Source organism: Stegostoma tigrinum, chromosome 30 (genome assembly GCF_030684315.1).
Source record: "Stegostoma tigrinum isolate sSteTig4 chromosome 30, sSteTig4.hap1, whole genome shotgun sequence".
Lineage (NCBI taxonomy): Eukaryota > Metazoa > Chordata > Chondrichthyes > Orectolobiformes > Stegostomatidae > Stegostoma > Stegostoma tigrinum.
This window is the reverse complement of record NC_081383.1, coordinates 33,941,510-34,229,867: the sequence shown is the minus strand read 5'-3', so window position 1 is coordinate 34,229,867 and position 288,358 is coordinate 33,941,510.

Below are 288,358 nucleotides of genomic sequence, written 5' to 3'. Positions count from 1 at the left end.
GCTGGGTGCTGTAACTGCCTGCCTCTGACTGGTCAGCAGCTCACGCTGTCACAGTGTCATTGAGATATGCAGCATGGAAACAGACCTTTTGATCCAACTCGTACATGACAAACAAATATTCTAAATGAAGCTAGTCCCATTTGCTAGCATTTGGCCCACACACCTCAAAACCCTTCTTGTCTTACCCATCCAGATGGCTTTTAAATGTTGTAATTGTACCAGCCTCCACCAGTCCCTCTGGCAGCTCATTCCATCCACCAACCTCCCTCTGTGTGAAAATTCTGCCCCTGCGGTCCCTTTTAAATCTTTTCCCTCTTATCTATGCCTTCTAGTTTTGGATTTCCCCACTGTGGGAACAAAACACCTTTGCTATTTACTCTATCCATGCCGCTCATCATTTTATAAGGTCACCTCTCCGCCCCTGATGCCCCCGGGAAAAAGAAGCATTCTATCTTGGTTCCAGGAAAGTGCCTGCCCGTGGTCTTACCCGTGCTGGATTGGCATGTGGTTAGGTGGACAGAGGCATATGTGGGTCTGCCATCAGCCCTCCAGAGGGAACGAGACCCTTGAATCTTCATAAAGATTCCACTTATAACCTGGCAGTACCTAACTCACTGATTAATCTGTGGGTGCTTGACTGAATAACACCTGAATTTCCTAACATTAGGGTTTTGCTTCCTGCTCAACCCTCAACTGGCAGTTCAAAATTATCCACACACAGTTCTGATAACTAAAAAGCAAAACATGTTTTGTCAGACTCAATTCGCAGCTCTAAACAACTTTCCAACTCATGCCTCAATTTGATCTGTGCAGAGAAGTTGGTTCCAATAGGCACAGAAAGTTCTAGGAAAGAAGCAAAACTTTAATTCATATAAGGGCATTGAACATACATTGTTGCCTCTAACTTCTGTCACAAGTGATGCAAATACTTTGAGAGGCTCCAAAGTGGAAACAGACATTCTTCTGCACAGTAACAGCAGCTCTTAGGATGAAGAACATAACAGCATCAAAGCCATTCCAAAATAACTACAGATTCATTTATCTCTGCCAAAGTACAACAGTGTTAGAGTCTAAAAACAATGTGCCAGCATTTTCATGGACACCAGTTAACTTGACTGAGCTGCAGCACCTCTTCTCGGTAAAACCAGCGATAAGCAATTGTCTACAATGGAATGGAGGCTAAGTGCCAGTCTGACAAATGAGGCCTTCTAAAATAAACAAACTGCATTTGGTTTAAATGCAGGTCACCTACTTTGAAAAGATGCGAGCAAGGTTTCAAGAAATGCGTAGGGTGAGATTGCTCTAACAACTGACTAACTTGTCACAGAAATCTCCAAAGCTGATGTGTAAACAGTCATCTCATTCCTTTAAGGTACTTTCAGCTGACAGGACAAGAATAATATAATGGCTCGTGCAGTTTGACAAAAAGATTTCTATTACCTGAAGATAAGAGCCTGGTTAATAGAAAGATGGTAGTGTAATGCCTGTGTGGAGCAAAAAAAATCCAGAAAATATTCTTCTTATTCGGAAAATGCTTTCAGTGCAAATGGCACAATTTTGAAATAAAATGTAATCAAGGAGCAAAACAGGTGGTGAATATTTATTGGGAAGGTAGAGAAAGAATAACTTGTTTGCATCAAAGGATAAGAATTCTAGACTTGAATTCTAGACTCTTAACAGTTCCTCTGAGAAGCTAATGATCTCAAAGGGATTTTTTTGAGGGCTTTGTAAGGATGTTTCAAACTTTGGGCTCCAGGGCGCAAATTGGGAATTCTTCATGCATATCCCTGGTCATCCAGCAGGCAGTGACCACATGGACAAGGGCTATGAGGGAGACTGCAGCATTCTTAGGCCCTAAATCAATGTTTCACAGAACCATAGAATCTCCACATTGTGGAAGCAGGCCATTCGACTCATCGAGTCCACACCGACCCTCCGAAAAGTATCCCACGTAGACCCACTCACTACCCTAAAAGCCTGCATGTCCCATGCCTAACCCACCTAGCCTGCACATCCCTGAACACTACGGGCAATTCCCCATGGCCAACCTACCCTAACCTGCACATCTTCGGACTGTCGGAGGAAACTGGAGCACCCGGAGGAAACCCATGCCGACATGGGGAGAATGTGTCAACTCCACACAGACAGTCACAAGAGGGTGGAATCAAACCCAGGCCCCTGAGTCAGTAGGGCAAACCACTGAGCCACCGTGCTACCCCATTGTTTAATCAAAAGCTGCCGATTAAGGGGCATGTAAAGTGATTTTTAAATGCAAACAGCAACAGAAATTTCACAGCAACAAATCAATAAATGCAGAAAATCCCAAGACATACAGGTATAAATCTAATGTGATGGGATTGCGAGGCTCAAAGGTTATAATTTTAAAAATTCACGTATTATGAGATCTCATGACACAATTCATAGAGGTGCAGAAAGGCCCTCCTGTTGTCCTGGCTAACATTCTTCCATCAACCAACATCCTCAACCAAAAGAGTTGCTGTTTCTGAGATGGTTCTGGCACTGAATGAATGTCACCTTTGCAAATATAAAAACTTCAAAATAGATCAGTTTGTGAATCACACGGAGATATTTGATGCAATAAAGGAGTACGTGCGTTCATTTCTTTCATTACCTGGAAAAAGGGGAGGGAGAGGAAGAGAGAAATTTATCAATTTATCCAACCCATACAACACAGTATAACTAAGATAGAGGCAGTTTCTGCTATACCAAGTGATGAAAGCATCTGCACAAATCAAAAGTCTTCCTAAAAGCTTTTAGACAGCATTGATTGCTGACTGGTGAGCAATTACATTTAATGTTCACTTTTTATCGCTTTTGACTCATTTATTTAAAAAAGAATTATTCCTTTCTTAAGTATTGACAACGACACAGAAATTGTGAAATGTTGGTGGTTGCAATTTGTGAAAATTGTACTAAGTCTCAGCAACCCCTCACCTCTTGCAATTATGGCCCTAGGCATATAGGATACAGGGACAAATGAAGCTAAACCAGTGGTGCATCCAGCCTGTGCCAAAGTTTGGAAGAAGTCCTGAGGTTTCATGGTGTAATTAATTGGGAGACTCCTGACACATTGTCCACTTCAACTTGGAGTTTGATTTTACTTGCATTGTTTCCTCAGGCAGTACGTTCTGTAAGTTTATCATCCTCTGGTGTAAAATAGTTAAATCTAAACACTCTTCACTTTTCCTTTAAATTTGAATCTGTGAGCTGTCATTGCATAGGTTTTATTTGTTATGTGAACCAGCCATTAAAGCCACAGAACTTTTAGAGCACAGCGGCAGGTCGTGCAGCCCAATGAACCTGGACATGACCCTTCGAGAAAGCTGACCGTGCCATTCTCTGCCCTTTACTGCTTTATTTGCTTTTTCTCCGATACTTAGTCACCTCCCATTTGAAAGCTTATGCAGATATCACCACTGGTTTTATCAAGCAGTCCACAGTCTAACACTGCTGTGCTTATAAAAGAAAATCACATGTCATTCCCTTTGCCTTTTGATGATTGTAAACAGTAGCCCTCTCATCATTGAAATAGCAGTAGGTTAAAATTGTCCTTACATAGTTTTGAACATTCGTATTCACTTTCTTCCTATCCTTCTCGTTGAAAGAATCCAATCTGTCCTCAAAGCCTCATGGTCTTAGTTGTAAATCTGTATTTATTCTTATATTTAATACATATAATTGTAAATATTTAAAAAGGAATAATATAAAATTTGCTAAAATGTCATATTTGTTACTGCTTACACCTTGGATATATGAGATGTCACCAGATTTTATGGGTGTACTGAAATTTTATTCACAATGTGTAAAATTGTCTGCTCTCATGTTTCCAGTTTCCTCCTTCAGTTTAGTTCCTGTTTCTCTATCTACATCCGTTGGCTTGACTAATGGTGCACAGAGAACAGAGATAAGTCACAGACATGCAATGCCAAGCACCAAACAATTGGACAATTGATTATTACATCTTTTTGTCCTTGTTAAACTAAAGAACCTTATTTTAAATCAAACTATCCAAAGTGACAAACATGCATCCATTGAGGTTTATCTTACAGTTTAAAGGATCACATTTCTCTGACTACAGAAATACTCCTTGGGATATGAAGTTGGTTGATTATGGTACTGAGATCTACAAATTTAAGCTTGCAGTTCTCCGCTTTCCGTTCAATGAGGCAGATAATAAAAATGAGATACAAATATTCTTGGAACTGCTAAAGGAGGGACAGATGAAGGTAGATGTAAATTTGTGAGATTAGATCTCGATTGAAAAACAAGTAAAGAAGCAGCTCCTTTTAGGTAAATCGCAACAATATTGTATCTTTACTTCTGTACCCTATGTCTCGATTTATCAGAATGATCCTTGCAGATTATTGTTAGAATGTTAGACTTTTATATTGACATTTTCTCTGGTTTAATACCACCTGCTATTCCAAGTGTAAGTGCCACGTTACTTACAATCTAACAGCAGCTTTCATTAACATATCACTTTAATGTAAAAAGAAATCCCTTTTAAAGAAGTTTGTGAAGATGAAGTGGACACCAAGATTAACAAAGAGCTGTCAAAAGGGGCTATCAAAAGATCTATAAACGAAGTGAGATTTAAGGAAAGTCTGAAATCAGAAGAGGGAGGTGAAGGAGTTTTGTTGAGACGCTAGTTTTTTTTTCATTTTTGGTTTGGAACTGAGAGTTGAAATTGAGAGATGAGCTTTGAACAGCAGTTTGTTTTAAATCAAAGAACAAAAGACAGATGTTTGCTGTTGTTCTGGAAGGATAATGCAGGTTAATTACTGCGCTAAAATAAAACTGCAGATGATTTGGTGTTGAGATGTTGTTATGCTCAGGAACTGGTATCTCGTTGAATATTAAAATGTTCAATCAAGGGAGGACAGGTGCTGGCTCACCAAGCACAGAGAATTTTGAAAAAGAAACTGAAAGTAAAGAGTGAGCCGATATTGATTATGTTTTGTGCATGAGGTGACTGTGCTTTGAAAGTAGCTGGACCAGGCTGGGTTTATGGCTTTGCTATCTAGTTATTCTCCAGTTATCTGAGAACAGAATCATAAATGAGTAAATGTCTCCAGAGTTCTGTGGAAGTTATTGGCGTTGACCAGTGATTTTAAAATTCAAGCAAGATTTGCAGCGCCTGTAATACCCAATCATCACCCAAGACTTATGCAAAAGTCTGGTATGCGTCACTGAAATTGTTATGATTCTTTAAATTTTCTTATTTAATTCATCATTTAACTGTACCTCTCTATCTGTGTGTGTGTGAGAATGTATAGTTAAACATGATAGGACTTAGATCATAGATATTAATTAGATTGCCTTGTAATTTATCCATATTCTGCTAAAGTTACATTCTTAATAACATGGTAATTTTGTTTATGGTAGAAACTTGGTGTTCAACATGGGTTGTTTGTAAAATCGGGTAAGGAACAATTAAGCAATTTTGAGCATCACTGAATGTTTTGGGTTCGCTGTTTTGCAAATCTACTGATAATGAGGCTGATTTGCCTCTTAAAGAATGTACCAAGATAAGAATCTAAAGTTTTGGGGTATGAGAGCTAATTGTCTTTTTTAAATATAGTATCACTGGAAATGATGGGGTCTGACAATTAGAGAAACTAGCATTTAACATTTTCACTAGCAATTGGATTGTATCTTGGGACGATATGATTCTACTGTCTCCAAAATGCGCGCAAAATACACCCTTTCAATCATTGGATAGTTTTCTTCATATAAACTGGCTGAATGAAGGGTTACTAAACATATCCAGACATGAAATTCATTCTTCCTCAATTAATAACTTATTAAAGAATTAACTTACTATATCCCCAAATATATGACCCCCTAACCCCAGGCTGCCAGTATTTCAGGCTAGGGAATGCTTCACATCTCTGCAAAGTTGGGTGGACCAATCATTTTAGGGAGAAGGAAATTCCAGGAAGGAAAGGGAGACCTGGGGTCAGATGAGGGCTTCTCCATAATGGAAGTTTAACTATAAACTTAACGCACAAAGCCCCCTTTATATGGTCAATCCTTTTCAAAGCAGCTTCAATCAGGTGAGAAGCTTGCAGTTGTTTCCTACTCAAGCCTGAGTTAAAATTGCAGTTGTGATTTTTTTTGATGTCCCCGGATCCCAGTCTATTTTTTTAACAGGAAGACCCCATTGGCTTTTGGTCGGTCTCTTTCTGCCTACTTTGAAAAGCAGGTTAAAAAACTAGATCTCCAAGATGCAAGGAAGTTGGTGAATATAAGTTTCCCAGGATTTTTTAGTCCTCTGTACTCTCAGTATGAGGCAGGAGGATAGGGTTAAAATGCACCCCACAATACAAATCTTTTGAAGTTAGACTGAAAGAGACAAATGCTCGGAACTACCTTAAACCAATATCTACTCTGTTATGCCTTGCTGGGGTAACAGTAAGTGTTCTGAAAATCAAGCTCCATTCTTCTGATAGTCATCAAAAAAGTTGGAACTTTTTCCAAAATACATAAAGTCCTCAATTTATCTGACTGCTTGTCACAGCTTAACAGAAAACATGGACCTGGCTTCCCCACTTAACAAGGACTTCTATTTATCACAAATAAATAGATTCTACCCTCAGATAAACATTCATAAACTTTTTAAATATGACTCCATTATTTAAAACATCGACCCCCTTCTAAACTATCCCCCTAGCATACACACATGTACAGACTGGCAAAAAAGAAGAGTGTTATGGATGGACAGGAAAAGAAAATACTTGGGAATCAATTAAATGGCGTCAGCCCTCGGGATTTGATGGAGGGGTTCCTTTTCTTTCCCTTTTAGTTCTCCAAGCTCTTCCTTTGCATTCTTTCGCTTCTTCACAAGAGCCAGACTGTGATTGTTTCATAATTTGTGAAGTCTCTGACTTGTTAGTTAAAAACCTCAGCTCACACAAGCTGATGAAAATACAGTGATAATGGGAACTGCAGATGCTGGAGAATCCAAGATAATAAAATGTGAGGCTGGATGAACACAGCAGGCCCAGCAGCATCTCAGGAGCACAAAAGCTGACGTTTCGGGCCTAGAGAGAGCCTGAGATGCTGCCGGGCCTGCTGTGTTCATCCAGCCTCACATTTTATTATCTCTGATGAAAATACAATTGGCTTTCTTTAGCTTCAAATATTTAAATGGACAGAGAGAGAGACATTCGCCATCCCCTTCCATAGGTCTGAGGATAACTAATTGTATTGTTCAGGGCCACGAGCGGCTCCTCCAGTTTCTTATCAGCAAGTTTCGGATCCAATCAGATAGTTGTCCGGTTGATGACCTTTGGCATCTATGACAACAACCTACTTGTACACTTTCAATCTTACTTTGTACAGATGTTGAGCGCCATTCCACTTATTTACATCTTTCCCCAAGCTTGCAAAGCAACAGTGTAAGCACAGGTTGCAATGAGTATCTGTAACTTGTGTTTTGAAAGTATAGCAATTCCTTCCTTCCTCCTTTGTTGTAAAATCCTTTTGTCATGTCAGTCCGCAATCAACAATCAAGTAAAATGAATGGGGATACAATCCTCACAGTCCATATTGAATAGATTAACTGCTTTGACTGACCATTGTACCTGTGAGTGAATGTGATGATCCAGCTCAAGCAAATAACGCATTATACTTGCATCTTGTGGGATCTTTGAAGTCTTATTAATAATTACATTCTAAAAATGTACACAGTGCTGAATTCCTTACGTCATTCACGTTTTCCCATTTTTAAAATGCCTTTTCCTTTTGCTAATCAATTTCTTTAAGCATCAGGACCCTGATGACTCCAGTCAGAATGCCATGTGCTTATTCAATGTTGCAGTAAAAAAAATTCAGCTTAATAACTCATTCACATCGCAATGTATTTGTCAGTGTAGTTACATTATTGCCTGTTTTGTATTGTGTGCAATATTCGGAGCATGAGTACACAGCCAAGCAAGCATCTGTTTGGTTCCCGAACTTGGTGTGTATTTTATAGATTTGCTCTTCCTCTCTGAGCACAGACAGCATTGGTTTCTGAGGCTTCAATAATTTTATTTATAGTTTCTTATCCAAGCGTTTAAAATGTCAACACCATGCATCAGCTCACACTTTCTCGTAGCTTCCAGATCAGACGTTTACTTTTCCATAAGTCAACACCCAGGCTTAACCAGTCAAGCACAATGAGCATAGATCAGTTACCAGGCTCTCATAACCAAACACAGAATAATTGAATACTATACACAAAGCTTTTCTTTCTCCACTGGAGGTAGCATAGAGAGCATAGCTGGGCTACTCATCCATAAATGGTAATTCATCTGATTAATGGTCTAGGAAGGCCAATTGTCAGAGGCTGAATGGGATTTTCAAGTCAGCCTGAAGACCAACCCCACTCATCAACAAATGTCAGTGTTACGAATAGTGTAATGAAGCTATGGCTTTAAGAAGTGTGTGTTTGTCCTGGTTTCTTTTAGATAGAGATTGGGGGAACTGGTGATGAGCTGTTTATGAGAAGATAAACACCTTATGAGGCTTTGGGGGTTGGAACAATAGAAGCAGCCTGACTAGGTGTCGTCAAGTTCACATAGAACCAGAGGTTTTAATTCATTCTCAGCAGTTGTTGCTGGGGTCCCAGCAGAGTTAGAAAGCAATGAATCTCTCCCAACTGCTGCACTCTGTCTTTATTTTTGTCTCAGGATTGTCTTTTGATTTTTTTTGCAGTTTGATTGAATTGCATGTAGGACAATCTATTTTCTGAATTAACCTTTCACCAAGGGGTGTATTTATGGGATGTTACTATCTTGGACCAATTAATTAGTAATAGTTGCTGTATCTACTATTCTGTTAAATTTTCCAATAGAGTTAAGTTATTCCAAGCTCTTCTTTCTTTTGTTCTATTTTAACTATAGTGTTTGAATAAATTGTGTTTTGCTCAATGTCAGGCAGTCTGAACAATCAAATTGCATCTGGAACACAGCACCTAACATTTGCCTTTAAAATAAGAAAGTGTTAGAGTCTTGGCTACCTTCTTAAAATATTTTGATAGGTTCTGGTCTGGCCCATAACAATAGTAACAGCTAGGAGGCACTTTTTCAGGGGCATCCTTGGATCTAGTGCCTAGATGCCCTTTCTGCCTGCCTGTCTTCAGCTGCAGCTTGTTATGGCCTTGTGGAGGCGATCCCATGCCGCTGAAGATACATTAAAATTCAGAGTCAAACAATTTGGAAACAGAGCACCTCTGTCTTGTGGTACCCTAACACTCACTGATTGGGCAGCTTTGACTTTTTCAGCTGGAAATCCTTTTTATTGACCGAGCTGAGAGCTAACCTAACATTCCCAATTGGCCATCGAGCGGATTAATTGATCAATTTGGGATGCTCCCATTGCAGCTTTCTGACATCCATTTGGCCCTGATAGAAGGGCCATGAAGAGCCAGGAGAGAATTGGTACCCACTTCCAACATTTATATTCGATCTCAAGGAGTATTTTTGGTTTTATGCACTGTGGTGTCAGTCATTGTAGGGTAAGGGAATTTTAGAGGCAGTTTAATCATGGGTTACAACATGACTACCATTAGGTTAGTAGTGACTGCCCCTTAATAGTCCAATGAAAAATTGATTCCAGCCATGTTTTTAAGCCAAAACCTGCTAACCTGGGTCCTTAGGATCAAATTTCTACAAACAGGGCTCCCAGGAAAAGCAGTGCAAAGAACTAAGGCAATTCACTGGTTATATTGGCAATGAAATGGCACGAGGAATGAATGCTGCTCTAATGAGTTGCTATTTTCACAGTTGCTGCTTCTTCAGTCTTAATGCTGGGCCCAACTCCACATCAATATTTCATATCGCTGCATATGAAATATCTCCAGCATTAGACAGTGATTTGATGCATCAAGGAATTTGCTGGTGGGAAACTCTTACTGGGGAATTCTCAAATTGGATGCTATTTTCTAAGTGTGGATTTGTTGTGTTTCCTTTTAATTAAATATTTACAAGACAGGCTCAGAAAAAGGGAAGGTGAGCAGACAGTTTAGAAATGAATACTTTACACAGAGGGTGATGAATGTAGGTGCAAAACTGGAGGGGTGATAGTGGAAGTGGGATTCAGACGTGACATGGTGTGAACGTTTATTGCTCTTCCTCGCTGTAGTCGAATGTCAGTGTTATCTTTCATTTGGAGTGCTGTTTGATTTGAAAAACAGCCCCTTGGTTGCACTCTTGCCTGTGGGTCAGCAGATTATGAGGGAGAACATCATTGAAGTACTGAACAGTCTTACTGATTCATGGGGTAAAGTGGCAATGCGGCCAATGGTTAAACCATATTCTTCACTGATATCGGTGCAAATTTCTCCCCCATTGTGTTCAAGTCCCATTCCAAAGGCTGGAGCACAATAGAATGACTCTGACAATACCTTGCCATACTGGAGGAGTGCCACACTGTCAATGGTGCCATCATCCAACAGGGGACTTTAAACTGAGGTCACATTTCTCCTCAGAAAGTACAGCATAGAATCAGAGAGTCATAGAACTGTACAGCACAGAAGCGGACACTTCAGCCCAACTTGTCCACGTTGACCAGATTAATTTAGTCCCATTTGCCAGCATCTGGCCCATATCCCTCTGAATTTCTCCTGTTCATATACCCATCCAGATGCCTCTTAAATGTTGTAATTGTACCAGCCTTGCTCTGGCAGTTAATTCCACACACGCACCACTCTCTGCATGAAAAAAAATCCCTTAGGTCCCTTTTAAATCTTTCCCCTCTCACCTTAAGCTTTTGCTCTCTAGTTTTAGACTGCCCCTCCTGGGAAAAAAAACCTTGGCTATTCACCCGACGCATGCCCCTCATTATTTTATAAACCTCTATAAGGCCACCCTTCAGCTTCTGATGCTCCAGGGTAAATAGGCCCAACATATTCAGCCTCCCCCTGCAGCTCTTTTCTGAACCCTTTCAATGAAGAACGGAATCACGTGGTTGCTCATTAGTACTTCTTAATTTTTAGAGATTTGTTTTATTTTAATCAAATGAAAGTGTTCAGTATTACATTATCTGATTGATATGGTGTTCATTTTAATAGCATGTAGTTGCTCCTGAACCTCTGCCACCCTAAGCTAGAGACTCAATATTGATTTCCATGAAAATTCTTTACCTCACTGACTTCAGATCCTTAGTTCCTCTTTAGTTGAGTATGCCATTATTGAAAGGCTTAAACCTAACAGCCCCTTTCTCTCTTTTCAATCCATCAGTCACCTTTGCTATCCCTCTGTAGTTCATCTACCTCCATAATTGTCCCTGAATTGTCTTTACAGCCCCTCTCTCCACTACACGGGCGGCACGGTGGCTCAGTGGTTAGCACTGCAGCCTCACAGCACCAGGGACCCAGGTTCGATTCCAGCCTCGGGTAACTATCAGTGTGGAGTTTGCGCATTCTCCCTGTGTCTGCGTGGGTTTCCTCCGGGTGCTCCGGTTTCCTCCGACAGTCCAAAGATGCGCAGGTTAGGTGGATTGGCTATGCTAAATTGCCCAGAGTGTGCAGAGGTGTGTGGGTTATAGGTGGATGGGTCTGGGTGGGATGCTCCGAGGTTTATTGTGGACTTGTTGGGCCGAAGGGCCTATTTCCACACTGTAGGAAATCTAATCTAATCTACACTGCAGTTCCATTTCAATTGCTGAGAAATCTCTAGCCCCTTTCGATCTTTGTAGTGCATCTTCTCTTTGCATTTTCCACATCTTTCCCCATTTCCTCTCAGGCTAAAGCCTGGCCCTGCAGAACTTGAACTTCTCCCCTCCTCTCACAGACATGGCAGCCTTCTCCCCTCCTTCATGCCACTAGCTTCCTCCATCTTGGGAGCTTTGGTCACTGCCAACACTCACCTTCTCTATCACAAATGTCCGCCTTCTTCCTCAACTGAAGGTTCCCCAGCTCCGTTGTCGACAGGACCTTCAACCAGGTCCGACCTATTTCCTACACTTCTGCCCTTACTCCCTCGCTGCCCTCCCACAACAGCAATGGGGTTCCCCTTATCCTCACCGACCATCGCACCAGCATCCACATCCAGAAGATCATTAGACGCCATTCCCGCCACTTCCAGCAAGATGCCACCACCAGACACATATTCCCATCCCCTCCCTTGTCCGCCTTCCACAGGGACCTTTCCCTCCGGGGCACCCTGGTCCCTACTTCCTTCACACCCAACGTCTCCGCACAGCCCTCCCCAGCAACCAGTGAAGGTGCAACACCTGCCCATTTACCTCCTCCCTCCCCAGTATCCAAGGGCTCAAACGTACCTTCTAGGTGACGCAACATTTCATCTACACTTCCCAGAATCTAGCCTACTACATTCGCTGCTCATAATGTGGTCTCCGCTACTTTGGGGAAATGAAGCGGAGACTTGGCGACCGCTTCGCAGAACATCTATGTTCTGCTTGCGAAAAAGACCCTGAACTAGCTGTTGCCTGCCTCTTCAATGCACCACCCTGCTCCCTGGCCAACACCTCTGTCTCTGGCTTGCTCCAGTGTTCTAGAGAAGCCCAATGCAAGCTGGAGGAACAATACCTCATTTCCCACTTGGGGACCCTGCAGCTCCCAGGGCTCAATATTGAGTTCAATAATTTTAGGGCCTAAACTCTCCCATGTCCCAGCCCCCCACCCCACACACCAGGCCTTGTTACCACATAGCCTGACATTACACACCCTCCGTTGTTAGTCATGAACAGCCCCCATTAACAACTATTCACCCTTCCAGCCTGATTGTTCGCAATTCCTTAGTCAGTCCAACTGTTTTTCTCTCTCTTTGGGCTCTATCCTATTGTTTACTCCCTACCCCACCCACCTACCTATTTTTTGCATATAAACTGATGTTTTCCCAGCCACCATCAGTTCTGATGAAGGGTCACTGGACCCGAAACATTAACTCTGTTTTCTCCTTCACAGATGCTGCCAGACCTGCTGAGCTTTTCCAGCAACTTTGTTTTTGTTCCTGATTTACAGCATCCGCAGTTCTTTCGGTTTTTACTCGCTTTCTCTATGTTCCTTCAATTTTAAGCTGCTTCATTTGCTGCTGATAAGCTCATAATGAACATCCCGTAGACTCATGGAATACCCCTGCGTATTTTGAGCATGGCTCCAAACTCAAGCTCTTGCCGTGAGCTAAGGTGATCCCCATCCTGCGACACTACCACACGGGGATGATCCTTCAGTTCATATGACAAAAATCTTATGATCCTTTTCAGAAGAACTAAACGGAGTTCTTCAGTGTGAACATCAGTATTTTTCTCTTCAATCCAAATCTTAAAATAAATTATCTGATCATAATCACATTGCTGTTTGTGTGAGAACTTCCAACATACATGTTTGTCACCGTCTTTTCCATTATTATAACTGTGACTATATTTGAAAGCCTTTCATTGGCTATGGAGAAATTTAGGAAAACCTAAGGTTGTGAAAAATGCTGAACAAATTTGAAATCTTTTCTTTAAAGAGAAATATCTGTTACTGTATCTCATGCACCATGAAGAGCCGAACACTTCTACAGCTCAATCCTATTGAAGGTGGATAAAATTACAGTGTTTAAGAGGCTTCTGGATGGGTACATGACCAGAAAGGCTTTAGAAGGATATGGGCCAAATGCTGGCAAATGGGACTAAATTAATTTAGGATGCAGTATCTGGTTATCATAGACAAGTTGACCAAAGGGTCAGTTTGCATGCTTTACAACTCTGTGACTCAATTGCTTTGATAAAGGGTGATTCCAGTGGTCACATTTCTGTTGGGAAGTTTGACCTGCAGAGAAAGCGGGACAAAACATTAAGACGACAACATGCTCCCAATGCACACTGCTCCCTGATAAAAGCCAACGGTCTATACAAAAGATTTACTCCTGCTGTTTTTACCACTTGATGTTCCTTGATCCGGAGTTTTGGAAAGAACAAGACTTTGTGTTGCAGCTCCGAGGAAGGGTCACCGGACCCGAAACGTAAGCTCTGTTTTCTCTTCCACAGATGCTGCCAGACCTGCTGAGCTTTTCCAGCAACTTTGTTTTTGTTCCTGGCTTACAGAATCCGCAGTTCTTTTGGTTTTTATTTCATGTTGTCAACTTATTGGTGGGGAAGGTCCAAATCAGAGAAACAAGAATTGCTTCAATCTGCAACTTGATACAAATACCAACTCTCAGCAGACTCCCCTCCCCTCTTGTAAACCCTTTTCTCTGATTGCAAGCTCCATTTTCTCTGATCACATCCCAGGTCCACTGCTTGTTCTCACTGCCAGACCTGGGAATGTACTTTTCATTGTATGCTTTGGGCCTCAATAATAGTTGTCAGAAGACTTCAGGATCAGAAATAACATCTGTGTTTCTGAAATAGATGACTGCACCAGCGAGGGTACTGAAGACAGAGGCCTGTGAAAAGAGGTTGAATTGCTGTTTTGCTGAGGGCAAATGCAGCAGGACTGCTGGCCTGAATCCAAAAATAAGACCATGAGATGTAGGAGCAGAAATTAGGCCATTCGATCCATTGAGTCTGCTCTGCCATATCATGGCTGACAAGTTTCTCAATCCCATTCTCCTGCCTTCTCCCTGTAACCTTTGATCCCCTTAACAATCAAGAACCTATCTATCCCTGTGTTAAATATACAGAATGACCTGGCCTCCACTGCCTTCTATGACAGTGAATTTCACAGATTCACCACTCTCTGGCTAAAGAAGTTTCTCCTTCTCTCCATTCTAAAGGATCTTCCCTTTAATCTAAGGATGTGTCCTCGGGTCCTGGACTGTCCTGCTAATGGGAACAACTTCCCAACATCCACTCTATCCATGCCTTTCAGTTTTCTGTAAGTAAAATGTTGGTAGATGGGAAATGAGATTGGATGGTCAGGACTTTTGCATTATTATCCCTTAGTGGACTTGAGCTGTTGTTGATTAAGGTGCTATTCTGGCGTTTAAATTCCATCTCTACCACACCCTTTAACGGAAGTTTCCTTCTGAACTTAAAATTGGATTCAATGGATTGGAAACCTCTGTAGACTAGTGATAACTGATGTCTACTTGGTGAATGATATCAGGCTTCTCTCTTGAAGGTGGCATCTCAAGATAGTGTCCAGTCCCTCACCCAATACCAATAAACACAAAGACTCTCTCCTGTATGGGTCACTGGTTAGCATTAGGTGTTTAAACCTAATCTTGTATCTATTCCTCCTGGTTTCTGGGTCACAGGCACATTTAGCAACTATCCTGTTTCCACTGTTGTTCTGCCTGAGATCAACTCCCGAACCTCAAATCAGATAGGCAGTGAAGAAAGCCAATGGCATGCTGGCTTTCATAACAAGAGGAATTGAGTATAGGAGCAAAGACGTCCTTCTGCAGCTGTACAGGGCCCTGGTGAGACCCCACCTGGAGTATTGTGTGCAGTTTTGGTCTCCAAATTTGGGAAAGAACATTCTTGCTATTGAGGGAGTGCAGCGTAGGTTCACGAGGTCAATTCCCAGAATGGCGGGACTATCATATGTTGAAAGATTGGAGCGACTGGTCTTATATACACTTGAGTTTAGAAGGATGAGAGGGGATCTGATAGAGACGTACAAGATTATTAAGGGATTGGGCACTCTGGAGGCAGGAAGCATGTTTCCTCTGATGGGTGAGTCCAGAACCAGAGGACACAGTTTAAAAAATAAGGGGTAGGCCATTTAGAACAGAGTTGAGGAAAAACTTCTTCACCCAGAGAGTGGTGGATATGTGGAATGCTCTGCCCCAGAAGGCAGTGGAGGCCAACTCTCTGGATACTTTCAAGAAAGAGATGGGTAGGGCTCTTAAAGATAGTGGAATCAAGGGTTATGGGGATAAGGCAGGAACAGGATACTGATTTGTAGATGATCAGCCATGATCATAATGAATGGTGGTGCTGGCTCGAATGGCCGAATGGCTTACTCCTGCACCTATTGTCTATTGTCAGACCAGGAAATGTTCCTGGGTCTAGTTCAATGGTCAGCGTATTTTGCAATATAGAAATACATTTGTCTGTGTTCAGTTCAAGTGCCGTATCCTATTAATTGGAACTTCATTGAAATTTACAACATGAAGAGAAACCATTCAGTCCATTGTGTACATGTTGGCCCATAAGCAGATGTCCTGCCTAAATGGTTTTGTGGGTCTTGGTCTGTATCCTTTAGGTTAAGGCATTTTGAATATATAGCTATATACTTTTTTAACGTGATAAATATTCCTGACTCTGCCATCATTCCTGGCAGTTGTTGCCAGATCCCCACAATCCAAAAACCTCCCCTTGAAAACTCTCTAAAAATCCTTAATCTTAGACTGGATCAAAGCCTCCGACTTTTCAACTCCTCAGCCAAGGAGAGTGGGCTCTTTGTACACACTCTATTTAAGACGCTCATAATTTTGCACACTTTCTGTTCACCCTCCCCTGTTTTAAAGGAAAGATCCCTGATCTACCCAAAGTTTCCTCATAACTATAATACTCCAGTTGCAAGCACTGTCTTTGTAAATCTCCTCTGTAGGCAGCTCAAACTGCTCCTGAAAATAAATGGTTTAAGCAAAAAAAAATGCTGTTTCGTAAAGAAAAGTTTTCTTCCCCGCTTCTCACTTCTGTCTGTCAAAGAACAACAAAGGTTTAAGAAAGTAATATATGATTGGAATTCATGTTTGAAACACATTGGCTGGTTGTGATTGACAACTTAGAATTGTAATTTGCTAAAAACACTCAGCGACTGTATTGAAATACAGGGGATGAGTTTGGCCAATTTCACAAGGGTGTCTCTTCAATGCTGTGACCTGTTTCTGAATGTTACGCTCTTTCATCAATTACGGATGACATCCTAGAAGAATATTGTTCGTTTTAAATTTTAAAAGTTTTCAAAGCTGGTACAGTAATCCAATTATAAACCCTCAACTGCTGTTTTGCACACTTGCAAGAAAGGAACACCAGATTGGAGCTGCGAATGTGAGTTGTGTAGCTCTATTCCTGATGGTATTGAGGAGGTCTGCACAGATATCCCTATGCGCCTTCACAAAAATGGCCCAAGTATGACTACAAAACCACTGCTAACTTGGCAGAACCTATCCCAGCCTGCAATGCTGCCTGTTTACCAGTCTCCAACATGCACTGGATGATGGCTGCTTGGAGACAAGAGGTCATCAACCTCGAGACTTGGCTTATAAGCTGGTTTTATCACCCTATTTGGGGTCAGAGAGACTTTGCAAGGTCCATGGTCAACTTCCCCATTCCACCTTGAAACCTTTAAAGGGTCAGTTAGCAACCACTTAAGGGCCGCTTTCCACCTCGGCCCCAGCTTTAGCATGACTGGTTTAACTGCACAGGTTGCAAATTCAGCTGGGGTGGTTGAGGGAAGGGTGTATTGCTGTCCCTCAATCTACACTAATTCGTTTCTCCCTAATTCATTCGGGCATGTAGGCATTACTGGCTGGCCCAGCGTTTATTGCCTATCCCAAATTTCACTTCCAAAGGTGATGATGAGCTCCCCTCCCACTGAGATCCATTTACAATGCAGTTACAAAAGGAGTTCCAGGATTTTGACCCAGTGACACTGAAGGAATGGCGATATATTTCCAAGTCAGCAAGGTGAGTGGCTTGGATGTTAATGTGTGCTTTCATGCTGTCCTCGTCCTTCTAGATGATAGTGGTTGTCGATTTGGCAGGTACTGTCTAAGAATCGTCTAAGAATCCTCGGTGAATTTCAACACAACATGTTGTAGAATGTACACACTGCTACTGCTGAGCGTAGATAGTGAAGACAGTGAATGTGATGCTAATAACGCAGCTTTGACCTGGATGGTACCAAGTTTCTCGAGTGTTCTTGAGGCTGTACTCATCCAGGCATGTGGGAAGTATTCCATCACACTCCTGCCTTGTGCCTTGTAGATAGTGGAGAGGCTTTGGGGAGTCATAAAATCAAATAGAATAATGGAATCCCTGCAGTGTGGAACCAGGCCATCGAAGCCATGCTGACCCTCTATAGAACATCCCACCCAGTCCAATCACCCTATCCCTGTAACCATGCAATTCCCATGGCTAATCCACCTAGCCTGCACATCCCTGGACAATTTGGCATGGCCAGTTCATTGAGCTGGCACATCCATGGACTGTGGAAGGAAACCAGACATCCAAAGGATACCACCCAACCACAGGGAAAACATGCAAATTCCACAATGATAGTCCCCTGAGGGTAGAATCAAACCCGGGTCCCTGGCACTGTGAGGTGCCAGCACTAGCCACTGAGCCACTGTGCTGCCCAGTCAGAGGGAGAGTTGCCCACTGTAGGATTTCTAGCCTGCGACTTGCAGTAACCCCAGGACATTGATAGCGATGGTACTGCAATTGAAAGCCATCAGTCAATGGTTGCATTCTCTCTTGGCCATTGCATGGAACTTTTGTCATGTGGATGTTAGTCATCACCTGTCATCCCAAGCCTGGATATTGCCCAGTCCTTGATGAAGCCTTAGGAAATAATTTGTGCAGTTGGAGGAGGGCTGCAGTGACTTTAGAGAGCAACCTTCTTGTTCTTGCTTTAAGCCCTATGGCTTAGCCCTTCTCCCTCCCACCCCAAACCTGTGAAGACATACACATTGCCCAAAAACACTTACTCATCAAATAATGGCCCTGTGAGAGCTGCCAGTTTCTGATTGATTGGCAAAGATGTCCTCTGCTGCCCTCTGACTGCTTGATAGGCAGCAGATATGGCACAGCCTCGTCCTCAGTAGGCAGTGGTGATACACCAACCAAACTTGAGTGATTCTGCCCATAAGGTGCGATTGACCTGCATCACTCAGCGAAGTTTCCCTAGTGATACAATGATAGTACAAAACAATGCAGATGTATATTTTTGTATATCCCCTCAGCATCTGCTTTTCCTTTGCCTGTGATGGAACCCAAGTTGCAGTAGCCTGATCTTGCAGGGTGCCCATGCATAGCTGTGGTTCAAATTACCCAGTTTTGGGCTTTACTGCCTCGCCATGGGTGGTAGCAGTTTAGGGACTGTCACATTACTATGGTGGAAAGCCAATCGCTGTATCATTTTCAGGGAGGACAGGAGACTTTTCAGCCCCATGGAGCAATACACTGTCTCAATGGTTAGTACTGTTGCCTCGCAGTACCAGGAACCTGGATTTAATTCCACCCTCGGGCAACTGTCTGTGTAGAGTTTGTCCTGGACCTGCAAGGGTTTCCATTCGGTGCTCCAGTTTCCTCCCATGGTCCAAAATTGTGCAGGATATGTGGATTGGCCATGCTAAATTGTGTTCAAGGATGTATAGATTAGGTACATCAACCATGGCAAATGGAGGGTTACAGGGAAAAGGTAGGGGGATGGGTCTGGGAGGGATGCTGTTCAGAGCGTCGGTAGGGACTTGTTGGGCCAAATGTTCTGTTTTGACTCTGCAGGGATTCTGTAATTCTGTGAAGTAAACTGCTAGCATCCACCAACTGTTTCACCAAGGGTAACTCTGGCAGAGTTGGCATGGAATTTGCTACCACTTCCATGCATCAGGATATGCTCCCAACTCAACCCAATGCCATGTTGGAGACAGAGATAATGGGAACTGCAGATGCTGGAGAACCCAAGACAACAAAATGTGAAGCTGGATGAACACAGCAGGCCAAGCAGCATCTCAGGAGCACAAAAGCTGACGTTTCGGGCCTAGACCCTTCATCAGAGAGGGGGATGGGGAGAGGGAACTGGAATAAATAGGGAGAGAGGGGGAGGCGGACCGAAGATGGAGAGTAAAGAAGATAGGTGGAGAGAGTATAGGTGTGGAGGTAGGGAGGGGATAGGTCAGTCCAGGGAACACGGACAGGTCAAGGAGGTGGGATGAGGTTAGTAGGTAGATGGGGGTGCGGCTTGGGGTGGGAGGAAGGAATGGGTGAGAAGAAGAACAGGTTAGGGAGGCAGAGACAGGTTGGACTGGTTTTGGGAAGCCTTCTTCCCTGGACTGACCTATCCCCTCCCTACCTCCCCACCTATACTCTCTCCACCTATCTTCTTTTCTCTCCATCTTCGGTCCGCCTCCCCCTCTCTCCCTATTTATTCCAGAACCCTCACCCCATCCCCCTCTCTGATGAAGGGTCTAGGCCCGAAACGTCAGCTTTTGTGCTCCTGAGATGCTCCATGTTGGAGACTGGCTCTTCCACCTTCCATGCTACTCACCAGAAGCTGGCTGGCAGGCCTGTTAATGCAGTAGATATCTTGAAGTAACATTATAGAACATAGAACATTACAGCACAGTACAGGCCCTTCGGCCCTCGATGTTGTGCTGACCTGTCATACTGATCTCAAGCCCATCTAACCTACACTATTCCATGTACGTCCATATGCTTGTCCAATAATGACTTAAATGTACCTAAAGTTGGCGAATCTACTACTGTTGCAGGCAAAGCATTCAATTCTCTTACTACTCTCTGAGTAAAGAAACTACCTCTGACATCTGTCCTATATCTTTCACCACTCAATTTAAATCTATGCCCCCTCGTGCTCGCCATCACCATCCTAGGAAAAAGGCTCTCCCTATCCACCCTATCTAACCCTCTGATTATTTTATATGTTTCAATTAAGTCACCTCTCAACCTTCTTCTCTCTAACGAAAACAGCCTCAAGTCCCTCAGCCTTTCCTCGTAAGACCTTCCCTCCATACCAGGCAACATCCTAGTAAATTTCCTCTGCACCCTTTCCAAAGCTTCCACATCCTTCTTATAATCCTTCTTATTATCAAAGAATTCCTGTACTCTGCCCCAACATGTTCTTGATCTGAATTCCCTGTAGCAAATGTTGTTTGTGACCTTTCCCTCTGTAGGGCATACCCATCCCCTCACTTGTGGCTTGAATTGCTTGTCAATGAGTCATTGTATGTTGATCAGAACTCTACACCCGACCTTCTGAGAGTCCATGTCTGAGTTGGTCACTGCACAGGTAGGAAGAAGTCAAAATTCCTCCCTTTAGTCTGGTTTGGCTGCTTTTTTTCTTCAACATGGTTCTTTGGAGGCTGAATAGATAGATTTTGTTATGTCCCTGGCAATTGTGGCTCAGATCAGGGCCTAGTTACTAGCCCATTACTCCAGAAACTCAGTTAATTAAGTCATTGAATCATACAGCATGGAAACAGACCCTTCAGTCCAGCCTAGCATAATCCCAAACTAAACTAGTCCCACCTGCCTGTTCCTGGCCCGTATCCCTCCAAACTCTTCCCATTCATGCACTTATCCAAGTGCCTTTTAAGTGTTGCAACTGTGCCTACATTCACCACTTAGATTCATGGATATATACAGCGTGGAAACCGACCCTTGGGTTCAACATGTCCATGCCAACCAGATATCCTAAATTAATCTGGTCCCATTTGCCAGCATTTGGCCCATATCCCTCTAACCTCTTCCTTTTCATGTATCAATCCAGATGCCTTCTAAAATAACAATTACTGCTCCAAGAATTTGAGGAAATTGGCTCCAACGCTGAAAATACCTCAAAAAGGAACAGATTCTATGGCCACAAATTTGTTCCATCCTTAATCTTGGACTACTCCTTATCCGTATTTATGGGGTATGGAGTCAATGTTGAGGACTCCCAGGGCAACTTCCTCCTCTACCCCACTGTGCCACCGCACCTGCTGTGTTTGCCTGCTAATGAGACTGAACATATTCAGGGATGATAGTGGTGCCTGGGACACTGAGATATGATTCCATGAGTATGACTTGCTCAGATTACCACCTCACATGTCTCTGAGACCCCTCGCCCATGTTTGATTGACAGGGCTGTGTCTACTATTTTCCAGTGCCTAGGTCGATGCCAGATGGTCCATCCCGTTTCACTTCTTTGAGATTTGTTGTGATTGATACAACTGAGTGGCTTGTCAGGCCATTTCAGAGAGTAAGTGACGTCCTTATTGTTGTAGGACTGGAGTCACATACAAGCCACACCAGGTGATAATAGCAGATTTCCTTTCGTGACGAACATTAGTGAACCAGGTGGGCTTTTCCTGACAATGGTTTCATAGTCAACTGTGGATTCTTACTTATAATATTTGTTTTAAATTTATGATGAGATTCGAATTCCAGTGTGGGATTTGAACCCATTTCTGAGGGGGATAATGGGAACTGCAGATACTGGAGAATCCGAGATAACAAAGTGTGAAGCTGGATGAACATAGCAGGCCAAGCAGCATCTCAGGAGCGCAAAAGCTGACGTTTAGGGCCTAGAACCTTTATCAGAAAAGGGGGATGGAGAGTGGATTCTGAAATAAATAGGGAGAGAGGAGGAGGCGGACCGAAGATGGGTAGAGGAGAAGATAGGTGGAGAGGAGTATGGGTGGGGAGTTAGGGAGGGGATAGGTCGGTCTGGGGAGGACGGACAGGTCAAGGGGGCGGGATGAGTTTAGTAGGTAGGAAATGGAGGTGTGGCTTGAGGTGGGAGGAGGGGATAGGTGAGAGGAAGAATAGGTTAGGCAAGCTGGGATGAGCTGGGCTGGTTTTGGGATGCAGTGGGGGGAGGGGACTGTCTCCATCTCAGGCAACACCTACAAACCGATGTCCATTTCAAGCCCACCGACTCCCACAGCTACCTGGATTACACCATCTCCCACCCACCTTCCTGCAAAAATTCCATCCTCTATTCCAATTCCTTCGCCTCCACCGCATCTGCTCCCAGGATGAGGCATTCCACTCCCGCACATCCCAGATGTCCTCGTTCTTCAAGGGTTGCAACATTCCACCACAGTGTTCGAGAATGCCCTCAGCCTTGTCTGCTGCATTTTCCGCGCCTCATCTCTCACACCCCGCCCTCGCAATAACCACCCCAAGAGAATCCCCCTAGACCTCACATACCACCCTACCAACCTCCGGATACAATGCATCATCCTCTGACACTTCCGCCATCGACAATCTGACCCCACCACTATATACATTTTTCCCACCCCACCCTTGTCTGTCTTCCTCAGAGACCACACTCTCCGTGACTCCCTTGTTCGCTCCACACTGCCCTCCAATCCCACCACACCCGGCACTTTCCTCTGCAACTGCAGAAAGTGCTACACTTGCCCCCACACCTCCTCCCTCACCCCTATCCCAGGCCCCAAGATGGCTTTCTACATCAAGCAGATGTTCACCTGCACATCCGCCAATGTGGTATACTGCATCTGCTGTACCCGGTGTGGCTTCCTCTACATTGGGGAAACCAAGCGGAGTCTCGGGGACTGCTTTGCAGAACACCTCCACTCGGTTTGCAGTAAACGACTGCACCTCCCAGCCATGAACCATTTCAACTCCCCCTCCCATTTCTTCGACGACATGTCCAGCTTGGGCCTCCTGCAGTGCCATAATGATGCCAGCCGTGGGTTGCGGGAACAGCAACTCATATTTCGCTTTGGAACCCTGCAGCGCAATGGTATCAAAGTGGATTTCACCAGCTTCAAAATCTCCCCTCCCTCCACTGCATCCCAAAACTATCCCAGCTCGTCCCAGCTTGCCTAACCTGTTCTCCCTCTCACCTATCCCCTCCTCCCATCTCAAGCCACACCTTCATTTCCTACCTACTAACCTCATCCTGCCCCCTTGATCTGTCCGTCCTCCCCAGACTGACCTATCCCCTCCCTACCTCCCCACCCATACTCTCCTCTCCACCTATCTTCTCCTCTATCTATCTTCGATCCGCCTCCCCCTCTCTCCCTATTTATTTCAGAATCCTCTCCCCATCCCCCCTTTTCTGATGAAGGGTCTAGGCCTGAAATGTCAGCTTTTGTGCTCCTAAAATGCTACTTGGCCTGCTGTGTTCATCCAGTCCCACACTTTGTTATCTATCTTCTGAGGGATCAGGATCAAATCCCACCATGGCAGATGGTGCAATTTGAATTCAAAAAAAAATCTGGAATTAAGGATCTAATAATGATGAGGAAACCGTTTCCAACTGTTGGGAAAACTCCATCTAGTTCACTAATGTCCTTCAGGGAAGGAGATCTGTCATCCTTTACCTGGTCTGGTCGACATGTGACTCCAGACCCACAGCAATGTGGTTGACTCTTAACTGCCGTCTGGGCAAATAGAGATGGGCAATAAATGTTGGCCTCGCCAGCAACGTCCTCAACCCATGAGTGAATTTACAAAAAGAAGATTGTCGTCCACTTGTATTTAAGTCACCAAATTGTGGCTTTACATCATATTTTGCAGTTGAGGGCAACAAAAAATGTGATACTCCAAGGCAGCGTTGAGAGAATTGATGCAAAGCTGAGGTCTCATGAGCTCTCACAAGTGGATGGAGTAAAGATCCCATCAGATTATTTTGATGGAGAGACTGGTGTTATTCCTCGTGGCCTGGTCAATAGTCATCACTCAAGCAACCACATCATCAACCGATTATCTGCTAATAATCACATCACTGGGAACTTGCAAACTGGTTGCCGTTATTTCCTACTTTCCGACTCCAATTCAACACTCCATTGTTGGTCATAAAATGTTCCTGGATGTTCAGAGGCCTTAAAAAGTTTCGATACATATGCTGTCTTGTCTTTATTTAAAGCACAGAAACATAAAGAGAAGGATATATTTTGGGCGGTGGGAAAGACTTGGCAGAAGGGGAATATGTGATGGATGAGGAGGAAGCTAAGAGTTCCAGCAAGTTATCCTAATCACCACTGGCACTGCTGCATGCCAGTAACTCTTTGGCTATCACTCTGATTCATCATTACATGATTTTCTTGAAGGTATTGAGAATGGGCCAACAATCTGGTGCTTCAGCATTCTTTTGCATTTTCCTCCACTGTGTCCCTTTCATGTGTGTGAGAGAGGGCAGAGTGTCAATGTACTTGGGCAATGTCCCAATCATTGCGAAGTTGATTCATGGCAATTGGTAGAGCTGTGCAATTAACATGATTGGAAGATGGATGAAGATGAGGATGTTGGGATGTGTTCTGACTGTCAGGGTGTTTTGCTGATAAAACAGATTATGAGACTAAACTCGCTCAGAATATAAAGACAAATAGCAAAATTACTATAAATATATAAAACAGAAAACAGTGGCTAAAGTGCACATTGGTCCTCTAGAGGATGAGAAGGGGGATTTAGTAACAGGAAATCAGGAAATAGCTGAGGTATTGAACAGGTATTTGGTGTCAGTCTTCACAGTGGAGGATACAAATAACCTGTCAGGAATTGCTGACAAAGGACTAAATTAGGTGAGGACTTAGAGACGATCATTATCGTGAAAGGGGTAATGTTGGGCAAGCTAATAGAGCCAAAGGTAGACAAGTCCCCTGGTCTGGATGGAATGCATCCCTTGTATAGTGTATCAAAGTTTGCAGATGACACTAAGATTAATGGTAGTGCAAAGTGAACAGAAGACTGAAAGTTTGCAGAGGGATATAGATAATTTAAGCGAGTAGGTGAAGGTCTGGCAGATGGAGTGCAATGTTGATAAATGTGAAGTCATCCATTTTGGTACGAATAACAATAAAAATAACTAGTATTTGGTCAGTAAAAAAATAACAACATGCTGGTGTGCAGAGGGACCTGAACATCCTTGTACATGAATCGCAAAATGTTGGTTTGCAGGTGCAGCAGGCAATCAAGATGACAAATGGAATCTTGTCCTTCATTGCTCAAGGGATGGAATGTTAAAATAAGGGAGATTATGTTACAGATGTACAGTGTGCCACAACTGGAGTATTGTCTGCAATTTTGGTCTCTTACTTGAGAAAGGATATACTGGCACTGGAAGGGGTGCAGAGGAGATTCACTAGGTTGATCCCAGAGTTAAGAGGGCTGGATTATGAGGAGAGGCTGAATAGACTGGGATTATATTCATAGGAATTTAGAAGAATGAGGGGGAATCTTATAGAAAGATATAAAATTATGAAGGGAATTGATAAGATAGAAGCAGGGAGGTTGCTCCTGCTGAAGGGTAAACAGGAACAGTAGGGCATACACTAAAAATTAGGGGCACCAGATTTCAAACTTAATTGAGGAGGAACTTCTTCACTCAAAGGGTTGTGAATCTGTGGAATTACCTGCCCAGTGAAGTAGTTGAGGCTCCCACATTGAATGTTTTTAAAGCGAAGTTAGATAAGTTTTTGAATTGTAAAGGAATTAAGGGTTATGGTGAGAGGGTGGGTAAGTGGAGCTGAGGCCATGAAAAGATCAGCCATGATCTTATTGAATGGCAGAGCAGACTCAAAGGGACAGATGGCCTCCTCCTGCTCCTGTTTCTTAAGTTCTAAATGCTGCATGGTGATTCCGTTCCTTGAATGACATTAGCAAACTAGATGGACTTTTATACTACCTGACAATCATTTTGTGGCTTTTAATTCCCTATTTATTGAATTCCAATTCCACCAGCTTCCATGATGAGATTTGAACCCAGACCTTCAGAACATTAGGGTGGGCCTCTGGATTACACATCCTTCCGCATTTTGAATAAAGAAAAATGCCTGTGTTTCTATAACACCTTTCATCATGTCAGAATGTCAAAAAAAATCTTTGAAGTATATTGACAGCTGTAATGGAAGAAGAATGCTTTCACAAACATGATAATCCATTTTCAGTGAGGGATTGATATTTGAGAGGAAACCGACAATAACTTCAGAGTCCTCTTTTGACATTGTACCACAGGATCCTTTACACCACGAGAGAGGCACATACCTTCAGTGGCTGGCATCTCTCACCAATACAGCACTCCCTCCGCATTGTAAATATCAGCCTTGGCAATTCTTCATTCAGGAGCAAGAATCAAGACACAACCATCAGGTGTGGGACTGAGCTGAATTAGACCCGCGATGGTTTTTTCCATAGCTCCATTGTGCCATCTGTGGCTGTCTCCCAGTCTTAGAATACAGATTCATTCTCTAATAGAGTTTAAATGATTCCATGGTGCAAATGTCCCCTGGCCTTGAAGTTATGCTGTGTGAATATTAACACATGAGTGCATCAAATACACTCTCCTTTTGTCAGCCATTTTAATACAAGACATTGTTGCGTGAATGCATTGTAGGAAAGTTAAGACCCTTGAATTTAGAGGTAGAACTAGAAAATGCAAGTCTGCAAAGCACCACAGACAGCCAGGGGAATAATAGATTAGAATCCTAGCTTTAAGTACAGAGGTTTACATGCATGCCAATGTTTTATGGATAGCTGGCAAAACAGAGGCGGGGAATAGAAACTGTAGGTAATTCAATTCAACAAAGAAGAAGTGCTATCTCTATTGAGCTACAAATTGTTTTGCTGAAAATATAATATTGTGGAGCAAATGGCTGAGTGCTACTGGCACTACACTGTTAATCCAAAGACTCTTGAATGGGTCAGGGTGCCTTGGCTTGAATTCTACCATGGTAGATGGTGGAATTTGGATCCAAATGAAAACTGGAATTAACAGCTCAAAATGACCATAAATCCAATGTCGAATGTCAGGAAAAAGCTGGTTCACTAATGTCCTTTAGGAAAGAAAACTGCTATCCTTACCCGGTCTGGCTACATGTGATTCCAGACCCACAGCAAAGTGCTTCAAACTGAGCTGCCCTCTGGGCAATTAGGGATGGGCAACAAATGCTGGCCTGATGCACATGTCCTGTGAATGAATTTAAAGAAATAGCATACAGGATCATCTGAATGAAGGTCATTCAAAGAACAACACAATGCATAAACACTGGGGAGGCTATGACCTTAGCGGCCTTATCACTGAACTGTTAATCCACAGACCCAGATAATATTCTGGGGACCTGAATTCAAATCCCACCATGGCAGATGGTGGAATTTGAATTCGATAAATATCTGGACCTGAGAGTCTAATGATGAACATTAATTCATTGACAGAAAAGCCAATCAGGTTCACTAATGCCCTTTAGGGGAGGAACCTGCCATCCTTACCTGGTCTGGTCTACATGTGACTCCAGACTCACAGCAATGTGGTTGACTCTTACCTGCCCTCTGTGCAATATATGCTAGCCAACCAGCGATGTCCTCATCCTGTGATATAATAAAGAAAGAAAAATAACATGAAGCAGTTAGACAAAAGCAGAGAGGGGTGGAACTTGAGGATGGATTAGGCTGAGAAGCTGAAAATTGATGGTGGATGAAAACAGCAAAACTGAAAAGGAAATGTTGGTAAAGCATGTTAGAGCAAGGTGTTATGTGCTTGTCGTTTATTATTTGTGAAGCACTAAGGTTGCAAAAGGCATCACATAAACATGAGCTTTCTGTTCACACAGGGTAACTTCAAAGCTCTAAATTGTATTTTATTTTGGTAACCAGCAGTGTGACATCATCACCTGGTGACAAAAAAAACTTTTAAAAGCTTGTTTACTGCCTGTTCCTGACTAAAGAGGAAACTGCCCCTTGGGTTTATTTTCATCAGTGTGTTCTTTCGCTTTTTTAAAGAACCTATGAAGGCAATTGGTTGCCTGATAGGATATTAAGGCTAATAACTACCTCATACTCCATTGAAAATAGAAGCCCAGTATGAAGTTAATCGGTACAGTGTTTCCCACTGTTCTCCATGCATCCTACACATGCTGCTCCCATACCCTAACTTCTCTAGCTGAGCTGTTTTAAAAGAGCAACAAAAGATAATTTGCAGTGAGTACCTTTGCTTGTAATTTCTACATTTTGTGGTTTATAGATAGTGGGGGCAACTTTGCCATCCAACTATATTTGTTTCTCATGTGAGTGTTGTGTGAACAATGGGCATCAGTAGTGCCCATTGCCTGTTAATGCATATAGTCACATTAATTGAGTGTGCCAGCAATGCCCACATATATTCAGTAATCAGACATCTACCCCCTACAGTGCCTGGTATAGTTTTACTTCTTGAAATGTTTACCAGCATTTCTCCCTTGGCATTTGCCCTAGTCTCCAACACAGTGGTGAATTAATTTGTCATTGTAATGATGGTGAATCTGACAACATTCACCATGATTAATATAAGAAACTGACAGCAACTTATGGCATCCGCACATGAGCATTTAAAACAATTCAGCGCTGCTCCTTTGACAGCAGTTTACAAATTCACAGCCTCTTCCACCTCGAAGGATAAAAGCAGCGAAAAGATGGTGAAAACCACTTCATGCAAAAATCCCTCCAACCCCCACAGCAACCTGACATGGACCTGTATCACCGTCTCTTCACTGCTGCTGGGTTTAAATCCTGGTCCAATGGCACTATGGATGGACCTTCACCAAATGGGGGCAGCATGGTGGCTCAGTAGCTCACAATTTTGTCTCATAGGTCCAGGGACCCAGGTTCAATTCCACCCTCGGGCGACTTTCCGTGCAGTTTATACATTCTCCCCGTGTTTGCGTGGGTTTCCTCCCACAGTCCAAAGATGTGCAGGCTAGGTGGATTGACCATGATAGATGCACTGTTACAGGGATAGGGATAGGGTGGGCATGGGCCTGAATTTGGAGGGTCAGATGGGCCAAATTCTCCACAGTAAGGATTCTATGAAATGGACTTCACTAATTCAAGAAGATAGTGTAATGATTGAATCAAGATCAGCCAGCTGGAGCTCGTGGAATATGAGTTCCCTGATTGTGGCTGTTAATTCAGTCCAATCAGGGCGCCCTGGCTGACAGATAAAAAAGGGGACTTTCATAGATAGTGACATTCTAGGAACTGACTCTGAGGAGGGGTACTAAATTCATGGACTGTTCATGTGTAAATAAATGATGACTTGGTAATGGGATACTGGCCTCAATGGAGTTAATTCAGTCGTGACAAGAATGAAGCATGATTCTGAAGAAACTCACTGGTAACAATTGTCTTTGGGTTGGTGGTAAGCACTTCTTATATCATGCCTTTGTTTTGGGGGCTTGACTTGTTTGATCCTGCCTTTGCGGATCGGGACCAATATGTAGAAAGAATAAGTTAATTTTTCTGAGCAAATGACATTGAGGCAGATGAAAAGCAATAAGCAATTCTCCTGACAACCTGTGAAGCGGCAGCTTTTTTGATTATTAGGAGCCTAACTTTCCCTGTGGCACTAGATATTAAAACCTTTTAAGAATTGACTCACGTAGTTAAAGAATAATATGTCCCCAGCTGACTCCAACTCTGAGATGCTTTCATGAGGTTGTTGACTTGCTCGCTGAGCTGGCTCGTTTTTGTTCAGACGTTTTGCGCCAGGTGGCATCATCAGTGAGGCCTCCAATGAAGTGATGTTATTCTACTCCACAACATGCAGAACCAACTTGGTTTATAAAATACCATGCAATTACTGTCACAAACATTATATCGGACTGCTGGGAAGGAAACTAGCCATCAGAATACACGAGCATCAGCTAGTAGCAAAATGACACAACAAACTTTCCCTAATATCAGTACACTCGGATAATGAAGGCCATCAGTTTAGTTGGGACAAGATAACCATGGGTAGCCCAAGGCAAACATAGACATGCACAGGAATTACTAGAAGCATGGTTCTTTACCCGTAATGCAATCAACAAACATATATAATTGGACTCCATATACAAACCCATACAGAAATGACACAACTCACCATAACAGACCAGTCAATATAAATTCCAAATGGAGTAGAATAACATCGCTTTGTTGGAGGCTCCACTGATGATGTTACCTAGGATGGTGATGAAATGTCTGAATGAGAACAAGCCAGCTCGGTGAGCAAGTCAACAACCTCACCCACAACCTGAGCTATAAATCTTTGCTAAAACTTTAAATGCTTTCGTTTTTACTTAGTAATTTGAGAACCAGTGGAATCTATGCAAGGATTTTTGACTAGGTTAAGCCAACAGGCAAAATCCTATGACTGGTTTAACCCTTAATGACCTGTTTAAAGACCATATGGTATGAGATGCCTACTAACTGAAGCCCAATTGGACTTCAAACAGGCACTACAACTGGCTTTGTTATTGGAAATTGCAGCAAGTGAAGATCCTGAGTTACAGGATATTCTGATGGAAGCAGACATCCTCACCAGTCTGACTGAGTTTGAGTGAAGGCAGTAGCATAACATCACTCAAGACAGATGCTGATCAGACAGATTCTAGGTCGGCCCACAACAAAACCCCAAAACAAAGCCAAGCCTTGGCCAAATGGTTAAAATTTTCTTCAGGATCCTGGGTGGCAAGCTCATGCAGTTGTTGCTGATATGTGAACTCAAGATAGCAAAGACATCCTGCTAGACCTAAATTGAGTAAGAGAAGAGGAGCATGAAAGCTCCTCTGATACTGCCTGACCTACTGTGTTCCTCCAGCTCCACACTGTGTTATATGTGTTGCAAACTTGAAATCTTGTTTGAAGCTCTTTTCATTTGGGGTGTGGCTCCCTTGCAGATCTTAACAAAAATGTAGGTTTAAATGTAGAATGTAGGAGTGCAAACTAGAGCTCTCCAGCGTGTTATCAAACAATTCCATATTTGTCTTTGCTGTACATTATTGCAATATCAGCATGGGTACTATTGAGGTTTAAAACTTTCACTTGAGATAGGCAATCTGACTCTCAGGGACTTGCAAACAGTTGGTTCTCAGAGCGCAGCAGAACATCTAATATTTGAAGGTGTCAAAACTTTTAACACCTATCTGCTAGGATATTCCCAAACCTTCAGTGGTCTTGCCCAAGGGATCACAAACTCTTACACTTGGTGGGAATTTTTGAGAGCTTTCATCAACACAGCAAACGTGTGCAGTGAAAGACATCCACATTTCCTTTCAATGGAAAACCCAGCGCCAGGAGCAGTTACGAATACATTTTATAGCCAAGACCTTCCCAACTCATGAAAAGCCCAGGCAATGGAATGCATGACCAGAAAAATCAAACTCTCTGGTTTCCCAACCTGACCCCCAGCTCTGTTGGGAAATAAATGCGGTCCTCTTGTATTTGATGCCTGAGCTATAATTGATGCTTTCAAATGCTTCCAGAAGGCAAAGGGTCCTGCACAACTGTAGTAATCTCCCTGGTATCTGGCATGCCTGGACAGTGCCACCCTAAATCTGCTGGTTACATGACAAATGTTAGTGGTGGCTGGGAGAACCAGACTAGTTATGGCCACTGATTCATAGATTCCCTGCAATGTGGAAACAGACCATTCAGCCCATTGATCCATGGTAACTCTCCCAACAGCATGTGACCCAGGCCTAACTCCATCCCTGTAACATCGCATTTTTCATGAATACGCACCCAGCCTGCACATCCCTGGAGACTATGAGGCAGTTTAGCATGGCCAATCCACCCTAACCTTCACATCTTTGGACTCTGAGAGGGAATAGGAGCACCCGGAGGATACACCACACACAGAACATGGAGAATGTGCAAACTCCACACACACAATCACTCAAGGGTGGGATTGAGCCTGAGTCCCTATGCTGTGAGGCAGCAGTGCTAACCACTGAGCCACCGTGCCACCTGATGACAGCATGCATTAAAAATCAGTGATGCAACCTAACTGTTCCCATTCGATGCTGGGAATTCTCACCTGAACACGTAGGACAGGCTTCAAGATCAGTCTTGAACTAGCCTTAATAAAACATCTGATTTGTTGTTCCCTCCCAATAGCTAATACCATTAATGTCACCATTATCAAGATCCCAAGTGTCTGGAATTCTCCTTCTGAATAAGTTTGGATATCAGTTGCATGAGAATTCAGAATGCTTGGGATCTAGACATCCTTCATAGCATCTGAAGTGTCGCACCTGTAACGTGTTGGGCAACCCTCTTTCAGTGTCACACTGGAAACATTAACTCTGTTTCTCTCGTCACAGATGCTGTCAGACTGGCTGAGTTTGTCCAGCACTTTCTGTTTCTACTTCAGATTTTTGGCATATGCACTATTTTGTCTACAGCAGGTGAAATATTCACTTAATGTGTTGAGTTGTTCGCAACAAGAATGTACATTTGTGAATGTGAGTGTGGAACAATTGTAGGTATGTAAATGAAAGGAGTGGGGGATATACACAGAACATATTTCCTCTGATGATAGAATCAAGACTGTTGTCATCATAAAAATGGAGAACAGCAATCAAGAAACATTTTTTACACGCAAAAATGACTAGGAATAGGTGGAACCATGAGTTCCATCAATAGGAGGGCAAGTGGAACTATTGAGATCTGGGATCAAGAGATTTTCGTCAAGTAAAGTTGTCACAGAATATGAAGCAAAGGCAGATAAATGTAGTGGGGGGTGCGGATTAGGAATGGTTTAATTGCAGAGCTGGCTTGAAAGGCTAATGGCTTGCACTTTATTGAGAGTTTCTCAATCTTCAACAAGCTTAATTGAGTATTGCTGCTGGAATCAGAATCCGCTGACAGCGTAAATGATTGTGGATATATAGGCACAAGAGTGTCATGACATAATCACATTGAAGGCAAGAAGATGCACAATATAAATTAGACATTACTGATGGTATCGTAATATCGGTAACAGTGCCATATGGTAACATTGTGGTTATGTTAATTGGCTAGTGAGTAAGGAGTCTGGACAATTGATCCAAAGGCAAGTGCTCAAAGGAGGAATTATAATTTTGTTAAATAAACAAGTCAGGGACTTAAAAAAAAGTTAGATTCTTGCAAAAAAAAGTGTACTGTAGCACAGTGAAAATCTTTGTTTACGAGCAGTACAAGCAGATCATAGTCAGCAAGGATGTACAGATCAAAAAGACCTAGACAGAGGTATACAAGTTACATTGCACAGGGTGTACACTAGGTGAGATCAATGTTAGCAGATCAGCATTATTTGAGGAGAGAGGCATATCTCCCAACATTATTTGGTCTCGATGATGTTTGACTCCAGACACAACTCCCAACTGCTCTGTGGAATAGTTTAGTAAACCGCTCTGCTTTAGCAAACTGGAACTCTTGCATTGATTCAGACAGGTGGCTTACCATTACTTTTTCATAGGTAATTAGAATTGGGCAATATGTGCTGGCCAGTCCAATACTGCCCTTGTGCAGTGAATTAGTTTAAACCAAAGCTTAAATTCAATATCAAACTTTTACTCTTGCTTATAAATCATTCAAGTAATGTGTTAATTTGCAGGTTATGATATGTTGAGAACTGATTTGCACTTATACTACCCTCGGGGAAACAGGCTGTTAATTCACCATTCTTATTCACATTTCCAGTTTGTATAATTTATGGAACTGGACGAGTACCCATCAGTATTCCAGAATTTCTTTCATTGCTTCATGCCTATACTTCTGCCTCATGAATTTCTTTTAAAATTGGCAGTTCAGAATTGCGCTGAAGGTGTGTGGCATGATTTCCACTGGCAGCAAACAGTGAAGTTGCAGAATATAAAATTTTGCCCTTTCTTTGCTTCACTTCCAATTTTTGCTTGCATTGGAATCAAGATACATCACACTTCTCTTCATTCTTAGCTTCTCTGATATTGCCTTCCTGTTATACTCCTGGAACCTACACTAACATTAATTAACCATTGTTACTTGATTCATCTGATCACCCTTTCTACTCTCTTTGATCTTGGTGCTTATTTCTTGTTCTTTTGGCCCCTATTCCAATATTGGCTCCAGTTCGACTGGAACGGAAAAAGTTATGAAAAAAATAAATCCAAGTTTGCAACATTTACACTTGCTATGTGGGAGATGGTGCTGGAATGGTAATGATATTTAATTAGACACCTAGATGCTTGGGCTAATGTTCCAGGCTCAAGTCTGGCCGTGCTGGGATTTAAATTGAATCAATAACTCTGTAATGCTAGCCCCAATGATAGTGACCATCACAATAATTATACATTGCTGTAAAAACCCACCCAATTCACTAATGTCCTTTAAGAAACGAAACCTGCTATCTTTGCCTGGTCTGGCCTACATGTGACTCCTGACCCAAAACAATATGGTTGACTCTTAACTGCCCTGTGAAATGGCCCAGGAAACTGTTTTAAGTCAAGGATAATTATGCATAGATATCAAGTTATGGACTTAACCATTGAAACAAATTATTCTCTGAAAACAAATGGAATATAGAATCGTAGAGTCATACAGCTTGGAAACAGAACCTACGGTCCAACTGATCCACACTGACCATGTTCCCAAACTAAACTAGTCCCACTTGCCTGTGTTTAGCTGATATGCCTCCAAACCTTTCCTATTCATGTACTTATTTAAATGTCTTTTAAATATAGTGACTGTACCTGCATCCATCACTTCCTCTGGTAGTTCATTCCACACACGAACCACCCTCTGTGTAAAAAGGTTGCTCCTCCTTTGTAAAACTTTCCCCTCTCACCATAAAAAATATTCATCCTAATTTTGAACACCCCCACCTTAGGGGACAGACCCTTGCCACTCACTTTATCCTTGCACCTCATGATTTTCAAACCTCTATAAGGTGACCCCTCAACCTTTTATTCTCCCATGAAAAAAACTTTCAAGCCTATTTTTAGAACTCAGACCTCCATTTCCCAGCAACATAAGTTCAAACCTTGCATGTATTTTGAATTACATAGGAGCAGGAGGATCCTACAGTTCCTCATTGTTTTCTCCATAGCAACATCTCAGCCAATCAGTGATGACGTGCCAGCCACTCAGCACCCCTTTTTCCTGTGGTAGAAATTACAGCGAATGTTTGAATGTTGGCATTCTTGCAGTTGTCCTGATGAGTGCAAAATGAAAACATTTCAGCAATATTTAAGACTTTGATTTTTTTTAAAAAATGGACAGTTCTGACAGAGTGGTGTGAGGAGTCAATAACAGATTACCACTTGATTTCTAGAAATATTCCTTTGCTCAATTGTTAGAGTAGGAAATGCCTTGCTCAGTGAATAGTTGGAGCAGCATTGCAATGGTGTAAACGATTTAGAGGCTGCCTAGATAAAATTTGTTATTCTGCTTAGAGTTTAACAGGCAGCTGTAGATAAAGGCTTATTGTCAAACTGTGCTGAAAGAATGTTTGTTGTTATAGTTTCCCTGGTATCAGGCTTGAAGACCAAGTTTAACAAGACCCAAAAATGTGAAAACATCTTTTTCAGAAGAATAAATAGAAATTCGAATTGGGGAAAATTCAGGCCTATCATAAGGCAGCTGGAAAGTGGAGTTACTCTCAGATTTCTCATAAAGAGCTAGTGTGGGCAAAATGAAGCAAATTTATGTGATGTCGACTGTTTTGTTCGAAATTTCTTTCAGTTTCCTTCAGGCCATTAGTCCTATTATTCCAAATTAATAAATCAATTTCAAGAAAGAGTCCTGTCAAGAGGCAAGAAATCATCTCACTCACCTCAGTGCCTATATCATTGGTTATTAAGGATTGTTACCCATATCCTAGAGTACAAGGTGCTCCTGAGGTTTGGTTGTATTGATGGCTTCAGTGTTGCTGTTTGCTGTCTAGTTTCGGTAATGGACATGCTAACAGGTTAGATCCATGCACTTGTGAAATTCACCCACAGCCCCCCCATGCTATTTTCCCCACCCTTCCCTGCTGCCCTTAACCCCTAAACTCAGCCACCAACACTAATTCAGCCTGATAGTCTTAAAGAGGTAACAAAAACAGAAATTTCTGGAAAAGCTCAGCAGATCTGGCAGCATCTGAAAAACGGAGAAAGGGTCACCAGACTCGAAACATTAACTTTGATTTCTCTTCACGGATTCTGCCAGCCCTGCTGAGATTTTCAGGCAACTTCTGGTCTTATTTCTGATTTACAGCATCTGCAGTTCTTTTGATTTTATTTTTGGTACTTCATTCCAGCCAGACAGAGATGAAATCCATTGAATCCAACGATGTCTCTTGCTGCCTCGGAAAAGAAGACAACATTGACAAAGACCCCTCCTACCCCAGTTATAACTTCTTCCAACCTTTTCAGGCAGAAGATGCAAAAGTTTAAGCATGTGTACCCAAAATTCAAGAACAGCTTCTTCCCTGCTATTATTGTACTTCTGAACGGACCTTTTGAAATGTTAAATTTAAGTACTGATCCTGTTCTTTGTGCAACTTCTCTGCAGCTGTTACACAGTAATCTTTGCCCTGTTCTGTTACCCTAACACGCATTGTATGGAATGATCTGCCTGTATTATACACAAAACAAAACTTTTCACTGTGCCAAGGTACATGTGACAATAATAAACCAAATCAAAGATCAAATTGAAACAAACTTAATATATTATGACAAGCCATTTTTAAGGGTAATCAAATCCTAATGGCAAAAGCATTACGCTATGATATCATAACCACATTTCATGTGGGGCACACGGATTATAAACTGACAAGACAGGAAGAACATGCATGTATACTGGCATGAGACGGATCAAGAAATTCAGTGACTCATGAAATGTATGTGAGACAGGCCAAATGTATTAACGCCAGCAACAAAAAGCGACTATATATCTTCAAGGTGTTCCATCCGCTCCTAGGACAAAAATTGTAACCAACCTGCTCACAGCAAATGGAGATGGATTCTGTCTCCAAATTCTCCATTCTTTGACAATTCAGCAACATAAAGGGTGGACTGGCATTGACATGATGAGCAACATATCCCAATGTCCTGGATCAAGGAGTGTCTGACAACAGACTGCAGAATGCTCACAAACTGTTTCAGGACACATGTACCAAGTCGGAATGACCCATGTCAAGTTATCACACTATTAAAACAGTGCAGTGGAATGAATGGTATGTGCTATTAAATTAATAATCATTAAAATTAAATGTCTAGCAAAAAAATGGGGATGTTGAGGGAGGTGACAAGAAGCAAGATAATCAAGATGTCAACAAATACGACAGATGGCAATGCCATACCTCTCTGGATGGGTAAGTAATCACTATATCAGTTTAAGTTGTCAATTCTCCTGAGCATTACATTGAAATTTTACATGTAGGACTTGGAAATGCTATTTTAACCAGTCTGCATCATAGAATTGATATCTCCCTACATAAAATTGAGGTCTGATCTCAGAATGAGGTTTTATCTCAGTATATAGGAGGACATTGTGTATTGCCTCCCAATCAGCATGGCTTTCAGCGATATGTTCATGATGCCCTTACTATATCATACCATGTCACATAAAGGAATAGAGGTCTCATATACCATCTTACTTTGGATCACTTGAAGAATGACAGTCAATGGTAAACATTCTCCTTTGTTAACAACAGATATTTTTCTATTACCCCAGATGCCTCTGTACCTAATAAATATAATGTTTGTATATAATAGCTGAAATAAATGTCTGCTTGAATCTTCAGTTTCATGATATTTATGCCCAGCTTCTTACCTGATTTGCGTGGACTCGTAGGGTTGCAATATAGGTGGGGAATTGGTCAGGGATAGGGTGTATAAGTGGGATTGGAATGCTTCCTCCTGTCACTGCCTCACTGGCTGGGCTAAGGCAGAGGTTAAAGTGGCTTTGGGGAGTGGGCGTGTAGGGGTGAGGATGGTAGTATTTAGAGGGTGATACCTTCCCTGGCCCCATCAAGATGCCACTAAAATCCAGCTCCATTGCAGTTTGCTTCCCTATCATTTTCTCTGGGATTTGGGCTCCTGAGGAAAATTCAACACAGAAATTCTTTTCTAAATTTACAATAACATGCCTGTAGTTTTGGCATGTTGGTCATAATATGAAGGGATATTCATTCATTAAGATTTTTGAAGAATCAATGCACAGAAGCCAACCTTTTTTAACCCAAATACAGTATTCTTGCTACTTGATGCCATGTCTTTTCAATCTGTGTATCCTCACCACAGGTTCACTCTCCACATCAAATTTCTCAACCAGTCATGGACTGCATTGCTGCAAAGATTTAATAATTATTATGCCCATTAGATTGAACTGCCTCTCTAATCATTCTCCTGTGCATTCCCAGCATCTCCTGATTTTATTCCACACTGAAGCATTCTTCTCAATTACCTTGAGAAGTAAACTTATTAAATGATAAGCGGAGGACACTGAATAAGATGTTGATTGAACTGATGCCAATTCAGTTCATTCATGGATTAATATGGATGTTTACTCACAATGTTTTCAGAAGCAAACAGCAGGTCAGCCATCATTCATACAGCAGTATTGTTTGATCTTTTAACTGGAACATTGCATGCTTGTTCACAGAATACTTTTAGAAGGAAACTGTAAAGCAGCTTTCCAACTTCATGGCATTTTGAAATGCCCTAGGCAATGATATCTTGTGGTTTTCTGGAGACAAGTGTGCAAGATCCCACAAGTAGTAATAGCATAAATCTGATTTGTTTGGCAGGTGGATGTTGTCCAGAGAATGAGGCAAAACATCCTGATGATTAAAGAGTCAAAAGCTCCAAAAATACCCCATTCACTCAGACCTGCATTGGTGCCGGTGTCAATCCTACATGGATGCAACCTGTTCTAGTGATGCAACCCCATGCTGCAGCGTATTCCTTTTACAGTAATCAAAGGTTTTCACTCAGTGTGGTTGACAGGGGCCTCCATCGCTACACTTCTACCCTTACCTTTCCCTCCTTCCAAGAACTCTGATAAGGTTTTCCACATCCTCACTTCCAATCCACCAGTTTCTGTCCTCAACAGGTCATTCTCCACCACTTTCACCTTTCAAGTCATGTACACAGCCGAATACATCTTCCCCCATGCAGGGAAAGGTGGCACGGTGGCTCAGTGGTTAGCATGGCTGTCTCATGGCACCAGGGACCTGGATTTGATTCCACCCTTGGACGACTGTCTGTGTGGAGTTTGCACATTCTCCCTCTGTCTGCGTGGGTTTCCTCCGGGTGCTCTGGTTTCCTCCCACAGTCCAAAGATGTGCAGGCTTGGTGGATTGGCCATGCTAAATTTCCCGTAGTCTCCAGCGGTGTGCAGGCTAGGAGGCTAGGTAGATGAGTCATGGAAATGCAGGGTTACAGGGTTAGGGATGGGGGGGATGGGGTTCTGGATAGAATGTTCTTTTGAGGATCAGTGTGGACTCAACGGGCCCAATAGCCTGCTTCTGCACTGTAGGGATTCTAAGATTCTTCTACACCCTTCACTCTGAAAGAGATTATATTCCCTCTGTAACCATACTGCTACATTGTTCAGCCCTGAACACAGCCTCCCTTTCTGTGCAGGAGATGCACAACCTGTCCTTTCATCTCCTCCCTTCTCGCCAAACACTTGTTCCAGGTGAAAGTTATGTTTTTTCAATTTAGTTTATTGTATTTGCTGTTCACCATATAGTCTCATCAATGAAGAAAATCAGAAATCCACTAGCTGATCAATGCCTGCTCTGTGGAATGCCTCTGTTCAATCTGCCAGCATGACCATAGCTTCTTCTCACTGGTCATTTCTATTCTCTGCCTTGCTGCCTCTCTGTCTCTGCTACCCAGCGTTTGCTACAATGTTCGGACATAGCTTGAGAAGCAGAATCTCCCCATAGACTCAGAACTGTGTCCAACAACTTTAGATTATATGCTTCATCTTCACCTTGTTCTGTTTTTCTTTTGTTGATCTGATTCTTTCTTTATGCTACATATAGCTGGAATTTATGTTGTACAAGGTATGGTTTTGAAATGTTGATGACTGAATAAAACTATCCAATTTGATGTAATAACAAAGGGAACAGCCAGAACATCTCATGCTCTTGTAATATGAAGATCTATCGCCCACAGTTATTCCTGTGTCTTAGGGCCAATGTCTATTTAGAGAATATAACTTGTACCTGATTTCTACCATGCAGTAAGTTGCATTTCATTTAAAACTGGAGCCATTTCTCATTAAAATTCACTATTGATTTTCCTCTACCATTGTAGATCAAGAAAACTCTTAGGCCAGTTTAGGACAGGAAATGGTGGCAGCAACGCATTCCAACCACAAACTGGCAGTGATTGGCAAAGGGAGGCATGCAATGATCTGGCAGTGTGGGCAACAACATTCCATTAATTTTCTTTTTCTTCTGCATGAACCTCTGAGGTTAATGCCCAGCAGTAACTTCCAGAATCAGAAGTCAATGCTGCAAAAGGAGTCAGGATTTCAATCGCCATGCACATAACTTTGGAGTGTCTGGTCCTCCTGCTTAGAGGGAACATTGGTGGGTATCACTGCTTAATTCCCCAAGATAACAATGGTGAGAATTCAAGTAGACCCAAGAGTAACTCTGGAAATTGTGATGTAAGCTTTATGGCTCTAAAGAGTTTAATAAAGCCACTATGGAGTTTAGAAATCAGAATTCATAGGTGTCAGAATTATTCTTGGAATTATTGATGAGTCTTTGTCAGATGTGTCTCTGTGGAGACTTAAGTAGAGAAAGCTACTCAGATTGTGCTAGAAGCAAAAATTATGAATTAATCACAGATTAATGAGAATTCCGCTGAGATAAAAATCATCTGCCAGGCTTAGATTGGTTGGATCACCAACTTCCTCTAAAAATGCATTGGACGTCAATAAGACAAGCACAGAGGCAAATTAAGACATTCAACCTCATCTAGTGCATTTGACAAATACACAGAACTTTTGGAGAGGGTAACTAGGAGTGTGGATGTCAGTGTATGTCAGGTATCCATTATGTGTGCACCCTAAAACAGAACAGGCTCGTCTTCTGTTGCGCTGATAAGACTTCACTTGTTAACTTTCTTTCTGTCCACAATTGTTGTCCAATCAGCTGATCCACTGCAGCTCTACCTTCAACACCATCATCCCCTCCAGACTGATCTCAAAACTCCGAGACCTAGGCCTCAGCTCCACCGTCTGTAACCGGTTCCTCGGCTTCCTGACCCATAGACTGCAATCGGTGAAGATGGACAACTGTACTGCCTCCATGATAACACTCAACACTGGAGCTCCCAAGGATATATTTTCAGTCCCCTACTGTACTCCCTGTACACCCACAAATGTGTTGCCAAATTCCGAATAAATGCCATCTACAAGTTTGTTTGTAGGTAAGATGGATATCAAACAGAGTTGGGGGACAATATAGAAAAGAGATGGAGGCCTTGGTGACTTGGAGCAATGGGAACAACCTCTCTCTCAATGTCGGCAGAACTAAAGGGCTGATCATTGACTTCAGGAAGAAAGGAGGAGAACATGCCCCTATCTATATTGATTGAGTAGAGATTGAGAGGGTGGAGAGTGATAACAACTGACAACCTGTCTTGGACTTCCCAGGTAGATGCAATGGTGAAGAAGGCACAACAGTGACTCTTCTTCCTCAGGAAATGCAGCATGTCCATAAGGGCCTTCACCAACTTTTCCAGATGCACCATAGAAAGCATATTATCTGTGCACATAACGGCCTGGTACAGCAACTGCTCTTCCAGGAGAACGGGAAACTGCAGAAGGCTGTGTGCACAGCCCACTCAATGATGGAAACTAAACTCTTATCCATGGACTCCATTTATACTTCTGGTTGCCGTGGAAGGACTACCAACATCATCAAAGACCCATTCCACCTCAATGATGCTGTCACCCAACTTCTTCCATCAGGCTGAAGATACAGCAGCTTGAACACATGTACCAACAGGTTCAAGAACAGCTTCTTCCCTGCTGTTATTAGACGAATGAATGGACCCTGCAACTTCAAATAGTGCTGATTGTGTTAACATTGATCTTGCCTAGTGTACACCCTGTGCAGTGTAACCTGTAGGCCTCACTCTATTCTAGATTTTCTTGCACACTATGATCTGGATGTCGTTGCTTACTATGATCTGCCTGTATTGCTTGCATACAAAGCTTTTGACTGTATTTAGGTACATGTGACAATAAATCAAATCAAATCAACTTCCAGCAATTTTGCTTTTGTATGTATTTCTAGAATCTGCAGTGTTTTACTTTTGAATATAAGTTGTGTGATAAACAGTTGGAGTCATTGTTCTTTGAAGTACATAGATGTACATCACTGAAACACACCCTTTAGTCCAAATTGTCCACACCAAGCAGATATCCTAAATTAATCTAATCTCATTTACAAACATTTGGCCCATAAACCTCTAAACTCCTCCAAGTCATGTACCCATCCAGATGCCCTTTAAACTTTTGTAATTGTACCAGCCTCCACCACCTCCTCTGGCAGTTCATACTAGACACACACCACCCTCTGTATGGAAACATTGTTCCTTAGATCCCTCTTCCATCTTCTCTCTCTCATCATAAACATATGTCCTCCAGTTTGGACTTGCCCCCAACCCAGGGAAAAAACCTTGGCTATTCACCCTATCCATGCCCTTTATGATTTTATATACTTCTATAAGGTCACCCCTCAGTCTCCGTCGCTCCAGGGAAATAACCCAGCCTATTCAGCCTCACACCCTCCAACCCTGGAAACATCCTTGTTCATGAGGATGAGGTTAAGGGTAGCAGGAGATGGCTTTCAGTTCCAGAAGTGAGCTCAGTGAGTACATGAAAGGAGACCAGTAGATTAATAGCAATGTTGTATATCGAGGCATCGATTGTCTCGGAGCAGGGACTGCTGAAGCGTTTGCTGGCATCCTAAAGATGCCCACGATCTCCTGGCACTCTGTTATTGGCAGTGAGAGTGGAAATCGCAGGGGGAGAAAAAGTTTGAGTAGCTGAAAGTGGGGAGGTGAATCCAACATAATCTTTGCCATTCAGGATAACCCTAAAATGCTGTACAATTCTAGCCAAAAATATCTTAATATTTCAGAGAAGTTAGAAACATTAATCATTCCATCGATCGATATCTGTTTGCACTGTATTGACATTCAAAATCTATACTAATAAAAATATATGACAGTTTGCTTTGCTTCCTTTTGTTGTTGGATTTTGAATTTGAGCTTGCATACATTGTTGCTGACACAATGAAACTCATTCTGTTAGATTACAGGGAGCTACTTAGCTTCCCGCAGAGACCTTGAGAAAGACTTCACTATAGTCAGTTCTGAGAATAGATTCATTAAATAAATAGCACATCCACTTGGCACGTCAAAGAGATGGTTTATGTGCTTTGGCAGACACTGCCTACTCTAAGGGCCTGCTGACTAATTATATTATAAATCTAGATCTGAATAGAAGAATTTTTAATAATGCTCTCTAGCCATTTTAAAGGAAAAACATTATTTCTCAAAAATAAAATCAGAAGAAATTTTATTTGCATATCATGAAACTGTCAGTTCTGAAATGTTCCCTGTTGTGGAAAACAAAGAACAATGGCTTGCATTTGCGTAGTGCCATTCACAACAACAAAACTTCATTTTTCTGCCGGTGATGTACTTTTGAAACGTAGTCACTGTTGACATGTAGGAAATGCAGCAGCCAATGTGTGCACAGCAAGGTCCCAGAAGTAATGATGTGATAATGACAAGATAACCTGTAGTAATGTTGATTAAGAGATAAATATTGGCCAGGATAAGAGACAGTTTCCCTTGCGTAACTTCACAATCTTTTACATCCACCTGAGAGGGTAGCCAGGGACTTAGTTTAACGTCTCACCTGAAAAAGATAAAATGCAATAAGACAAAATAATTATCTGAGGGTAAGTAACCTCTGAATGCTCCCCAGAGGAATGCACACTGAAGCTGGCACTGGGACCAGTTGTATGCCAGAATCTAAGGAGCATAGTATCAGTGTGAGGCTGAATGCTGAACTATCTTCACAGTTTTTTTTGTAGCTGACTTTCAAGAGAGAGACACAGGAGATTGACAACAACCCAGGTCAGAACAAAGCAAAAGCAGCTGACTAATTAGATAACAGCCTATCAATTATTCAAATCATCTGAAACAAGTTTTAATTAAACATTTACATTTGTTGGCTGTGACAGACAGTGTAGTGCTGTGTGTCAAGCAACAGCATTAATTCACTGCTCAATCTTGACGAACACATTGTAGTAACTTAGAACTGATTTCCCTGATCGAAATTACAAGTTTTTCTTGATTTCCTTCGTGCCTGATGGTGAGTCACAAGGACCACAAGTACATTTACGAAGCAATAAGGAAGCATTTAATGAGTGAAAGACATTTAGCTTCTCTATTTAATTTGCTTCCACAGATCACGTAACACCTATCCTATCAAGATCTCTGCAGCAACCCATTTAATTTCTTGACGAAACGTTTTACAAATACAATTGAAGCAATTTGTGAACTAAATTCAATAGCAGCCAGAAGTCAGCTCAAGGATGGAGATATGGAGTTCACCATTATTAGTTGTTTCCAGTGTTGGCAACCAATTTTATGCTGATTCTTATCAAAACCAAAAATCATAACCCCAGATCACCTACGATCATATTGAACCTTAATTGCAATGTCATTTCTTTTTAAATGACGTTGTCAAAAGATGAAGCCAGATAAAATTTGGTGACTGTCTGAAGACAGGAATGGAGACAGAGAGAGAGAGAGTTTCTGGGACGTTACACCTGATGTGCTGTCAAAGAAGGTGCAGAAGGGAAAATGTATGACAAACTCAGCTTGTAATCTCCCTTTCAATCTTTGACAATGAAACTGATAGTATGAAAAGACAGCAGTCTGGTTGGGATACATATTTGTGCTTTGCACCTTTCGAGAATATACAAGGACAAGGTTTTAAAGCAAGTTTCAGCCTTGTTCTATGTGTGTTATTCACCTGACATCTTTGTGTATGGATTAGTGTGTTGTGAGGGTCACAGCTGTGAGAATAGCTATTAAACACTCTTGCACCACAGGGTAAAGCAAGAGATAAGATGCTTTCCTATTCTGAGTGTTGCCGGCCAACCATTACTGAAAGGAATCAGGACAAAATGGTTTCAATCAATGTACAAAGACAAGAATATCAAAATTCACTTTTCATTTATCAACACAAAAATAGAAATTGCCAGAGAAATTTACAGATTTGGCAGCATCACTGGGGAGAAAACAGAATTAACATTTTGATACTGGTGATCCTTCATCAGAACTTGGAGATCATGATATGGTGCCTGACGGCCAAGATTTCATTTGCCATTGCAGCACCAGCCCTGGGTGCTGTAATAGATAATTAGACCTCCACCATGCTATCACGCAAGCTCAGATTGCTCGAATGCAAGAATAACATGCTGGCAGTATTATGACCTTTGGTTGTCTTTTGATTTGAAACCCTCATAGTGTAAGCTTGGAAAGGTGGAGCTCTTTTTAAAAAAAATTTGAACTTCCTTGTGGCTAGATAGAAAACAATTTAGGCTGGTATTATGTGACACAAAAACTGACACTCTAGTGCAGCTGTGAATGAGATCCCACTGGAACACTTGTTTCCTCACTAATGAGCTCCTAACTCTTTATAGGCATTGCAACAATATTGAACAGTCACTCTGTTTACAGGTTGCAGTGTTAAAAGGGGCAAATGGAGCCTCAAAGTAAGTAGTCATCCAATAGATTGCAAGGGTAGCTGAGGTGCAGCTCAGGAGGAATATGGCTCCATTCTGAATGGCCCTACTGATTTCTCAAGGAACGTGAGAATTCATCCCCTTACCACTAGACCCACTTGATTAGTGTCTTACATAGCCAGCCAGCCCAGACTGTTGCCACATGCACTGAGGTGATACAGCCTGAAGCCTGTTCTTCTGGGCCTACAGCAGCTCAAAACCATCCTCCAAGGCCATTACAGTGTTCTCTACTGAGAATCAGCTGCCTTCTACCTTCCACATAGTAGCCATGGGAAGAAGTCTATGGGAAAACCAAGCTAAGGCAGATGGTTGAGGTTGAGATTTACATCCACTTTTATGCTCTTTAAAGACATGAGAACTAATAACAAGGAGCAGCCTAGATCACTTAGCCCTCAAGCCTGCTCTGCCATTTGATACAATCATGGTTGATTTCAATTTGGCCTCAACTCCACTTTCCTGCTTGCTCTCCATAAATGGCCTTAAATTGATCAAGGATATCTGGTCAGCATGGATAAGTTGGACTGAAGTGTCTGTTTCCAATGTATACAACTCTATGGCTCTATAATCCTTTAACCCATTATTAATTAACGAGCTGTCTACCTCCTCCTTAAATTTATTCAAATTCGATGTGCAAATTTGCTTTATGTTTATTTCAGGGAACACAATGAATGGGACTCTTGGTGAATGAGGGATTGATGTTCCAATCATTCAGACTGCAGTCAGGTGAGATAGCTAGAAAAGTAACTCCTGCAGACACACCCTACTTCCCTGAACTCAGTGGAGGTAGCAGAAAGAAATAAATAAATAGCCCACAAGTTTATATAGCAAGGGTAGGAGTTACTTAGTGCTACTAAATATAGGATCAGCAATCTGTGTTCATAGGAGGTATTAATTTGAGCAGAAAAGTTTAAAATCACTGCTCTGGTGTCAAATTAGTAGTAGAAGCTCACTAAGGTCAGACTTAATAGTAAATCCTTCTGTATTGAGATATTATATTTTGGGCAGCATGGTGGCTCTGCGGTTAGCATTGCAGCCTCATAGCACCAGGAGCCTGGGTTTGCTTCCACTTTCGGGGGACTGTCTGTGTGGAGTTTTCACATTCTCCCCATGTCTGTGTGTGTTTCTACTGGGAGCTCTGGTTTCCTCCCACAGACCAAAGATGTGCAGGTTAGGTGGATTGGCCATGTTGAATTGCCCATAATGCAGGGTTAGGGTAGGGTGTTGGATCTGGGTGGGATGATCTTTGGAGGATTGGTGTGAACTCCGAACAGCCTGCTTCCACACTATAGGAATTCTATGTTTCTATTCCATACAAATTGGACTGGAAAAGAGCCCCGTACACTATATGAGCTACACTCCTTTATTGGCCTCTTCTGTCCGATGAATTCCAAAATATGTATAATCCCCCATGATTATTTTTCTGTACTTTTTACCTCATTCTGTACTTTGCCTGCAAATTTCATATTCCTCATCTCTTCTATTCTGAGCTGATGAGTATGATTCATCACTTGTTATCTTTTATCTCGATGATGATACACTTGGCTCAGGGTGAGTGGGAATAAAAACCAGCCAGTGTCCTCCGTCTGAACTCTATTTTTTTCAACAAACTGGGACAGGACCAACAAGCAAGAAGTGGCAGTGAAGAAAGATCAGAGAGACTTGTACTGATGAATGCAATACAATAAATGACAAATAACATAATATCTGAAATTGGTTATAAAAAGAAAAATAAAATAGACAGGTCCAGTGACAATGATGTAAGTGATGATCTTTTAAAGAAACATGGTGGATATGCTGTACAGATAATACAGAGTAGTTGATGTTCACTGGAACATAGATTTAACTGCCGACTATTTTTCAGCCAGTGAGGAAAAACACAGGCTGATTGGAGGACCTCTTGGTCGGCTATTCCTTGGCCTGGCTAAAGTAGTCATTGGCAGGTCCAGGTAATGGGCCATGGGAGAGATCATCCACCCTGACTGCCTGCCTCCCTTTCATGGCAATGTTTGTACCCAAGTAGCCTTAGAGAGGGAGCACACCATGCCCATGGACACCTTCCAAGGCATTTAGAGAGGGGTGAGTATTACAGATGCCTGACTGCATTATATCCCCCTCCAACTCCATCATAATTTCATTTCCTCCCTCCTTATTGCTGCTGTCATGGTGCTGAGACTTTACGAGATGTATTTTGTCCTGGATTTTGTTTTGAAGAGAGGTTTGCAGGCAGAAGCATCAAGCAGTCTACAAGAACCACTAGTGTAAACAGCTTGTGAGGCCTTGAGGTTTTTTTTCGAGGGTTTGGAACAATAGAAGCAGCCTGAATGGTGGGGTCAAGGTCTCACAGAAACTGGATCTTTTGTTTAGCGTTGGTTGCTGTTGGGTCTTGAAGAAGTGGGTGCTACTTTTTCCCTCTCCTGATTACAGCCAAAAGCTGGGGGTTCTCTGACTGCTGCAGGAGTTGCATGTGAGACTATCTGTTTTCTGAATTTTCCATTTGCCAAGGGTATTTATGGGATGTTACTATATTGGAACAGTTAATTAGTAATTGCTAATGTATCTATTATTCTGTTGCGTTTTCCAATAGAGTTAAGTTACTCTAACTTTTTTGGTTGTTGTGTTTTAACTGTGGTGGATGAATAAAGTGTATTTTGCATTAACTCCAGTAGTTTGATCAATCGAACTATATCTGGAATGCAGCACTTTACATTTACCTTTCAAGTAAGAAAAAGTTAGTGTCCAGACTAACTTCCGAATATTATGAGGATGGTCTGATCTATAACACTGCATTGTACTTGGTGGACAGTACCGGTTAATTTGTTAATTGTTTAATGAATCAAATGACTAGTTGCTGTTGGGTTTTTCAACAAAAGAAAAGGCTGGCTTCTCCAGTAAGGGAAATTGATCAGGATTTCAGAAAGCAGACTGAAGTTTGTATTGAACTCTGAAATATAAATAAGCAGTTGTGGGAGATAAACTGTTCCTAATTGAATGACTGGTAGTGTAACACTCAGCAGGTTTGTCAGCATCTGTGGATAATAAATTTAAAATTTAATGTCAGAGTTTGACCTGAAATGTTAATCTTATTTCTGTCATCTGCTGAATGTTTTGAATGTTTCCTATTTTTATCGCACTTTTCCGAGACTCATTTATTGTTTTCATACTTGTGACTTTCCCCTCCTTTACCCATGGATCTGCTAAAGACACATGCACAAATCACATACATTACTCTACTCTCTTGTTTGACTCACCGACTGGGACATACCAAATTTTCTGGATCTGCTGGAAATGAACAAGGGTTTTACATTCCAATTCAACTATTTTTAATTCTCTGGCTTTTCAAAGGATTCCCACAGTTCAAAAGGTTGCACATTCCTTTTGTGCAGTGAGGATGTTTCACTAGTTTCATTGAGGTTTCTGTACTGTTCTGAAATGGAAAATGTTATGGTTGTGACATTTGTCTGATTGACTGATCATCCTGATCGATGGCCACTTTATGGCAAAATGGAAATCCAGGGTAAACACTCATGCATGATAAATGGTTTGAAAGCTGGTAGTGATACAACTGCTGGAGAAAATCAATGTATCAGGAAACTTCAATTCGCACAAATAACACATGTTTTAGTTTTATGTGTGATTGTTTTGTTGATGAAGTGGGAAACAGAAGATTCAAAGTTTTACATTTATAAATTGCTATTTCAAGCATTGCAGAAGTATTCCAAAACAACTGAAAGTCAGTGGAGTACATTTAGTTCGGTCGCTATTATCTTGTGCAATGTATGTATTTCTACTCAAACCACACATTGCAAAGTTTCTCAAAAAGCAACAAACATTTCATCTAATTCTGGTGCTGGTAGTTAAGGGATTCACAATGGCTGGCGCCAACCACCTTTTGACTCAAGAGAAAACTCTACAATCTAATATTCAGGCAAGTGCGAGTTTCTATGTTACACTTTGGAGAAGACTTGGAATTCCCAAAATATATTTTCATGAGGATTGAACACCAACATAGACCTGTTGTGAAATATTTATTAAGGGAATGGTAGGTTTACTTCCCTTTATTTATGAAGCTCCAACATCTGAATTCTTATTTGTTTTGCTCCACTCCTATTGTTTGGTCCTTTAGTTTTCATCAAGCTGAAAATGGAACACAGTGAACTGAATTGGCAAGTCTCTGCACTGTAATAATTCTGTCATCCTGGGTGATTCTGTAGAATGGAATAATTTTCCAAGGGGCGAAAATACCGATAGCAGCTCATAAAAGCTGATGACAGTTTTTCAAAACACAAATATTTCTAATTTGAGGCAGGGTTTCCGTCTGGGCATAGAGGAGTTTTCCAGGATGTGAATGGATGTACTTAAGAGCCTTTATTTTTGGAAGAAATCTGTGTTCTCAGCATTATTTCCCCCTGGCTTTTATACGGTCAGGAAAAAGGCACACCAGTCCCTCTGAGATAATGGGAACTGCAGATGCTGGAGAATCTGAGATAACAAAGTGTGGAGCTGGATGAACACAGCAGGCCAAGCAGCATCTCAGGAGCATAAAAGCTGACGTTTCGGGCCTAGACCTCTCTGATGAAGATGCTACCAGTCCCTCTGAGATTAGATTCTCCATTTCAAGTGGTAGGCGAAAAATTGGATTCCCTCTCACATGCCATTTTGTCTGTTGGTGCCTGGTTTGGGAAGCCCATTGAAAGAATGCCATTCTGACAGTGCGCAAAGGAAATAGAAACATAGAAACCTTCCTGGGGAGTTGGAAGCAGAGAAACACGGAAGCTAGGAATAGGAATAGGCCTTTCGGCCCTTTGAGCCTGCTTCACCATTCAGTATGATCCTGGCTGATCATCTACTCAGTGCACCTTCCCACTTCCTTCCCATACCCTTTATCCTGAACAACAATATCTAACTACTTCTTGAAAATGTTCGATGTTTTTCCCTTAGCCACTTTCTGTGTCATAGGCTCAAAGTTCTTTCAGAATTTGTAATTATAGAATCCCTACAGAGTGCAAGCAGATCATTTTGCCTGTTGAGAGCATGGTAATCCTCCAAAGAGCTTCCAAACCAGAACCACCTTCCTACTCTACCCTGTAACCCAAAAGCCACATAGCCAGCACATCCCTGAGCACAATTTGGGACGGCCAATCCACCTAGCCTGCACCTCTTTGCATTGTAGGAGGAAACCGGAGCACCTGGAGGAAACCCATGCAGACATGCGGAGAATGTGCAAACTCTACACAGAGATCACCCAAGGTTGGAATCGAACTCAGGTCTCCGGTGCTATAAGGCAGCAGTGCTAACATTGAGCCCTTTTAGTGAAGTAATTCTCCTCATCTCAGTCCTAGGTACATATAAAGTGTAGCCATGCCTTCAAATGGCATAGTTAAACGTTACATATATAATGCCAATGTTTCTTTAATGCAGTGGTCCACAATAGGGATGGTATTTTGGTTAAGTTGTGTATTTATTGACAAGCATTACAATACTTTTACAAATGAGAAAGTGCCATCATATGATGAAAAATGTAATAAAATATTGAGCCAGACTGTGTTTTCATGCAAACATGTGATTTAGAAGTAGGAATAGGCCAATAGGCTCCTCAAGCCCTCTCCACCATCCCAAGAAGATCTTGATTGATCAGTTTATCCCACGTTCCCTCCTCCATGAGTCATGGGGAGACAGTGGGAGAATGGGATTGAGAAATATATCATGATCAAATGGCAGAGCAGACTCGATGAGCTGAATGGCATTTTCTGCTTCTATGCCTGATGGCCTTATGAGCTACCTTAGACAAATGTTCACCTGTTTCCTTATCAAAAATGGATTAATCAATACCTTAAGACTATTCAAAGATTTGACTTCCACCTACTTTTGAGGAAGAGATTTTCAAAACTCTCTACCCTCACAAAAAAAGGGTTATATTGTATTGAAAGTTCTTTTTGTGAGGGTACAGAGACTTTGGAACTCTCTTCCTCAAAAGTTGCCTCTTACTTTCTAAATTCCAGTGAACGCAAGCCCACTCAATCCAATGATCCTTCATAAGACAACCTGCCCATTACCAGTATTAACTGAATAAATCTACTCTGAACTGCTTCTTAATCAATGACATCTTTCCTTAGTTAAGCAGGTCAAAGTGTGAACAGTACTCCAGAACTTGCAGCATGGGTTAGTACCTGGGACTTCGATGTTGTGGCCATTTTGGAGACATGGATAGAGCAGGGACAGGAATGGTTGTTGCAGGTTCCGGGATTTAGATGTTTCAGTAAGAACAGAGACGATGGTAAAAGGGGGGGAAGGTGTGGCGTTGTTGGTCAAGGACAGTATTACAGTTGCAGAAGGGATGTTTGGAGGCTCGTCAGCTGAGGTAGTATGGGCTGAGGTTAGAAACAGGAAAGGAGAGGTCACCCTGTTAGGAGTTTTCTATAGGCCTCCGAATAGTTCCAGAGATGTAGAGGAAAGGATAGCAAAGATGAATCTTGATAGGAGTGAGAGAGACAGGGTAGTTGTCATGGGGGACTTCAACTTTCCAAATATTGACTGGGAACACGATAGTTCGAGTGCTATAGATGGGTCAGTTTTTGTCCAGTGTGTGCAGGAGGGCTTCCTGACACAGTATGTAGATAGGCCGACAAGGAGCGAAGCCACATTAGATTTGGCACTGGGTAATGAGCCCGGCCAGGTGTTAGATTTGGAAGTAGGTGAGCACTTTGGTGATAGCGATCACAATTCTGTTATGTTTACTTTAGTGATGGAAAGGGATAGGTGTATACCACTGGGCAAGAGTTATAGCTGGGGGAAAGGCAATTACAATGAGATTTTAGGCAAGGTTTAGGGAGCATAGGATGGGGAAGGAAACTGCAGGAGATGAGCACATTAGAAGTGTGGAGCTTATTCAAGGAAAAGCTCCTGTGTGTCCTAGATAAGTATGTACCTGTCAGGCAGAGAGGAAGCTGTAGAGCGCGGGAGCCGTGCTTTACGAAGGAGGTGGAATCTCTGGTCAAGAGGAAGAAGAAGGCTTATGTTAGGATGAGATGTGAAGGCTCAGTTGGGGCACTTGAGGGCTACGAGGTAGCCAGGAAAGACCTAAAGAGAGAGCTCAGAAGAGCCAGGAGGAGACATGAGAAGTTGTTGGCGGATAAAATCAGGGTAAACCCTAAGACTTTCTATAGGTATTTAAGGAATAAAAGAATGACGAAAGTAAGATTAGGGCCAATCAAAGATAGTAGTGGGAAGTTGTGTGTGGAGTCAGATGAGATAAGGGAAGCACTAAATGAATACTTTTCAGCAGTATTCACTCTAGAAAACGACAATATTGTCGAGGAGAATACTGAGATACAGGCTACTAGACTAGGTGGGATTGAGGTTCACAAGGAAGAGGTAATAGAAATCCTACAGAGGGTGAAGATAGATAAGTCCCCTGGGCCGGATGGGATTTATCCTAGGATCCTCTGGGAAGCCAGGGAGGAGATTGCCGAGCCTTTGGCATTGATCCTTAACTCGTCACTGTCTACAGGAATAGTGCCAGACAACTGGAGGATAGCAAATGTGGTTCCCCTGTTCAAGAAGGGGAGTAGAGACAATTCTGGTAATTATAGACCAGTGACCCTTACCTCAGTTGTTGGTAAAGTGTTGGAAAAGGTTATAAGAGGCAGGATTTATAATCATCTAGAAAAGAATAAATTGATTAGGGATAGTCAGCACGGTTTTGTGAAGGGTAGGTCGTGCCTCACAAACCTTATTGAGTTCTTTGAGAAGGTGACCAAACAGGTAGATGAGAGTAAACCGGTTCGATAAGGTTCCCCACAGTAGGCTATTCTACAAAATGCGGAGGAATGGAATTGTGGAAGATATAGCAGTTTGGATCGGAAATTGTCTTGCTGAAAGAAGGCAGAGGGTGGTAGTTGATGGGAAGTGTTCATCCTGGAGACCAGTTACTAATGGTGTATCGCAAGGGTCGGTGTTGGGTCCACTGCTATTTGTCATTTTTATAAATGACCTGGATGAGGGCGTGGAAGGATGGGTTAGTAAATTTGCAGACGACACTAATGCCGGTGGAGTTGTGGATCGTGACAAAAGATGCTGTAGGCTGCAGAGAGACATAGACAAGCTGGAGAGCTGGGCTGAGAGGTGGCAAATGGAGTTTAATGCAGACAAGTGTGAGGTGATGCACTTTGGTAGGAGTAACCGGAAGGCAAAGTACTGGGCTAATGGTAAGATTCTTGGTGGTGTAGATGAGCAGAGAAATCTCGGTGTCCATGTACACAGATCCTTGAAAGTTGCCACCCAGGTTGACAGGGCTGTTAAGAAGGCATACAGTGTTTTAGCTTTTATTAATAGAGGGATCGAGTTCTGGAACCAAGAGGTTATGGTGAAGCTGTACAAAACTCTGGTGCGGCCGCACTTGGAGTATTGCGTACAGTTCTGGTCACCGCATTATAAGAAGGATGTGGAAGCTTTGGAAAGGGTGCAGAGGAGATTTACTAGGATGTTGTCTGGTATGGAGGGAAGGTCTTACGAGGAAATGCTGAGGGACTTGAGGCTGTTTTCATTAGAGAGGAGAAGGTTGAGAGGTGACTTAATTGAAACATATAAAATAATCAGAGGGTTGGATAGGGTGGATAGGGAGAGCCTTTTTCCTATGATGGTGACAGCGAGCACGAGGGGGCATAGCTTTAAATTGAGGGGTGAAAGATATAGGACAGATGTCAGGTAGTTTCTTTACTCAGTGAGTAATAAGGGAATGGAACACTTTGCCTGCAATGGTAGTAGATTCGCCAACTTTAAGTACATTTAAGTCGTCATTGGATGAGCATATGGACGCACATGGAATAGTGTAGGTTAGATGGGCTTGAGGTCAGTATGACAGGTCAGCACAGCATCGAGGGCTGAAGGGCCTGTACTGTGCTGTAATGTTCTATGTTCTGTAGATGTGTTCTTACCAATGCTCTGCATAGCTGAATCAGAAGCTCCCAGCATTTGTATTGAATTCATCCAACTACGAGTAATAATATTCTGCACATTTTCCTAATTACTAGCTGTACATGTGCATTAACCTCATGAAATTCATGCAGTACGATACTTACATCCCTCTGCAATTATTTTGATATCATCATGAAAGTTTGCAACAATGTGTAAGTCTCTCCATGCAAGTTATCGGCATGAACCTTAGACAGCTGAGCTTCCAGCACTGATCCCTGTGACACACCACATATTCTCACCAACAAGAGACCTATTTATGCCAATACTTTTTTCTGTAAGATAGCTAATCTTCTATTGATGCTAATATGTTGCCTCCTACACCATGAAATTTTACTTTCTGCATTTAATTCTTTGATCTGCCACCTTATTAACTGTTACCTTTTTCACTGGAATTTAAATTTTGTTGATAATGAAAAAGATTTTGCCATTTAAAAAAAACCTGTTCAGAAGACCAATAAAAGTGAGAACAGGATTAGGTGAATTGGCAAAAATCAGTCTAACCCTGTTTTGAATTGATTAGATGACTCAACATTCACATTAAATCAACAGTAATAGCTGCATTCTGGTTTTGACACTTGGAAGTAACCTATTTTCTCCTTTACATTGTTTGACAGGAAGTTTGCTTTGAAAGAATCTGTTGTTTCCCCCTGAGCACTGTGAAACTTATTCTTTGGAGAGCCAGTATCAACTCTGAAATGGTAATGTATTTCAAAGTAGTGGGTGTTCCACTTATCTAAATGAATGATGGTTTCAAGAAGTGGTAGTAACAGTTTGTCCCTTTGACATGGTTAATAGTTTGGTGACACAGTCTAATGGGATTGCAAGCATTACAAGTGATGGTTTATGGCAAATGACTGCACCTCCCAGTCGCCAACCAAGCCTTATCCCTGCCTACTTGACCTGTCCGTCTCCTCTCCACCTATCTGCTCCTTTATTCACCCTCCATCATTGCCTCTCCCCCTCTTTATTTATTTCAGAGTCCTGTTCCCCTCCCCCATTTCTGTAGAAGAGTCCGGACCCAAAACATTGGCTTTCCTGCTCCTCTGATGCTGCTTGGTCTGCTGTGTTCATCCAGTTCTACACCTTGTTATCTCAGACTCTCCAACATCGGTAGGCCCTACTATCTACGAGTGATGGAGCATTGTTTTCTGAGTCTAAGTGTGAAGATGAGGTCACAAAGTGGGAAGGAGATTTTACTTAGTGTTGAGTCAGGAGTTCTGACACAATTGCATTCAGTTAACTCTCAGTGATACATGTACAACATATTTCAGTAGCAGGCAGACAGGTAGGCTTGCTCTCTTGCCGGGTCTTCAAGGCCCAACCTCTGTGCACCATATTTAAAGGGCCCCACTTCACTCACTGCAATCCAGGGGGTTTGTCCATCATCCTTCAACACATTACAATGCCAGAGGAAAGGCAGATCCATAATTCAGAGACAACAAAATGTGAGGCTGGACGAACACAGCAGGCCAAGCAGCTTTTGTGCTCCTGAGATGCTGCTTGGCCTGCTGTGTTCGTCCAGCCTCACATTTTGTTGTCTTGGATTCTCCAGCATCTGCAGTTCCCATTATCTCTAAAGACTTTCTCGCTCTGAGTTGTACGTGTGTGGAATATACTGTGTTGAAGTATGATGGAGGCAGGTTAAATTGTTGCACTTGAGGGCATCGCATGATTAATTGGGTAAGAATCATGTATAAGGCTGTGGGGAGAAAGCAGTAGATTGGCACTAGGTAGTAATGTCCATTAAACAAACTGTTGCAGGCACGTAGGGTTGAATAGCCTCCTCTTTTGCCATTGCACTTCTATGATTCAGTCCATAGAGAATAAATACAGTTTGGAACAAAAAAAAGTCTTGTAATCCCTCCATAATTCAGAGATTCCCTTCAAGCGGTGCTGCTGGAGCATGTCTCTGAACAAAGGGAGACCCTCTTTCCAAAGGATAACACAGGAATCTGGCCGGAGTCACTGACATGACCTGAGCAGAGGTGGCTGTGGAAATCAGTGCCCATGGTGCCCAGATGCATGGTAATGTGCAGTGCCATAGGTAGAAGTGTGCACTGTCAGGGATAACCTCATCCAGAGGTCTCACCTGGGAAGCGAAAATCTTCTGGGAAGCTAGTATGTAAACTGTGTGGTTGTGTTCTGTGAGTCAATGAGAACAGTGTTGCCCTTTGCATCTCTGTGATGGATGAACATCCCTTGCAATCAAAGACTTCTAGAGCGTAAATATCATGAAAGCCCACAGAATTCCATTCTGTTGTTCTGGCCACTAAACTCAACGGAAATTATTGGTATAAGGGGGAACAACAAAATGTGCCATATGTGACAAACTGAGCAATATGAAGTTCCACCATAACAAAAACATCCCAGGACAAGAAAACTTACATGTTATAATGGTTCACTGCTGAATGTCTATAAATGTTGAGGAAAAGTCAGTAATTCTCAAACTGACTCCCTGTCAGCTTCTCATAAACCTATTTGGTTCATCTAACAATTGCGCTGGCTTCCACAGCATCAAAATTGTCTCCCTCAGCACCTCTGACAATTTCCCCTTCTTCATTGTCTGAAAAGGTGGCTGTTACATCCGCCCCTCTCCTCTAAGATCACACTCCATCACAGAGTAATATTGTGCAGGGCACAGCAAATAATTACCTGTGTGGAGACCCTATCCAGCAAATACTGCATTGGTACTTTGAGTTGCCCAGGTGATGGAAGTGCACCTGAAGAAGAGCAGTTATCTGTTCTCTCATGGCCCTAATGGATCCATGTGAGTTATTATAGCATTGTTCAACATCAGCCCAAGTGTCTCACAGTACCGTCATTGACTGTGCTCTCTGGGGATATCTGTTGTCACCCACAAACCAGCATTGAAATGATGCAGGGTAAATATATTTCAGAGAACCTGAGATGTAAACATTGTGATCGCTCCCTGGGTCGTGGCCACACACCTCCAGGTATTGTCGCTGTGGGCATAAACACACTTGGCACAGAGGGTGTGAAATCCTTTCCTGTTCAGGAATTTGGCTGGATTATTCCGCGGAGCTTTGAGTACAAAGTGTACACAGTAATTGACTCCTTGCCCCTGAGTGAACCCAATGATGGCTGCCGCGGAGCTTTGAGTACAAAGTGTGCACAGTAATTGACTCCTTGCCCCTGAGTGAACCCAATGATGGCTGCCGCGGAGCTTTGAGTACAAAGTGAGCACAGTAATTGCTTCCTTGCCCCTGAGTGAACCCAATGATGGCTGCCGCGGAGCTTTGAGTACAAAGTGTGCACAGTAATTGACTCCTTGCCCTGGGTGAACCCAATGATGGCTGCCGCGGAGCTTTGAGTACAAAGTGTGCACAGTAATTGACTCCTTGCCCTGGGTGAACCCAATGATGGCTGCCGCGGAGCTTTGAGTACAAAGTGTGCACAGTAATTGACTCCTTGCCCCTGGGTGAACCCAATGATGGCTGCAAATCCCATGTGTCTGACACCTTGGCTCTCAAGGTTCACTGCACAAACTATGCAAAACCATTGATGAACTGAAAAATGCACCAGCACACAGCCATTTTGGAGATTCCATGCAAGTGCCCAGTTAAGCTATGAAATATTCTGGTGACAAAGAAAGTGCAGTGTGGCTATGATCTTCAGCATCACTGGTACTGTGCTTCGTCCCATGGCAAGTAGCAACAGCTCTATATGTAGGAGCTGGTGGATGTAGCTTGTGGTGGCTCTAGTCATACAAAGAAGACTCCAGTACTATTGTGAACTCAACTTCAGGTCCCTGCAATGGCTTCCACTCTCTTATTCAATACAGTGACCCACAGAGCTGAATACTTGAATCCCATCTTCACATGTTGCCTGCTATCTGTAGCTACCGCAGACCCCAACCCTCCTGCTCTGAGTCTGCTTTGTCTTCCCTTCATCACCTTTTACTCTTCCTTTGACTTTTCAGTGTGAACTCCATTGCTGAAATCATCGATTCCAACATCTGGCTTGGAAATCCTGATCTGTGAAGGAATACCAAGGTTGAGATAACTGCATTTGAAAGTTTTATTTTACAAATCAAATCAACCCCTCGTGACCTTACCAAACTGTTTCTGTTTTGGGTGAAAGCCTGGTCTTCTGCCCCCTGAGCATAGAGAAGTACATCCTCTATGAGCTTTGACAGTTTCTCCTGAAAGTTATCTGTGCTTTTCATCTTGACATTGTTTCTCATACAAGTGGAAAATGTGACTACAGCTATCCCTTATTGTCCCCTGCAATGCAACCTTTCAACACTGGAAGGTTGAGCCCATGTAACAGATTCATCCTCATACCATTGCCTTTTATACACTGTGGTCTGTGAATGGTGCTGCACAGCTAGCTGTACATTAGCTTTCTTTGCCATCAGCATCACTGTGGAATCGTAGCTGGCCCTCTTTTGAAAGGCAACCAAATGACCGCTTTTAGCTTTTCCATTATGGTGATCTCCGGTTTGCCGTGAGTAATTGCTTTTAATGTAAAGGCCCTTAATGGACTGTTCACACGATACCTTTTTACAGTTCTGTTTTCAAATTCTTCTTTTCAGAGTGTCTGTGCCCTGCCAAAGATATCTGTGGCTTTTCCCTTTCGTATTGTGTAGCCGCAGAATCTCTGGTTTGGAGAAGAGGTTTCATCAAGACAGTTTTTGTAAACTTTCGTAAACTTTCCTTTTGATGTTTCCCTTTGTATCCTCTCCCTTTTGAGTGTTCCTTTCTTCTGCATTACTTTAGATGACATTCTCACACTGTCTCCCTTGTCATCTGCCCTGCTTCAAGCACTGCCTCCCTGATTAATTTTGGTCCATTTTGATCTCCTTGGGCATTCCTTCTGTTCCCTCCAAAAATTCCTCATGTCCAGCTGTAGCCCTAGATCCCCCTTATTCATTTCGACTGCTGTTAATGCCTTCCCACCTCTCCAAGATACCCCGTCTAGTTATCCAGCTCCCAGCTCTTGTTGTCACCATTACCCCTCGAACTGTGGGTCTTCCTCCTTCATCATGTTTGATCCCTCCATTCCTTATGAACAGGCCATTTCAGTTGAATTTGCTTCCTTTCCTTGCCAGCCATCTTACCTTTGTGTCAAACTTTTCTTTATGCTTCCCCCCTCCCCCTTTATGTTGTGTGTTTACTGTAGTTATAGTCCTTTTCGAGCGGATCTCAGAAACACTTGCTTCCCCAGCTCAGTGAGTTCAGATTCAACTACTTCCCTGGCTACCTCAATTGCGCAGGCTAGCGGACCTGTTCGAGCTTTACTTCTGACAGATTGTGGAAACTGGAGCTCCTCTGTCAGCTTTGATGGGCTGCTCAGCATGGTGAGTCTTTACTCAAGGCACTGTTGGGTGTTTGTGAAGCCGCTGCTTATTTCTGAAGGGATCAAGTGTAATGTGCATGAGATGCGCGGAAAAATCCGCCTGGCAGAGTCACGTTGAGTCTACCTCGCTGCGTTTGCAACCAAACTTGATTCCTATTTTCCACATGCAATGTTGCATCTCGGAACATAATTCTGGTGGATTGTAGTCTTTATGGGGTTGTACAACATGCTAATGAATATAAAGGAGGCTCCCCACCACCAAATAGGTTACTTTAAACGCTCTAGGGCTTTTATACTCTATCCTGTCTTGGTGGTACTGATTGATAGCCATTTAAGTTGTGCTCCCTCAGAAGGTATGTGTTTGTCACATTACAACACTTTCTGTTAAGCACCAATCAGACAACTTTAACTTCATTTGACAATATCAATGGCTCGATGAGTTGCATGCACAGGCTGGTGATTGAGGCCTTTTTTAAAAATTTGTTCATGGGATGTCGGACTTTTTTGCTCAGCCAATGTTTACTGCCCATTCTCTGAATACTCCAGAGAGAATGGTGGCGGACTGCTTTCTTGACTGGTGCAGTCCTGGGGGCATATGTGCACTAACAAGCTGTTAAGAAGGGAAATCCAGGATTTTGATCCAGTGGCAATGAAGGAACCTCAATGCAGTTCCAAGTTAGGGAGATGTATGTAACATAGATGATGTAGTATAATAGTCCTAACTCTAACATTCCTTTGCTTCCACTTAGATTTGTGTCATCTCCAGGTCTCTGCTGTAACTCATCCTCTCCTGGACCAATTTACAGCATCCCTTTAATCCTTTGAAAACCTCCATCTTACAGCACAAACAGTAACTCCTCAATTTTACCTATTGAGTTCTCTCAACCAAAAGAAAAGTGGACAACATGAACCATTTTTCAGCTGTAAGTGTCTAATCTACCTGTTTATTTAATTGGATTCTGTCTTTTAACTCTATAACAATGTGAGTAATTTTCATTCCAGTATGCAGCTTTGTAGGCAACACACAGAACATACATTTAACTGGTAGATTAATGCCCCCATTCCCGTACAAATAAACACTAATCTGTTGTTTGTTCATCTAAAATGGTTAGTTTAACACCTCATTTCACTAAGTGCCAATGTTAGCCACTATAAATGTCTTTAAGGTGTTTTAAACTACGCAATTATTGCGAATATAAAACATTTTTCTCCAGCAAACAAGTTGCTTAAAACCACAGAGGCTGCCGAGGCAAATTGGGAGAGGGAACAGGAAATTAATTGAACCCTTTAGGGAATTTATAAATGGACTCAATTCTGTGACTTTACATCCATTCTCCTGTGGGCAGTTAGGCACTGTTTAATCTGAGTGGCTAGCAGAACGGAAGTGTCAAAGAGTCGTAAACCATTACAGCACTGCATTGTGAACCATTGTAGCCTGTGCTAGCTCATAGAAGGGGCCATTCAGTTAGTCTCACTCCTCCCTGATCTTTCCCTACTGCTTTGAAAATAAATCTTTTCAGATATTTTCACTTTGGAACATTACTTTCCGCTTACTTCCAATATCCTTTCAGGCACTGCATTCCAGATCTTAATGGATGAAAAAAAAACATATTCTTTATCTCTTGCCCGACACTTGTGTGATTATTTTAAATCATGTCCTCTGGGTATCAACAGATGAAGCATGTGGATAAAATGATACCCTGACTGATAGATATTCAACTTCCTGCAGGAGTCATGGGGCACCCTGTAGGTTTGGTAAATTATCTTCACCCACTTCCTGCCAGCCCTATCCAAGACTTATACCTTTCATCATTCCACAGAGGGGAAAAAGCATGGCAAACACAGAAAAGCATGGAAATGAACCTGCTGGCTGTACTGGGCATCTATTTTGAGTGAACAAGTCGAATTAGGCCACTATGTCTCATTCATCAGCTTTACTGGTTATTCCCTCTGGGATATGCCAGGCTAAAACTCTGTCATTGTTGATTTCTCCAGGAACCTATTTCTCAAAGCCCCCAAGGCTACTGCCAGATATCCCCAACAAGAACAGAAATTGCCGCAAAAACTCAGCAGGCCTGGCAACACAGGAATCAGAGCTCTCCACAGGTGTTGCCCGACCTGCTGAGCTTTTCCAGCAATTTCTGTTTTTGTTTCTGATTTACAGCATTCATAGCTCTTTCAGAGCATCTCCAATAGTTCACCGCTCTAGAGATCACCTGAGCGCTGAGCTCACCAAGGTTGCTCAAGGCATAAGACCAATAAAACCAAGGTGAGAGATTGGGTAAACAATAATGCAGATTCTTAACCCTGTCCAACCCATTAGCAGCTTGCTTCCTGTCTTATGCTCCTTTAGAATAAGTGGGATGATCATTCCTGGATTACTCAACAGGGGTATTGCATACAGTTGTGTTTGTCACATTATAGGAAGGATGTGAATTCACTGAAGAAAGTGCATTTGTCATTTATAATAATGGTTCCAGGAATGAGAAACTTGAATTGTGAGGCAACTTTGAAGAAACTGGGACTGGCTTCCTTGCTGAGAGGAGATTTGGTAGAGGTTTTCGAAGTCATATGTGGGCTGCATAGAGTAGGTCATAGTGAAGCTTCTCATAAAAGAAGAAAGGAACGAGAGGTCAAAATATAAAGTGGTGTGCAAAAGAAGAAAAGGTGACGTGAGGAAAAAGCAATTTCACACAGCCAGTTGCTTGGGTACATCATGCACTGCCTGGAAACATGGTGGAAGCAGGTTCAATTAATGCATTCAAGAAGAACACTGGATGATTATTTGGATATAAATGGTGTGGAGGGCGGAAAAGGCCTTAGGTAATAGAACTGGTGCAGACTTGATGGGCTGAATGGTCTGCTTCGTGATAATTCTGTGATCCTGTGATAACATTTGTTGAAATTATTCATGGTGTGTGGGTGTCAGAGGTGAGGCCATCGTATATGGCTTGTCACAAATTGATCTGAAGAAGGTTGTTCAGGTGCATTTTAAACCATTGTTAGTGGCATAGATATGTTCAAGTTGCCAGTCTGAAGTAGGTTACAGGATTTTGACCCAGTGACAGTGAAGGAACAGCATTATAGTTCAAAGTCACAATGTTGAGTGGCTCCTAGTGGAACTAGTGGCGGGGATTGGGTGTATCTGCTGCTTTTGTCCTGGTAGGGGTCTAGGGTTTGGAAGGTACTGTCCAAGAAATGTTGTTGAGCTGCTACAGTCTATCTGAAAGATGACGTGTCTGTGCTGATAGGACTGAACGGTGGGGATAGTGGGTGTTGTGCTAGTCAAGTGGGCTACTTTGTCTTGAATGGTGCCAAGTTTCTTGAGTGCTGCTGCACTCATCCAGGCAAATACATCACTCCTGAGTTGTGTTTTGTAGACATGGATGGAATCTGGGGAGATGGTGCATTGGGAATGTGATTTATTTTCCAGAGAAGTCCTGACATCAAACCTGCTTTATCAGCCTGGACTTAGTGAGGATGTTGGGGGGGATTTCGTTGTAGCTATGAGCTGCTACCACCTGCTTTGAGCAGGTACCTACATTCAGCCAGCTGAGATGCTATCAGAATACCCCAGGAAGGTGGGTAAGCCACACCTGTGGTTCAACTACTTCTGCAGGCAGTGCCTCCTCTCACCTCTGAGGGAATTATTGGTGCATTCCCTTCAAAAGCGTGCCTCCATGTTGTGGTGTCTCCAGTGGGTCTCAGATCTCCTGGTAGGCATCTAGGGTTTGGAATGTACTGTCCAAGAAATGTTGTTGAGCTGCTACAGTCTATCTGAAAGATGATGTGTCTGTGCTGATAGGGCTGAACGGTGGGGGTAGTGGGTGTTGTGCTAGTCAAGTGGGCTACTTTGGCTTGAATAGTGCCAAGTTTCTTGAGTGCTGCTGCACTCATCCAGGCAAATACATCACTCCTGAGTTGTGTTTCGTAGGCAGTGAAATGCCAACTGTTGATTGTAAGTATTAAATGTACAAACAAACTCTCCCAGTGGGATCTGTGAGGCTGTAAAATCGCTGATCTGTAATTGGACCATCAGCACTGGGAGCCCACCCTGTCTGAATGATGAGCATATGGGGATGATCAAAGAGTGGTCTCGCTCCCTTTAAGAGAATGTTTGGGATCCCAACGTGTTTCTGATATCAGAAGCACCCAGGAAACCCATTGTAGAACCACTGGCAAACTTCTGAGTGGTATGGAGTTGGTGAAGATTTCAAACATTGTTTATCAAAGAACAATGCAATGTTTGTGATTGCCCAGTTATCTGGCACTATCCCCATATCCAAGTTAGACTGTGGCCGGAAACTTTACAATGGTTTTGCAGGGAACAACAATAATGATAGCCATGGAGAGGGGATGCCATTATCAACAATCTTCAGGATGATTACTGCCCCTTTCAGTCATGAGAGAGATCCAGAAAAGAAACTTTCTTTTGTTGCTGTAATGATTCATGGATATTTGGAAACAATAGTGGACAGAAATGCATTATTTTTTATACACCCAAGAGAAACATGCCCTGGATGTGAAAACACAGCAATTTTTTAATACTTTCTGAATTCAAGAAGGCAGTCTGCCCAAAGTTTGTTTGTACATTTAATACTTACTATCAACAGTTGGCATTTCACTTCTACTTTACTGCTCCTAGTTAATGTAAATCAGAGATAATAAACTTCAGTGAAAGACAAACTTCAACAGCTGTTTAAGAGGACACATTGCTGCTAAGGAATGGAAAATGACCAAACTTAGTGTACAAAGATCTATCTTTTGGGGAAGTCGAAGCATTGTTGATTTGGCAGTTTGTATAACAATGATGGTGTTGTATGTGTGGAGCAATTATCTATCACCAACTCATGGTTGGTACACTATGCTGCCACCAATCCTCCTTTATATACTGTGTATAAAGTTAACTGTGTTAAAGGATGAAACATTAGTGAGTCTTAATGTGAAGAGTCATTTGCCTCAACAGGATATAGATTATTAAATGATAGCAATAGGTATGTGTTACATCGTCCTAGCTGTTATAACCAGCCAATCAAAGACAATAATGACACATCAGTATCCACTGGGGTCTTGTGCTAGACTCCTGCTTTTCCTCCATTCAGACTGAGTGGACCTAAATGAAGTGTCCATCATTAACCCTGTCAGAACCATTGCTTGTTAGAACAGAAGATGGTATGGCAAATTATGCTTCAAAGCCAAATCAGAGAGGTGTTGGGAGGAAGCGATTTTCCTTTATCATATGAAGTTTTCCCTTCACATATATCATCAACAAATCCCTACGGTGTGGAAACAGGCCCTTTGGTCCAACAAGTCCACACTGACCCTCAGAGCATCCCACCCAGACCCATCCCCCTATAGCCCACCTAATTTACACATCCCTGAACACTATGAACAATTTAGATTAGCTAACCCACCAAGCCGGCACATCCTTGGACTGTGTGAAGAAACCAATTAAGAAAATGGGAGAGCATTCAAACTCCACACAGGCAGTCACCTGAGGGTGGAATCAAACCCAGGTCCCTGGCACTGTGAGGCAGCAGTGCTAACCACTGAGCTACCATACCACCTTTGCTCATCCTTGCATCTGAATTGCTGCCATTACTGTCAGCCTGGATCTGTGATTCAAGGTCCACGTCAAGACCCTTCAGCACTCCAGGGACTGTTGCCTGATCAGACTTTCCAAACTTTGACTGAGGTATGATTTCAAGGGCCTGTTTGTATAAAGTCAGAGAATTGCAATAGAGAAAAGTTTGTCCTCATCAGCGCTCCTTCCTCAACAAATAGAACCAAAGCATTGTCATTTCTGTAACTGCTAATTGTGGAATTGTGCAAATTTGGCTGTAATTTTGTTTGTAAGTCACCGAAGTGTTATGGTATAGTAGGAGGCCATTCAGGCCATTGTATCTGCAGTCGCTGTTCAAAGAAGCATCATTACCCGTTGCCAATCTCTGTCATTCTCCTCGCATTTTTCCAAATTATTTCCAACCAGATAATTGTCCGGTTCCCTCTTGAATGAATGCTAATTGTTCTTTGGAAGCAATATAGCAGCATTGAAGTGTTTGTGGAGTAGTTAAGCAGTATGTGGCATAGTGGTAGCATCCCTACCTCTGAGGGAGATTCAGGAATTTCTGACCATGGAGGGTGCATTCATATCTTGGGTCAAAAATTGCCAGCTGTCAACCTATAAATATTTCCAATATACCTGATGGCAGGCAGTAAGACTGGGACAAACTCCTGCAGATAGCAATGGCCAACCACACCAGGGCTTTGCCTATTACCTTTGGCAATCCAATGAGAGTTCATGACCCTGCCGTCAGAAACAAGGGCAGGAGAAAACACAGACAGAAATGTTTCATTGCCCAAAATGCAAGTTGGTCTTTTCACCAAAAGTAGTCCACTGAGGAAGAGTTCCTTTGCACTGATTTTCAACACATTTCAGCTTGCGGTAATATTACAGTGGCTCATGTAAGTTCTGACGCCAAATCTGGAAAAATACGAGTTTTCAGTATTGCCAGCCTTCGGCGATCAGTAATGTTATTAGATAACAATAAACTACTTGTCTACGTTATTCACATAGAACATAGAACAGAGAACATAGAGCATTACAGCACAGTATAGGCGCTTCGGCCCTTGATGTTGTGCCGACCTGTCATACCAATCTCAAGCCCATCTAACCTACACTATTCCATGTACGTCCATATGCTCATCCAATGACGACTTAAATGTACTTAAAGTTGGCGAATCTACTACCGTTGCAGGCAAAGTGTTCCATTCCCTTATTACTCACTGAGTAAAGAATCTACCTGATATCGGTCCTATATCTTTCACCCCTCAATTTAAAGCTATGCCCCCTCGTGCTCGCCGTCACCATCCTAGGAAAAAGGCTCTCCCTATCCACCCTGTCTAACCCTCTGATTATTTTATATGTTTCAATTAAGTTACCTCTCAACCTTCTTCTCTCTAATGAAAACAGCCTCAAGTCCCTCAGCCTTTCCTTGTAAGACCTTCCCTTCATACCAGGCAACATCCTAGTAAATCTCCTCTGCACCCTTTCCAAAGCTTCCACATCCTTCTTATAATGCGGTGACCAGAACGGTACACAATACTCCAAGTGCGGCCGCACCAGAGTTTTGTACAGCTGCAGCATAACCTCTTGGTTCTGGAATTCGATCCCTCTATTAATAAAAGCTCAAACACTGTATGCCTTCTTAACAGCCCTGTCAACCTGGGTGGCAACTTTCAAGGATCTGTGTACATGGACACCGAGATCTCTCTGCTCATCTACACCACCAAGAATCTTACCGTTAGCCCTGTACTTTGCCTTCTGGTTACTCCTACCAAAGTGCATCACCTCACACTTGTCTGCATTAAACTCCATTTGCCACCTCTCAGCCCAGCTCTGCACCTTATCTATGTCTCTCTGTAACCTACAACATCCTTTGTCACTATCCACAACTCCACCGACATTAATGTCGTCTGCAAATTTACTAACCCATCCTTCTACGCCCTCATCCAGGTCATTTATAAAAATGACAAATAGCAGTGGATCCAACACCGACCCTTGCGGTACACCATTAGTAACTGGTCTCCAGGATGAACATTTCCCATCAACTACCACCCTCTGTCTTCTTTCAGCAAGCCAATTTCCGATCCAAACTGCTATATCTCCCACAATCCCATTCCTCCGCAAAAGAAACTTTTGACTAAATTTGATTTGACCAACCCTATTTGAATCTCTCAGCATGACCTGATGTTGCCATTCATGAAATGATGGAAGGTTGCACACAGATGGATTATTATGATAAATTCACAGTTTTAGTCATTCCATCAGATGTAGGTGCTGAGAAACCGGTTTAGCAGAACATGCGTGGGACTGTAGTCTGTTGTTGTATGCCATTGTCTGGGTGTGTTAGCTCTCTACACTGCATGACTGAACCGGCTCAGGGCCATCAACTCAGTGAAAGACGCACTTTGGCCTGCCGGAAACTTCCACAGCGAGGAGTTGACCTCGACCGAGTGTTGCAGACTGGCACATTCCAAGGTCCAGGACTGCGTGGTGAGGGACACATTAAACCTTGGGGCAGCTGCTGCCAAGGTGCGGGGGGTCGGGGGGGGAGCAAGTATAACATTTTAGGTCTTTCTGGCAAAATTAACAGGGAGGTCTCATCTCCCATTACCTATGTTCACTGCCATCTCCTACCCACTAACCTCATCCCACCTCCTGGACCTGTCTGGACCTCCCTGGGCCGACCTATTCCCTACCTAACTCCCCACCTATGCTCACCTTTACTGGCTCCATCCCTGCCTGTTTGACCTGTCTGTCTCCTCCCCACCTATCTTCTCCTCTATCTATCTTCTATCTGCCTCCCCCTCTCTCCCTATTTATTTCAGAATCCCCTTCTCCTCCCCCATTTCTGAAGAAGGGTCTCAACCCGAAAAGTCAGCTCTCCTGCTCCTCTGATGCTGCTTGGCCTGCTGTGTTCATCCAGGTCTACACCGTGTTATTTTAAATGGGAGTCTGTTCAGTTATCAGACCCTCCTGAGCCTCAAATGTACGTAAATTCAATCTTGCACAAGTAAGAGGTGCCTTTTCTTTGTTTGTTGGATGTTTGTTTCTTCAAATACCAATGTACAGAACTAAACTGCTTTCATGGCTATGTATACGTATAAAGAAAGTTGTATAAATGAAGTAGATTTTTGAAATAATGGAGAGGCTGTACCGGTTCACTGTGTTTTATGAGCTGCTGCTAATGATGAAGGTTGTTGCCACCATCTTCATCCAGTGTACGAAGCTAAGTTGATCTGCTCACAGCTCCATATGACAACTTTGTCAGGGGTTAGCTTTATCACGCCCTGCATATTAACGCTTCCAGGCCGTAGCAGTCCGTGATACAGCACTCACTACCTCAAGCAGCGGAGGCGAGTGGCCAAATTACATCCAAGCGGTAAAAGGAAGTACAAAAGAGAGGAAGAACTTGAAGGAATGCTGATGGGAAGAGGCAAAAAAAAATCTGAGTGAAGGCCCATGGTGGAGCAATAATGGCATAGAACCATATGAGCTAAATAATTTGTTTCGATGATCCATTCTATCAAATCTCATAGTTATGTGCTGCTTATTATGGAAGGAGGGGTGACGATTAGAGTATGCAGATCTTTTCCAATCTTTGGTGTGTTCTGGTGGTGAGTTGGAGGTTACAGAGCAGCTAGACACTGATTTCTCTTCACTAGTGAATGCCTTTGAAAAAGCGAGAGGAGAATCATAGATATGGCTGCACCATGTTGTTAAGCAACCTATGGAGAGAAAAGGAAAGGAAGAAGCTATACTTAAAGAAATGGTGATGATTAATATCACAGCTCAAGAAAGGGCTGTTATTAATCGGGAAACCCAATTGTAACTTGTGCATGTTGCCTGAACCTGGACAATCTCCCAAAAGCCCAGGTAACCCCTTCTAAACTGCCCCAGTACAATTCAAGCTAATCTCGTGCAAGAGGCTTGTAAAGGGCTTTGTTTCATTTCATAATCGCAGTCGCATAGATCCAAATTGCTACATCAAGATCAGTTTACTGCCTTCAGCCTGAGCTGTGCAGGTATTAATGGAAATATGCATTTATAGTGGGAAGATAGGGCTGTTTTCCCTGATGCAAAGTATGGGCCAGAACTGAGGTGGGTGGCCAAAAATGTTGGCAACCATGGCAATACTGCCACCATTCTGGTGATTTTCCTGAGGGTAAGGTCAACGATTGAACCTGCTCCTGTCAATCATGAGGCCAATGGTTATAGTTAAGAACTCATTTAGAACTTCTCATCCACACTGTGTAACATGCATAGTGCTCAGATCAACACACAGGACAGGATTGACAGCAAGCAAACGTGAAGACGTAGTTCTCATATTGGCACTGGATTGTCTGAGGATAGTGAAGAGATCCTGGTCCATTATGTGACATTTCACCAAATTTATAGAATGCATTACCAGCTTCACCCATTCTGGGCTCCAGACTTCTCACCGTCTATGTTTGTCCTAAAACAGTACAACTTGATAAATGGCAGCCAGAGTAATGGCTGAACTGAGTGAGAATGTAGTCCAATTCTTCATTTCTCAATCACTGCATCATTATTGGCAAGGCTAACTCAACCCACCCTACACACACACACACACACACACACACACACACACACACACACACACACTCCTGCTTCTTCTGGGAATATCTAGTCTATTGGAACAAGAGTTGGACATTCAGCTCCTGGGTTCTGTTCTACCATCCAATCTGATCATGGTCCTGACTGTATCCACCTAATTTGGTTCTGTGAATCTTAAAAACATTGCATATAGAAAAAAAATCAATTTCAGTTTTACAATCAAGAAGCGTTGGTCGTTGGGATTGGGAGAGATGGCAATTGGCTGCACCCTTGATAGTTGGGGGTTTATTGAGTGGTTCGGACACTGTGAGAGGAGACAGCATCTCCCTTGTCACTTTGCCATAAGACAGCAATCATAAACAGGGAAGTTTCATAGGCAACCAATTACAGAGGGTGGGAGTAGGGGAGCATTTCATGCTTTGGCACAATCAAAGCTCTGCAGCCTTGTCAATGCTACTGAGAGATGTGGCTGATGTTGAAGTGGCAAAGGGAACTTGAGGGCTCTTCCAATGGGAGGCATCTTTGCAGAGGGACACAGGTTTTGCCTTCTGTTCAGGATTTTGAGGCAGGCTCCAGTGATGGCCTAAGGGTAGTCTTTGCCATTGGTGACATCTCTTTGGCCCTCAGAACCACTGGTTGATGGGGTCCCTTCTCCCCCAACCCCTTTAGAAACTCTAGGAAGCCTCACAAAGGCCATCTCCTGTAGATGAACATCTTTCACATGCAGCAAGGGGTTATTCTACAGCGAGAAAAAATATTGGCAGCCTGGAAAAAATAACCTTAAATTCAGTTGACTAAATCAGCCATTCACCTCTGATTGGAGAGCAGCTAAGGTGCACTTCCCACTGGAACTGTCCCCAGGTGGTTGTGTATCAGGAGGCCATCCTGGCTTTTGGATATTTTACTAATCCTCACATTTCCTAAGGCATTGCCTGGAGGAGGTCCTGACAGAATTCTATCCAAAATGTTGGACAGTGTAAACTCAAGGGAATGACAAAGCCAAAGAGACAATATGGCTAGAAGAAAAGGAATTCAATTTTGAGCTGTGCAATTTTTTTTAGTTGTTTTTAACTGCACAAGTTAACCAGGAGATATAACATGGAGCAAAATTGATTGAAATATTTTGGAATTGCATCATAAATGAAAGAAGCTGCAAATCCTCCTGGTTCCTCATTTTAGTTAGATAATTTTCAGGCTTTTGAAAGTAAATTGTGCACTAGCCTCTTGCTGCTGTTTAAGTTTACCTGAAAATAGTTAAGATTTTCAAATATGAGTGTTTAGAAACCCACTAAGGACCTTTAACATTGAGGAGCTTTCCTCCAGGAGATCTCTTTTATTGATGTGGACCAGTCTAAGGATTTCTCCAATTGACCTCTTGGCATGAATTGAAATCTCAGCTGGAGCCAAAATTGATCTGAAATTGTTGAGGAATTCCCAGCTCAGCAGGCCTATACCTGGTGTGCTGAAAATCTACACACATACTCCTTTTGCTTCTCCAATGAATAAGTCTTTTTATTTGTATAAAATCTAGAGAATCTTGATCTAATTTCATGAATCCCCTGCTTCTCATTGCAGTTAATATGCTGCACAAAGCAGGAAAATACTGTTTCATAAAAGCAGTATTCTGCGGGCCAAACAGAAAGTGTTGGAGATACTTCAGCTGCATTTATGAGAGAAACAGTTAATGTTTTGAGTCCAGTATTACCCTTCCTCAGAAAGTATAGTTTAAATCTTCTCACTGCGGGAATGATTGTCCTGTACTGTCTCGCAAGTATGAATTAAAACACATTTTGAACACTCAGTATGAGAGAAATAATCCAAGGAACTCAGATGATGGGTTAAATTTATTGCACTTTGGAAAATAACCACTGATGATTCATCATGACTTATCCAGCCTTTTGTATTAATGGGCACATTTATCACAACTTCCCTGTAGTTGACATGAGTGCTTGATATTCTGTCTTTGCTTCTCAGTCTGGCTCATCCTTTTCTCATGGGTATGTTGGACTATGTTTGTGAATCAATCTGATTGAGCACACTAGAAAGCAAATTAAGCAAATTACAGATCAATACTTCCTTAAACTAAATGCCATCAAAATGATATTATTCTGCTGGTGTTGGGAAGTGTGATTAAGAACAAATTAAATGCAAAGCTCCGTTCACTAACATGATGATCCATGACAACGCTGGATCACAATGTCTTCATCCTCTTCCAGGCACAACTCTAACTCCATTCTTTGGACAGCAAAGGTAACTCCAAGCTGCCGACTCCTGACACAGGCTATCCACCTCATCGGAGACCAACTGCCCACGGGGCTATAAAATACCAGTTGGATAAAATACTATTTGATCACACTTTGCCTTCATGTGAAAACTAAATTGACTGCTGTAGATACACACATCCTACAGTTTACTCATGGCTGCGGGGGGTGTCACATTCTGTGCATCAGATTTAAAAACTACTCCTGATTTCTCCAATTCTACAGTAAAGTGTCCTGGCCTGTCCTTGAATGTTACTAAAACCTGGTCAGCCAAATATGTTTTCTTTGCCTTTATTCATTCATGGGATGATGGTGTAGCTGGCTAGGCAGCATTTATTGCTCATTCCTAATTGGCCAGAGGGCACTTAAGAGCGAACCATATTGATGTGGGTCTGGAGTCACATGTAGGATGGCAGTTTCCTTCCCTAAAGGACATTACTGAACCAGATGGGTTTCCCCCCAACAATTGACAATAGATTCACTGTCATCATTAGATTCTTAATTTCAGATATTTATTGACTTCAAATTCCATTCACCTGGACCATCTCCGACACATCCCTCACCTTCCTCAACCTTTCTGTCTTCATTTCAGGCAACCACTTACAACCCGATGTCCATTTCAAGCCCACCAACTCCCACAGCTACCTGGAATACACCTCCTCCCACCCGCCTTCCTGCAAAAATTCCACCCCCTATTCCCAATTCCTTCGCCTCTGCCGCATCTGCTCCCAGGTTGAGGCATTCCACTCCCGCACATCCCAGGGGTCCTTGTTCTTCAAGGGCCACAACCTCCCCCCACAGTGGTCGAGAACGCCCTCGACAGTGTCTCCTGCATTTCCTGCACCTCATCCCTCACACCCCGCCCTCGCAATAACCGCCCGAAGAGAATCCCCCATTCCTCACATACCACTCCACCAACCTCCGAATACAACACGTCATCCTCGGACACTTCCGCCATCTACAATCCGACCCACCACCAAAAACATTTTTCCCACCCCACCCTTGTCTGCCTTCCGCAGAGACCACTCTCTCCGTGACTCCCTTGTCTGCTCCACACTCCCCTCCAATCCCACCACACCCGGCACTTTCCTTTGCAACCACAGGAAGTGGTACATCTGCCCCCACACCTCCTCCCTCACCCCCATCCCAGGCCCCAAGATGACTTTCCACATCAAGCAGATGTTCACCTGCACATCCGCCAATGTGGTATACTGCATCCGCTGTACACAGTGTGGCTTCCTCTACATTGTGGAAACCAAGCAGAGGTTTGGGGAATCCAAGATAACAAAGTGTGAAGCTGGATGAACACAGGAGGCCAAGCAGCATCTCAGGAGCACAAAAGCTGATGTTTCGGGCCGAGACCCTTCATCAGAGGTTTGGGGAATGCTTTGCAGAACACCTACGCTCGGTTCGCAGTAAACAACTGCACCTCCCAGTCGCGAACCATTTCACCTCCCCCTCCCATTCCTTACATGACATGTCCATCCTGGGCCTCCTGCAGTTCCATAATGATGCCACCCGCAGGTTGCAGGAATAGCAACTCATATTCTGTTTGGGAACCCTGCAGCCCAATGGTATCAATGTGGATTTCACCCCCTTCAAAATCTCCCCTCCCCCAACTGCATCCCAAAACCAGCCCAGCTCGTCCCTGCCTCCCTAACCTGTTCTTCCTCTCATCTGTCCCCTCCTCCCACCTCAAGCCACACCTCCATTTCCTACCTACTAACCTCATTCCGCCCCCTTGACTTGTTTGTCCTCCCTGGATGGACCTACCCCCTCCCTAACTCCTGACCCATACTCTCCTCTCCATCTATCTTCTCCTCTATCCATCTTCAGTCCACCTCCCCCTCGCTCCCCATTTATTTCAGAATTCTCTCCCCATCCCCCTTTTCTGATGAAGGGTCTAGGCCCGAAACGTCAGCTTTTGTGCTCCTAAGATGCTGCTTGGCCTGCTGTGTTCATCCAGCCCCACTTTGTTATCTTGGATTCTCCAGCATCTGCAGCTGCCATTATCTCTCAATCATCTGCCATGGCAGGATTTGAACCCAAGTCTGCAGAACACTACATGGGGCTCTGGACTAACAGTCCAGTGATAGTACCACTAGGCTATCACAGCCATAGCAACATTTGATCTTTCACAATGAGGGACTTTTGGAATGTAGAGTCATAGAGCACGGAAACAGGCCCTTCAGTCCATCTTGTCCATGCCTGCCAGATTTCCCAAACTGAAGGAGTCCCATTTGCTTGCATTTGGCTCATATCCCTCTAAACCCTTCCTATTCATGCACCTGTCCAAATGTTTTTTTAATGTTATAGCTGTCCCTGAATTTATCACTTCCTCTGGCAATTCATTCCACATATGAGCCATCCTCTGTGTGAAAATCTTGCACCTGAGGTCTCTAAACATATCTTATATCTTCGCTGACATCTCGCTCTAAAGAGGCCATCACTAATGAGGAGATTCAACACCAGATCACCCAGAGAGAAAAACGTAGTTGATAAACAGTAAAGCTGGGAAACAAACATACTAGGCATTCTTGAGGTCCATACAGATGATGTTCCCAATGGCAGCTATACAAGACAAGTTGGACCAGAATGCATCATTTCCAATTTTTCTTTTCTTTTCATGTAAGCTCAGCCTTTTACAAATTAATGGCGGTGAGTGTTTGACAATGAAGACCACCACAAGTCAATGACAGCGCTAGTGTCCATGGCAGATGTTATCACCTTGCTCCTGTGCCACATCAAGACTTGAATTGTGCACCCATGACATGTAATGCATGAGAAATTCGACGAGCAAAGCCTCTACCACATTCTCCAGATGCAAAGGCAGGATTGTTAACTATAAATGAGTTTCCCTCTGGAAGCAACGTAATGATACTATAGCTTGAAGCGATGTATTTTGTCCTGTTTATTTAATGAAGAGAAATTGAGATAGAGATGATAAGGAGTCTGCTCCAAAGCCAATAAAATAAACAGCTTGTAAGGCCTTGGTTTTTTTTAAAGTTGAAACAATGGAAGCAGCTTGAACAGATGATTTTAAGCTCCCATAGAACCCAAATTGTTAGTTGTAGCTTTCTGCATTTGCTGGAGTCTTGAAGCTCAATATGGACACTCTTATTCTTCTCTCTGCTACAGCAAAAAGCCGGCGTTATCCTCCTGCTACAATTGCATGTGATGCAATCTATTTTACTGAAATTGCTTTTGCCAAGGATGTGTTTCTGGATGGTTACTATATTGGAGCAGTTAATTAGTAGGAGCTAATATATATTATTTTGTTAAGCATTTCAATAGATCTACAGTTCGGCCAATTTTTTCCTTTTATTTTTATTTTGTCTGCATTTCAATTATAGTGAATAGATAAAGTGTGTTTGCTTAAAGTCAATTACTTTGATCGATCAAATTGCGTTCAGAGCATAATGCCTTACACTTATAGTGTAAAATAAGAAAAAGTTGGCTCTAAACGATCTTCTTAATATACCTTGTGGGTGTTTGGTCTGGTCCATAGCAGCCAGATCTATAAGAATCCAGCAAACATGTCTGGTCTCTATATCTGATGGTCAAAAATAATTTTCCTACCAGGCTCTGTTCTCTCGACTCTTAAAGGATCAACCTTTCAGAGTTGTACAAAGAAAATGCTTCAAAGACATTGTGATGCTGTCCTTCAAGGATAACAGTGACTTGGTAATGCTTGCTAACTATCATCCAAAATAGCAACAATGTATCCATCAAACTGCATCATGCTTCGAGTCTCAATGCCTCATGATGAAGCAGAAGAATAGCAATGAACAAAAGTATAGGATGCCAATGCTGCTCTCTGAATACCATCTTGTATATGTGCCTTAAAATACCGAGGCTGAGCATTAGCCTATTCAGTCACATCGAGACCCATGGTAGAACCCCATGTCCAGGAGCAGACACAAGCAACAACAAGGACAGCTGACAAGACGAGACAAGAGTAAAAGTTCCACTCCATCCGTGTGAAGATCTATGGAGGAACATCCGATAAAATACTGAAAATAGCTAAGACTGGTCTATTTTGACTCTGCCATTTTACAGTGGGAAGTGGGAGAGGAAAAGTAATGAACAGCTTATCACTTGGGGACAGGCTGAAATTCAGGCAACGATTTTACTCTTCGCTGAGTGTGGTGAGGACACAGATAGGGCAATTTGTAGCATTGTCTAGCCCTGATTAATCATAGGATCTCTACAGTATGGAATCAGGTCATTCAGCCCATCAAGGCCACACTGACCACTGAACAACATCCCACCCCATCCCTGTAATCCTGGATTTCCCATACAAATCCTTCCAGCCTGCACACCCCTGGATACCATGAGCAATTTAGCATGCCCAATCCACCTAACCTGCAAACATTTGGACAAAGGGAGGAAACCCACACAGACATGGGGAGAATGTGCAAGCTATAGACAGGATGGTAATCCAAGGATGGAATTGAACCCAGGTCCGTGGCACTGCAAGGCAGCAGTGCTAACCTCTGAGCCATCATGCTGCCTAAACCTATCAGGTTTGGATCTTATCCAGTAATTTCCTGTTAGTAAGAGCAGTGTGAACTGACAGTTACACTAAATCTGGTGGTTCACATTGGAAATAATTTCTGATACCTTAAAATGGGTAACCTGCCCATATAAAACACAGAGAGGTATCTGAGATTATTATCAACGTGGACTTGAATAATCATTGACCAATATTTGTTAAACCTAACCATCAGAATGAACTTTTCATGTTTTAATTAAATAAGCATTTTAAATTTGATCAGAGGTAATGGGGAAGATTGGGAAAGTTTGTTTTGGGATTTCAATCTCTTGATGTAGAGTCAGAATAATGAAAGGTATACTCTTGTTGTAAGTATTTCTGTGGCTAGAAGTATGGGTAATGGCTGTGAAAACCAACCAATGCATTTGATATTCTGAACCAGACAACAATAGAACCTACACAGGCTGCATTTCTGTTTGACTAATGACCCTTTCTTTGTAGTCCACTTATCATTGAATTTTGACAAAGACAATATATTAGAAACTCAAATGTGTCCAGCGTTGGTTTTAGATTTTTACCAGCTAAGAATGTGAGGTGTACCAGCTCAGAGCTCTGCTCAAATCCTACTGCTTGACCACCAGTTTGTGAAGATGCCTGGGACTTAGAGGGCACAGTCCCAGCTCTGAATTGCATATCTACCTATCTAAATTCCACTAGTAACATACAATTGGTCAATAAGTAAATTGGAGTCCTGCCAAGCATGGGTAACAGGGAGCCAAAGGGTTGATATAACTCTGAAATTCAATTACCACAAGCCATCTTAGAGGGGCCTCCACACACAACGGTATCATCCAACAATATGCCTTGACACGAGACGATCAGCTGGCAGTTAATTTTGAGTGACTTGTAGACAATAAGGATGCTGGAAGCCAGAGTGTATGGGTGTGAGGCTGGAAAAGCACAGCATGTCCGACAATATCCATGGAGCAAGTAAGCCCACACTTTGCACCGAAACCCTTTGTCAGGATTGAAGAGGGGGAGGGGAACCCATAAATAAATAGACGGGCAGGGGTGGGGGTGGGGGAAGAGTAGGAAAGATGGTGATAGGTGGATGCAGGTACGGGGTTATTGTGACTGGTCATTGGGAAGGGTGGAGCAGATAGGTGAACAGGAAGATGGGCAGAGTGTTCATGTTGGGGAGGGAGGGCTGGACATGGGATAAGGCTGGGAGCGGAGGGATTTTGAAACTGGTGAAGGCAACGTTAAGACCATTGGCCTGTAAGTTCCCAAGGTGAAATATCAGGTGTTATTCCTCCAGTTTATGTTTGGCCTCATTCTGACAGTGGAGGATGCCAAGGATGGACATGTCGTCAGGGGAGTGGGAGGGGGAATTTAAATGGTTGGCACCTGGAAGGTGGGGTTGATTGATCCGCGCAGATGCTTTGTGAGCCAATCCCCCAGACTGGGTTTGGTCTCCCCAGTTCAGATCATGGAGACCCATGGATACAGTAGATGAAATTAGATGAAGCGCAGGTGAATCTCTGCTAGATTTGGAAGTGTTGTTTGGGGTCTGGGATGGAGGTGAGAGGGGAGGTGTAGGGTCAGGTGTTCCATCCCTTGCGGTTGCAGTGAAAGGTACGAAGTGTAGTGGAGACCATAAGACCATAAGGCCATCAGACCTCGGAGCAGAAATTAGGCCATTCGGCCCATCGAGTCTGCTCTGCCATTCAATCATGGCTGATAAGTTCGTCAACCCCATTCTCCCACTTTCTCCCATCACCCTTGATCCCCTTGATAACCAAGAACCTCTCCATCTCAGTCTTAAGTGTCCTCAATGACCTGGCCTCCATAGCCTTCTGTGGCAGTGAATTCCATAGATTCACCCCTCTCTGGCTGAGGAAGGAAAATTGGTGGGGAGGGATGAGCTGATGAGGGAGTTGCTGAGTGAACGGTCCATGTGGAAAGTGGACAGGGGTTGGGAAAGAAGTATCTTTTTGGTGTTGGGGGTCTGATTGTAGGTGGCGGAAATATCGGAGGATGATACGCTGGATCCAGGGACGGGGGGATGGGTGCGGTGGGTGGTACGTGAGGACAAAGGGGACTCTCCTTATTGCTGTTAGGGGCAGGGGGTTCAAGGGCAGAAGTGCAGGAAATGGAGGAGATGTGGTTGAGCGCATCATGACTTACAGATGAACGGAAATTACAGTCCCTGAAACAGAAGGATATCTGGGATGCCCTGGAATGGAACGCCTCACCCTGGGAACAGATGAGGCGGAAGAATTGGGAGTATGAGATAGCATTTTTGCAGGAGGTTGGGTGACAGGAAGTGTAGTTGAGGTGGATGTGGGAGCCAGTGGGTTCGAAATGGATGTTGATGGTGGGCCGGTTTCCGGAGATGGGGATGGAGAGGTCCAGGAAGGGGAAGGATGTGTCAGAAATAGTCCAGGTGAATTTGAGGGTGAGGTGGAAGGTGTTGGTGAAGTTAATGAACTGCTCGATCTCCTCACAGGAGCACAAGGCCGCGCTGATGCAATCATCAAAATAGCAGAGAAAGAGGTGAGAGATGGTTTTTTTCGTAGTTGCGGTTACACAAATCATACATAGAGGCAGGCATGGCTCAGCCCATGCCCATGGTTTGTAGGAAGTGGGAGGAATTGAAGGAAAAATTGTTAAGTGTGAGGACCAGTTCTGCCAAGTGGATGAGTGCGTTGGTGGAAGGGGACTGGTTGGACCTATGGGAGAGGAAGTAGTGAAAAGATTTTAAGCTCTCTGAGAGAAGGGAAGAGGTGTGCAGGGACAGTACATCCATGATGAAGATGAGGTGTTGGTGTCCAGGGAATTTAAAGTTTTGGAAAGGTGGAGGGCATGGGTTATGTCATGAGTGTAGGTAGGGGGATGCTGGACCAAAGGGATAAGAATGGAGTTTCAAAATCGCTCTAAACTGGGCCTAATCCCATGTCCATCCTTCTTCCTCCTGACCTGACCTAACCTATCCATCTTTCTATTCAGCTATCTGCTCCACCCTTCCCACAGATCAATCACAACAAACCCCAACCTGCATCGACCCATAACCAGCTCTTCTATCCTTACCCCAGCCCAAGTCTCCTCTGTCTATTTATTTCTGGGCTCCTGTTCCCCCTACCCAGTACTGACAAAGGGCTTCATCCCGAAACGTTGATTTTCCTGCTCCTTGGATGCTGTCAGACCTGCTGTGCTTTTCCAAATTCACATCCATAGGCTCAGTTAATTTTGAGTCCTTGCTAAGCCTTCATATACTATTATCTTCACGGTAACTTAGAGCTTTTCTTCATAAATGAAGATAAATTATTTACAGCACAGTAGCCATTATTAAAGATGAGATCATCCTTTTCACATGGAATATTTCAGCTTTATTAAGTGCTCAGTGTCACTCAGGTCATGAGAAACACATGTAAGTAGAAATGTTACACTTAAAATCGGGATTTGCAAGAGTAGAAATAACCAGTTTGCAAGTGATTGCACCATAGCCAAGCTTGACAGTTCAATTGAACACAATACAATAAAAATGCATGACCGAATTTTGTTTCTGAACAATTTAATTTCTTCATTCAGTTTGAGTTTATGTATCCTGTGATTAAAATACTAAGTAATAATAATTGGATAATTGGGAAATGCTTTCTGCCTGGGTGAGGATTTCCATTAATAGAGTCAAACGATGGAACACATGGATTATTGTCTGATGTCTGAACTTGAATAGATTTTCTTTGTAGCTGTTTAGGTGAAGGACTTTAGTTTTGGGGAATGGAATCCTTGGGCATGCAATGACAACATTGCAGAACGAAGCTGTCTATGTTCACCCGTCCAAACACACAACTCAACTGCGATCTGAGAGGATGACGTCCAACTTCACCAGTCTCAAATTTCGCACTAGCAAGTCTTGTCAGATCTAATTACTAATTTTTGTCATTTACATGGAGCGTTGAGGGTAGGACCTGATGAATTAGGAACTAATTGAGACGGCCAGAGTAATTTTCTGGCAATGAGAGGAGGTGACCTCTGCAATAGTTTTGGCTGGATTTGAACACAGGTGCCTGAGGAGAAACCCAGTGTGAAGTTCACTAAGGCACCCAGACAGCTAGTGCCAAACACACAAACAAAAACAGAAGTTGCTGGAAAAGCTCAGGAGGTCTGGCAGCATCTGTGAAGAAAAAAATCAGAGTAAACATTTCTGATCCAGTGACCCTTCCACAGAACTTCTTTTCAGCTCAGGTCTAACCCATTGTATTAGTGAGACATCTAGTCTACAAACCACTGCTTTGGCAAGATAACATTTTGTGTTACTAAGGTAGCCCATTTCCAAACCCCTGCTTTGGACAGATAGCAGGTATCACATATATATCGCCAAGGTAGCTGATGTCAACCCCTGATTGATCAGTGAGAAAGTCAGAGTCCAATGCATTGGGCCACTAGGACAACCAAGGTCTAATCCACTAATCCCAACGTAACCAGTATCTAATTTAGCATGTCACTAACGTAGCCAGAGTCTAATACATTCACTCAGTGAGGTAGCCAATGTCTAGCCCATTGAGTCAGCCAGATAGACAGTGCCAGCACAGATGCCACTTAACTACTGCTGCTGCCTGTAACTGATGAATTAGTTCAAACACTCTTGTAGCTTATACCGACACAACAAGCTTTTATTCCCTCTCTCAGTGCAGTGTAAGATGTTTTGCAAAATGTCTTATTTTGGTATTACTTTGATACAGTCATGCAACCACTTTAGACAGTTACAAAGTTAAGCAGCACAATCAAAGTAAATCAAACCCAAGCCTCTGTTATATTATTGGGCTAAACCTTAGCACAAGCTTAGAATGAAGTTAATCTGGCAGCTGCTTTTTTCGGGTAAGATGGCATTGTGTGGATGTATGAACAGACTGTCCCATGGGCTCTGCTGACACATCCACACGGCAGGGATGACAGAGATTATTTGGGGATGAACAGAATTGGAAGATTGAAAGTTCAATTCTCAGCCTGTGTTGGGTGAACAGATCGAGGCTGAGATGTTGACAATGTGCTCCAATTACTTTAAAGAACCCAATTTAGGAATAGGACGGCCATTGACTAAGACTCCAGCTAACAATCACCATTCTGCCACCATAGCTACAGATGGTGGGCATTGAATGAAGAAGATATCAGGTTGGACAATGATACCATTTATTTGGATGGACAAGGCCACAAATAATGGGCAAAACACAATATATGTTTGGGAGTTCCCCTGGGTCCTATATACATGTTCCTTCATCAACATCTACTCATCACAATATTGTTGGTTATTGGAGATTCCTTTTATCAAATTAACTGCACTGTTTCCCAGCATTACAATAGGAACTACACCTCAAAAGGGCTCAATATATAGGGCAGGTGGTAAATTCAGTTGGTTGGACAGGCTGGACACACAAGCAGAGAAATGCCAGCAGCATGGGTTCAATTCCTGTACTAGCTGAGGTTACCACGTAGGACTCTCAGTCTGAATGTCTTCCATCGTCTGAGGTATGGTGGCCCTCAAGTTAAACCACCACCAGGCTCTCTCCAGTGAGAGAGTAGCCCTATGGTCTGGTGAGAATATAGCAATTTAAGTTTTCAGCTTAAAGAGAAGGTTATTGTGTCATGGTAATGCCACTTGACTAATCCCGAACCATGTAATGATCTGAGGCTATGGATTCAAATCTGCCATAGTGAAATTTGATGTTAATTGAAATTTGGATATATTAAAAACAAGCCTTATGATGTTTATGTAGACATTGACACAAAATCCACCCGATTCACTAATGTGTTTTCAGGAAGGAAATCTGCCATTTTAACTTGGCCTGGCATGCATGTGACTCCATACCCACAGCACTGATATTTAATTGTCCTCTAGAAAACAAATGCTGGCCTGGCCAATATAACTGCCTCCTGGCTGCTAAAACACAAACAGATTGCTAACTTGGCTGAACAGCAAGGGATGCTGGGTGCATTGGCCAAGTGAAACTCTGGAATCATAAAACCCACACACCAGACATGGTGTAAACACAGCAGCCAGGTGCTAATGGCATTAGCATAGTGTAAAAGGCAACAGTTAGTCTGCACAGACACCCCCAACAAACTATCCACTAAACAAAGGCAGCCCAGGCTGAAAGGCATAGAGCTGGATGAACACAGCAGGCCAAGCAGCAAGAGAAGTGGAGGATGGCTGGCGTTTCGGGCTTAGACGCTTCTCAGAAATTTTAGGCCTGAACCATCAGCCTTCCTGCTCCTCTGATGCTGCTTGGCCTGCTGTGTTCATCCAGCTCTATACCTTGTTATCTCAGATTCTGCAGTTCCTGCTGTTTCTCTCAGGCTGAAAGGCACCAGCTCTTGCAGCACAAAGAAACTAACAGAAGCATGCATTTTAAATGATTGACTCTTATTTCATACTATTAAGTGTATCTTCCTGATTGGCCAGAACTATAGAAAGTTCCACCAAATCATCTAAAAGGTATGACCACCCCTCCCTCTCATCCCCGCCTCCTTGACCCGACACAACCTGTCCATCTTCTCTCCCACCTATCCGCTCCTCCCACCTCTCTGACCAATCCCCACCAATCCCTACCTGCGTTCACCTATCACCATCCCACCTACCTTCCCCAGCATCACCCCTCCTCTCTCCATTTATTTCTGAGCTCCTACTGCGCACCCCCCCCCCCATTTCTGAGGAAGGGTCCCAACCTGAAAGTCAGCTTTCCTGCTCCTCTGATGCTGCCAGGCCTGCTGTGTTCTTCCAGCTCCACAACTTACTATCTTTGACTCGGCATCAGCAGTTCTTACTATCTCTAAAAGGTATAAAAACATGTCTTACCTGCAGACCTTTCTCTTGGAAACTCTTGGATTCTATCGAATCATCTGAGGCCGTCCGAGGAGAGCAGCATGACGAGAGGCAGAGACCAGCTGACCATCCAGAGGGAGTGATGAAGAAAGCAGCATCACACATCCAGAGACAGAGCCACAGAGAGACCAACTGTGTAAATTTACAAGAGACTTGGGAAGTATTGCAAACTTAAGGGGCCAAATAGGATTAGGGATCGTATGTTTAGTGTTAAAGATTTCTCAACACATGAAGAGAGGAACAGACTGAAAAAATTGACAGACCAGCAAAGTTACAAGTATGTGGGAGGTATTTTAACTTTCTAAAAAAATTGCTTAAAGAGTAAAATTTAACATTTAACCTTTGTTGTCTTCAAATGAAGTAGCGACCTGGTTCGCTGACTTCAGACTCATGCTGTGTAGCCCTTTCCTGATATATGCTAAGGTGCCTGGGTAAATTAATACTGTGCAAACTGGTTGAGGAATCTGGGGGTTCTTAGAGGCACCCTGTTCTAGAGATCAACAGTGACATGAACAGATAGAAGGAAGCCTTTGGGTTGTCCAAAGGTTGTGATGAAGGCTACATGAAGATTACAAGTCTTCTCTTGTTTGCTAAAAAATATGATTAAAATCTCTTTGACTACCCTGTTTGACATTTTACTGTTTTAAGGAGTTGGGTGACCAAACCTTCCTTGAATAACTCTCGAGCTGTGCAGTATTTGACTATCTATGACAGGCTAATGGCAATCAAGGTCATGGAGGGAAAGATGTGCAAGATGAGAAAAAAACAGTGTTACCTCTTAGAAAATAAATCATACCATCCAGGATAAAGAACACTCTACATTAAATCTTACAGACAATGTAACAAAGAGGAATTAAAATGCTTTAAAAGTGGATGCATTCTTTAGCTTACAGATTGTACCTGGCTTTGTATATTTTATAACAGCTGTTACACGAGGAACATTAACTTGGTTCACCTCCTGAAACTCATTGGGAGGAACGTACTCACCGTTATCCAGCTTTTTTCCTGTGCGTTCTGATCCTAACCTACTTCTCTGAGCAGGTAGGAATAGTGTTCTTCAGGTAGACAGCGATGTTTAACTGTAGCTGTATGTGAGAAAATCCTTAAGTGTTTCCTGCCAGGCCAGCTAGTCAAGGGTCTTCTTTTGTAGTTTGTTCATTGATTGTGAGATGTCACTGGCTAGCCACTCTAAAGGGTATGTTTCTGTAAATGTCAGACTGGGATCTGACTTGTCCAGCAATGACATCTGTTGGGATCATACCAGGATGCCAAAGTCCATGGATATAGAATGAAGTGGTTGGTGCTCCCCTTAGGATGATAGTACCTGGTTTGAACCTGGAGGTCAGTTGAAGACTGGGAGAATAGTTAACATTTAGTCAGTGCATGCTACAATTCCATCCAGGCACATAAGTTTCAACCCACTTAAAGTAAGTTAGCCAGCATCTGCCTAGAAATGCATACAGAATAATATGTTGGCGACTTTCCACTGCTAAATTTTGCAACTCTAAGTTTCAGTATTCATACTGGATATGAATAGTGCAAAGTTGACAGAGCTCTATTGATACAATATTTATTGTCCAGAATGAATACCATTCTTAAACACATGGAGACTTTTCTTTTAAAACGTCAAGGATTGATTTTCGGAAGCATTTCTTCATATAGAACCGTCAATACGTGGAATGTTCTTCTGTGGATCAATAGAGATAAGAACGATTCAGTTCTTCACAAAGTTGAGATGGGGCCAAAATGAGCTTGATGGACTTATTGCTGGGTAATCCAAGGTGGGAGAAAATGTGGCTGTAAGAGCTGCGTTTTTGAGGTTTTTTTTAGTGCTGGATTCCCTCAATTTCTTGGACCAGTAATTACTGTTTTATAAGCTGTTGCATTGTTTTGGAGCTTTGGAAGAAAAATGAAAAATCTTCAGTTCAGTTTCAAGTACCTCTGGACTTGACAGGTCACTCTAAACAGAGGATGCTGCATGTGTCGAATGAGCTGCTGGAAGAAGTGGTGGAGCCTGGTGCAATGACAGCATTTAAAAGGCATCTGGATGGGTACTTGAATAGGAATGATTTAGAGCGATATGGGCCAAATGCCGGCAAATGGGACCATATTAACTTAGGATATCTGGGTCAGCATGGATGAGTTAGACCGAAAGGTCTAGGTCCGTGCTATACATCTCTATGACTCAGTCACTCCATATGGCCTTCCTTATTTCTGAAGAATGGACCTGACCTGAAACATCAGCTTTCCTGCTTCTCTGATGCTACCTGGCCTGCTGTGCTCCTCCAGTTCCACACTGTGTTATCTCTTATCCCCACTTGTCATTGGGATCCTTTACATGAGGTTGCTCTAAAAGAACACGTTGTGCTTTAATTGTTTGTGGTGTGATCATTCTAAGACAAAAGCTTGCCTTGGTAGAGTTATAGTCCCAAGTAGGTTCTCCAAGTGTCACCTGATTCCAATACCAAAGACCTCTCTTTGATATTGGGAAATCCCAGTGAACAGTCACTTGTTCCTCTGAATTCCATTCTTTCATTGTTCGAGTGTACATTATCCTTGTGTTGAGAACAAGACTCATCTCTTGGTGACCTAATTTAATTTGAACTCGCTGAACGCAATATGTCAATACTCTCCATGGTCCAAGCTTTTAAAACTCAATCTGTACGTTATCTAGCCAATCCAACTTGATTTCCTCACTCTTGATTTTCATTCTTTCCAAGATTGGTATTAGCATGTGTAAATGTAAAAGAAAGATTTTCACTGATTGCTAACTACAGGCATTTACAAATTCCCTATAAATAGCTGCCCAGAGGACATTTGCCTGCAATGTGTTTTTAACGAGAAAACAATTGATCTTTTGTCCGGGTCTTGCATTCCTGGTTACAAGAGTAGTCTTGTTCTTTCAGATTTTGCCATTTAAACATTTTGCAGATGAGACTTGCTGTTAAATATTTTATTGTATTCCTAAAGACAATTAAATCAGCATTTTCAATTGTGTTATTTCTGCACAGCAAAGAGTATGAACGTTTTGGCAATGTATTTAACTTTGCTTTGAGCATAACTGTTAAAAATACAAGCAGGACACTAAAATATTTCAAATTTTCCCTATGTGCTTGCAGAGGGCTTTAAGTTTTTGTTGTATAAAGGTGTTACACCATGAGGCTGCAGCTAGGTTTTGTATCTGGTGTGTAACTGACTGGTCGTGCGCAAAGTCTGTCATTGTGTTAGTTGTTACAGTAACAAGAAATATATAACTGTGCACCTATTGTCCCAGATAGAAAGACCTTTCTTCCATACTGTCTGCTCAAACAAATAATGCACAGACCCCTCTACTTATGCTGTCTTCGTGTACAGCTGGCTATATCGGCCAATTGAAGCTAACACACTTCATTATTAAATGTTTCATCTACAAAGATGACAATTAAACCATATTTAAAAAGATGGTTATTTTGGGCGGATTGAGAAGTCATTCACCATTACCTGTCATGTACCCCATACCTATTATTTAAGAAAGGAGACTGCATTAAATGGCAAATAAAAACTGACAGAACTGCAGATGCTGTAAATCGGAAACATAAACAGAAATTGCTGGAAAAGCTCAGCAGGTCTGGCAGCATCTGTGCAAAGAAGCCAGAGTTAATGTTTTGACTCGAGTTCTGAAGAAGATTCACTTGAACAGAAATGTTAACTTTGATTTCTCTCCGCAGATGCTGCCAGACCCGCTGACCTTTTCCAGCAATTTCTGTTTTCTATCTTTGTACTAAATAGCACCATCCTCCACCACAGCAGATAACTAAGTTAATGCTTACAGTCTACAGAGTGCAGCCGTTTCCTTTCCTTTATTTATTCATGGGATGAGGGCATCACTGGCTAGGAACATTTGTTACCCATCCCTAATTGCCTCGAGTGCAGTTAAGAGTCAACCACATTGCTCTGGGCCTGGAATCATATGTTAGTCAGACCAGGTAATAAAGGCAGTTACCTCCCCTAAAGGACATTACTGAACCTGATGGGATTTTTTCCGACTACCAATGACACATTCATGGGCATCATTGGATTATTAGTTCCAGATGTTTTTTATTGAATTCAAATTCCAACATCTGCTGTGGAATGATTCAAACCTGGGTACCCAGAACATTGTATGGATCTCCAGATTAACAGACCAGCAATAATACTACTGGGCTGATGCTGTAACATGTTCCCATTGAGTTAGCCTGCTGAAGGGTAAATTTCTGAAAGACATTTGGTGGAATCTTGTTGAGGTGCAGACGTAGAGATAATACATGTATGTAAATGAGCCTCTGAGGTAAGCTGTGATGTATTTGTCACCTCAATAGTCATGTGCCGGTGCTCTGCTGAGAGGTTGGAACCTATGCAGCGTAGAACAGGCGGCTCCACAGCCTTACCATCGTGGACAGTCTATTAACTAACGTTGTTTAATACTAACCTAAAAGCCTGACCTAGCTGCGAACAAAGTGTACAAAGGCCTGAGGAACCCACATATTAGAACACAGCAGCAGTGGTGGAGACAACAGTCTAAGGTTGACAGTGTTTTCCTCAGAGGATTCTGCAAAAACATGAGACAAAACTGAATCAAGAGGCAAGAATTGTCAGGAGATTACCGGAGAACGGTGAATGATGGTTTAACCAAAGTGAAATGAAGCAAGGCATGCTCTGAAGTGGAAGCATATCGAGTATTTCAGTAGCCCCTGATAACAAAGTGTGAAGCTGGATGAACACAGCAGGCCAAGCAGCATCTCAGGAGCACAAAAGCTGATGTTTCTGGAAGGGTCTAGGCCTGAAACGTCAGCTTTTGTGCTCCTAGAATGCTGCTTGGCCTGCTGTGTTCATCCAGCTCCACACTTTGTTATCTTGGAGTCTCCAGCATTTTCAGTTCCCATTATCACTGATACAATTTCAGTCACCCTGCTGCTTTTGAGGACCTTTCCATGCTGATACGGGCTGAGGAAAATATAGTTTTATAGATACAAAATCTCTTCATGTCTCTATTTATGTCAGAAACAACTCCAGGTCAGGAGTTGACCTCAGGTATATTGTGAATGAGATGCTTATCCAGTAAGGTGGTGATGAAACTCAGCAGATTTTCAATGAGCTCTAGCAGCCTGTTCAGCTTAATTTGGTTCCAAGAACTTCAATATCGAGCACAGAATATGCAAAAGTTTGGAAACATATTCTGATAAATTCAAGAATAGCTTCTTCCCTGCCATTAACAAACTTATGAAAGGACCTCTCATATATTATACTTAACCTTTCTCTGCACCTTCTCTGCAGCTGTAACGCAATATTTTGCATTCTGTTCCATTATCGATGTACTCAGATAAGGCATGATTTATCTGGTTAGCACACAAAACAACACTTTTCACTCTATCTTGACACAATGTGGCAATAATAAAAAAAAACTGGTTTAAACAATGGCCCCAGCAGCCAGTGATCACAATACTGTTTTGTTAAATATTTATATAAGCTCATCATTTCTTCTGATGATGCAAAAGGCATACTCCCTGCAGTCGAAACAAGGCCTAATGACACAACAGGTGGCCCAATGAACAGTTCAGGCCAGGCACTATTTAAAATGCTGGAGCGTGATTTGTCACAATTCAAAGCTCAGGTTAAGCCTACCAGATAACTAGGCCCAAGGATATCAGCCTCGCACAACAAAAATCCCACCAGGGCTGAGGTAAAGAAGGGAATCATGGTTTGAAGTTCTGCCATTGTGGTGCAAGAAGACCATTGCAACAAGGAAGTCGAGCAGCAGGCATATGATGCTTTTACCAAGACAGATTCAACCGCCTTCAGCAATTTTGCAATCGAGGGTCCCCACTTGTAAGTTACTCAGCTTAACTCCAGAATAAATAAGGATCTAGAAATTAAAATGGGAAAGAAACGCAAAATGAAAAAGACATGGAAGTTGTACACTTTCTTGTTCAAATGTTTGTCGTTAGCCATGCAGCAGAAGATTATTATTTGGAGATACATTGTTGATTTGTAACCTTGAAATTCTGACGCTAATCTCTCCTTGATTCAGAAGCATCTATGACTGTGCTGGCAGACGATTTAGAATATCTCATACATACTCCTTCAACCATCAAATGTCAAGATCCATGGTCTGGGAGGCCATAGTCGTTCTGTTCAAGACTGTTTCGGAGCAGTACCTTCCTACAAAGGTAAAGTTATGAAGAAGCTTCTTATTGTCCTCCAGAATCAGAACACATTCTTATGAAGTTATCAAGCACTTAGTACAAATACATTTTTTACTATTGGTACCAGAGGGTGCAGCCCAGGTGAAGGATTTTTCATATAATATAATCGCTACAGTGTGGAAGCAGGCCATTCAACCATCAAGCCCATAGTGATCCTTTGAAGACCATCCCACCCAGAACACCCCCCTACTGTATCCTTGTTACCCTGTATTTCCCATACAAATCCACCTAGCCTGAATATCCATGGTCACTACGGGCAATTTAGCATGGCTAATCCACCCTAACTTGCACATCTTTGGACTGTAGGAAGAAACCAGACTACCCAGAAGATACCCACGCAGACATGGGAAGGACATGCAAACTCCACACAGACAGTTGCAGAGGGTGAAATCGAAGCCAAGTCCCGGGCGCTGTGAGGTGGCACTGCTAAACATTGAGCTATCATGCCATCCTAAGATGATGGAGTACCCGGGAGAGTCATCCTCGCTGTTCAATGTCCCCAATGCTGGTCAAGTTGTGTGTTGTCAAGCTGTGGGCTTACTTTTTCAGTAATGTTTCCAGGATTCAACTTGCTTCTGATGTATCAAGATCAGCCAAACTAGAAAAATACAAATGAAAAAACATAATTTTCCAATAATTGCTTGGTTGCTAATTGCTGAATCAGCTTTCTTTTTCTCGCGTAATCTGGGTTTAACCATTCCGCTTAGGTTGCCACACAATTTAATCAAACCAGCTACCAAAGTGTTCGCATTTCCTGTGGCTGCCTTCAATTACATTAAGCATATAGTTTCCCGACTCAGCAATTCAAGGTGGCGTTTTGAGAAGAGATGAATCCCTTTAGTGTGGCTGACAGCTAATTTGTGTAAAGTTTAATTACAGCAAGCAGTAATTAACTGACTGCTTGATGCGCTGCTGAAAGAGGACCATCTGCTACTCACCCAGACTTGGGCTGATCATTTTGTTTTCTCAGAGACTGCAAACTGACCGCAGCTAACAGTGACTGTAAGGAGAGTTGGCAGAAGGTCATTCTGAAGATTTCCATCAATAAGGCAGGAGTGCTGCCCCCCAGATTTAACAAGAGGCTGCTGGAAACTGGCAGAATCTACAACTCCTTGACCCTAGTAGGTTTGTAGCCCATGTCAACGCCACTCAGTCCCACCCATGATGTATAATTTATCCTCTATCAATGGCATGTGAAGAAATATTGAGACTGCTGTTTATTGTTAGCTTTATGAGGTGCCAATTTTCCTGGTCCATAGTTCGAAGGTTTGAGCCAGATAATTTTTTTAATGCACGTGAGCAGGGTTGCGTGTGTTGAGCAATATAAACAGAGGTACTGGACGCTCCGACATGAGTACTTGACCTGATAGCAGTTCTTGGGTCAAGACTCCTGAAGTCAGGATCACCTGTGGGTCCTGAGCCTTCACTTTGGAGGAGGCAATTTTCAACAAATTTCCAATTAATGCCCAGCAGGTAAACCCATTAGAATAACAAAAGTGTTCTGTTAAGCTTAACAAACTTAGTTGTTGCTTGGCACTTCAGTCCTCGTTGTATATATCACAGATGATTTATGCCCCATGCACTTTCTCAGACCAAGTTGCTCTTCACCAGTTGTTGCCCAATTGACTGACTTCCCTAGAGCTAGCGCCATCTTTAAATGTCTGCTGTGCTCCCGGGCAGGCACTGGCGAATGGCAGCTTGAAATTACTGGAAAAATGAAAGGAGGTCAAACGGAGTAGCACAAGAGGGAGGAGGAGAAGTGGTTCATATGCACCAAAGGTGTTTATGGAGAAACATTTCTGTCTAAGCTTCAATGAACAGTTATAGCAGTAATTTTGTGGTACAATTCTTGTTTAAAAATTCCTCCAATTATGCGACTGATTCTCTTTGACCTGTGTACTGTGACAAGATCTCGTGTCCCTCTCCATATTTCTTTCTTGTGACTCTAACCCCACACTTTGAATCTGCCTTTTAAACCTGTTTCTCTTTACTTCGCTCTCTAAGAGATTACATAACATGTCCCTTTCAATCATGCTTTTGATACACTAGTGTAATTCTCTTCAGATGTTGTTCCTTGACTCAGTTCCTTCAGGTAGAACTTAACAACAAACTTGAGATTACCTGACAGCATATCAATTTTGCATTGGGTGCCTAGCTGTGTATTAGCATTGCAGGCCCTATGTTAAATGCTTTCAACCACTATTTAAAAATTAATTCACAGAATTTGTTCCACATTCCCCACTAGCCCCACCACACCCGGCACTTTTCCCTGGAACCGCAGGAAGCGCTACACCTGCCCCTACCCCGCCCCCCTCACCCCCATCCCAGGCTCCGAGAAAACCTTCCACATTAAACAGATGTTCACCTGCACACCTGTCAATGTGGTATGTTGTATCTGCTGTTCCCAATGTGGTCTCCTCTACATTGGGGAAACCAAGTGGAGGCTTGGAGACCACTTTGTAGAACACCTATGCTTGGTTTGAGGCAAATGACTGCACCTCCCAGTCGCGAACCATTTCAACTCCCCTTTCCACTCCTTGGGCGACATGCCCATCCTGGGTGACCTCCAGTGCCACAACTATGCCACCTGAAGGCTGCAGGAACAGCACCTCATATTCCGCTTGGGAACGCTGCAGCCCAATGGAATCAATGTGGACTTCACAAGCTTCAAAATCTCCCCTCCCCCTACCGCATCCCAAAACCAACCCAGCTCGTCCCTGCCTCCTTGATCTGTCCATCTTTTCTCCCACCTATCCACTCCTCCCACCTCACTGGCCAACCCCAACCCCAACTCCTACCTACCAGCCTCATCCCCATCTCCTTGACCTGTTTGTCTTTCCTCAATTGACCTACCCCCATCCCAACTCCCCACTTACACTCACCTTTAATGGCTCCATCCCCGCCCACTTGACCTGTCCATCTTCTCTCCGCCTATCTGCTCCTTTGCCCACCTTCCATCATTGCCTCGCCCCCTCTCTCTATTTATTCCAGAGCCACCTTCACCATTTCTGAAGAAGGGTCTACACCTGAAACGTCAGCTTTCCTGCTCCTCTGATGCTGCCTGGCCTGCTGTGTTCCTCCAGCTTCACACCTTGTTACCTCAGATTCTCCAGCATCGGCAGTTTCTGCCATCTCTGAATGTTTCACAGACTCTCTGAGCTAACACAAAGTAAAGAACACTGCACAAATTAAAAACCATTTAATCCCTGTCCATTCTTGGGCTGCCAAGACCTTACAACATTGCTTTGTTTCTGTTATTAGTGAAAAACAGAGGAGTCAACTCCGCCTCATACTTACCAATGAGCAGCCAATGAGATCATTTGAAGGTGACACCACTGAAACAACCATGCAATTGGTTGAAAGTAGGGCCATAATCTGATGGTTGTTATTAACTAATGAAGTTATTTTTCTTAAAAAACAGAAGAGCATAGAACCTTTCGTTCCTGCCTCGGATTATTTGACTTGCATCTCACATTGCCTCATTAACTATGAAACAGTCTCATTCTTCTGCTTTATGACATGATGATGTTTCAGCTACATTATAATTGGGAGAATCTTCTGTACTCTCACATTGACTACTCTGATCTCACATTCTCTCGGTGGACAGTCCATTTTCAGTTCATATTCCACTTTGAAATGATGACTCATTGTATCAATCACTGCTATATTGAAATAAATGTTTTCACATATGATGTGATTCTTAGATAAAGCCTTTCTTGAAATGTGAACAAGAGACCCCAGAGTTTTACTGAGTCAGTACCAAGACGTTTAATACAGTCCAATCGTGCCCATGATCTGTAAAATTAAAAGCAGATACAGTATAGCTCTCCAAATCTAATCACCACAATCAAGCCTTGTCTAATGTAACTGACATGTTGATATGAGAGAAAGTAACCAAGGCTTTAAATATTTTCAAATGTTACATTAAACCATAATTAGAATTCAATGGCCAACTGCCAATTTTTACATAGAGTGATTGCCCAGATTGGTGAGATAAGATTTAATGATAAACATGACTATTTTAGGTTGAATTTGAATCTTAGGTTATTAGTGATGAAAGTTGCAAGAGCTTCACCTTGAATTCTATTATTTGCTTTTTAAAAGAAAGGTGTTAAATCACCTCAATATGTCAAAGATTGTCAGCTTGACTCAGTTGACAGTACCGTGATTCAGAAAGCAGTGAATTCAAGTTTCAATTTGGGAACATTGTGCATGCTGATGAAGCACAGTTTACAATAGAAGACAGAACACTGCATTGAAAGGAAACTCTATCCCTCTAATTTGATTCTAACCTTTGTTCTGATCTATTAGGTATAGGCTTTTCCAAACTGTGAGTTCCCCTAGTGTCCTGAAACATTATTGCTCTCGCAACCAACACCACTGAAACAACTGAACCAATTGGCTATTCATCTGTTTGATTGGTGCCACGTCCACAAGCATTCGCTGCCTCCACCACCATTATTCAGTAACAGCAGCGTGCACTATCTATAAGACGCGCTGCAGAAACTCATCAAGTTCCTGAGAAATCATCTTCCAAACCATCCTATCTATTTGGAAAAGGACAGCAAATGCAATGAAATCCCACTACCAGCATGCTGCCCTCCAAACCACTCACTGTTCTGACGTGAAATTATATCATTGCTCCGTCAATGTCACTGGGTCAAAATTCTGGAACGTGCTCCTTAGGAGCACATGGACTGCAGTGGTTCAAGAAAGTAGCTTACCTTCACCTTCTCGAGGATAACTCGGGATGTAGAATAAATTCTGGCTCAGTCAGTGATGTCCACATCCCCGGAGTGAATAAAAACAAAAGACTCAACCAAATAGCTGTGAGGCTCATTTTCAAAGGTGAATTGGTGACAGTACCCTAGTCCAGCTATTAATGGCAGTGGCCGCTGTTGCAGTGCATACAACATGATGATCAGTCATAGGTATCATTGTTCAAATACCACTAAATAATAATAATAATAATAAAATCTAATCAAGGAGAATGTTAGTTAGAATATGGGCATTTATATCTTGAATTTTTGTTTTGCTTTAAGACACAATCAATCATCAGCTGGAAGCCCTTAAACGAATAAGCTGCCAGCAGAACTTGTAGAAGAAATTATATGGTGGATACAGCCCTCCAAGCTAACATCTTCACTTCAAATCCCGGGAGGAATGCAGGAGAAGCAGAGCAAGCAAATCAGAGATTTTGAAGTAATTTTATTTGGCAGTTACAGGGTCCTTACAGAAGAAGGACCTGTTGGGGGGCAGTCCTGATGTAAGGTTCAGCTGGGAAGTGATTATTTCAGAGCTTTGTGAGTAAAGTTAAGTGAACGAAAGGCTTAAAATTAATAGCCCAAAGGTCAGCCAAGGAAATGTAGCAGCTAAGGAAGGAGTACTTACTATTCACAATGATCATGGCCACCACAGCAGCAAACTCAAGGGCTAAAGATCTAATTTATACTGAGGCTGCATTGTCAGAAACATTGTGAGCTGAAGGGGACAATTTAAAAGATAAAGAAGGCAGATCCCAAGAGAAGAAGATAGTTGGGAGACTTTCAAGGCAATGAAAAGACCGAACGATGCATTATCTCAAACTGTAGTTTCAGCAGGCTAATTTATGAAGATGGCTGCTATGATGCATTATTTGGGAAATTGAGGAAAGTGAGGTGCGTTGTGTTTTAAGACACAGCAAGTAGAAAAGTGTTCATTTGTCTGTGAGTAAGCAGGAAACTCTCAGCTTGGCCGTAGAGGTGGGAGAAATGTCCATTTTACATCCAGGAGTAAACTGCAATTTTGACATCAGAAATGCAGCAAGACCCCTATTAAACAGTACAAGGGAACATTCTTTTTTGTTATTTAACAGAATTTAATGTTTTATTAGAAGACAAAATACAGCATTCCACAATATATAATTACAGCTTTAACCGAAAACAGCATCTCAATACTCCACAGTTAAGAGCTAATAAAACAAAGAAAGTAAAATAGCATTGTTATTTATAATGGCAAATGAAAGAGATTTCACAGCTTTGATTTATTGTATGTATAAAATGTTTAATGCCTGAAATAGAACAGCCTTTAGATACTGTAAAATTTAAATTTAAAACAAGTTTAATTGGAGAAAAATAAATATTCGTATTTTGAAAAAAAATGACATGAGAAATATTTCTGTGAGACTACTGGTTTATGCTTCCAGCAGAATTAAAAAAAAGATATCTCCAAAGGCATTGCCAACAGTTATCCTCCTATCTGTCAGCAGTTTTTGGCCTAGGGGCATTGATGGGTCCAAAGCGATAAGGAGGGGTGGTGTGGCTTCTATGGGATGTTAGTCTGGGGTGGGCTGTCGGGTTGGAATGATGTGGGGGACATGTCCGGTTGTGTATTTGGGTAGGTGTCCGTTCTGGCACAGTTAGGATGGGGCAAATTGGGCAGATCTATCAAAGGAGAAGTCTGTTCAGGGAGGTAACAGAGGTGGACGAGTGTGTTCCTCTTGTTAATAGTAGGTAGTTCAGTTTAATAATTACATTGGAGTCACAGTTGTTCTCAATCCTTAAATATCTACTGTGTAAGTAGTAAGCTTAAATGAATCAAAAAGTTCAGAACTCTCTAACATTAAGGTGCAAGTTACGGGAGAATTTCCCATCCAATTTCAATCCTCTTGCATTGGGATTTCTGCACGCTGCAAAAGTGCAACTCCAGTCTACAATGCAGAAATTACTATCTGTCAGTTGGAATTTCTACGTAAATAACCCCTTGAAGATTTATTATCTGAAATGGGCTGAAAAAGAACACAGGATTGGATGCTTTGCAGAAAACGATTCTTTAAGCTACAGAGGTAGTAAGAACTGCTGATGCTGAAGTCAGAGATAACGCAGCGTGAAGCTGAAGGGGCAAAGTGGGCCAGGCATCATCAGAGGAGTAGGAAAGCTGATGTTTTGGGTTGGGACTCTTCTGAATATTCTGAAGAAGGGTCCCGATCCGAAACATCAACTTTCCTGCTCCCCTGATGCTGCCTGGCCTGCTGTGTTCCTCCAGCTTCATGCTGTGTTATTTTAAGATATGGAATTGCTTCAATTGTAAATGCAAGATCAGAAGCAGAGCAGCTAAGTACACAATTTTATTTCATCAGACATAAAGCTAATCATATTCTAAGTCACCAGTATACAAGAGGGTACAGGTAATTTTGAAGAGATTTTAACTGTTTTGCCAATTCATTTAATCTGTGCACAAGCTGAACAAGTTTTAACAGAAACATCCAGCATCCAGGTGAATCTATAGATAATTTTATTGATAATCTCTCTCAATTATGGAAAGCCCCATGGGGCTTTAAAATTAGAATTCATAAGAGGCAGAATACTTATTGGAATAATTAATGAATCTTTGTTAGCTCTGTCACAGTCCAAAGACAATGTAACTCTGGGGATAACATTTCCAGTTCTGATGGAAGCATAAGCCAGCAAGTCTCACAGACAAATCCTGAAAGGAGCTGGATAATTTCATCACAGGAAGACAACAAATCCATCCATTTCCTAAGTCATAAAGACTTCAACAGCAACGTTATTTACACCCCCATAATATGAATTATAATCCCACCATGGCGGCCTGGGACTTTTGTGAAAAGTTTGGAAATTAAAGCCTGGAATCAGCAAATTACTAACAAAGTATTTATTTGAAGGACACATAAAACTGATCACAACTAGAGCAGGGCTGTGGCTCAGTGATTAGCACTGCTGCCTCACAGCACCAGGGACCCAGGTTCAATTTTACCCTTGGGTGACTGTCTATGTGGTATTTGAATGTTCTCCCTGTGTCTGCATGGGTTTCCTCCCACAGTACAAAGATGTGCAGGTTAGGTGGATTGGCCATTAAAAAAGCAGGTTTACAGGGACCGGTTTAGGTGGGGGAGTGGGTGAGTTTAGGTGGGATGCTCTTCAGAAGGTTGGTGGGCAGTCAGCAGGCCAAATGGCCTGGAGGTATTCGATGGTTCACTGATGCCCTTCAGGGAAGAAAGTGCAAAAACTGGAAAATGCTTCAATCCAGTACTTTAGGAAGTGTCACTCTTCAGATTAAATGTTAAACCTGAGGCCCTCTGTCTGTTGGTGGGAACCTGAAAATCTCAATGAAATATTGTCTATTTAATTATAAAATAATACACATGCAAGAAACTGATCAATCCCTTCTGGGCTGCTTCTTTGAAAGAGCTACCCAATTAGCCTTACACTCCTCCAAGCATTTATCCTGTTCCCTCTTTGCAAGTTAACTGAAAACAAGTTGGAAACGTTCTTAATGTTTCCAATCAACAGCATTAAAAATCAATGAATTAGTCATTGTTTTGTGTGAGTTCCTCTGTGAGTAATTGTCAGCTATCTTTGCTTTAAGAGGCTATAGTACTTAGACTGCACATATACTATGAACGCTGAGACACACTGCAGAAAGCCCTGGGGCTATGAAAGGCACAATATTCACACGTAAGGACTTCAGAGGATGTTCTAAGAGGCTGCACTTGTAAAAGCCTCAGGAACGAGTTCCCAAACAGGATTGTTTAGCCCTTGTCCTCCCAACTGAGTAATGAACTTGATCTGGGGCTGTGTAACACAATAAATAAATCATTTCCTTCATACAAAACAGCAGACATAAAATACTCATAAAAATGGATTAGAAAGTCAATTTTGATCATTGATTTTTAAACTAAATCATCTTTAATATTAACTTACCAATTGCTGTGGGAGGTTTTAAAGAAGGTCAGAAAATAATTGAAAAAATTGAGTAGTTCTCTAATGTTAGGCCACTACCTGTCGAGTTTGCATTCAGACTGAGCTGATGTTATTTTAATCAATTACATTTGAAATATTTAAGCAACAATATTGCTAAAATAACACCAGAGCGTTTGATATTTGTCTATATACAAGTCAGCAATAGCACAAACAGAGTTTTCAGCCCAACTCAGCTCAATCTTTGGGCTGATCGGCAATATCTTGCTTTTCCTCACTTAAAATAAAAGCTGAAGATGGATTGTCATCATCCACACACATGCTGATGGCGAGAGTTGCTTCACAGTTCCAACCTGTGAAAAGGATGAATTTTGGTTGGTTGAAATAAAAATGTCAAGCATTTCAACTATGTTCCTAACCATTCCAGCTCGCCTATTACTGTTACCAATGAAGATGGGTTGGAGAGGCCCATCGATTTGCTCTTGGGGGACATGGTGTTCTTCCAAACCTTTGCGAGAGACTCCATCAAAAATGTTATGGTTGTTAATCTATGTTGACCAGATTTCCAGAGCCTTAGGAAACTTTGCAAGTAAAAGCATTGAGGTAGGGCTGAAAATAATCTTCGAAAGCATGGTTTGTGAGCTGAAAGGGGAACTGTATTTCCCTGAAGAGCGACTCTCCACTCTCCCACGAATGCCCCCTCCCTCCACCCCGAATCAACAAGCTGATCAAACCTGCATCCCCCAACTCCATGATCTGTCCCCACCATTTGCTAAATGAATGTTGCTTTCAATCACACTCTTTCCCTTCCTCACATCCTTGTACCGCTAGAATGACTTCTTTCATCCTAGAATGTGGCTGTTTGTAAAAATGATTTTAATTCTGCTGTCTTCGGTGAGTAAATAATAAATGACAGTTTCCTGCATAATTTTTCTCTGAGGTTTTTTTTGGTAGACGGTTCTATTAAGTTGAAAGCAAAATTAAACTTTGTGGAGACAAGAAGGTAATTTCCACAATGTACAGTCCCCTTTGCATCTTCTTTCTGTGCTGAGACTTAGTGGCTGCTGATGACACCATTGAGGAAACTGAACTGGAATAATTACATATTGCAGAGGTACAATAGGAGCTGAAGTAACAGAACTGTTAGCCAAGATCGTTTCAGAAACCACTTCAATCACTTGAACTGTGTGCTGTCTGTTCGGCTGTTTATCACTCTTGGTCACGCTTGCAGTCAATTCTCTTCTGATGTCATCAGCTCTCTCCATCTGGGACAGAAATAGACTGGAAATGTGCAAACTACAGGAAGTCTGAAAGGCAACAGGCTTGAGGGTACACACTTGGATTGTGGCTTCGACACTAATGTTTGAAAATGGAATTAAGAAACAATTAATTTCGATCATGTCACTCTCTGAGATGCATTAATTCCTCCATTTCTGGCATTTTGTACACCCCAATTTACATCTTTACTATTGGTGATTACTTCCTTAGTTGCCCAAGTCCTCACCTCTGAAATTCCCATTCTAAATCTCTCTGCTTTTCTCTCCATGTTTAAGGACTCCTCAAATCCATTCTCTTTATTTAACAATTATTTAAGTTTTGATTTTTCAATTTTGAACTAGTGGCATGTGGGTTTTCTGTGTGTTTGAAAGGGTTTAATGACTAACTATGGGATTTCTGCAGGTGTGGTTATTTCTTCTTTTTAAGGAAACAGAAGAACAATCTGCTAAGTACAAAAATAATAATGAGGCAATACTCAATGTCTGGAAAGAAACCTAATCAGACATTTGTAGAATTCATAAGGGAGAAAAAAATGTTGTGGGATCAGTGCTTTAGATCTCTCAAGTTTGACAAAACTTTGAAAATATAAAAAAAAACATGATTAAGCAATAATTCAAAAGTAACATTCCTCCAAACTTAAAAAAAAGACTTATCTAGTTACTAATGCTGGCTCATGATATTTTCCAGAGTATCAATGAAGAGGAAAGTATTAATAGGAGGTTAAAAAATGTCTCATTCTAATCTCATGGATGAAAGGGTGACTTGGTTAATTGAGAAGTTGTAGTGGGAGTATTGAAATAAATTTCGATTGAACGGATTGATTTTATTCTGAGAAATGACCTGGCAAGTTCAAGAAAATTGGCCTCAACAAATGGAACAACCATGGGAAGTAAAACAAACTTAAAACAAACTCAAACTTAAATCCAGGTCATCCTGGATTGTCTCGTGACTGTGATAATGGGAAGTGCAGATGCTGGAGAATCCAAGATAACAAAGTGTGAAGCTGGGTGAACACATCAGGCCAAGCAGCATCTCAGGAGCACAAAAGCTGACGTTTCAGGCCTAGACCCTTCATCAGAGAGGGGGATGAAGGATCTAGGCCTGAAACATCTGCTTTTGTACTCCTGAAATGCTGCTTGGCCTGATGTGTTCACCCAGCTTCACACTTTGTTATCTTGTCTCTTGACTGTGTTGTGACTCGATCTCAAAGGTCCATGGAATTATAATAGGCACAAAACAAGTTAAAAAAAATCAGGGAAATGATTTGGAAGTTCATTTATTATGTACAATTGTTGAAAAATGTTACTAAAAATAATGAAGGTAAAAGCATGAGGCAGATATATTTAACCCATCCTCATAAGTAGAAATGCAACAAATGGATTTGGGATTGAAGGATCTATGCCAAACAGCACACCAGAAATGGAATCAAATACAGTGTTATTATGTTTTTCTTAAAAGAAAAGAGTATTAATGAGGAGATGGAAATCACCTCAAATACCAGCATGATTAAAAATAGGTAGAGGATTATCAGATGATAGTTACATTTGAGTATTGTAATTAAATTTTCAGTGACTGCAAAAATTCCAAAGGCAGACCACCTAGGTATTAGGAAGACACAGGCTAAAATATTAAAACATATTTATTAGTTAGGATCGAATAAAATGAAGTCAAATTTTGCCAGACATGCAATATATGTATGATTGGGAGTTCATGACGGCTAATGGGAATATGTTTACATTAGGAGGTTTTAACACATGGACAAGACAAAGAATAATGCATTTTCAGTTTTGGATCTTCATTTTAAGTTTTCAATTGGAATGACAGTACTTGATTTTGTTTTTATGATTAGGGAAAATATCAATCGTTTGGAAAATACACATTTTAGTCTCAGTTTGTCAGCTTTTCAGAGGTCTCGGCTCAAGCTGGATACGTAGGAAATTTACTCTTAAAGAAGAGAGCTAGTTTACAACTAGGAAAAAATAGATTACTTCTGGAATGTAATTTCAATTTCCTTGGCCCTACACCCATCCCTGGAACATTTAGACAATAAGGATGCCTACTTCAGGCTCTTACTTATTGACTACAGCTACACCTTCAGCACCAAAATTCTAACCAAACACATCTCCAAATTCTGAGAGCTGGGTCTCTGCTCTGCCCTCTACAGCTGAATTCTTGAATTCTTGACCCACAGATTGCAATCAATGAAGATAAGCAACAGCATTTCTTCCATGACAATCCTCAACACCTTAAGGCTATAGAAATCATTTTATATAGTTGCTTTTGTGGCTTGGTGTGGCAACAGGTCTGGACAGGACAACAGGAAACTATAGAGAGCTGTGAACACAGTCCAGTCCATCACTCAAACCAACCTTCCATTCATTGACTCCATCTGTATTTCTAGCTGTCTGAGGAAGGCAGCAGAACATAATCAAAGACCCCTCACACCCAAGTTATAATCTCTTCCAACCTCTTCTATTGGGCAGAAGATACAAAAAGCTTAAACACAAGTACAAGATTCAAGAACAGCTTCTTCCCTGTAGTGAATAGGTCAACGAAGAGGTCTGAATTTTAACTTTAATTTTGATCTCACTCTTTGTGCACTTTCTCTGCAGCCATAACATTGTATTTCTTGCTCTGTTCTATTATCCTAGTGCACTTTGTATGTTATGATCTGCCTGTACTGCAAGCAAAACAAAACTGTTCACTATACTGAGGCATATGTGACAATAATAAATCAAGCAAATAGAGTGCTTGATTAAAACCCGAAGGGGTGTTGTGAAGCTGAGAATGTTTAGTCTCAACTATGTAACAAACCAAGAAACCAACCAAACAAGTCAAATCTGCGTGGCCGGGAATTGAAGCTACAGTTAAGGGATATCTATGTGGAGTAGAGAAGGCAATTCTCTGTACTATTTGAGGTCTGTAGATCATTCCATTAGGTTTAATCTGATACAATTTTACTGTGTATTTCTAAATATTTAAACCTGTATTACATGGAAATAATTTGCTTTACTCTGTTTTAACTTTACTTACTTTGTGTAAGAACTTCAGTTTTATTGTTGAATCTGAATCTGTAGCATTACATGCTTATGTTTTTGGGGGAGACCTTCTCAATAAAACAAATAACAAAGCAAAATATGATCTACAAAATCAGATTTTGGTTGCGAATCTGATTTGTCCAGTCATAACATAAGCTGGGATCATAACACCTGTACTCATGCCGCGTTATGTGGTTGAATATCAAAATTTATTGGTTGGTATTTTGTGAACTATTAAAACCTTGTTGAATCTTTCCATTCTGGCACTCACATGATACCAGTCACTTTGTTGTAAAAAGGATCGCAACTGTTTTAAGATCGTTATTATGCTTAGCCAGAGCCCTGCTTATACTCTTCAGTTGTTTATAACAATGACTGACATTTAATGTTGAACATTCACAATTGAATTTTCACTTAAGCAGATAGCTAGCTGCAGGGCCGGGTGCTGAGACAGGGCAGTGTCCTGACGGAGGGCAGGGAATCAAGGGAGAGATGCATTTTTTGTGTACTGAGGGACGATCTGGGAGCAAAATGACACTTCTTAATGAGTAGGAGCACTTCACATCAGCTCTGATGAAGAGTCATCGAGACTCAAAATATTAGTTTGTTCTCTCTTCATGCCGTCTGCCAGACCTGCTGTGATCTCCAGCATTTTTTGTTTTGTTACTGAGTGGTAACAATTGTTGCGTTTGTTAACCGACATAGTTTACACTTTTCACACGTCATCTGCCAAACTCCACTCAGACCTTCTGTAAATCCAATTGTTTGAGGAGTTCATTGGGCCATTGCACAGCGAGTACCTCCAGGAATGAGAATCATGGATATTCTTGTGGTCCTGTGCAATAAGCTCTTGTGGTGTTATCTCCTGTAATCCCATTTAAATAATGTTATAATCTCTGTCTTTGTAGCAACTGGTGTTGAAACATTTTTCGCTCAAACAATCTTTGTGATAAGATTCTTCCAATTCCTTTCCAGACTTCTGATGATAATCCTGAGCAAGTTTAATGATATTTGAAAAAGTCAGTGCCTGCTGACATTTCTTGGTCTATGAGCACAAGGTTTTGGCGTTGTTGCATCTAATACTCATTTCAATACAATTACAAAGGGAAAACCCTTTACAAAAGAAAAAATAAGCAAGTTAAATGGTAGAGAATTGAATAAACCAGGGATCCTTTTGCTTTTTAAAAGGGACGGTGCTTGCAGAATTATTCAAGATGCCTATAATGCACAAGTTAAAATCAAAGCAACATTTAGAATCCCTATAGTATGCAAGTGGGGCATTCAGCCCATTGAGTCCCTCCAAAGTACATCCCGCCATGCCCATATTTACCATAGCTAATCCACCTAACCTATACATCCCTGGAGACTATGGGCAATTTAGCACGGCCAATCCACCTAGCCCACACATCTTTGGACTGTGGGAGGAAACCGGAGCACCAGGAGGAAACCCTTGGAGACACAGTGAGAATGCGCAAACTCCTCACAGACAGTCACTTGAGGATGGAATTGAATCCTTGTTCTTGCTGGTGAGGTGGCAGTGCTAAACACTGAACCATCATGCTGCCCAGTTCGAATAGAACAGTTATGTTACAAAATGAGAGATACAGTTCATGAAATTGAGGTTTAATATATAGTCCAGAAAGCTAATCTGTACAGGGTAGAGTGAGCAACAAATGAAATGAGCTGAAAAGAAGTTCTTTATTATTCATTCAGTTAACACAAGCGTGGCTAACTAGGCGAGCATTTATTGCTGAATACTAACACCCAAAGGGCAGTTAAGAGTCAATCACATTGCTGAAGGTCTGGAGTCAAGTTGCAGACCGGACCAGGTAAGGGCGTTTGCCTTTCCTGACAATGTTAGTGAGACAGATGGGTTTTTTCCTGACGATCAGCAATGAATCATAGAATCCCTACAGTGTGGAAACAGGCCCTTCGGCCCAACAAATCCACGTTGACGTTCGGAACATCCTACCCAAACCCACCCCCCTATATCCCACCAAACCTACACATCCCTGAACACTATGGGCAACTTAGCATGGCCAATCCATCTAACCTGCACATCTTTGGACTGTGGGAGGAAACCGGAGTACCCGGAGGAAACCCATCGCAGACTCAGGGAGAATGTGCAAACTCCACACAGACTGTTGCCTGAGGCTGAAATTGAAGCCGGGTCCCTGGCGCTGTGAGGCTGCAGTGCTAACCACTGAGCCACCGTGCCACCCAGTCAGTCTGATGTTGCAATCTGAGACTGGCCTTGCAGGTAGTTCAAATCAAATAGATTATAGCACCTTCTTTGATCATCCAAACTGATCTTGTGAGTTTTTGTTTCAGCACAAAATGGTTGGTGTTATCTTTGTGGCTGATTTTTTTTTATTGAAAATAATACTGTTGCAATTTTTATGTAGCTGGCTGCCAGCCTCTTGACTAGCTTGAGCTTTCAAGAGCAGTGGGGATTGAAATGGTTATCCTCCACAGGGGTGTTGTGTTTATCTACCCACTGGTTGTCAAAGAACGAAGCAATTTACCTGAGCTATTTACCCAGCAACGTCTTAGGCAATGGCTGAAAGTGCTTTGTGCTTAAAAAAAGCCAGTAGTTCAGCACAAATTTTATGCAGCATTTGACAGAACTGCAGAGAATTTGATTCTTATCTGTTGCCAATCGTCTTCATAACTCCTACTACTGACCTATTAACAACCTCATTGCTCACACAGGAATCACAATCAAATTCCTGCATACTAGGGAAAACAGATGATGAGGAAATAACAGCATAAGGATTGGAAACATCTACAACAAAGGCATTTGACACTCAATTAACTCTGGATTGCCGAGCTCGAGCTCAAAAGCACGAAGAACTCTACAAAATGTTTCAAACATAAAAAAGAACTAAAGACACTAAAGCAAAAACTCAAATGATTACTCATTCAACCACCACCAGAGCAATAATTAATCCAACCATCTGTCAAGGAAGGAGATTCAAACACATCACGCTCATGCTAACAAAAGAATTACTGGCTTCACCCTCTTGATTCATTTTCATCAGAAATTGATTAATACAGATGAGAAAACAATTTGTTTTACTTTCTAATATTCTCTGTCATTATCAACGTGAAGCGCTCCCCATAGCATCTTATTGTAACAAAGGACTGTAATTACAGCTCAAAGGTTACCCAATAATGTATAACACACCTCTAAATCAGTTTGCAAATCGTTGAAGCAATAATGAGTTTTGAATATCAGAGTTAAAAACCGAAAGAACTGTGGATTCTGTAAGCCAGGAACAAAAACAAAGTTGCTGGAAAAACTCAGCAGGTCTGGCGGCATCTGTGAAGGAGAAAACAGAGTTAATGTTTTGGGTCCGGTGGCCCTTCCTCAGAATGGAACCCAAAATGGTTTCGGGTTCCATTCTGAGGAAGGGCCACCGGACCCGAAATGTTAACGCTGTGTTTTCCTTCATAGATGCTGCCAGACGTGCTGGGCTTTTCCAGCAACTTTGTTTTGGTGAATATCAGAGTTACTTGGCTTTGGTGTATCTATGGAAACACAGAGGATTGGACCCTTTGAGCCTGCTCTGTATGATCGTGGCTGATCATTGAGTTTATTTCTCTAATCTCACTCCCCTCATGTCCCTTGATCCTTTTAGCCATAAGATCTATATCTACCTCCACTTCAAAAGCATGCAATGTTTTGGTTTCAACCGCGTTCTGTTTCACAGGCTCACCTCTGTCTGGGTGAAGAAAGTTCTCCTCAACTCAATCCTAAAAACTTTAATCCCTTTATCTAAAGTATTGCCTTTAAAATATCCAAAGAACTGCTTCTACTAAATTCTACCAGAATACTAAAGTGTTCTACGTTATAAAAGCAAATCGTTCCCACAATGAAACTTTACTCGTGGAACATTACAGCACAGTACAGGCCCTTCGGCCCTTGATGTTGTGCCGACCTGTCATACCGTGTTTCACTCTCTTGACTACTTTGTGAGATGGTTTGTATTTGGAAAATTGCAAACAATGCTGATAAATATAAGCAGGAACCATTTAAAATATGATTCCATGTTTAGTATAGGGAGGCAGGCTAGAATATTAGACTGGTTGAGTGAAATGTGTCAAGTGCATTGGCAAGACAGTTGGAAAGCATCTCATGGGGGCCCAGGGCTGCGTCCAAAGTTCAAAACTGTAAATGATCACCCCAGCTATCACCCCTCAGGTCTCACTCAATCCCTGTGGCCCATCCATGCCAGTTTATTGTACCTCATGCTCTCTACCCATTCCAACAGGCCTCACATCCTCCATGACGACCTCTGCACCTGTCCCTATCTCCCTGGCCATCCACACCCTCCAAACCAACCTGCACTCAAGCCTGTCCTTCTATAGTCACTGTGTCAAATTGGCGCAATCTCATGGCCATCACAGTTTGCCATTTCATTTATCATGCCAACAGGCCCAGCATCTATCATGGGAACACCTCAAAATTCAGGCACAGATGAAAGAAAATAAAGTTTGATTAAATAAACTAAAGGTACTGTAGATCGCCATATTCATAGAATCCCTACAACATGGAGTGAGGCCATTCAGCCCATCAAGTCCATACCAACCCTCTGAAGAGCATCTCACTCAGACCCACCCCCTCCGCCTTACCCCTGCATATCCCATGGCTACTCCACATGGCCTGGATATTATGGGCAATTTAGCATGGATAAACTTGCATATTTTTGGATTGTGTGAGGAAACGAGGGCACCCAGAGGAAATACACACAGAGAACGTACAAGCTCCACACAGTGAAACAAGGCTGGAATTGAACCTGTGTCCCCGGTGATATGAGGCAGCAGTGCTAACCACTGACCCACACTGCTTGCTAAATGCCAGAACTTATTGCCCATTGCGAGTTGCCATTGTGAATGTGGTGGTGAACTGTCTCTTCAAATTGCAGCAGCCCTGACTAATGTGAGGATACCCGCAGTACTGTTTTGAAGAGAGTGCCAAGATTTTGACACTATGACAGTGAAGGAACATTGATATTGCTTCACATCAGAATGGTGCATGACTTGGAGACAAATTGCAAATGGTAGTGTTCCAATACATCTGCAATCCCTTGCCCTTCCAGGTGATAGAGGTGACAGGTTGGAAGGTGCTGTTGAAGGAACCCTGGTAAAATTCTGAAGTGCATCTTGTAAATGGCACACACTGCTGCAATTATGCATCAGTAGTTGAGGGAGTAAATGATAAAGGTGGTGGCTGGAGCGCCAAATAAAAACGTTTCATCATTCTGGTGATATCAAGCTTCTCGAGTGTTTTTGCAACTGTACTCAGCAGACAAATGGAGAGAATTCCATCACACTCCTGACTTGTACCTCTGTAGATGGTGGACAGGTTTTGGGAAAGCAGAGGTATGTTATCTGTTGCATAATTCAGCCTCTGATCAGTTTCAAGTCCATGATGACTCTCTGGATGTTGATAACAGGGGATTCAGAATCAAAGGATGATGGTTAGATTCTAATTTTGTTGGAGATGGTCATTGCCTGCCAAGCGTGACATGAATGTTACTTGCCAATTATTATTCTGTGCCCAAATGTTGTTCAGATCTTGCTGCATAAGCACACAAACGGCTTCAGTATTTGGTAAGTGGTGCTGACCATAATGCAGTCATCAGTGAAGATCCCCACTTTTGGTGGCATGCTAGAAGGAAGACCATTGATGAAGCAGCTGAAGATGGTTATTTTCGATCATAAAATCCCTACAGTGTGGCAACAGGCCCTTGGGCTCAACAAGTCCACATTGAACTGCAAAGCATCCCACCCAGACCTACCCAATCTACACATCGCTCAACACTACAGGCAATTTAGCACAGCCAGTCCACCTACCATGCATATCTTTTGACTATGGGAGGAAACTGGAGAACCTGTTGAAAACCCACACAGACATGGGGAAAAATGTGCAAACTCCACACCGACAGTCGCCCAAGGGTGGAATCGAACCCAGGTCTTTGGTGCTGTGAGGCAGCAGTGCTAACCACTGAGCCACTATGCTACCCTGCAGAGGCACTCCTGCAGTGATCTTTTTAGACATATCATTTTTGGATATTAATAATGCTACTCTTGGCACGCAATCCTGCAGTCTTTTGTGAACTATGGTCGATTCCCCAGCTTGATGGTAATGATAGAGTTGGGAGAAAGCTGGGCTATGAGGCTCAATACAAGTCTGCAGCTGATTACGGTTCACATGCGTCACGAGTGTTCAGACTTGGACCATTAGATCTGTTTGAAATCTATCCTATTCGACATGTTGATTGCGCTACATCACACAATGGAGTAAGGACAGGACTAAAAACTCTGGTACAATTACTATTGTGGTGGTAACTCCATGAACAGCTGCACCTTTGTCAGCAGTGTAGGTTGGTGAGGACAGAGTCGTGTATGTTTTTGTGTCTTTATCACACACCCAGTTTAGCTGGAATGTCCTTTAGGACTTAGCCAGCTTGGTTTTTAGTGGTGTTATTAAGCCACTCTTGGTGATGGACATTAATGTCCTCATCTAGAGTACATTTTGTGCCCTTACCACCCTTCATGCTTCCTCTAATTGATGTTCAACATAAAGATGCACTGATTCAACAGTTGATAGTAGGTGTTATTGGTAGCAGATAATTAGTAGGAGGATTTTTTTCTTATGTTTGACCTGAGGCCATGAGATTTCGTGAGGTCCAGGGTCAATGTTGAGGATTCTCAGAGCAACTCTATCCTGACTGTATACCACCGTAGTGTCATCTCTGCTGGGCCTAACCTGCCAGTGGGGCAGGGTAGTGATGGTGGTATCTGGGATATTGTCTGTAAGTTGGGACTGTGTGAATATGACTATGCAACGTTGTGCATGGCTTGTCAGCTGGATAGCACTCCCAATATTTAGGCACAAGTCCCCGGATATTATTAAGGAGGGTTTTGCAGTATTGACAGAGGCGGCTTGCTATTGTCACTTCTGGAGCCTTGTTCAATATCAGGTGGTCCATTTCATTTACTTCTCTTTAGATGTTGTAGCAGTTTCATACAACTGAATGGCTTGCTTGGGCCATTTCAGAGGGTAGTTCAGAATCAACCATATTGCTGTAGTCACATGAAAGCCAGATCAAATAAGGATTTCCTTCCCTGAAGGACATTCGTGAAACAGATGGGTTTTTACAGCAATTGCTTGCCATTTGTCTTTTAATTCCAAATTTTATTCATTTCAATGTTCACCATCACCTATACTGGGATTGGAACACATGTTCCCAAAACCTTAGCTTGACGCTCTGAATTGCTTATACAGTAACTTTAACATTACGCAAGTGGTTCTCCTGGAGTTTTGTATCAATGTTGAGAACTCCCAGGGCAATATCCTCCTATTGGCATATCAGTGTGTCACAACGCCTGGTGGTTCTGCCCTCTGTTACCAGACTGTAGGTTAGAACTCCAAATTTGGGAACAAGTACCCAGGTCTTAGTAAAGAGGATTTTGCAGGGCTGACAGGGTTGTATTTGCTCTTGGTAGATCTTTGACAATTTTTTTCCAGCTTTGGTATTTCTTGGGACAGTTCTTCAATAGCTTAACAGTGCTTTGAAAGCCTAACAATTACTTGACAGTTTTTCAGCCCCAATGAGTTAATGAGACATTGTTTTACACAAGCACATTTACTTTTAATAGCCCCAAACAGCACCTGATATTTCTCACAATGTGTATCCTACCTCTTCCAAGGGATGTCTTACTCTTCCAATTCTACCATACCTCCGACAAAGACAGCCTCACATATGAGGTCTCCCAAGACAAGATCCAAAGGGTTACTATCCTAAAGAATACCATGGCTTTCCAGGCCTGTGCCTACCTGTTCGAATCTGCACACTTTGTGTTCTACCCAGGTACCTTACCAAAGGAATGGAAGCAACAGATGATTGAAACAGCCAGTTGCTTTCATAAGCTGTGCATGCATGAATTCTGAGTCAAATCTATTCTTGTCCCCGTAGAAATAGTAAGTTCCATACTAAATTGTAAACCTATCATTTCTGCTACTTCTGCCATTTTCATAATAACTGAAGAGTTCTCCATCTGGTGAAGATATGGACTTTTGTTTGTCTCTCCACAGATCAACACATACACTGAGTAATTTAACATTTTCTTGTTTTTAATCCCCGCTGTAAATAAACGACCCTCTGTTTTACTTATGTATTACTCTTTAAAATCCCAATCTATCTTTGGCTTCCACAATCTATGGGTCCTCAAATGTATCATTCCCGACCATTGTCAATTGTATCTCAGTTTCTATGTTGTCATGTCCATCTTTAAAGCACAAGGTTCTGGCCTTAAGTCCAATGACAAAACTTGAAGATATAATCAAGGCTTAAATTCTAGACAATATTAAGGTGTGTTGCTCGGTTGGAGATACTATCTTTTGGATGAAATGATAAACCCAGCTCCTGTCTGCTTGCTTGGCTAGACTCAAAAGATCCAATAGCACAATTCCAAAGAAAAGCTTTCCCTGTTGTCATGGCCAATATTTACCCCTTAATGAATATCACAAGAGAACAGATTGCCTGTGAAAATCACATTGCTGTTTGCAGTACTAAATGACTACACTTGATAAGCACTTCACTGACTGAGAAGCACTTTGAGATGTATATTGTTCATGAGAACCATTACTATGGTTTACCGTGTATAAATCAACCTGGCAGAAAGGGCGACCCTTTTCTGTTTTTGAGCATAAGATCTCAATTAGGAATTGAGTTGTGTAAATTCCCTTCCTCTAAAGGCAGTGGATGCAGAATCATTAAACATTCTAAAGGCAGAGGTAGATTGATTACCAAAAGGATGAAAGGTTTTAGGGGATATGCAAGAATGTAGAGTTAAGGCTTAAATCAGATCAGCCATCATCTTATTGAATAGTGGAGGAGGCTTGAAAGGTGAAATAGCCTATTCCTTTTCCTTATTTGTGTGTTTATATGAATACTATTGGAGCAAGAATGTATATCAACAAACAAGAAAAGGAATTGTCACCTTTGAGATGCATTAAGGTGACCATTTTGCACATGCACACTCTTCCGGCAAGAGAAAGAGATATGTTCAAAAGTATACTGATTGTTAAAACTTCTTAATTTAAATTTAAATGATGCTATTTTTACATATCAGTGCGGAGAAGACATCTAGTGCTTTTGGTACATGGCAACAGCTAGAGCAAGGATGGTGCCCCGGCATGCATCTGACAACAGTTCATCCAAAAGCAAAGAGAGAATCATTGTTTGTCAAGGCTAGGGAAGGAGACCAGCTGGCCAGACAAAGAGAGTGTGGCTGGAGATTCCAGAGCTCATGAGTATCCTTGGGCTGGTCCCACTTAGCTATCTGCAATTTAGGATGTCATCACATGACCATGTGTGTTCAATATTAAACATTAGCTTTCGACAATGAAATGTCATAAAAAGTGAGAATGAAATTGGACGTCAAAGAGATTACCCACTCAGCTACAGTTCTCCGCATTGACTGCCAGATGTGTGGTCGCCTCTCTGCGGAGGGCACTGATTAGTCAGAATAGGGCCTGGTACTATGAACACTTATTGACTGCATGCAACAGGCATCCCTTTGGCTCTTTGGTGGGCAGTGAACATGAGCATGGTCTATTCCAGTGACTCATAAGAGACAATGCCAATTGATGTACATTTCAGGAAATGAGAGCTGACAATGTGCATGACAAAAATGCTGGTGTTGGCATGGTGTTTCTGGTGCTCTTAATACCAATGAAAGAGGAAACTCTGGAGCAAGGAGGGCTGTAAGGCAGCCTGTTGCTGATGATGAGTGTGGATCCATCAAACAATGGGTGCACAATGGATGGAAGCAATAGAACCTCTGACAAGTAATAAATGGTGCTCATGCGTCTACAGCGTATCAGCTGGAGCTCCAGGTGATGACTTTTCAGAATGATGTGTTGAACATTTCGTGGTCTCTCATCACTGCTCTCTCTCCCATGCTCACAGATAACATTGAAGAATAGGCCACTGCCAAACTGCCTCCCTCTAATTTCATACTCACCTTTTGTGTCAGTTTCAGCTGAAAACTGATGTTTCGCATTGAACCCACCTTACCAGAATGTGTCAGATCATTGATCCACTTCCTACATTGCGGATCGATTCGCAGGAGCAGCATGTTCTCCGTCTTGCTCAGCTCAGCGTGGACATCCCCGGAGGCAGTGACAGTTGTGACCACACGCCTTGGCAGACTGCAGCAGAACTCAAATTTGCTCAGCTTCAAGTTTTTACTATGTCTCCGGAATGGACAAGGCAGTAGAAGCTGGAACTGCAGTACGTGGTGTGTAAAGGTAACAGTGGTCATGGGCAACTGTGAAGGGCCAGGATTCTGGCTCCATAACTCTGGCTTCTCCTATTGATTGAGTGACAGCCATCAAGGAGAGCCTGGAAAACTTCGAGATTTTTAAAATGCCGGCTCAAACTCAAGGCACATTTTGCCCTGCAAGTTACAAGAGAAAGAATTGATGACTCACTCAAAATATTGTTATACTAAATGGGGTTAGGTCATTTGTACCACGATCACAAATTTAAAACAGGCACAATTTAAAATGATTACAGGAAAATTAAAATATTCCAGCTTTAACAGTTGAGGGAAAAGAAGAACAGGAGGTAATAATAAAGAGAACAATTGCATAATTATTCTACTCACAGCAAATAAATCCTTCACCATAATCAAGCTCAAATAACTTATCAGCTATTTATAATACAATAATGCAAACTGGCTGCTTCCTGTTCATTTTACATTCTTCTCCTGATGATCAGTTGGACACCTTTTGAGATGTCTTTCTCTCACCTCACTGGGACCTCCTTTCCTCAAAATAACAAAGTCCTACCCCAAGCCGTAACCCATTTCCTACCTACTAATGTTATCCTGCCCGCTTGACCTGTCTGTCCTCCCCGGACTGACAATCCTCTCCCTAAGCGCGCCCCCCCCCCCCACCCCCACCCCCATCCCCATCCCCTACACTCTCCTCTACTGGCTCCATCCCCGCCTCTTTAAATTGTCTGCCTCCTCTCCATCTATCTTTTCCTCTATCCATATTCAATCCGCCTCCCCCTCTCTCCCTATTTATTTAAGAACCCTCTCCCCCTCCCCCATTTCTGATGAAGGGTCTAGGCCCGAAACATCAGTTTTTCTGCTCCTAAGATGCTGCTTGGCCTGCTGTGTTCATCCAGCTCTACATCTGTTATCTCTAATAAAGTCTCTGATGTATTAAATGGCACTTGGAGGGGATGAAGATGCATTGTTAAGTTGACAGGCCAGATGTGAGGATGCTGTGGCAGGCAGTCAGTATCACCAAGAGGAGTGGATGAGGGTGAGATCTCCTCTCTGGTGCACAGCTGTATGCCACTCTAAGGTTCCATTCATGCCAACTGGTGTTGGCACATTACTCACGGCATTGATTTCCAATTCTGGGAGTAGCGGCCTTGCACGAATCTCGGAGGCACACGAGTGCATAATATCATAGCTATGAACGAGATTTGGGTGAAAGTGGGCAGGTCGACATTCCTGGTTACAAGGTATTTGGACATGACAGAGAGATGGCAGAGGTGGAGTAGGATACTGAGCCCAGGGCTCTTCCATCTGCCTGCTTCTTCTTTTTTCCTTCCTTTCTCTTCCTCTCTCAGATTTAAAAAAATTAAAAATATCTGTAATCTGTTTATCTGACTATAACGTTTATCCTTCTCGTCTTGTTTTATTTTCTAATGATTTTTTAATCATTCATGGGATGAGGGAGTCGCTGGCTAGACCAGCATTTATTGCCCACCCTGAATTGCTCAGAGGGCAGGTAAGAATCAAGCACATTGCTATTGGTCTGGAGTCACATGTAGGCCTGACCAGGTACGGATTGCAGTTTCCTTCCCTAAAGGTATTAGTGAAACAGATGGGTTTTTCCAACACTGGGTTTCACCGTCATCATCGGACTGATCGAAAATTTTTAATTGAGTCCAAATTCTACTATCTGCCATGGTGAGATTCAAACCTGGGTCCCCAGAATATTACGTGGGTCTCTGGATTAACAGCCTAGCAGTAACACCACTAGGCCATTGCCTTCCCTTAAATGTGAATATATATATATATATGAATATTCATTTATACTATGAATCACTGTTTGGTAATGTAACTTTTTTCTTCTTTATTTCTCTATTTTGTATCTAAAATTTGCACCCAGGTACTTTGTACACAAGATGGTACCATGAGGGGTAATATTGCAAACTTTTCACCATATCATTGCACTTCTGTACTTCTATACTTGGGTGCATGTGACATTAAGCCGAACTTTAATTCTAACTCTAAAGGTGTAAGGGGTTGCGAAATTGACTAAGGAAACAATTATAGTATGAGGAGGGCTAATAGCTTGGAGGGATGATCAAGTTAAGCCATCTGGGCAGAAACAAAGAACGCAAAAGAGGCGAACACGCTGGTAGGATTTTATCTCAGCCCCAAAACAGTCACTAGGAGATAGAGGATCAAATGGGCAATCAAGTTTCCAAGAAATTAATAAATAATATAGCAGCAGTAAGGGCTTTCAACTACCCAAATATTAACAAGTATATTTTTAGCACAAAATGTAGGGACGGAGCAAAGTTATTAAATTGCATTGAGGAGCACTTGGTTTCACTAAGTGTGTAGGAGGCCCAACAAGGGATGGAGCAGTTCTGAAACAAGTACTCAGAAGTGCGCCTGGGCATGTGGAAGGTGTATGTGTAGGGAAGCAGTTGGAGGTACTGATCATAAATTAGTTTGATTTAAGATTGTTATTGGTAAGGATTGGCCTAGATTAAACGTCCTGAACCAGTGTAAGGATGATTCTATTCAGCTAAGTTGCCACTTGGCCCAAGTGGTTTGGTTGCAGCTACTTACAGATAAAACTGTGTCACAGCAGTGGGATTCATTCAGGGAGGAGACAATGAAAGTACAGAACAAATATATTCCAACAAGTGAGATAAAAATGTGTACACCTGGAAGAACACTGCAGGCCAAGCAGCATCAGAGGAGCAGGAAAGCTGGCGTTTCGGGCTTAGACCCTTCTTCAGAGAATCATTTCATTTTCAATCAAATTCATTTTCTGAAGAAGGGCCTCGGCCAGAAATGTCAGATTTCCTGCTCCTCTGATGCTGCTTGGCCTGCTGTGGTCATCCAGCTCTACATCTTGTTATTTCAGAAACTCCAGCATCTGCAGTTCCTACTATCTCTGTAACATGTTCCAACAAGTGGCATGAGCAAACAGCAAGGATATTGGAGGAGGGTGTGGACCTGCAATGCATATGACTCCTCCGTCCACTCTGTGATAAAATGGCTGGGCCAGAAATGGAGTAAGAGGCCACATGTCATTATCAGCATCACAGGCAAGCATCATGTGCCCTGACCGGGTAGGTACCTGAAGTACCCAATGCTTCCTCCCAAAGGTGTTCCTGGCATGATTGACAAGTCCTCATCTTCTCCAGTGTTGACACCAGTGCCTCGTGAAACTCCAAAGACAGGGATAGCACCAGCATCTGAAGATGGACTCAAAGACCTCAGGCAACCAGCAGACAGCAAACACAACCATTGTGGGCGACCCAGCGGAAAGACCAGCAGCTACCTCCAAATGTAAGAGAATGATCATCTAGTCGCACTTGGAGAATAGTGTGTAGATCACCTTGTTTTTTCTTTCTATGCAATGACATTTGACGCGTAACATCTTAATGAATCTTTTACTTATTTATATTCTATTGAATGATCACTAACTTGAATGCTTTTGCAAAGGGTGTGAAGGAAAGAGTCATTGTGCATTAGCTCATTAAAGTATTCATATTCTGGCCTGAACTCATGGTGCATTCAATGAAATTCTAAGGGTACTCCAGAGCCCAGGGGTTTGAAGGAATGTTCATGAGAAGTGTGCCTGTGATGTTGAAAATACCTTGGCCCAATTACATAATATCTAGTCAATTGGCTCTTGTGTTCATTGCCGTGTTCCATCTGTTCAATAGCTCCTTCCAAGTCCTGGGTGGTGAAACTGCATTCCAGGATTTTGTCCTCATTGTTCAATGCTTCTTCCTTCTGTAGCACCAGCTTGTGAAGACCTTTGCCCAACACCACAATATTGAAAACCCTCTCTGGAGCAAGGGAACAGATTCACCAAATCTCCTGAAATCAATGAATTGCATTTTGGGAAGTGCTGGTGCCTACTGCACTATCATTTATGTTGTTACAGGGCAGAGGCAATGTTATATGGGGAGGTGATGGGACAGTATTATTGCTGGACGTTAATCCAGAGCCCAGGTAATGTCCTGGGATCAGGGGTTCAAATCCTGCCATGGCAGATGGTGAAATTTGAATTCAGTTTTAAAAAAAACTGGAATTAAGTATCTAATGATGACTATGAATCCATCTCTGATTGCCAGGAAAATTCCATCTGGTTCACTAATCAATGAAAGAAAGTGCCATCCTTACTTGAGATAACAAAGTGTGGAGTTGTATGAATACAGCAAGCCAAGCAGCACCTTAGGAGCACATCCTTCCCATCCTTACCTGGCTTGGACTACGTGTGACTCCAGACTCCCAGCAATGGGTTGACTCTTAACTGCCCTCTGGGATTGGCACTAAATACTGACCTAGCCAGTGATGCCCATATCCCATTACTAAATTTTAAAAATACCATGGCCTGTCTCCTTTACATCTTTGGTGGGGTTCCTCGCTGGTGTAAATAGTTATGCCTTCCTTGTGCAGCTATTACCACCCAATAATCCTTGGAGGCATGCAGATGGTTAAAAAACAGAGCTACTTGTGGCTGCCTCAAAATTTGGGCCCTTTTAAAAATTGCTTATGAGATTTTGGCTGGGCAAACATTTATCACCTGTCCTTAATGACCTTGAAGAAAGTGACAGTAAGCTGATGCCTTGAACTGTTGCACTCCTGGCAATGTAGAGATATCCACAATGTTTTTAGGAGGAGCATTACAGGATTTTGACCCAGCAACAGTGATGGACTAGCAATATATTTCCAAAATAGGATGGTGCATGGGTTGGAGGCAGTCTTGCAGAAAGTGGTGTTCCCATGTAATTACTGTTCCTGTCCTTCTGGGTGGTCTATTTGCTTAAATATATAATTACCATCTCACTGGGGCTAGACCCGAGGGTGTTTTGAATTGAGGCAAGTCAACATCTATCTGTAAAAGGAATAACTCTCAGAACCAACTGATCAATTGATTTGGCGCAACCTTATGTTTGTAGAAATTCAAGAGGGTTGAGTCACCTGCTCTGTGATTGGTAGTTGGGTGAGGAACTTATAATAGCTTATACTAACACAGCTGGCTAATTCCTATGCTGCAAATATCGCTGTGGTCTAATACATATTAATGAATCTCTCGAGAAGGAAAAGATTTGCATATGTTGAGAAATGGTTGTAAGAAGTTGCTTTAGACAGAGAAGCTGAAGATTTGAGTGAAGCTGTTTGAACTGTCATATCTTGAACAGTTGAAAGATAATATTAGATTGACACATTAAAGCTGATAGTTTTGATTGCAGCAATGAAGTAAAACTCATGTTTGTATTCAGTAGATTCAATTACAATTAGCGTGGTCTTAAATAATGTTACATTTGGGTGATGACAGTTATTGCAGCATCAATCTTACAATTCCATTGTTGTTTCCTCAACAGAGTCTAAGAGGAAGAGGGGGCGTCCCAATGGCTCACTCTTGCTTGCTTCTGGGACTTGCCGGATTTTGCCTGTACCATAGGACCGGTTAGCGCTGCAAACATATCAGCATCTCCACCCTGTCCTAAAGTGGCCAGTTAATGGCTGTCCCTGTCTGCATTGCTCATCTATCTTCAGCAAGATCATCCAGAGGCAGGAATGTGATGGACATTGACTTGGTGATGGTCTTTCAGATTTCCCTCCTGGTCCACCCTCTTCATGCCGCGAATGATTCCATTGCAGTTACAACAAGAATTTAAACACAAATGGTATTCAGGAGAGTGTGGAGCTGGATGAACACAGCAGGCCAAGCAGCATCTCAGGAGCACAAAAGCTGACGTTTCAAGCCTAGACCCATCATCAGAAAAGGGGGATGGGGAGAGGATTCTGAAATAAAGAGGGAGAGAGGGGGAGGCAGACCGAAGATGGATAGAGGAGAAGATAGGTGGAGAGAGAGTGTGGGGTGGGGGGGGTAGGTAGGAAGGGGATAGGCCAGTCCAGGGAGGACGGACAGGTCAAGGGGACAGGATGAGGTTAGTAGGTAGGATATGGAGGTGCGGCTTGAGGTGGGAGGAGTGGATAGGTGAGAGGAAGGACAGGTTGGGGATGAGCTGGGCTGGTTTTGGGATGCGGTGAGGGAAGGGGAGATTTTGAAGCTTGTGAAGTCCACATTGATACCATTGGGCTGCAGGGTTCCCAAGCGGAATATGAGTTGCTGTTCCTGCAACCTTCGGGTGACATCATTGCGGCACTGCAGGAGGCCCAGGATGGACATGTTGTCTAAGGAATGGGAGGGGGAGTTGAAATGGTTCGCGACTGGGAGGTGCAATTGTTTACTGCGAACCGAGCGGAGGTGTTCTGCAAAGCGGTCCCCAAGTCTCTGCTTGGTTTCCCCAATGTAGAGGAAGCCACACCGTGTACAGGATGCAGTATACCACATTGGCAGACGTGCAGGTGAACATCTGCTTAATATGGAAAGTCAATCTTGGGGCCAGGGATGGGGGTGAAGGGGGAGGTGTGGGGGCAGGTGTAACACTTCCTGCGGTTGCAGGGGAAGATGCCGGGTGTGGTACCTCCCTCACCCCCATCCCAGGCCCCAAGATGACTTTCCACATCAAGCAGATGTTCACCTGCACATCTGCCAATGTGGTATAATGTATCCACTGTACCCGGTGTGGCTTCCTCTACATTGGGAAAACCAAGCGGAGGCTTGGGGACGGCTTTGCAGAACACCTACGCTCGGTTCACAGTAAATGACTGCATCTCCTAGTTGCGAACCATTTCAACTCCCCCTCCCATTCCTCAGATGACATGTCCATCCCGGGCCTCCTGCAGTGCCACAATGATGCCACCTGTAGGTTGCAGGAACAGCAACTCATTTTCCGCTTGTGAGCCCTGCAGCCCAATGGCATCAATGTGGGTTTCACCAGCTTCAAAATCTCCCCTCCATCCACTGCATCCCAAATCCAGCCCAGCTCATCCCCTCCTGCCTAAACTGTTCTTCCTCTCACCTACCCCTTTCTCCCACCTCAAGCCACACCTCCATTTCCTACCTAGTAACCTCATCCCACCCCCTTGACCTGTCCGTCCTCCCCGGACTGACCTATCCCCTCCTTACCTTTCCTCCCATACTCTCTTCTCCACCTATCTTCTCCTCTATCCATCTCCGGTCTGCCTGCCCCTCTTCCCTATTTATTTCAGAATCCTCTCTCCATCCCCCTTTTCTGATGAAGGGCCTGGGCCCGAAACATCAGTTTTTGTGCTCCTAAGATGCTGCTTGGCCTGCTGTGTTCAGCCAGCCCCACACTTTGTTATCTCGGATTCTCTAGCATCTGCAATTCCCATTATCTCTGGTAATCAGAAGAGGTTACTCCTTATGTGGGCCATGTATCTCTTGTCTTTAACGTCCAACTTTCTTTCCCCTTTCGATTTCACTTTTACAGTCAACACTTTGGTCATTTTCACTGTCGATTTTCCACTCTCGGGCCCCTTTGTTTCCCTTAGCTCTGCAACCTCCTTCTCAACCTCATTTATTCTCTCCCAGACTATTAGAATTGCTAAATCCTTTCGCTTCCTCTGTCCTTCCTATACCTTACAATCCACAAAATTTACCCCCTGAACTTGTCAGAATCATAACTTGTGGTTAGTTCCTTCAAATTTGGCTCATTAGAGCTGAATGAATCCAAAGGAGTAGTGGTTAGGTACTGGAGGAATGGGATGGAGATGGTGGGAGCAATGGAAAGATACTCATGAAATAAGGGTGACATATAGGTGGAGGATTGATACTAGACTCAGTGATAAAATGGAGACTGGAGTTGTATTGGTGAGATACTGGTGATCGGACTGAGATACTGCGAGGAATGAAACACTGCAAAGTAAGTCTAGAAACTGAGTCAGCCGGTGAGATGCAGGGGCTAAGAATGAGATACTAAGGGTGGGGGTGATACTCGGGACAAGGATGAAATACTTGGGATGGGGGAGTTGGTTGGTGGCGGTGGTAAGTGAATCCAGGTTAGGAAACTGGGACCCTGTGAGGTAAATTAAGTAAATAGAGATTTGCAGCCCGGAAAAAGTGATGCAAAATTAGGGAACACAGCTAGAAGATTAGTATTGCCTCTGCTCGTTTTCACAAGATGCCCTTGCAAGATTGAGCATACATGACTTTATTGAAGATATGATAATTTGGGTGATGATAAGGCTGGGGAATGGAATGCTTTCTCACATCTACTAAAATCTATTTTGGCACCATCCCAAAAGAATTTCATTTAGCAGCTGGCAGACAGAAGCGCTGTTATTTTATTTGGTTCAAACTGAGGCCTTGGAAAACCTGACTTTTTTAACTATTTGAATATATCACAACGTCAGCTTCTATGCTAAGTGTTATGTGCTCTGAAACGTGAATCTTTATTTTCTCCTCTACACTCAGGATGATGATCCATGGCAGAAAAGGAAAGAGCTGATAGTATTCGCAGGGAGGTAGAGAGTGTGACAGGAGAAAAGTGAGTGAGGTCGGGCTAGCGGAAACTGAAATCTAAATGACAGCACCCCACAATTATTTTCCCACCTGTCTCTCACCCAGTTGACAAGCTCTGTCTTGCAGGTAGGAACAGCAACCGCCCCCGGGGAATGTCCCCTGTAGTTGCTACAGGTGCGGCTGAGGAGTTGGGGTTTTGTGGTTGTGGATTTTTTAATGGTGACAGGAAAGAAGGAGTCTCAGGCTACTAAAAGGGTAACCAAAGGCCTTTACGAGGGAATGGAGTTGGTTGACTAATCTTTTATTCCTGACCCAAAAGCAGGGCTTCCTTACAAAGCTCTTACCCCTGTTTCACTCATAGATTTCCTTAGCCCTGGGAAACCCACAGGCTAAGTATGAAATTTAGATCAGCTTTCCAATTTCACAGAGCAACTTTTAATTTATTTAAGTTGGTTTAAAATTCTGCTTCACGAACGCAAGACAGTTGCATCACATGTAACCTGTCTATCCTAAAATGGTAGCATGTCAATATGCAAAATTGGGAGATGTGCTTCCAAGTTAAACATTTTTGGATAATCCCCTCCCCCACTCACTGATCCTTTCTTGTATAGTTGAGGTGGACTCATATCGAATCCGCAATCTCTCCTGCGATGAAAACTTATCTTTCTAGTTAATTTATATGCACTGAGCAAGCCAGCAATCTGCACCTGGTAACATTAAAGGAACAGACATATTCAAGAGTTCTATGTGGCAACATCTAACACTTGTCAAGCTATGGAGTTGCAATTATTGCAAGGTTTTCAATAGGTCATTCAGGACAGGTCAGGGGTCACTGAAGTAGTGTTCAAAGGTTACAGTTAGAAAGAGAGACAAACAGAATCAGAAGCGAGCTTCATTTTCGGAGCTTCAGTTGAACTACGTGGACCCTGTTTAGAGGACTCAGTGGGGAGCAAAGTACAGCCAGATGGCTCTGTGCTTCTAAAGGACAAGGAAAAACCCTTGGAATTGATAGTCCGCTAAGGAGTGGAGTCAGGTCACTGAAGAAGTCCTGAGGAATTGAGATAGTAAGAAGATCACTATCTCTGTGCTTGGAGAAGCTGTGAAGAACTTGGAAGAAGTCTGCAAGCATTAATACTTCAGTATAGCTAAGAGTAGGGTTTGAAAAGTCTACTAGCAGTGTTTTCTGGGTGCAACTGAGCGAGATAAAATATCAGGGAAGAAACACAAAGGCAGTTTTAAGGTGGCTAAGATTGTTGTTGATGGCAAGCTACTGCTATGCTGATAAATCGGTGCTTGAGTGTAGTCTCAGTGTCTAACAGAGCACAGACCAAGGAGTGGAGGGTGATTGGCCAGAATGGAGCAGAAATGCAGGCAGTCCATGATAGAGTGAGTCTTCCTCGGGAGTTTCAAAGTCATATCGGCAAAAGTGAAGAATTAAGATCCATTGTGAAATTTAATGAGCTTGATGACTGACCATGCCATTGATACAGGGAGAAATCATTGAGAAATCCATGCAATCTGTCATAGATCATAGAAGATCATTTACTACATTTCTTCTTTCAAATGAATCATGGAGTGTTTGACCACAATCTATTATATATATTTACCACATGTTAATTCTGGGTGTTAGAATATAATTGTATTGCAAATTGTATTTCTGTTCTAGCATAGTATGGTAAAGTCTACTACTGTTTGTTCAAAACCATGGGAACTTGCGATGTTATTCTCTTAGTAAGGACTCTCAACTGCATCTCATACTTTGTCTCCTTTAAAAGGAAAGTTACTTGTCCCTAGCCACATTTTAATACAGATTTGGCCTTGAATCATAACACTTCTTCAATGAATCTTTCTCCCATATCCACTTAATTTTCTTCTATTTTCTTCTCATACTTCTGTGAAAGAGACTTTACATATTAAAGGCATACATTTTTGTTATTTATAATGGCCACTAGAAACGTTTTAAATTAATCAAATATGATCCAATTGTCATTGATGCCATATATGGCAGGCTATGTAGAATTAAGAGTTAAGTTTGACTTTCTGTTTTCATTCTCCCTGGCCTACAGGACCTGAAGTCAATTCTAATCACCTTCCTGTTCCTTTGGCTGAAATCGCTGATGCCTCTGCAGGTAGCTCCTGGTTGAGGTGCCTGAGGAAGTATGAGTTGTTTTTAGTGGTTGTACTTTCACCAGTGCTCCCTGCAAGTTTTCCAAACATGCAAGCATGCCCAGGCCGACAATGCTCAAGATGTCCTCTTTTAATATACACACTGACCCAGCAAAAAAAAATCATTTCTGAAGAAGCATCTAGGCCTGAAACATCAGCCTTCCTTCTCCTCTGATGCTGCTTGGCCTGCTGTGTTCATCCACCTGTACACCTTGTTATCTCACACTTCAACAAATTGGCTGCTCAGCAGTAAAATTGGAGGAACTGTTGACTCATTTTTAGCACTGAAAATCCTGGGTTCAGATTTCTTTTTGAACTTGAGCACTTTAGCTCTGTTGACACTCTAGTTTAGCACCGAGGCAATGTCATCTTGTAAGAGGTGCTATCTGTGGATCCACTTGTTGAATATTAGATGAGTTATGTTTTGGGCACATAGATGGAAAAGAGTCTAATTCCGTGTTAACCTATATGGTGCCCATATTTCTTTGAAGGCTAGACAATTAAATCAATGAAAAATCTCATGGCACTCTCGGAAGAAGATCAAGGAGACATGTTCTATTTCTGGCCAATATTATTCTATCAGCCATAAACAGTAACTGGTACCGTAATTGAAGTTGTTGTTCTGTTATTTTTTTGTTTGAGATTTGAATATTTCTGGTAAGATCAGCATCAGCTGTTGATCACAAATTGACTTTGAGAAGGTAGCAGTGAGTCAGATCTTGACCCATTGCTGTCCATGTGGTTTCAATACACTCACAGTGCTTCAGCATATCACAGTTTAATGCAACTTCTATGCATACATGAATTATTTTGCTGATAAGATCTTACTACAGCTGTGAGTTCATTTGGTTTGAAGCAGTTTGGGATGCCTTGATAATATAAACATTGTTTTACATACATATACTTTATTTATGTTCAACATGTTATTTTTATCCATTGGGGAAACTGATTAAAGATTGACTTCAAATGGGGGAATCACACTTGATTGAAATGTACACATAAGAGGGTCATGAAATTGAATAATCCTATTTTAGATCATCCCATTGAAACCTCCTTCTAATTTAGAAATTTTGAAAATATACGTCCTTTTTAATGTACCTGGTCAAAGGCTCATTCAATCAACATGGAGAACAGCAACTAAAATGTAACTGGAAGAAACAAGCGTAAGAGAGGGAGAGCAAAAACAATTTTGCAAAAGGCAGGCCACCTGGATAACACATGCAAACTCAACAGCGAATACTGGATTGAACAGAATTTGTGAATTTATGTCCCCATAAACCCCTAATAGGATTCATTGGTCAACATCTGCTTTGAGGACTGCTGTATTTACCTGAACCCATGTCTTGTCAGTAGTGCAGCTGTCACTGGCTGGAATGCCATTAAAGATACTTTGAAGAGTTCTGTACAGAAGCCAACCATTAAACTGGGTCAGTGGAGGGATTACCTCAACAAAAACTATCCTTCTGTTCACCTTGCTTAGTAAGTACATTTTTTATCCTAACCATATGGATGATGAGTTGTTTTTTTTTGGTGTCCCTGAAGCTAAGGGATGTCATTACTGGGAAAGGATTTCTTCCAACGTGTTGTCCTTACAGCTGTTGATTCAGTATTAAGAACATGAAAGGTAGATGCAGGTCAAAGATACCTCTTGGAATGTACACAACCTGTTTCTACATCTCCACTTTGTGTGAAATTTTCATCAATCATGTAACCTTCATTCATACCTTGTTTGGCTACAGGATGTTTATGCTGCAATTCAAATGCTATTCTTTCTCCATTCTAATCATATGTTGATAAAAACACATTAGGTATTCTAGTTTCTAGATGTAAATGTAGGGATGTTTCTAACAGGACAGCATAAACATTGTTAACAAAAACTGAAAGAATTGTGGATGCTGTAAATCAGAAACAGCATCTGCAGTTCTTTCGGTTTTTATTTAATATTCAACTCACTGCCACTTCTCTCCTAGGTATGACCACCTTGAAGAAGTTATGCTCCTTTCTCCCCTAGGATTTCAGTTCCAATCTTTTTTCTCATCCACCGTCATTCATTTCACTGTCGCTCGTGGTGTTTGACCAGGTGTTTGCTGAAACTCATTTCCACAGTTCTGTTACCTTCCTCAGTAACCGCCTCCAGCTCAGACGCACCCCACATGGATTCTAACTCAAGTTTCATCCTTCGTGCTTTGAATCCGCCCAGGACCAGAGGTCTCGTTCTGACATTCAATGTTCCATGGATGGCTGCCCCCGTCACATCCTGGGATTCGCACCAGTGCCATGCATCGCCATGCGCACACTCTTGACCTCTCTCTCCAAAAGCATCATGTCACACTGGCTCAGCGCTGCACCGCTCCCCAGTTCACCTTCATCCTCTGGCTCATTTGATGTGCTAACAAGAAACTTTTCCTTTCCTTTCAGGCACAATACATACAAGATGCAACAGTTCAGCTACACTAATGGCCTTCTTCCCTTTGACTCTCTCCCCTCTCCCAGTCCCACGTCCTGTGATGCATTCACCATTCCTCCTGGCTTTTCGCTGTCTAATGCTGAATGTTCCGCACTCAGCAAAAGACTCAGATTCATCCCTCTGTGTACTCACCTTAATAAATTTCGAGCATGACACAATGTTGAACTCTTCTTCTGTTGCCTCCACCTCTGTGCCCATTTCTTTGGACAAGAGTCCTCTCGCCATCACACAGACCCCTTCACCCATCTCCAATACTCGCCCCCCACCTGGACTCATCCCTCTGGCCTTTTACCTGCACTCGGATCTGTTCATTGAGAACTGTCGACGTAACATTGGTTGCCTCAATTCCTCTGCCCCTCCTTACCCGTTCCAACCTATCAGGAACTGATTTTTGAGTTCTGGCTTTGCAACATCTGCTCAGTCTGTCAGGTAGTGTTGTTTGTTTTAGTTCACTCGGAGGCTGCTTTAAATGCTTGTTACACTTTTTCTTTCAAAATAAAAGGAAGAAGAAAAGGACACATGGTTCAGCAGTAGTAACACTGCCCCTGGACCATAAGGTCCTCTCTTCAAGTCCCATTTACCTCATAGGGATATCGTATCATGCCCAAAGAGGTGGACCGGAATAATTTATAGGCTTTTTTTAATGCAGTAGTATGACCCTACTTCCAGGCTAGAAGGTCGAAGTTCAAGACCCACGTGTGTTTCGTAGCATGTCCAAACAGATTGATGGAAAAGCATCAATGCTGAGGGCAATCTGGTCTGATTACCCTTTCCAGCACAGGTCAGAGATAGCAATTACCTGCAGGTCCCTGGCTAGATTTACAGATTATAACTTCTATCCAGTTGACATAACCCAGCACTGATCACACTGAACCAACATATACACCGGGCAGTGGATAATTATCCTGCCCAGGCTTGTGTTGGGCTTGCAACAGTTTGCTTAATTAGTCTTGTACAGCAGCTTTGTCATTGGATAAGTGAACCAAACAGGTCTAAGTGACTCCAGAGCTTTGACCAGTGAACCTTGGTTCATTGTATGATCATGAGGTGAACAAATGTCTTTACAAGTCTGCAGTTCTTCCCCATTGGCACTGCAATAGAGTAAGGTGGCACTAGCTGAGCTAGCAAGGTAAAAATCTGTGCCGTCTCTTGGTAAATGTAATGATTTTAGCTGGTTATATCTAAATCCATAGACGTTGCACAATAATGGCATGGTTTGACAACGAGTGTAGTGATAGGTTTTTATATGCATCTGGCTTCCAGTGACCACGCAACTGAAGAAAGGACTGTATCATTTCTGAATCCCAGTCAAGGAAATTGCCAAAATTGCATTTTGGTCCTGTTCTGAACGATGCCCAAGTGCACATTTTAAAGTCTGGTTCCTGACCTTAATTACTTTTTATCATTTCAACTGCGGATCAACAATACTCAAGCATAAATATTTTCCACTTACTGAGAGAAGCCATTAACAGCTTTGAAGGAAGCATTAGCACTATTTTGTCACTAGATGATGATGTCACAGCGCTCACTATTGCCAGCAAAAATATATCAATTATAAATGTCAAACTGAGAGAGCTTTTTAAAACTAGGATGATTTTATGAAACAGCTTAATCTAATGATTAACAGGAGAGGTGTTAGTTTCAATCACTCTCATGTGCCTTGGTTGTAAGAAATAAAATATGTCAATGGCCTGGTTATTATTAGATGAGTTTGCTATAGTATACAGTCAGGGTGGAGTCTTGACTAGACAGTTATTCATTGAGTACCTCCCAGTGTGAAGTACCATAATAGGACAAGTTAGGAAGTAGGTGTTTCATGTCCAATACTTCAATCCTGGGAATGGGCAGTAGGAACATTTAGCAAATGTTGGTCTGTTTGAAACTTCAGTTACTAAAACAGCAAGGGCACAAGTCATTAAAGGGTTAATTGTTATGGACAGCAGGTTGACAGATTGAACCTCATATTTGTTCCTTTCTTCTTTTGGTAAATGAACATTTTTGGTTCATAGTTTATCTAAAATAAAAAAAAAAAATTGCAGTTTCATGTATTAACATTAAATCCCCTGCTTACCATGTTGTACATGCAGCCAAACCGCACCTGCACCCCATCATGTGTCAAGCTTGTCAGCTCGATCAGTGCAGGAAATGACAGGGTCTGCTTATTGGCGTGTGATGCAGAAAACCCTATTTAGTGGTTACATTGACATGTTACACCTTATTAGAAGGAGGACCTGGGTGTTAAGCCTCATTGCATCAAAATCCTAAGCAGTACTGCCTTCAAGTCTACAAAGTGTGGAGCTGGATAAACACTGCAGGCCAAGCAGCATCTCAGGAGCACAAAAGCTGATGTTTTGGGCCGAGACCCTTCATCAGGGTCTAGGCCCGAAACGTCAGCTTTTGTGCTCCTGAGATGCTGCTCGGCCTGCTGTGTTCATCCAGCTCCACACTTTGTTATCTTGGATTCTCCAGCATCTACAGTTTCCACTGTCACTGCCTTCAAGTCTATATGGGTCAACATAATGGGCGCAGTTGGGGAACTCCTCAGTATTAATCTTTACAGATCCAACACAAATGGGCTGCATCGTGGTTCAGTAGTTAGCACTGTTACCTCACATCATCAGGGAGCCATGTTCAATTCTTGCCTTGGGTGACTGTCTGTGTGGAGTTTGCACATTTTGCCCTTGTGTGCATGGGTTTCATCCCACAATCTAAAGATGTGCAGGTTAAGTGGATTGGTCATGGTTAATTGCCCTGTAGTATCCGAGCATGTGCAAGCTTAGTGGATTCACCATTGTAAATGCAGTGTTACAGAGATGGGTGGGGGCTTTCACTCTCGGTGGGATGCTCTTTGGAGGGTCATTGTGGACTCAAGTGGCTGCTTTAGCAATTCTATGTTTGTAAAACCTTCTTTTCTGGATGGTCAATTGTGAAAGTGATGAACACATTCACTTTTAAGTGTGTGGAGCCTCTTTTATTTTCACATTCAATCCCCAAAGTGGTGACTTCAAATCAACCCACACACGCACACAAGATACTGTAATAGAAATGAATTTCACATCTGGAAATATTAATTAGGACATAGTGCATTGATCAGTTCAATTGAGTATTAAATCCTGGTGAAAGAAATGAAGCCCATTTTGATAATAGTGTTTAGCTTTCTTCATATTTGCTTCAATTTGGAGTCAACAGGATTTTCTGGTGGTGTTTGCATACAGAAGAGGTTTTTGAGGTGAATTCAAGCTCTTTCAGAAAGCAGGTCGGGGGAGGTTTTCTATTAGAAGTAGACCTTCATTTCTCTCTTGTTGTGTTCAGGCTGTTTCAAAAGTTTGGAATCTATGTTCAGAATTCTTCACAATTCCAATGGAACTTCTGTCACTTGACACCTGGCTATCAAAAAATAATAGGTGAACTGTCTACCTAGGTCCCTCTAAATCCACTCAAAAAGCTTACAGAATTTTGGCCAACTGTAAGGCCTCTGGGCTGATGACCTCTTAAAGGCACCAGCTTCAAAGCAAAGAAAATCAAAAGCCTGCAATCTTCTCCAGGTCCATGTGAACATGACAGCACATGGAGCATTATTCAGGGTGTGGAGAATCAGCCGCAATGGATAAACTAAATGTATGCTGCAGTTTATCTTACAGTGCTTGTGCCACTTTCAAAATGGCATCAAATTCAGACCAAAAGGATAATGGAAGGGTATCTCCTTCATCAAAATCTACATTACTCAAAAGGTTTTCTTTCATTTGCTTTCCTCATTTCTAATAGTACAAACTATTGGGTAGTCATGAAACTGCGACCAAAAGCTGGAAAATTCTGGGATGATATAATTACAGGCTTTCTGAAGCAATTGAATCATCACCAAAGTCCAGACTAGCTTGAAATACTTCTGTGCCTCAAACATCCAGAATACCGGGGCCAGACTAAGATCACAGGCTGTTGAGCATCAACTGGACCCTAAAGTTATCAAGAACTTAACATATGCAGGCATCACCCTTCCCCGCAGTGAAAAAAAAATTATTGTTCCCTGAGTTACTAAATAAACCAGCAGCCATTTCATGTTCTGACAGCTAAAGCTGTGTCTAAATGCAACTTCAGTCACATCGCCTCAATCAGATAAACTGTTAGGCGTTTAGAATAGCACATTTTTTTAAGAGTTGGTTTATGAGTAATCAAAATGCATTGTTTTAGAAGGAGAGGCAAGTTTCTATTTCTAACAATGCCATGTGACCCAAGAAGAAACACTGTAATAGGAAGTAAAAGATATTAGAGCATAAAAATACATTAAATAGGCATGAGGTAGGAAAAGAAACAGAAATGAAAATAATACAATCGTACTGAGACTCCAAAGGGCAGAGAATTAAAAGGAAATTGTATAAGGGAATGAACATTAGTTCCTCATTTTGAGTAAAATTGGATTTTTTTTGTGTTTGATATTAATTTTTCAGTAATAAATGGATTACAAATGTTGCTTAGGCTTATTACTGTAATGTTAGTGTTTGTTAGTTCCGCACAATGTGTGAGCTGACAAGATAAAGGTTTCAATTTATTCTGCGCTTTCTTACACAGAAACATTTGACACTGACAATAAATTATATTTTGAGGTGCTATGATTGCTGGATTGTCAAGGAAACATGGCAGCTATTTTGCATACATTAAATCCCCATGAACAGAATGAATTAAATTATCACTCCATTTTCTTTAAATTAAGAAACTAGAGGAGAACCATTTTCCAAGACATGGCGAGAATTTATTGTTCCTTTTCAAACAGTGTTGTCAGATCGTTAAACCTTGCAACATTGAACAGTCTGTGAAAATAGAAAAGTTCTGCATGATTCATCCTCAAAATTTGTTCAAGTCACCTTAAGGTGACTCAAGTAAGATATTATCAGAAGCAAAATGCTCCAGATGCCAGAAATCTGAAATTAAAAAAGAAAATGTTGGTAATACACGACAACAAAATGTGAGGCTGGATGAACACAGCAGGCCAAGCAGCATCTCAGGAGTACAAAAGCTGACGTTTCGGGCCTAGACCCTTCATCAGAGAGGGGGATGGGGTGAGGGTTCTGGAATAAATAGGGAGAGAGGGGGAGGCGGACCGAGGATGGAGAGAAAAGAAGATAGGTGGAGAGAGTATAGGTGGGGAGGTAGGGAGGGGATAGGTCAGTCCAGGGAAGACGGACAGGTCAAGGAGGTGGGATGAGGTTAGTAGGTAGATGGGGGTGCGGCTTGGGGTGGGAGGAAGGGATGGGTGAGAGGAAGAACAGGTTAGGGAGGCGGAGACAGGTTGGACTGGTTTTGGGATGCAGTGGGTGGAGTGGAAGAGCTGGGCTGGTTGTGTGGTGCAGTGGGGTAATACACAGCAGGTTTGACAATAACACAGAGAAAGACTGAAACAGAGTCACTAAGCTGCAACAACAGGCCAGATATTATCATGGGCTCCAGGATTCCAATTTGGGCAAAATGATTACAAGAGCAAGGAGATGATGTTGAACTTGACCTAGACACTTGTGAGATCTCAGCTGGAGTACTGTGTACAGTTCTGGGTGTCACATTATAGGAAGGATGTGAATGCCCTGGAGAGTGTGTGCATTGAGGAACTTTGCTTAAAAGACTAGGTTGAAGAGCTTAGGACTATTTGCCTTTGGAGAGCAGAGTCTCCAGGGAGACTTAATAGAGATTTTAAAAATTATGACCAGGCTGGGTAGGGTAGATAGAGACAAGCTGTTCCTACTCATTAAAGGAATAAAAATGATATGGCATAGATTTAAAGTGATGTGCAAAAAAGAACAAAGATGATAGTTAGAGTTCAGAATATAGTGCCTGAAAATGTGTTGGAAGCAGGCTCAATTAAGGTATTCAAGAGGGCATGAAGTGATTATTTGGATACTAATTGTGTCCAACTGTAAGGAGGTAAAGCAAGAGATTAGTATGAGCAATGATGGGCATTTGAAGGTCTGGTGTGGGCATGATTGTCTGAATGGCCTCATGTTGTGCTCTAAAAGCTTCTGTGATTGTCTAGTTTGGTATTGTTGCGAGTAATGTTGATGCAGAAACATTACCGGGAGCAGCCTCCTAACTAGTTGCCCCACCTCCCAGAGCTCACCGTCCTATGAAGAATGGTGGATGAGCTCCCAATGCTGCCCAGCTCAATCAGATGACTGGCAGTTCAGAAGCATTGAAAGCGCTACTGAGAGAAATGGATGTTACTGCTGATAAAAACTCTTAATGGAACTGGGACATGGAAGTGTCCTCGGAGTCCCACCCTCCCTCCTCTCCATCCCCTCCAACCAAGGGAACAGACAGAGGAGATGTGCCAGAGTGCCACAACATTCACACCCCACTTCCCCACCTCACTAAGGCCTTCAAGTCTGTCAATCCAGGCCAGCCTTTTTTCATCAACTAGCTGTTTTTCTCTCCATTTATGTAGCCAAATCCACTGAGGATAGCCAGTATTTTCTGTTTTCCTTTTGAGAATTTTTCAGGTTTGCTTCGTTAACTTTGGGGTTTTTCATATTCCTCACTGTTTTCTAGTTTAACCTGAGGTGAAAACACAAGGATCTTTGCTGGAGGCTGATCTGACAAATTAGCAGGAAGCAATTAATATGACTTGATGTGAACTCCTTCAGAACCTGTTCTACAATTGTGGAATATTGAACTAATCCATTGGCAGAGAGATTAGTAGGTGAGACCATATCATGCTGCTTCCACTGCTGAACAGGCCTGTTCTCCTACGTAGCTTTGACAGGTTCAAATCTCATTTCTGCATTTGTCTGCTGCTGCTCCTGACATATTCTTCTTCAATCCTCATTAGATCAGCATTAGTCCTCTTTTTTTGATGGCAATGGTAATGGTAGTTTGAAATGTTACAGGGTTACAGATTGCAGATGGATGCAACTCATACAATCCCTATAGTGGGGCCTTTTGGCCCAACAAGTCCACACTGACCCTCAGAGCATCCCACCCACCTAATCTACACATCCCTGAACACTGTGGGCATTTTAGCATGGCCAATCCACCCAGCCTGCACATCTTTGGACCGTGGAAGGAAACCAGAGCACCCAAAGGAAGCCCACGCAGACACAGGAAAAATGTGCAAACTCCATGCAGACAGTCGCCTGAGGGGAGAATTGAACCCAGGTCCCTGACGCTGTGAGGCAGCAGCGCTAACTACTGAGCCACCGTGCTACTGTTGATGACCTATAGAGTCTCGGTTCCTAAACCCTTTCTGAGTCCATCACATTTAGCGTGGAGGTTTTGCTATGGGACTCTTGGAGACAGTCTGCAGGGTGGCGATGGGTCCATTATCTCTAGAAGGATTTTATGGAGGTCGCTTCTACCAATAATATTGTAAACTGATGCACTTACAACAGATAGGTTGATGAGCGTGAGGCCAGGTAGATTTTTCCTCTTGTTAATACTCTCATGACCTGCAACAGACTCCATCTGGCAAAATGTCCTTCAAAATCTTAGCCATTTCTGTCACAGGTAGTTCAGTTGCCCCTCAAAGTTGTCCATCTCGAATAATTCTGTGCCTTTACCACCTTAAGTCATTCTTCTAGCTGGTGTTCAACATGGGGAAGTACTGACTCATCAGCTGAAGTAGGACAGCTGGTAGTCAGTAAGAGGTTTCCTTGCCCATGAGATTGCCACCTGATATCATAAAGCTTCATGGGATCCAGGGGCAACACTGAGGTCAACTTATCCCTGCTTGGGTACCATCTGCTGCCACCTCTGGTGGCTCTGCATCGTTATAGACCATGACATAGCATAGTAACAATAGTAACTTATGTTTACTGAGCTTGTTGAACATAATGAAAAGTTCCAAGGTGTTTTACCCAAGGGTGATGAATGGAAGAATCTTGGTCGGTAGCTGCAAGGTACAATCCTGCAGGTGTGACTATGTCACAGTGTTTCGTTTGACTAGTTTGTGGACAGCTGTTCGAATTTTGAATCAAGTGCCCCGATATCAACGATAGCACAGTGGGCACAGTGGCTCAGTGGTTAGCACTCTTGCTTCACAGCTCCAGGGACCCGGGTTCGATTCCTCACCTCACCAACCCACCCCACCTTCCCCCCTACACTGCCTTGGGTAACTGTCTGTGTGGAGTTGGCACATGTTTCTATGTGGGTTTCCTCTGGATGCTCTGGTTTCTTCCCATACATGTGCAACTTAGGTGGACTGGCCGTGCTAAATTGACCATAATGTCCAGGGATGTGTCAATTAGGTGGATTAGCCATGGGAAGTACAGGGATAAGGTGGGGGGGTGGTGAAAGGGTCTGGGTGGGGTGCTCGTCAGAGGGTCAGTGTGGATTGCTGGCCAAATGGCCTGCTTCCACACAAGGGGGATCCATATTAATAAAGAGTGCTTAACAACAGCATTAATTCAGCACTCTGAATCACTGGCCTGGTAGTAGAACACTATGCCTCTAAACCCAATAGTGTGCCAAAGTGGAGAGATCTTCTCTTTTCCACTGTGTGTCCTTTATAGTCCGTATTATCTTTAGTGCCTCGTTCAGTAAATTTGGAGGCAATATCCAAGGTCGAGTTTAAGCAACAGTGTAAATTTGATGTGACTGTTTCCAAAATGCTGCAGCAAAGATTATGAATCACCATTGCTTAGTAGGAGAAATGGAAGCCTGGGTTGTGGCATAGTGGGTCTCCTCAAATAAAATAAAAATGAGGTTGTTTTATAAATGGCAGCAGATATATTTACGCCTCATTCTTTTTCTTGCAAGGTGGAAACAGTACTTTAAAGAGTAAGTCTTGCCTTAGTCTACCTGTTCTCTCTGAAGGTCTGTTGCTTTTAAAGCCAAAGAACAAAATAACAGTTTGAGTTCAGCCTATATTTGAAATCTCCCTTAGGTCAATATCTCTAGCGATGGTTTCAATGTTCAAGTCTTCTGCAGCCTGTTTCTTTCTGTAGGCAGCCATGATTGAAACAGTTAGTCATCAGACTTGCACAATAAGTTGCAGTGACCACACCACATCCAGGCATCATCTTGGCCAGTGCAATATCTCAAAGGTTTACCCATTATTCACAGAAGATTGAAAGTGGCATTTTCTGGAAACTGGCTGATGTATGTGTAACTAAGCCGCAAATGACTCTCACCTCACTGCATTAAGAAAACAGGTCTGGCTGCATTGATGTTACAATTGCCTTGGTTATTTTGTTTAATAAATGTTATTGCTTGTTTGATCATCCAGCACATAAATATTGCTGAATGAAAAAGCACAGTTTATCGAAGATTTTGTCTTGCACTTACTAAAACAATGCCCAAGAAGTCCAATTTAAGGGGAACATCAACATTTATAACATATGAGAAGAGAGTGCTGATTAATACCGCAGTTACCATGGTCACAGAGGACCACCGGTCTGCTCTCTCATTGAAGGTAGATATCTGGTGGTGAGTTTACCATGAGGGTCACCACGCCTCAGGCGAGAGGTGAGGCTGAGAAGATGGGACCTTCATGGTGATCTCAGATGGTACTGAAATCGAACATCAAGCTGTTGGCATCATTCTGATCACCAACCATCCAGTTAAGCTTACCAACAATTATTTGCCAACTGGACAGAGGAGAAAAATGTACTAGTTGATGATGATTGATAGTTAACTGACAGTCTTTACTTTAATTTTAAACAAAGGTGATTGATTCTGATTGGTCAAGGCATTGGCCTGAAAAATGAGACAGAAAATTCTGCCATCACTTCTACTAGGGGGGCTTGTGCAACCAGTCAAGTATCAATCAGCTATATATTAGAAGTAGAGTATAGGAAAGGAATCTGGTATTTCTTTCGAAATTCAAGGGTAAGTTCACGTCTTCAACTCTATCAAGGTCTTGCATCCCAGTAGACACTGACTATTTGGCAAATTATGTGATGATGGCATGATCTCAATGACAGTACATGAAGGGACAATCCAAAGATGACAATTGCAAGAGGCTAGAATCAGAAATTAAGAGAAAACAATTCCAACGTGGTATAAAGACCTTTATAGGGTACAACCTATTTTCTTGGCACCCCACTTCATAGGCTGCTAGGGTTGAACAGTGGGGGAGAGCTATCCCACCCCTTCAATGAGGGGAAGAAATCTGGCATTGACACAAATAGGCCGTAACTTGAGGTAGACCATGAGGTCAGAAACATTGTGCCATAACCATGAATTCAGTGCAGAAAGCCTTTTTTTGTTACTAATCAGCTCAGGAAAGGTGAGAACATTCACTTACATCCAGCAGTGCACATTTTTATCACCCTTGGTTCACCTTGTCACGTCTACAGCATCACATCACTCCTTACTAACAGAAGCAGTGCAGTTGTACCCATCCATTTCTTCGTCTGCCTTTCCTATTCACATGTATCCAGTACCACCCCCAGCCTGAATGCTTCTCCCTCCTATCCACCCTTATCTAACACACTCCCTCCACTGGGTGAAAATATGCAATTTCAGTCACTCATTTCAGTCTGTTCTCAAATTATCTGCTGCTAACAACTTCAAGGGATGAGTGCTGGAGAACAGTGCAGTTTTGTTATTCAGGTTCATTGAATGAGGAGAAACATAGGCTTCTCAGTGACCTGGAGTGACCCTCACTTGTCATAGCAGCAGGTAGAGTGAACAGAAATTCGTGACATAGTAATTGAGGTATGGCGTGAATGGTTTCAACTAGCTTGTGGATTTCCATTAATCAGCGAATGGATGATATCCGAGCAAACAACACAAACCTCGATATTGTTCCAAGTTTAAACTGTTGTAATGACGCAGGTCAAGTAACCTTCAGGCCACCACTGCTGGCACCATGCTGTATAGGTCAGTTGTGCTCTTTGGCACCATAAAGTAGGGGATTGCTGCCATGATCCTTCTTTTAGGTTTGGAAACCCCTCTGTCTAATGTAAGGAAAAGGAAAACAGCTAGGAGATCTAACAAGGAGATGCTCTTGTTTAAATAAGGTGTAATTCATTGCATGATATAGATCAGGTATAAGATACATTGATATGTTATACATTGTTAGAGGGGCTTTTGTGGTGCAGTGGTAATGCCCCTACTTCTCAGCCAGGAGACTCAGGATCAAGTTGTAAGAGGTTGATTGGCAAGTATATAAAAGAAAAATTGTTAGACAGTGAAGAGACCTTGATGGTAGGGCTGTCATCTTTAAAGATCCAGAACTGTTCTCCCTTTTCTCACCCATGTCCTTGTGAGATCAACACGATGGGTGGAGCTTAATTCAAACTCCAACATTAATCCTTTTGGACACATGGCCTCATACACACAACACAATCATTCATAATTTGGATGTGCAATTCAACTGTTTTCCATCATTTTCTATTAATAGAATTTGACAATCAGGTTTGAGCTGGGTTAGAAGTCACACCACAACAGATTGCAGCCCAACAAACTTATTTGAAATCACAAGCTTTCAGAGTGCCGCTCCTTCGTCAGGTGAAGTTAGGTGGCATCATCTGTGGAGAGACAGAGCGAACATTTTGAGTTTTGTAACTCTTCTTCAGAATATTTGACAGAAGTCAGATTGTACTCAAAATGCTAATAGGTTTCACCGTCCATAGAAGATGCCAGGCCTGCTGAGCTCTCCTGAATTTTCTGTTCTTATTTCAGACCATAGTATTTTGTTTTATTCCAATGTTTTTGAGAGGCTTAGTGTTGAAAATTCAGTACTGTCTTTAGTTCTTAGACTATGAAGGAACCCAGGTGAAGGATCAAGAGATTTAATACAAAGTTTTCACCTTGTATCTGATTATATTTCTAAATCTCACTTCTCTCCAAAAATATATCTGCATACCGCTTGAATCCTGTTCTCTAATCCACGTTCCTTGTACTTTCCAATTCATGACTTACTCATGGTACTTCCAGTTCTTCGTATTGGGCCAGGTCAGCAGCTGTTCTGTACTCAGTCCACAGCTGACCTACAAAAAAAAATTCAACTGTTAAAATGAGATAGCAAGAATTGCAGATGTTGGAGTCAGAGACAAAACTGTGTGGAGCTGGCGGATCACAGCTGGTCAGTAGCATCAGAGAAGCAGGAAAGCTGACATTTTGGACCATAGTCCTGACCTGAAACGTAAACTTTCCTATTTCTCTGATGCTGCCTGTTGTGTTCCCCCAACTCCATGCCATGTTATCAACTGCTGAAGTCTTCTTTTCCACTGTGCATTTCTGAATATTGGACTCAAGACTTTTGTAATCAGCCCTTTTATAGAGATATGGCTTGAAATTTCTTGGAAAATTTCAGTGTAGAAAAGTATTGTACTGTTACTTTTACTGGGAAATCTTGAGCATAATTGGTTTACATTAGATTTGGGGTTGAAATATGTAAATTGCTTCAATTGTTTGCGCTGCTTCTGGTAACAGCTAATGCTGTCTCAGGCTATTAGAACCTAAAAGAGTTAACTGTCATGACAAGATAAGCCGTGCTTGCCAAGACAGAAACCAGGAGGAGCTAATCAGTTCTCCATCTGCCCTATACTATTTTCCATACGTTCATCTGATTGTGCAACGTGCTTCAGTGATTGTTCTTAGTGTAAGCAGTACGAAGCGAAATGCATGCTTCGTGTGAAATTGAGCCTGATTGATTGTCTCAGAATAGACAACCATGTAAATAATGAGTAGCACAGAACTTAAAGACTAGTAAAAGGTCAGAAGAAGTTGAAGCTTTTAATCTCGAACTCATCAGGACTAACATGCATGAAACAATTTTGATAAAAGTGGTAACAATTTATAAAGCTGACAGCCAGGTATCAAAACTATCCTGTGTGATTATGGCTATCCATATCAAGTCATTACTGATCCAATCCTGACTTTGTTATTAAGCCTGCCGATAAAGGTGATGCTGTTGTAGTCTGGTGTACTGATCTCTACGTTGCAGAGGCTAAGAGCCAGCTCTGAGGTACTTCTCACCATCTCGCCCTGCACCATAGAACATCTGGCCATTGTATCTGCTACCATAACTAACCTCATTTCATCTGGTGATATCCCTCTCCTTAACTGCCTCCAAACTGATATACCCCCAGTCCCACACAGCTTGCTTCTACCTCCTTCTGAAAATCCACAGACAGGACTGTTCGGGCAAATCCACTGTTTCAGCCTGCTCCTACCGCACATCTCCTCCTACCTTGACTCAGTCTTCCCTCCGTGGCCCTGTCCCTGCCCACCTACATCCGTGATTCCTCTGACATTTTACACAAATTTTAAAACTCCCAGTTTGCCGGCTCCAGCCGCCCCTCTTTAACATGAATGTACAGTTCCTTCACACGTCCAACCTCCATCAGGAGGGTCTTAGAGCTCTCCACTTCTTCCTGGAGCAAAGACCTAAACATTCCCCAACCAACACCACCATCTTCCGCTTGGTCGAGCTCATCCTCACCCTCTTTTAACTCTTCTCATTTTCTTCAGGTCACAGAGGTGGCTTGGGCCCTAGCTATGTCTATCTCTTCACGGGATATGTGGAACATTCCTTGTTCCAATACTATTCCGGCCCCCATCCACAACTCTTACTCCGATATATGGATGACATCATTGGTACTGCTTCCCTCTCTCGTGTGGAATTGGAAAAGATCATTGACTTCACTTCCAATTTCTGCCCAGACCTCACTTTCATCTGGTTAATTTCTGACTTCCTTGATCTCTCTGTTTCCATTTCTTGGGATAAACTGGCCACTAATATCCATTACAAGCCCACTGACTCCCACAGGTAGCCAGGCTGTACATCCTCACACCCTGCTTCCTTTAAAGACTCCATTCCATTCTCTCAGGCCCTCCATCTCCATCGTATATGTTCAGATGAGGCCAACTTCAAAAGGGGAGCCTCTGAAATATCCACATTCTTCCTCAGCCAAGAATTCCCCAGCACCATTGTTGACAGGGCCTTCAACCAGGTCTGGCCCATTTCCTGCACTTCTGTGTTCACCCCTCTCTTCCTGCCCACAACAGCGATAGGATTCCCCTCGCCCTTACCGAACATCCCACCAGCATCCACATCGAGAGGATCATCAACAATTACTTCCACCACCCCCAGAGAGATGTGACAACAGACATATATTCCCCTCCCCTCCCTCTTCCACCTTCACGGGGTCTGTTGTCTCGAAGACATCCTGGTCCACACTTCCCTCTCTCCCAACAAACTCCTACAACCCCACGGCCTGGGACCTGGGAGGTTCTATCCAAACTGATTGTCAACTCCTTACCATCCCCTGAAGCTGCCGAAGGTGTAACACCTGCCAATTTTCCTCCTCCCTCCTCAGTATCCAAGGGCTTAAACATACCATCCAGATGAAGTCGCACTTTACCGGCACTTCCCACAACCTCATCTACTGCATTCGCTGCTCACAATGTGGTCACCTGTACATTGGGGAAACAAAGTGTGGGCTGCATGGCTGCTTCACAGAACACACACGTTCTGCCCACAAAAACGATCCCAAGTTTCCAATTCTGTGCAAATTTAATACGCCACCCTGCTCCCTGGCCAACATCTCTGTCTCTGGCTTGCTGCAGTGTTCCAGCGAAGCTCAGCGCAAACTGGAAGAGCAACACCTTATTTTTCATGAGGGGACCCCGCAGCGCTCGGACTCAATAGCAAGTTGAATAATTTTATGGCCTGTGTTCTCCCATGACCCAATCCCCAACATCACATACCTGGCCTTGTTATCACATAGTGTTCCATTACACACTGCCTATTGTAGCCACAAACAGTCTCCATTAACAGCTACTCATTTTCCTGGCCAGATCATAATTCACTCCTTTTACTGCCCAACTGCTCTTCTCCTTCCTTTGGCTCTATCCAAACTGATTGCCAACTCCTTAACCCTGTTCCCCCAGCCCTATTTTCTGCAAATAAACCAACATTTTCCCAGCTAACATCAGGTCTGAGGAAGGGTGACTGGACCTGAAATGTGGAATCTGACTTCTCTTCACAGATGTTGCAAGAACTGTTGAACATTTCCAGGAAATTCCGTTTTTATTTTAATTCATCACTCATTGTGTCACCAACACAGATGAATTGTATACCACTGCTCAATTATTGAATCACTTGTATATGCTTCCCAAATACACAAATGTCAACCTCATACTGTCATTGACACTCAGATAATAGACTCACACTATCATTGCCACTCAGATGCTGACCACACATTATCACTGACACTGAGATACTAGCGTATAGCAGTCAGTGATATTCAGATCTAAGCTCACACTGCCATCGACACTGAGACACTGAACCCACTCTGTTACTGACAATCAAACACCACAAACTGTCACGGATATGCAGTTACTGACCTTGCACGGTAAAATGACACTCAGATACTAACCTCAGACTGTCACCAGCACTCAAATACTCATCTCACACTGTGAATGACGCTGAGACACTGATCTCACAATGTCATGGTCACTCAGACATTAACCTGAGACTGTCAATGACACTGAAATACTGAGGTCACGCTGAAACTGAGACAGAGATAATACTGTATTACTGACACTGAAACTGAGATATTAACTTGACACTGTTAATGCACAGCTACGAAGGTAACACTGTCAATGACACTCAGATAGTAACATCACACTGTCATTGACAATCAGATACTAATCTCATATTGTCACTGACTCTGAGATACTAACAGCACACTATCACTGACACTGAGACACTAACTTCATGGTGTCACTGACACTGAGATAATGACCTCACACTGCCACGGAAACCGAGATACTAAGCTCACAGTATCAATGACTTTGAGATACTCAACTTACACAAGTCACTGACACTGAGATACTAACATCACACTGTTATTGGTACGAAGATATTAAACTCAAAATATCACTGACAATGAGATATGAACAGCACACTGTCAATGACACTGAGATATTAACCTGATGCTGTCATTGATACAGAGATCACAACCTCAGACTCTCATTGAAGCTGACATGCTAAATTCAGACTGTCACTGACACTGAGATACTGACCTCACACTGCCACTGACACTCAGATACTAACCTCACACTATCACTGACACTGAGATACTGACCTCACACTGCCACTGACACTCAGATACTAACCTCACACTATCACTGACACTGAGATACTGACCTCACACTGCCACTGACACTCAGATACTAACCTCACACTGTCACTGACACTAAGACACTAACCTCACACTGTCACTGACACCGAGACACTAACCTCACACTGTCACTGACACTCAGTTACTTACCACACACTGTCACTGACACCGAGACACTAACCTCACACTGTCACTGACACTCAGTTACTTACCACACACTGTCACTGACACCGAGACACTAACCTCACACTGTCATTGACACTCAGATACGAAACTTACAATGTCACTGACACTCAGATACTAACCTCACACTTTCAATGAAGCTGAGACACAAACTATAAACTATCACCAGCACTGAAACACTAACCTCACACTGTCACTGACACCGAGATACTAACCTCACACTGTCACTGACACCGAGACACTTACCTCACACTGTCACTGACACCGAGATACTAACCTCACACTGTCACTGACACCGAGACACTAACCTCACACTGTCATTGACACTCAGATACGAAACTTACAATGTCACTGACACTCAGATACTAACCTCACTATTACTGACACTGAGATACGAACATTGTACTGTCACTGACCTTGAGATACTAACCTCACATTCTCACTGACACTGAGACACTAACAACACACTGTCACTGACTCTGAGATACTCACCCCACACTGTCAGTGACACTGAAATACTGTCCTCATACTATCACTGAGACTGAGATACTAACCTCACACTGTCACTGACACTGAAATACTGTCCTCATACTATCACTGACACTGTGATACGAAACTCATACTGTCACTGACACTCAGATACTCACCTCACACTGCCGCTGACACTGCGATACTAACTTCACACTATTTCTGACACTGAGGTACAAGCCTCACGCTGTCACTGACACTCAGTTACGTACCTCAAACTGTCACTGACACTGAGATACTAACCTCAATCTGTTACTGGCAATGAGATACTAACATCACACTGTCACAAAGACCGAGACACTAACCTCAATCTGTTACTAAGACTCAGTTACTAACTTCACACTGTCAATGATGCTGAGATACTAACCTCACACTGTCACTGACACTCCAATACTAACATCACACTGTAAATTATGCTGAGATACTAATCTCACAAAGTCATTGACACTCAGTTACTGACCTCATAGTGTTGCTAACCCTGCACTATCCTTGAGACTGAGATACTAACCTCACACTGTCAATGATGCTGAGAAACTAACCTCACACTGTAACTGACACTCAGATACTAACCTCAAACTGTCAAGGAAGCTGAGATACAAACTATAAACTATCACGAACACTGAGATACTAACCTCACACTGTCACTGATACTGAGATACTAACCTCACACTGGCACTGAGACTGAGATACTAACCTCACACTATCACTGACACTGAGATACTAACCTCACACTGTCACTGACACTCAGATATTGACCTCACACTATCACTGACACTGACACTGAAATACTGTCCTCATACTATCACTGACACTGTGATACGAAACTCATACTGTCACTGACACTCAGATACTCACCTCACACTGCCGCTGACACTGCGATACTAACTTCACACTATTTCTGACACTGAGGTACAAGCCTCACGCTGTCACTGACACTCAGTTACGTACCTCAAACTGTCACTGACACTGAGATACTAACCTCAATCTGTTACTGGCAATGAGATACTAACATCACACTGTCACAAAGACCGAGACACTAACCTCAATCTGTTACTAAGACTCAGTTACTAACTTCACACTGTCAATGATGCTGAGATACTAACCTCACACTGTCACTGACACTCCAATACTAACATCACACTGTAAATTATGCTGAGATACTAATCTCACAAAGTCATTGACACTCAGTTACTGACCTCATAGTGTTGCTAACCCTGCACTATCCTTGAGACTGAGATACTAACCTCACACTGTCAATGATGCTGAGAAACTAACCTCACACTGTAACTGACACTCAGATACTAACCTCAAACTGTCAAGGAAGCTGAGATACAAACTATAAACTATCACGAACACTGAGATACTAACCTCACACTGTCACTGATACTGAGATACTAACCTCACACTGGCACTGAGACTGAGATACTAACCTCACACTATCACTGACACTGAGATACTAACCTCACACTGTCACTGACACTCAGATATTGACCTCACACTATCACTGACACTGAGAACATAGAACATAGAACATAGGAAAGCACAGCACAATACAGGCCCTTCGGCCCACGATGTTGTGCCGTGGAATAATCCTATTCCAAAAATAAAATAACCTAACCTACATTACCCTCAATTCACTGCTGTCCATGTGCATGTCCAGCAGTCACTTAAATGTCACTAATGACTCTGCTTCCACGACTACCACTGGCAAACTATTCCATGCGCTCACAACTCTCTGGGTGAAGAACCTCCCTCTGACATCTCCTCCATACCTTCCTCCTAACACCTTAAAACTATGACTCCTCATGTCAGTCAATCCTGCCCTGGGGAAAGTCTCTGGCTATCGACTTTATCGATGCGTCTCATTACCTTATACACTTCGATCAGGTCACCTCTCTTCCTCCTTCTCTCCAGAGAGAATAGTCCGAGCTCAGTCAACCTCTCCTCGTAAGACAAGCCGTCCAGTCCAGGCAGAATCCTGGTAAACCTCCTTTGCACCCTCTCCAAAGCCTCCACATCTTTCCTATAATAGGGTGACCAGAACTGGACACAATATTCCAAGTGCAGTCTCACCAGGGTTTTGTAGAGCTGCAGCAAAACCTCGTGGCTCTTAAACTCAATCCGCCTGTTAATGAAAGCCAAAACACCAGATGCTTTCTTAACAACCTTATCCACAACCTTATGGGTGGCAACTTTGAGGGAGCTATGCACTTGAACACCAAGATCCCGCTGTTCCTCCACACTGCCGAGAATCCTGCCTTTAATCCTGTATTCAGCATTTAAGTTCGACCTTCCAAAATGCATCACTTCGCATTTATCCAGGTTGAACTCCATCTGCCATTTCTCAGCCCAGCTCTGCATACTGTCAATGTCTCGCTGAAGCTTGCAATAGCCCTCGATACTATCAATGGCACCTCCAACCTTTGTGTCATCAGCAAACATACTAACCCACGCCTCAACCTCCTCATCCAGGTCATTTATAAAAACTACAAAGAGCAGAGGCCCAAGAACAGAGCCCTGTGGGACACCAGTCAGCACTGACCTCCAGGCAGAATATTTACCATCTACAACCATTCTCTGCCTCCTGTCAGCCAAACAATTCTGAATCCAGACAGCCAAGTCACCCTGATTTCCATACCTCCTGACTTTATGAATGAGCCTGCTGTGGGAAAACTTATCAAATGCCTTGCTGAAGTCCATGTACCCCACATCCACTGCTCGACCCTCGTCAACCTGTCTCGTGACCTCCTCAAAGAACTCAATAAGGTTTGTGAGGCATGACCTGCCCCTCACAAAGCCATGCTGACTCCCTTTAATCACACTATGCTTTTCCAAATAGTCCTAAATCCTATCCCTCAGAATTCTTTCCAAAACCTTGCTGACCACAGACGTAAGACTGACTGGTCTGTAATCTCCAGGGATTTCCCTATTCCTTTTCTTGAAAAGAAGAACAACATTTGCCTCCCTCCAATCTTCCAGTACAACTCCCATGGAGAGTGAGGAAGCAAAGATCTTCGTCAGCGGCTTAGCAACCTCCTTTCTCGTTTCCCGGAGCAACCTATGATAAATCTGGTCTGGCCCTGGGGACTTATCAGTCTTAATGTTTGCTCAAATTTTCAGCACATCAATTTCCTCAATCTTGATCTGTTCAAGCCTGTTTCCCTGCTCGTCAAAGTTCTCATTCACAACAAGGTCCCTCTCCTTAGTGAAAACCAAAACAAAAAACTCATTTAGAGCTTCCCCTATTTGCTCAGACTCCATGCACAAGTTCCCTACGCTATCCCTGATCGGCGCTACCTTCTCCCTGATCATTCTCTTATTCCTCACATATGAGAGAAATGCCTTCGGGTTCTCCTTAATCCTTCCTGCCAAGCCTTTCTCGTGTCCCCTCCTGGCCCTCCACAGTCCACTTTTGAGCTCCTTCCAAGCAAGCCTGTAATCCTCTAAAGCTGTGCTAGACCCTTGCTCCCTCCACTAAACTCACACCGTCTCTGATACTGAGACACTAAATTCACACTATCACAGACACTGAGATACTAACCTCGCACTGTCACTGACAGAGATACTAACCTCACACTATCACTGACACTGAGACACTGACGTCACACTGTCACTGACGCTGTGATACTAAACTCACACTATCACTGACAGTGAGATACTAACCTCACACTATCACTGACACTGTGATACTAACCTCACACTATCACTGACACTCAGATAATAACCTCACACTGTCACTGATACTGAGATACTAACCTCACACTGTCACTGACACTGAGATACAGACCTCTCGCTCTCAAAGACAAAGATTCTAAACTCATCTTGTCATTGTCTGTTTTGCGTCCAACTTCACACTGCCATTTTTTTTGCCTTTTGTCTTCACCCACTCTTTGATTGTCTTTGAGTCTTCGATTGATTTGATTAATGCTTTGTTTCATGTCAAGTAATTGCATCCAGCTTTACCGAAGCAGTACTATATCTGATAAAATTACAATGCTTCTGTCTGTTATGTGATCACTTTCATTTTCACAATGGGTGCTGCTATTTACACTTCCAGACATTAATTTTTTCAGACATTTATGCTATATTACCATTCAGCTGTAACTCCGGCATTTGGCTGCCTTTTGTATTGTTTACATGCAAAGTTACATTTAAATCTTGTATGAATGAGATAGAGCAACATTATGTGGCCCTTAACAGCCAACAAAGGACCTTTTCACTGGACCTTTAATGAGCAGTACTTTCTTCTGTAATTGCAAATGTTAAATTTCCACATGTTTAGTGAAATCATCTTGCAAGACTGCTTTGTAACAATCTGTTTAATTAACACAGGATGTAAAAACTGACTGGTTAAATTAATCATGTAGAGACTATTGTGCTAAAGATATAATAATGGACTGATTAATAACATATCATTGTTTTCTTCAGAATGAGCCACTTGAGTGATGTTTGAAAATAATATTTGCTTCTGCAAAAGAAGCAATCTAGTTGAGGACTTCATATTTTAAGTGCTGATTTTGATGGATTTTCTGCTCAGAAAAATCCTGCATGGCATTTTAAATTAAAATTATTTTGACTCTTTGATTGGATTATTTATATTCATTTATGGTATGTGGGCTTTACCGGCTGGGTGAACATTTGTTATCCATCTCTAAATGCCCAGAGAACAGTCAACCACATTGCTGTGGTTCTGAAGTCACATGCAGGCCAGACCAGGTAAGGAAGACAGATTCCTTCCAAAACGGACATTAGTGAACCAGGTGGGTTTTTAACAATAATTGACAATAGATTCATGATCATCACTAGACTGTTAATGCCACATAATTTACTGAATTCATGTTTCACCATCTGCCATCTGGGATTCAAGCCTGGGTTTCCAGAACATTACCTGGGTTTCTGGATTAACAGTGCAGCTATAATACCACTAGGCCACTGCCTCCCCACATTTTTCACTTAAGAAGAACAAAATGGTAATTGTCCTCAAGTTCTGGCAGTACAAGTGCTGTTAGATAAGGGGAGGAAGAGGATTTAGGTGTAGTCTTGTGTATCAGCCTTGGTTTATTGCAGCTCCTTCAGTTTGAATAAGCAGATCATAGCTTACCACTTGCAACTTCAGTACCTTGAATATCTTCCCTACACTTCTATTTTAGCACAAAATGAAGAACTGCAGCACTGTTAGAAGCACAATCTTTCAGATGAGGTGTTAAAGTGGGTGTAGGAGAAACATCCTTAGAAACGAGTTTAAAGAACCTTTAAAGATCAGCAAGGCCACCTATGCGTAGAACCACATGAGATGGGGGAGATAATGAATGAGTAGTTTGCATTAGTGTTTACTGTGGAGAAGGATATGGAAGCTAGAGAACTTGGCAAAATAAATAGCAACATTTTGAAAAAATGTCCATATTACAGAGGAGGAGATGCTGGATGTCTTCAAACTCATAAAAGTGGATAAATCTCCAGGACTGGATCAGGTGTACCCTAGAACTTTATGTGAAGCTAGGCAAGTGATTGCTGGGCCCCTTGCTGAGATATTTTGCATCATCCTGAGGAAGAAGAAGCATGGTGCAGGAATGACAAGGCGACCATGGCTGATGAGGGAGGTCAGGGATAACATTAAAGCAAAAGACAAGGTGTATAATGTGGCAAGGGCAGTGAGAAACTAATAGATTGGGAAGCTTAGAAAAACCAACAGAGGGCAACGAGAAAGGAAATAAGGGTGGAGAAGATTAAATATGAGGGTAAGCTAGCCAGTAATATAAAGGAGGGCTGCAAAAGTCTTTTTAGATATATCAAAGGCAAAAGAGAAGCAAAAGTGGACATTAGCCTGCTGGAAAATGGCGCAGGGGAAATTGTAGTGGGGAACAAGGAAATGGCTGAGGAACTGAATAATCACATTGTGTCAGCTTTCACAGTAGAAGACGCAAGTAATATCCCAAAGATTTGAGGGTGTCAGGGGACAGAGCTGAGTATGGTGGCCATCACCAAAGACAAGGTGCTAGAAAAACTAAATAGCCTGAACTGTATAAATCCCCTGGACCAAGTGGAATACACAACGGAGTTCTTAAGGAGATAACTGAAGAGATAGTGGAGGTATTCGTAATATCTTTCAGAAATCACTAGAGCCAAGAAGGGTCCCAGAGGATTGGAAAATCACTAACATGACACCCCTATTTAAAAAGGGAGTAAGGCAAAAGACTGGCAAGTACAAGCTGATTAGCTTGACCTCAGCCAAGGGTAAGATTTTAGAGTCTATTGTGAAGGATGAGATTTCCGAATATTTGGAAGTGTATGCTAAAATAGGGCAAAGTCAGCATGGCTTCATCAAGGAAACGCCGTGCCTGACAAACCTGTCAGAATTTTTTGATGAACTAACGAGCAGGGTAGACCCAGTAGACCCAATAAACATTATCTACCTAGGCTTCAAGAAGGCCTTTGACCAGGTGGCGCATGGGAGGCTGCTGAGTAAGATAAAGGCCCATGGTGTTAGAGTCAAGGTGCTAGCATGGAAAGAAGATTGGCTGTCTGGCAGAAAACAGAGAGTGGGGTTAAATGGGTCTTCCTCAGGATGACAGCCAGTGACAAGTAGTATTCCGCAAGGGTCAACATTGGGACCACAACTTTTGACTTTATACATTAATGATCTAGATGAAGGAACTGAGGGCATGCTGGCTAAGTTTGCAGACATTACAAAGATAGGTAGATGGTCAGGTGGCATTGAGGATGTGGGGAGGCTGCAGAAGGATTTGGACAGGTTAGGAGGGTGGGCAGAGAAGTGACAGATGGAGTACAATGTGGGAAAGTTCAAGGTCATGCACTTTGGCAAGAAGAATAGAGGCATAGGCTAATTTCTAAAGGGGGAGAAAAATCAGAAGTCTGAAGTGTAAAGAGACTTGATAGTTCTAGTCCAGGATTCTCTCCAGGTAAACTTGCTGGTTGAGTCAGTAGTTAGGACAGCAAATGCAACTTTGGCATTTATTTTGAGAGGACATGGATAAACAAGCAGGGATGTACTACTGAGGCTTTAGAAGGCCCTGGTCAGGTCATATTTGGAGTATTATGCACAGTTTTGGGAACCATTCCTCAGGAAACATGCTCTGGCCCTGGGGTGGGTTCAGAGGAGGTTCACAAGAATGGTTCCAGGAATGAAAAACTTAACATATGAAGAATGTTTGAGGACTCTGGGTCTACACTTGACGGAATTTAGAAGGATGAGGGGCATATCTAATTGAATCTTCCAGAATACTGAATGGCCTGAACAGAGTGGATATTGGGAAGATGCTTCTATTGGTAGGAGAGTCTCGGACCTGAGAGCATGGCCTTAGAGTAAATGAGTGACCATTTAGAACAGAGATAAGGAGAAGCATCTTTAGCCAGAGAGTGATGACTCTATGGAATTCACTACCACAGAAGACTGTGGAGGCCAGGTCATTGAGTATACTTAAGGCAGAGATAGATATGTTCTTGATTGTCATGGGGATCAAGGGTTACGGGGAGAAAGTAGGAGAATGGGATTGAGAAACTTATCAGCCTTATGTCTTATGGTCTTATGGTCAATAGGTGAGGTGCTGGGAGACTGGAGATTGGCTAATGTAGTGTCACTATTTAAGAAAGGTGGTAAGGAAAAAGCAGGGAGCGATAGACCAGTGAACTGACATCAGTGGTAAGCGAATTGTTGGAAGGGAACATGAGGGAATGATTTACATATATTTTTGAAAGGCAAGGTCTGATTAGGGATAGTTAACATGGTGTTGTGTGTCGGAAATCATGTCTTACTAACTCATTTGAGTTTCTCAAAGATTTAATGAAGAGGATTGATGAAGACAGAGCAGTGGACGTAATCCATATGGACATCAGTAAGACTTTCAACAAGGTTCTACATGATGGACTAGTTAGCAAGGTTAGATCACATGGATTACAGGACAAACTAAGCATTTGGATACAGAACTGGCAGGAAGATAGGAGACAGAGTGTGGTGATGCAGTGTTGCTTTTCAGACGGGAGGCTTGTAACGAGTGGTGTGCCCCAGGGATTTATGCTTGGTCCACAGCTTTTTGTCATTTATATAAATGCTTTGGATGTGAACATAGAAAGCATGGTTAGTAAGTTTGCAGATGGCACCAAAATGAGTCGTGTAGAGGACAGCCAAGAAGGTTACCTTCGAGTACAATGGGGCCTTAATCACATGGGCCAATGGACTGTGGAGCGGCAGACGGATTTTATTTTAGGTAAGTATGAGGTACTGCATTTTGGTAGGGCAACCCAGGGCAAGGCTTATAGACTTAATGGTAGGGCCCTGGGGAGTGTTGCTGAACATAAGAGACCGAGAGGTGCAGATTCAAAATTCTTTGAAAGTGGAGCCTCAGTTAGACAAGCGTGAAGACTCAGACAGTGAAGAAGGTGTTTGGTATGCTTACCTTTATTGGTCAGCCCATTAAGTATACCTCTCATATTCACACCCAAATCATTTATATAAATGACAAAGTGCTGTGGTCCTGTACCAAATCTTGCAGCACATCACTGGTCACAGGCCTCTAGTCTGAAAAGCAACCCTCCACCACCCGCTTCAAGCCAGGTCTATGTCTGAATGGCTAACTCCTCCTAGATTCCATGTGATATAACCTTGCTAACCAGTATACCAGTCTGAATCTTGTCAAAATCCTTACTGAATTTCATATAGACAACGTCCACCGCTCTGCTTTCATCAATCTTCTTTGTCACTGTTTCAAAAAACTCAATTAAGTTCCTGAGTCACAATTCCCTACACATAAACCCATGTTGAATATTCCTAATCAATTCCTTTCCAAATATGTGTAAATCTTATCCATCAGAATCCGCTCCGACAACATACCGACCACTAATATCAGGCTCATCGGTCTATAGTTCTCTGGTTTTTCCTTACCACCTTTCTTAAATAGTGGCACCACATTAGTCAACCTCCAGTCTTCCAGCACCTCACCTGTGGCTATTGATGATACAAATAGGAGCCCAGCGTTCACTTCCCTAGATTCCCAAAAACTTCTGCGATACACCGATCAGGTCACAGGGTGTTATCCATCTTTGTGTGTTTTAAGATGTCCAGCAGTTTCTCCTCTGTAATGCGGACATTTTTCAAGACATCACTGTTTAGTTTTCCATGTTCCCTAGCCTCCATCCCCTTCTCGACAGTAAATGCTAATGTGAAATACTCATTTAATGTCTAACCTATCTCCAGTGGTTCCATATATAGATGGCCTTGTTGAACTTTAAGTGTCCATATTCTCTACCAAGTTACCCTTTTGTCCTTAATGTATTTGTAGAATCACTTAGAATTCTCCTTAACTCTATTTCCAAAGCTCTCTCATGGCTCTGTTTTGTCCTCCTGATTTCCCTCAAGTATACTCCTACTGCCCTTATACTCCTGAGTGATGTTGTAAATTTGCAAAAAACACTGAATAAATGCAAGTCTTTCTTTCTCCCAATACCTTGGCACTACTACCCTCCCTAGAGTCTGGGAACTTGATTTTGGGCCTTGCCTAGAGTCACGATGTAATGAGTCATAAGATATATTGAAAAAAAAACAAACTCAAATACATTGTGTGTGCTGTTTGTCACACCATCTTCTTCAACCATGTGCTATCGCATACAGCCTGTCTAAACACTTCCTGCTTCAGTTACCTCTACATCTAACACATAATGTGGAATGCAGTACTCTCAGAACACATAGGGTGAAACACTCACAAAACACGGAATAAAGAATTCACAACTACGGAATCAAAGAGGGGGAAAATATATTGGGTTTCTCCTGCCTGGCCATCAGCAGAAGCACCAAAACTACAGAAGAAACATCATTTGCAATGTTTCACAGGGGTTTCAGTGGATCTTATTCCAAAATTATGACCATTATGGGGTCAAAACCTCATGCAAATTTATGTTGTGGAACTACAGTGGAAGAAAAAACAATCTTTTCCATGCCGTACATTGTTTCAATCCTGAGTAAAAATTGTACGAAAGAAACAGGATCCATATACCCCTCAAGCCTATGCAATTATATCATGGAAAATCCTCAAGTTAAATTCTACTGTCTGGTCTTATCTCATTTTCTTTACCTTTACCTAACCCTAATCCTAATCCTAACCAACTGAAAAAGCTATTGTTCTCAGTTTTGAATATATTCACTGACGGAACACAATCCTTTAGGTAGACAATTTCAATACCCCTCTGATTGAAGATATTGCACAAGCCTAGCTTTATTTTGAGAGGATAAAGTCTAGCTCTAGACTCTTCAGACAACGTGTGCTGTGCCAACTACTTTAAAAAGGCAAAATAATTGGCCATCTCATTCAGACGGTTGTTCCAACTAGAGGCCATTACTGCTTGGCTGAGTTTGCTGTTCAGCTGCATTGAAGAACAAGGAGCCTTTCCCCACTTTCACAACCTGAGATTGCCGCCAGGACTTTGATTTGATTTATTATCATCGCACGTACCGATGTACATGAAAAGTATTGTTTTGTGAGCCATCTTGGAAAATTATACCCTTCGTAAGTACATGAGGGTAATAGAACAGCACGCTGAACATAGTGTTACAGCTACAGAGAAAATGTGCAGAAAGATCAGCTTTAATATATGAGATGTCCATTCAGAAGTCTAATAACAATAGGGAAGATGCTGTTCTTGAATCTGTTAGTATGTGTTTTTAAACTTTTGAATTTCCTGCCCCATGGAATAGGGTGGAAGAAAGTATACCCAAGGTTGAAAGGGGTCTTTGATTATGTTGATTGCTTTCCTGGGGCAGTGGCAAGTCAATGGTTGGAAGACCGGTTTGCATGATGGACTGGGTTACATTCACAACTCTCTGCAATCTCTTGTCGTACCGAGCTGTGATGCATCTGGATAGGTTGCTTTCGATGGTGCATGTATAAAAATTGGTGAGAGTCATTGTGGATGTGCTGTATTTCTTTTGCCTTCTGAAGAAGTAGAGACATTGGTGTGCTTCCTTGACTGTAACATCGATATGGAGGGACTAGGATAGATTGTTGGTGCTATTTATTCATGGGAACCTAAAGTTCTCACCACCTTCACCTCAGCATCATTAATATAGACAGGGGAATGTCCTTCATTGTGTTTCCTGAAGTTAATGACCATCTCCTTGTTTTTGCTGACATTGAGGGAGAGATTGTTTTCTTTACATCGGGCCACTAAGTTCTCTACTTCTTTCCTGTATGCTGTTTCATTATTCTGTTTGAGATCTGACCCACTACAGTGAGGTCATCAGCAAATTTGTAAATGGAGTTAGAGCAGAATTTGGCCACACAGTCATGAACACAGTCAGGAGCTGAGTACACAGCCTTTGCAGTTCTCTGGTGTTGCAGATAATTGTGAAGGAGGTGTTGTCGCCTACCCTTACTAATTGTGGTCTGCAGCTCAGTAAGTCGAGGTTCCAATTGTGGTGTAGTGGGGGAGGGGCATATCTTGAGGTCTTGCTGTTCGGTCATGAGTCTGGCTGGAATTATAGTATTAAAGGAGGAGCTAAAGCCAATGAATAGGAGGCTGACGTAGGTGTTCTTGTTATCTAGATGTTCCGGAGATGAGTGTAGGGCCAGGGAGGTAATGTCTGCTGTGGAGCTGTTGCGACGGTAATAAGACATGGGAAAATGTCACACCTTCTGACACTGTTATCCTGTATCTTGGCAAATGGAAGTCATCAGAGGTAATGTGGTAAAATTATTCAATGTCATGGAGAAAGGGCTCCAATGATTGTTTTACATCCATCTTACTGACATCATCCATTGGGGCTGGTGACTAATTATTTTGGTATTTGATGCTGCTGAAGTGTTTATCATATCCTATTTCTCACTTGGACATCTAATTTCAGTGAAAGTGACCCGGTAAACATTTAAAAACAGCACATTATTGAACGACAAATAGCTGTTAATAAACTGAATTCTTAAACTGAATGTGTTTGTGCACTTCCACTGACGTTGCATCATAAGTAGATTTTAATTCATTCTTCTGAAAGGAAAACAGTGGCTATTTTGTGGGAAGGCAATGGCCCAATGGTATTAATGCTAGGTTGCTAACCCAGAAGGCCAGATAATGTTCTGGGGACCCAGGTTTGAATCCTGTAATGGCAGATAATGGGATTTGATTTCAATTTTTTAAAAAAAAATCTGAAATTAAGACTCTACTGATGGCATGAGTGCATTGGCAATTGTCAGGAATAACCCATCTGGTTCACTAATGTCCTTTAGGAAAGGAAACTGCCATCCTTACCTAGCCCGGTCTACATGTAGCTCCAGGTCCACAGAAATATGATTGCCTGTTAACTGCCCTCTGGGCAATCAGGGATGGGCAGTAAATGCTGCCTGATCAGCAACGCCTTCATCCTGTGAATGGATAAAAAAAAATACATAACTTATCTGATCAACCATCATATAAAAGAAATCACATCTCATATTAAACCCACTATTGGGGATCGCTGTGTGTCAGACTATGTGTTTGGAGCCACATGCCTGGAATTGTAGAGGGTAGTGGCAGAGGCCCTTTCTGGGAGCAGCAGGAATTCCAGAATCTGGGATTGAGACAATCAAAGCTACATCTGGGGCTATGCAAGAGTCCAGAATTGAAGATAATACAAAAGTTGGACAAGAATACAAAAAGGAACAAGAGCACGGAAGGATTTAAAAGCAGGAATGAGAATTTTAAAATTAAGACTTAACCACTTCAAATTTTCTCTCAGTAACTGAACAGAAATAAGTTTTGTTTTGAAGAGTAGTAACGTTAGCTGATTTTCCCGATTAAAAGCTAATCTGTTACAAAACATCCTCAATCCTTATGGAATGCATTCAGGTTGTCTATTCTCAGCTGAAGTGAACAATGCTGTATCCAAGTGGTTATAAATGGAGTCAAGTTACAAGGAGAGTCTGTATAAACTGGGATTACCTTCCCCTGGAGCGTAGGAGTTTGAGGGGTGACTTTACAGAGGTTTATAGAAACATGAGAGGCGTGGTTAAGGTGAATAGCAAAGGTCTTTTTCGTAGGGTGGGGGAGTTCAGGCTAAGGGGCATATTTTTTAGGTTAGAGGAGAAAGATTTAACAGGGACCTGAAAGGCAACTTCTTCACATGGTATGGTTCTTATGTGGAATAAACTGCCAGAGGGAGTAGTAGATCCAGGTAAAGCTACAACAGTTAAAAGGCGTTTGGGGACATGCAAAAATAGGCAAAGTTTAGAAGGATACAGGCCAAATGCTGGTAAATGGGACTAGTTTAGTTTGTGATACTTGATCGACATGGATGAGATAGACTGAAAGATCAGTTTCAGCGCTGTATGACTCAATGACCAGAGCAGGTGCTGTCAGAGATTTGAGGTTCTCTTTCTGTAGGGGGGCACACTGGCTCAGCGGTTCATGCTGCTGTCTCACAGTGTTAGGTACCTGGGTTCAATACCATCCTCAGGCGAGTGTCTATGTGCAGTTGTATGTTCTCCATAGGTCTCTGTAGGCTTCCTCTGGTTTTCTCCCATAGTCCAAAGATGTGTAAGTTAGTGTGGATTGGCCATGCTAAATTGCCCTGCAGTGTACAGGGATGTGCATGGTTGGTAGATTAACCATGGGGAATGCAAGAATAGGGTAGGTCTTCAAGGAATGCTCATAGGAGGGACCGGATGGGATGAATGTTTCCACACTGTCGGGATTTTATGATTCTCCTGGACACTAGAAGAACAGTTAGTACTTTGACAAAGTGTAGCTATCATGGCCGTTTTTCTTTTGCGGTGCCAGTCACAAGACAATGAGTTTTATTGAAATCAGTTTCTACAGTCGGTAATGTGGGATTTGATCCGGTAACTTTTTGGGTCATTAATGGAGAAACTGCGATACAATATTATCAGAGGACAATGTAAAGGGACAAATGGTATTGAAGGTAGAGGGATCCCTGCTCCCCTTCAAACAGTGCTGAGGCAGTCCGGGTCCACCCAATCTGCATGAGTCCCTCTCAGTTTATTGCTTTCTCTGAGATTCTCGTCTCGTAATGATTGTAGGAAAAAGGAAGGAGAGTTCTGGATAACAGGATGAAGTAGCGCTTATCTGATTGGGTAAATAAAACATGACAGCACCTGAAAAGCAGGAAATCAGGGATAAATAGGATGATAGAGAGATCAGCAGTAATGATTGGAAGCAAAATTAGCAGCAGAAGCACAACAGGTGATCAAAATAAAGCAACACAGGTAATTTCCAATGTCCTATTAAATGTATCTGAGATGCAGTTGTCCTACTGCACTGATACAGTGTACAGCTGTACTGGTCAGTCTCAGTTCAGTGATACAGTCAGAAATCACACAACACCAGGTTATAGTCCAACAGATTTATTTGAAATTACAAGCTTGAGGAGTGCTGCCCCATTGTCAGGTGGAGGAGCAGTGCTTTGAAAGCTTGTGGTGTAAAATGTCTTGTGACTTTTGTTCACACCAATCCAACACTGGCATCTTCCCATCAGTGGCACAATGTGCAGTGGTCATGGTCACTGCTGGCACAGTGTTACAGAGTACAGCCATCCTGGTCACTCCCAGTGCAGTGATACAGTATACAGTTGTCCTGTCATTCCCAGTGCAGTGATACAGTGTACAGCGGTCCTGGTCTCTCCCAGTGCAGTGATACAGTGATGCTGGTTATTCCCAGTGCAGTGATACAGCGTACAGTGTTGCTGGTTATTCCCAGTGCAGTGTGACAGTGTTCAGTAGGTCTGGCTATTCCCAGTGCAGTAATACAGCATACATTGGTGCTGGTTATTCCCAGTGCAGTGATACAGTGTTCAGTGGTGCTGGTTATTCCCAGTGCAGAGTGACAGTGTTCAGTGGTGCTGGTCACTCTGAGTGCAGTAATACAGTGTTCATTGGTGCTGGTCACTCCCAGTGCAGTGATACAGTGTTCAGTGGTGCTGGTTATTCCCAGTGCAGAGTGACAGTGTTCAGTGGTGCTGGTCACTCTGAGTGCAGTAATACAGTGTTCAGTGGTGCTGGTCACTCCCAGTGCAGTGATACAGTGTTCAGTGGTGCTGGTTAATCCAAGTGCATTGATACAGTGTTCAGTGGTGCTGGTTATTCCCAGTGCAGAGTGACAGTGTTCAGTGGTGCTGGTCACTCCCAGTGCAGTGATACAGTGTTCAGTGGTGCTGGTTAATCCAAGTGCATTGATACAGTGTTCAGTAGGTCTGGTTATTCCCAGTGCAGTAATACAGTGTTCATTGGTGCTGGTTATTCCCAGTGCAGTAATACAGTGTACAGTGGTGCTGGTTATTCCCAGTGCAGTGATACAGTGTACAGTGGTGCTGGTCAATCCCAGTGCAGTAATATAGTGTACAGTGGTACTGATTTTTCCCAGTGCAGTGATACAGCGTACAGTGGTGCTGGTTATTCGCAGTGCAGTGATACAGTGTTCAGTGGCGCTGGTTATTCCCAGTGCAGTGATACGGCATACAGTGGTGCTGGTTATTCCCAGTGCAGTGAGACAGTGTTCAGTGGTGCTGGTTAATCCCAGTGCAGTGATACAGTGTTCAGTGGTGCTGGTTATTCCCAGTGCAGTGATACAGTGTTCAGTGTTGCTGGTTATTCCCAGTGCAGAGTGACAGTGTTCAGTGGTGCTGGTCACTCTGAGTGCAGTAATACAGTGTTCAGTGGTGCTGGTCACTCCCAGTGCAGTGATACAGTGTATAGTGGTACTGGTTATTCCCAGTGCAGTGATACATTGTTCAGTGTTGCTGGTTATTCCCAGTGCAGTGATACAGTGTTCAGTGGTGCTGGTTAATCCAAGTGCATTGATACAGTGTTCAGTAGGTCTGGTTATTCCCAGTGCAGTAATACAGTGTATATTGGTGCTGGTTATTCCCAGTGCAGTAATACAGTGTACAATGGTGCTGGTTAATCCCAGTGCACTGATACAGTGTACAGTGGCGCTGGTTATTCCCAGTGCAGTGATACAGTGTTCAGTGATGCAGTTTAATCCCAGTGCAGTGGCACAGTGTTTCAGTGGTGCTGGTTATTCCCAGTGCAGTGATACAGTGTACAGTGTTGCTGGTTAATCCCAGTGCAGTGATACAGTGTTCAGTGGTGCTGGTCACTCCAGTGCAGTGATACAGTGTACAGTGTTGCTGGTGAATCCCAGTGCAGTGATACAGTGTACAGTGGTGCTGGTCACTCCCAGTGTAGTGATACAATGTACAGTGTTGCTGGTTAATCCCAGTGCAGTGATACAGTGTTCAGTGGTGCTGGTCACTCCCAGTGCAGTGATACAGTGTTCAGTGGTGCTGGTCACTCCCAGTGCAGTGTGACAGTGTACAGTGTTGCTGGTTATTCCCAGTGCAGTGATACAGTGTACAATAGTGCTGGTTAATCCCAGTGCAGTGATACAGTGTTTCAGTGTTGCTGGTTATTCCCAGTGCAGTGATACAGTGTACAGTGTTGCTGGTCACTCCCAGTGCAGTGATACAGTGTACAGTGTTGCTGGTCGCTCCCAGTGCAGTGATACAGTGTACAGTGTTGCTGGTTAATCCCAGTGCAGTGATACAGTGTACGGTGTTGCTGGTCACTCCCAGTGCAGTGATACAGTGTACAGTGTTGCTGGTTAATCCCAGTGCAGTGATACAGTGTACAGTGTTGCTGGTTATTCCCAGTGCAGTGATACAGTGTACAGTGTTGCTGGTTATTCCCAGTGCAGTGATACAGTGTACAGTGGTGCTGGTTAATCCCAGTGCAGTGATACAGTGTTTCAGTGTTGCTGGTTATTCCCAGTGCAGTGATACAGTGTACAGTGTTGCTGGTCAATCCCAGTGCAGTGATACAGTGTACAGTGTTGCTGGTTATTCCCAGTGCAGTGATACAGTGTACATTGTTGTTGGTCACGCCCAGTGCAGTGATACAGTGTACAGTGGTGCTGGTTAATCCCAGTGCAGTGATACAGTGTTTCAGTGTTGCTGGTTATTCCCAGTGCAGTGATACAGTGTACAGTGTTGCTGGTCAATCCCAGTGCAGTGATACAGTGTACAGTGTTGCTGGTTATTCCCAGTGCAGTGACACAGTGTACATTGTTGTTGGTCACGCCCAGTGCAGTGATACAGTGTACAGTGTTGCTGGTTAATCCCAGTGCAGTGATACAGTGTACAGTGTTGCTGGTTATTCCCAGTGCAGTGACACAGTGTAGTGGTGTTGGTGTCTCCTGGTTGTTGTTGGATAATTGTGCATTCGGGGTTGTGTATCTGTTGCCCAATTTCTAACCATATATTATTATAATTAACAGGAACGACAGGCTTGATACAAGCGAGCAGTTACAAATCAGCGAGACAACCTTCAGGCAGCAAATATGGCTGATGGTATTGTAGTGAACGTTTAACTGCAAATGTGTAACTTTTTGATTTGTCAGGACCCCTGCCTACCTGCCAGGCTGATTTATACGCTTGGTCCCCAGTCAAAGTGCGTGCGTCAGATGAAGCTGGAGCATTATGTGGGATGGTAGTGGGGTAATGATATTACCCCAATCCCAGGAGGGTGATCTGAGCCTGGGCTTTTCTGTTTTAGGGAAGTGCAGTTGGGGTGGGGTTCCAATTTCACACCATGAATTGTGTTCACATGCCAGGAAATGAAGGGATCTAAGTGTGGTTCACTGGCTGTAATATTTAAAACCACCAGCCAGCCTCCTGGTCCCTGTCTTGCATCCACGAAAGCTGAGAGAGGGCAATTGAGATTGTAATATTTTCTCACACTAGCAACCTTAATCCATCAGTTTTCGGGGCTTAAAATTCATTGGTTGAGTTGGCATTCAGGCAATATGTGGTGACTCGCAGACAACCAGTTAGCACTCATCGTTCACTTTATAGATGGTTAGTCATGTGAGTATGGCCTTAGAGCAGTGAAGAATTAACATCCCTTATTCTAACATTAGCTACTGAGCATGTGCATAAGCAACTATTTCATAGTTAAGTCAGATCACATGAGACCTGAGTCTGTAAAGTTCCAGAAATGTCCTTTTTTACAATCCCTTTCTATGGTTATGTTTGATAAAACCTGTTAATGTTCATTTACCTGAGCGTAGACCTTGCCTTAATGCATTATGTTTGGCATCAGATCCTAACAAAGAGGATAGACATCTCTTGCAGGCACTGAATTTTTCTGACGTTCAGTTTCTCCAGCATCATCAGCCCTATGCTTTACAACAAACACCCTCTTCTACCTTACTGATATGGCTGCTCTTCATATACATGATTGGACAATGAGCACAAGTGAACTCACTGACTGGAGGTGCTATCTGAATCCCAAGTTTGGGATGTGACTGGACTAGTAATTCAAAACCCCAGGTTTATGTTCCATGGAAGATGAAGAAATCTGAATTCAACAAAAATCAAAAATAAAACGAATGAGTCAAATGTGACCATGGAGAGGTGAGTCTGTTTGGGTGCCCTTCAGAAGGTCGGTGTGGGCTCGCTGGGGTGAATGGCCTGCTTCCACATTATAGAGGTTCTACAATTCTATTCTATGATTCATGCTGGCCATTGTCATTGCTGGGAAAAGCCATCTGGTCCACCCAATGCTCTTTTGAGAAGAAAATTTGCTATCCTTCCATGGACTGGTCTGTATCTGACTCCAGATCCATAGGAGGGTGATTGACAGTTAACTGCCCTCTAGGCAATCAGGGATTGGAAATAAATGTTGGCTTAGCCTGCAACATCCACATGCTGTGAATGAGGGAAAAAACTCACTTATTTCAAGGGTCTGTCAGGTAAGTCTCTCACTTATGATCAGGAGTGGGAATTACTAGTTATTCTGTTCCTTTGAATGGTCACAAGAAGAATGTTAGTCCAGACACAAGGAGAACAATTCTTCCAATAGTATAAGAGGACTCTCAACATCATCCAAAAAATGGAAGGGACAAATGGGTTTAGGCTTTGTTTTCTCCAAAAGGACAGAAGCTGCTACAATGCAGTACTCCCCTGATACTGTGCTCTGAAATATCACCATAAGTCATGTGCTGAAGACCTGGCATTGGGTTTGAACACAAAGTTTCAAATTTTCCAAACCGCTGTGTCTGATTCTGATCAGACGAAAAACTGCTGCTTTAACCACGCATGATTTTTCTGATTAAACTCGTAGTGCAGTGTGAGAAAGAGCTCCCTCAATGCAGAAATTCATGGAGAGAGCAGCTGAAGAGATCATCCCAGAGGACATATTCCCTTTCCATAACATCAACTGCTTATTCAGTTGTGTTTAGAGCTTTTGAGCATTTAAAGATTGGCAGGCATCAGTTCTACAGTTACCTAGGTGTTGGACTAGGTTTTAAGTTGCCCCATATTTCCTGAATGTCTTTAAGGTAATTTGCATGTATTTGCTCAGAGACATTAGCGGGGAATTACAGACAGCAGTTGAAATTTCCCAGGCAATTAGTCTATTATTCTTGGCCTCATATGCAGCCAAAGAATATTTACCGACTCTTATGAGGCGAGGAAAATATTAACTTTTTTAAGAAAAATCTTTCTGTGGCTTTATCTTGCCATGACAATGTAAGGTCACGTGACATTGTATTACTTCCAATGATGATGAATATCGAGTCATAGAGTTGTACAGCATGGAAACAAACCCTTCAGTCCAACTCATCCACGCTGACCAGATATCCTAAATTAACCTAATTACATTTGCCAATATTTCACATACATCCCTCTCAAGCCTTCCCATTCATACACCTACCTAGATGCCTTTTAAATGTTATGATTATACCAGCCTCCACCACTTACTCTAGCTTCAAAAACAAAGCGAAAACTTATAAAAACAGTAATTACTGCTCCAAGAAATTGAGGAAGTCAGCTCCAACACTGAAAAAAAACTCAATAAAAAGCAATTCTTTCCTATTAGCCGATCACATGTTGGTCTTAACTCTTTATACTACAATTCCCATGTGGGTCGGGTCCACTTGTCAGGAGTTCTGCAGGGTTCTGAATCCCATTGTCTGCCTGATAGCTAGTGTCCTCTGGACATTGGAAGGTTTTGGATGGAACTCAGAAGCTACCAAACCAGGCCGATCTTTAGACACAAAACCTCACAGCATTAGGGCAATCCTGGACCTGCAGAGGATTAGAATCAAGAATGTTCACAGCTCATTATTCCTCAGTGGGTCTGAAGTGCCTATGGTTGTTGGCTGTTGCGATTGGACTCCAAGGGTCCCCTAATTTGTTATAATCCTGGATAATCCCCTTTTCATGTTCAACCACACTCCTTCCACCCTTTACTGGTTTCAACAGGAGTAAATTAAAAGAAAGATTTCCACCCTATATGAAGAACTTTCCCAATTTGTGTGTTTGTGTTCGAAGTAAGAGAGCCAATTTGACCTGGTTTTCTTGAAATACATCTACTGATCAGATCTGAGAAATGAGCAAAAAGATTACGGTTTGAAAGGATCTGTGTGGGGTAAATGGTAAAATGTCATGCTAATAAGTTGGGTGATTCCAGGAGCACTGACTCTGCTGTGGATCAACTGGGCTGGACATTCTGTTGTCTGCAGATTAGCCAAAAGAAGTTGTCTGGTTTCCTGTTTGAGTACGGATTTTGGTGAGTTACCTCCAGCAAGCAGACAGAGAGAGAGATCGAGAGATAGATAGATAGAGAGAGAGAGAGAGAGAAAAGAGAGAGAAAAGAGAGGCACACTTTCCATCCTCTGCCTCTTTGTCTGCAAGTGCAGAGATGTGGGACAGAGTGATGCTGTCAGTGTAACTGACGTTGCACCCTCTAACCCAGTCACTCCAGAAGAGGATGTGGTGTTTATGGATTTTAGCAAGGCAATTGATAAGGTTCCCCATGGCAGGCTCATTCAGAAAGTTAGGAGGCATAGGATTCAGGGAAATTTGGCTCTCTGGATATAGAATTGGCTGCCCAATAGAAGACAGCGAGTGGTAGTAGATGGAAAGTATTCAACCTGGAGCTCGGTGACCAATGGTGTTCTGCAGGGATCTGTTCTGGGACCTCTGCACTTTGTGATCTTTGTAAATGACTTGGATGAGGAATTGGAAGGGTGAGTTAGTAAGTTTGCCGATGACATGAAGGTTGGTGGAGTTGTGAATAGCGTGGAGAGCTGTTGTAGATTGCAACAGGACATTGACAGGATGTAGAGCTGCGCAAAGAAGTGGCAGATGGAATTCAACCCAGAAAAGTGTGAAATGATTCATGTTGGAAGGTCAAATTTGAATGCAGAATACAGGGTTAATGGCAGGATTCTTGGTAGTGTGTAGGAACAGAGGGATCTTGGGGTCCACGTCCATAGATCCCTCAAAATTGCTACCCAAGTTGATAGGGTTGTAAAGAAGACGCTTGGTGTGTTGGCTTTCATTGTCAGGGGGATTGAGTTTAATAGCTGCAAGGTTATGCTGAGTTCTCTAAACCCCTGGTTAGATCACACTTGGAATATTGTGTTCAGTTCTGGTTCCCTCATTATAGGAAGCATGTAGAAGGTTAAAAGAGGGTGCAGAGGAGATTTACCAGAATGCTGCCTGGACTGGAGGGCAGGTCTTATGAGGAAAAGTTGAGGGAGCTAGAGCTTTTCTCATTGGAATGAAGAAGGATGAGAGATGGCTTAATAAAGGTTTACAAGATGATAAGAGGCATAAATAGAGTGGATAGTCAGAGTCTTTTTCCCAGAGTGGAAATGAGCATTACGAGGTGGCATAATTTTAATGTGATTGGAGTAAGGTATAGGGGAGATGTCAATGGTAGCTGCTTTACACAGAGAATGGAGGATGCGTGGAATGCACTGCCGGCAGTGCCAGCGGAGTCAGATACATTAGCGACATATAAGTGATTCTTGGATAGACACAGGGATGATAGTAAAATGTTGGGTATGCAGGGTGGCTTGATCTTAGAGTAGGATAATTGGTGGGCACAACTTTGTGGGCCAAAGGGCTGGTACTGCAATGTTCTGTTCTATGTTCTAGGACCAAACTGGCAAGGACACACACACACACACACACACACACACACACACACACACACACACACACACACAAGTCTGGCACAGGCAAACCAGACCAGTACACGTACAGAAATGCATTTGGTGTTAAACTTTTCCTCTTTTGTAAATGTAGCAGGGAACAATCAAGACATGCTTTTTTCACCCAGGGTATTATCATTTACCTCTATTCCTACATTCAAATAACTTATGACAAAAACCCAACCTAAGAATATCAAGATTAGTCATATGGAGGCACGGGAGACTGCAGGATGAGTAAAACTGCAGGCCAGCCTGAATTAGCTCTTTGAAAGTGAAGCCAGGGCTTGGCTGGACAGGAGATTGCAGTAATCCCAACATGAGGGCTGTGGGGAGCTGGAGATGTCATTTTTCCAGGAGTATGAGTGACCTTCAACCGAAGGAAATCCCTTCAGTGATTCCAATCTTACATGAGTTTAATGGAATTTTGAATTCCTGGTTCATAAATCTTGTGTGCAGAACTGGTCTTATTAGATGGCGTTAGAGGTGAAGTAGTTGAGTGTCTATTGAACTGAATTGATTAAGCTGTAATTTATCTGTGGATAGTTAACCAATGTGTGTTGGCAAGAAATCTCTTTTCATCAGTTTCTATGATAATCAAAACAACAGGGGAATTCTGTGTTGTCCTTCAGTCTGTTCTCTTCTTTCCTGCCTACCTCAAAAGTCACAGAAGTAAAAAAACAGTAAAACTTGGAAATGGCCCTTACTGGTCCAAGTCATCTTGACCTGAAAACAGAACTTCAGGACACCCAGTACATCCCTAAGGACTTTATACTTTGCCTCCCTCCACTGTTTTTATATCTGGGATACGGAGACAAAGAGAGGCCTCCTGAGGGGAATCCTCCACACTCAGATCCGGTGTGTTGTGAGGCTCAAGTGAACTCCATTCTATCAGGATGCTGGGGGATCAGACTCCCACCACATTGCCGACTCCTTCAGCCTGATTGGGATTATCCCAAACCCCAGCTTCCTACACAGTGACAACTGACACCCTTGAGATGTCAGTTATTGATGACTTGATGGCCTCGTCTTGCTGAACTGAACCCATTCCAGCTCTGGACTAACCTGACTGCTTAGTACTGACAGATAAGGCCCAGGGGAGGGCTTCTTTGTCTAATACCCTGGAGATTCATCTCCCCATCTCCTGGCTGTCAGTCATTGGCATCTCTTCCCCATAACTCTTACATCAACTCTCATCCTGCCTGTGGGCAATCTCCATCCTGGGAGTCTAGGCACTGGTCGCTGGGGGTAGGTTAAGGTGGAAAGTGGTAGGGTGGGTTGGGGGGGTGTTGTTGGGAAGCAGTTGTTACTGCTGCCAGAGCACTGCCAGGCTCAGACAGCCTGCAACAAAGAGTGCTCCTGGAAAGTTCTGCAGCATGCAATGTGTTACGATGAATCTTGAGACTTTCTCAGCTGAGTGTTTCAGGGATTTAAAACAAAAACCATTAAAAATTTACTGAGGGGATGTGGATTCTGCAGATGACCCAGCATTTATTGAATAGCGATGAGAAGATTGATTTGATATTTTGAGGTGACAGTCATGGGTATATCATCTGGCAGATAGAAACATAGAAAAGAGGAATAGGAGATAGTAGGAACTGCAGATGCTGGAGAATCTGAGATAACAAGGTGTAGATCTGGATGAACACAACAGGCCAAGAAGCACCAGAGGAGCAGAAAGGCAGAAGAAGGGTCTAGGCCTAAAACGTCAGCCTTCCTGCTCCTCTGATGCTGCTTGGCCTGCTCTACACCTTGTTACCTCAGAGGAACAGGAGTCAAGCATTCAATATAATCTTGACCTTTCAATACAATCGTGGCTGATCATCCAACTCAGTCCCCTGTTTCTGCTTTCTCCCCACACCCTTTGATCCCTTTCACCTAAAAACAATATTTGTTATGTTTGAGATTCACTGCTACCATAAATAAAACGTGAGGTAGAAGGACAGTAAGTTAGAAGAGGGAGTACACTAAAGTTGGTCTCTCATCCCTACTGATGGTTTTCAGACTGGCTCTTCGAGCTCCTTCTTCTGGTTCACCTGACCCACATTCTTAAAGGTAACGCATTCGCTTCACTGCATACATAATATCCGTCCCACTATTTCAATACTCTGCTTAAGAATATTTCACATGTACAACAATTATGACATTATACAGGCATTGTAGTTAAAGTATGGATTTCATCAGGAATATTTACAAAAATAAAACATGGAAAAGAAAGCAACCCTTCAGTAGGCCACATGAGACATGATTAGTTTGTCAGGCGACCAGTGCTTTCTAAAGGTCCATGTCCTCATCTCAGGAACCTTTTCTAGTGCAGTCTTCTGGTCTTCCAGAAGCTTCTATTGTTCCACAGATACACCCTTATCTGATTGGCTGTTGTTGCCCTGTGACGCTGTTGTTGTCTCCTCCTGGGTGGTATGGCCAACGTTGGCTCGGAGTCACATGACACAGTTGACACCACTGGTCCCGTCTGGGCTGGCTCTATTTTCTAATGAGGTTGGTGACCAGCTGGCCGACATGAATCGTCCATGCCAGTCTATCCAAATTCAGCAATGGTCCTGTTTGAGTCACCACTACCGCTCAGATCCATATTTTTCCCAGTCATAAAATTCCAGGCCCACGTGTTTGCTCCTCTTTGGTTTACCCTTGACATTGAGATTCGCACCCAACTGACCAAACGTCCATCTTGCTTTCACTCTACCACCTTTCTGGTATCTTCTAGCCACAGTAAGTCAAACACAGTTCTCAGCTGGCTGTGAAACGCTAAGAATGCTGGTGAGCACTGGGTCATCGTGTGTGACATGTTCCTGTGCACACTGAGGAACTTTTTGTGTCACTATTTGAGTGAGCCTACTCGTTGTAAAGACTTTAAGGCCTGTTTCAAGGTTTGTGCAAATCTCTCTGCCTGGCCATTTGTCACAGCGTGATACAGAGCACATCTCACATGTCTGACCCTGTGTTTTTCCAGTTACTCCTCAAACTTCTGCACCAGAAATTGTGAACCATTGTCACTCACAATTTGGTCAGGGTTCCCGAACCTGGCAAATATTTCATCCAGCCGGTCTGTTGTCATTTCTGCCGATATTAACCTTGTGACTGCCACGTTGGGCCATTTGGAGCGGGCAGAAAATTTTCCCCTGAAGTTTGTCTGCAAGATGACCTACTCCTGCCATCTTCAAGCTGTGTGCGCCTCCCTATATTCTCCCAGGCATGCTTAATTTCCAGAGGGAGTTGGACCAGGGAACCCAAGTCTGAAAGTGTTATCTTTCACTGCAATACTTCAGGTTACGAAAACTTCTCTCCGAGGCCAGCCACATGAATCACGGGAGAGAACTCATACTCTCACCATGTACAGCAAAACTCCACTCAGCATTACAATCGCCTCAACACCCAGAAAAAAAAATAAGCCAGCAATTAATGTGAATGTACTTTATGTTTCTGAATGGGCACTGGTAAAGATGTGTTCTAGTGTATTGTTAAATTACACTGGAGGATGGATTTAAGAAGTGGCAATGATGGCTTCAAATCAGTAACTGCTAGACTTATGCATCTTGTTATTCTGTGCTCTTCCAGTGGTTATTAGGCATATACAGCATTCAGCTTGTTTAAACATGAGCATGAAATAAGTGAAAGAGTGTACACTTTGACATAACAATGGACAGGGGTGTAATTTAGAGCGAAACCGCCACACACCCCATTGCCCCACTACTCTTAAGGCACTGTCCCTGAGACAATTCAATGACTGACATTTTCAGTGGGTCCACAAAATATGACAGATTTGCAATCTTGGCAGATTCCCAGAATAAATATACATTAACTTCCAGGTTGTGCAACAAATTCACTGCAGTTCAATTGACTCTCTGACCTGACTGCTGTATCGGCACCGCTTTCTTCCATAACTAACAAGTACCTGGGAATGCAATCACTCTATCTGGTGCTGACAATGAATGTAGCCACAAAATCTGAAGAGAACTTCTTTCGTTTTTACTTCAGATGGGAGCACGAGATCATCAGCTGTATGAAGACAGCAGACGGCAGAATTTGACCAGTTATTGGCTTGAGGTAGTGATTCAGACCTGATTCTGACTCAAGTGATATTTTTGACAAATGGCCTGACCTAGGGATACAAAAATGACTTGACTTGGCAAAAGTAACCTGGTGACATTGCTCAGTTGATAAAAAACACAGTCAGTGGAATCTTTCCATGCCCTGAATGACATGGGCATTGTGATTCAGTTGGAAAAAAGTGCTGAGATTGGTACTTAGTGAGATCTTTGAGGTCATAAAAAGCAAAGCCCAATTTTGCAATCACGTTCTGATTGATTGATTAAATGAGAACCTCAAGAGTGAGCAGTGAGGTGCTATTTGCATCTAAGTCCCAAATTTCATCTCATTTATATGTGGTTTCCTATTCTACCACATGCTGGAGAGAAAACTAATTACTCCAATTGTTGACATTAAAATCGAGCAGGTACCTGGCCATTCTCGATTGCATAGAGTACCTCCAGGCCTCCACCTTGACAAGAATCACAACATCCCGCGGCACATTCCATTGGCAGTAAGCACAGAACAGCAACCACACCGCCTCCCCAAACCCTCCACCGTGGTGGTAGAGCACAGTTACCTGCCTCACTGCATTCTCACGGCATGTCTGCAATCCAGTTTGGCGTTTCAATACTGCACTTTGAAACACACCTATCCCTTTCCTTGTCAAATTGCTGGAGAGAAAATTTGTATGAGGAGAAGGAACCCAGATCATAAATTCAACAAGGCTGCATCTCAGGGACAAAGGCATAATTGACTGGAGAAACTCAGTGGGCCTGGCAACATCAGTGGAGAGAAAGCTGACTTACCATTTGGAGTCCTCTGATGTTTCTTCAGAACTATTCTGGTCACTGGACTTGAAATGTTAACTCTGTTGTTTTCTTTCTCCACAGATGCCGCTTTTCCTGTTGAATTTCTCCAGCCATTTCTGCTTTCATTTCCGATTTCCAACGTCCTAAGTTCATTGTTTTATTTCCATGCATTTCAGGAATCCGTTCTTGCTCTGTTAGTTCTCATTCATTTTGTTCACAGTATTGCTGCCTGATCTTACCTTTATGCACAGTGCCCCCTCAGCTTTAAGGGCTTTAGGGTTCCTTCCATCTTGCTTTTCTTTTTAACACAGACTTTAATGCTAGGCAGCTTGCCATGGCTTTGAGGAGAAATCAAGCTAGAGAGTGTACACCTTGCTGTGTTCTATGTCAAACTCATATATGCAGCGTGTGCCAGCAGCTTGGCAGGCATACTGTATGTGCATCAGCCAAATGGATACGGCTCAAAGTCTAATGGAAATAGTGCTCCATCAGGCCAATGGAGACAACATTCAATCAGGGAGTAAGTCGTGGGCAGTGTCCAATATCAGTCTAGAAGATCGGACACTGTCAGCTGATTGTTTGTTGTAATGTGCACATACTTCAGTTCAGAAATGGCCCATAGCCTACTCTGTGGGTCCAGTGATTTGTGGCAAGTGAGAAGGGGAGCTGCACCATTAGCAGTTAGGGTCCAGGTTACTTGTCAGTCAGGGCTATCCATCCAAGCCAGTCAGTGGGAGTAGGCTACATTCAGCCCCAGGGATCAGATCAATGAAAGCCATGCAATCTCAGTATCCCATTCCCTCCCTCACCCCATACCCCTTAATCCCTTTAGCCTCAAGGGCCATGCCCAGCTCCCTCTTGAATATATCTAATGAACTGGCTTCTTGTGAAAAGCAATTTGACAAGTTTGCATAAACGTTAGCCACGGGCCAGGCCCTGGAAGGCTGCAGTGTAGTATATGTTGTGCCCTTATTCAAGAAGAACTGCAAAGAAAGGCCTAAGAATCATTGACCAGTACACCTAACATCAGTGGTAGGTAAGTTACTTGAAAAGATTCTGAGGGATAAGGTATACATGCATTTGGAAAGACAAGGTTTGATTGGGACTAGTCGGCATGGCTTTGTCCGTGGGAGCTCATGCCTTACAAATTTGTTACAGTTCTTTGATGATGTGATCAGGAAGGTTGATGATGGTAGGGTGGTAGATGTCATCTATATGGGTTTCAGTAAGGTCTTTGATAAGGTTCAACATGGTAGGCTGCTTTGGAAGGTTAGATCGCTTGGAATCCAGGGAGAGCTGGCAGATTGGATACACTGTTGGTTTGATGGGAGGAAGCAGAGGGTAAAAGTGGAAGGATGCTTGTCAGACTGGAGGCCTGCGACTAGCGGTTTGCCTTAGGGGTCGGTGCTGGACCCATTGCTGTTTGTTATCTATGTCAATGATTTGGATGAGAATGCACAAGGCATGATTAATAAGGTTGTGGGTGACATTAAATTAGGCAGTATCGTGGACAGCGAGGAAGATTATCAGAAATTGCAGCAGGATCTTGATCCGCTGGGGAAGCAGGCCAAGAATTGGCAAATGGAGTTTAATATAGATAAGTGTGAGGTGTTGCATTTTAGAGTATCAGACCAAAGTAGAAGTTTTATAGTAAATGGTAGGGCCTTAAGTGTAGTGGAACAGAGGGACCTGGGAATTCAGGTGCACAGTTCTCTGAATGTAGAGTCCCAGGTAAACAGGCCATTGAAGAAGGCTTTTGGCATGCTGGCCTTCATCAGTCAGGGCAATGAGTAAAGAAGTTGGGAAGTTATGTTGCAGTTGTACAGGATGCTGGTGAGGCTGTACTTGGAGTATTGTGTTCAGTTTAGGCTGCCTTGCTACAGGAAGGATGTCTTTAAACTGGAAAGAGTGCAGAGGAGATTTACCAGGATGTTGACAGGACTCAAGGGACTGAGTTGTAGGGAGGGGTTGGACAAGTTAGGGCATTTTTCTTTAGACTGTAGGAGACTGAAGGGTGGTCTTATAGAAGTGTATGAGATCATGAGAGACATGGATAGTGTGAATATATTTAGTTTTTTTTTGTCAGGGTTGGGGAATTGAGAATTGGAGGGAATCAGTTTAAGGTACGAGGGGAAAAAGAAAATGGAAACTTGAGGGGCAATGTTTTTACACAGAGGGTGGTATACACATAGAATGAATTGCCAGTGGAATTGGTTGAGCTGGGTACATTAACAACACTTTAAAGGCATTTGGATGATTACATGGAAAGGAAAGGTTTAGAAGGAGAGGGGCCAAGTGCAGGGAATTGGGGTTAGCATGGATGGACATTTTGGTCGGCATGGACCCATTTGGGCGAAAGGACCTGTCTTTGTGCTGTAGGACTCTATGAGGTTCACAACTCTCTGAGTGAAGAAATTCTTCCTCATCTCAGTCCTGAATGACTTAGCCCTTACTCTTAAATTGTGACCCAACACTGTAAACATTCTTCCCACATGTAGCCTGTCCAGTTCCATCAGGATTTTATATGTTTCTATGAGATCACCCCTCATTCATCTAAATTTCAGTGAAAATAAAGCCAGTCAACCCACTCTTTCCTCATATATCAGTCTTGCCATCCCCTGCATCAGTCTGGTGAACCTTCACCAGACTCCCTGCATAATATGAATGTCCTTCTTCACACTGGGAGATCAGCGCTGTACACGATGCTTAGGGCGTGGCCTCACCAAGGCCCTGTATAACTGCAACAAAACATCCTTACTCCAATCCTCACATCCTCTCGCTTTGAAAGTCACAATGCTGTTAGCTTCTTCACCACCTGTTGCACCTGCGTGCCAACCTTCTGCAACTGTTCCACCATACCACCCAGGTCTCGTCGCACCTCACTTTTACCCAAACTGCCACCATTCAGATAATAACCTGTCTTCCTGTTTTGCGACCAAAGTGGATAACCTCACAATTACCCACAATATATCACATTTGCCAAGTATTTGCCCAAACTGCCAGCCTGTACAAGCCCCCTGCAGGCTCTTAGCACCCTCCTCACAGCATGCACCGCCACCCAGCTTAGTGCCATCTGTAAACTTGGAGTTATTGCATTCAATTCCTTCGTCCAAATTGTTAGTGTATATTGTGAACAGGATCCCAGCTCTGAACCCTGGGGCACACCACTTGTCATGGTCTGCCATTCTCTAAATGGCCCATTTATTCCAATCCTCTGCTTCCTCCCTGCAAACCAGTTCTCTATTCATACCAATACATTACTTCCAATAGCATTGAGCTTTAATTTTACTTACTAATCCATTATGTGGAACTAAGTCAAAATCCTTTTGAAAGCCCAAATACACAATATCTATTGATTCATCATTGTCCACTCCACTGGTCACATCCACAAAAAATTCCAGAAAATTTGTCAAGCATGATGTCCCTTTGATCAATCCATGCTGACTAGGACTGATTCTGTCACCGTTTTCCAAATGCTCAGCTATTACATCCTTTAATAATTGACCCCAGCATTTTGCCCACCCATGTTAGGCTAACCAGCCGATAATTCCTTATTTTCTCTCTTCTTCTTTTTATAAAGATTGGAGCTATATTTGCTACCATCCAGTCCATTGCAACTCTTCCAGAGTCTACAGAATGTTGTGAAATGATTTTCAATGCATCTGTTATTTCCAGGGCCGCTTACTTAAGTAGTCTGGGGTGTAGAGCATCAGGCTTATTGGGTTTTAATCAAAAAGGCCATGGAGATGATTTGTCTCACCTTGACCTATAAGTGTTTGTCAATGTATTCTCACATGCAATCTGCTTTCTTTGTGTTATGGACCAGACCAAACCCACTCAAAATATATTTAGAAGATAGTCTAGACTCTAGAGTTTCCTTATTTTAAAGGTAAGTGTAAGGTGCTGTGTTCCAGATGTAATTAGATGGGTCAAGCCACCAGATTTGAAACTAAACACAATTTATTTATACATTCTAGTTAAAATACAACAAAAGAAAGAATAATGAAAAGTATTGGCATAGTTGTAACTCTATTGGAAAACTTACCAGAATAACAGATTAGTTAGCTAGTAAACAGTACTGCCTCAATATTGTTACATCCTATAAACACACCCTTGGCAAAAGGCAGATTCAGATAACAGATTGTCTCACATGCAACTCCAGCAGGAAGAAAAGAATTGCCCCAGCATTCATCTGTAACTGAGAGAAAGGGAAAAAGTAGTTTCCACTTCTTCCAGATCTCAGCAGCAACTGCTACTGAAAAAGTAAGAAACTATAAATCCTGGTTTTGTGGGAGACTGGCCACACCCATTTAAGCCACTTCTATTGTTCCAACTTTTAAAAGTAAACCATGGCCTCAAAACATGTTTACTTCTGTAGTTTTCAAAATAGATAATTTTCTACCTTTGCCTTAAAACCCCTCTTTAAAAAAAAGGACAAAGTCACCTCTTAAAGTGATAGCAATGTCACACTTGGGTGATGTGGTGAAGATGGGGAATGGTCTCAGTAATCACACAGCAACTATAATCTCTGCTGTATTTATGCTGCATTCATCAGAATAAGATTTTTATGTTAATAATCCATGTAATGGCATCCCATGGCCTCCCCACACATCTTGACAGAGTTCTTGATGTCCCACTGTATGGAGGAGCTACTAAACTGTCATTTATGAGAGATGTAAATGCTGACCGTTCACATTACTAAGAAATTCTTCTGTTTCTGACACTCCCCACACAGGTTGTTTGGTAGAATGACAAATGGATCCTGCTACAGAAGGGGTGATGTTTGTCATTGTTGCATTGATGCAATGTAATAGAAAGGTCCGAGAGATGGAGGAGGAACAGATGCCCAGGACCAGTACCAACCTCCAGGAACTACCCAAAAGTCGCAGTGATAATGGGAACTGCAGATGCTGGAGAATCCAAGATAATAAAATGTGAGGCTGGATGAACACAGCAGACCCAGCAGCATCTCAGGAGCTCCTGAGATGCTGCTGGGCCTGCTGTGATCATCCAGCCTCACATTTTATTACCCAAAAGTCTCCATGTGAAGTGGACGCAGCTGAAGGATCCCAAAGGACATGCTGGAGGCTCAGTAGGGATAGAGTCAATCCCCCTTAATGACATTCTCTCTCACTGTGAGGCAGACTGTGGACATACTGTCACAGAACTACGCCTCCTGTTGAGCATATGAGGTGAAGTCTGTTTTCGAACTTCAGGGATTGGCACCATGATGGGCTAGATGGTGTTAAGGGATATGTGCCTAAGGCAGATAAATGGAGTTAAACCATAGACCCGTTGTGAATGGTGGACTAGGCTTAAGGGGCTGAATGGCCTGCTCCTCTTCTTATGTTCCTGACTAAGTGCCCACCATGGTAACAATTGTCTTAAACCTTAATGCAATTGGGCATTTGTGGGATCTGCAAATCTGAACCCACCAATGTGTTACCAATGTCATTTGTGTCCAATCACAGACTTCCCCACTTATACCCTGACAAAAACATTGCTGTAGCTCAGGAGGCAGGTTTTGCCAGCACTACCAATAGTTCCCAGATGTAAGGTGCAATGGGCTGAACGCAGGCAGTGTTGAGAGCACCATACCACAGTGTCGCTGACTTCATCAACAGAAAAGGATTCCATTCTGTCGATCTGCGCATCATCTGTAATCATCAGTACCACATCTGTGAAGTCATTGCCAGCTACTGTGGGAGCTCTCACGATGATTACATGCTGAGAACTCTCATGTTCCTGCTTTTGTTCCAAGCACTACATTGAAACCAGAATTGGTTCTTGGGGGCAGGCTCTACCCTGTGCAGCCATGTTTGATTACTCGAATTCACAAGCTAAGGGTAAATACAATGCAGAGATAGTAGGAACTGCAGATACTGAAGAATCTGAGACAACAAGGTGTGGAGCTGGATGAACACAGCAGGCCAAGCAGTATCTCAGGAGCAGGAAGGGTGACGTTTTAGGCCTAGACCTTTGTTCAGAAATGGGAAATTATTGTAAATACAATGCAGCCCATTCACTCTTAGGACTGGCCTGAGAGAGCTCTACAGTACATTCCAAACAGTGTGTGCCACTTAATTGTAGCATGCTATATACTGTATAACGGCCACAGACACTGAGGGATAGGAAGGGTTTTGAAGAGCTGGGAGAGCAACAGCAAACACCCAAGAATGAAGATAAGGACATTGAGGAGGAGAAATACCACCTTACGCGTTACCAAGTAATGCAACATCAGGCATAACAAGCCACACAGGGCATCGTTAACATTCAGTTCCAGTCGATGGGAGTTGGATGCAGTGATCATTCAATGATTGCAAATTTGTTATTGCTTAAAAGGCAGCAAGTCAACATTGTGTTCCAGGTATCCTCTGGAAGAAGGAAACAACTTGCCATGGATTCCCTCTAACCTCCCACACCTTACTTTAAAACTGTGCTGCCTGGTAATTGATCCCTTTACTAGAGGGAAAGGTTTCTCCCTGTTTACCCTGTCCCTGCCAACTGAACTTTGTAGACCTCACTTGGATCTCCCTCAGCCTTTACCGCTCTAAGTAAAATAGCCCAGCCTATCTAGTCTGTCTGCATAGCTGATACATTCCAACCCATGAGACATCCTGGTGAATCTCCTCTGCACCCTCTCTAGTAAATACTGGAAAGCGTTCAAATGGTCGGAAATGTTCACTTTATTTGAACAACAGTAAAACCAAAAAAAATAGAACAAAGCAAAGCTGCATTGGCTTCTGGGAACAGACAAGTACTTGCTTTGTCTTTGAAATCTTTCATCACGAATGACTGGAAGAAATTTCTTGCCGTGCTTTAAATAGAATTAGATCTACAATTGTTTATTTTGGCATATGGGAAGTGTATGTGGTTCACCAGGCAATTGGAACAGGCCTATAGTCTAGGATTATTATAGAGGACATATTCTGAAGAAGAGTCCTACGGTCTCCAAAAATGCTGCCAGATCTGCTGAGTTTCTCCAGCATTCCTTGTGTTTGTTGAAAAAGACATGTTACTGACTAGCATTAAAAAAAAGTGACTTCTTAAAAAACATTGTTCATAGATTGGGCATCATTGGCAAGGACAGAGTTTATTGCCTATCCCAATTACCCAAGAGTCAGTTAAAAGTCAATTACAGTGCAGAGGGTTTGGAGTACATCTGAAGCCTTGCTGGGTCAGGATGGCAGATTTCTTTCCTCAAGGAGAATCAGTCCACAAGATGGATTTTTGTGACAATCAACACCAGTAAGATGATCATCATTAGTCTCCTGTTGCCAGATATTGATTGCATTTAAATTCCACCATGTGCCATGCTGGGATTTGAAACCAAGGCCCCATGACTTGGACTTCTGGATTAACAGTGGAGTGATAAAAGTCTAGCCATTGCCTCCCTCTTGACTTGGCAAAGAATTACTTGGTAATGATTCCAGGAGTGTAATCCAAACATGCTAATGTTGTTGCCTCTAAAGTTACACACCTTGTTTTCAAATCAACATACCTATATTGTACTGGCACACATGGTGGTGCTGGTAACAGCAGGTTGGATGACAATTTCACTCATTCATTCATTCATTCATGAGATGTGAACTCCACTGGCAAGGCCAGCAATTATTAGCCATCCCTATTTAACCACGAGAAGGTGATGGTGATAAAAGTTCAAGGCTATTAAGAATCAAGCCCATTTCTGTGGGTCTGGAGTCATATATAAAGTTGGTAGATTTCCTTCCCTAAAGGATTGAGGTACCCATCCTGATGGCAGTCTAACAGCACATGGTCACTATTATTGATGCCCGCTTGCTATTTCAAAATATATTTGTTTAAGCTGAATTAAAATTCCCCAGTTGCCAGAGAGGGATTGGTCTCATGCTTTGGAACATATCTAGGGCTCTAGGTTACCATTCAATAACCTAATCATTGCAATACCCTACTCCCATTGCATCAGCGTGATGTTCTGTTTTATAATAACAGTGACATTATATCACAGCATTGCACTGTTACTAAATAAGCCAAATTTAAGATTTCCTGTCCCTTTTAGATCAAAATGACTAATGGTTGCAAATAAACAAAGCAGCTAATGACTGTAAATAATTGCTGTAGATAAGTCATGTAGATTCTAATTGCTTTTAGTGAGGGAAGATTGCAGATTGCTAAATGCATGTAAATTTCTGGCATGAGCTTGTAAAAATCACCTGGCTCCTGTCCCCCTGCCCTCTTTTTATTTCTGTATTCATGACACAGTGATATGAGCGCAATGTCTCAGGGGTGGTATCCCACTGTGGCTGTGACAGGTGTCTCACAGGATGTACGGTGATCTACTTCACTATGACTATAGACTGTTTGTTCCTGAATCCACCTTGTTTAGGCTGCACGGCAGATTTGACATTGTAGACTTCTTCAAACTCCCATAATGGGGAGAGGACAGTAGAAATGACCAGTAGAGGCTACCTCACACTTACAGCACGAAAAGTGCGAATCACCTGGGGCCCATGTTCATGCGGCCATTTGTTTTGGCTGCCGGAGTGCATCTTGGGTAATGGATAGGGTTAATGGGAGCTGTCTCTTCCCGAGGATTGGGGATTTCGAGACAAGGGAACATGCTTGTAAAGTGAGAGGAGAGAGATTTAAAAAGACATGAGAGGCAAGTTTTTTTAAACAGGGTCGTTCATGTGTGTATTGAACTTCCAGAGAAAGTGATGGATATGGGCACAGTTACAACAGTTAAGTGACATTAGATAAGTACATGAATAGGAAAGGTTTGGAGGGATATGGGAGCATGCAGGTAGGACTAGTTTAGTTTGGGATTATGTTCAGCATGGGCTGGTTGGACCAAGCGATCTGTTTCCATGCTGCAAGACTTTATGATTCTACACTGTCCATGTCCACCTAAGGCCATTCTGCTGCCTTCCTGCAAGGGGCTAGCCCACTGAAGGCTCTATGCACTGTTTCCAGAGAACTCATCCCTGATGGGTGATTGAAATGTCTTCACAGGTCTGAAGACGGGGATAAATCTTATCAGATTTAAGCCTCTTATTTCTCTCTCTTTTTTTCCAGTTTATCACCAAGGTTTTAACATGGTTCTACTGTTATTTATGCATGACACAAATATAGGTTACACACAACTATTGAACAAACCACTGTGGGACTATTGCTTTTTGATTTGTCTCCTGATATCATTCTATTATTTCCCTGTAATGATTAAAGTCAAATCTCACTGCTATATGTGTGTCATAAACGTGGTATGCTTTTATATTTCTAGTTCAGCTATCTAACTCAATTCTGTTCTTTTTCATTCAAGGTACCCATTTGTACTCTGTTTCAAAAGGAAACAAAATAAACATCAAAAATAAATTGTCACCCAGCCTTAGAGTGAGTACAAATTCACAGAAACACACACAGACACACTCACACACACACACACACACACACACACACACACACACGAACATATGTTAGTCTGAATCCCACTGAGTGTAGTACAGTTGATGCACGATCAGACAAGAAAGTAAAGCTAGTGTTAGTTAGATCCTTCTCAGTCACTCAAAACCCTTCTCTTCCTTGGTGACAGAGTTTGAAACCTCCCCAACTCTCCCTAGTTCTACTTCTTAACTGAGAAAGCTTGAAAAAAGTAGTTAGCCATGCTACTTGGCACTTCGACTATTATTTTTCTCAATTAATGATTTTAGCTACTATTTGTTTAATTCTGTATTGATTGTTTTTGCTCAGCACGTTGTTTGTCTTTATAGAATCCCTACAGTGTGGAAGTAGGTCATTCAGCCTATTTCAACACTCCAAAGAATATCCGACCCAGGCTACCCTATCACTGTTACCCTGCATATTCCATGGATAACTCATCTAGCTTGCATGTCCCTGGACACTATGGGCAATTTAGCATGGCCAATCCATTTAACCTGCACACCTTTGGGCTGTGGGAGGAAACCCGAGCACCTGGCGGAAACCTACACAGAATTAGAGAAAGTGGCAAACTCCACATAGACAGTTACGCGAGGCTAGAATCAAACCTGGGCCTTTGGTGCTGTGAGGCAGCAGTGCCAGTAGCTGAGCCACTGTCCTCTCTCACTTGGTATTGTAGGATTTCTTTTACTTTAATGTTCGTTCTTAGGTAGAAGCTGCTGGCTTTTCTGCACAAAAGGAATGAGAAGTTCACAAGATACTTGAGTGCTCTTTAGAGGGCTGTCCAAAGGTGTTACCTTTCCTCCAAAATAAAATGCAAATAGGTGAAATATTCAACAAGTGTGGAGACATTGAGTAAACAGACAGACATTCAGACGAGTGAAAATTGTGGACGTGAAACATTGACTCATTGATTTGAGCCAGTTGGAATTTAATATAAGAATACATTTACCACTCACTGCAAGCTAAAGTTTTCCTGTAAACAAAACCCGAGATTTTTGGATATTGCTGTCCCAATACGAGGTAGGGTCAAAATCAATGTAGTGTAATTTGAATGATCAAGTTGTATGTGATGGTCTGACAAAGACCATCACATAGATGTAATGTGCACCTTCGTTAAAATTGAGTTTTTGTTAGCTTTGAGTAGAAAAGTCCAGAAGCTTAACTAAACATGTATAAACCAATTTGATTCCACGGTGTTTGTTGCTCCTAATTCCTGGTATCTGAAGTTTGGGATGTGAGGGTGGTGTTAGAACTGATTATTAGTGACCCACAATCAGGAGAAGCACCAGGATCCATAATTTTCATCCTTGAGCCTGGAGCCAAACAAATTGTGCCAAGGTTATCCAGCAACATGATTTTGCAACAATTTAGTTTTCCCGTTAACAAAGAATTTTGTTGAAATAATAACAGTAGAGCTACCATTCCTTGTTCACTAAGCTTCCAATGACGTGCTTTATTATCTTTTCATATGAATCAGTGTTAATCTTTGTCTGTTTATGCTTCTGTGAAATACATTAGTACATTTTTACAACGTTAGACGTGTTGTATAGGACTGATAAAATCTAATTCAAAAGGTAATTGGAAAGTTGGCCTTTTATCTCCGGAGACCTGGATACTAACAAATGGAAGCTATGTTACTGACCTCTGGTTAGAAACTATTTGGAATGTTATGTTCTGTTCTGGCCACTTTACTTCAGGAAGAATATAATATGACAAAGAACTGTGGTTATTGGAGAAGTAAATAAAAATTAAAAAAGAAATAGAAGAACTTACCAAGTTTGGCAAGATTTGTAAAGAGAAAACAGCGTCAACATTTCAAGTCCTGTGACTCTTCAGAAGTGATAGCAGCTGGAGAAAATGCTATGTATGCTGGTAAGTGGGGGAGAAGGAATGAGTTGAATTCTGGAGAGAGAGAGACACCAGAGAAAGAAAAAGTGTTAGAAGAGAAGCTAGATAGATGACGATATGGGCTATGGGTAGATGAAAATGGACTGGCTGGTCCGAAAGCAACCTATTTTATGACAGGATGTGGAGATGGACAAAAAAATGGACGAAGATGTTTATGTTCTCAAATAGTTAACACATTGGGGTGGCACAGCGGCTCAGTGGTTAGCACTGCAGCCTCACAGCACCAGGGACCCAGGTTCGATTCCACCCTCGGGTGACTGTCTGTGTGGAGTTTGTACATTCTCCTCGTGTCTGCGTGGGTTTCCTCTGGATGCTCCAGCTTCCTCCCACAGTCCAAAGATGTGCAGATTAGGTGGATTGGCCATGCTACATTACCCCATAGTGTGTAGATTAGGTGGGCTATGGGGGGATGGGCCTGGGGGGAATGCTCTGATGGTCATTGTGGACTTGTTAGGCTGAAGGGCCTGTTTCTACACTGCAGGGATTCCATACCGTCATCATTGAGTCCTGAAGACTGTAAGGTCCCAAGCAGAAATGAGGTGTTGTTAGTCCAACTTTCATTGAATCTCACTTGTGCACTGCAGTAAATCTGGAGTGTTGGCATATAAAAACACTGGTGTGTGGGAGTTGTAAGTAATTGGAAACTTGGAATCATTTTTACAGACAGTAAGTAGATGTCCTGAAAACCAATTGCATAGTCTGAGTTTTATGTCCCCAACGTGGAGGAGAGCAGCTTCTCTACTTCCTTAGCTTAATATGAACAATCCCTTTGTTTGCCCACCTTTTCATGTTCTTCTTCTTTTACTCCCTGAGACCTTTCTCCATCCATGCACGCACTACCCTTCAACCCCTCCCAAACATCCATCATCAGCCTAAATGCCACCTTTTCCTAGGTGTTCTGAAGAAGAGTCACTAGACTCGAAATGCTAATGCTGATGCTTCTTCACAGATGCTGCTGAATTTCTCCAGCAAGTTCTGCTTGTCTCAGGAAGAGTATAATGGCTCTTAACTGAGTGTGCCCGAGATTCCTGGAAAAAAGCAGGAGCTAAAATAGTTAAATTATGAGGGAGGACTGAAAGGACTGGGGTTGTATTGTCTTGAATGTTAGAGGCTGGGGAATGAATTGTTTCAGCTGATCAAGGATCTTTATAGGGTTCATAGAGCAATTCATTTCTTGTAGTGGTTTGAGTCCTGGACTGACTGATTTAAACATATAAACATTTTCCAAGACAATTTCAGGAAGCATTCCTTGCCACAAAGCAAAACGAAAAATTGGAACTGCCTCCCAAGAAAAGCCACTCAGGCCAGAGGTAAATGTAACATTTCAAAAGTGAGAATTATCACAGTCATAGAGTCATACAGCACAGAGACAGACCCTTCGGTCCAACCAATTCATGCCAAACATATTGCCAAACTAAACTAATCCCACTTACCTGCTCCTCACCCATACCCCTGCAAACTTTTCCTATTTGTGTATTTATACAAATGTCTTTTAAATTTTGTAATTGTACCTATAATCCACCATTTCCTCAGAAAGTTCATTCCAGGCATGAAGTGCCCCTTGTGTAAAAAACTGCCCGTCCTTTCTTTTTTAAATCTTTCTCCTCTCACCTTAAAAAATGTACCATTTATTCTTGAAACCCCCCATCCTAGGGAAAAGAAAACTACCATTGACTCTATCTGTAACCCTCATGATTTTAAAAACTCTTACAAGGTTACCTTCCAACCTCCTATTCTCGAGTCAAAAAAGTCCCAGCCTATCGAATCTTTATTCATAACTGATACCCGGCAACATCCTGCTAAATCGCTTCTGAAACCTCTTCAGCTTAACAATATCCTTCCTATAACTGGGTGACCAGAATTGGACACAGTATTCCAGAAGAGTCCTCAACAATGCCCTGTACATATTTTATCGGGCAAGGGTTTTGTAAACTTTTGGGTAGATTGAGTTAAGCCACAGGACAGTCAAAATCTAGTTGAATCCTGGAACAGAATCAAGGGGTTAAATGCTATACATGTGATTCTTTTTTTTCCATGCTGGAATATAAGATAAATGTTTGTTGTTATTGGTGTAGTTATAGGGTAAATACAGCAAGGTATACAGAGTAAATTTTACTTATCAGTAGTCCCAGTATCGATCTTGTCTCAACAGGAGGACAGCAAGGTTAGTGTAATTGCCTCCCCACATTCTACATTCATTACAATTAATATTGATACCACTAGGTTGATCTCTGTACTTGATTGTCCAATGCTTAAGTGGCGTAACCTGATCAAACCCATTATGGAACCAGTTGAGATAACAAGGTGTGGAGCTGGATGAACACAGCAGGTCAAGCAGCATCAGAGGAGCAGGAAGGCTGACATTTTGGGCCTAGGCCCTTCTTCAGAAGAAGAATCTAGGCCCAAAATGTCAGCCTTCCTGCTTCTCTGATGCTGCTGGATCTGCTGTGTTCATCCAGCTCTAAACCTTGTTATCTCAGATCCTCCGGCATCTACTGTTCCTACTATCTCTGAAACACCATCTTGAGACTAATTTTTTTTTAATCAGTGTTGTTCAGCTTTGACACATCTCTGGATCAGACCATTTGGACCCAGGCTATTTGGTTTAGAGGTAGGGACACTACCGCTGTGCCACAAGACCTCCAGCATCTTTACATTTAATACGGCTCTTTACTGCTTACACATTTTGCTTCCAACACTCACTGCGTGCAGTCATCTTCCTAGCATCCCCATTTAACTGAAATATAACAAAAAAACTGTGTTTGCTGGAGATCTGAAATGAAAGTAGAAATTGCTGGAGAAACTCAACAGGTTTGGGAGCATCTGTAGAGGGAGAAATAAGTTAACATTTCAAGTGACACTTGACAAAAGAAGAACACAAGAAAAAGAATGTAACACTCAAAACGTTAACTCTGTTTTTCTCTCCACAGACCTGCTGAGCGATTTCACGTTAAATGGATTGGTTCTAAGTAACTGAGCCACACCATAGTCAGGGAACATAGGGAAGAAAATAACTGTGAAACAACTGTTGAAAACATACTAGAGTTTACATTGGTTGCTGTACTCCACGTGGAACATCAGTGATTACTTTCAAGAAATAATGGATTGTCCCCAAAGTGCCAAAGGATGTCTTCAGGCCAATTTATGTGCAACCCCTTTAAGATTCCATCCTTTCCTGATCGTTAACTGAAGAATGACATGCTTAATCCTCAGCTGTTAATCAGCGAGCCAACCTAATTAATCAATGCAGCAGCAATGGCCAAAAGATGTCAGTCAAAGTAAATAGTTCAAACAATCAGCATGAGAAAAGCTCCTGTGAATGGCAGTCAATCATTAATAACAACCTGAGTAATCTCGTCTAAAAACGTATTATTCTGTAGGCAAAAGAGTACGGCCTCTTTAATGCTCAGCGGGAATAGTTCAGCTTAAAGGTTTTTAAAACTCAAAATATATGGAATATTATGTAACAGTGGATGAGGCACATAGCTTCATCACTGGACACTGGTTTTAGGCTCATCTGAAAGTCGCCTCTAGCTCAAGTATTCTCCCACTGGAAGGAGAGCTCTAGGGTTCAACAGTTTGCCACAGAGAGCCGCTATCCAGCTCAACTGGTCTGTCTCACTCAAGACTCATCTCGTCTTTTCTCATTTATATCCACCATTTGGAGGCAGGATGGTGGCTCAGTGGTTCGCACTGCTGTCTAACAGCCCCAGGGATCTGGTTTTGATTCCACCCTTGGGCGACTGTCTCTGTGCAGGTTGTACACTCTCCCAATGTGTGTGTGGATTTGTTCCAGTTTCTCTCACAGTCCAAAGACATGGAGGTTGGATTGGCTGCGGTGTATTGCTTATAGTGCCCAGGGATGTGCAGACGAGATGGATCAGCCATGGGCACATGCAGGGTTGGAGGTCTGAGTGGGATGCTCTTCAGAGGATCAATGTGAATTTGATAGGACAAATGTACTGCCTCCATCGAACATGGAGATTCTATGGTCATTACCATCTGGTCCCTCCTCTTCTATACTTGTCGAGCTTCCGTCTAAATGCGTTAATACTATTCACTTCAACCATTTGTGCAGAGTTCCCCTCACCAAAGTATTTTCTTTTGAACTCCCTAATGGAATTATTGGTGATAGTTTATATTGATAGACACTGACTCTACATTTCCCCACAAGAGGGAACATTCTCTCTCCATACCTACTTTCCTAAAGCCTTTCATAATTTTAAAGGTCTGTATTTGATCACCATTCAGCCTTCATTTTTGAAGAGCAAAGAGATCCAGCCAGTCAGACATTATCCAGCAGCCTGAATGCAGTTCCCTGTGGGGCTCATTCTAAGAACAAAACCATTTTCAAAACAGCAATGTCAGTCCAAAAGCAGAAGGATAGAAAGAACAAAGAACAATACAGCACAGAAACAGGGCCATCGGCCCTCCTAGCCTGTTCTGATCGTTGACTAGGAAAATGGACTCGGTGCCACACTGGTGTAGCAGAGCCTACTGTTTTGAAGGTAGATCACATAGTCAGCGAAGACTAGGCTGAAATGTCTGCATGGGAGAGTATGACAGCAGCTCCCCATAAAGGCATTAATGGGATTGGGAACTGATTGTTAAGGGCTTGTTTTTGCAACATTTACTCACTGCGATGTTTTGATCCTGGGGTTAAATTAGGACAAAATTGTAGTTTAGCACTCCACAGTATTTCATTCTATTTAAAAATCCCTGGGAAATAAACATTTTCCGTGCTTACACCATTCTGAAGTTGCAAAAAGAGCATCAAACAAGGCTTTGGCGGTAAGTCGAAAATGGAAGGTGCCCAGACATTAAGTACCACAAGAATCCCTGCAATTCTTCACAATGTCCACTCCAGCTAATACAAGAGGACATTCCAAGTCTGTTCATTAGTTCACCTCTCTTCTGTTTATAATTCTCTCTGTCATGCAGACCCATCTCAAGGCTGAATTTATTGTACTCAATTTGCCGAAAAGCCACAAAGCTGTGAGCTTTAACAGCTGAGGAGTAAAATTCATAATGCTGACAACAAGAAAACAACATTTTTCATTCTTGATCAAAATCAGCACATGTGGGTGTGAAATAAACTGTTAGCACCTTCCTCCTGGGCTGACAACCATAGCCATTCATTCCTGGAAAACATAGACCAAGGTGAAGGATGAAATTAATTATCCCAATTATGAGCAATGATCGTTTCAATTCAAAATTGGGCAATCTCGATCTCCTTATTTCACTGATTTCAGAACCAGTGCTGCATATTTTAAGGCTGGGTGCATTCTGAACAGAAGGCCCAGCACCATACCTTGGTGAGCACCTACCCGTCATTTCTTAAAGTCAGGTATCCCCTTCTGAAAAGGGAGCTGTAGTCAGTGTTCAGAAAGTGCTGCTGACTGTCAGTGAGGAAATTCACAAACCTGCCAGGTAACCTCTGTCAGGGAGCATGGGAGAATCTCACTTCTGTACAGCACAGGGCTACCAGCAGAACCTGGATGCAAACAGTCCACCATGGAAGTCATGGCCAGTTCACCGATAGCTCTGAGGGAACTTTCTGTGCAGCAGGAACTGCTGCTGTAGAAACCTGATACTGAGGTCCACGCGATCAGTCAGACCCATACCAAATTGGCTGGAACCATCCAACCCGACAGTTTTACACTTCAGTTTGTCTGTGGTACCTGCACTAATAGAATTTCAGAGCTCAAATTCATGGTGATCATGAGTGAGAATCATTATAGCTCCCCATTACATTTTACATTCTTAGCTGAAATTTGCAGGGCTTTAATTAATCAATGGGAGATCCTTTGAGTACCGATTTTAAATGCACATTCTTTACATGTGTTTTGACACTTTGTAGCAACAGGCTTCTCTGGAGGTGAAGGGTACCAGAGCTAAAATGTAGTCCTGTTCTTACTTGACCCACACACATCTTTCAGCAGGGGTCAGCCAAAAGGAGAGGAGCCTTGATTGTTAGGTTGGCACAGTAACTCAGTGGTTAGCACTGCTGCCTGACATTGCCAAGGACCTGTGTTCAATTCCACCCTAGGCTGACTGTCTGTGTGGAGTTTGCGCATTTTCCCCATGTCTGCATGGGTTTCCTAGGGGTGTTCCAGTTTCCTCACAAGTCTAAATATGTGCAGTTTAGGTGGATTGGTCATTGGGAAAGGAGGGTTGCAGGAATAGTAGTGTGGGTCTGGATGGAACACTGTTCAGATGGTCAGTGTGAATTTGATGAGCTGAATAGCCTGCTTCCACAATGTAGGATTTCTACGGTCTAACATCTCCCTAAAAAAAATACACACTCACTACTCCATCACTGGCCTTGCCTGGAGTATCTGCTTAAATTCTGGCATCAGGTTAGCTCCCACAAATATAGAGTCAACAATGTTAATACATGGAACACTATTTGTTTATCACTATTTGGCCCAATGTGTGTGTTGGCTCTGAATAATGTAAGACTAATCCCATTGGACCAAGCTTTAAATCTGCCTTTTGCTTGAAATATTTTTCCAGCTTTCCCCAAAAAGATGCAACAGTTTTTATCCCATTCTTTCCCTGTATTGAAGCATTTCATACAGCCTCTGTGCCAAAAGGAATCTTTCACCTCACTCAAGACTTGATGACTCCCTCAGAAATGAGTTGCTAACCAAAGGAAATCATTTGTTTTCACTCCATCAAATCTCTCCACAATTTAAAGACTCACTTTCTCTCCTCTTTTAACAATATAAATCCTAACAACTCAAGTCACCTCATAATGTTTCCTGCTTGTAGTGATCCCGTGTTGTACGTTCTATAGCTTTGACACTGTCTACAACATGCCATTGAAATTTTACATGGTGATCTATCTATGACTTAATCAGTACTTTCCATAACTCTTTCATTATTTCTTTAATCTTGTAGTCTATATCAGTATGTGTAAAATCTAAAACTGTAATGGGTTTTGTAACTACAATCAGACTTATCACATTTGACGCCAATGTGTATTTAAACTCTTATTACACTCTTTCTGTTCATCTGCACGCTTCACTGTCTTTCTATTATATCACCATTCTCTTGTTCTTCAAAAGTACTATCTCATACTTGTCTACATTAAATTGTATTTGCTACTGTCAATCTATTCCTAAAGCTTTCTACAGGTCTCTTCACTCTTTGTTTCTAAGCAATCATCAGCTGGTGAGTAGGAGTATAATGGTAATGTCACTGGCCTAGTAGGTCCAGGACAATATTCTGCTGGCAGGTTGCAACTCCAGACACTGGAGCTAAATGAATATGGATTATATTAATTAATAAATCAGGAATTGAAAGCTACTTTCTGGAGTGATAACTGTGAAGCTATCATTGGCTGCTGGAAAGATGCACTGCAAACAATATTTAGACAATACCTTCCAAACCCATGATCAATTCTATCTAGAAGAAAAGGGCAGTGGTTACATAGTGACAAGACCTCTTGCAAGTTTCCCACCAAGCCACTCACTGTCCTCCCTGGAAATCTACCATTATCTTTTTACAATAAAATCCTGGGATTCCCTCCCAAACGGCATTGTGGGTCCACGTGCAACACATGTCTAATAGGTAGCTCACTACCACCATCTTGAGGTAATAAATGCTCTTACAGACAGTGACACCCACCTCTCACAAGTGAGTAAAAGAAACACCTATGATTCACTAAAAGAAATTGGCTTTTCTTACCCATTCAGGCCCAAAGCAATGGTCTTGACTGGTCTCTGAAATGACAAGTTAGGCCATTCAAGGGCATTCAGGGATTGGTGACTGCTGGCCTTGACAGTCATGACCATGTCCTGCAAAAGAGCATTAAAATAATTTGATACTAGTAGTCAAGTCCAAATTTCATACAGGCTCACAAAAGGGCTGATGTTATTGGCTCCTTGAGTATACTTTTTGTAGTCACTACAGCATCCATTTACCACCAGTAGCACTGCCGATACAAGTCCTCTCATCAAACTCCTGGAGGCTCCTCTACTGAGTACCTTCTGAAAATCTATATCTATTGCATCTTCAGTGCTACCTTTTATCCCATCCAATTAATTCAGTGGTCACTTCCAAATGCTCTATTCAATTTCAAAATATAAGACCACAGCGGGAATATTGTGAAGCGTTTTGGGCACCACGTCATTGGAAGGATGTGGAGAAAGTACAGAAATGAATGACAAGAATGATACGAGGGATCAGGAACTTTGGCTATGATAATACATTGAAGAAATTGGAACTGTTCTGCTTGGAGAAAAGAAGGCAGTGACAAGATCTGCTAGAGGTTTTCAAAATTGTGAAAAGGTCGAATGGAGCAGAGAGGGAAAAATTGTTCTTGTTCGTAAAAGGACCAATAATAAGAGGCTATAGACTGAAAGAGATTTGCAAAAAAAAAAGCAAGAGTGAAGTGAAGAAAAACATTTTTACACAGCAACTAGTTAGGGAATGGGGTACATTGGGAAGTAGTGGAGAGGGGAATGTGATGAAGAACCTTTTTGCACAGAAAATAGTAGTGATCTGGAATCTGCTCGCTGTGTGGATGGTCAGAGGAGAAATGGCCAATAACTTTAAACACAACTGCATGGGTAGTTGAAGGAAATCCTTTTGCAGGAGTGATCACTGGCTCCTTTACATTTCAGAGATTTGGATAATCAACAGCAGGCACCTCAAAGCATTGTCGATATACCCCAACACTGTCTACAGAAAATCGTCAAATCTGTTGGCAGGATAGATGGTCTAAAGTTGACATCCTCTCTCAAGCCAACATTCCCAGTATCGTGGTAATAATTGCTCAGGGCAAGCTTCATTTTGACTGCATCAGCGAGGTGGGCCTGAAGTGGATTCACGGCAACAGCAAAGTTGAGCTTGGGCCAGTGCAGTGCCCAGTGGCATTGATGGCATCTGCATTGGCAAGGTCCTGACTCATTGTGAGAGGCCTGTCAGTGGAGTCGAGATGCTGCTGAAGAGTGGCGACGTTAATTTCACCAGCGGCGATGGGGATTAGTGTCTGGCCACTGGGATCATGGCGGGACACTTAACAAGAAGAACCGTAAAGTTGAACACTTTTCTTAATTTCTTTTTTTTTTGCCTCTATATTCTATACTTTGGCTTAGTTTTTTGTGTTTTAAGATGGCAACTGAGAGCGGAGACACTATGCAACATTTTTCACTTATTTTTTAACAAAATGAACTGACAGTCAACAGATCAAAATCAAATCATTCAGTGAGTCATGTTATCCACCTACTTTAGGCTCTTGGCAATTGCTCCTCTGGTTCTAAACCTGGCCATGCAATGAACTCGAGGGAGGAGAGAGGAAATGCGTTGGAAATGTTCTCAAGACATCGCTAAAGAGACCCAATGGTCCCACTGACTCAATCCTTGAACTGTGATTGCCCAAATTCGAGAAGAGCATTCAGGAAGCCGCTCAGCGCCTTGAGATATTTGACCAAGAGCATTGGAAACCAAGTTCTGGGGTTGGAAGGAGCATTTGGGCCTCTGTTTATCTCATTCAGCTGCCTGTTTATACCCCACATGTGGGTGGGTGTATGGATTGTGCATCAAATTCCTTAGCCACATTCATTCTCACTGAACTCCAATGGGGACCAGAGTCTGCCTCAGAAGTTCATCAACTAGAGATTATCCCAGTGGAACCAGAGACTGTGAAATTTCCCAGAGGGTGGCAGTGAAAACCAGATGAAGAATGATTGCTGCCTGCCTTTTGGTGACTGGTTCAATTTCAGAATGATGGAGACCTTTGAACAGATTATGAAGCCCACCTTCTTCATGCAGTTTGCTGAAGGGGAGAAATTTGCCTCAGGATAATTAGTTGAACAGTTTGAAACAGATGTTAAGTGACCACAGATTAGCATATGTGAACTCTGATATTAAAATTCAGTCCCATTGTAGTACAAATGGTAGTTGCAGTTTTCTGGTTGATTATAATCACTAGTGTTGAACAGGAGAGCAATGTACAATGATGTTTTTTAACAGACTTTGTGAGCAAAAGTGAAGTCTTGAAAAAATTATTCATCTTACATCAAAGGCTATTTTTATTCGGAACAACCTGCTCATCCATGTCAACAAGAGCCCCAGCTAATTAAACCTCTTCAAAGCAGCAGTTAAGTTTATTGTTTGAATTATTTCTATGTAAAACAGTATCACCTACCGATCAGGAAATAACTGTACCTTTAACTAAGGTGTTAGTGATTTAACTAGCGTACAAAGTGTTTCAAATTAATTACACAAAAGGAAACAAAGTTCCTTTTTTTATCGCACGAGGCATTCTTGAATGAGTGGAAAAGTCTGAACACATCGCTTCCCAATCTAATCTTCTTTAGTTTGGTCAGCCTGGGCCCAGGTGACAGCAGCAAATACCTGGGCCAAATCTTCTGATCTAAGAAGAGCCTTGATGTTTGTCGCGATTTCGGGTTCTGAACCTAATAGTGTCTGCATTCCATTCACTTATGCCAACTTCCAGGAGGTCAATTCAGAGACAGCTCCATGTTTGCTGTCCTTTTAATAACCATGAGTAGATTCTGATTAGGAAGGTCAATCAGAAGGCATGAAAATTTGGATGGTGATTAGCTCTACTGGCGAATACTGTTGAAATATGTGGGAGACAACAGGAATACCTCAAGGTGATGCGTCTCTCCAAACAACAGGAGTATTAGTTCACTCACATTACCCAACAATTACTGATGTCAGCAGACCAGTCACAGGGTTAATGTGGGGTCCAGGGTCCCTGGCATAGCTGACACCTGGAATGGGTGCAATTAAATCTTCATTTTCCTACAGTGGATGATGGTAAACTGGTTCACAACCAGATATCGTGGCATAGGGTTGGAGCATCATACTGTTAAAGGCTGTCAGAACTGAGGTACGGAAATTTCTTACAAAACGTGGAAGAGCTTTTTGTTGAGGATAGCAATTGGTAAAGGAAGAATTTAAATACCGTGACTGGGTTGGGTGAAGGTGATTGGAAGGACTATTGAGATGCAAATGGTAATGACTGGAAAATTGTAAAAAGGTGAGAGCATCAAGTTCCTAGGAGTGACAATAACAGACAACCTGTCCTGGACTTCCCACATAGATGCAATGTTAAGCAGGCAAAACAACATCTCTTCTTCCTCAGGCAACTAAAGAAATTCAACATGTCCACAAGGCCCCTCAGCAACCTTTGCAGATGCACCATCGAAAGCACACTGTCCAGATGCATAACGGCCTGGTATGGTTACTGCTCTGCCCAGGACCTTAAGAAACTACAGAAGGTGGTGTGTACATCCCAGACAATCACAGAAGCCAACCTTCCATCCACGGACTCCAGTTTACATGGTTCGTTGCCATGGAAAGGCAGTCAACATCGTCCCACCTCAGTAACGCTCTCCGACAGCCTCTTCTGTCAGGCAGAAGGAACAGAAGCTTGAACACACGCGCCAACAGGTTCAAGAGTTGCTTCTTCCCTGCAATTATTAGGCTGCTGAATGAACGAACTTCAAATAATGTTGATCTTGTTAATGTTAATCGTGTTTTGCTCAACTGTTGTGCAGCGTAACCTGAATGCTTCACTCTGCCTAAGCTGATCTGTATGACTATGATTTGCCTGTCTTGCTCACAAACAAAGTCTTTCACTGTACTTAGATACATGGGACTACAATACATCAAATCAAATCAATCAGGTGAGCAAAGTCAAACAAAGACCTTGCTCATTTACTTTGTAATTTGTATATTAGGGAGAATGGTACCTCTTCTGAGTGATTTTGGAATATGTAGACCACTAACATAAGCCAAAGTGAATGTTCATTATCCAGTGATTTCTCCTCAGGAAACGTTTTTGCAAATTTTACCTGAGTATTGGACGCCTGTTTCAGCTCTTAAACCCCTTACCCCGAGGCAAAACATTCTGTTGAATGCTTGTCTAAGCAAGAAGTAGATGGGAGGCAGTGTGTAAATTATGAACAAGAAACAAGAAATAAGGAAATAAAAGCTGGCCAATGATCTGTTTTGCTATTTCTTTATATTGTGGCCGATAAGTGACAACTTCATTCACCTGCTTTCGAACCACAATTCTTAAAACCCTTACTGAACTATAATCTACCTCAGTTTTAAATGAAACAGTGAAAAAGGCTGAGGTAGAAAGTGAATCTTTGAATCCCTGTAGTTTGGAAACAGGCTATTCGGCCCATCGAATCCACACCAATCCTCTGAATAGCATCCAACCCAGACCCCAGCCCCCTAATCCAAAACTCTGCATTTCCCATGGCTAATCCACTCAGCCTGCATAACCCTGGACACTGTTGGCAATTTAGCTTGGTCAATCCACCTAGCCTGCATACCTTTGAACTGTGGGTGGAAACCATAGCACCTGGAGGAAACCCACACTGACGTGAGGAGAATGTGGAAACTCCACACAGACAGATGCCCGAGGCTAGAATCAAATCCAGGTCGCAGGCTCTGTGAGGCAGCGGTGTGAACCACTGAGCTACAATGCTGCAAATCACACAAAGCCCAGTTTGATTGAGTGCTGCAATGGCAAAGTTCTTATTTCACTCAGATGTTTAATGACCGAGGGAGCTTAAAGGAGTGGCCTCCTTTAGACACCTCGTCATGTGATGCTTTTAGCATTTCACTTGGCACAAATTTTCTGTAAGTGGTGATTACTGTCAGAGTGCTTCTCCAGTATTATTTGCTGTGCTCTGACACTCCTCCATATTTCTGGCTGGGTGTCCTGAGGCCAGCTGTGGTAGAACTGTGGAATGCATAATCCCAATGAGAAGCCTCATTGTAATACTGGAGCATCTACTCTATCAGCAGCCAGGCTTGTTCATCCATCCAATGTGAATCTTACTCAATGGCTGTGTGGATTGTAAATGAGGGGAACGATAGGGTGGGTAGGTGCTTGGGTGGTATCTGGGTGGAGAGTCAGGGTAGGTGGGGTGGGTAGGTAGGAAGAGTGGGAGGATGGCACATGCGAAAGTGATAAGATGACTGGTAGATGAGCTGCATAGTGTGGCAGAAGAGTAAAGTAATTGTATAGCAGATAGGTTGAGCAGCATGTGAGTCATATGGCATGCGGACAGAGTGATAGATGGGTTTGTTGACAGGTATAGGTAGGTGGTAGCTGGGTGCAGTAGCTGGTGAGTGAGGTGAGTGTGGTGGGTCAGGATAATCAGGTCAGGTTGGGGGATATTGGGGGTCAGTGAATATAATCAGTGGGTGAGGACATGGACTGGTGGTGAAAGAGGGAGTTAAAGTGGGGATCAGCTTGAAGGATTGTCAGCTGTATATTTACCTCAGAGTTAGACAAGTACTTTTCTGTTTAGCATTTCCTGGGTAGCTATCCAGGTGAGTATGTCAGAAGTATCTTACATTTTCCATATCAACTCGGAATAGGAGGCATTTCTTGATGATCCCAGAGGCCAGCACAAATGGATGCTCAAGCTGGGCAGTTCCCCATAGAGGTCAAAGGGTTGGCACTTCCAGTGGACTGGGTCCTGAAGCATATCCTAGGTCATCTGTCTGACCTTTGATTATCTAAACATTGAAGAATCTTAGACCTGAATTTTAACCTTAACTGGTAGTTTGTTTCGCAGGCTTAGAGTGTGGAGTAAACAAGTAGACGATGAGTGGCAGAGATAGTAGGAACTGCAGATGTTGGAGAATGTGAGATAACACGGTGTAGAGCTGGATGAACACAGCAGGCCAAGCTGATTTCTGAAGAAGGGTCTAGGCCCGAAACATCAGCCTTCTTGCTCCTCTGATGCTGCTTGGCCTGCTGTGTTCATCCAGCTCTACACATTGCTATCTCAGATTCTCCAGCGTCTGCAGTTCCTACTGCCTAGGTAATTAATTAGTTGAGTTTGGCTGCTCAGTGTCCTAGAACTCACAGTGACAACCTCCAAAAAAGCCAATGCAACTCGAACATTGACAAAAAATACTGGAGCAGTAATTGAGTCTCGGATTTAATACTGTATTGAATACATAACTTCACTAAACTAGTTAAGCTACTTGATATAATTACAAATTACTATTAAATAAAGATTCTAATTAACTAAATAAATAGGACTGGTTCAAAATACAGCAAAACAGGCTGTGTTTTTGAGGTATGGGAGAATGTGGGCGGTGAGAAGGTCCTGAGCAAGCACATTTGAAGGAGGTGCCTCATCTCGGAACTGTGCAGCTCAAAATCAATGAGTTAGCGGGTGAGTTGGAGAGATTGGTACAGCAAGGGGATACAACACTCCCTCTAAGCTTCCAGGAGGCTCCAAGAATACCAACTGGTGTATCAACTCATTGGATTCTACTTCTAGAAACCCTGCCATGCATAAACCTCAGAGATCTGCCCAATGAATGGGAAAGATCAGGAAACATTGGTCACAACTACACAAGAAAGCAAAGCCTGAGGACAGGGAAGATGTGATTGTTAGTTTGTTGGGTATTAAGGAGAGGTTGAGGAGGACCTGCCCAATAGGTTTAATGTGCGCACTACATGTGAGGGCAATAAGAAAGACTCCAGGGAGGACAGAAGACTGTCCAGATATTCAAGTGGTGAGTGGAAGGGGTCAGAATAGAAAGTAGTAGAAAGGAGACATTTATTATTAGACGGATAGCAAAAAGCTGATTCTATCTTCAACAAGTGTCTGTAAATCTCAGCAGGAAACACTGGCTTGGCAGAAAGAATGCACACTGTGTTTCATTTTATTTTCCTTCCTTCCTAATGGGAAACAAGACCAATGCCAGCACTGACAGCTGGTAAAACCAGCTCACTCAAAATAGTCCAAGCAAACATGGCATCGTCCTCATTTCTATTATTGTTACCACATCAGGTGCTGCTGGTATGGACCGCTCAGAGGGGGTTAAATAACTGAACTACAAATGGTTAAAGTGGGAATACATTTGTAACATGACTGGAGTACCTAAACAATCAGATAAGGGAAAGGAATGATTATTAATCAGTGACTGTAAGTTGGACATTGAATTTACCACAGTTAATATCCAATGTTCTGGTCCCAGATAAGATTGCTACACTTTCCCTATCTGTGTCATAATCATTTCATCTTCTGTCAGGCTAAATAGAAATCATGTTTTACTAAGATACTGATTTAAGAGGAGGACTTTTTTCATCTCTCTGTGTATCTATGTGGTTTTTGCTGTTTGCATTTATTTGGTTTACTTATGGTTTTTTCTGATCCTATATTTTAAAAATTGAAGAGGGTGATGGCAGTCAGTGTAGTGGGTCTCATAGAGAAAATGTTCTCCAGCCTGGGTAATGGCAGACATTTCTTATATGCCTTTTGACTGATATGCATCAAATTTCCAACTAATTTCTTCAGTGTTAAACCGATGCCCAATTTGGCGCCTTATAATTCCCTTGCCAATATTTTGAAGAAAAAGAGGGGAATTATTCCTAGTGGCCCAGCCAATATCTATCCTTCAATTTATGTCAGAAGAAGAAGATTTGATCATTATCACAGAGTATTTGCAGAACCTTAGTGTGCAGAAAATCTCTGCCATTTTTCATAACAAACAATGTCATTGACTGACATGGGGAGATTGTTGGAATCTCCTTTGTTGAAGATGATTATTGCTTGGTCCCCGTCAAAAAAATGTATCATCCAGACCTAGATTGCCCTGGTTCTATTGAATATGGACACAGACCATTTCATTTCCTGAGAAGTTGAGAACGGAACTGTGCACTATACAAGCATCACCGAATCTTCCCACTTCTCACATCATGATGGAGAGTAGGTCATTGACAGAGCAGCTGAAGGTGATTTGACCTTGGACACTGTCCTGAAACACTCCTGTAATGATGGCCTGACATTGAGCTGACTAGTTGGTTTTAAATTGTTCCTTTTGCCCACAGGGCATACCTGGTCAATTGTCCATGTTGTTGGGTAGTTATTGGTAGCCATATTGGAACAGTTTGGCTTGGGGAAATGAGCATTTGTGGGCCACACTTTTTTTTATATTTACTATAGCCAGGACTTTGTTGGAGGTTATAACATTTTATACCTTCAGCCCACTTAGCTATCTTGACATCTTACATCATGTGTATTGAATTGAATTGGCTCGGTGAAACTGATTGCAAACAATTCAGTTTTAACTTTTGTACTCAGGGTAGCAGGAATGTGCAGAGATAGAAAAATTGAGTAAGATATTGAGTCAGGAGATGGGAGGTTTGTGTGGGTTATAATGATATACTGAAACCCTGGTGATTTTTTATTCAAGATAACAAAGTATGGAGCTGGATGAACATAGCACGCCAAGCAGCATCTTAGGACCACAAATGCTGGCTTTCCGGGCCTAGATGTCTCTTTGTTGTTTCGGATTCTCCAGCATCTGCAGTTCCCATTGTCTCTGATCAGATTTTTTATTCAAATGCTTTTAGGAATGGAAGAAAACTTACTATCCTCTTTAGTGTTTTAATTTGATATGTTAATTCTCTGCAAAGGGTTAATAAATTAGGGAGATTTTCCCATGATTTGTTGATATGATCCATCAGAACTGATGGGTATGATGAATTAAAAGGTTTTACTTCTTTCATATTTGTTTTCTTCTCAACTGGAATAATGACATTTTATTGGAATACTGCAACGGCATCCTAGTGGAATAATGATTACTGTGTTCCAATTAAACATATTACTTTGTTGTGTAATGAGTCATGGGCAGTAAATTTCTGCTCTCCAATTAGCCAATAAAGAACTAATTTCCATCTCTGTTGAGATAAAAAAAATGAAGCAAAACTCCAGCGTGAAATTTACAACAGTCTGTTTATTTCCCTTCCCTTGTTCTCATACTTCATGGGACTCGAGGGGCTTCTAGCAAGGCCAGTATTTATTTTCTATTCCAATTTGCCCTTGAAAAGGTGCTAGGTGATCCAGCTCCCTGCTCTGCTATAGTCTATGCGGTGTAGGTACAACAGGAATACTTTTAGGAACAGACTTTCAGGATTTGAGTTCAATCTCCTACTCTTTTGCATGTTTATCTATCTCTCATTGCCAAGCATTTGAAGATGGGCAGATAGAATATTAGATTATAGATCAAAAGATAATATCCAGAGCCATTAAAGATGGCAAGACATTTGCTGAAGGGTTGGAGATATTCTCACAGATGTTTTGTCATTTCACAACCCTTGTTTCCTCTCCCTTTTATGTTTTTGTCTGTAAATATCCCAAGATGTTTATTCCTTTATTTATAATCCCTCAGTGAATCCTCAGTCCCTTTCTCGTTAATGAGATTGTTGCTAATTCTCTAACCCTTTGCCCTTCCATCCCTAATCTAACATTATGTAGTCGTTGGTTTTAATTATCAGTTATCAATGTTGTTTTCCTATTTACAGTCCTTTAACAGATGCTATGCTTTTCTGTAATCCTCCAATATCTTTATACCACAGTGTCTCTTCTCTTACTGTGGCCATACTAGTCTCCTTTTCAAATAACAGTCTTGCATTCCTCATTGTGATCATAAATCTGATTTTATTTATTCATTTGTAACCATTGCATTTTGTCCATTCCTAATTTCCTTTGAGACGGTGGTGTTGTGTTGCCCTGTTGAACCACTGCAGCCCACTTGGTGCGGGTGGACACCCAATATCGTTAAGGACTGAGTTCCATCTGTGTCTGGTCTTACTGTGCTTATTCTTCAGTCTTAGCCAATCATTTACATTTCTTTATTCTTTTTCTCTGCGTCCCTACTTTAAACTTTTTCGGAATCCACATGACCAAGTACCAGTGGGACCCAATCTGTGTATAAATACCTGCAATGGATCCATAAACCATTGTCTGTGTTCAATGTTTGTAGATGCTATTTTATTCTTGTTTGTTAAGAACCAAATCAACTTCCTACTAAATTAAGAAGTTGCATGCGTAAGGACATAGCAAGAACTGCTGATGCTGGAGTCAGAGTCAAGACTATGATAGACTTTCTTCCGGCTTTTCATCTGGGAGGTCAGATCTTCTTCATTCTTAGTAATAAACCTTCTTACAATTGTGTCAATGCAGTGTGGAGCTGGAGAAACACAGCAGCTCAGGCAGCATCAGAGGAGCAGGCGAGTCGATGTTTCGAAGCCCTTGGTTGCCTTAATAAAAGCACTCAGTTTTTAAGGATGGAATTTTTGGGAAGTATCAATGTAGAATTTTTTTAGATTGCTTCACTTTACATGTTTTCTGAATGATTACACAATTGTAGTAAACCTGACCATAGAACTGGAGAATCATTTAGCTCCTGTAGTTACAATGGGTTAGAGAACCTCACCAATGCAACAGAATAACATGTCTTGCAATATTTCAAGCAATCGCGAACCACTGACTATTTTCAACAAGTGTCTATTCAACAATGAATAAAGATGGAATCCTTCAGCTCCATCAAGAGTTGAATGTTTGATCTTTCCACCTGCCCAGTAACTAGCTGTGCAGCTGAGAATCTGGAAACAAAGTCCTACCCTCCCTCGATCTCTTCATCTCCAACTGCCATTGAGATATCAATTGCCTCAAACTCCCCACCCCTCTCACCCAATCCAACCTCTCCCCTGCAGAATGTGCAGCCCTCTGCTCCCTCCATGCCAATCCCAACCTCACCATCAAACCTGCAGACAAGGGAGGCACAGTTGTAGTATGGCGCACTGACCTCCACATTGCTGAGGCCAGACACCAATTCTCCGATACCTCCTCCTACCGCCCCCTGGATCATGACCCCTCCCCCGAGCACCAAACCATCATCTTCCAAGCCATTCACAACCTCATCACCTCAGGTGACCTCCCACCCACAGCCCCCAACCTCATTGTTACCCAACCCCACACCAGCCGCTTCTATCCCCTTCCCAAAATCCACAAGCCTGCCTGCCCTGGTCGACCCATTTTCTCCACCTGCTCCTGCCCTACCGAACTCATCTCCACCTATCTGGACTCCATGTTCTCGCCCTGGTCCAGGAATAGCCTACCTACGTCCATTGCACCACCCACGCCCTCCATCTGCTCCAGAACTTCCAATTCCCCTGTCCCCAACACCTCATTTTAACCATGGGTAGCCAGTCCCTATACACCTGCATTCCCCATGCAGATGGCCTAAAGGCCCTCCACTTCTTTCTGTCCCGCAGACCCACCCTGTCCCCCTCCACCAACACCCTCATCCGCCTAGCCAAACTCATCCTTACCCTCAACAACTTCTCTTTCGATTCCTCCCACTTCCTACAGACAAAGGGGGTGGCCATGGGTACCCCGCATGGGCCCAAACTATGCCTGCCTCTTTGTAGGTTACGTGAAACAGTCCCCCTTCCGCACCTACACTGGCCCCAAACCTCACCTCTTCCTCCGTTACATTGATGACTGCATTGACGCCGCCTCGTGCTGCCAAGAGGAGCTCAGACAGTTCATCCACTTCACCAACACCTTCCACCCCAACCTCAAGTTCACCTGGACTATCTCCAACACATCCCTCACCTTCCTGGACCTCTCTGTCTCCATCTCAGGCAACCACCTAGAAACCGATGCCCATTTTAAGCCCACTGACTCCCACAGCTACGTAGAATACACGTTCTCCCACCCACCTTCCTGCAAAAACTCCATCTCCTATTCCCAATTCCTTCACCTCCACTGCATCTGCTCCCAGGATGAGGCATTCCACTCCCATACACCCCAGATGTCTTCATTCTTCAAGGACCACAGCTTCCCCCCCCCCCCCCCGCAGTGGTCAAGAACGCCCTTGGCCGTGTCTCCTGCATTTCCAGCAACTCATCCCTCACACCCCGCCCCCGCAGTAAACGCCAAAAGAGAATCCCCCTTGTCCTCACATACCACCCCACCAACCTCCGGATACAATGCATCATCCTCCGACACTTCCGCCATCTACAATCCAACCCCACCACCAAAGACCTTTTTCCAACCCCACCCTTGCCTGCCTTCTGGAGAGACCACTCTCTCCGCAACTCCCTTGTCCGCTCCACACTCCCCTCCATAACCACCACACCCAGCACCTTCCCCTGCAACCGCAGGAAGTATGACACTTGTCCCCACACCTCCTCCCTCACCCCCATCCCAGGCCTCAAGAAGACATTCCACATCAAGCAGATGTTCACCTGCGCATCCGCCAATGTGGTATACTGCATCCGCTGTATCCATTGTGGCTTCCTCTACATTGTGGAAACCAAGCGGAGGCTTGGGGACCACTTTGCAGAACACCTCTGCTCGGTTCGCAGTAAACAACTGCACCTCCCAGTTGAACCATTTCAACTCGCCCTCCCATTCCTTAGACGACATGTCCATCATGGGACTCCTGCAGTGCCACAATGACGCCACCCGAAGGTTGCAGGAACAGCAACTCATATTCCGCTTGGGAACCCTGCAGCCCAATGGTATCAATGTGGATTTCACCAGCTTCAAAATCTCCCCTCCCCCCACTGAATCCCAAAACCAGCCCAGCTCGTCCCTGCCTCCCTAACCTGTTCTTCCTCTCACCTATCCACTCCTCCCACCTCAAGCTGCACCTCCATTTCCTACCTACTAACCTCATCCTGCCTCCTTGACCTGTCCGTCCTCCCCAGACTGACCTATCGCCTCCCTATCTGCCCGCCTATACTCTCATCTCCACTTGTCTTCTCCTCTATCCATCTTCGATCCACCTCCCCCCCTCTCTCCGTATTTATTTCAGAATCCACTCCCCATCCCCCTTTTCTGATGAAGGGCCCAGGCCTGAAACATCAGCTTTTGAGCTCCTGAGATGCTGCTTGGCCTGCTGTGTTCATCCAGCTTCCCACTTTGTTATCACAGATTCTCCAGCGTCTGCAGTTACCATTATCTCATTCTTGCACCTCTCTCACTCCCCCAGCCATAAGCAAAGGCTCAAAATGATGAGGCACCTCATTCAAACCCCTGACTGGCTCAAAGTATTCATAAAGGCAGGATTTTCAATTAGTATGAATATGTGGAACCAGCTGTAAACAATGAAACTTCTTTTATGTCAGATCATTTCTTCTATCTTTCATCTGCATAATTACGATTGTACATGTAATGGAGATTGTAATTTTTGAATACAGCCAGTAAAATATATTTAAGGTCCAACATATAGTACAGTTCCTTTAGAAATCACATTTCACTTTTGACTTTCTTCACAAATCAAAATCTCCAGCATTCACCTGACTCATGTTGAATCATGCTTTGGGAGATGTATTTGAAGTAGATTAACGTATTTGTGTACAGCAAACATTTCGTGAAAAGTCCTTGTAACTCATTTCGCTTAATGTTTCAGTGTCACTCAATCACAAGGCAAATTTAATCCAATAGACCATACAGACATAGACAGAGATCCATACAGATCTGTCTATTCAGCTGTGAGCAGCAGACCAGTAACGAAGGGCATATGAGACTTGGAGAAGGATGGATCAATGCAGATTCACTAGAATGGATTCCAGGACTTACAACATTGCATAACCATGCCTTGTATTCTCTTGAGTTAATTATGAGCTGCTCTGAGCAATGCATTAGTCTGTTAAAATATTTGATAAAGTATAAAAGAAAACTGTTGCCTTCACTCAGGGGAATCCACAAGAAGAGGTAAGTCATTTAGGAAGGAAATTAGGAAGCACAGTTTCACAATTAGAGCTGCGGAAGTCAGAATTGTCCAGACGTCTGTGAAAGTGGAAACAATTGCAAATTCTCAAGACTGAGATTAATAGAACTTTTTAGCCTCAGGGAATTAGAGGACAAGGAGCAATTGATAAATGAGCTTTACATAAATATCAGCCATGCCCTAACTGAATAGCAGATGCAGTTTGAAGGGATGATACCTATTCTAATTCCACTGTTGCTAGATAGTCAAATAATGCAATGGACAAAATAATTTCCATTTTGTTGTGGCCAAGAAAGTGCCTGTGAAATATCATCAGTAAGGATGTAGAAATGGAAAATATGAGGATGGAAGGTGCTTTGGACAAACCAAAACCCCCAAAACATATTAAGAAGACAGTCCAGACCTAATGTTTTCTTATTTTAAAGACAAGTGCCAGGCATTTTGTTTTGGGTGCAATTTGATTTGTCAAACTACCAGGTTTGAAGTAAAACACACTTTGTTCCTACACTATAATTAAAATACAGACAAAATAAAAATAAAAAGAAACAACTGGCTTAACAGTAACTCTATTGAAATGCTTAACAAAATAATACATATATCAAATACTACTAATTGATTGTTCCAGCAACACACCTTGGCAAAAGCAAAATCAGTAATATCGACTGTCTCACATGCAATTCCAGCAGCAGGAAGAGAATCCTATCTTTTAGCTGTGATAGAAAGAGGAAAAATAGGTTCCATGTACAGCTTCAAGACCCGGGCAGCAACAGTTACTGAAAAACTGAAACTAAAAATCCTAGTTCTGTGGGAGTTTGACCCCATTCATTTGGGATGCTTCGCTTGTTCCAACTTTACAAAAATTCAAGGTCTCATAAGCTGTTTACTTTTGGTTTTGAAGCATATTCTTGAAGTCATAGTATTGTCACAAAGGATGTTCTGGAGTTCGCTTTGTTAAGAGGAGATATTACATTCTGCAGAAGATTGAAAAGATCTTGCAGTATTGAACATAATGAACAGTAAGGGGAATTTTCTGGAACTCCATGGCAAATGGGAATGTTGTCTAGCAGGAATGTTGGTTTAAAAATGATGTGAGAAGGTCAATACGCATCCTTCAAAGTGCTTAAGCCTTCCAATTCTGTTACTTCTGCACATGAGCTAAGATGATTTCTTGATAGGAGTGATACCTTTCAGGTAATTAGATTCCCTACAGTGCGGAAACAGGCCCTTCGGCCCAACAAGCCCACACTGCACCTTGGAGCATCCCACCCAGACCCATCCCCCCATAACCCACACACCCCTGAACACTACAGGCAATTTAGCGTGGCCGATCCACCTAGCCTGCACATCTTTGGGCTGTGAGAGGAAACTGGACCACCCCGAGGAAATCCATGCAGACACGAAGAGAATGTGAAAATTCCGCACAGATAGTTACCTGAGGCTGGAATCGAACCTGGGTCCCTGGCACTGTGAGGCTGCAGTGCTAACCCTGAGCCACTGAGCCACTGTGCCACCCTCAATATGTTAAACATATGTACATGTAGCTGGGGGAGACCATTCAGCCCCTTGAGGCTGGGTTGGATGTTTGGATTTTCAACCACACAATCCATGGTTCATGTTTAGCTTCCACCTGGGCATGCTGGAGGTGCTCAAGGAGGTTAGCTTTCTCATGAACCTTCTTCTCCAGTTTGAGTGTGGATGTTGCAATTTTTCACAGAGATTTCAAGGATGCCCACGAAGGATTTCCTCTACCCTCCAAGTAACTTCCCTGCTTTGATGAGGCTCAGAATAGAGAGTTCATTTTGGAATTCTCGTCTTAAGAATGCCGTTAATGTGGACAGCCCGACACAGCTGGTTGACAATAATCAGTGCCTCAATATTGGACGGTGTCCTGAGAAAGCGTACTGTTATGGGAGTGCCTATCATGCTGGCAGATTTGCAAAGTCTTGCTGATGGTAATCCTAAGGACTTTGAGATGTCTGTTGTACATTATCACCATATATGAGACGTTAACATGTACAGGAGGGCAGGTACACCGTTGCCCTGGAGACCTGATGCCAGGTTTCAGGTCTTTATCACCAAACTTTCTGTTCCTCAGATGAGCAAAGGCTGCCCTGGCATTCTGGATGTGCTGTTGAATTTCGTTGTTAATATCTGCCCCGGTGAGAAGAAGCTCCCAGGATGTGAAAATTGACCCACACTATCCAATGACTTACTGTGGGTGTTAATGGGGTTGAGTGTGGGGCTGGGGCTGTGCAATGGTTCATGATGAGAGCAGCCTAATAAAACACCACTGTCTTCAGAATGCACTACCTCAGCCTCATTCTCTCATCCGTCATCCTGAATTCATTGGCAATGGTTTGGATTTCAGCCTCTGAGTATTCACACATGGAAGCACTGTCTTGGCTCACAGGAAAAGATCGAGATGGCGTTGGTTCTGGACTGGAGTTGACACAGGTTGGAGAGTTGCTTGGTCCTCCTGTAGGGAAGCTACACTCCAGCAGGAAGTTTGATGGATGTGAGAGTTATGGTGAGGAAAATGGAAGAGAGTATTTGAGACCAGCTTGCACAGGTATTGGGTCTATGGTGGACCTGTTAGTAAGGAGCAAGGCTTGCATGATGTTCTGCAGCAGGCAAAATAAAAACAAAGAACTGTGGATGCTGGAACGTCAAAACCAGAAATTGCTGGAAAGACTTAGTGTATCTGAGCACCCATTCTGAGAAAGAACCTGAATGGTTAGTTCTATTTTGTCTCCACAGATAGTGCCAGACCTGCTGAGAAGATATGATGATTAGGGAGTGCAATACAGAACTGAACTGGACTAGGGCTCCTCTTGGAGTGTGTAACTCAGTGAGAGTAGACCATGCCATTCATCAATTTAATCATTAAGTAGCACATTTTAGCTTGTGAATTAACTTTCAGCATGCGGGCCTGCTTTCAATCTAATCCTTAAACTATTCTGTAAGAAATTCAAAGCGATTGCAAGCGCAGGGATGCGAAGACAAGTTTGATTAGTAGCAAATCTGTCTGGATTCCATTTAAAATATGAGCGTTGTTTGTGGTTAGTAGAATCTGCTTAGAAAATAAGACAAAAAGGCTCATCTACATGTTTTTAGGCGCTATGCAAAAGTACCCATGCAGCATTTATAATCAGGCCAAGCTCTCCGTCACCTTTCCCAAGAGCAAATTGTACATTTTGTATCCAAGGGAGCCATTAATCTGGCTCTAACGCATTGCAGTACAAACCGCTTTTACTGGTAGGGTGGGGGCTGGGGGAATGACTAATATCATGAGGAAATTACTGATAATTAAATCAAATGACAGGGGCAGAAAGTCACGTCAGAATTTGAATGACACAGCAGATATCAACAGTGACTGCGCTGGTTAGTCACCTAATGGAGTGCTGGGAATTTTTGGCACCATTTTCATTCATAAAATGGACAGTGTCTAGCCATGTTAAAATTCTGATTAAATGAGGTAAGCGTGCATAACCGGGCCACTAAGTGATGCAAGGCAATAAATATAAAAGCCTTTTAACTGATTAAATTGATGTTCTTGAATCATGTCCTGGGGTTTGGGGAAACAATATTACTTTATCCTCAGTCAAATTGCAAAAGCCTGCAGCTTAGGTACTGACACACTTGATATTAATAATGTGATCGCATAAAAAATATTAAACTGCCACTAAGGATGATGTCATCTGTTGTTACATGAGGAGATTTCTCTTTATAGGGGTGACTCTGAACTTAGAATGTCCTTTAAGCAGTACATTCCGTTTAATGGAGCTAGATCCAATAATGCCAGGTATTCTCAATTGATCAAGCAGCTTGCAGGAGACTCACAGGTCTTTAGGATAGATCAAGGATGCAGATAAAAGCGACAAAAATTGCTCAAACAACCTCAGCTATTACAATTGTCCGACCAAGCAAATATTAACAGAAAACCTACATGTATAATTTAAGAGATGCACTAAGGCATAAGTTCTAATAATGATGCTTCAGTTGTTTCATGCCGAAGATCTTTTGCTATTATTTTAGGTCAAAAAAAGCAAAAAATTTCCCGAGTGTTCTGAAATACCTTTACTCCAAAAACATAGACAGGTTATTTAGCAGATCTTCATTTTTCGGGTTATAGAATGTTACATTGGGCAAAATGTCAGCCTTATTTTGCTCCACAAAGACTGCCTCTGTACAGGGTACTCCAGCACTGTCTTTTTTAAAGATATAATCAGGACTATGAAATGCGATTTTGTCTTTCGTTCTCTCAAAAGGTAGAAGAAAAAACATTTTATCAAGCTGCCATTCATCATCTAACGGTACACATAAACCATATTGAAGTGAATTAAGAAACTTAAAAATATGGTCTATGTTTCAAATTTTTGAAAACTACCCAGGCAAGGATCTGTTTCTTCAAGTACAAAATTTAAATTAGGGCAATGTGATTAAGTGTGAAATGCGGGTAATTGCGCGTGAGTTAAAACAATCTATTCACTCAGACATGAGTGGATCTTCTTAAAATCAATCGTTCATAGAGTAATTCTTAAATTTGTAAATGAATTGAAACATGAGGGTTTTCTTTTGATATCCAACCTTGAGATAGAGGCAGAGTGAAACAGGCTTAGATTTGAACAGAGCTCATGGAAGTCAACTTGAATAAATTGCGCATTAGTTAGTGATGAAAGGGCTGTCTCACGATTACAGCAAGAGATCAAATGGATCAAAGATAAAGATAATTGGATGATTATAGTCACTCACAATAAATTTATTTTCTACTATTGAGGCTGACAGTTCTCTATAACAGCCTCTTTAAGCTGATTCCTGCTAAATGAATAGGATGAGGCTCTGCCATCTTGAAAATGGCATGACATCAGTTACCAGATGGCAGTATTTACCACGTCATAAATTTTGTTGTAATATTGAAGATAGGGAATGCTCTGGTAAATGTACCTTTGTCTACATGTTACTTAACTTATCATGAAATAAACTAAGTGGAATAAACTGAGTTTTAAAGAAAAGTTGTTCATGGGATGTGGACAATGCAGTCTAGCACCCTCACCCCACCCCTCCCCAACTTTGGTTACCCATACCTAATGGTGCCTAAGAAGGTGATGGTGAGCTGCTTTCCTGAAATTCTGCTATTCATTAGGAGGTGAAAAGAGAGAGAAGGGAGGAAGGCTGGGATTTAGTGCACCCACAGTGTACTAAGAGAGGGATTTCCAAGATTTTGATCCAGTGACAGTCAGGGAATGGTGATGAGTTGGGATTGCGTGTGATAGGTGGAGGTGGTGATGCTCCCATGTACTTGCTGCCATTCTCCTTCTGGTTGGTTGTAGTTAATGGTTTGGAATGTGTAATCAAACAAGTTGCTTTTGGTATCCCAAGAGTTTGCCTCTGGATTCATGGTTACTCGATCCTTACCTGTCCTTCCTACCTCCCACACAGCTGGATGATAATGTTTCATTGTTTTATCTTCCAGGCAGTTTCCTGCATGTTTTCCACCCTGTCTCCCATAGGTTTTCAACTCATTTGATTCTCAGATCCAGAACTATCTGAATTTGCTTTGCTGCTGGTTAATGCTTTATACACTTTAACCCCAGAGTTTGTCCATCGACACCCATAAGTGCCTCCTCCTTTAGACATCACACTGATTTGCTGCTGCTGAATCCATAGGATACTTGATGGACCGAATGGCCTCTTTCCACACTGTAGAGTTCTATGATACATCAATGAATATTCTGCCCATGGACCTTATAGATCTATTTCAGGAAATAATGTTTTGACCAGACGCTGGACACATTTTCGCAATTGGTTTTGGTTCCAGGAGGAATGCCACAAACTGTTTTGCTCACGGGTGATAAACTAACTCATTTTCCTTATTCATCCACCTTCTTGGTTGATTGTAACATGATTAATTGAAAAAAAGATTTCTACCCTTGCGAATGTCTTCCCCGCAGACAAAAAGTGGGCTTATTAATTACTAAACATAGCAATAAGAGGAGTGTTCAAAAAATAGGCGATATATGAATAGTTTTATGGAGTTGTCTGAAAGAACTGCGGATGTTGTAAATCAGGAACAAATATAGATGTAGCTGGAAAAGCTCAGCAGGTCCAACAGCATCTGTGAAGAAAAATTCAGTGTTAACGTTTCAAGGCCCGTGACCCTTCCTCCGAACCAGTTCCGAGGAAAGGTCACTGGACCCAAAACGAGAATTCTGAATTTTTCTTCAGAGATGCTGCCGGACCTGCTGAGCTTTTCCAGCAATTGTTGTTTTTGTTTATGGAGTAGCCTATCAATTGTTCATGAAGATTTGATAGTTGAACATTGTACCCATTGCAGCTGAGGTTATCAGTGAAGGTTGGTATTTGAAAAGCCTGTTTTTTTTGATTCTTGGTTTTGGAGGCTGAATGATTTTAACTGGTCGTTAGCACTCAAAGTGAGAACAGGTCTACCTTTAACTGCAATACAGAGTGACCAAGGGATAATGCTTCAAAAGTGACCGTCACAATGTGCTAATGTTTGAACCCAAAATGGAACACGCAAGAATGTTCAGTATCATGAAACACTCCAGTGGAAATGAAGATGGGAATCGAAACATAACTTGACCAGTTTTGATTATAATGAATGGCAGAGCAGGTTCAAAAAGGCTTCTGTACTCCTGGGACTTATGGACCTGTTTTACTGTCAGATATAAGCTGTTCCATCACACTTCCTCCATGATATTACCCTTGGTTTAAGTTAAATTCTCAGCTCAGCATTCCAGGGACCTCTTGTCTCCAAGGTTGCATGGATGTGAGATATACAGGCTTCACTCAACGTCTGTGTGATAAATTTTACGTATCATGAGATCAGTTATGAACTTATTCAGCATTTGCCAGCCATAATACATGGGAACAAAGCCACAAGTTTGAAGACCTCATCTTTATTGAAGGATACAATTACCCACTTACCTTTGGTTGTCATCTTCCCTGGAGATTCTTGGGTAGATGCTTTTTGTGTTTTTGTTTCAACTTGTCCAGGCATGCAACAGCTAAAAATGTTTTGCTTAAACATTTTGTAAAATTCAGTGTGTTATGATCTCTGGCTTTTGTGCCCTATAGCATAGTCTGCCAATTTAGCAGTTCCTTTCAAATGTTAAGAGCTTTCAAATGTAAAGTAAGTGTGGTCTTAGAGTGGCATTTGGCTCAGTGATTAGAGTGCCAGTGGGAGGGGTCAGTAAGGCTAGTATAGTGTCAATGGGAGCATCAGTATGGGTGTCAGTGGGAGGGGTGAGTATGATCCCAGTGAGAGGGGTCTGTAGGGTGCCAGTGGGAGGGGTGAGTATGATCCCAGTGAGAGGGGTCTGTAGGGTGCCAGTGGGAGGGGTGAGTATGATCCCAGTGAGAGGGGTCTGTAGGGTGCCAGTGGGAAGGGTCTGTAGGGTGTCTGTGGGATGGGTCAGTATGATCCCTGTGAGAGGGGTCTGTAGGGTGCCAGTGGGAAGGGTCTGTAGGGTGCCAGTAGGAGGGGTCAAAATGATGTCAATGGGAGGGGTCAGTAGGATGCCAGTGGGAGGGACTGTATGAGTGTCAGTGGGAGGAGTCAGTATGATTCCTGTGAGAGGGGTCTGTAAGGTGCCAGTGGGGTGCAGATGCTGGAGAATCCAAGATAATAAAATGTGAGGCTGGATGAACACAGCAGGCCAAGCAGCATCTCAGGAGCACAAAAGCTGACGTTTCGGGCCTAGACCCTTCATCAGAGAGGGGGATGGGGTGAGGGTTCTGGAATAAATAGGGAGAGAGGGGGAGGCGGACCGAAGATGGAGAGTAAAGAAGATAGGTGGAGAGGAGAGTATAGGTGTGGAGGTAGGGAGGGGATAGGTCAGTCCAGGGAAGATGGACAGGTCAAGGAGGTGGGGTGAGGTTAGTAGGAAGGAAATGGAGGTGCGGCTTGGGGTGGGAGGAAGGGATGGGTGAGAGGAAGAACCGGTTAGGGAGGCAGAGACAGGTTGGACTGGTTTTGGGATGCAGTGGGGGGAGGGGAAGAGCTGAGCTCGTTGTGTGGTGCGGTGGGGGGAGGGGAAGAACTGGGCTGGTTTTGGGATGCGGTGGGGGAAGGGGAGATTTTGAAGCTGGTGAAGTCCACATTAATAACATTGGGCTGCAGGGTTCCCAAGCGGAATATGAGTTGCTGTTCCTGCAACCTTCGGGTGGCATCATTGTGGCACTGCAGGAGGACCATGATGGACATGTCATGTAAAGAATGGGTGGGGGAGTGGAAATGGTTCGCGACTGGGAGGTGCAGTTGTTTATTGCGAACCGAGCGGAGGTGTTCTGCAAAGCGGTCCCCAAGCCTCCGCTTGGTTTCCCCAATGTAGAGGAAGCCACTCCGGGTACAATGTTTACAGTATACCACATTGGCAGATGTGCAAGTGAACCTCTGCTTAATACTCTTCAAGGACCGCAACTTTCCCCCAACAGTGGTCGAGAACGCCCTTGACCGCATCTCCCGCATTTGCCGCAACACATCCCTCATACCCCGCCCCCGCCACAACCGCCCAAAGAGGATCCCCCTCATTCTCACACACCACCCCACCAACCTCCGGATACAACGCATCATCCTCCAACACTTCCACCATCTACAATCGGACGCCACCACCCAAGACATTTTTCCATCCCCTCCCTTGTCTGCTTTCCGGAGACATCCTTGTTCGCTCCACACTGCCCTCCAACCCCACCACACCCGGCAACTTCCCCTGCAACCGCAGGAAATGCTACACTTGCCCGCACACCTCCTCCCTCACCCCTATCCCAGGCCACTAGATGACTTTCCATATTAAGCAGAGGTTCACCTGCACATCTGCCAATGTGGTATACTGTATCCATTGTACCCGGAGTGGCTTCCTCTACATTGGGGAAACCAAGCGGAGGCTTGGGGTCCGCTTTGCAGAACACCTCTGCTTGGTTCGCAATAAACAACTGCACCTCCCAGTCGCGAACCATTTCCACTCCCTCTCCCATTCTTTACATGACATGTCCATCATGGGCCTCCTGCAGTGCCACAATGATGCCACCTGAAGGTTGCAGGAACAGCAACCCATATTCTGCCTGGTAACCCTGCAGCCCAATTGTATCAATGTAGACTTCACCAGCTTCAAAATCTCCCCTTCCCCCACCGCATCCCAAAACCAGCCCAGTTCTTCCCCTCCCCCCACTGCATCACAAAACCAGCCCAGCTCATCCCCTCCCCCCACTGCATCCCAAAACCAGCCCAGCCTGTCTCTGCCTCCCTAACCTGTTCTTCCTCTCATCCATCCCTTCCTCCCACCCAAGCCGCACCTCCATTTCCTACCTACTAACCTCATCCCACTTCCTTGACCTGACCGTCTTCCCTTGACTGACCTATCCCCTCCCTACCTCCCCACCTATACTCTCCTCTCCACCTATCTTCTTTTCTCTCCATCTTCGGTCCGCCTCCCCCCTCTCCCTATTTATTCCAGTACCCTCACCCCATCCCCCTCTCTGATGAAGGGTCTAGGCCCGAAACGTCAGCTTTTGTGCTCCTGAGATGCTGCTTGGCCTGCTGTGTTCATCCAGCTTCACACTTCATTACCCAGGAGTTAGAGATGGTTTTTAATCCATTAACATTTCCTGGCTGACTATTCAGATTCACTGAGTCAGTTTTTTGAAATTTCTGAATCTACTGGACTTTAATTGCCAATCAGAACTTTCAATTTCACAGACAATTTCCACAGAGTAGAATGACTGGGATTCTGCAAGGTCCGGATATATAAATCCAATCTGTGCTGCTCCACTGACCCTCTGACCATTAGAATACCTTAGCCACTCTGCCCAGTTTCAACAGATCTGGTTACGAAGCTGTCTTTCACATAAGATAGAGTAACTGACATAATTTTTAAACAAAGTACAAACTGAATTAGCATAGATTCTCAAACAGATAAGTTCTGTTATTGTGAGAATCTGTAAAATTGTGTATCACAAAATTAGCAAGTTTCATCATTTGTCTTAATAAAAACTTACTAGACTTGATTCAGTGGATTCTGCTCATTACGTTGTTTAATTAACAGTGAGTGTCTAAACTAACACAGAATTTTGAACTGTAATGTGTTAATAAAGTTATATGGCAATAATTGATATCTCTCAGTTACACTGCCAATAGTGACACCACCTACAACTTTGCTCTAAGATTAATACCAACTATTGAAAAGAGAAGGTTTAATTCCTTGACTGTGTAAAGTCTAATGAATGGCAGCCTCCTCAGGACAGATCCTGTTCTTAACCAAGCAATTTTCAGCTGCACACTATGATTAAAATAGCACTAACATGATGGCAATAAATCTATGCTGACAAATAAATAGTTACCGCTGTACTGGATTTTAAGTTCATACAATTAAACAGAAAAGAAAATTGCCATCTTTTGAAAAATACCATGGACCCAATCTTTCCCTTCTCCCTATCTTTTCACTTAATTTCACTTCAGTTTAATTTGTTTGTTTCTGTTCAGATCCACTCTTTTTCTATATTAATGTGAATACTTATGTATGCATTAATTGTACAGCTCCACGCTCCCTTTCAGGGGTAACAATGGTTTAGAATCATAGAATCCTATGGTGTGAAAGCAGGCCATTCAACCCATCGAGTTTACAATGGCTCTCTAAGAACATTCCACTCAGACCCACACTCCTTTCCTGTAACTCTGCTTTTCCCATGGCTCATCCACCTGGCCTGCACTTCCCTGGACACTATGGAGCAATTTTTCATGGCCAATCCACCTAACCTGCATATCTTTGGACTATGGGAGGGTAATGGAGCACCCAGAGAAGACCTGTGCAGCCAGGGAGAGAACATATAACTTCTACACAGACAATCACCTGAGACTGGAATATAACCTGGGTCCCTGGCTCTGTGAGGCTGCAGCGCTAACCAGTGAGCCACTGTGCAGCTCCTTGGACAGTTGACCCATTACTGGACGAAGCAGGGATTGTATATTATCTGAAAAGGAAGAAGATGCAGGGCTAGAGAGAGAGAAGGTGAGGGAGTGGCACCAAATGAGTGCACCTTTTGGAGAGCTAACACTAACACAAAGGGGCTGAATAGCCTCTGTCTGTTCTGTAGCCATTCACTGAATTCTGAATCATGCAGAGCAGCTGCTTCTATTGATTTGACATTGTGTTAACTGTACCTTGGATCCTATATGAATGGCTCATTTGATCATTCATGGCTTAGCATTTGTTGAGTGACGTAGGAGTGCCTTTTTGAAGCTGGTAACATTTGTTATTTGACATGTTGGGGGCTAGAGTCACAGCACATCTCAGGGTTCAATAAGAGCGTGTGATAGCACAGAACCTTAACACAACAGAGTGCATTCATTTGGATGAATACAATAAGTCAGCTGAAGTAGAAAAAGTGAATGGTGGTTTAAAAATAATCTGGTGACATTGAAATGAATAATAAAAGCTGACAGTAATGAAATAAACGAGGCATCTCATCCCTCACCAGCTTAACCTGTTCTGTTTACAGCTACTTTATTATGGATTGGAGTGAGGTGGGTGATTGTAGGGGGGAAGGGGCAGTGGACGTGGGTGTGGGAGGGAGAAGGGATGTTGCAGACAGAAAGGGGAGGGTGTTCTAAAGAGGAAGAGCAGGGGCTACAGAAAAAAGGTGCTCTGATGAGGGGGAGGTTTATGGTGCAGGAGATTAGTGGGAGTGAGTGATACGAAGGGGGTTGGTGGGGGGGATTGAGAGTGTTTGGAGAAAAGGTGGAGGGGGGCATTACGAGGAGGGGATGAGGAGGATATGTTACGGAAAGAGGCACATGTAGAGGTTGGTATGGAAAAGGGGAAGGCAGTGAATATGGGAGGGACAGTTAAGCTTATCCAGCTCACATTCTAAATACACAACAGCTTGCATTGTACAGCAGCCACATAGGATTAGGTGCTGAGAGGTTTGCCCACTTTTACGTTCTGTATTTATTGCCTTGACGAAGACATGAAGGAATATTCCCCAACAGGCTTTTGTAGTAAGCCACCTATGCTAATTTGCCTGTTGGTAGCTGTGATTTCTTCGACATGGTTATTATCACTGATAAGTGGAGTCATTAGGGATGTCGATATTTAAAAAGACAGAAAAGGCAGAGGTGGTCCCGGATCTGTCTTGCTATCAGTACTACTTATCAGCAGATGTCACGCTAATAAAATGTGGACTCTTCTGATCATTCTCCTCTCTACTCTGTTTCAGCAGTGCTACATTAAACGTATCATTATTTATTGAACTTTTTAACAGACGAGTTGACAAGAACAGAATGTCGCAACCTGAAAAAAAATGGCGGTGAATCACCTCCATGTGAGTGGAATGCCAATGAATATTCATCACTTTAACAATATGAAGTGGAAGAAGGAAGCTGCAGCTGCACTTTGTTACACAGAGACTTCAATGCATTTAACAGCACTGTATCGATCTACTACAATGCATGACCCCAGTGGGCAGCTTTGATTCCTTATACCTCAGCGTACAGACCTAAAGATCCTCATGTTCACCTTCAGATACCGCAATCAGACTGGACCCCACTCTGTGTTCCTGCCTACCTCATTTTAGCTGATGCGAACTTAACAATGATTGTTTTAGCCTCTCTTTCTCTTTGTTACTTCCTGTTATTTCCAATCACCTTTGAAAAGCCACTCATGTAATTCTGTTACTGAGCCTGACTCATTCTATTTTCTGACTATAGTACTTCATTTATTTCTCGAGCATGTTAAAGCAAATTGAGAATTCTTTCTGCAGTGGCGGTATCTAATAATACATGGTTCACTCGGGAAGTCAGAACTGCTTCTGGGTCAGAGGTTATGACACTACCCAAGGTGATGAGGCTCCAAGGCTCATCATCTTACTAAACCCAGACTATACAGGCATACTCTGTTGTTCTAGCAATCAAGTCTTTATTATCGATTTGTGCAACTCAGCAATTGGATTCTGAGGTTGTGGAGATGCGAATGATAAAACTTAAGGCTTCATTCTGAGCCTTGTTGCTAAGGAATATATTTTCTGTAACCTTTGCTTTGAGCAGTGCAATCCCAAATAACTTCTACTCACAGGAGCCAATCTCATGATCTGAAATGCTGAACCAGAAAATATTGGGTAGGACCCAGTCACCAACAGGTCAAATAGTTATACCAGGTGGAGGTCAGGTGATTGCCAGAACTGGAAGAATGAACTTTGAGGCTTTTGAAATATGGTGACATGTAACTTTAAGGGGGTGTACGTGAATCTGGGGTCAATCAACTTCTGAAGCATCACTGTTAGAAGGAAAGTGTTCCATACTTGGCTTCCAGCGACCATTAACTATTATTAGCCTTATCTTCAAACAACAACCGATATTATTGTTTCATCCATCATGATGTGTGGTTGGTACATTCACATGTAAAAGAAGATCTAGCAGGGACTTCTAGTTGTATTAACCTATGTATTTCCAAATTTTCTTTGCAATATTTTGAGGGCAGTCTTGCAACCATTATCAAATTGAAACTCTGACCTCAGTTTTGATGGTTTCAATTGTTAATGAGGAGTGATTTAAACTTTACCGGTCACAAAGGTGTATCCCATTAATCTGCCCACCAAACCTTCCCCATGTCATTAATTTAGTAAGCATTTCTGCAGAGTAGTCAATGAGTCTCCACTTTCTGAAATCTCCCTTAGTCATACACCATAAAGGACAGAATAAATGATGACTGATCTCATTTCTATGGGTGAGAACTTACATTGTATAAAATCGATGTTGCATTTGTCAGCATTCACTATGTTGTCACTATTATATGCAAAGAACTTTGAACTGCTTACACTTCAGTAATGGGTCCCCAGTGCATCATTCTAAACTATGAACTCAATGCTAGAATGAGACTCAAATGCATAGCCAGATGCAAGACTGTTGAAAGACTAACAAATGTGTCAGGCTGATAATTCTTATTATTCATTGCAAAAGTCTTGAAAGAATCTTCCAGGCTCTTTACCACCTTTCAACCCCTCCACACCAACCACCAACTCCTCTCTCCAAGTTTTACTTGATTGTTAAGGGATCAAAGGTTCTGGGAGGGAGGCACGAAAATTGGATTGAGAGACATATCTATAATGGTTAAATGGAGGAGCAGACTCAAAGAATAGTAGAATCCCGACAGTGTGGAAGTACATCATTTGGCAATGGACTCCATACCATTCCTCTGAAGAGCAACCCACCTCGACCCAATCCCCTACCCTATCACTATAACACCGCATTTGCTATAGCTGATCCACCCAGCCTGTACATCCCTGGACACCAAGGACAAATTAGCACAGCCAGTCCTCTTAACCTCCACATCTTTGGACTGTGGGAGGGAACCAGAGATTAGATTAGATTCCCTACAGTGTGGAAACAGGCCCTTCAGCCCAACAAGCCCACACTGCCCCTTGGAGCATTCCACCCAGACCCATCCCCCTATAACCACACACCCCTGAACACTATGGACAATTTAGCATGGCCGATCCACCTAGCCTGCACATCTTTGGACTGTGGGGGGAAACCAGAGCACCCGGAGGAAACCCACGCAGACACTGAGAAAATGTGCAAACTCCACGCAGACAGTCAGCCAAGGCTGGAAACAAACCTGGGCCCCTGGTGCTGTGAGGCTGCAGTGCTAATCACTGAGCCACCGTGCTGCCCTGCAGAGCACCTGAATGAAACCCACAACATGGCCTAATTCTGCTTCTATGTCTTATGGCCTTATGGAAAGGACATAACTCTTTATGCATGTGTAGGGATGGAATATTATCTCTTCACAAATTATAACTGCCTCTGTCCCAAATCTAAAATATTGGGCACTATTCTGAGCTTCACTGCATTCTGGCCGAAAGAACCCTGCCTTCGCTCAATGTGACTGGAAGGTGATTTAACCAAAGGCTTCCTAAATCTGACACCATGTAACCTTGGATGGAATTTTCAATAGGTTTTGGGAGTTGGACATCAACACCAAATGGGGATGTTAAGCCCCGCAGTCCATGGCAGAAAGAGCACTGAGCAATCTTCCAGGGGGCAGCCACTGTGTGTACTATCCCAGCAGGGGGCCAGTAAATTACTGGGGCAGGCCAGAGATCGGGGAGGAGGAATTCCAACATGGAGGGACTCTCCGAGGCACAGATCCAAATGGAAAATTATGAGTTCTGAAAAAAATCAGAGCAGATGAGAAACCCATCCGGTAGATTTGTTTGGGCCTCTCTGTTTTTCAAAATAGAATCCTTAAACTGTGGAAGCAGACCATTTGGCCTGTCGAGTCCACACTGACCCTCCGATGAGCATCTCACCAGACTCACCCTGTAACCCTGCATTTCCTATGGCCAATCCATCTAGCCTAAACATCCCTGAACACTATGGGCAATTTAGCATGGCCGATCCACCTAACCTGCACGTCTTTGGACTGTGGGAGGAAACAAGAGCAGCTGGAGCAAACCCACACAGACACAGGGAGAATGAGCTAACTCCATACAGATAGTCACCCATGACTGGAATCAAACCCAGGTCCCTGGCACTGAGAGGCAATGCTGTTAACTGTTGAACCATTGCACCCCTTTCCCAGCATCCCAAGGGGAAAATGAGTAAAATGCCAGTAATATTCAGAGATTAATGTGCTGGACCTCGATTTTCAAGTATAACAAAGAACGTTACAGCACAGGAATGGGCCCTTTGGCCCTCCAAACTGAAACTGCCACATTTAGCCTGTTCGTACTAAAACAGTCTTCACTTACAGGATCCATATCCCTCTATTCCCTTCGTATTTGTGCATTCGTCCAGGTGCTTCTGGAATGCTGCTACTGTGTCTGCTTCCACCATCTCCTCTGGCAGCATGTTCCAGGCACTTACCACCCTTTGTGTGAAAAATGTGCCTTACACATCTCTTTTAAACATCCTCCTTGCACAGGGCGGCACGGTGGCTTAGTGGTTAGCACTACTGCCTCACAGCGCCAGGGGCCCGGGTTCAATTCTATCCTCAGATGACTGTATGTGTGGGGTTTGCACATTCTCCCCGTGTCTGCATGGATTTCCTCCAGTTATTCCAGATTCCCCCCCACAGGCCAAAGATGTGCAGGCTAGGTGGATCGGCCATGCTATATTGCCCTTAGTGTTCAGGGATGCCTAAATTAGGGGAATGGGTCCGGGTGGGATGCTCTGAAGGTTATTGTGGACTTGTTGGGCTGAAAGGCTTATTTCCACACTGTAGGGATTCTGTGATGATTCTGTGATGATGATTGCGCTGTATACCTGTGTGCCCTTGAAGTTGACCCTTCCACCTGAGGAAAAAGTCAATAGACAATAGGTGCTGGAATAGGCCATTCAGCCTCCCCCTCTCTCTCTCCCTATTTATTCCAGTTCCCTCTCCCCATCCCCCTCTCTGATGAGGGGTCTAGGCCCGAAACGTCAGCTTTTGTGCTCCTGAGATGCTGCTTGGCCTGCTGTGTTCATCCAGCCTCACATTTTATTCTCTGGTTCTGGACTCACCTATCAGCGGAAACATGCTTCCTGCCTCCAGAATGCCCAATCCCTTAATAATCTTATACGTCTCTATCAGATCCCCGCTCATCTTTCTAAGCTCAAGAGTATACAAGCCCAGTCACTCCAATCTTTCAACATATGATAGTCCCGCCATTCCAGGAATTGACCTCGTGAATCTACGCTGCACTCCCTCAATAGCAAGAATGTCCTTCCTCAAATTGGGAGACCAAAACTGCACACAATACTCCAGGTGCAGTCTCACCAGGGCCCTGTACAGCTGCAGAAGGACCTCTTTGCTCCGATACTCAATTCCTCTTGTTATGAAGGCCAGCATGCCATTAGCTTTCTTCACTGCCTGCTGGACCTGCATGCTTGGTTTCATTGACTGATGTACAAGAACACCTAGATCTCGTTGTGCTTCCCCTTTACCTAACTTGACTCCATTGAGGTAGTAAACTGCCTTCCTGTTCTTGCCACCAAAGTGGATAACCTCACATTTATCCACATTAAACTGCATCTGCCATGCATCCGTCCACTCATCTAGCCTGTCCAAGTCACCCTGTAATCTAATAATATCCTCCTCACATTTCACACTGCCACCCAACTTTGTGTCATCAGCAAATTTGCTAATATTACTTTTAATGCCTTTTGTCTATATCATTGATGTATATTGTAAACAGCTGTGGCCCCAGCACCGAACCTTGTGGTACCCCACTGGTCACCACCTGCCATTCCGAAAGGGACCCGTTTATCACTGTTATTTGCTTCCTGTCAACCAGCCAATTTTCAATCCAACTCAGTATTTTGCCCCCAATACCAGGTGCCCTAATTTTGTTCACCAATCTCCTATGTGGGACTTTATCAAAGGCTTTCTGAAAGTCCAGGTACACTACATCCACTGGTTCTCCCTTGTCCATCTTCATGGATACATCCTCAAAAAATTCCAGAAGATTAGTCAAGCACGATTTCCCCTTCGTAAATCCATGCTGACTCTGACCTATCCTGTTCCTGCTAACCAAATGAGTTGTAATTTCATCTTTTATAATCGACCGCAGCATCTTTCCCACCACTGACGTCAGGCTAACCAGTCTATAATTTCCTGTTTTCTCTCTCCCTCTTTTCTTGAAATGTGGGATGACATTAGCCTCCCTCCAATCCGCAGGAACGGATCCTGAATCTATAGGACATTGGAAAATGATTACCAATGCATCGACGATTTCTAGAGCCATCTCCTTAAGTGTCCTGGGATGCAGACCATCAGGTCCCGGGGACTTATCAGCCTTCAGACCTAACAGTCTATCCAACACCATTTCCTGCCTAATATAAATACCCTTCAGTTTGTCCATTACCCTCAGTCCTTCAGCCACCATTGCATCTGGGAGATTGCTTGTGTCTTCCCTAGTGAAGACAGATCCAAAGTACCTATTCAACTCATCTGCCATTTCCTTATTTCCCATAATAAATTCACCCGTTTCTGACTTCAAGGGCACAATTTTAGTCTTAACCATTTTTTTTTCCTTTTTACATCCCTAAAAAAGCTTTTATTATCCTCCTCTATATTTTTGGCCAGTTTTCCTTCGTACCTCATGTTTTCTCTGTGTATTGTCTTTTTAGTTATCCGCTGTTGCTCTTTAAAAGCTTCCCAGTCCTCTGGCTTCCCTCTCATCTTTGCTATGTTATACTTCTTCTCTTTTATTTTTATACAGTCCTTAACTTCCCTCGTCAGCCACGGCTGTCCCTGCCTCCCCTGAGGATCTTTCTTCCTCTTTGGAATGAACTGATCCTGCACCTTCTGCATTATATCCAGAAATACCTGCCATTGTTGTTCCACAGCCATCCCTGCTAGGATATTGTACCATTGAACTTTGGCCAGCTCCTCCCTCATAGCTCCATAGTTCCCTTTATTCAACTGCAATACTGACACTTCCGATTCTCCCTCTCCCTCTCAAACTGCAGATTAAAACTTATCATATTATGGTCACGACCTCCTAATGGCTCCTTTACTTTGAGGTCTCCGATCAAATCTGGTGTGTCGTACAACACCAGATCCAGAATTGCCTCCTCCCTGGTAGGCTCCAGAACAAGCTGTTCTAAGAATCCATCTCAGAGGCACTCCACAAACTCCCTTTCTTGGGGTCCAGTACCATCCTGATTCTCCCAGTCTACCCGCATGTTGAAATCTCCCATAACAAATGTAGTGATCCCTTTGCGACAGGCCAATTTCAACTCTTGATTCAACTTGCACCCTCCATCCTGACTACTGTTTGGGGGCCTGTAGAAATATATTTTCAAACCTTTCCATGCCATTCACAATCTTATAAACTTCCATTAAGTTGCTCCTCAACTTCCTGTATTCCACTGGAAACAAATTACGCAATTCAAATCAGTGTGCCTCATTTGTCAGTTTTACCTATTGCTCCTTCCACCATGGGCTCGCCAATGGGGATTGGCCCTTTGGGTCTAATGACCCCTCCCTGGCCCAACACCTCACTGGCTTTTCATAGGGTCAGCTCTATGCAGTTGGCAGACTCTGCACCTGGCTTAGGGGCCCATTCCACCAGTGATGGCAAGTTGATTCACGATGGGGGCCCCTAAACATACCAATGGTCTACCAGTCTCTATGGGACAGGCAGTCGATCCTATTCCCAGTTCACCTTGAGGAAATTCCACAGTGGCAGTTGGAGTGCCATTACAATGTGGCACCTCCTTATTTTCCTCATCAAAGGATCCAGGAAAGTTCAGTCATTATGCCACTATGGAGAGCTGTCTGTGCCACTCACACCCAACTGTATGGCAATGTGTTCCATATGACATGCCTTGGGAAAATAATCGAGGAGCCTGGGATGTTAACTGATGGATTTGGCTCAGCGTGCCCAATCAGTCAGTCTGATTCTTGACCTATCTGAAATCATCTTTCCTATAATGGGCACAGCCCCCAGATGCTTTTGAGGTGGACACTGTAAGCATATTGGTTGATATTAACTGCTCACTCATCCTGATAGAATACTACTGGAGTTAATCTGATAGTTTTAGTAGAAATTATTTACAAATGAATGGCTGATGAGGCCACTTTAGGAAATCTCAAGGGATAACAACTTGACTCAGAATGACAACGTGCCCTCACTGTACCATAGAGATCCCCACAGCTTTCCTATTTATCTTCACCCTCTCACTGTCACCCTGAGCTCTCGCACAAACTAACAGAACTGACCATTTCCAGATATCAGTATCAGGTATCACCCTGAACTACCACAGTCTCTGTCAATTTTCATCACCTGCTGTTATATCCATCTAGAAAAGAATGCCTCTTCATCTTGGTTCTACAGATGTTTTGTTAGTTTTAATCCCTCCTTTCCACTGATAGCATCGGCTTTGCTGCCAACTTTAAAACCATTCATTAAACTGTAGGGTAGATTTTCAAGGTTGCTCTAGTCATTTCAATAGTTCTCACATAAATCTATGCTGGTGTCATTCTGCCAAAAAAAGAGACTATAAAGCTGTCCTTCCAAAATGGATTAGTGATTATTTGAACATTATCTGGCTGCTATTCCTGGGAACACATTTCCATTATATTGTTTCCTTCAGGCAGCTTTACCATAGCACCCCAGACAACTGGTAATAGACTAATGTTACTAGAACTAAAAGAATGATGGAAAGAAACAGGATTACAGCATTGCCTTTCATATTAATGGTCTTTAGTCTGGGCCGACAAAAGAAAAAAATCTTTCTGCTTAGCTGTCTGCCTTCCTCTGAGCAATTCTTTGCATTTCTACTTCTACCGTGCCTTTATCTCTTTATTTTCTTTTATTATTTTCTTTGAGTCTCTTAGTTTTTCCTGACCTGTCTCTCCGCATCTCCCACTGTCTGTGTTTGTGTGGTTACCTTTTTTGCTGTCTCTCTGTTCCTTTCTTTGGCACACTGTTTCACTTTGTCCATGTTTTATTTCTCTGGTTGTGCTCAAATCATTCCCAGCCTGTGTTCTTGATTCTTTGTCTCTGTGGCTCTCTAGGTGCTTTCACATGTGGGTTTGGATTGAAGAAGAACAACTTCTAAATGGGTCTCATTCCTTATGTTTGGCTGACAGCCCGGACTTCTATAGAACTTTCATTTTGCCCAAGCAGTATTTTGCCCAAGGCATTACTTGATTGATAGATTTACAAGATTTTTATTCTATAATCACTGATCACTGGCTCAATTTATTTCCACAAGATGAGGCGATGCCAAAGAGCTGATTGTTTCTGTTATTAATACTTTAAAGGTCTGAGTGACTGGTTCTATATGGGGTTGTTACAGTAACATTATTTAAGAACGTTATGATCAGCTATTGTTAAGCATTTCCACGTATCCATTGTTATTATAGGACCCATTGGTTCTGTGAGTATGACATATTGAGCCGATGGCCATGAGTTGGAAGCGGTATGAGTTGTCTTGGAAGACTTGAAGAGGCAACAGAGTTGATGTGTGTTGGGGTGAGCTGATATGAATGAGGGTTTGGGTGGGTTTTTAAGAGATGTGACAAGTAATGATGAGACGGTCTAATGTTTAACAAAACAACTCAAATAAAGGGTTAGAGCATCAAAGCAGACCCTTATAAACTCCCCAACTCACACCCTCAGCAGCCCATGGACGCCTTCTGCTGTGTTATGCCCCACGGCCATATGCCCTTTCAGAGGTGGGCTAAACATATCATTCTAATGTCATAGCGTGTGACCTGAAAATATAAAGCTGTCAGACTCAGTTGTAACTCAGGCCATGACACACTGAAATTAGGAAATCTCCTAATCTGAACTTCCACCTCAGTGAAGAAAACCTGGCCTTATGTTCCTGGTCGCGAAGAATAATATTAAATGTAAATTTGAATTAAAGTTGGGGGCTTCAGTCACAATGCCATTGTCAAATTATATGAGGAAAAGGTTTATAAAAGACAGTTTAAAAAAGAAATCTCACTGACAAGTTCTTCTGAACATCCGTTGATCAGTCTTTGGAAAATGAATGCCAAATTTTTTTATTCATTCATGGGATAAGGGAATCCCTGGCTAGGCAGCATTTATTGCCCATCTCTAATTGCCCAGAGGGCAGATAAGAGTGAATCACATTGCTATGTGTCTGCAGTCAGATGTAGACCAGACTGATAAGAATGGCATTTTCCTTCCCTAAAGGACATGAGTGAACCAGATGGGTTCTTCCTGACAATCAACAATGGATTCATTGTTATCACTAGATTCTTAATTCCAGATATTTATTGAACTCAAATTCCACCAGCCACCATGGCAGGATTTGAACCCAAATCTCTAGATATATATGTGGGTCTCTAGATTAACAGATCAGCAACAATACCACTAGACCATCACCTCCCCAACCAAATTCAATACAAATGCCAAAACTGTAGATCTGAAAAAGCATAGCTGGAATACATGAGTGAAGTCAATACAGAAGGCTGAAGAAGCCAAGTATCATTCCTCTCATACTTCCAGGTTCTCAAAGCTCACTTTAAACTGCTGCTGAAGGAAGTAGGCTGAATAGTGAAGGTTATCCTTTGTTTTTACATCCTTTTAGATGGCTTTTTGACTGTTGCAATCTTAGTAGAGACTTATAAAGAGATCTACATTTTCAGTTACAACCTAAAAGAACTAAATGACAAGGTTTCACATTTTGCAACTTTTATCGTAACAAAAGACAATTAAACATTACTAACTAAATGCTATTTTCTTTTATTAAGCAACTTATAATTCAAACAACAGAAAGGAATATATGCTTGTGAACTATTGTATCGTCCATGGAATTACACTCCTTTTAAAAAGCACTCCCTAGTAACTCCAGCTTCTATTGAGTTCCCTATTTTGATAAATAATCACTTCAAGTGACCATTCTCAGTCACTTGCCTCTAATCATCAATCTATCACTAGATAGAAAACTTACACCAATGATTCTTCAGCAAACCATGCTAGGTTGAATCTCCTGGAATCTGTAGAAGGCTGTAGAATAGGTCTTGCTCTGACATTAGATACATGCAGCTTTAAAGGGTATATCTCATTATACTGCCATATTCAACTCAGCGCAAGCTGTGATGTAGAAGTCCCGTTCATTCTACTCAGTATACAACAGACACTTGCAGAAGCCAGCTCACATACTTACCCATCGCCATTAACATTATCTTTACTTTCAAATATATATCCCATATTTTTATTTCACCAGTCCTTGCTGACCATACCAAACTGCTACTGTGTGTCTGGGATAGTCATTGATGTATAGGGAAGCCAGTAACCTGATCTCAAAAGGGTTTCCTTTTTTTCCATGTTAACATGAAAACACATTGACAGTCCACTCAGATAGAAATACTAATTAGCTATTCTTGATGGAAACCCCTTTCATCTTAGAAGTAAGTGGATAGTTCACAGTACAGCTGTTTACAGCCTGATACCTGGAACACACTCAGAGTTCCAGCAGCAGCAATGGCAGTGAGAGGAAAAGAAAATGAACATGGGGATAAGCAGCTGGAGGAGATTCCAAATAAAGTCCTGCTTCTGTTACAATGGGCAGTATCAGGGGAGCTGCATTTTGTGACATCAAAAGTTCAAAAGTGACATGTTGGACATGAAGGCTCCGGATCGGGAATTAGTGGCCAGTGATTCTTTTATTTCTTATCTTCAATTTCCATTAACCTTTTCAAACACATTAGGTGTTAGAATCATAGGATTGAGGCTAATGGTTGAGTTGTGCAAGAATTTTGAGTAGTACCTACACTGTTGATAATAAAATAATCAATTTAGCATTCATTAGTGAGAATCTTACACTTGGGAACAGCTGGTTAGTGGTAAATTAACTTAATAGACAGTTGCCTTTAATTAAATAGTTGCCAGAGGGGAAAACTGACAGTCAACAGGGGATATGGTTCTCCTGTGGATTGTGGGAAATCAGAGACTGTTCAAACACCCCTGACGACTAATTCTGCAGGAAGTGTGTCCAATTGCAGTTTCTATCAGACCACTTGGATCAGTTGGAGTGGCAGATAGACTCACTGAAGAGCAAGCAGGAGGTGAGAAGCATCTTGCAGCGGAGATTTAGAGATGTGCATACACTCAAAGTTCGGCAGAGAGTTGGGACGATAGCTAGAAGGGGCAGACAGTCAGTGCAGGAGGGCCCCTGTTGCTGTTCCCCTTTCTAACGAGTATCCCACTTTGGGTTGTGAGGGGGTGAGGGTTGGGAAATTGCCAATCAGGCAAAAGCCAGAGTGGTGGCACCATAGCTGGCTGTATTGTACAGCGGGGAGGGACAAAGTGATGTGGAACAGGAGTAATAGGAGACTGCATAGTCTGGGGCACAGATAAGCATTTCTACGGCTTCAAAAGAGACTCCATGTTGGTGTGTTACCTCCCTGGTGCCAGGGTCAAGGATCCCTCTGAGAGGGCATGGGATATTCTCTAAAAAGAGGGTGAGAACTCAAGGGTCCTGGTAAACATTGATACTAATGACACAGACAGGAAGAATGACAAGGTCCTGCAAAGGGAATTCAGGCAGTTAGGTAGAACATTCAAAAACAGGACCCCAAGCGTTGAAACCATAGGATCACTAACTATGCCACATGGCAGTGAGGCGAGGAATATGAAGATAATACAATCAAATAAATTGCTAAAGAGTTGATGTAGGAGGGAGACTTCCGATATGTGGATCAGTCAGATATCTTCCAGGGCAAGTCGGATCTGCACAAGAAGCACAGGTTGCGCCTAAACTGGAGGGGCACCAATACCCTGGCAGGGAGGTTTGCCAGTGTCACACGGGAGGGTTTAAACTTGTATGACAGGGGAGTGGGAATCAAAGCAGTAGGCTTGCACATGAAATGACCAAGGATGAGTTTGAGACTAAGGTCAGTAAGGCTTAGAGAAAGAATACACAGGGAGAGGATACTGAATACTGTGGGACTTGCAATCTAAGGTGTATTTGTTTTAATATGAGTCGTATGACAGGTGAGGTGGATTAACTTAGAGCTTGGATTAATACATAAAACTAAATGCATCCATGAGGGTTTCTTGAAGAAATATATAAATAGTCCAAATAAGGAATATTGAGCCTGATATTGGGGAATGAGTCTGGCCAGGTGATCAAACTTGCGGTGGGGGAGTGAACAGTGTCCATAATTCTGTAAGTTTTAAGTTACTTATGGAGAAGGATAAAGATATAAAAAAAGGAGTCAGTGTTGGGTGCTTTGAGAAGTATGAAGGTTCACAAGTCCTCAGGATCTGATAGAATGTATCCTAGAATACTGAAGGAGATAAGGGAGGAAATTGCTGGTTGGCGGGGGGGGGGGGGGGGGGCGCGGCGTGGTTGGTGGTCTGCATAAAATCTTTGCATTCTCTTTCATAATAGAAGAGGGGCCAGAGGACTGGAGAATGGACAACATTGTTCCTCTGTTTAAAAAGCCAATACAGATAATCTGGAAAATGACAGGCCAGTGAGCCTAACGTCACTGGTAGGGAAATTATTGGAGACAGTTCTTAGGAGAAGGATTTAGTTATATTTGTTAAAATAGAGATTTATTGGCAATAGGCAGCGTGGCTTTGTGTGGGGGGGGGGTTTGTGTCTCACAAACTTGATTGAGTTTTTGGAGGAAGCGACAAAGATGTTTAATGAGCGTAGAGTGGTAGATGTTGTTTATATGGACTTTAACAAGGCCTTTGACAAGATCCCTTCTGGCAGGCTATTAAAGAAGGTGAAGTCACATGGGACCCACACTGAGCTGGTAAGCTGGATACAGAACTGGTGTGGTCATAGAAGACAGAGAGTAGCTGTGGAAGGGTATTCTTCTGACCGGAGATCTGTGACCACTGGTGTTCCACAGGGATTAGTGCTGGGACTCCCGTTGTTTGCAAATCATATAAATGATTTGGAGGAGAAAGTAGGTGGTATGATAAATAAGATTGTGGATTACATGAAGATTGGGGAGTTGTGGATAGTGAGGAGGATTGCCAGAGGATACAGCAGGATATAGATAGACTGGAGACTTAGGTAGAGAAAATTCAGATAGAATTTAATCCAGAGAAATACAGGGAGATACATTTTGGAAGATCGAATGCAGGGGGGTAGTATACCGGAAATGGCAAAACTCTTAGAAGCATTAACACACAGAGGGATCGAGGCATACAGGTCCACTGTTCTCTTAAAGTTGCAACACAAATAAATAAGTTGATCAAGAAGGCATATGCTTGCCTTTATCAGCTGGGACACAAGAGTAAAAAAATTGACAAGTCATGTTGCGGCTGTATAGAACTTTGGTTAGGCCACAGTCAGAAATCCATGTACAGTTCTGGCCACCACACTATTGGAAGGATGAAAAGGCTTTGGAGAGGGTACAGAAAAGATTTACCAGGATGTTGCCTGGTTTGAAGGGTATTAGCTATGAGAAAAGGTTGGACAAACCCAGTTGGTTTTCACTTGAATGTCAGAGGCTGACAGAAAACCTGATGGAGGTTTACAAAATTGTGACAGGCATGGATAGAATGGATAGTCAGAATTTTTAAAACCCATGCTTAAAATGTCAATTACTGGGGGACATAGGTTTAACGTAAAAAGGGGAATGGTTTCAAGGGGTGATGAGAAGAAAGTTTTTTCACATAAGTATGTGCTTCAAGTGCATTGTCAGAGGCAGTGATATAAGTGTCTACAATCACAATGTTTAAAAGGCTTCTTGAGAGATACACAAATAGGTAGGGAAAAGATGGGCGTGGACCATATAGAGGCAAAAGATTCTTAGTCTAGAAAGCCATCATGTGTTAGCACAACCTTGGTGGGCTGAAGGGCCCGTTTCTGTGTTGTACTGTTCTTTGTTCTTATAACACTTTTCTGGCACTGAGGAAACTCAATGTCTACTATTGCAAGCTCTGAGGCTGTTGCCTTACCTCCAAGCGGGAATAGATTGCAATTTCTTCCCACCGCAGCAATCGAAGCTCTTGTTTGATCTTTAACAATCACTACCATGCAGGTTTGTTGTCAGGAAGATTTCAGAGCAGTTCTCTATCCATTTTACCAGATTACCACAGACCCCATATGACTTCACTTTCGGTACCAGCCTATCATGAGGGACCTTGCCAAACGTTTTCCTTCATTTACCATGAATGTAAAACTATTGTCCCTCATGGAATACAAAAATCTATTAGATCTTATAATTGTAATATCACAGATTTGACACTCAGCTCTGGAATTCCCTCGCTCAACTTCTCTATTGCTTTGCTTCATTTACCTCCTTTAAAATGTGGAATGCTTTGAGTCTGCTTCCTGTATGCCCCCGCCCTTGCACTTGATTATATTGCTACAACTACCTTTCAGTAAATTAAAAGCATTGAGTGTGAATTGCTAATTTCCTCTATGCATGGGAATACAGATCCTGGAAATCCACATTGAGTTCCCTTTGGGTGGACGTGTTATCATTTTAAAGGGGTTGCAATGGGTTTAAAGGGGTTTTAAAGGAGACTCCTGACCCACTTGGAAGAAATTCTTGCCTGTGTTATCTAAATTTCTCAAGCTCCGATTCATCATTTTGAAATAATATTGACTTGCCACTGATGTCAGTTGAAAGAAAAGACCCTGACAGATGGTAAGCACATCCTGATGTCTTCACAGGCCCATGCAGATGCAATTAAAGTGCTGATCTTCCCAAAGCTAATTACGTCCTCAGTATGATCTGGATGTATTCATGCCACTCAGCTTTTCCAAAGATAGACATCAAAACCACAACAGATTGTTTCGAAAAGGAGAGAAGCTATCAAAAGAGAGAGCTCCTGCAGTGTAAAGGAACAGGGGATTAGGCCTGTTCAATTTTAAGCTGCATTTTGCAGCTTTTGCAAGCAGGAACTGCTTTAGGCTGACTGCTTCCTGCGGGGACCACAAATTGCTCACAGGCAGAAAAGTCCAAAGTGAGACCAACTGATCTCATGGGAAACCAAAGAGAGGAATCACCCAGCAAATCACATGACCCATCAGGAAGCCTCAGGAGGCTGCAGAGTAATGCCAATTTGGTAAAGTCAGTTCTCTCCTTCCCGCATAGTAACTGGTCCAAAGTGAATAAGACCCAAGTGGAGATCCATGGTCTATGGTCGCCACATGACCCCCACCTTCCCCCAACATTTACTTCCTGTATCGCTCATCAAACGTCAATCAGTTCCTTTACTAGGAGAACATCTCTCTCCATGCTTTTACTCACACCTTCAGATCACACAGGCCTCGAGATCTGTGAAAATGTAGGCTTCAAAAGCTACCAGGCCCTCAGATGTCACACTATTTATATTAAAATTCCTGCAGATGCAGTGAGAATGCTGTGTCTGCTATCAAAGACAAAACTTCATTGCAAAATTAGCTTGAACAATTGATAGGTAATGTGTGCCTGAGTATTATATATGTGTTGCACTTAACGTGTGTCAGTCACAGCGTCTTACTCAAAGACTGGGTCAGAGTCATGGAATTTTAAAGCACAAAAGAAGACGTTTAGCATTTCAAGCCACTGGTAACTGCAATCGACCTGTTTACCATAACTCTGAAAATGCTTCCCCATCAAGGATTTATCCAACTTTATTTCCAAATCTGCTTCTGTCGCTCATTAAACGTTAAATATGTATCAGAACAGTGATTGTTTTCCATTTTACTCCTTGCTTTGATATTTGTTTTACATGGCTATACATTGAATCCAGGGACTTGCACTACCAATCTGAAAAGTATGAGAATTTGAATTCTACTTAGCAAGTCTGGATGTATCTGATCATACTTGTCTCAAAATGCCTGAGCTCAGAAGCTAAGTAGACTCAGGCCTAGTTAGTACTTGCACAGAAGATCACCTTGGAATACCTGGTGCAGTAGGCTTGAGGCCCTCTTGCAGCTCAGTTGTAATGCTGTATCCCTTGTCCTGGGTTCAAGTTCCACCTGCTCCAAAGGTGTCTACTAACATCTCTGAACAGATTAAGTTAAAAATAATTATCAAAAACTATGTCTCAGTAACAATAACCAGTATGTATATTGAAATCTGCTTTCAGTCAATCTGGTATCTTTTCTGGATAACACAGTGTGGAGCTGGAGGAACACAGCAGGCCAGGCAGCATCAGAGGGAACAGGAAGGTTGACGTTTTGGATCGGGACCCTTCTTCTGGAATGGGGACAGGAAAGGGAGCTTTGAAATAAATAGAGAGAGGAGGGGTGGGGCTGGGGAGGGTAGGTGGGATGGTGATAGGTGAGTGCAGGTAGGGAGTGGTGGGAATTGGTCAGAGAGGTGCGAGGTTGGGATGGATGGGAGAGAAGATGGACAGGGTATGTCAGGCCAAGGAGTCGGGAATGAGAGGTAGGGTTGGACATGGGCTGAGGCCAGGGGTGGGGAGATTTTAAAACTGGTGAAATCCATGTTTAGGCCATTGGGCTGAAGGCTCCTGAGTGGAGTATGAGGTGTTGCTATTAGAGTTTGTGGGTAGTGTCATTGTGACACTGGAGGAGGACTAGGATGGAGATGTCACCCAGGGAGTGGGAAGGGGAGTTAAAATGGTTCACAAGCAGAAAGTGTCATTGTTTGTTGCGAACAGAGCGTAGTTGCTCTACAAAATCATCACCGAGTCTCCTCTTGGTCTCACCGATGTAGAAGAGGCCACATCAGGAGCAGCGGATACATTAGGCCAAGTTGATAGACGTGCAAGTGAACCCCTGTCAGTGGAAAGTTTGTTCTGTGCGTGGAGTGCGAATGAGGGAGAGGTATCTGGGCAGGTGTAGCACTTCCTGCAGTTGCAGGGAAAGGTGTCGGAGGTAGTGGAGTTAGTGGGGAGTGTGGAGCAGAGGAGGGGATTCGCAGAGTGAGCGATCCCTACAAAAGGCAGATAGCAGTGATGAGTGAAATGTATCTTTGGTTGTGGGGTCGGATTGTAGGTAGCTGAAGTGGCAGAGAATGATATGTTGGATGCGGAGTTTGGTGGATGATATGCGAGGGCAAGAGGGATTCTGTCTTTATTTTTGTCGATTTGTTTGAGCTTCTCATGGGAGCATGAGGCAGCACAGGTACAGTCATCGATGTAGCAGAGGAAGAGGTGGGGGAACCCTTCACAACTTCTCCTTTCTGAAGAAGGGTCTAGGTCTGAAATGTCAGCTTTCCTGCTCCTCTGATGTTGCTTGGCCTGCTGTGTTCATCCAGCTCTACACCTTTCGTCGGGACCGCGCTCTCTGCAACTCCCTCCTCCGCTCCACATCCCCACTAGACCCACTGCCCCCAGCACCTTTCCCTGCAACCACAGGAAGTGCTACACCTCCCCCTCACCTTCATTCAAGGCACAAAACAAAACTTCCACATGAGACAGAGGTGCATTTGCACATCCGTAATATGGTTTATTGAACGCTGTTCCCGATGTGGCCTCCTCTACATCGGTGAGACCAAGTAGAGGCTCGGAGACCGTTTTGTAGAGCAAAGTATCAGAGTTACTGATACTGATACAGTTTGTGGTTTTCCATATGTTATTCCACAAAGTATATACATTAGACAATTGGTTTCTTTTTGATCCAGACATCTTGAAATTTATTTACACTACTAACTACTCACACAGCTACTGTATTACAGACTTGTTAATATAGTCTTAGTTCTCTGTTTAATGATCCAACAGCACCTTATACACACACTGCTAACTGACTATACTATCTCCATAAATCAGAGAGAATGACAGCAGTGGAGATGGCTACCCTTATACTGGAATGTCAAGTGTAGTGATCGTAGAATCATAGAGGTCTTCAGCACAGGAAAAGATCCTTTAACCCATCAAATATGGTCTGGTCAAAGACAAGTGCTCAATATACTAATCCCTGCCTCAAAGGTGCAGTTCAATCTGGTCTGGCATCTCTGTCATAAAACAACATTTCCATGTTCTCTGTAACGATTGACAATTCTTCTGACAAACTTGACTAAGCATGTGCAAAAATAGATCATATGATTCAGATAATGCCTTGGTGGGTACACAACATGGCCAAATCTATTCCTTTTACAGTTATTATGACTTAGCTGTGCACCTTCACTCTGAGGTCTCCTAACCGTCATTGCTCAAAGATTTTATGGATGTGTGGTTATTGTCTGGCATTATATCTTCTGTATCCCAGTCATCATCCCGTCTGGCAGCTGGTTGATAAGATGCAGTTTGGATGTATCATCTATTTCATCAAAGGATTTGGCCATTTTTCATTAAAATGTCATATAACCGAGGCAGGGCACAGCAATGAAGTATATTGCAACAGACCCATGTATTCATATGTAAGTCTCAAATTCATATGCTGGGTTGTGTTGTGAAAATGGTCTGCATGTGTGTGTACCATTTTCTCCCTTCTTCCCAACAAAATGGTTTGTCCGTATGTAATTAGGTGGTGAGAAAGAGAGAATTGTGCGACTCCCAAACATTAGAAATGCCAGTGCAGGTAAACCATTGCCTAGAGGAAAAGCAGATAGATTTAACATTACTAACTGATACACTTGGCATGTCTACTTACATTTAATAGATTGTGCATTCTGCAAGAATATTGAACCAAGGCAAGTCAGGGGAACAGGTGATACGTTATTCACCCAATTTCCTGCACATGTTCTGAGGAAGGGTCACCGGACCCGAAAGGTTAACTCTGTTTTTTCCTTCACAGATGCTGTCAGACCTGTTGGGCTTTGCCAGTAACTTTGTTTTTGTTCCTTCATGCGTCTTGTCTAGGGTGTGCTAGTGTACTACAGATCATTGCCAAACACAATCTGTTGAGACACATTGAACATATTGAATATAGAAGTCAATGAGTCTCACAGAAGGTAATTTTGTGAAGTGGTCAGTTATCAGAATTTAGTCATGTCTGTGGACTTGGAAAATATCACAATGTTGTACCATGGCTCGGGAGATGTACATTACTCACTTAATTAGAGGCAAGGGTGACTTGCTGGTGGAGAAAAAATGACAATAAAGTAAAATGGTTGATTTGGTGGTAGTAAAACAAAATGTTCAGAAGTGCACAAAAGCATCACTGATGCATAAGTTCAGGCAGCAGGCTATAGTTCCTAGATTACACAGTGTGGAGCTGGAGGAACACAGAGGGCCGGGCAGCATCAGAGGTGCAGGAAAGCTGATGTTTTGTTTCGAGCCTGCTGTGTTCGTCCAGCTCCACACTGTGTTACCTCTGACCCCAGCATCTGCAGTTCTTACCATCTCTGAGAGGCTATAGTTCCTGATGCCTACTCATCTTCTGTGGCTGCAGTCGTGCCTGGGTGTCCTTAGAGACAAAGCATGCAGTACCTTCCAATACTCTTTTCAGAAAGAGGTGGGCATCTCAGTGGTTAGAGTGTTTTATTTCCCTTCATTGCTGCATAGATCAGATGGGTTACGGGTGGTAATTGTTCTTTTAATTCGAAACATTGGTGGTGTTAAGGACAAAACGTCCAGGTATATGTAAAAGTATCTCTGAATAGAAAAAGGAGAACAAAAAAAGAGTTTGATTCTTCCTCAGGTGTGTGTCGTCTTCTGGACATGAAATGGGTCTGGAAGAGAAAGGTGGAAAGGGATGTTAATGCAAAATTATAAAAGTTGTGATAATCCCAGAGAACTCTGGGTTGCTCTCTCATTAGAGTGAAATAATTAGTGGTGGCTTAGCCTTAGAGTCACCATGTCTCATGTTAACTTCAGCAGATATCTGAATGTTAAACTATAGATTTACAAAACAAACCCCTGTAAATCTCTGAAAGCTTTCTGCTACATAATTCACCGTGCTAATATCATAATATCAGTACACAAAATCGATGACACTGGATATTTGAATTCTGCAACTAAGGTATTTCCCCTTTGAGACCTTCTCTGAAAAAAACACACCATGCATGTGGCAGGAAAGTCACCAGCTCATTTTTCAGTCTCTCAAAATGCTGTCCCATCCAGTCATTGAGTGTATTAATATGATGATCCTTCCAAGCTCCCCATGAAGGAAGCAGATAAGCAAGGCCTCAGAGCATGTCTATTACATGACAGCAAGCCCATTGCATTTGATTCTAAGCTCCTTACAACAGCTCAGTCTAAAGACTCCAACATTGAAAGAGAGACTCTTCATCTAATCTTCAGGGTACAACAGTTTCATTCGTTCATATTCAGTGAACATTTTGTTACTGATGCCAAAGACAAACTGCTAGAGATGATCTGTCAAAAACCACTCACAAGTGTAACTCCACAGCTGCAACATCTACACATGAAGGAGCTAGAATCATTGAATCCCTACAGTGTGGAAGCAGGCCATACAGCCCATCAAGTTCCTACCAACTGTTCGAATAGCATGCCTCCCAGACCCACCCCTAAACCTATCTTTGCAATCCTTCCTGATACTACATTCAGTCAGATGCTGCCTTGAGCAGTGACTCTAAACTCATGTTTAGAATTCAGCTTTTGTCTCCATGCTTGGACCAAGGCTGTATATAATGAGATCGGGGTCATGAAGTCCTGACAGAACGCAAACTGAGCATCAGTGAACAGATTACATCTTTGTAAGTGTCGCTTGATAGCATTATTGGTAACCATCACTTTGCTGATGATCGAGCGTAGACTGTTAGGGTACATTGGATCTTTCATACAGGCCATACCAGGGATATTTTCCACATTGTTGCATTGATGCCAGTGTTGTGACTATTGACACAGCTCAGCTAGGAGCGTGGATATTTGTGGAGTACAAGTCTTTGGTGGTATTGTTGAAACATGTAGACGCAAAGGTCAACAAACCGAAACACCTTTGTCAGTCACCTTTACCTAATATGTGCCTTCAATGTTACTAGGATTAAATCTAATATGGTTGATGAGTAGATTGAATCAAAGAAATTGATTTGGCTTATTTCTTCATTCGTTGCAGTCAAACATTGGATTGTACTTTGGACTTCCCACACATTTTAATCCAATGCCATCTCTAGGAACACAGTTTGCATATGCCATGCTCTTTGAGGGTGAAACAAGCTACCGCCTCATACAGGATTTAGATATTCAATAGAAATACATGACCACTGCTGTCGTTGCTCCACAGTCAAATACTTGCAGATGTTACCTGCCTGATACAACTGATTAAAAGTTCTGTCCTGCCTCTAATAGAGTCTAAATGGTGTACTTCATTGGTTTCTAAAGAAGTGCCTTTCTGAAGGATTTGAATAGTGTAGAGGCAATGACCAGTTCTATGATCTTTTCAGTTAAGTTAGCTCTGTTGAAACTCACAATGTAGTTTCTTACATTATGGGGAATAACATAAACAATGCTGCATTAAGCAAAATACCCATCTGGAGGCAAAATTGCACCAATAAATTCATTTTTCTGAAGAAGGGTCTCGACCTGAAACATCTGCTTTCCTGCTCCTCTGATGCTGCTTGGCCTGCTGTTTTCATCTGCTCTACACCGTGTTACCAATAAATTTATGCTGTCTTAAAAGTGCAAGCCTGTCTTCGTCAGGCCCTAATCTGGACTGTATTGACTGATAGTATGACGGAGCATGCTTTTAGAGGTTTTATCCGAAAACAAAGACATTGCAGAGCATTGGGGATACGGGGGGGTTTGGCAATAAGTGGATATCAGTTGCAGTGGTCCAACAAACATTAGACAAGTCGAATTAGCTTTTTCTCAATACCCATTCAATAATTCTATGATTCTTTAATCTAGCCCATGTATGAAATTCATTACGCTTGACTCATAACTACCTGCTGACATTGTGTAATAAACCATTCACAAATGTTAGAATATTCTTAAGAATATCAGCACTTTGGGAGCACCATCACTAAATAGATTGCAGTGATTCAAACAGAAGATATACCACCACCCTGTTGGGTAACTAACAATGATTAATAAGAAGCTTCCTCACCAGAAACATCTTCATCCTGAGAAAGAATAGAAGGTATCAATTTTATGTCAATGTACGATAGAAAATATGCTTGAGATGTGCATTGATAACCCAACCTGTAAATACATAATATTGAATCCCTACAGCATGGAAGCAGGCCACATGAACTCTCTGAAGAGCATCTCACCCAAACCCACACCCTACCCTACCCCTGTAACCCTGCATTTCACCCTAACCTGCGCATCTATGGAAATGTTAAGCATTTAGCATGACCAAGGCACCTTACTCTGCACATCTTTGGACTGTGGGAGGAAACCAGATCACCTGGAGCAAACCCGTACATACACGGGAAGAACATGCAAACTCCCACACAGACAGTCGAGTGGAATTAATCCCAGGATCCGGGCAGCTGTGAGGCGGCAGCACTAACCACTGAGCCGCTGTGCCACCCCCCTAGTGTGTGATATAGTGTGATACAGAACAATGGAGACCAGAAGGTCACAGGTGCAACCCTCAAAGTGTGTTGGGGTGGTGGGTGTGCAGGATAAGTCGCGTTTACAGACCTCTAGCTTTGAGGTCCTAAAAGAGCTAATTCTCAAGGGTAGTTATGCAAGTGTGTGAATGGTGGGACAGTCCCTAACCCACACTTACCTCAAATGAGGCTCTTCACTGCTGGAAATGATCCTGGCTATCTCTAATGCTGAACCAGAGACTGCAGAAGGAAAGGGGATATATATGCATTTTGGATACAGGCAAATTTGAGTTTCCTTGCTGCACTGTAATGAATAATAATGCCATACTGCCATCCATACTCATGTTTATGTTTGAAGAACGACGACTTGGACAGGCTGCTTGTAACTGAAAATGACCACACGGTGTGAGAGGAATGTGGTGTGAGAAAAGCTAATCATGTTTCAATTTTGTTTGCATTGTAATTGAGATGGCAGTATGTAAGAGAATTCAAGAAATTAAACAACGTCTGAATTGACTGCAATGGAAAATTGCTTAGACATACATTAATTAGACCAATTAAAACAGTTTAAGAAAACACCTACAAAACATAGTGCTTAAGGATTTTATTTCAATATATTTGAGACTTTAGGGACTAGATTCAAAATAAATGATAGAAATGAATATCCAGAAGGTCATGGAGATCAGGACTACATTATAGCTATTTAAGCTGTTGTATCAAATGTTTTGGGTTGCAGCCAAGCCATTTAACAGCTGGAGGTATGATTTTATAGAGCCGCTACAGCGTGCAAACAGGCCACACAGTCCAACACCAACCCACTGAAGAGCATCCCATCCAGACTCGCTCCCTCTACTCTATCCCTGCATCTTCCATGGCTAATCCATCTAACCTGCAATCCCTGAACACTATGGACAATTTAGCACTGCCAATCCACATGATCTGCACATCTTTGGACAGTTGGAGAAAACCAGAGCACCCGAAGCAAACCCACACAGACACAGGGGGACCATGCAAGCTCTGCGCAGACCATTGTCTAAGGCTGTGAGGTAGCATCGCTAACCACTGAGCCACGATGCCAGCCACAATGATGCAGAATCACCGATTAGTCAGGCTTTCTATATGCAGTGCTTCACCTAACAAATAGTTAAAATTGTTCAATTGCTTTAACATGTACAATTCATGTTGATACACGGAGAGATCGAAATAAATGGTGTGTGTCAATCTCTCTCTATATTCCTCCCACTCCAAATCAATCACAGCTTTTAAAGTAATTACTGGAGTGTTAATATAAAGTCATACAAAATTCATCTCTCTGTCTAAATGAAGGAGAATGCCAATTTTTATGTAACTTGGAACTCTATTCTTGGTGTCCTCCTGCTTCCCATGCCCCAGCCTGCAATAGAAGAGTCATCAGATGCTTCAGGTCCTCTGTAATACCTACTGACCTTGCACTTTTCTTTCCCCTGGTTAAATCCATATCTCTTCCCATGACTATGTTCTGAAATCTGCTCAAAAACCACTAACTAATGTTTTCAGACGTGCTACCATTTTGCATTACTGATCATAATATGAAAACAGTCAATAAGTGTTGTGAAAGCTGCCCATTTTTAAAGAAAATGTAAGCATTGTTACCTGAGCAACAAGCCATTATTGACAAGGGATATTTTAGAAATTGCACAAACTCTTAAGCGTGGTTGTTCAGCAATCATTTGGGTTAAGAGATGTTAATAATGATAGAATGTCACACATTTTAAAAAAAGACATAATTATCCTTCCGTTTCAAAATTTCTGTCCTGTCTAAACAAATCTGAATCATTCTCAGGCACAGTGCCACTTATGTCATCAAGCTTCCACTACATCATCCAAGCTGGCATTCTTTTAGCTAGGCAGCTGAGATTGTGAGGGTTGAAATGCTGCTCAATGCTTTCAGAGTGGGGCAGACCAGCTTGGTCCTATTTTCAAGCCATGTTTCATGCTCCCTCTTGAATGTGACAGGAGGACATCTGTAGTAATATCCTTATTGCCATCCTAAGGGAGATAACCTAACTCAGTGCAGGCTGGTGATTGAATATGGGATGGCTACATCTAAATGGCTCCATTCCAAACCAAGGCATACCATGGCAATTCACTTACTGACACACAAATGTTGGCCAACTGTGCTGTCAGCAACAGGACATCTTCGATGCATAAATAATATTCCAAACCAAGTATAGAAAGTGACTGGAAAGTCTATTGAGTTGCTTGTGAAATTTTCCCTTAATTGTTGAAATTGCATTTATTTGAAAAAAGTGCCAAAAATGACAAACAAAAATGATTTCAACAAGAGAAGCATAGTTTGACATTTACCCCAACTGGTGATACACCAAATTCAGAAAATATGGTGGAAATATTTCTCAGGACATAGCAAAGTTTAAATGTCACTTGTGTTGATCTACTGATGAACTGTAACATAGAGTTATACAGCACAGAAACAGACCTTTTTGTCTAAGTCATCCATGCCAACTGGTTTTCCCAAACTAAATTATTCCCATTTGCCTGCATTTGGCCCATGACCCTTAAACATATCCTCTTTATGTACCTGTGCAAATGTCTTTTAAATATTGTAATTGTGCTGCCTGTACCTGGCAGCTCATTCCATACATGCACCACCTTCTCAGCGAAATTGTTGCCTCTCAGGACACTTTTAAATCTCTCCCCTCCCACCTTAAACCCATACCCTCTTTTTCTGGAATCATCTACCCTCAGACAAAGACCCATGGGTGTTCAGGAAGCAACATCTAGTCTCCTCCATCTGCCTAACTTCATGGTTAATCACATGACAAGGGCTGTTTTGATGCAAATCCACATGTGCAAATGTCTGAGCTGGGAAGGAACAGAGCCGAGTAAATATGACAGGTGTACAAAATTAAGAGCAATTTGAACCTGTTACTAATACCTTGGATGCTTGGCAAATGTAACTTCGGCAGAGAAAAGACAGGGAGCAACATGACATACCTTGTTAGCACAGTCATTTTCTTATTTGGATTCTTAGATCGAAGTCTGATCACACAGAGATAACGAAGATCTCATTCCAATAAGGGACCTTGTGGCAGTGTGCTTTAACATAACCCCATCAGCCCTGGCAATGTAAATCAAGATCATCATATCTCCTTGCTTTTAGCTTTTTGCTGTTTAGAATTAGCTAGAGAAATTAAGTTGGTTCATTTTAAATTTAACTTCTTGCTGGCGAAAGCTACAGCATAAAATGGTCCTAATTCAATATTAGCCTGCCCTCACTCAAAGGTGTTAAAAGGTCAGATGATAAGGGAAATAGGAACAACACACCTATCATGATATAATTGCAGAGGAAACCATTTCCCCTGCAGACTTCCCCTGCCTAGCACATCCTTCCAAAGAAAATTATAATTATTAAGTATTCTTAAGTAGATGACTTTGGTTTTGATTAGCTGTTATCATTAAGAGATATAACCATTTCCCTTCCATGCCATAAATTTTATGGTACGTGTTTCGTAATGGGAATGCCCCTGTATGACATATTTAACAGAATGTGCCAAGGGATGCCAGGCATGTCAGGTGGCATGTACTCTGTGCCCTCTAGAGATGTCAATATACTCTGCATTTCAGGCAGCAATGGAAACGACTGGCGTGACCTGATGGATTGCACTTGTCACAATAGCATTTGCTGTATCTGTTTGACATAATATAAAGTTTCCATTGCCAAAGCAAGTAATTTTGCAATCCATTAACATTCTCAATGCCCTGCATTTCTCTATTGCTCTGTATATTCCCTTGCTTCAAATATGTATCCAATTTTCTTTTTAAAGATACACCTTATCACAGGTTAGAATTCTTCACATACAACTTAGTACATTTTTAGAAATGTATGCTGTGAAAAGGAGATTTAGTAATAGGTGAGAAAATATATGGACTGAGTGAAGTACAGATATTATTAACCAAAAGAGTATTAACCACCAAAATCAAACTGCAGAAAAAGACAGTAAAAGGGATATAGGAAATAGAATTGTTAAATTATGTATCAGATTCTTTTGTATTTTGAATGCGGTATTTGAGAGATTAAGCTGGGAGAAATAATTGTCAAACGTAGTGATGTAAAATGAATTTGAACAGATATGGGAATAGCTTTAAGTGACCATCTAGGCAATAGTGATCATAGCATATTAAGGTTTAAAATATAGCAAAGGGCATAAATCAGATAAATGCCAAAGTAATACATTGAGGGTTAAAAAGCTGAATGAATGGGTACCAGAATGGATCAAAAAAAACAGAAACTAACTGGAAAACAGACATGAGAGCAACAGTAGGAAGTGTGTAAAATGGTCAGTTCTGGAGAAATACATTCTACTAAACATCAGGAACAAATAATCAAGTAACGATGTACTTTGGATGATTAAGGAGATTAGAATAAAATTGAAACAAAGTGCTGTTTCATAATGATTGATGCTGGAGCCACTGTTTTTCAGTGTTAACACAAAAAATCAGGAATTGGAACTATAATTTAGAAATTTGTGACCAACACCAAACTGAGAGGTGGAGTTAATACATACCATGCCTTCAACAAAATTAAGGAAGGGCATTGATACATTTGCAGAATTGCTGTCTAAATAGCAACTTCAATATAAAAATAAAGCTACCATTGTGCAACTTTGCACCCGGTGTGGCTTCACCTCCATTGGGGAAACCAAGCGGAGGCTTGGGGGCCGCTTCGCAGAACATCTGCGCTTGGTTCGCAATAAACAACTGCACCTCCCAGTCACGAACCATTTCAACACCCCCTCGCATTCCTCAGATGACATGTCCAGCCTGGGCCTCCTGCAGTGCCACAATGATGCCACCCGAATGTTGCAGGAACAGCAATTCATATTTTGCTTGGGAACCCTACAGCCCAATGGTATCAATGTGGATTTCACAAGCTTCAAAATCTCCCCTCCCTCTACTGCATCCCAAAACCAGCCCAGCTTGTCTCCACCTCCCTAATCTGTTCTTCTTCTCACCTATCCCGTCCTCCTACCTCAAGCCCCACCTCCATTTCCTACCTCCTAACCTCATCCCTTGACCAGTCCGTCCTCCCCGGACTGACCTATACCCTCCCTAGCTCCACACCTACATTCACCTCTATTGGGCCCATTCCCGCCTCTTTTACTTGTCTGTCTCTTCTCCACCTATCATCTCCTGTATCTATCTTTGATCCGCCTCCCCCTCTCTCCCTATTTATTTCAGAACCCTCACCCCCTCCCCCTTTTCGGACAAAGGGTCGAGGCCCGAAACGTCAGCTTTTGTGCTCCTGAGATGCTGCTTGGCCTGCTGTGTTCATCCAGGTTCACACTTTGTTATCTCTACCATTGTGCTACATTCTCATTAGAGAGAGACAACTGGTGGTGGCTTAACCTGAGAGTCACAACACCTCAGGTGAAGGGACAGGCTAAGATGGAGAGTTCTTCATGGTAACCTCAGGCAGTGCAGGAATTGAACCCATGCTGTTAGCATCACTCTGCATTGCAAACCAGCTGTGCAGAGCTAACCTTCAGTGCAGGGAATTTGCCAGTAATATATTTTGGAGATACAAAGCATTAGAGGGTGACTTACTCAAATGAAACATAATTTTCCAAATAGGGTAGAGGAACAGAATAATTTTGGATCACAGATACAGAAGTCATAAACAGTAAAGGCATGAGTCAATAATATAATAAAAAATTAAACAAAACAGAAGGTGTCATTTCTAAAAGGCTAGAACTGAAAAACACAGAAGTTATTTTAAACTTATATACAGCCTTAGCTAGACCACACCTGAAAATTTTGAACAGTTCTGCTCCTCATAATTTAGGGAGAATATCAATGCACAGTGGGTCCTCTTATGGCATGGTGGACAGTGTCTCTGCTTTTTGAAACATAAATTCTGAGTTCAAGTCCCACTTGTGGGCTTGATGGGCGAGGAAGATGCATTCATAATGCAGGCACACAGATTGATTATAAAGCTGCAAATCTTTCCAACACATACAAATGACAGACAGGAAGAGTACAGAAATTCCTTGTTGACTATGATGGAAAGGAAACTACTGTCTCCAGTCAAGGCTCTAGATTACCTCGTGCATGTAAAATGCATGTTACCACAGCAGCTTGAGCCCGATTGGAGGTGCCAGCTGGCTTGGCGGCTGGTCTGGATCAGATTAGTTCGAAAGGCATGCTGTTCAATCCTTCTTCTGGATGAGTTGGAATCGCAAGCTGCCTTTTTGTCTCTGCCCATGCTGGAGACCACACTGAGAACTGTAGATGGCAGATACAGAGGAGAAAGTGCAAGGAAGATTCACTAGAATTATAACAGGACTGATATCAATCAAGAAAGATTGCATAAATCGGAAATATCATCCATCTGGCAACTCCAGTTTTGTCTGTACTATATTTCCACTTTGTGGAATATATCTTGACTGTATCTCTACTTACTCCTCTTTAAAGACAGCTCATTGTTCTGTTATACTTTTGCCTTTCAATCTTCGATTCCAAATCAAGGCTAGCTCTATTGTCATCTTATTGAAGTTCAGCTTCCCCCATTTAATTATTTTTATTTCAGATTAAATCAATTTAAACTTTCTGATCCAGGGACAACTGATGCCCACTGACTGAGGCCTGGCCCAGAGTTTCTCTGAGTCTGGACAACAGGTGTGTTGGCCAGGCTAAATTGCACGTTGAGTCCAGTTTTGGACAGGTTATGTGGATTAGCCATGGGAAATGCAGGGTTACAGGAATAGGGTGGGGGGAGCTGGGTGTGGGGGAGATGCTTTTTGGAGGGTTAGTGTACACCCAATGGGCTGAATGGCCTGCTTCCACACTTTGGGTTTCTATGGTATTATAAGTAACTTTGGAGATCATTGAAAAAATGTTGGGGGGTGATGAGTGCAGGGAGGATTTGGTGCAGAAGCCTCAATTCTTAGTAATATCATTTGTTTGGGAGGGGTAAGTTGTTGAGGTGTGAATCACACAGGGCCATTTGAAATTAGTGCCCAGCTCAGCTACCCCATTTTCTCTGATCCAAAGAAACTAATCCATAATGTAGGAGACATGATTTCAAGGAGAAGGTGGAAACAACTTTTGGGAGATCCTAATGGCCTTTAGGGAAGGTGACCTGGCCTGGCCTACACGTGACTCCATACCCATAACATTGTGGTTGACTCTTAAATGCCATCTGAAGCGATCCAGCAACCTAGTCAGTTTTGGTTTAATTTGGGATGGCAACAAAAGCTGGCCTTTACAGTGACACTCACAAGCCTTGAAATATTAACAAGAAAGGTCTATTTCAGTGTCATAAAATGATAATGTCCTTTCTCAATCTCGATATTAGTTATTGTTACAACATTGTATTTCGACAGGACAATTAGCACCTGCAGGTCAGCCACTTCATTGGCATCTTGCTGCACATTCGCACACATGTCCAATAAATTTAATTAACACCTTATAACATTCCTTGTTATTTTGACCTGGTCTGATTAGTACTTTATACTCTAGTGCTATTTGTCTCTCCCAATTCTCTGAGCAGTTTGATTTTCCTCTTCAGTGACGCTTTTTGGATCCTGCACACGTGTTAAATAGTTTTAACCCATCCCAACACAGCTAACAAACGAATCAGACTTTGGTGTTGGCACTATTTAGGGGCAACCTACCTAGTTTGTCCAAGGGCAATATTCTGCATGGGGTTCCCTTGTGGTAATGTTCCTACCCTGGATCATGAGCCCCAGGTTCAAGTCCTGCTCCAAAAGTGTGTAATAATATCACAAAAACAGGTTGATAAGGGAAAAATAAGTACAACTCCCTCCATAATCATGTCCAAGGTTTCTATTGCACCATTATCCCAGCCAAACATTTGTCATACTCTATCCTTTTATTTCTATATTCACTGGTGAGTGGCACTGGGGTGGTCCAAAGGTTATTATTTGTGAAGTTCATAGAGTGTGGAAGCAGGTTGTTTGGCCCATCAAGTCCACAATGACCTCCCAAAGACAATCCCACCCAGACCCACACACTATCTTATCTCTGTATCCCGGTATTCCCCATGGCTAACCCACCTAACCTGCACATTTTTGGACTGTGGAAGGAAACTGGAGCACCCAGAGGAAACCTGTATCGACATGGGAAGAACGTACAACCTCCACACAGCCAGTTGCCTGAGGGTGGAGTTGAAACTAAGTCCCTGATGCTTTGAGGCAGCAGTGCTAATCGCTAGGTCACTGTGCTACCTAAATCTTTGATCTTGAAGTATTTTGTGTAAACATTGTCTAAATTTGTGTCTTATGAAATATATTGTGTCTGGTTTTTCTGGACAAATGCAGTTACTCTGAACACAGAAAGATACTACATTTAAATAATAAAAAAACTAAAATAGGGCCATGTAGAATGTTGGCCAAGAGTTCAAACTTTGCTTTTCTTCAAAACTGATAATATCGTGGAATTTTTAGCAGCCATTTGAATGGACAGATGCCTGAGTGTTTAGCATCCCTTCTGGAGGATGGTACTTCCAACAATGCTGTGGCTGTCCATTACTGCGCTGGATTCTCATCGTGTTCAAGTGGTGAAGTAGGGCATGGCTTATCCTTACTCTGACTGAGAGGTGACAGTATTGTCAAGTCAGCCAAGCTGAAATTTCCCAACTGGGATTTGTCCTTGACTTATGCCAAGTTGAATAGAAGCCATTGTTTTGAAAATCCTTGGCGCAGAAATTTGGTGTGGGATAATAAAGAGTTTTGTTTTAAAAGTCTTTCCAATTCTGAGTAAGCTCTTTGATGTGTTAAGGCTAGTTGCTGAGAAATGCTCTCTCTGAATGTTAATGACACCATAAACTAATGGTAGTAACTTAGGTTTCCTCTGTTCAAATATTTATGATAATACTTCAAACAGTGGCATTTCCTTTCAAGTAGAAATATTAGCCCTTTAAAAAGTCCAACGGACAACAAATCTTTGTGAAATGCACTCAAGAAACACTCAAAATACATAACGAAGATCTTGTCAGATTATGAAGCATAAAATATTCACCATAAAGTCCCAACAACAGGCAATAAATGACTAGGATAATGGAGAGCTATTTGCATCTGTCTGCCAGTGTTAAATTGCTTCCTATTGTCTTCTGCGCTTCAAATATGTGTTACTGCTACTGCAGAGCGGGCACCTGCCAGGATTACAAAATGGAGGTTGTTCAGGAAGGCTATTTGGCCCATCTTAGACCAACCATGCAGGAAAACACCTGTCCAGCTCATCCGCCCATTGCAGCCGATTGCTTTAGAAATGCTGTTTAGGGCTTTCCAAATGACTTGAGAATAATGCCTGCTTTCTCACTAAAAAAGGCAGTTTGGCATTCGAACCTCAAATGCCAATAGGAGGCCATCCAGTTCAGGAGGAGCTGTGGCCTGCTCCAACTTGAGATGCTCTGTTATGGTTAAAAAAAGGGCTGCACCTAACACTCTTCCTGACACCCACACCCCATCACAGTAGCTTGTGCCTATGGCTGCGGTCACAGGGGTGAGGGGAGCCTTAAAACCTTCCAGAGGTAACACAGTGTGGAGCTGGAGGAACACAGCAGGTCGGGCAGCATCAGAGGGGCAGGAAAGTTGATGTTTTGGTAAGGCATTGAGAGCCCATTGGCCTGACCTTAATTAGCCTTTTCTTCAGTGCCCGCTGCTTATTGGCATGCAGCCAGTCCAACCTCGATCTAGCCACCGACCAAATGGCTCACAAGCAGGATGGTGTTGACAAGATGCTAAGCCAGTGCAAAGCTATGCACATTTCACACTTGCTCACACCCAAGCAGTGAGGTGGCAATCCAGTCTTAAAATACAGGAGCTCAGAATTGGGTCGAACAGCAACTCAACAATAAATAATTTGGTTACAAGAGTAGGTTATCCTCATGGCATTCTGACATCATGGCCACAATGTGTGCCTGCCTTAAATGTAGAGAGGAGTTGGAGCCTAGAACACAGTGGGAATAGGACTGTGCAAGGAGGAGCTAGGTTGTTGGCATTGACCAAGGATAATTCCACATGGGATTGAAGGGGGAGTGATAAATTGTTCAAAGAAGGAATCTTCTTGTTTACGGTTAAGGAACAGAGAAGGATCTGCTACTATTGTGGAAGTTTATCAAAAAGAATGAAAATAGATCTTGAAATAGTTTGGAAGACTGAGAGGACCAAACGTGCAGGTGAATTTTGAAGAGTTGTAAAAATTATAGAGCAGGAACTATAGAGGATTTCAGTTACTCAAATACAAGCTAGAGAGATGATTAGAATAAAGGATAAGAGAGGCTGAACATTACTGAAGTGCAGGATATAATCTGCAGTACATTCTGATTTCATTGAGAAAAGAAGCAGTGGGCTATCGATTTATAATAGGACAAGTAGAGCATGTGTCAGGTGAGAGAAAAAGACTGGGCGAGATCAGAGATAGTCAACAAGTCAAGCAGCATCTCTGGAGAGAATATCAGACTTAGTCATCTGGATATCAACAGCAAAGTTGCAGAATTTCATATGGTAGATGCCAGTTAGTTGATCTGACAATTAGCCCTGATCTACCATAGATAATAAAGTGTGAAGCTGGATGAACACAGCAGGCCAAGCAGCATCTCAGGAGCACAAAAGCTGACATTTCGGGCCTAGACCCTTCATCAGAGACCCTCTCTGATGAAGGGTTTAGGCCCGAAACGTCAGCTTTTGTGCTCCTGAGGTGCTGCTTGGCCTGCTGTGTTCATCCAGCTTCACACTTTATTATCTTGGATTCTCTAGCATCTGCAGTTCCCATTATCTCTGATACAACATTAGCCCTGATCTACCAGTTGAGTGGGGAGATTTTGATGCTGCAGGACACAATACATGTGGGTGGAAGAGAGGAAGGGTCATTTCTAGATCTGTCTGATCACTACTGGTTGGCAGGTTTTGATCCTAGAGTTTTCAATCCCTCCGCTGAGGATGTTGAGTCATGAGTAGGGTGGGGTGTGAGTGGAGGGGATTTGATCCCAAGGGCATCTGAGCCTAGAGAAGAAGAAATTCAATCTCTGAATTCAATGGATGTCCACTACCAACTGAGCAATGCCTTAACTACTTAAAAAAAAATCTTTGTTTTCAAATCCCTTCAATTCTGTAACTTCCTTCTTGTTTTACATCTCTCTGAAATATCTGTGCTCATCGAATATTCTGGTTAATTGGGAATTGAAATGTTTTGAAACTGAACCCACAGCTTATCACATATGCCTCCAAATACACTGCCCTGAGACCTCTTCCAATCTCCCACTCCCTGGGACCCAACAAATTTCTCTTTTTTCACCAAACTTGACAGTCTCAATCTTCGGGACTCAATACACACCGTCTCCTCCATCACTGGGCCTAGTACTCTCTACTTATTCTGAATTTACCCCAAACACCCTATCACTTACCTGGCTCCTTGGCATTCTATCTTCCTGACACTCTGATTTCAAAACCTACCCTTACATTTTAAAGGAAAAAATCATTCATGGGATATTGGCGAGAGTATTATTGCGCATCCCTAGTTACCCTGGGATACAACTGATTGGCGTACATTTCAGATGGCACTTAAACTCAATTGGAGACATTTGTCAGCCAGCAGCTTCCTCTCATGCAGGGCTGTCAGTGAGCCAGGTGGGTTTTTACAACAATTATTTCATGGCCATCATTAAACTCTAAATTCCAGACTTTTATTCAATTTCCACCACTGGTCTCGGTGAGACATTCAAGCACAGATTCACTTCACCAAAGCATTACTTAGGTTTTTGGATTCTAGTCTAGCAGCGACAGCGCTAGGTTATCCCTCTTACCATTCCATATGAGCTATTAAGGTCAGAGCTGCTGGATATTTAAATCACTGACTGTGGCAGCCACTACTGTGAAAAGGTGCATATGGTTTGACTGTCCTACAGTACAAGGGGCTTGTTAGATTTAAAGCATGGTTCTGTGTTTCTGAAGGAGCTGTCATTCAAACCTCCTTCCAGAAAACGTAAAAATGTCAGAGCCGCATTCTGACTGTGATTGCCAATCCTCGGAAAATTGGCCCATTAACTTTGTGCCAAGCTTGCTTTTTTAAAGCCCCACTTTAATGGTTTTCTCACCAAGACCAGTGGTGAAAATTGAATAAAAATCTGTGATTTACAGTCTAATGATGGCCATGAAATAATGGCAGTAAAAATCCACCTGGCTCACTTACGCCCTCTGGGGAAGGAAACTGCTGGCCTACTCATGACTCCAATTGACTTTTTAACTGCCATCTGAATTTGCCTAGTAAGCCCACCAGTTGTAACCAAGGGCAACTATGAACGTGCGATTATACTGGCCCAGTCAGTGTCAGCCACATCCCACGAGTAATTTTTAAAAAAATGTAACTGTAAGTTTGAAATTAGGATGTCAGAAACATAGAATGCTAAGATGCCAGGTAAGGGATGGGGTGTTTGGGGTAAATTCAGATTAAGTGGAGAGCAGTGGGTCCATAATAGGGGAGATGGGTGTGTATTGAGGGTCCCAATGAGTGGGGGTTGTTGGGGCTGGTGGAAGAAGAGAGGTTTGTTGGCCCAAGGGAGATAGAGAGTTTGGAAAGGGTCTTGGGAAGTATATTTGGAGGCGTGTGTGTTAAGTTTTGGGGTCAGGTTAATTGTCAAACCTGTTCTTGCATAAAAATTGCAGCCAAACCCTCTGAATTCTCGGATCTAAATGGATTCTTTCTAGAGGGTTCCAGGCACAGTGGGAATTGCTCAATGGAATCTTCAATGTCCCAGGCAATTACCCAAGAGTCAGTTAATTTGGGGTTTTGTGGTGCCCCAATACACAACTTCCAACTAAACTGCACACACATCAGTTTTCCAACAATTGGAATATCTGGGCCAGTCCAGGGCTGGATTGCTTTGTTTGCAACTGTGGCCACCAAGAATGTCTGACGGAGTTATATAACAACTGATCCTGCTCCAAAAGGTTCCCGCTTTCACACACCACCCCTGTACCCCATTCTTACTGTCCTCACTGACAGGTCATAACAATTTTTAAGCCTCAGTATGGGGTCACAGTGGGAAAATATTTGAGCAGCAGTACTGTATCCCTCTTTAACTGATTCCTTAGTCTGCCTTGCCAACTTCAATGATTTGTTCACATTTATCTGCAGCTGTCTCCCTTTAGAGCTGTACCATTTAGTTTATTGTATCTTGCTTTTGCTTCTTTCTACCTAACCATAATATTCCCACTTCTCTGTATTAAATTTTGAGCAGCCACATTTTTGTCCATTTTCACCAGACTGCCTATTTCCTCTTGATATTTGTCATGGGTCACAATGGGGTGGAATTTGGGAATGGGTCACTTACAGTTTTTGCAGCAAACAAATGGCTTTTGAACAAGTGAGCCAATTATCTGAGCAATTGTTGGTCCCATGCTATCTTTGTCAGACTCATGTTGTTAAAAATGCAGTTAATAATTACAAAGTTCCGATTCATGTGCAAAGTTTGAAATGTTGCTTTGTATACCCAGGCCTGAGTCATTGAAATATATCAAGAAAAACAGAAGTCATAGCCATCCTTCAGGAAATGCCTTGTAACCTTTCTCCAGGTCAAAAGTCAACCATTCACCACAACTTCGGGCCACTCAGAAAACTTTTTAAATCAATGTTGCCACTATCCCTTTTATTCCACTGGCTTCAAATTTGCTGACAAATCAGTTCCATGGCACTTTATCCAACAGTCTTTTGGAAGAAACATGAACCACATTACCATCACCAAATCTCCTGGTTACCTTGTTAAAGCATTCTAGCAAGTCAGCTAAATAAAATTTATCTTCAACAAATTGGTGCCAGCCTTTCATTAATAGCCTTTGTGTGTCCACGTGATTTTAAATTTTCTTTGATCCTTTATTTATTCGTTAATGGGATAAGGATGCCGCTGGCTGAGCCAACATTTATTGTCCATCCCTAACTGCTGAGAGGGCAGTTCAGATTCAACCACATTCCTGCACAACCAGGAAGGAACTGAAGAATGGACTTAGGAGAGCTAGAAGCGGGTGTGAAAAAGCCTTGGAGGATAGGATTAAGGAGAACCTCAAGACGTTCTATACTTATGTGAGGAACAAGAGTATGACCAGAGTGAGGGTAAGGCCGATCAGAGATAGTGGAGTAAACTTGTGCATGGAGTCAGAGGAGGTAGGGGAGGTCCTTAATTAATGCTTTGCTTCAGTATTCACCAGTGAGAGGGACCTTGATGTTTGTGAGGACCGTGTGAAACAGGCTGATATGCTCAAACTGGTAGATTTTAGGAGGGAGGGCATGCTAGAAATTTTGAAAAACATGAGGATAGATAAGCACCCTGGGCCAGATGGGATATATCCAAGGGACCTCTGCTCTTTTTGAATTTCATATATAACTTCGATGAGGAATTGGGACGGTGGGTTAGTAAGTTTGCCAATGACACAAATGTTGGTGGAGTTGTGGATAGTGTGGAGGGCTGTTGTAGATTACAATGGGGCATTGACAGGATGCAGAGCTGGGTAAAGAAGTGGAAGATAGAATTCACGCAGAAAAATTAGAAATGATTTTTTTTGAAGGTCAAATTTGAATGCAGAATACAGGGTTAATGATAGGACTCTTAACAGTGTGGGGGAACAGAGGGATCTTGGGGTGCACATCCATAGATCCTTCAAAGTTACTTCCCAAGTTGATAGGGTTGTTAAGAAGGCTCATGTTGTGTTGGCTTTCATTGACAGGGGAATTGAGTTTAAGAGCCACAAGGTTATGCTGCAGCTCTATAAAACCCAGGTTAGACCACACTTCAAATATTGTGTTCAGTTCTGGTCACCTCATTATTTGAAGAATGTGGAGCTTTAGAGAGAGTGTAAAGGAGACTTACCAGGATGTTGCCTGGAGTGGAGGGCAAGTCTTATGAGGAAACCTTGAGGGAGCTAGGGCTTTTCTCTTTGGAGTGAAGAAGGATGAGAGGTGACTTCATAGAGGTTTACAAGATGACAAAAAGCCAGAAACTTTTTCCCAGGGTGGAATTGACTATTACAAAGGGGCACAATTTTAAGGTGATTGGAGGGAGGTATAAGGGAGATATCAGAGGTAGGTTCTTTACACAGAGTGGTGGGTACATGGAATGCACTGCCGGCAGTGCTAATGGACTCAGATACTTTAGAGACATTTAAGCAACTCTTGGACAGGCACATGGATGACAGTAAAATGAAGGATATGCAGGAAAGTTTGACCTTCGAATAGGATAATTGGTCGGCACATCGTGGGCCGAAGGGCTGTACTGTGTTGTGCTGTTCTATGTACTACTCCTACCTCCTCATGCCCTGCCACTCTGATTGCATGTAACACCCTCGCTCACTCACTCTCCACCTCCAAAACCCCTCAAACCATCGCCTCTAGGCCTTCTATTCACTCACTTGGGGCTGCTCACCATCTTTCCGCCCACCTGCACCAACATAATTGCTGTGCCACCCATTTTCACCAGCCAGAGAAAGAAGGCTACAACAGTGCAGAATAACCAAGCCAGGGAATGGGTTGTTCAACAATCAACACTCCTCATACTCTAAGAAGGCAGGATTCTGACGCTGACTGACCAAGTGAATCACTGACAATGTTCAAGTGTCTGAGCTGATCGTGGGTTCTGCCTTTGCTTAACTGGGCCAGGTTTCCTTAACTGATGGCTATTTCCCTGGAGTGCACTCAGTACCTCAGAATTGGAGACATGACTGTTTGAAGCACACACATGGTGTAAGTGTGAGACTGATGTTGTACATTACTGTACAGCAACATGTCCATCCTCTTTACTGACAGCTACTGACAAACATGACAAGCTTCCTGGCTTACCAAGAACTGCAGACACTGGAGTCAGAGGAACACAGCAGGCCAGGCAGCATCAGAGCAACATGAGAGCTGACACTTCGGGTCAGAAGCCTTCTTCAGAAAAAAATTCTGAAGAAAGGTCCTGGCGTGAAACGGCAGCTTTCATGTTCCTCTCAAGCTGCTTGGCCTGCTGCGCTCTTCCGTCTCCACTCTTTGTTCAACCTCTAAGCTTCCTGGCTTTATGACTGCACTAAACAACAAGGTACTGGGGCCTTTGTCTTTATTGGTCAGAACATTGAGCATACGAGTTGGCACATTATGATGCAGGTGCACAGGACAGTAGTGGGATTATTTCTGGATTATTGCATGCAGTTTTGGTCAGCCTCCCATAGGAAGGATGTTATTAAAGTGGAAAGTGAGTGGATGTTACCAAGAGTGGAGGATTGAGTTCTAAGGAGAGGCTGGATATGCTGGGATTTCTTTCCCCTGCAGTGGAGAAGGGTGAAGGGTGAACTTATGGAGGTTTATGAAACCATGAAGGGCAGAGATAAAGTGAATAGCAAGGTCTTTTCTCCAGGGTAGGGGAGTTCAATACTAGAGGTTTAAGATGTGGAGGTGCTAGCCTTCGACTGGGGTGGACAAGGTCTGAAGTCACATGACACTAGGTTATAGTCCAGGAGGTTTATTTGAAATCACAAGCTTTCCCTTTGTGAAGTGAGGTTTAATGTGAGAGGAGAAAGTTTTAAAAGGGACCTGAGGGGCAACGTTTTCATGCAGAGAGTAGGATATATGTGGAATATACTGCCAGAGGAAGTGGTAGATGCAGGATCAATTACAACATATAAAAGATATTTGGACAGGCAGATGAATAGGAAAGATTGAGAGGGATATGGGCCAACCACAGGTAAATGGGACTAGTTTAGTTTGGGAAACCTGGTTGGCAAGGACAGGTTGGACTAAAGGCTCTGTTTCTGTGCTGTATGGCTCAATGACTCCATGACTCACTGAAACACCAAGCAAGGCAGAGATGCTGTGAGAATCACCATAGGTGCCAAGTGAGTGCGCGCTAAAGGAGCTAATGAGGATCCATGAAATGTGCACCGGTCTAGTCCTTGAGCTGGGTGCCTGTCCCTGCATTCCCCAGGAAGTGTCCTTTCAGCAGCATTACAAGGAAGGTTTGCCAGTATACTCCAAAGTGCAGCACTGAATTGCAGATGTGCACTGTAGGTGGATCAGAAATGTGCCACATGAGCAAGTTTAGGCTGGGCACATGTCAGATGCTGGCATCCATGGATGTCTAATAGCATAGAATAGATAATAAAGTGTGGGGCTGGATGAACACAGCAGGCCAAGCAGCATCTCAGGAGCACAAAAGCTTTATGTTTCGGGCCGAGACTCTTCATCAGAGAGGGGGATGGGGCGAGGGTTCTGGAATAAATAGGGAGAGAGGGGGAGGTGGACCGAAGATGGAGAGAAAAGAAGATAGGTGGAGAGGCATAGAATAGAATAGAATAGAACATTACAGCACAGTACATGCCCTTCGGCCCTCCATGTTGTGCAGACCTGTCATACCGATGTCAAGCCCATCTAACCTACACTATTCCATGTACGTCCATATGCCTATCCAATGACGACTTAAAGGTACCTAAAGTTGGCGAATCTACTACCATTGCAGGCCAAGCGTTACATTCCCTTACTACTCTCTGAGTAAAGAAACTACCTCTGACATCTGTCCTATATCTTTCACCCCTCAATTTAAAGCTATGCCCCCTCGTGCTCGCCATCACCATCCTAGGAAAAAGGCTCTCCCTGTCCACCCTATCTAACCCTCTGATTATTTTATATGTTTCAATTAAGTCACCTCTCAACCTTCTTCTCTTTAACGAAAACAGCCTCAAGTCCCTCAGCCTTTCCTCGTAAGACCTTCCCTCCATACCAGGCAACGTCCTAGTAAATCTCCTCTGCACCTTTTCCAAAGCTTCCACATCCTTCTTATAATGCGGTGACCAGAACTGTCCATAATACTTAAAGTGCAGCCGCACCAGAGTTTTGTACAGCTGCAGCATAACCTCTTGGTTCTGGAACTCAATCCCTCTATTAATAAAAGCTAAAACACTGTATGCCTTCTTAACAGCCCTGTAAACATGGGTGACAACTTTCAAGGATCTGTGTACATGGACACCGATATCTCTCTGCTCATCTACACTACCAAGAATCTTACCATTAGCCCTGTACTTTGCCTTCTGGTTACTCCTACCAAAGGGGAATCACCTCACACTTGTCTGCATTAAACTCCATTTGCCACCTCTCAGCCCAGCTCTGCAGCTTATCTATGTCTCTTTGCAACCTACAGCATCCTTCGTCACTATCCACAACTCCACTGACCTTAGTGTCGTCTGCAAATTTACTAACCCATCCTTCCACGCCCTCATCCAGGTCATTTATAAAAATGACAAACAGCAGTGGACCCAACACCGACCCTTGCGGTACACCACTAGGAACTGGACTCCAGGATGAACATATCCCATCAACTACCACCCTCTGTCTTCTTTCAGTAAGCCAATTTCCGATCCAAACTGCTATATCTCCCACAATCCCATTCCTCCGCATTTTGTACAATAGCCTAACCTTATCGAACACCTTGTTGAAATCCATATACCCCACATCAACCAGTTTACTCTCATCTACCTGTTTGGTCACCTTTTCAAAGAACTCAATAAGGTTTGTGAGGCATGAACTTCCCTTCACAAAACCGTGCTGACTATCCCTAAACCATTTATTCTTTTCCAGATGATTATAAATCCTATCCCTTATAACCTTTTCCAACACTTTACCAACAACTGAGGTAAGGGTCACTGGTCTATAATTACCAGGGTTGTCTCTACTCCCCTTCTTGAACAGGGGAACCACATTTGCTACCCTCCAGTCATCTGGCACTATTCCTGTAGACAGTGACGAGTTAAAGATCAATGCCAAAGGCTCGGCAATCTCCTCCCTGGCTTCCCAGAGGATCCTAGGATAAATCCAATCCGGCCCACCGGACTTATCTATCTTCACCCTCTGAAGGATTTCTAATACCTCTTCCTTGTGAACCTTAATCCCACCTAGTCTAGTAGACTGTATCTCAGTATTCTCCTCAACAACATTGTCGTTTTCTAGAGTGAATACTGTTGAAAAATATTCATTTAGCGCTTCCCTTATCTCATCTGACTCCACACACAACTTCCCATTCCCACTACTATCCTTGATTGGCCCTCATCTTACTCTCGTCATTCTTTTATTCCTTAAATACCTATAGAAAGCCTTAGGGTTTACCCTGATCCTATCCGCCAACAAATTCTCATGTCTCCTCCTGGCTCTTCTGAGCTCTCTCTTTAGGTCTTTCCTGGCTACCTCGTAGCCCTCAAGTGCCCTAACTGAGCCTTCACATCTCCAAACATAAGCCTTCTTCTTCCTCTTGACCAGAGATTCCACCTCCTTCATAAACCACAGCTCCTACACTCTACAGCTTCCTCTCTGCCTGACAGTTACATACTTATCTAGGACACACAGGGGCTTTTCCTTGAATAAGCTCCACATTTCTAATGTACCCATCCCCTGCAGTTTCCTTCCCCATCCTATGCTCCCTAAATCTTGCCTAATCTCATCGTAATTGCCTTTCCCCCAGCTATAAATCTTGCCCAGTGGTATACACCTGTCCCTTTCCATCACTAATGTAAACATAACAGAATTGTGATTGCTCTCACCAAAGTGCTCGCCTACTTCCAAATCTAACACCTGGCCAGGCTCATTACCCAGTACCAAATCTAATGTGGCTTTGCCCCTTGCTGGCCTATCTACATTCTGTATCTGGAAGCCCTCCTGCACACATTGGACAAAAACTGACACAACTATAGTGCTCGAACTATCGTGTTCCCAGTCAATATTTGGAAAGTTGAAGTCCCCCATGACAACTACCCTGTCTCTCTCACTCCGATCAAGAATCATCTTTGCTATCCTTTCCTCTACATCTCTGGAACTATTCGGAGGCCTATAGAAAACTCCCAAAAGGGTGACCTCTCCTTTCCTGTTTCTAACCTCAGCCCATACTACCTCAGTTGACGAGTCCCCAAACATCCTTTCTGCAACTGTAATACTGTCCTTGACCAACAATGCCACACCTCCGTCTCTTTCACCATCTTCTCTGTTCTTACTGAAACATCTAAATCCCAGAACCTGCAAGAACCATTCCTGTCCCTGCTCTATCCATGTCTCCGAAATGGCCACAACATCGAAGTCCCAGGTCCTAACCCATGCTGCAAGTTCACCCACCTTATTCTGGACGCTCCTGGAATTGAAGTAGACACACTTCAAACCAACTTCTTGCTTGCCAGTGCCATCTTGCGTCCCTGAAACTTTATTTCGGACCACCCTACTCTCAAACTTTTCTAAACTCGAACTACAATTTTGGTGCCCATCCCCCTGCTGAATTAGTTTAAACCTACCCGAATAGCCTTAGCAAATTCCACCCCCCCCAGGATTTTGGTACCCCTCTGGTTCAGGTGAAGACCATCTTGCTTGTCGAGGTCCCACCTACCCCAGAAAGAGCCCCAATTATCCAAGAATCCAAAACCCTCCCTCCTGCACCATCCCTGTAGCCACGTGTTCACCTCCTCTCTCTCCCTATTCCTCGCCTCACTAGCACGTGGCACGGGCAACAAACCAGAGACAACTCTGTCTGAGATCTCAGCTTCCATCCTAGCTCCCTGAATTTCTGCCTTAAATCCCCATCCCTCTTCCTACCTATGTTGTTGGTGCCAATGTGGACCACGATTTGGGGCTGCTCCCCCTCCCCCTTAAGGATCCCAAAAACACGATCAGAGACATCAGGAACCCTGGCACCTGGGAGGCAACACACCAACCATGAATCTCTCTCGTCCCCACAGAACTTCTGATCTGTCCCCCTATCTATGGAGTCCCCAATGACAACTGCTCTGCTCCTCTTCCCTCTTCCCTTCTGAGCAGCAGGGACAGACTCTGTGCCAGAGACCTGTGCCCCACTGCTTTCCCCTGCTAAATCGTACCCCCCAACAGTATCCAAAACGGTATACTTATTGTTGAGGGGAATGGCCACAGGGGATCCCTGCACTGCCTGCCGGTTCCCTTTCCGTCCCCTGACCGTAACCCATCTGCCTTTTTCCTGTACTTGTGAAGTGACTACCTCCATGTAACTCCTCTCAATAACCCCCTCTGCCTGCCGAATGATCCGAAGTTCATCCAGCTCCACACAAATATATTACCTCACTCACTCACGAGTCCCGTGTCAGCTCCTGCTCAGCGTACCTCCACCTATTCACGAGGTAAGCTTTTTAAAGATTCAAAAACAGTGACTCACCAGCTTCCCGACAGGCTCCTGCTCCAAGCTCCCGCTCGTGCTGCTGCTGCAACCAGAAAATGGTCTAATGTGCGAGGCTGCCACCCGTGGCATGTGCCCTGAGATATCGGTGCCAGCTGTCCAAGATGGAGCACTAAATGATGAGATGGAGTTGCAAAGTATGAACACATGAACAAGGAGCGAGAGTGGGCCCTTCAAACCTGCTCTACCATTCCATAAGATCATGGCTGCTCTGGCTACCTGCATACCTTCACTACTCTTTCACCTCCTCACTGCTCACTGCCAGTACCCTTGTGTCCACGTCCCAGATGAAGCCAGAAATGCCTTACTCCACATCTCTCATGTACCCAGGTCATTTTGGGCTAGACACGTTTCCCCTCATTATATTCTGTTCCGTGCACTGCATTTTGGAAAGGAGTTGAAGGCCTTAGAGGTGCAGAAATGTTTGGAGCGAATGCTTTCAAGGATGACAGGCTTCAATTACATGGATAGAGTGGAGAGGCTTGGCTACTGCTCTTATAAATCTAATATTGAGTGAAGATTCAAAAGAAGTTTTCAAAATCATGATAGCTGAGACTGAGTAGGAAGAGAAATGCCATTTCCATTGGCAGAGGAGAACTGAGAACCAGACGATGCATATGTCAAGTGGTTGGCAAAACAACTAAGGGTGACATGGAGGAATGTTGATTTGTGCAGCAACTGGTGCCTCAGAGTGTAGTGGAGACAATATTTATTTATGGTTTTCAAAAGGGAATTAGATAAGCACATGAAGGAAAATGATGCAGGGAAAGAGTGATGGAGTGAGGCACATCCAGACAGTCAGCAGAGGCTTTATATGCTAAATGGCCTCATTCTGTTCTATTTTTGTTCTAAATTTTTGGATTCCTATGATTCTATCTTTGATTTAAATTGGTCCACCATTTGTTACTTTACTGTTGGTTATCAAAGCCCTAAGCTCCACAATTCCTTCCCTACATTTTGCAGCTGTAGCTCTCCAGTCTCTGAATAAGAGGCTTGTGATTCCATGTAGCACACCAGACTTTAAGCACTCCAAGCGTGGTTGACTCCACAGTCCAGCATTGGGGTAGTGCTGTGCTTTCTTTCAGGCCCTGTGTTAAATTGAGGCCCCATCTTCCCTCTCAGATGGAATTAGAAAGAGATGACATGATTTGAAAGAGAACAGTAAAGTTATCCCTGGCCAACATTTATCTCTCAATCAACATCATAAATTCATGATTCATAATGGTCACGAATTCATTGTCGACTGTTCACAAAAATCCCCATCTTGGGCCACTAATGTCCTTCAGGGAAGGAAGCTTCCATTCTTACCCTGCCTGACCTTCATGTGATCCCAGACCTGCAGCTATGTGATTGACTATTACCAGCTCTCTGGGCAATTAGGGATGGGCAATAAATGCTGGCTTCATCCCATGAATGAATTGAAAAACAATGATTATTTGGTGACTATCATGTTACTGCTTATGGAATCTTGCTGTATGGAAATTGACTGCTGCATTTCCTACATTGAAGCAGTGGCCATATTTTAAATGGAAAATCCTTTGCAATGTCTTTTGGTTGGGAAGGATGAATAGCCAGATCTCTCCAACTTCCCTTGTCAAAACCTGTGTCTTTGACCAAGCCCTGGGCCGCCCTCTCTAGTATGTTCTGTGTGGTTCATTGTCAGATATTGATAATGTCCATCAAGCTTTCCTGAAGAGGGCTGATCTGATCTGTCCTCAAAATCCACTGGTGGTGTAGTGAGTGTCCTTTCATCTCCAGCAGGGTGTTTGGCCTTAATGAGGCAATGCCTACATTAGCTCCCATAACATAAGAATGAAGTGTGGGTTATATAATTTGATTTTCAGTTGACTTTTAAACTGTCTCCTGGTGTCTACTTATGCTACAGTTACTGTTTTGACTGGTCTAGTGCTCTGATACAAACTATTGTGTGTCATGCTGCCTGTGTTCCCAGGAAGATGGAGTCTGAGACTTTTTACCATCAGGTCTTGTGACATGACATGGCTATGATCTCAAGTGATGTTATCATGAGCACATCACCTAAAGGTATATTGTGTGCTGTCTGTGAGACATAAGATAGGAAGGTCCATCAAACCTGTTGACTCCTAGAAGAGTGATAACAAGGTGTAGAGCTGATGAACACAGCAGGCCAAGCAGCATCATAGGAGCAGGAAAGCTGACATTTCGGGCCTAGACCCTGGCATGTGACCAACCAAATGGTGAAACCTCACTGGGAAGGCACTGAACACTTTGAGAGGTAAAGTTCAGGCATTGGGAAGAGCACACAATGTCTAACTATCTCATCTACCTGAACCTCCAACTCTCTGGTCTGCACATGGCAGAGTGACAAAATCATGTATTAGAACCATCAATCACCTCTGAATCCAACAAACTGAACTGGGGCAGCAGGGGGGCTCAGTGTTTAGCTCTGCTTCGTCATAGTACCAGGGACCTGATTCCAGCTTCGGGCAGCTGCCTATGTGAAATGTGTATGTTCTCCCCTGTGTCCACGTGGGTTTCCTCTGGGTGCTCTGGTTTCCTCCCACAGCCTGAAGATGTGCAGGTTAAGTGGATTGGCCATGTTAAATTTCCCCGTAGTATACAGGGACGTGTCAATTAGCCATGGGAAATGCTGGGTCGTAGTGATGGGATATATATGGAGGGTTAATGCTGCCTTAATGGGCCAAATGGCATGTTCCACGCTGTAGGAAGTTTAAGTATAAGTGAGTAATTTTCAATCCTCAGGAGCTGCCTAGGAAGAACAAGAGTCACATTTCTAAGAATTTACCTTTGGATGTTCTTACATGAAAAGCACTATTTCTATACAGGCTGCAATTGTTATTGTGGAACAGTAGAAGGAAGGCTTGATTTTTTTAATCATCATGGCTTGAGGAAAATGGTCAACAAACGATACTTTTCAAAATCTATTTGCTTTGCTGTTGAGTTCGGGGCAGGGGATGGGTTGGGGAATAAGTCTAATCTTTTCTTCTTTTTATTCCAATATTCAGATGGGGGGGGGATTATTGGGAGAAAACAGAACAGCTGGTTCAGTGATGAGCGCGTTACAATTTACAGCCTGGGCTACAGAGCATGTCATTAACACACCATGTTGGTTACTGTCTCAACACATTCAGGCCTGTTACAGCAGGCTCCACGCTCCACACCGACTGACTCAAGTCAACACTTCTGTTCTTCGCACAGCACCCTGCAAGTTACTGGCAGGCATGCTGTTTTATTATGACTATAGAGTGCTATAGCATAAGAAACAGAAAGGGAAAGAGGCTATTAAATGACTACTGGACAAGTGTTGCCAGGGCTAGAGATAGTAGCATGTTTTTTTTATTCAGTCACAAGGTGAGGGTATTGCTGGCTCGTATTTATTACTCATCCCTAACTGTCCAGCAGGCAGCTAAGAATCAACCACATTGTTGTGGGTCTGGAGTCACACATAGTGCAAACCTGGTAAGGATGGTAGTTTTATTCCCTAAAGTTCATTTGTGAAGTAGATGGGTTTTTCAACAATCATCAATTAGCCTGGACAGCACAGTGTCTCAGTGGTTAGCAGTGCTGCCTCACAGCACAAGGGACCCAAGTTCAATCTTGCCCTCAGACAACTGTCTGTGTCAAGTTTGCACTTTCTCCCTGTGTCTGCAAGGGTTCCCTCTGGGTGCTCAACTTCCTCCCAGAGTCCAAAGATGTGCGGGTTAAGTGGATTGGCCATGCTAAATTGCCTGTAGTGTTCAGGGATGTGTAGATCAGGAAAATGGGTCTGGGTGGAATTCGCTGAGGTTAGGTGTGGGCTTGTTGGAACAAAGAGCCTGTTACCACACTGTAGACATTCTTTGGCAATTGTTTCATGATCACCAACAGATTCTTAATTTCAGATTATTTTTATTGAATTCAAGGTCCACCGTCTATTGCCCCCTCCCTACCTCCCCACCTATACTCTCCTCTCCACCTATCTTCTTTTCTCTCCATCTTCAGTCCGCCTCCCCCTCTCTCCCTATTTATTCCAGAACCTTCACCCCATCCCCCTCTCTGATGAAGGGTCTAGGCCCAAAACGTCAGCTTTTGTGCTCCTGAGATGCTGCTTGGCCTGCTGTGTTCATCCAGCTTCACACTTTGTTATGCAGCGTCTATTGTGGCAGATTTCCAACCCAGTTCCCAAGAACGTTATCTGAGTCTCAGGATTAACAGTCCAATGATAATAATCACTAGGTCATCACCTTGCTTCCGCGCCCCCACCCCCCCCCCCCACCCCCCCCCCGCCCCCCGACTTTATGAGGAGAGATTGGGATTGTTTTCCTTGGAACAGAGAAGGCTGAAAGGTGACTTGACTGAGGGATACAGTTTAGAAACCAGTGGTCATAGATTCAAGCTGAAATGTCAAAAGGGATTATTGGGCAGAAGATGGTGGGTGTCTGTATTTCACTGCCTGAGTCTGCGCTGGAGGCAGAGGCCGTAAACTCTCTCAAAATGTAGCTGGATCTGCATGTTAAGTGTGTAAGCCGCGGGACTATGGGCCATGCACCATGAAGTCATAGAGTCATAGAGTTATTCGGCACAGAAACAGACCCTTTGGCCCAATTTATCCATGTTGATCAGATTTCCCAAACTGATCTAATCCTATTTGTCAGTATTTGGCCCACATTCCTCTAAACCCTTCCTATTCATGTACCCATCCAGATGTCTTTTAAATGACATGATTGTACCTGTCTCCAAGATGGGATTAGAAAGGGCTTCTGGGTGTCTAGGGTTCTATGGCTGTACTTCACATCAAATACATAGCCAACACCTTTAGGTAGAAGAACCGCAGAGGGTTTCTGTGGGAAAGCATCTCATTTGCATGAGAAAATTTGGCTGCCTGATGAATCCCAGATACTTGCCAATTCTACTTCTACCAAGAAACTCTAGCTCTTGATCATTATTGAATAACATATGCTAAGATATGCCCCTCCTCTGAGACTTCATGCAGGTAGTCCTTCTGGTCTCCTGTAAGTAGACCTACCCTGAATAAAACTGCTTTCAATTTTCCAACTTCAAGAGTTCAGACATTTACAGTTCCTAGACCACTCGAAGGGCCATCCAAGCAACCAGCACAGACCCTATGACTTACACAGCAACTTCAAGACTTTAAGTGAAACCTTTCTGCATCAGGGGAGTGGGAACTCAAAGGTCAAGGCTTAGCCCATGTCCAACTCCTTCACTTGTCAATGCCAAGTAGCAATTCAGTCAGCATTTTAACATGACAACTTTAATCCAATATTTTACCAAGCTGTTCAATTGGGTTCTGGGTCAGAATGTTGGATTCTCATATGATCAGGGTGCACTCTGTCAAAAACTATGAAATGGGGAGAATTAAAAAGAAGATTACATTTGTTAGCTATCACAAGAAGCTGAATATAATGCAACCCTCAAGATGTCAGTGCATACTATGTTACCTGCTGTACACTGAGTAGCATTGCAAGTAATTATCATTGACCTGCCAAAGGGGAAAGGAGATGGAATGCAGGAAGCAGCATGTATGGCTGATGGGCATATTTTAATGCCATCATCCATAATCCCTTATTGTAAGGGTCATTGGGCACAGCTGTCACCTACTTACATTAGGTGCATTGTAAGGGATAAGACTGATTGTAACATGAATCCCCTTTTCTTCATTTCAATGCAACTCCTGAGGACACAAACAAATCAAAAGCAGTATGGACCATGAGTTGCAAGCAAGTCAGCTGTAGACAATTGCAATGTACATTAGGAAGGAACAAGAGGGTAATAGAAAAATAGATTATTGATAAGAAAGATTCATTCTTCACAATATTGAATGGAAGGAGACTGCTAAAAGAACAGATGAAACTCTAAAACTATTATTTTGTGTGGTTAAAATATAACTGCTCGCAAATCTGCACCATGAATCACACATGTCAAGTCTGTGAATTGTGGTCGATTTTACCCTAACTTTTGTCGGGAAGTCAGGATTGCTGTTAGTACTAATATTTTAGGACCAATTTAATCCCCTCAATGTAATTTTCACTATGCAATTATTTTTAAGGGTGCTGGTTCATATATTATCCAAACGACCTGTCGAGGGATATTATTACATACCACTCGAGCTGGTAGTACCTGAACAATATTCACCTCACTCAGAGATACAGACATTACCACTGTGCTAAAAGAACCTCTTAGGCTTCTGGTTAGTAGAACCAAACTTAATGGGGTGCATTGATATTGGGATTACGCTCTCATCCAGACACACTGAAGTATGTGCATGTGTTTGCTTAAGTAAGGATTTTGCAAATTCCATATATATGTGTTTACACAAAGCCATGATTTGATCACTCTGATTGGGATTTATTACTTGTCCATCATGAGATGTGCTTGGTGGTGTGAGGCATATAATTTGAAGAGAGGTGTTCAGTCAGATCCTGTCACCTTACCACTTCTGCTTCGATTAACTTACAAATGTTTGTGAATGACATTCTTGCCCTTCTTCAATTGTGGCTTTTAATGCAATGCATCCCCACTTAAGGGCATTATCCCGACATTGTTGGTATTCAATTAGCAGTGAGTGGGGATAATCCCCAAGTTGACTCCTGGTGGTATCTGACGTTACTCGTTTGAAGGCACTCAGCACCTGAATCAGGAATAAAGTATATAAGTAAAGGATTAGTGGACTGGCTGCAATTTCAGAGCATTGGTTATTTATATTTATTGTAATGTGTATTCACGTGCAGGGGTACAAGAGTACAGTGAAAAGTGTACCATCTAAACACACATGGCACCATCTCAGATACAACGTTCCTAGGTACAAAATCTTAGTTATAGAAGTAGAAAGGTAAAGATACTAATTCAAAAGTTCACAACTACGGTCTTCTTCGTATAAAAGTAGGAAAGCAAATAAATAAATAAAGTCAATAAGTCAAATATTATAGTCCTTTCTTAAGCCATGGGCCTGCAGATGCTCCAAGTTGGTCTTTTCCCAAGAGGCCACGCTCTCTCCTGTGCTGAGCTAAAACCTACTCATGCCCTCCAGCTGCCGTCGCTGCCATTGACCTTCACTGGGGACATCAGGCTTTGCTGTCGCTCATAAGACTTTGGCCCCAATCGCTGCTGCTGCCAGGCTTTGCAACCGATCGCTGCTGCCGCCATTGTTCACTGCCAGCTGCCCCCTCACCGCTGCCCTGGGCCCCAGCCACTGCCGCGCCCCATTGCCATGTCAACTGCCTAATGCTACATTGATAATTGCTAATTGCAGATGTATTGCCTAATTTGAGTAGGATTGGTAATCGTCAGGATCTTGTGATGAAGTGGCAGTATTCCTGCCTTTGAGCGAATAGAACAAGATTCAAGTCCCACCGACTTCTAGAGCTGTGTCATATCTGAATGGGTTGCTTAAAGAAGTTTCTAGAGTTAGTAAATGGTAGGGCTCTTTTGCTGCAGTGGTAGTGTCCCTATTTCTGATCCAGGAGGCCCAGATTCAAGTTCTAACTGCTCCAGAGGTATATCGAAACGCCTCTGTCAGGCTGTCCTCAGCCCATTCCTGCTTGCCAAGTTTCCTGAGGCCTGTGAAATCAAGCCTGCAAGACTCAAGCCTGCGAGGCAGGTCAAACTGAAGACAGTATTTGTCTGGCAGCTCAATTTTTCATCCTTAATCAAGATCAGAAATCAAGTGCTTTGGATCCCAATGCACACTCAATTCCAGTCAATCAGCAATTTTAAAAATTTGTCCGTTAAATAAAGAGTCACCTCCACTTGCAAGCACCAGTCAAGCCCCTTTTCCAGCAGTTAAATTGGTAGTGTTAGAATTCTGTGGGAATTCCCCAATTTTATTCCATTTTGAGGTTGGCCCGAAGGAAATGACAGAAACTGATTTGGACTGTTCCGAAGGGTTCAAATTACAAATTTCAAAGTTTGGGGAAGAATTTTCATCGAATTCCCACAAGGTAAATGCTAATCTGGGGTTTGGGCTAGGCTGAGAATATTTTATAGAGTCATAGAGCGTGGAAACAGGTCCTTCAGTCCAACCAGTCCTTGCTGAACAAACTGAACAAACACCTGTCTGTGATAATAAAATGTGAGGCTGGATGAACACAGCAGGCCAAGCAGCATCTCAGGAGCACAAAAGCTGACGTTTCGGGCCTAGACCCTTCATCAGAGAGGCATTTTATTATCTTGGAATTCTCCAGCATCTGCAGTTCCCATTATCTCTCTCAAACACCTGTCTGTTCCTGGTCCATGTCCCTCCAAAGTTTTAGATAAAGACTGCCCAAAATCACTGTCCTGTGCCATACTGGGGACGTGGTTTCACTGTGGCCCATTAAGTTTCATTAATTCAAGGGATGCGGGAGTTAATAGCTGGGCCAGCATTTGTTGTCTGTCCCTAGCTGCCCTTAGGAAGATACTGGTGAGGTGAGCTGCCTTCTTGAATTATTGCAGTCCTTGTATTATAGGTGCACCCACAAATGTCATTGTTAAACAATGATAATCCCACAGAAAGAGAAAAGAATCTATTTATAGAGCAATACGCATCCCATTGTTTTTTTGTGGGAAGAGTTAATGACATGGGATGAATCAGTATTTGGGCAAGGGGTAGGAAGTTTAATGATAGACAGGCACTTGCTGTGTCAGGCAATAGTACAGGCAGTGAGTTTGAGTCTGGGGGTGGTATGAATTCTCTGTCCCCTCTGATAACACATTTTTTCTACTTTCACTTCCATCTGATTGGCAGTTTCTTTTCCATGCTTTCATTTATTAATTTTCCTGATTTACTTATATTTTTGCATGTGTCAGCTATTAAACATGTCCTTGTGCTCCTCTAACATCTTTCATGTCGTTAATGCCTGCTGTCTGACTGATACGATCCTCAGCAGATTGCAGGTCGCTGGGTCATTAAGTCTCTGCTTGGAGATTTGTCCTTCTCCTTCCTCTGTACTTTTTAAAAAAAAATCTCATCCCAGTGAAATATGTTCATCGCTTCTGAAGACTGGTTCATAGATGGCAACTAATCTCCTATACATCTTGAATATTAGCTGATTTCGTATTGAAATTCTACCATTTGCAGTTTTTGTTCAGATTAATGACGCAAAAGTTAGCTCTGTACTGACACTGAGTTCGCAGCTTGTTTGTCTTTAAAGCGATGATGTCAAAAATATTGTCCTGGCAGCATTGCACAGTGCCCTTTAAAAACTTGGGCACTGCTATGCAACTGATAGATGGGCATTTGCCATAGATTGTGGCAATGTGCTGTGAAAATGTATATGAGATAATGTTATAGAGGAAGCAATATGTGGACAGTATTTATCCTGGCTGCCATCCCGAAACTGTAGCGATTGTAACAAGGTCAGCCAGGTGGACCTCATAGAATATATGTTCCCTGATTGGAGTTGTTAATCTAGTCCAATTAGGGAGCCCTGGCTGACATATATGAACAGGAATGTCAGACATTCTGTTTTCTCCGACACCTGGCTCTGAGGTAGCTGGATCAGTGTCAAGGACTCTCCATGTGTGAATAAAGGTTGATTTAGTGATGGGATACTGGCTTCTGTGGAATTATTTAGATAACAACAAGAAGAAATTTACCTCGCATTTTAGAGTTAGAGTTAGCATTTCTGGCATCATGCTGGAGTTTAGGAACTTGACTTGTTTGAAGAATGGGCCCAGCGTGTATAAATAAAGCGTTATTGTTTTCAGGCAAATGACATTGGGGCGGGTGAAGAGGAACAGGTAATTCTCCTGATAGCTTGTGGATCTGCATCTTTTTTGGTTATTAGGATGTTTCGTGAGGCACCAGATACCAAAACCTTTCAAGAGTTGATGGATTTAGTTGAGGAATATTATGACCCCCCCAAGCCTCATCTAATTCTGAGACGCTATCGGTTTTACTCGGCAATTTGAGAACCAGGAGAATCCACATTGGGATTTTTTTGATGAAGTTAAGGTGACTGACAGAGGCCTGTAACTTTGGTTTAACCCTGAATGAGATGCTGAGAGACCAGTTGGCATGTGGGATTAATGGTGCAACTGTGCAAAATCATCTTTAGATAAAGCCCAAATGGGTTTCAAACAGATACTACAACTTACTTTATCATTTGAAAATGAGTCAAGTGGAGAATGCGAGTTGCAGGTATTCTGATGGAGGTGGATACCCTCGCCAATCCGACTGAGCTTGGGGGACACTACTTCAGTGAAGGCAATTGCATAGCCTGACTCAGAATATGTCCTGAACTGAGGGACCCTAGGTCAGCCCACAGAAAAACCCCATAAAAATGCCAAGCCTTGATCAAATGGTGAACATTTTCTTCAGGATCTGGGCCGATATGCAGAGCCGCGATTGAAACAGAATCCCACTAAGCCTACATTGAGTAAGAGAACTCAAAGGCCAGTATCCAGGAGAGTGCACCCCTGGAAAGCCCATCTACATCTGACTTAGAACAGAGACATTGCTAACCAACATCCAAATCAGAGCCAATCAAAATAAACATCTAATTAAATGGCTACGCAGCATCTTAGGAGCACAAAAGCTGATGATTTGGGCCTAGACCCTTTATCAGAGAGCGTTGAAATAGGAAAACATCTGGGATGTGTGGGATGGAGCGCCCCAGTGTGGGAGCAGACACAGAAGGAATTGTGAGTATGGGATCACATTCTCTGATGAACGGTCTAGGCCCAAAACGTCAGCTTTTGTGCTCCTGAGATGCTGCTTGGCCTGCTGTGTTCATCCAGCTTCACACTTTGTTATCTTGGATTCTCCAGCATCTGCAGTCCCCATTGTCTCTAATTAAATGGCCACCCAGTTCTAACGGAGGTCGTTATGACGGTGTAGCCATTTCTGTGATTGCAGAACTGGCTACTCGCAATTTTATTCTCGCCAGGCTTCATATTGTCGTTGTGGTGACATCAGTTGGCAGATTTCTGCAAGGCCTTCTTGCTGAGGCAAGAGACAATCAACATACTGTTACTGCCAGAGATTCAGATTGGAAAATATCCCTCTGAATACTGGATGGACATTGATGTCCATCCTATCAATGACCATTTTTTCTCTACTTCTCTTCCTTCTTCCAGGAACTTGATCTGCTCTTTGCTGTCTCTATTTGTTCTTCCAGTCATGCTGTATCTGAAGGGGAATGTTTTCTTCTGCACACATACCTGTGAGCAAATGGTTTGTGCAGAATTCTTATTTCTTCAACAAATTCCATTAACTAGACATTCCACTAAAGACTTTGAAAAAGCCAGTAGCAATGCATCAGTGACTAACCTGAATGAGGTTCATGATCCCCTTATGGTTTTTATGGGTGTCTGTCTTTAAGAGGGGCTGCTGGCTTCAGGATGAAGCTTCAACTGGCTTCAAACACACAATGTTTGACTTTTTGATCTGCCGATTCCCGCATTTCCCATGGAAATTCCCTGCACACTTATGAATTTCCCACTCAAAACAGCGTCCTGTATGGTGCACGCAAGATATGTGCACAAAAGCTACAAACACCTTTTGAAACAAAATGGCATTTCTAGTACTCAAAGAGCTGACCCCCGAGGCTGTTTGGCATTCTAAAATGGGGAAGCAAACACTTACATCAATCATTGTGCAAGTTCACAAAGACTGTTTTATCTAAGTCCTGGCTAAAGAGTAAGCAATGTACATGGAATCACTGGTATAGCACATTCCTGCAGGGGTGGCCATGGGCACCCACATAAGACCAAGCTATACCTGTCTCTTCTTCGGATACGTGGGGCAATCCCTTTTCTGCTGTTATGCTGGCACTACACCCCATCTCTTCCTCCACGACATCGACGACTGTATCGGTACTGCCTCGTGCTCCCATGAGGAGGTTGAACAGTTCATCAACTTTACTAAAACGTTTCACTCCAACCTCAAATTCACCTCTCTGGTACACCCCTCCTCTTCTGGGAGCTCTCCGTCTCCAATTCTGTTGACCGCCTCAAAACTGACATCTATTTCAAGCCCACCGACTCCCAGAGCTACCTGGACTACACCTCCACTCACCCACCTTCCCATACTCACAATTCCTCCTGTGTCTGCTCCCACACCGGGGTGTTCTATCCCACACATCCCAGATGTTTTCCTATTTCAAGGACCGCAACTTCCCCACCTCCGGTGATCGAAAATGCCCTCAACCGCATCTCTTGCATTTCCCGCATTTCTGCCCTCACACACCCTTCTCCCAACAAAAATAAAGACAGGACCCCCTTGTCCTCACATATCACCCCGCCAACCTCCACATCCAATGTATCATTCTCCGCCACTTCCACCACCGACATTCTGACCCCACAACCAAAGAGGTGTTTCTCTCCTCACCCTGATCTGCCTTTTGTAGGGACCACACTCTCTGTGACTCCCTCTCCTGCTCAACACTCCCCACGAACCCCACCACCCCCGGCACCATTCCCAGCAACCGCACGGAGTGCTACACCTTCCCCCTCACCTCTATCTAAGGCACAAAACAAACCTTTTACATTAGACAGATATTCATGTGCACATCCATCTATGTGGCCTCTTCTACATCAGTGAGTTCAAGCGTAGACTGGGAGAACATTTTGTAGAGCATCTACGCTCTGTACAACAACACCTTCCAGTCACCAGCCATTTCAATTCCCCCTCACACTCCCTGGGTGACATGCCCATCCTGATCCTCCTCCAGTGTCTCAATGACACCACCCACAAACTGGAGGAGCAACATCTCATAATCCATCTTGGCAGCATACAGCCCAATGGCCTAAACATGGAATTCACCAGTTTTAAAACCTCCCCATCCCCAAACTCATCCCATGACCAACCCTCCCTCTCATCCCTGCTTCCTCAACCTGAAAACTTGTCCATCTTCTCTCCCACTATCCACCCCACCCACCTCACTGACCAATCCCCACCTGCACTCACATAACACCATCCCACATATCTTCCCCAGCCTCACCCCTCCTCTCTCTATTTATTTCAAAGCTCCCTTCCCCCTCCCCATTTCTGAAGAAGGGTTCCAACCTGAAACGTCAAGTTTTCTGCTCCTCTGATGCTGCTTGGTCTGCTGTAATCCTCTAACTGCTCACTGTGTTGTGTCTGACTCCAATATCTGCAGGTCTTGTGATCTCTGAGGCTATGACAAACAGTTCAAGTTTTCCACTGGTTGAAAGAAAGAGGGGGCAATTAGTAATCTGAAATATTGGGGGTGAAACAGAGAGTGGGAATTCTGCAGTAAATAACCCACTTCACAAGGCATAGTTCAGATTTATGAGCAGTACTCTCCACTTGGCTGGATGAAGGCAGTTCCAACAACATTCAAGAAGCTTAATACCATTTAGGACAAGTTGCCACCTTAAACATTCACTTCCTCCATTGTTAACAGACACAGTTTGGTCTCAGTATGCACTATATGTAAGATGCACTGTAACAGCTCACCAAGGCTCCTTTAACAGCACCTTCCAAATCTGTGTTCTCTCCAACGTAGAAGAATAGGGCAGATGATAACTGGAGCAGCACCATCTGCAGGTTCTCCTCCAGGCACCCAATTCTGACAGGAAAACTATTGCCACCCCATCACTCAGAGGTAGTAAGAGCTGCTAAGTCAGAGATAACGCAGTGTGGAGCTGGAGAACACAGCAGGCTAGGCAGCATCTGAGGAGCAGGAAAGCTGACGTTTCGCATCAGGACCCTTCTTTCAGAAATGGGGAGGGGGAACAGAGCTGGGAAATAATCAGAGAGGAGGGGTGGGGCTGGGAAAGGTAGGTGGGATGGTGATAGGTGAGTGCAGGTAGGGAGCGGTGGGTATTGGTCAGTGAGGTGGGAGAAGCAGGCGGGAGAGAAGATGAACAGGTTGTGTCAGATCAAGGAGGCAGGGACGAGAGGGAGGGTTGGTCATGGGATGAGGCTGGACGTGCAGAGATTTTGAAATAAAGTCCATATTTAGAGCATTAGGTCGAAGGCTGCCAAGGCAGAATATAAGGTGCTGCTCCTTGAGTTTCTGACTTGCGTCATGCCACCCCATCACTGTTGTTTGTTCAAAATCTTGGGAAATCAATTCTCACAGTATTGAATGTGTAGCTAACCTAATGGATCCCACAGCATGATAAAGGAGCTAATCACTTTCTCAAAGGCAGTTCGAGATGGATGATAAATATCCCCTGCTGGCCTAGCCAGGGACATTCCCTGGACGAGTTAAGTTTGCTAATTTTAGGTGGTAGCCATAAATGTACAATGACAGATATGCAATCAGTCCACACCCTGCCCCATCAGGTAAAGAGCAAAGTGGACACTCACTAGCACTCATTTTAAGACCCCTTCCCTACGCAAACAGCCTCCCTATGCGTAGATTTGCCTCCAACTTGACATAGTCTATAGGATAAAGGCTCCAGTTTAAAGTTATCTCACAATGCCTGTGGGAACAGGGAAAAGTGTCGGAAGAAATTCCAGTGATACTCATAGCACTTTTACCCAGGGTTAGATTTGGGCTTGACTGACAATGTGCACTGTGACTACATGAGCTGAAAGGCAGAAATCTCCTTGTGGCAACACTGCAGGTGCATTACAAAATGCACAAGCCCCAAGTAAAATCATGAAATCTCCTTGCTGCAACTGAGAAATTGCAAGTCCATAGTATCTGATTCTGTTGTGTTGAAATATTCAAAAACATCATTATGCATAAGTTCATCCATTTCTCAAACACCCGAGAGAGAATTCCATCATAAACAAAGGAGAAAAGTTACAACTTAAGTTCCATTATTCAATGCAAGTGAACTCAACTCATTCAAACTCTAACTGTGACTCTCACTTTCTTATAAATGAGTAGTATGTACATTAATAATGAAATCCTCAATGTACCAATTTAGCAGAACATTTGCAGCTGCTCAGTTCCAACTTATTAATTGCCAGTCATCCCCTGTTGTTATATTTCCAATTTGACTGGTCAGTTTCTTACCAGCCATTTGCCAACCAAGTTAATTTGTTGTCACAGTGGCACTATAAATGCAGACTTTGAAATTAGCTGGTGCCTGTCTGTCCTGGTCAATCAGTGGCTGTTGTAAACATCTAGTGTTAAGTTTCAGGCAGTCAGCTGAAAGAGGGGAGGTGAGGGGAGGGTTCCTGTCCTTCTGCAAAAGGTTGATTTCTCCAATGTCCCTATCTCATCTATTTGTAACTGCTTCTTGCCTCTTTTAAGGGATTTCTCAAGAAGGTTTTAAGTTAAAGGAGTTCCACTAGCCGTGAGCAAGTACAATTCTGTCAGGCATAGCTCAGTAGTAGCATATCTTATTCTGGAGTAAACTGGTTGACACCCCATTTTGGGTGTCAAGTCATAGGATCCAGGCTGACGAGTGGTAAGGGAATTCTCTTTGATGTCTCAAACAACAAAGCAAACAGATATAACACAGTGTGGAGCTAGAAGAACACAGCAGGACAGGCAACATCAAAGGAACAAGGAAGTTGACATCAACTTTCCTGCTCCTCTAATGCTGCCTGGCCTGCTGTCTTCCTCTAGCTCGAAACTGTCTTAACTCCGGCTCTTACTACCTCGTAGCAAACAGATAAACTGGTTAATACCTTGGTTGCTATTCATAGGACCTTGTGTACATGCATCTTTTAAATTGAAACGGTAGGTTCTCTTCAGAAGGACTTCATTGGTTGGAATGTAACTTGGGGTCTCAAGCTTGCGAAAGGCTATAAGAAATGCAAGTCCTTCTCCTTTGCTATTCACTTCACAGCTGAAGGTTATTTAAAGAAATAAATGAGTCGCAGGCTGGATCCTACAAACTTTTGTTGGGATCTAATTTGGCCGAAAGACATTGGAGCTATTTGTTCTCCCTTTTCTTCCTGCCTTTTACCAGGATATTGCTGGGAATGGAGGATTTGAATTATCAGGAGAGGCTGGGTAGACTGGGACTTTTTTTCTCTGGAGTGTAGGAGGGTGGGGGGTAACTTATAAAATCATGAATATAGATAAGGTGAATGGCAGGTGTCTTTCTGCTAGGGTGGGGCATTGCAAACCCAGAGACTATATTTTTAAGGTGAGAAGAGAAAGGTTTAAGAAAGACTTGAGGGGAATTTTTTTATACACGGAGAGTTTGATGTGGGGAATGAACTTTCAGAGGAATTGGTGGATGTGGATACAGTTAGAACATCTCAAAGACATTTAGATAAGTACATTAATAAGAAATGTTTGGAGGGATATGGTCCATATGCAGGCAGATGGGACTTGGTATGGGATTATGGTTAGCATAGACTGGTTGGACAGAAAGGTCAGTTTCTGTGCTGTATCTCTGAGTGGTTGCAGTGCGATCTATAATGGTCTGTCTTGTTACAAGTATCTGGCTTAGTGTGTCCCTGTTCTCTTAGTATTGATTGCATGGTGGGCACCTATGCAAATAAGAAAAAGATAGGATTGAGACTGGAGATGGTAAATCTATGGTTTGGTATTGTACTCTCCACCAGTGTGGTCATGTTTTAAAGTATCACCTACTCTTACAGTGACAGAGAGAACAGCAGGGAGCATTCGGGGAAAACAGGACAAAATTCATCTCCTCTGAATTGTGAGGCTGATCTGAACTTATTTAAGGCACAGGGGAGCGAGCACGAAACCTAACTCCGTCTGTCACATCATCTCACAGTTCTTTCCCTATATATTTAGCAGGCAGCTGTTAAGTAAGATACTGAAGTAGTAATTGTCCAAAAGTAACAAGATGTAGGCAATGCTTTGGTTTTGGCTGATCCAAGTGGCTATTATAGTCCACACTACACTATTGCCCGGCAATGATTTTCATCAAGAGAGAATTAACCATCAGCCTTTTACACTCAGATATGTTACCAATGTTCAACAACCTCCCCACAGTGCCCCCCACCCCACCCAGCCCCAAACCCAACCCTCAACAATTGACATCCTTGGTGTTACCATTGACCAGAAACTGAACTGGACCTGCCGTTTAAATACTGGCTATGAGGGGAGGTCAGAGACTAGGAATCTTGCAGGAAGTAACTCACCTCCTGACTCCCCAAAGCCTGTCTACAATCTACAAGGCACAAGCCAGGAATATGATGGAACAATCATTTTCCTGGATGAGTGCAGCTCCAATAGGGCTCAAGAATAGTGAGATGCTGGCCTCGTGTATTATCAGTGGATTCTTAATCCAGAGACCTGGCACCAGGGTTCAAATCTCACTACAGCAAATGGTAGAATTTGGATTCAATAAAAAAAAACTATCTAGACCACAAATTCATTATCGATTGTCAGGAAAAAAAAATCTGGTTCACTAAAGCCCTTTAGGAAAGGATGCTACTATTTTTAATTGTACTGGCCTACATGTGATTTTGGACCCTCACATCTCTTAACCACCCCTTGGGCAGTTAGGGATGGGTAATAAATGCTGGTCCCCCTAGCCAGTGATGCCCTCATCCCATGAATGAATAAAACAAAAAGCTTGACACCATCCAGGACGAAGTAACCCGCTTGATTGGCACCAGATCCACAAACATCCATTCCTTCCAATACCAATGCGCAGTAACAGCAGTGTGGTCTATCTATAAGGTGCACTGCAGCGACTCACCAAGGCTCCTTAGACAGCATCTTCCACAAAAACAACCACCACCATGTAGGAGGACTATAGCAGCAGATTAATGAGATGACCAGCATCTACATTTTCCCCTCAAAGCCACACATCATCCTGGCTTGGAAATATACCAGCATTCCTTCACTGCCGCCGGGTCAAATCGTAGAACAACCAAATCATGAAATTATGTGTCAACCCACACCAAATATCATGCAGCAGTTCAAGAAAACAGTTCACCACCCACATTTTAAGGGTCACAGAGAGGGGTAATAAATGGTGGTTCAGTTAGCAACAGCCATATCACATAACTGTATTAAAAAATGTCATGGTGGGCCCAAAGGCCCAAGGTTAAATTTAAGTATGTGCTCAGTGAATCATTAGACGACCTCAAGTTAATTCAGGCCCTTGGGTGGTAAGAGAAAAACAGGCAACTGTGAATAGGCAGAAGCGGGTATCCGACCGGAACAGGAAGAGAATTCATTATGACTTTGGCTGGAAAGAACCTGCTAATATTTATCACCACTTAAATGAGGCATTGAAGGCCAATTGCCGTGTCTGGATCCCCATGAAGATATCAATGCCTTTCAAACAGGAAAATGGAAGATCTGCTATGAAATTAAGAGCAATCATATAATTTTCACATGGAAACAAATGAAGTTAGTGGCAACGATATGGAAAGGAAGTTCTAATAAAAATGATGACCCAAGGGATTTTGAGGTACGGGAGCCACCAAAACAGTGAGAATGCTGGGAAGCAGAGGAACAGCTTTGAACAGAGGATTAAGGATGGACAGGATTGGACTACAATAGAAAAATTATTATTCTTATGAACGCTTTTGAGTTGTCACATTCTGTCAAAGCCAAATCTGGACAAGGAGTTAGCCGGGGCAGAGACAGGATGTGAGACAATACCTTAAAGCCTGATGTATACTTTCACGGCCATGTTGGCTTATAGAACATTTCAGATTGAAACTCACATAGAGAGGCTTGAGAGATTAACTCTTTGGTGCCTGATTCTGTCTGAGGAAGTATTAAAGCCAAGTCTTATGTAAATAAAGAGTGATTTAGTGATAGGACACTGGCCTTAGTGGAGTTATTTCACAGCCATAAGATGTAGTCATTCCTGTCTTTTCTCCCAAAACCTTGATTTCTTCCTGATTAAAAATCTGTCTGTCTCAGTTTTGAATGTATGGAAAGACTCAGCCTAAGTGGCCCTGTTCCACAGATTCATTACCCTCTGAAAGATCTCATTTCCCCTCACTTCTGTCTTAAATTTGCTGAGACTTTGAAGACATGACAAGCAATTGACATTTAAAAAAAACAATTTTTGTGTCGGTTTCAATTTTAGATATATCTAAGCTGCCACCTTAAATGCAATCTATCTGATTGTGACCAGATGGTGTGAATTCTACTCTGTGTAATTCAACTCCCAGCATTTAATCATTGTTGATGCTACGTGATTCCTGGATATGTCCATCCATTGACAAACGTCCCATGACAACCGGGGTTGAGGCCTAGATTTGGTGATAACTACCTCAAACATGGGTAAACATTATTTTCCAGGAAGTTGCAATTACCACACTATATTGTGAAGTAAATAATGAGGAGACTAGATTTATGTGGATGTGTGACAACCAGATCAACCAAATAGATTATGTTTACCAGGTATATATAGTAGATTTAGGTTAGATGTTAGGGGCTGTTTTTCTACTGAAGTTTAACAACTTGCAGGAAGCATTGCTCATCAAGCGTCTTGTTTTTGTTCGTTCATACGATATGAGCATTGCTGGCAAGGCAAATGTATATTGTTTATTCTTAGTTGCTCTATGTTGGTGACTGACATTCTTAGAGTGTTGCATCTGGCATATCTACACATTCTGTGCTTTTAATGATAGAGTTTAAAGACATAGACCCAGTAACGTGGAAGGAATGGCAATATATTTCCAAGTCAGAATGGCATGTGGGCTTAGTGGGAGCTTGCAGATGGTGGCATTCTCGTCCACCTATTATCCTTGTCCTCCCTGGTTGTAGTGGTGACTTAATTGGAAGGTGCTGTTGTGTTTCAAGTTTCAATTTCATGGGTGACATGGTAGTTCAGTGATTAGCACTGCTGCTTCACAGTGCCAGAGACTTGGGTTTAATTCCATCTTTGGGCAACTGTCTATGTGGACGGGTTCTCCCTGTGATTGTATAGGTTTCTTCCAGGTGCTCCTGTCTCCTCCCACAGTCCAAAAATGGGCAGTTTAGGTGGATTGGTCATGCTAAATTGCTCTGTAGTATCAAGCGATGTACAGGCTAGGTGGATGAGCCATGAGAAATGCAAGGTTATGGGGATAGGGTGAAAGGGCTGCGTCTGGGTGGGATATTCATCAGAGGATCAGTGCACCTCAATGGGCTGAATAGCCTCTTTCCCACATTGTAGAGATTCTATGAAGTCCAACATGATACTTACTCAAGAAGTTAACACAAGAGCCTCTCTCTCTCTACAGGTGCTGCCAAACCTGCTGAGTTTCTCCAGTACTTTCTGGTTTTATTTCAGATTCTAGCATCTGCAGTTTTTTGATTTTAGCTGAATTTCTTGGATGTTACGGGGTGGTGGAGATGTTCCAGGAGCTGCTCACAGTCTTCCAACATGACTTGGTCTGAAACTCTATGCCCTCAACTGTTATAAACGCTTAGCATGCTTTTTCTCCAGGGAAGTTACAACAGGCAATCGAATGAAATTCTGAAGAAATCCAAGCAAATAATTTCCACCAGCAGTTTTGAACTCTTCAAAATCTAAACATTAAGATTAACAGGCACATAAAAATTCCATGTGTAAAATCTATGTTTTAAAAAATGTAGACTTTGTTTTAATAAAGGTTCTCCTTTTTGCCATTATAGTTCTTCCTGCTTTTGGATTCTTTTCCTTCCTATTTTGCCCTCTACATAATTTATTTAACCTGGGAGACCTCCATGAATGTTAATTATGAGATGTTAAAATGTAACTAAATTACATGCAATTTCAAATGAGTCATTATCGAGCACCGAACCATGTCTGTTGGCATGGTGATGCATTGGCCCTATTTACATAGAGGCGCCAGATCATTGGTTTTTTTCCTAGAGGCTTGGTTATTGTAATTTTGTCACATTTTAATGAGTAATTCTGTGCATTTTCTTAATGTAATGGCAATAAGATGCATCCTCATAAATCATGCAATGGGATTATCTAAGTAATTCGACTTGACATATCAGCAGGCAACTTAGTTCTGACAGTAGGCAACAATCTAATCAATATTTTTTTAAAGTACATGAACATTTACATGCAGCTTTATAATGAAGTGAAGCTTGTTGTTATTTCTCATCATTAATATAGGACTAATGAGATTAGTTAGCTTGATAGATGATTTTCGTTACCTCTAGCTTCTAGCCTCTCCCTCTCCATCACAATGCTTTTTTACCTCTATTCTATCAGCACTAGAATAGTCATTGATCTTCTGAACTTTGTTCCACTTGTAAGCCTAAACACAAGCTCCTTCTACTTTGTGCAGCCTCATCATCTTGAAGATTGATCATACTCTTCGATCAAGCTTATCAGTATCTCATATCATGCAACTCCTTACCTCCTTTAATCTGCCTTCCTTTTACTATCTGCACAACCAGAAACCTTAGACACTCCAGTCCAGCATCGACTGAGTGCTGCTTTGTCAGAGGTGCGATCTTTGCAATCCAAATTACAATGAGACCTGGTGTGCCCTCCCTATTTGTAAAAGATGATAAGATCCCGTGCAGAATGACATAATGATAATGTCACCGGGCTAGTAATCCAGGAGACATTAGTTCAAAACTCCACCTTGACAGCTGGTAGCGCTTTTAATTCGATTAATAAATCAGCTGGTCTCAGGAATGATACCCATAAAACTATCATGGCTTGTAGAAAAAAAGTTGGTTCACTAATGTTCTTAAAAGAAGGAAATCTGCCACCCTTACCCACTTTGGGTGAAACATGTTTCTAGAGACTGTTGTAGGCCCTTAACTACCTTTTGAAGTGGTTAAAATATCAATCACTTCAGAGGGCTATTGGGATTGACAGCCAAACACTGGCTTTGCCAATGAAGCCCGTGAAAAGTCTGTTTAAAAATTTACACTATTTTAATGAAGAGCAGGGGAGCTCTGCCTTTGGCCGTGGCCAATATTACTCTTTCAGCTAAACGCTTACAAACAGAATGCTTTCACATGAGAATCAAACAAAGAATTTTGGATGCTGGAAATCTGAAACCAAAATGGAATCGCTGGAGAAACTCAGCAGGTCTGGCAGCATCTGTTCTGAAGAAGAGTCACTGCACATGAAACGTTAACTCAGTTTCTCTCTTCACATATGCTACCAGATCTCCAACAATTTCTGTTTTTGTTTGCTATCACATTCCCCCAGTGATAATTGAAGGAAAATTCCTGGGTTGAAAATTGAATCACCTCAATTGTGGGACTTTTTATAATATTTTCCTGCCCATTCAGACCAAAGAGATGACACTTGAAATTCATGTGCCCACCTTATCTGATGGATTATGGCACCCACTGGTGCTTCCCAACACTGTGTCTTCTGCTGGCTCTCAAAGACAAGCTCAGTACACAGCAGGAGACTTCAGGTCTGCTGATTCCAGATCATAGGCTACATTTAATGCTTCCCTGCCGGATGGCGCTAAGAGAGTGTGGAGTGATGGGTAAACCCAGCCAGTGAACTACCTGCTGCCAATCCAGAACTGATAATGTTTTGGGATGCAATTCAGGGGGAGATGTTAGGCTGCTCTGCTGGCCTAGGCATCTGGAGGCTCTCAAGTGGCTCTTTAATGGTCACATAAGGTCCTAATGGTGGGAGCAGGGGTGAGTGGGGGGACAGTACCGGGTAGGATGCCCAGCAGCTTTAGCTGTCGAGTAACTGGGGAACAACTTCCTTTGCGGTCTCCATGGGGTCTGTGACTGGCACTTCCCCTAAAACCGCCCCTTGTTTAAACCCCATCTCTACCCACCCCCCGCCCACAGATCTGGAACCCAGCCCCACACACCCCTCCTCCCGTTCGCCAAGATGCATAGATGACACTTCAACAATGCAGCTTAGCAAGAGCACTACCAACTGACCAGCAGCACTCTATTGTGAGACTTCCTCCAGAAGTCAAGGCAAAAATCTTGTCTTGAAGTAATTGACACAGCTCCTGATATTAAAAAAAAACTGCAAGGTAATCATAAAGATTATCGATGTCTTCCCTCATGAGGCCAGTGGGCAGTAACCATGGTGTCTCAATAAATTAGAATTAGAATTAGATTTTATTATTACTTGCACTTAAATATAGGAATACATGGTAGAGAGAAGGGTAACAGAGTTAACATTCTCCAGTGCCATCTTAGTTATAAAACCAGAATTTTAGAAAGAAGCAATAGAAAAGAGTTTTTTAAAAAGGAGACAAAAAGTAAGAAAATGCCCAGATCTTAAAGTGTAAAGTCTTTTCTCCATAAAGGTGTTTGGAATGCTCAGCCACGGATTTGGGTGACTGGGCCTAATCACATCCTGCTGTCTAGGTCAGCCTGTGAGTCTCACGTCGATTGCTGGGAGGAGCTGCATTCTTGATGCCACTGACAACACTGATCGCCGGCGGGAGATTTGCCACAGCCGGCCCCAAATGCTGGATAGAGACTTGTCGTTGCTAAATAAATCTAACCCCATATGACACATGCAGCTTGATCTCCTTGAAAGCCAGCCTTATCTTAAAGGGGGGGCTCAAAATGAAAGATCGCTCCAACAAAAAGCCTCCCAGGTAGAGTACCAGGTTGGACAAAGGGATCCTCACTGATTGATGTGGTATCAAGGTAGTAAAGTTGTAGCTGCACATGATGGGACATCCCGTGATTAAGTGGGAGTGGAACGGGGACCCTTAAGTGAGTGAAAGTCAGCCAACTTCAGTAGTTTGGATCCATGATGGCCCATAAGACGTTTCACAAGCTTATACCGGGTTCAACATTACTGAATGCGTGATATCTCTCACCGAGCACATGGTTTCCCATACGGTTCCACACATCATGTGCTCATTACTCACCCAGCAACGAGGATTAGCACTCACTATCCAGGAATGCCATCTAACTCTTACACACCTGCCCACACTGCCAGCCCGACACCCCCTCTCACCGCCTCTGGGCCTCCTGCTGTTCAGCTGAGGTAGGACCATGAGCAATACAACAGCACTGCGCAAGTCTCTTACAGAATGAAGGTGCCATTGATTCAAAATCTGGAAATAACAAGAGGGCATGGGACAAGGGTTCCTGCTTCTCTTGAGCCCTACAAAGGATGCAGCCCACTTATTCATGAGCCAGAGGTGAGGGGCATCTGGGAACATTGAGGAGGACAAGACGTTCCTGACTTATGCCCCTTCTCGATTCTCAGTGAATGTGTATCCTGTAACCTGGCATGGCGAGCAAGTTGCAGATTGGTCACCAGGAGCCTTTTGCTTTACACCGTAACCCACTTTGCTCATACCACGTCACTCAAGAGTTCCTGTCTTCAGCTAAAGCAGCCCCAGGAGGGAGAATGTACTGATGAACAGGCCCAATCACTTGACATGATGCTCACAGCCTCAAGCTAAGGCACCTCACTCGGAGACTAATGTGGAGTTGGGACCAGCACATTCTAAGTCAGGTGGTAGGTGTAGGCCGCAATCAGGCTTGTGCTGAACTTTGGTTGCTTTTTTACAGCTCCCTGGAGGGTTGGGGACAGACAAATACTTCTGAAAATAACTCCAATGAGGAGTCGACAGGGCACTGTTGAATACAGGTCACCATTGAAAGGGCGCACACACCATAGTGCTGGGTGCATCAATGGCCTACCAATCAACTTCCAGCCACTGTCAAAGAGCACAGGAAAGTTCAGCTACAACTTGATAGCAGACATAAGACCGATCCTGCTGTCTTTGCATCTTCTCCTCTACCGTGCAGCAGGGCTATGAAGCCAGTGGCACGTTCAATGTTGTTGTTTGCACCCATTGAGTCTTCAGGGCTCCTACTCTTTGGTCATGTCTGTGTGAACGTGACTGCATTCTCTGGAAAATGTAGGAGCTTGTCAAACAACAGGCTAAAACATGCCTGAATCCCGTCAGGCAGATTGTAATGGGGTAGACATAGTTTCACATTTGTAACTTAACTGAATTCAAGAAAGCTGGCCGTTTAATGTTGCTGCAGGGTCCATCAAGCAGTTTTATGCTTCTTTTAAAGTGACTGGACATTGAAGATGCGACCTGAACATCCATTGATAAGTTTTGCAACATGGAGTCACACAGCTGGTTTAGAGACGTAGCATAGATTAACATTAATCAAATATCTTCTGGCACACACAGAGTCTATGATGCTGTTGGAGGTGACCTATACAACTGAATTTCTTACACTCCATATTTCCCATTTACAAACATGATTGATTAAAAGGTGCTTTGAAACACAATGAACTTATGAAAGGGGCAACATAAATGGATGTTTAAAGCTACCAGACGTGCCGCATCCGAACAGACTTATCACTGTAATATTAAATTTTTTGCAAGTGAGCTGAGAACAATCAATTTCAACCTAAAATGCTCCTACATCATAACTTCAGGAGAGGGGCAGCAAATATATAGGAGCACCACCACCTTCAAGTTCTCCTTCAAGCCACTCACCATCCTGACTTGAAAATAGATTGCCATTCCTGCACTGTGGCTGGGTCAAAATCCTGGAATTCCCTCGCTCAGGGCATTGTGGATAAACCCGCAGTAGGAGGACTGCCGCGGCTCAAGAAGGCAGCTCATCACCACCTTCTCAAGGGCAAGTAAGGATGCGCAATAAATGCTGGCCCAGGCAGGAACACACACATCCCACATATGAAAAAAGAAAATGCTCGCACAGTTTGTTCTCCTCTTGGGGAATGGTAAAGAAGTGGTGCTAGCATTCCCAGGCTGATTTTCAATCTGTCATACAGTAACATGGATACTCCTTCCATGTCAAACAAGTCCTGGCCTGGACGCTTGCCTGGATCTTCTTGCCCAAAGGCAGGGACGCTACCATTGCTTCCAAAGGTCTCCATTTCTGATATACTGCACTCCATTTTCCGCATTAGGAATTGCACACCAGGTAGCTTCTTTGTAGAACATCTCCATTCAGTCCAAAGAACAACATTAACCTTCCCTCATCTGTCATTCCAAAGGTCTGACCAATGACGTCAAAATGACCTCAAGGAAGAGCATGTGAACCTTTGATTATAAAATGTGAGGCTGGATGAACACAGCAGGCCAAGCAGCATCTCAGGAGCACAAAAGCTGACGTTTCGGGCCTAGACCCTTCATCAGAGAGGGGGATGGGGAGAGGGAACTGGAATAAATAGGGAGAGAGGGGAAGGCGGACCGAAGATGGAGAGTAAAGAAGATAGGTGGAGAGAGTATAGGTGGGGAGGTAGGGAGGGGATAGGTCATTCCAGGGAAGACGGACAGGTCAAGGAGGTGGGATGAGGTTAGTAGGTAGATGGGGGTGCGGCTTGGGGTGGGAAGAAGGGATGGGTGAGAGGAAGAACCGGTTAGGGAGGCAGAGACAGGTTGGACTGGTTTTGGGATGCAGTGGGTGGAGTGGAAGAGCTGGGCTGGTTGTGTGGTGCAGTGGGGGGAGGGGACGAACTAGGCTGGTTTAGGGATGCAGTAGGGGAAGGGGAGATTTTGAAACTGGTGAAGTCCACATTGATACCATTAGGCTGCAGGGTTCCCAGGCGGAATATGAGTTGCTGTTCCTGCAACCTTCGGGTGGCATCATTGTGGCAGTACAGGAGGCCCATGATGGACATGTCATCTAAAGAATGGGAGGGGGAGTGGAAATGGTTTGTGACTGGGAGGTGCAGTTGTTTGTTGCGAACTGAGCGGAGGTGTTCTGCAAAGCGGTCCCCAAGCCTCCGCTTGGTTTCCCCAATGTAGAGGAAGCCGCACCGGGTACAGTGGATGCAGTATACCACATTGGCAGATGTGCAGGTGCACCTCTGCTTAATGTGGAATGTCATCTTGGGACCTGGGATAGGGATGAGGGAGGATGTGTGGGGGCAAGTGTAGCATTTTCTGCGGTTGCAGGGGAAGGTGCCGGGTGTGGTGGGGTTGGAGGGCAGTGTGGAGCGAACAAGGGAGTCACGGAGAGAGTGGTCTCTCCGGAAAGCAGACAGGGGAGGGGATGGAAACATGTCTTGGGTGGTGGGGTCTCATTGTAAATGGCGAAAGTGTCGGAGGATGATGCGCTGTATCCGGAGGTTGGTAGGGTGGTGTGTGAGAACAAGGGGGATCCTCTTAGGGCGGTTGTGGCGGGGGCGGGGTGTGAGGGATGTGTTGCGGGAAATGCGGGAGACGCGGTCAAGGGCGTTCTCGATCACCGTGGGGGGAATGTTCCGGTCCTTAAAGAACTTGGACATCTGGGATGTGCGGGAGTGGAATGTCTTATCGTGGGAACAGATGCGGCGGAGGCGGAGGATTTGGGAATAGGGGATGGAATTTTTGCAGGAGGGTGGGTGGGAGGAGGTGTATTCTAGGTAGCTGTGGGAGTCGGTGGGCTTGAATTGGACATCAGTTACAAGCTGGTTGCCTGAGATGGAGACTGAGAGGTCCGACCCCACCACCCAAGACATTTTTCCATCCCCACCCCTGTCTGCTTTCCGGAGAGACCACTCTCTCCGTGACTCCCTTGTTCGCTCCACACTGCCCTCCAACCCCACCACACCCGGCACCTTCCCCTGCAACCGCAGGAAATGCTACACTTGCCCCCACACATCCTCCCTCACCCCTATCCCAGGCCCCAGGATGACATTCCACATTAAGCAGAGGTTCACCTGCACATCTGCCAATGTGGTATACTGTATCCACTGTACCCGGTGCGGCTTCCTCTACATTGGGGAAACCAAGCGGAGGCTCGGGGACCGCTTTGCAGAACACCTCCGCTCAGTTCGCAACAAACAACTGCACCTCCCAGTCGCAAACCATTTCCACTCTCCCTCCCATTCTCTAGATGACATGTCCATCATGGGCCTCCTGCACTGCCACAATGATGCCACCAGAAGGTTGCAGGAACAGCAACTCATATTCCGCCTGGGAACCCTGCAGCCTAATGGTATCAATGTGGACTTCACCAGTTTCAAAATCTCCCCTTCCCCTACTGCATCCCTAAATCAGCCCAGTTCGTCCCCTCCCCCCACTGCACCACATAACCAGCCCAGCTCTTCTCCCCCTCCCACTGCATCCCAAAACCAGTCCAACCTGTCTCTGCCTCCCTAACCGGTTCTTCCTCTCACCCATCCCTTCCTCCCACCCCAAGCCGCACCCTCATCTACCTACTAACCTCATCCCACCTCCTTGACCTGTCCGTCTTCCCTGGACTGACCTATCCCCTCCCTACCTCCCCACCTATACTCTCTCCACCTATCTTCTTTTCTCTCCATCTTCGGTCCGCCTCCCCCTCTCCCCCTATTTATTCCAGCTCCCTCACCCCATCCCCCTCTCTGATGAAGGGTCTAGGCCCGAGACGTCAGCTTTTGTGCTCCTGAGATGCTGCTTGGCCTGCTGTGTTCATCCAGCCTCACATTTTATTATCTTGGAATTCTCCAGCATCTGCAGTTCCCATTATCTCTGAACCTTTGATTAGGTACTTTATATCTTTCCAGGCTTATTAATAATTTCAGCCATTAATCGTTGTTCCCAACCTTTTGGTTTTGTTTTGGAACAACAGGTGTTGGTAACATTCTGTTATTGTCATTTAAACCTTCTCTTGACTCATCTTTTGTTTCTGTACTCATTCCCGTACTATTTCATAAGGTAATGGTTCTGAATGGGTTAATTTTTTTCAAAAATAGAATCCCTACAGCATGGAAACAGGCACTTCAGCCCAACAAGTCCACACCAACAGAAAGAGCATCCCGCCCAGACCTATTCCCCCTAACCTACACATCCCTGAACACTACAGGCAATTTAACATGGCCAATCCGCCCTAACCTGCACATCTTTGGACTGTGGGGAGAAAGCAGAGCAGCCAGAGGAAACCCACACAGACACAGGGAGGACATGCAAATTCCACACAGACTGTCACCCAGGGGTAGAATAAAACTGGGGTCCCTGGTGCTATAAGGCAGCAGTGCCACCCAGAAGAAATGTTGGAGAGTCTGGCAATGTTGAGCTCCAGCTAATCTGACAATGACATGTAGTGTCGGATGGGGAAGAAAACAAATCTAGCTAGTTCTAGGTCCTGATAGAAACAGATGTGTTATTGTTGTCTCCTCATAGTCTTCGTTAGTACGTCCAACTGCAAATGTAACTTGTACTTATTCCAATCATACAATAACCTATGTCACATTAAGACATATGCCTCTTCTCTTTATTCCTTACTAGTGTTCATTCTCTACTGCCCATATATAAATCAACTCTTACACATAATTCAGGAAGGAAGATGGGCACTCTACCGCAACAACTAACTGGTAGAGGCTGGTT